The sequence below is a fragment of the Meles meles genome, chromosome 7, assembly GCF_922984935.1.
Source record: "Meles meles chromosome 7, mMelMel3.1 paternal haplotype, whole genome shotgun sequence".
Taxonomy (NCBI): Eukaryota; Metazoa; Chordata; class Mammalia; order Carnivora; family Mustelidae; genus Meles; species Meles meles.
In genome coordinates, this window is record NC_060072.1 from 120242668 (window position 1) to 120531025 (window position 288358).

At 44.0% G+C, this 288358-nt stretch overlaps 1 protein-coding gene and 1 non-coding gene across 16 annotated transcripts; one reads left to right on the top strand and one right to left on the bottom strand.

The window, feature by feature from the left end:
* Positions 1-1405: 1405 nt before the first annotated feature.
* SVIL (supervillin) lies at positions 1406-235026 on the bottom strand. 15 transcript variants are annotated; one of them, XM_046011362.1, is made up of 41 exons: positions 234385-234765; positions 171153-171253; positions 151995-152152; positions 148127-148273; positions 102459-102516; positions 96485-96576; positions 87659-87716; positions 87393-87544; positions 84662-85295; positions 70384-70464; positions 67287-68183; positions 66759-66929; positions 66009-66043; positions 65384-65445; positions 64947-65086; positions 60946-61189; positions 59534-60107; positions 58462-58687; positions 51050-51179; positions 47276-47323; positions 36562-36712; positions 32477-32566; positions 32302-32388; positions 30707-30878; positions 28435-28607; positions 26541-26696; positions 25120-25256; positions 24389-24536; positions 24123-24268; positions 22062-22237; positions 19843-19987; positions 19218-19494; positions 14836-14987; positions 11857-11962; positions 11006-11213; positions 8986-9119; positions 7415-7570; positions 5873-6016; positions 4754-4878; positions 2474-2629; positions 1406-2375 (listed from the first exon to the last, which is right to left on the bottom strand). In XM_046011362.1, the coding sequence occupies exons 7-41, from the start codon at positions 87664-87666 to the stop codon at positions 2289-2291; spliced, it is 6528 nt and encodes a 2175-aa protein (XP_045867318.1). In that variant the 5' UTR covers positions 87667-87716; positions 96485-96576; positions 102459-102516; positions 148127-148273; positions 151995-152152; positions 171153-171253; positions 234385-234765; the 3' UTR covers positions 1406-2288. The 15 variants fall into 15 exon arrangements, with proteins under 15 accessions (XP_045867318.1, XP_045867316.1, XP_045867321.1 ...); XM_046011360.1 differs by lacking the exon at positions 151995-152152; XM_046011365.1 differs by lacking the exon at positions 148127-148273.
* LOC123947787 lies at positions 43614-43720 on the top strand. Its single transcript, XR_006819825.1, has one exon. It is a non-coding gene; the product is annotated as a U6 spliceosomal RNA (small nuclear RNA).
* Positions 235027-288358: the final 53332 nt, after the last annotated feature.

A 288358-nucleotide genomic window follows, 5' to 3' on the forward strand; every position in this document is an offset into this window, starting at 1 on the left:
TGGAGCGGCTATAGAGAAAGGCCTGGAACGCTGGGGAAACTCATCAGCTTAGTTGCTCAGATTCAGCAATTCCAGTTTTTAGGCTGGGTCCTTCCCGCCGTATGCAAAGTTCCAAAGTTGCAGCTGTGAAGGGAAAAGCAGCAGAAAAACCAAGGAAGAGAGGATCGGGGTCTGTAAGCAGGAAGGAGACACAGGAAATGACTCAGATGAAGAAAGACAAACAGGAAGTCAGTAGGTATACGAGATGGGCACCCCCTTTATAGAGAAGAGGCGGGAAGCCGACTGCCGGCACCGTGTCTACACCGCTGATGACACCGATCTTATCTGCTGCCTCAGCAGGCTGTCCACTGAGGCCCTCCCAGCAACCCGAGCTCCCGTCTGTGTATGCAGGGATCTGGGTGACTCTGAAAGGTCGCCCTGCCTCTGTCCTTTGGAAACTCCCCCAGTTGGCTTACCTGCTCTGAGCCCCTGTTCCTCTTTGCATTCTGCCTGTGGGACACTAATTCTGAATGTCCCTGTCTCCTTTCCCCTCTACGTTGATTTCTTTGGAAGGTTCTACTCATTCTGGGTTAATTTGAATTCCGCAGTGTGCGGCTACACTACTTTACTTCACCACCGAAGCTTTCCCACTTCAGCTCCTGTAACGGAAACATCAACACCAGCAGGCATCAGCACTTGAAATATCCGAAGAGCTTCTGCTTGATCCTCCCCGAGAACCAATCCTTAGATATGGGCAAGATAGGTAGTATTGACTCTCTCTCTCTCTCTCTCTTTTTTTTTTTTTTTTTCCCGAACTGAGGCAATCAACGTGGGGAAGTTCAGTGACTGTCCAAAATCCCAGAGTCTCAGAGCAGTGGGCCCGGGAGCAGGTGATAGGCTGCTGACCTGGAGTCCCAGGGTTAGGACACACAAGCAATATTAAGTGACAACGTGTAAAGCCAATGTGCTGTTATCTGATGTGTTAAGACTGAGACCAAAATGGGGCTGGGTGGGTCAGACAACAATTCACAGCAGGTCTCTGGTATTCATTCAAAACCACAGTTGTGGGATTTTATGAATATAGGAGCCTGTGGGGAGTTTTCTCATTTTTAGATTTCCCATTCTTAAAAAGACACTGAGATCCTAAGTAAGAAATGCAAAAACAGTTTCAGGGTAAAAAGCTTCTGTTGAGGGATGATATGCAAAAACCCGTCTTCAGTCTAATACTCAGAACGAATGTTACAGGTCCAAAGTCTATTCAGTTATATGACCCTATTAAAAAATATGGCCCTAAACTAAATGAAAATTATAGTGGTTAATATTTCATAGCAAAATACCGAAACTAGGTTAACATTTACAAAGAAAACCCCACATTGTTCAGAAAGGACCATGCCTCGGATCCAACGTGAATCAATCAATTACTGTGTTTATTCTCGAAGCTTTTATTTTGGAGTTCTGTATCACAAAATGACACGTTTCATGTTTACAACAGGTGTTAGAAATTTGAGATTTTTTTTTCCTTTCTACTATTTGAGAGTAAAATTGGAGATAATTGTTCCAAACCATCATCAAAAAATGCAGAGCAAACTTTTCTGTATATAAACTGTACATAAAAACAAGGCACTATACATTTCGGGGAGATATTAAGGTAGAGAGGTGGATTCGCACAGAGTCTTCAGAGCCCATGCCAGGAAGTACAAATTCATTTGTTCATTTTAGCACCAGAAGCAGCACTCAGAACAAGTCAGACCTAATGCTGAAGGAGACGTTTCTGAACTTGTGTGAAAATACGGAGGGGTGCCCGAGCTAACGCCACAGAAGCGACTCCATCTACCTTTTAAAATGATTTTGACACGAAAAGAAAAACAAATCTTAAGAGTGAATGAATACATACTGCTTTGTTAAATACGTATTTGATTTATATGGTGTTTATATAAATATATATATTTTAGAACCCACAAACTATCAAAATAACACTTTAGAAAGAGAATTGCTTCCAAAAAAAGGTAGGCAGCCCACCGGACGCGGCGGGCAGCACGGGAACCGCCGCGCATGTGCACGTGGGGGACGCCTTTATTAACATCACCTGCTGAATCGTGGAAAGAGTTTCCAAAGGGCTCGCTTAAACATTTACAAAATGCACAAATCCGGGACAAGCAGTAGAGCTGATCACTTCAGGTTTTGGAAAACTCTGATTTAAAAAATCTTTGTTTTTTAAAAAAATACCAGTCCAAGAAAAAAAAATACCCATTTCCCTGGTCCAACGGTATTGAACGTGACGACAGAGGTTCCTCCAGCATCTCTCCCGCTCAGAACAGACCTTTCGCTTTCTTCAGGTTCACCTGCTTCCAGGCAGGCAGTGCGTTGTACTCCTCTCTCGTCATGTCTAGTGCAAACTGCAAAATGGGCAGAAACGCCCCGTGGGTGAGTGTGAGCACTCCCAGCCAAGCCCTGGGAGTGCTTAAATGCCAGCCCCCAGGAAAGACCAGCTTACCTCGAAGTCTTCATCCGTGAGATAAATCTCAAGCTTCAGAGGATCAACTCCCTCCGGCAGTGGCCTGGCCAGCAGATCGGCCAGGGGGTAAATGGTTTTACAGAGCTTGGCTAACACATCTTCCACAAGGGTGATTTGATTGGAAACTTCCGTATCCTAGAGGAGGATGGAGCAGAGAGAACTTCATGCCCTGCACATGCACAGATGTTCCCGCGCGCCTGCGCACACACAGCCCCGTTGGCTGCTCTGTGCCTCAGCCCCAGGGGCTCGCTGGGGCGGAAGCAGGCTCTGACATGCAAAGGAATTGCCCAAAGCCTCACAGTCCTCCTGACTTTTAGATGTCTCCCACCTCTACCAAATAAATCCTGCCTTGGGGCTGCCTCGGAAAACGTTTAGGGACCAATCACATGAGGGAATTATGGCATAAGATTATTAAATTTGAACTCTATGAATACTAGAAACATTCAAATAATGGAATTTGTTTAAAAGTCTTTAAAAATAACCTTAAAAGGAATCATGTCCTCTACTATCAGCCCCATTTCTCAATCTGGAATAGAAAAAGGTAAGAAAATGCATCTAGAATATGCTGTTGAATCTAGATTAAAAACAACAACAAAAACCACTCTGTGCATATAATCTGAACAGGTTATTCCAGGTAAATGATCTTCCGGTGTTAAACCTGGAATCCCAGATTGGCTGCCCTCCTTCTAAGTGGTGGGAATGAATGACTAACGGTGCTGCCAAATTCACTGATGACGGTACAGACTAGTGATCACGGAGGGGGTTTTGGAGCAAGCCTGCATCTGAGACCAGGGACAAACTATGGCAGGTTTCTGTGCCTCTGCTCCTTCCCTGGAAAAACAGGGATAACACGAAGATGCATCTCAATAGACTACTGTGAAAATAAATGAGAAAATACACGTCAAGAGCTTGGAGCCGTGCCTGGCACACAGCATGCACCTGGCATTCGGGTTATTACTACAGGTTGGTGTCTGCACACCATGCTCCAAGCCCACTGCCACCCCGGGACCTCCAGCAGATGCAGGCAACAGGGGGATTACTGCCTTCAACGCAGATTGCAGGAGGCCATGACCGTATGCGTCGTCCCTAGTGTGGACTGCACATTTATGGTGAATGGAGCCCTCTGCCAGGACTGTCAGGCTCCTCCCCATGAGGACCCAGTCCACTTGGTTCCAGAGAGCGGTGAGGCTCAGCAGGGCCGCCTGCACAAACATGCACTTGCACTAAATATCCATTGTTAAACAGCAGTGAACTCTCCTTCTGTAAACCTGTTCAGACCTCTCATAAAATACCATGATCTCTCCCCTGGAACAGCAGCTCTCCTACATAGTAAGAAAACTGAAATGGAACAAACCTATTTCCTTACCAAAGCAAAACAAAACAAAAAAAAAAACCTCTTGGAATTCCTACTGCTAGCAATGTAAAAAACTCATAACTTAAGAAATTCGACAAAGCTGTACTAAACTTTTTTTTCCCCTATGTGGTTGGAAATTATAACGTTATAGTTAATAATATGTTTTAGCAAATAAAGGTATGATAAATGCTTCGTGTGCTAACACCAGCTGGTGTCATTAAAGACTATTAATGGGCTATTAACACTGCTTATCAGGAATGACTCACGATACATTCATTCACTCTGTTATTTGAGCAGGTTAATCCATCACAGGTTTATTTCATGTCTCCTCTAACACAAGGTTAATGTCTGAAACAAGAGGATTTTGTTGTGCCTTATACAGACCTTGAAAAGCGACAGATTTTGAGCTAATAGAAGGAAAAGATGGCAGCTTTTACTTATGTATATTCTGCAGAGTAATTAAGTTCACCTTTGCTTTTTTTTTTTCCTAAGATTTTATTTATTTATTTGACAGAGATCACAAGTAGGCAGAGAGGCAGGCAGAGAGAGAGGAGGGGAAGCAGGCTCCCTGCTGAGCAGAGAGCCCAATGCGGGGCTTGATCCCAGGACCCTGAGACCATGACCTGAGCCAAACGCAGAGGCTTTAACCCACTGAGCCACCCAGGTGCCCCCACCTTTGCTTTTAAGTTGTTTTAACTTGAGCACCAAGAATAGAAAATTAACCAAAATAGTCCAAATGATTTTTTCTATTCCTGAGCAAATTCTATGTAGACTTGTTAATGTGTTGTGAAAGAAAAAATGTTTTCCCATTTTGAAAATGCAATTGATGCTTTTCCCCAAGGTAAAGTCAACCCACAACCTGAACAGCGGGGAGCTACCTTCATGGGCAGAGAAAGTGCGCTCACCAATTCTGTGATCTCGGCGATGTCCTCTCTGTGCTCCCAGCTGGGGAACATGTTGGTGAAGGTCAGGGGCTCCAGACCAGCATGGATAAGGTAAGACTTGGGGGGCGGCCTCTTGATATTTTTTCCTGTAGGTACACAGAAAGCAAGGTCAGTACACCCAGGGTTTGGTCTGAAGAAATGGGCTTTCTTTGATTTCCTTTGAAAGCTTTTCTTGTTTGGCTCCCTTATGGTTAAAATGCAAGTTATGAGTAGTTCATAATAACACATGGACGATGTTTATACAAAATGTCAATTTCATGCATATAATGATGCATAAAACTGCAGGTAATTGACCTGAGTCTGACAAAACGCTTCTAGAACTCTGGATAGGAGAAAGCCTCTCTCCATGGCTTTTGGGTAAGACATTTTCTTTCTCCTGTGCTCATTTGTAGAGAATGCCTCTGCCTTCCTGATGCAGCCTTAGGTTCAATGACAGTTAAACAGCTAATGACAGCATTTTATAAGCCATTCTAACTTAAACATTTGGTAGAAATGTGTTACTTATTACTGACAAGCTTTTCAAGAGAGAATCGGCTGTACAAACTCAGTGAAACTAATCCATGAAACCTGAAAAATTAAGATAAGAAACTAAGGGCATTTTTCACTTCATAAAAAATGCTATAAAGTTTTAGGTGGATGGTATAGTAAAAAGCCATGAGTTCACTACAGATTTTTTTTTAAAGATATAACACTAAAAATAATAGTGAATGATAAAAAGATTGCCATTGGCTCTCCAGCCCGTGCGGGGGAGCTTTCCACTCTCAGACAGTGTGACGCTCCGTGGTGTGTGGGGGGTAGAGGGAGGGGGAGGCCCGCATGTCCCCAGCATGGTTCATTCCCAGGGCAAAAGGGTTTTAATTAGTCCAGGGTATTCTACAATGTAGTCTTTGACCTTGAGGGTAGCGACTTAGATGGCCCAGTTATCTAAAAGAGAAAAATGAATTCTCATTCATGCTGATAGCCAAGAACACACTAATCTCAAAATTAAGAAGCCTTAAAAAATTACTTGGCTTCATCACTGTCTGCCAGGCCATATCAAGACCCCCACACGGTGGTTCAAGCTTGCGCCGCGACCCTCACCTTTGCAGTACCGGAGAACCGTCTCCATGGCGCTCTTCCGGTCGGAGGCCCAGCGAATGCGGGCCGAACCGGTGATCTTGTTCTCAATGGGCCACCAGCCTTGCCAGAGGTACACCTCATGGTGATTGTCAACAAGGAAAAGAGCTGCGAGGGCAAGGGCAAAGCTGACAATCAGGGCCTCCTCTCGGATGCTTCCAGTTCACTCTTCCCCAAACCCAGTGGAGGTCTTCCCTCCCTACTGCTTTTGTCAGAGGAGCAGAATTCCTTTGGCATGTGCCAAAGGGTGTTCGTGATGCCTCAGCCCTTTGAACATTTGATCAGAACAAGCCTCTGGGCACAGAGGTGGCATCTGTGACGGTGGCCTCTTTCCTTCCCTCTCCCCGCATCCTCTCCCCTCCCGTCCCTCTTCTGCTGCAGGCCTGCCAGCAGCCCTTCTGGAACTGGCAGCGAGCTGAGCAGAGGAAGAGCACACGTGCCACTCAGGGGCTTGTGAGCATGTGTATCTCCTGAGAGCAGATTACAAACTGGAGAGTGCATCTCCCTTGCTCTACAGGTCACTGATGTCCATGCCCCCCGTGTGACAGCATTGTAGGCGACCAAGTTCAGGGTTCTTTGTGAGAAAAGCAAGCTGTAAGTAGATGTGTTCTGCCTCTTCCTCCTCGCTTCTTCTCATCCAATGGTCACGCTCTTACTCCATGTGGCCAAGGGGCTCTCGCACTTGCCAGGTCTGCCTGACCTAAGTCCCTCCCTAATGTGCGTTTCAGGATGCTGTGCACACGACACATGTGAAAAGCCCCAAAGACTTGACTGCAGGAGGGCTGGAGGGTCCATGCATGTAGCCCACTCTCTGGTGACTATGACCGTCCCAACCAGAACAAGAGTACAGATGTTCTGTCTTGAGGTGGAGGTCAAGTAGAAACAGCCCTGACCTCGGGATCAGAAGACATGGGCGGGAGCCTCAGCCCTGCCCTCCAGCCTTGGCAGGTACGGTTCTTTGGCTGACTCAGCTGATGCTCTGACTCCCTTGCTCCCTAGCCACTTGCTTTCCCAGGCTCCCTTGCAGCAGAGGGTGGTCATGTGACAGAGCTCTGGCCAATGGGATGTAAACAGAAGACAGCTGGGGCTTCTGGGAAAGCTTTTGCTTTATCTGATAAAAGGGAGAGGCATGGCCATCCCTGCACTTTTCCCTACCCCTCCTTCCTGTCTTGAATGAAAACTTGATAGCCAATTGCAGACCATGAAGCAACGAGACTGGGGGGAGCCTGGAAGAACAGCACGGATTTCTGACCTCTCAGCTTATTCTTAACCGACCTATTTGGGTGAGTTATGTAACCGGGTCTCAGTTTCTTAGGCTGTAATGTATGGTTGATGTGCCCTTCCTTTGGGGGTAGGTGTGAGGATGAAATGAGGTAACATAAAGTTTCTTGCCAGTGCACTTGGCAAATAAAAACTGTTTACTAAATAAGAGCTTCAAATAAAAAGGCTCTTTGGAAGGTGCATCTTCTGCGGCTCAGGGCATGATGTCCCCTTCCACGGCCATACCTGGCTGCGGGGCACTATAAAGATCTTCCTGCAGGAAGGGCATCGAATTGACCACGGAGGGGTCTCGGGCGGGGTACATGAATTCTGTGGCTGCGAAATCACCAGAGGAACTGCTGAGGATGAACAGGCGGGGTGTGAAGTTAAAATTTCCAGGATCTTTGAAAAGAAAAGAGGACAAAGCTGAAGACAAAATATGCACTGAAGTACATCCTAGATGGATTGGAGAATTAACATAAAACATAAAATAATCCAAAAATTCGTGCAAAGATGGTAAGATTTATCTGGACTTGGAGGTAGGAAGGCCTTTTTAATCATAATTCTAAAGGAAATAATGAAAAGAGAAGGGAGTTATGTGTTGACAATACAAAAATGAAAAGTTTCATTGCCAGAAAAAAAAGAAAAAACAACCCAAACAAAATGAAAAGGCAGGTGACAACATGAGAAATACAGAAACCTGCTACAATCTTTAGTATAGAAAGGAATATAATAAAGATAAATATCTCAATAAATTGTGCAAAAGGCAAAACTAAAACATTTGCCAAAGTAGAAATACAAATGACTAAAAAAAATTAAAGCATTTCACAGTACTTCCAATTTAAAACACTAAGTTAAAACAGTGTTTAGATATAAGTTTGCCCCACTAAATTTGGCAAAGAGGAAAAGGTGACCTACCGAGTCTCTGTACTGGGAAATGTACAGTCTATGTATATGTATATTGTATGTATAATATTGCTGGTGTGAAGGGAACTTGGTGCCAATGTCCTGGGGCACCCTGTTGATATGTACTCTAAATCTTTTCTACCTTTACCATAGCAATTTCCTGTATCCAGGAAATTAACTAGAAATAAATGCAGATACTTATTTTAAATTTATTCACATTTATTGTATAATGAGGAAAAACTGGAAACAGCTCTCTAAAATCAAACTAAAAGAGGTTAAGTAGAAAATGGAAATACACCATCTTCATGGAATACCCTGTGGCCACAGAAGTCTAATGAACACCTTGAGAAATTGTTCATAATAAAGGGAAAATCAGGGTATAAAACTGTATAGTGCTATCCAAAAGTTTCTTCAATACAGATATGTATGGATCACACAGAGAAATGTTAATTCTGGTTATCTTTGAGAGAGGTGATTATAAGGGACCGAGTTTCTTTTTTAACTTCCCTCTGAACTCCATTACGTCCCAGTGCCGAGGACGCTGGCCAAACCAAAAGCATCTGGTTCCACAGGATCATGGTGTGTCATTGCTCAACTGGTTTCCTGGAATCTTCTTCTTCCCTCTCTTCAAGTCATGCTTACCTTCAAGGCTCTGTTTAAATGGCATGTCTTCTGTGGGGCCACACACAATTTTCCTGGCGGAACTCCTCTTTTTTCAACTCTCAGCCTCCTTCGTTTGTACCTCTTTTATGACCCACAGAAAGTCTTGCATATTATTTAGCACCCTTATTGTGTTGTAGGCCTATGAGGACCTAGCCTAGGTCTGATTCATTGGGTGTTGTACATAGTACAGGCTCAATAAATATGTATTGACTAAAATAGTCACAGAAGGCAACGGAATGTTCTATTACCTTGGAGCATGCAGTCGTAGGCTTTCCTATCTCTCCTTCCTAAAGCATCCCAGAAGCCCAGGGGCTCAGATCCCTCATCACACTCGTGTATTGTCACTTTGCTGCTACTATGCAGTCCTGCTTCCAGGGGACATCTGTGTGGAGAAAATCCAGTAGGTTTTTTTGTTTTTTGTTTTTTTTTAAATTTTTGTTTTGTTTTATTTTTTAAAAGATTTTATTTATTTATTTGACAGACAGAGATCACAGGTAGGCAGAGAGGCAGGCAGAGAGAGAGGAGGAAGCAGGCTCCCTGCTGAGCAGAGAGTCCCATGCAGGTCTCGATCCCAGGACCCCGGGGATCATGACCTGAGCCGAAGGCAGAGGCTTAACCCACTGAACCACCCAGGTGCCCCTGTTTTGCTTTGGTTTAAATAAGCCCTAGAAGTGTTGGCAGTGCAAAATTATTCAAGACTAAATCTCAGACAAGTTCACCGTCTCTCCTCTTCTTTCTAACTAAAACATTTCTTCCTAATGAATGAAAACGGGCTCTGTGGTTTATGAGTGTGTGTGTGCGGGGAGGCTTGGGGAGCGATGAGAAGGGCAGGACTGGCTGCGCCCTCAGAGAAGAATGTATGATCACATGTAAGATGTAATGAAAGTGAGACACATTTTGATATATAACATACATACTTACTATTCCTTGTCCTCTCCTGCTAGATCATAAGCTTCATGGGGACAGAGACTTGGGTTTGTTCACTAGCCAAGTCCCTGGTCCCTAAATCTGGGCTGGGCACCAAGTATGTGCTCAACGGTACCTACTGAGTGAATGAGTGAGGGAGTTCATTGTTTTGTTTTTTTCTCAGGGCCCAAGGGGGAAAAGCCGATGGACCAGGAAGGACTCTGACTACCTCACTGAAGGTTGGTTATCACCCCTCCCCGCTCCCTAGTGCACACAACGGGGTCCGGAGAGGAGACGTTTGGCTTCCCAGCAGGCTGCCCGTTGCAAGGGCACTGGCCTGTGTGCTCCTCTCCGCCTGCTCCCCGGGGTGCTGCCTTTGTGAGCAGTCCCAAGGGAAATCTTCCCTCCCCACCCCACCTGCCGCACTGCCCTGGGGCCCAGAGCACCGACTGGACCCGATGACACTTCAGTGGCATGCTGCAGCCCTGGAAACTTTTCACTTTTACTGTTCAGATGTTACCACTGTCCTCCCGGGGCTCAGCCTGAGGGAGCACTAGGCAACCCCCAAATGCTGGGGCGAGGCTGGGCTCCTGCTGGTTGTCTGTGGAGCCCACACTAGATGGTGACTGCACGGTACAACCGGCTCCCTTGCAGGCCTTCTCTTCCTGCTTCGGTTTTCCCTCTTCCCCAGCGGCCCTCGCGTAATGCTCTGGACTGGGTGCTTCCTTGGCCAGCTGCCCAAGTGTGGGTGCCTGCCTGGGCAGGACCCAAACCCAGCCCCTGCTGTGCTGTGCCCCACAACTGGCCCAGGCAGGCCAACCACTCCCTGGCAGGTGGCTGCCTTACAGAAGGCCGAAATGCCGTCGTCCTCTGAAAAGGGGGCATATTAGAGTCGGGCATGGTTGTGGTCTCCCAAACTCTTTTTCAGCTCCATGCTTTCGAACTTTCCACAGCTCTGGCAGAACTAAAACTCTGAACCCCTAAAAGGTGTTTGAAATTTGCTCTCATTTTTTAAATGACAAAGGACTCCAGACTTTTCATTCAAAAGCTGAATTGTACCCACAAAGAAACTAAAGCCCTCATTGGGGTCATTTCCCTCACTCCTCCCTTTGCTTTTTATGGAGGCAGGGGAAGTCTCGGAACGCTGGGGAGTAGAACGTTGGCAGTATTACGGGAGTCGTGTGTCACATCTGTTTGGAACGTCAGAGGCGGCCGACAAGGTTCATAACTATCCCCCTGCTGAAGTCCCTTTAAGTATACCGGGACATCTGGGGGCTTCTACTGGGTGGGTCTCCCCTCACGCCTCAGCCCATGTCCCACAGGGAAGCCCCTTCTGGAGAGGCCCTCATGCACAACACTCACTGTTCTTTGATTTTATTTGCTGCAGTCCTTCCAACCTCCTTCGTGTGGGCTTGGGCTTTGCATCCGTGCCACAAGTAAATGAGGGCTTTGTTTACGTTGAGGACAACCATGGAAGTCCTGGACCTCAGGCTACTACAGTGACAGGCCACTTCCAGCAAGTTTCCTTCCATGGGTACTTCTCCTCGCACACAGTACAGCCTCCACTCGCCTGCAGGGGGCACCAGCGGCACAGAGTTAGGCCGGGTGCTGCCCAGAGAGCTGCCCTCCTTCCGCAGTCACCAGCCAACACCACCCCCCAGCCCAGCCCAGCCCAGCCTGCGGGGAGCAGCAGCCAGCTTCCTGGCAGCCCAGAAGGTACGACTTTTTGGAGTTAGAAGCGGTTTATGATGTAGAAAGACCATTTTTATAAAATTTGTAAAAACCTAGGTAAATCCTATAACCAGCATCGATGCTAAGCCCTTTCTTTGTGGGGGGCGGGGAGGGGGCAAGGATATTGGCTAACAAAAATCTCAACTTATAATGGACAACCCACTTAACTTTCTTCTCAAGAAGAGACAGAGTCATTATGAGAATTCAGTTTAAGGTGGAGTCATCTTCCAGCCTCCTACATGCAAAGCCGTATCCTGAAGAAACTCCACAGGACCGGGGCCGGGGTGGGGTGGGGGGTGGTGGGGAGGGTTGGGTTTCCACTATGAGCTCCCCATACAGCTGATTTGCAAGGCCAGCGTTAGGAGGCTTTCAGGAGTAAAGACACACCTATATAAAAGGAGACTGATTCTGACCCCACTTCTATATAAAAATATCTTTTAGGAGAGGGAGAAAAATCTAATTCCAATAGTAAAGTGACTTACTTTGTGCATTTTCTTCCTCCTCTTCCCGTCTCCCGGAGTGCACGACCATCCCCCCTTGGAAACACTGCAGAAAGCAGGGGGGCTCCTTTCCCTGCAGAACCTGGACCTTCCAAGGTAAACATACTCCAATAAGTAACACGTACTGGGTTTTCAGAGTCTTAAAAATAATACAGGCCTATGGTAGAAAATCTGGAAAATATCAAGAAGTGCAAACAAAAGCCAGTGATAATACTATTATCTAGATAACCACCGTAAAAATTCCAGAGCCTAGCTTTCCTTTCCAAGTATCTTTCAGGTGTATGTTTTTCCCAAGCAAAAATAGGACTGTTGTTTTATGTTACTTTATATTGATTTTCTTTGCTTGATGTTTTTTGGTTACCAAAGGCTCTTGAAACGTGAGTTTTGACTAAAGTTTTAATGGTATTCCACAGTGGAGATGTAACATGACTGATTTAAACACATTTTAAATAAAATCTGCTTCTCAGCAAGGAAAACGACTGATCACTTAGTAATTCGGGGGGAAAGAATGGTATCTTCTGCCACTGTGCCCAGAGTCCACTCACGGAGCCATGTGCCTGATGGCCCCAGACCACAGCCTGCCCCTCGCCTGTGAACCACCATGTTCCAGCAGGTGGTAGCCGCTTAGTAAACATGTGGGTTGACTCCACCCACTCTCACTTCGACTAGACAGTTTCCTTTAATGGGAGACTGCTGATTGAGCCTGGCAGTTGGGGCACACCGAAAGGTAGGAAGCATTTCCCCACCAACTGTTAACTTGCAAATCTCAGGGCCTGTTCTGCGTAATTAAGTGCCATTTTGCAGCAGTGTTTTATAGGTCCGAAATGTTCTTATATCCACTGGCTTGACCAAAAAAAAAAAAAAAAAGCAATGTTCAAACTCGAGAGGTTAAGGCTCAGAATTCTAAAGGGGATTTTAAAGGCATGATTAAAACCTGGCCTTTACGAAAATTAAAAAGGCAGTTGAGATGACCCATAATTAAGAATAAATTAAAATGCAGTGGTCTCTAACAATTATTTACAATTATTATATGGTCTACAGGAGGAAAGGTATATCTTTTAGGGAAGAGGAGCGACTCTTAGGAAAGATTAAGTGAGTGTTGATCTATTTTGGAGAAAATTCCTGTTCTCTTCCCTTTTTTTTTAAAAAATTTTTATTTGTTCAGTGTTCCAAGATTCACTGTTTATGTACCACACCCAGTGTTCCATGCAATACATGCCCTCCTTAATACCCACCACCAGGCTCACCCAACCCCCCACTCCTCCCCTCCAAAACCCTCAGTTTGTTTCTCAGAGTCCAGTCTCTCGTGCTTCGTCTCCCCCCGCCCGCCGATTCCCCCAATTCACTTTTCCTTTCCTGCTCCTAATGTCCTCCATGTTATTCCTTATGTTCCACAAGGAAGTGAAACCATATGATAATTGACTTTCTGTGCTTGACCTATTTCACTCAGCATAATCTCCTCCAGTCCCGTCCAAGTTGATAAAACTTCATCTTTCTCTTCCCTCATCTATTGTTAACTACTCATCCAAGATCGTGAAGATATTTGCACATGGTATCATGTTCTCTCAAGACCCCACAGTCAACTCTTAATTCCTAAAGGATGGGACCTTATGCAAAGGTAATCTGAACATGAAAAAGAACTGTTCACAAAGTCTTGGCACTGGTATTACACAGGCCCTGAGGTTATAACAGTGGGGAAGAATAGCAGGCACTGTCTCTTCCATGCTTGTAGGAAAAGGCAGATAATAAGTAAACACAGTGTATTCAAAATGTAAATGAAATGACAAATTGATTGTGGTTTTAAGTAGTGGTAATAATACAAGTGCTATAAAACATAGGAACAGGACAGAGAATAGGAAGGGATTTGGATAAAATAGGTGACATTTGAACAGATATCAATCTTCTGAGGTTGAAAGTTACTATGGATACAGAGGAGACTGTGGGAAGGGAAAACTGTGCAAAGGCCCTGGGGTAGGGAATGGCAAAAAAAGGCTAGAGTAGCCCTGGCCATGGTGAGGGTGAGGGGTGATGTGGGAGAGGTGTGCAGGACCAGCCACGAAGGTGCTAGCAAACCACCAGGAGAATGCTTTGACTGCAGTCCATGTGTGATGGAGGGAAAGGAAATGACATGATCTGATGTGATCCAGAAACATCACTCAGGCTGCTGTGAGGAATGCAGATGATGGCAATACTAATTTTCATGTTAATCTCTGATACTTCCTTAGGATAGATCTGTGTAAGTGGAAAAAGTGATCAAAGTTTATGAGAATTTCAAGGTTCCTGAGCCAGCCTGCTTTCAGGATGGCTGTTTCATGCTATCCTATCCAATGGAAGCATCCTGCTGAATCCTTACCTGCCCTGGATCCATTCTTCACAAAATCTCTGCCAGTTTTAGAAGTGGAAAATAGTATCTCTTTGTTCGGTTTACAATTCCTTGAGTATTAGTTAACTGGAAACTTAAAAAAAAAAAAACAAAAACCGGGGCGCCTGGGTGGCTCAGTGGATTAAGCCGCTGCCTTCGGCTCAGGTCATGATCTCCGGGTCCTGGGATCGAGCCCCGCATCGGGCTCTCTGCTCTGCAGGGAGCCTGCTTCCTCCTCTCTCTCTGCCTGCCTCTCTGCCTACTTGTGATCTCTCTCTCTGTCAAATAAATAAATAAAATCTTTAAAAAAAAAAAAACAAAAAACCCACCACTCACTGACACTCTGTACTTGATTTGTGGATTTACTGTTTGCAGATAGAACTCGTGTAAGAGCACATGACTGCTGGCCAGGCGGTGGAGACATGATTATGGAAGCCTAAGCCTGGAATCTGGGGAAGCCGGCCAGGACTAAATGTCGATTGTGTGATGCTGTCTTTATTCACTGGACTGGCTCTTCAGGGGACCAGGCCACACTGCCTGGAGCTCCCTAGGAAGGCCAAGACTCTCCTCCATGGAGGCAGCCACTTTCTAGAACTTACCTGGGCACCCCTCTCCTCATCCAGCTCCACGGTCATCAGAGCTGACGTGCCCTTCTCACTCACAGTCGACTGCCGGCCTTGCCAGAAGAAGTAGACACACTTCTCCTTGCCAGCCACCCGTACTGAGTGCTCTCCCTTTTGTCGACTTCCCACTGCAAACATACAGAAACCAAGAGGGTGAGGTAAACAGCTGAGAAGCCAAAAGAAGAGCAAATATATGGCTTTCTACTCCAGGCTCCGTGAGGACAAACTGTGAAGAAATAGCTTTTGGCCACGGGGCTGAGGAGAAAAACCCTCTTTCTTCTAGTTAACTGATCCCAAACCTCCAAACTGGAGAAAAAAATGATCTCGCCTTCTTGATACCCTGAGAAAAACACCTGTCATCCTACAGGTAGGCAGATCACTCCAAGTGTGTGACAGAAAAAAATGGTGGCTGCCAGAGCAGGCCTCCCAAAGACACATGCGTTTTCCATATCATGCCATTTTTTTGGCATAAGATTAGCCAGTAGAGAAAAGATATTAAAAACAACAGCTGGGCCAGCTTTAAGCACAAAGGGAAAAATTTAGTCTGTGAAAATGATTCAAGTTAAAAAAAAACCACTCTGAAGTTTCCAAGTTCTGTCAGAAATGGAAGAGCTCTATTGCTGACATATCACTTCCATAAACGAATCTGGGATTTCAATTGTATCTGTCCCCAGGATGGCAGCCAGGATGGGGTGCCTGCTGTCCTTACTGTCCGGCACCTCCCAGGCACACTGGTCAACATTACCAGCACCCAGGACACAGATCTCACGAAAGAGCAGGCGTGGAAAGTTCACTGATCAAGTGGTCGTTTTAAAATGGCCGTATTTCAGACCTCGCCTCACTACTTTTAGGTTTATACTGTACTCCAGACTCCTCGCATTCATTTATTCATTCATTCAGCAGATAGTCACTGAGCACCTACAGAAGGCCTGGGCCTCGTCACAATACCAGGATAAGCAAGACACACCAACTCCCTGCTTTCATTCTGACCAAAAGATGAGCAAGACAGTTTCAGAGAGTCCCAAGTGCTCTGAGGAAGACAGACAAGGGTACGTGACCCGGGGCAGGGTGAGTACCGATGGGATTCCCTGTTGAGGGAAGGCTTCTCTGAGAAGGTGACTGATGACAAGATGACAGGACCTGCATGCAGACCATTCTGGAATGAATGAGGTCAGGAAACTAAGCTGTTACCTCAAATGCCTGACTGGGTGGTCCCAGATAGTGGTGGTCAACAGGGGAGAAAACAATTATAGCTCCCACACTTGTTGAAAATTAAAGAGGATAACTGGATTCTCTGTTTCTGTATGAACTCAATTTTTCTCACCTCCGAACCCATTTATAACATCACAGCTGTCTTGGAGTGTGAAGGTAAGAAGAAAGCTCATTTATCTTAAGTTCTTAAGAGACCAGGGCCATATTTATTTGATTTTTTGGCTCTTAAGCAAAGCACTCTATAAACCATTTTCATAAATGATTATAGCACTTTGCCTAAGCATAGCCTTTAGTCCCATCTTTTGTGGACCTGAACTGGTCAAGCCCATGTATTTCTAAGTGGACAAAATAAAAGAGAAACTATCAATGAACAGGTCAGGCGTTTTCACAGTTAGTTTGGAAGGCACTCCTTTGAAATTTCTGCTACTCTAGATAGGAACAAAACTTTGCCTTTAATTAGCAATCTCACCCTTCAAAGCAGTGAAAATTAGTCCTGTCAGCTAGGGAAAGATATGCTTAAAACAAGTCACAGAAGTTGAGACATACCTTGAAATTTGTTACCACTTAAATACATTGTGTAAGTATATACTCGGGTTTCAGTAAGAACCGACATTTTACCACCTACCATCTTAATGTGGACTTCAGTATCCACACCTAAAACAGAAGGATTTTCTTAAAATGGTTCATAATAGTGTTCAGTACTTTTCCTTGGAGTTTTTGTCAAAATACCCAAATTTCATCCTACACACAACTTAATTTTTAGTTCATTTATTTTTAATTTTAGCCAAGTAAAGACTCAGCTTTCAGCAGTAAGACATGACGGACTGTAACCTTTATACCCTTGATCAGATGGCTGATTTAAAGTGTCACTGTCTCATGCCTCAAAATACTTCCCAGAGTCAGTTTGTGACCAGGAGTTTAGTTTAGGAGTAACGGAAGACACAGAGGACATCAAGGACTTCTCCTGGTCAGGGGGTCTTGCGGCAGAGTCCCATTTACTGCTCTCCTACTCACGGTAGCTCGGCCTGTATCATGCTCCCGAGCTGCCTGGCCTGGTTACAGGGCAGGACCGACCCCACCAAGGCCTTCGGTTTCCCTTCCCTGGAGCGCACAGTTCACTCCCCCAAGGAGTTTCTCTCTGGGCCTGTGCAGGCTGGCTAGCCTCCGCCAGGAGGATGACTGTCCTGCCTCTACAGCCTCTGGTTTCTGCTTACCCTGTCCCAGAAGAACTTCCCAAGCTTCAAGTTCAGTCCTGTCTGCAGGTGCGGCCCTTGTGGGGTATGAGTGATGAGGGGCTGGACCGCAGTCCCCCAGGGGCCACTGTTAATGTCACTGGGCTATGCTTCTCTGCTCCCAGAGGGACCGTCTGGAAATCTGAATGCTCCCTGCTCTGACTTAATGCTCTGCAGCTGGACTTGTTCAAAGTCGTGACTTAGCTGTGGAAATGCTGCCGGAGCTGGCTGTGAGATGTGCGTTCAGTTTACCAGGAGGAAATACAGAAGAAAGTATCTGCCTGTGCCAAGTCATTATTTCTTAGGCGCCTCCAAGAAAATAGTCCGTGAAGGCCTCCTAACTCTTAGTTCACCTGATTCACAGTGATTTTGCTTTTGTTGCTCAGGACATCGGTGATGATTATTCCTGGGCCGGGCCCATGCTAAACATTATCCACACAAGATTATAATAATCTGTGAGCTGGGTACCCCCTCTGTTTTCTAGGCGAGAACATTGATGCTCGGACAGGGTAAGTCACTTTACCCACCTTGCAGAGCTGGTATGTGGGGCCTGAGAGAAGATGCGGAGCTGGGCTGTATGGCCCCTGGGCCTGTGACATTTCCTCCAAGCCCCAGGGCCTCCTTACAAATGGGAAAGGCTGTCTTAGGGTCCTAACCTGTTCTCTACTTGCTGTGTGACTTTGGGCAGGTGACTTAGGCATGTGTCCTGTTCCTCACTGAGCAATCGGCATAACGACAGGGTATATCGCATGGAGCCTGGGGAGGCACTCAGCGAGGGTGGGCAGCAAAGCCGCCAGTGCTGTGCCTCATGAACCGGGTGGGCCTCCAGGACCGGGGCACACCCAGACAGCTCTGGGCACGGCCTCCTGTCCCACCAGGTGATGCCCAGCCATGGGCCACCCACAGCGCCGGCCTCGGGGAACCCAGCTCTCCTCCCATGGCATAACATTTCTTCTCCCCACACTTGCCTTATAGTCATTTGCCATAGGCTTCTAGAAGGTACGGCCTGACGTCTTTACTTCCCCTTAAAATAAATGTCTTATACCCAGAAGACAGATTAGGTGCTCAGTAAATGTCACCAGCGATTAACAGACTGAATTAGGAAACAAATGAATGGGTTTTTGAGTCTACGGAGTTCTGATCAGCAGACCACGGCCTCCACCCCCCTGGGGCCCTAGGGGAGCCACAGCTGGACAGCAAAGAGGCTGAGAGGCGAGTGAACTCTCGAGAGCTGAATCTTGGGACCACAAAGCTGTGACAAACTCCTAAACGGTGCTGAGAAAGGGCTACTTCTTGGCAGGGAATAGGGATTCTCCCTCCAAAGTCCACCAGCTCTCCCCGCTCACTGCCTCTCGTGCGAAGCATACGATTGAGTGTTTTCCTCAAGTGTTTCACTGACAGGAACCGTGAGCAGCTGGACTATGTATTTCTTCTACCAGATCCCCGGAGCGTGTTGGTGCTCTCAGCCTCAGAGGAAATAGCTCCTTTTATTTCTCATCAATCTCTGGTGCGTTACCACACCATGTGGTTCCAGTTCTAAGCCATCCAGATCTGCTTCACAAGCCTTTAATCTAGGCAGCAGACAGCCACATGGTAAGTATCATTTGGAGGCAAATCACCACTTTCCTAGAGAACATCTGGGGACGGGGCTGGGGAGGGAGTGAGGGGAGCAGAGAAACCTTAACGTGCACGTTTAACTTCTCGAGGGAACCATGACATTCATTAGCAACGCTGGCTCATTGGGACCCATCTTCAACGTTGACCGAATGGTCCTCAGAGCAAACCATCAGACTGGCGCACTGTCCGCGCGGCTGAGGGATAGGCAGCGCGCACGGGGACAGGGCTCAAAGACGGGCTCGCTGCCGCCCCCAAGCCCCCCGGGTCGGCGCAGAGAAGACAGAAGTGCTCACTAACCTGCGGTGCTCACCATGTACTTCCACTTGACCACATAGGCGTCCCCCTCATGGAACTGCCCGATGCTCTGTTTGGGAAGCCTGCTGTAGTCGAACTCCAGGATGTGCCAGACATCCACAGACACGCTGGCGATCTCAAACTGCCTCCTGTCGTCCCCTTCCACCAGGCCGTAGCCGCGACCCACGTTCACCCCGTCCAGCACTGTGCCCGCTGTCGTCTGGGGCACCGGCACCATCAGCGCCACATCATACGGCTTGGCTTCGGCCCTAGGATCTTCCTATGAGGGAACGGAAGGACGCTGGTTCAGTGGCCTATTTCTAAAGCCACGTCTTGTGACACTCAATGCTTTTCCCCTGTTAGTGGGACAGCGGAAAGCTCTGTCTCGGCATTTCACTGCGTTTTAGGGTAGGGCTCTGGAGTCCTAAATAGCCCCCCACGACACTGCATGGGTCGCCTGGAAACCCCGGAGGCACAGGCAGGCCTACTCCGCCTCAGGGAGGTGGACTATAACAGGAAACCTGTTCTCTGGTCTCCCAGAAACCCTGGGAAGGCTTTTAGCATCCAGGCCTCTTCTGCTGGGACCTCAAACAAAGCCTGAGGTTTGAGACTTGCTTCCCGAAACTACCTTTGGCTGGGCAAGTTCGCTGGCGCTCTTCTCATTAGGTCTCTTCAGTTCAGTCCAGTCAAGGAACTTCTCTTTGAACAAAATTGTCTCATTGTGTTCTGTAAGTCTCCCGAATATTGCCCAATCTGGTCGCCCCTGTCCTTTCCTGCAAGGGTGGGTGGGAGGGGGAGGAGACAGGAAAAGAACAGAGATTAAGCCACGTGTAAACAAAGGAAAGGGACCGAAAATAGATACACATGGCTACTGAAAACAACTCAGAATACATTAGTGGTATGGAGAATGAGTGGTTCGTGCAGTCAGATAAGTGATATTTTCGTATTTCAGCCTGAAGCCTGGCAAAACTTTCCGTGGGTGGAGTTGAGATGCCTGAGTGGGATGTGAACCCCATCAGGACTGGACTTTTCTAGCAAATTGTTGTATCTGGGACCCGCTGAGGGTGGTGCACTAGTCTGGGAGCCAGGAGAAGGCAGGCCACATGCCCTCAGAGTCCCCGGCAGATGCTTACCATGTGTCTGTCACTTTAATGGGTGGATGGGAGGGAAGCCCTGAATTCTCTATTAAGTCATGTTAGGATTAAGCTCTCTGGCGTCCAGGAACAGATGAAATTCTGCCATTACTAAAAGGAGCATACGTTCATAGATCATTAAAAGAATTTCTGCATATTTATTTCTTGGACACCAGACAGGACAGTGGCCCCGGGGAAGCATAAGTGCACAGAAAAGGAAGTGGCAGACCTGGCACAGACCAGGCAAAGACCTGGCGGCCTGGTCCTGCCTCAGGGTCACAGAGCTTGAAATGCTCTAAACACCGTAATTCAGAAACGAAGTCAGGGACATGGTGGCTGAAGAGGGTTCATGAGAGCATTGTTCATCCTCCCACATCAGTCTTTGGTTGTGGACGGAGACTGGGATGCTATACCCCACGAGACTGCTGAGCAGCGCTCACTGGGGCCTGTGCTCCGTCACTTCCTGTTTCGTCAGGACTCAGCTTCTGACGTCACAGCTCGGGCCCATCAAGGAGGCTGCCGGCCCCAAGACAGACTGCTGGGGGACAGCACGGTACACACATGCTCCCACCTCGTACTCTCGCAGGCCTCTGGGAACCAGGTACCAGCAACTCTGGAAAATTCAGGGCTCCCTTGTGAGGCTGGGGTCTTTCACGGCAAACTGAATGATCTGAATCTGAATTCAGAATGATTCAGAATGAATGAATTCAGAATGAATGTCTGAAAGATCATCTTTCATATAAATTTTACTCTGCAGAGTGTGCTAGGATGCCTGTCGGCAGAGCGCTTGCTTTCAGCTTTAGACAATGATTTTTTTTTTAATGTTGGGAGTCAAGCAAGCACGAGAGGCAGTGGGTGGCAGGGGCAGGGGGGGCAGGAGTGCGCGAGGGTCTACCTCCATGCTGACTTCCATGTTCGAAGTGGGCTAAGTCTGGACACCCCAGTGCTTCAGCTCCTCATTGGGTAGGAGGGGCTCAGGGCTTACTCTTGGCTGCCCCTTAGGAGGAGCCCTGGGGAGGCTCTTAAGACACACGGACTCAAAAGCCCTACCCCACACGAACTGAGAATACATCCCAGGGGCTGGCGCTGGGGCTGGGCCTGGCATGTGCATTTTTTTTAAGCTTCTCAGGTAATTCAGATCTGGGATGTGCTGAGAAGCCCTGGGTTAGGTGCTCACTCATCTGCTCCCAGTCGGAAATATTAAAGTTACAATGATTTCAACAGTATCCTCTCTCTCACTCCTTGTCCCCCAAAAGGCACAGACGTCATCTAGTGCCAAAGAAATGGTAAATCCTGGACTTTGAGAGCTATGCTGAGAAGGCGTGAAATGAGAAGGAAATATGTCGCTTTTGCCCCTTCAGATTGATGGTGGAATTCCAGGTCCTGGAGCCTTTTCAGATCCGCATGTCGTTTGTTTCAACAATTGCTACTCATCTGCCAGGACAGCCCCTGGGAGGCCGCAGGTGGGAACAATTTGTTCATCTCAAGAAAGGAGACTGAACACAGCATCGGGAACATGACGGCATCCGTATTTCCGCATCAGTTAGGAAAAAGCTAAAGAAATACTCTTTTTGTGAGTATTCAGGGTACTGCCTGCAGTCAGTGATGAAAAGGAAACCCTAGGAAGAGTGAGAGCAGGTGAGCATGGGGGGAACTCAGGCCCGCTGAGGGAACCTGCTTGATCTCCCACACCACTGGCAGGTGACGGAAATACCTGGGAATAAGCGGGTTGCATTCTCCGGGATCCAGTGGGTTGATGTCACAGTTCTCGTAGTCAAAGGTTCCATTCCACAAGTGCTTTGCCAGCTGAAAAGCTATTTTCCGTTGTGCTAATGTGACTTCTTTTCCATGCCACACGTACACTTCACTACCGAAGTCGAACACCAGTACCTGGAAAGGTCGCAGAGAGCAACAGGTTAACTTCAGAGCCCTGCTCCGGCTGAATGAGGTGTGCACTGACCGAGTGTGATGGGGAGACAGCTGGCACTGCCCTGCCACGCTGGCCTCTGGCCCGTGGCTCTGATTTCCGTCTTGTCCTGAACTCACCAGCTTCCACGGCAAGTTATTTAACTGTTTTCCTATCTGCCTTCTTTCCCTTCTTCTTCCCTGTCCCCCTGCTCTTTCATTCACTGAGCATATACAGTGGCCACTTCTTAAATGCTAGGCCCTGAGGACCAGCGAGGCGGTCTCCCCTTTGTACAGTTCCAGCACCCTCCAGGGCAGAGACCATACCGTACTGACATTTACAGGACCTTAGGAAGTGTTTGCTGAGTGAATACATGAATGTAATGCCATCTCTTACTTCCATACCTCTGGTTTATCGGACTCTTTCATCCTAGAATAATTTCTTCCTTCCTGTCCGGCAATCCAAATCCTACTCAACTCCCGGCGAGGCTCAACTGCACCTTCCCTTTAAAATTACTCCTGATTATTATTTCTCTGTGATTTTGTTTTTCCATTTAAATGCCCACAGGTGTCATACAATCCACCTAGCTCTGGAATACGTTCTTTCTAATACGTTCCTCTACCCAATGAAATTTTTTTTTAAATATTTTATTTATTTGACAGAGACAGTTAACAAGTAGGCAGAGAAGCAGGCAGAGACAGGGGTAAGCAGGCTCCCTGCTGAGCAGAGAGCCTGATGTGGGGCTCGATCCCAGGACCCTGAGATACTGACCTGAGCCGAAGACAGAGGCTTTAACCCACTGAGCCACTCAGGTGCCCCTACCCAATGAAATTTAAGGTTCTTTTGTGTCTTCCACTTTTTTCACAAGACGATGGTAATGACAGTGTGTGTGTTTAGTAAATACTCGCATGGGAGAAAACAGCTAGTATATTATTTGGTAAACCCAAATTATATAAACATGCCTCTATTATTCCTGAAACTTTGTTTATAGAAAATCAAGAGATAGGGCTAAGGAGTATTTCTATCTTATTCCCTGGTATACTGATATACGACACTGTGCGCAAGTATATAAGTGTAAGCAGAAGGCACAATGACTTGACTTACATGTACTGTGAAATGATTACCACAATTTAGTTCAGCTGACATCCATCACCTCATACAGATAAGAAAAAGAATACAATAAAAATCCTCCTCAAAAATAAAGAAAAATTTACATTTTGCCTAAAACAGAAAGCCTTCAATGACCCGACTCATCTGAACAATGTTCTGAATTCTAGGGGTGCCTGGGTGGCTCAGTCATTGAGCGTCAGCTTAGGTCGTGATCCAAACATTCTGGGATCAAGTCCCGCATCAGATTCCCTGCTCCGTGGGAAGCTTGTTTCTCCCTCTCCCTCTGCCCTTGTTTGTGTTCCCTCTCTCACTGTGTCCTTCTATGTCAAATAAATAAATTCTTAAAAAAATATATTTTGAGGGGCACCTGGGTGGCTCAGTGGGTTAAGCCGCTGCCTTCGGCTCAGGTCATGATCTCGGGGTCCTGGGATGGAGCCCCGCATCGGGCTCTCTGCTCAGCAGGGAGCCTGCTTCCCTCTCTCTCTCTGCCTGCCTCTCTATCTACCTGTGATCTCTCTCTGTCAAATAAATAAATAAAAATCTTTAAAAAAAAAATATATATATATATTTTGAATTCTATCCTCGTATTTAAGATGGAGTAATGGTTTGCATTCACAAGTAAATATCCTGTAAAAATACATCACTGTTCCACACCAAGCATGAACACGGGCCAGCGTTTCTCCAGCACGTGGAGTGGGTGTTATTGGGCAACCTCGTGCCAGGCGCTCTCTTGGCGAGGATGACATCCACGCACTGTACCTCTTTAGACTGCAGAAGGGAACACTTAGGAATCTTCCCCCAGTAGTCGTCATCAGGGACAAGTTTGTCGTCCATCAGACGGTAAATGCAGTTTGTTTCAATTATGGCTGTTTCATAAAGTTCATCTTCTTTTGGGTCTCCAGCAGCTTTGGGATGAGAACAAGAAGACAGGATGACATTTTACACTGAAAAGTGGCCGGTTTAGAAGAAGTAAGTAGGGGATTAGAAAAGCCTCGCGAGGCTCTGAAAATACAGTAAACTCTTACACTGGTAACTGGTTTGGCCACCCAGAAGCTTCCAGAAGTCTTTGGCCGCATGAGTGTGTGTATTAATTCCTTCTTCAATAGTCTGGACGTAAGTAGCTCTACAACCAAGTTCCCTCTTCGTCTGAATTAAACTTGCCAGTTCTGAGGCCTGGAAAAAGGGAGGAGCACAATTACCTAGATAGACAAGCCTGTGGTGAGGCAGAGTGGCGCATACTGAAGCTGGAGGCAAAAATGGCGGGTCTGCAGGGGAGACCATGTGACCACAGGGGCTGCAGGCACCCGGTCTTGGGTATTTTCAGCAAGGTCAGGAGAATGGAACTCAAGGACCAGGGGGCACAACTCTCTAGAGCAGCCATTCTTTATTTTTAAATACAATAGGTCACTCATGAAGTTTTGGAAAAATACTCATTCTCTGGGAGGTTTTTATTCAATAAGCTGGTAGCAGCATTTCATAGGTACCTGGGATAAACGGCTTTGTAGGGATGTGCCAGTTCTTTTTTCACATAGGAGTGAGAATAGGTCATAATCCTTCCACAACTTCCCACTTAAGCACCTAATGAATGCGTGTTTGAGAGACATTCAGCGAAAGAAATACTGCCTCTCTCCCTTCTCACTTGAATTTGACATTTGGCATTTGAGAAGCCGTGTAAAGACGTAGCAACTGGTAGAACATTCTATCGGTGTATAAAGGAGAAGTTTAACTCAACATTTCTTATTTTTCAGATACCAACCTTTGCCTTTTCTATGACATTTGCAAACTCTCCTACCCACACGAAACAGTAATGGGGAGAGAGCAGGAGGAAGCAGTCCCCACTGTTGAGGGACGAAGCTCGAGGTTCAACCAGTCTGGTCTGCACATGTCTTCTTCCTGTAAGGCAGGAGGCAAAGGGTCGCCGTCTTGCCAGAGAGGAGAACTCTCCAAGCCACAGGAAGGGCCAGGAAGCACCCCTGCTACAGACTCTTGTGTTCTAAAGATTCTCGTCTACCAACACCGGCTCCATGACAAAGAATGGTAGAAGGGGGTTTCTAGTGACGGCCTTCTAGATTACTCTCCCGTGTTAGTGCTTTCCTACATGTCATCATGTGTCTTAGGACTGCCACTGGGGTCCTTTTACAGCACGTGTGTGGATTCATTAAGTTCCCTCCTCCAGGAAAGTTAGCAAACGTGCTCCTTTTTCCCGTTCAACTCCTCCCCCGACCCCTTTCTCTGTGCCCAGCCCACCTCCTGCATTTCACAGCCCCTGCCAGCCACCCTGCAGGTGAGGGCCTGCCTTCCCAAGCATCATCTTCCTGGGATTTGCACGCTAAACCCAGGGCAGTCTTAGGCAATCAGCTTGGAGGGAAGAACTTCTTTGTGCTGCTTTCCACACCTTCTCCTAAATGACTTGATTTAGGCCTTTCATGGTCACACTGATAGTGTCATCTCTGGGTCAGAGCTTGGGACCAGACGTTCGTTAATTGTGCTCGTCACTAGTCCTCCAAATGCACTAAAAAGGCCAGTTCTCATGAAGAAACACACAGGACACCCTCCGGGAAGGATATTCCACCAGCCTCCTCTTCATTATTACTCTAGGATTGCCACTCGGAGGCAGCCAAGGCTCTCCTCACAGCCCATGGTCTCTCTGGTCGTTTCCCTCGCTCTTGGCAGAGGGGGTGCTGGAGTGGAAATCTAGGTCGGCTTCAGTTGCCTCTGCTTTCCCTAGATTCCCTCTCCAAGCACTTGGATCTCTGCGTCTGGCCCACACTAACCTTGCTCATCTCAGCGAGGAGAACTGAGTGGAGACAGCCCCCACGAAGACTTCGGGGACTGCTGGAACTACAGGACAGCGTGGTGACGGGGCTCAGAGGGCAAGGGGAGGCGGCAGCAGAAGCTGAGCTTCTGGAATGGGAAAGACCTGAGTGCAAATCCACCCCTGCCACTCAAACAGCCGCTGTGACCTCAGGTGCATCACTAACCACACCAAGCCTCAGCGGGCATCACATCTGCCACCTCCTGGGATTTTGTGAAGCTTGGGTGACGGGAGGTAACCGTGCGCTCTGCACAGTAGGTTCTCAAAGAGCATGTGCTCCCTCTCCCGAAGGTCAGGCCTCCCTGTGTTACCAGACTCAAACCCCTTCTCTATGCGTGGTTCCTCCCATGGCTCCTAAGTACCTTTAATCTGTAAGAGCATCAGCTTCTTGTAAGGCACCGCGCTGTTGTTGGAATTCTGTTCGGTCAGATTGACGCTCCGCAGGCTGATGTTGCTGAAGTTTTCTTTACTGGCTAAACCTGCCAGAGTGACTTCGGAGAAGTTGGAGTTGGCAGACACTGGGAGGGTTGAATAAGGAAACAGCGGGGAAGGGGGAGCAAGACGGGCCAGTGAAATGACATTTGCCATCAGAGATTCATCATCTACTAGCTTTTTCTCAGAAAGTTAATCCTGAGGAGGAGACCATCCTCAGGTTTGGGTGACAAGGCGGTACAGGGCTGAGCTCCTGTACTCAGGATTTAACTCTGTCCTAAGAGTACCAGCTGCCTGCGGGCACACATCACGTCTCACCGTGCAGGGGGATGAGAATCGATGGACGGTGTGAACCAGCTCTTTTGCTACAAAATCAGGAGCTGGACACACATGTCGCAATTCCACTGAAAGTGAATATAATTCCTAATAATGTTTGGATGTTGATGCCAACACACTCACAAGGAAGGCTATGAGGTATCTTTCAACAACAAAGTCTTTATATGTAGAAAAGCAGGCACTCTTGTAGGGATGGGTTAGTCCTAATCTTTTTCCTGGAAGCAAAGTGATCAACTAGATAATCCCTTAAGGTCTTCTGCCCTCAGAATTAAGACCATTGGAAGAAGATGCTGGGTTTTTCATGTACACCAACAAATGTGTACATGTCAGTCACCACAAAGCCACCCCCAGGCCCCCGAAAGTGGAGATAGAGGAAAAATACCTAAAATTTGTGCCAAGAAGCCTTTATTTCTTCAACTGATCTTTTTTTTTTTTTTAATGTCTAGGCTAAAAAAAAAAGTAGGCTGAGAGAAATTCAGAAAATTATTTTGCTAGGATTAAGGTCTTATACTACTCGACAATTCATATGGCCCAGAGGTTTTGAAATATTTTCTTAGTCAGTCAGTTATAATGAAAAGACCAACTATAAAGGAAAACACAAATTATAGCAAGAGTATTCAATCTGCAAATGGTGTATGCCCAAATCACCTCCACTGAGAAAACCACTGTTTCAGAACAAGGGAACCCTACCTCACCAGGCTGAGGAGGGCAGAGCAGCTGAGCCAGAAGTGGGACACAGGGCACAGAGCCACTGCCTCACTCTTATTCGCCAGCTATACCCCAAAGCCCCAACACTACCCAACCCACAGCCCCAATTTCCGAGGCTCCTGTTAAACACAATTTGGAAAGCATTGGTTTATGCATTAATCAGTAATATGAAAATCTAGGATTAGGAAAAGCAGCCATTTGGGACATTTTCTCATGAGAGATCTAATAATTTGCTCTCAAACAAGATTAAGTGGGGAATTACTGTGTTTGGGCTCTACGGAGCTGAAAATGGGTTGAACTACAAAGCCAGCAGCATCCTTCTCCTCCAATCTCTTGAAAGAAAACTCAGCAAAACAGGATAACTTAGGTACGGGGTGCCTGGGTGGCTCAGTGGGTTAAGCGTCCACCTTTGGCTCAGGTCATGATCTCAGGGTCCTGGGATCGAGCCCTGCACTGGGCTCCCTGCTCAGTGGGAAGCCTGCTTCTCCCTCTCCCTCTGCCAGAGTGCTCTCTCTCTCTGTCCCATAAATAAATAAAACCTTTAAAAAAATAAGAAAATAAGTTAATGTAGTGAACAGACACTCCACGCTCTAAGATGTTCTGCGAAAAGCCTTTCCATTTCCAGGCAGGTGTACACGTACGTGTGCGCAAACTTACTCATTTTTATTTGAAGAGTGTCTTTTGAGCACATGACTGGGCTCGGCAAGGCAGAAAAAGGATTAAAATCACCTAATCGCCAGACGCCAACACAGAGACAGAGCGGTGGTTCCACATACTCACTCTTTTCTACTTTCATCCGCTTCGACTCCATGAAGGCAATGTTTAGTCTCTGCTCCGTGTATTCCTGAAGGAGGTCTTCTCTGGCTGCCAGCATTTTCAAGGGGTTTTTGGAAGCCTGGACCCGACGCTTGGGCCTCACTGCGCGCTTGTGCTCGGCCACAGAGGAGGTCAACCTGGGAAGCAAAGTGGAGTTGTGGCCTTGGTCTGCCTATCACCCACGCCTGGGTTATCTGGGGCTCTCTGACGTGAAATAACAGTCTCTACCATTTTATTTCCTGATTTCATTGTAAGTCTTACAAGTCCTCCTCCTGCCCGCTACTCCCAGACATGGACACACAGAATTTTGGAAATGGGGGATTCAGGCCCATTTAGTCTAAGATCCTGGAGGCTCCCGGCCCCACAAACCACAGCACAGCCTGTCGTCTCTGCCTGGCCGTGCATCTGATGCTTTGTGAGGCAGCTCATTCCACTACTAGAATGCTCTGAAGGGTAGAAAGTCGTTCCTACCCTGATCACACCCATGTACTGGAATATTACACATGTCTACTCCTGTCGCTGGTGAGCCCTTCAGGAATTTACAGACAGTCACTGCTTCTCGATTTCTCTTTCCTCCAGACTAAACTTTGTTTTCACACAACTGGTTTTCAGCTGCCTTCGGAACTCCCCTACAACCAGCCTCCTCTCAACTCTCTGTGCCTTTCTGAAAAGTAACCACTGCTTTGAAGAATATATTGAAATAAGACAGGCCCAAGAAGCCAGCAACAACTGCCACGCACTCACACGACTCTCTAGGGGCAGACCAGACAAGGGGAGGGGGCCGATCCGGTCACGCGGTCTCCTGACAGATTCCACTCCTACTCTCAGTTTCCAACTGCACGTCCTCTGTGCTCTGATACATAATTCTGTCCTCTGTGTGACAGTGTGTGTATAAACATAGCTATAGCTATACAGAGATAGATACAACGATTTAAGCAATGACATTTGGGTTGGGAGAAGAGGACAAATGGTTAAAGAACTGTGTATGTAAATACACAAAATTCTATTTAAAAAGGTGGGAAATGGCAAACTTCATTTTTTAAGATAGAAAATTGAGAAAAACTGAAAAAAGAACCCAAAACCAGAAATATGCAAAAAATGCATTCAGAGCAGCTCACAGGAAAATGTATGATGACCCCACAGTCTTCTGGAAGAGGGAGTCACTCAGATGAATTCGTGGGGAGGAGAAAAATGTGGTCTGTGGCTGTGGGCGTAGCCTGCCCAGCACATACTCTCCCTGGCTTCCGGTAAGAAAACCTTGATACTGGCTCTGGCTCTGAGGGGCAGGCGTCCAGCGACCAGCTCTGGCCAATCCTCACCTTCCATCCCCTTGGCTACAATGATTGCTTTAGGACAGGGCTCGGACCCTAGAAAATCCAGCCTGGAACTTGGGCTGGAGGGAACAGCTGAGGAGAGAAGCTGCCTGTACTGGAGTGGCCAAGCCAGGGGTCGAAACAACCACACCGGGGGTGGTCATCGTGCCACGTGTTGACAGCTTCGCAGCGGTAAAGCAGCCTAAGAAACACCGGCAAGAGAGAGACCTCGTTCTGAGGAGCCTCTGGAACCTTGTTCACACTCACACTTTCCAGTGAGTAGACCTATAAATCCCTCCACACCTTTCTTTTGTCAAAGTCCATTTGACTTGGATTTCCTTCTGGCACCTGCAACCAAAGGAATCCCAAAACCACAACGGCTTTCCTGAGGTGGTTTAGTCATGATCCTGTGTGAAGAGTGACCCTTGGTCATCCCTGAGAAAACTCTCAAATCTATTCATTGCATAGATTATTGGAGGGTAAGTAATCTGCTTTATTGATTTTTCTAGTCCATTGTGTGAGTCTGCACCCAAATGGACTGTGATCCAAATATTTTTCAAGGTTACAAGTTCAATGTCAAATGAAAGACAGCATAGAGATGTCTGGCCAAATTTATGTTTGTCTAAAAATCTGCAAAACAATATTCAGTTATGTGACAAACACAGTGACCTTACTTTTAGGGGCCAGGGCAAACACCCGTGGCACACGTGGTCTTGCCTACCTCCTGCCCGAGCGCACATCCGTTCTGGAGCACGCATGTCACCTGCCCTACGTGTCTGGCTCTAGAGAATAACCCTGTGTCTGTGAGGAAGGTCTGCGGCAGAAGGAGGTGGCAGCAAGAGAAGATCTCGTGGAGGTACCGTGTGAAAGCTGATGACAGAATCAGCCCTTCTCCATGGGTGAAAAAAACAGAAATCACTCACTTAGGGGCATAAGGATCGAAAATGACATCGAAATCCTCATCCAGCTCCACGGGGCTTCGCGGGACGGTGTCATCCATGCTGCGGTAAAATCTGGCAAAGGTCTCGTCATCGTCCAGCTTCATGACCTCCTTCACAGATTTCCCAGTGACCGTGAGTACGGTCTCTCCGCCAACTATGACAGACGAAGCGAATACATGACCTTGGATTTGTGGCAAAACACTACCCCAACTACGCTTCACGAGGTCTTCAAAATATTTCCCCCTGAATGCCAAGAGCAGAGAGAACGTGATAGTTCCTGGGCCTTCCCGAGGTCTCACGGAAGGACTGTCCATCTGCAAAAACCTTGCACTCGGCAGGTGTTAGGAGAGGAGGTGATGAAAGCTCACCGAGCATTTCTAAACCACTGGAGGCACAAATGGCCTTGGCCTCATTCTAGATCGGAAATCGGTAAAAACTTTTCCTGGAAAAGGTCACATGGCAAACACTGTAGGCTGTGCATGGGAAGTCATAGGGCCTGTATGGCAAGCACTCACCTCTGCTACTGGGCAAAAGGGACTCTTCACAATACATTAACAAGGGAGCATGACTTCGTTCCAAAAGGGCGTCATTAACAAAAACAGGCGGAGAGCTGGATTCGTTTCCTGACCCCCTGAGCTAGATCACCAGTATATATATGTAATAGGCTTTGAGTTGTTTGAACTCCTTGCCTTGCCAGTTTCATTATGACCTTACACTTTGACGTTGCTGGAATAAAGCATTTGTCTACATTATCCCCAACCTGTTAGGAGGTCACAGTCAACAGTAGTGACTCCCAGTGCTTAGTATGTGATTGGTTTCAAGTACTAGACATTTTTATTGAGATGATGCTAGTTCTGCATATTATTCCTTTACTTTGTATACTTCAAGGACTTTTATACTGACATATATATTTCAACATGTATTCAGAAATCACTGGTAGATGTCATCTGCTACCTTATTAGAAACTGACAGTTTCTAATGCGTGGCTCAGGTCATGATTCCAGGCTCTTGAGATAGAGCCCTGTATTGGGCTCCGTGCTTCTCCCTCTACCTTTTCCTTGGCTCGCGCTCTCTTCCTCACTCTCTATCTCAAATAAATAAATAAAATCCTCAAAAAAAAAAAAAAACTCAAACCTGACATATACAATTTAAATTTCATCCAGTGTGTGACCATGTCAATTTTGTGTAATATCTGCTTTCAAGCATAAAAGCAAAATTACTGTGTTCCCAGTACTCACTGGGTGACATCCCAAGGACTGAGTGGGACTCAGGAACCAATCTTATTGGAGACCCCCAATCTAGTACAGTATGAAGTGAACCAGACCCGGGTAATCCAATCATTCCTGACTTCCTTCTTCAAATGGTAACGAAGATAATACTTTCACTATGACTGGGTGAAGTTAAGCAGAAAGGAGACAATTTAGCTGAGGAGAAAAAGCAATCAGAATCGTGATTTAGAGATTTTGAGAGAGAAGTGGGGTTTTCTGTTTAGGTTCCCTTAGCTACTCATTGGACTATGAATCACAGCGAGCTACAAGCACAAAACCCAAAGCCTCGCTCTGGCTTCCGGTATGTACCTTTGTTATTCAGCCTCCTCAGAAAGGTTTCCAGCCTGTCGAGCTTCAGGTCCGATTCCAACTGCATGTCTGGTCTGGCTTCGATATCTAGGTAAGCGGAAACCATCCATGAGACAGTGCCACAGGGACTTCTGGTCTTAGACCCATGGGCACATCAGGTGCCTCGGTGACTTACCTTCCAAGGGCTTAGAAACTGGTGTGGTGCCCCTTGTTTTACTGCAGATGGGAGACGCTACTGGAGTTATGGCCGTGGGTGACGCCAAACCTGTAGAACATCAAAGGAGCTAGTTAGTATCTCAGGATCATTTCTGGAAATTCCCCGGACCCTGCTGGATCTCCAATAGTCCCACTGGAGGCTTTACCACTTCCAGACTTCACACACAGGCACGCATGTGCACACATATGTACATTCAACAGGTATCATTGCTACATAGGACAGCTGCACATGTAGACAGAGCTTTATAGTTTCTAAGGTCTACAGTAGCTGAGAAGTTGCCACTCCAAAAGGAACAATGAAGACAGGGGAGAAAACGTGCCCGGAACACATAAGTGGAATAGAAGAGTACATAAGGCATCAGAATATACTAGAACACATGGAGTTGGGAGTCCTGAAGGCCGTTTAGGTGGTGGAGGTAGTTCAAGAGAAAGAATATTTGCACCATGTCCCACAGAGGCAGTGGAGAATGGGCCGTGTCATACCAGCTGCCAAGCGGCCCCTGGCACTGGGGTCTTCCTGCAGGATGACCCGACGTAGGGCAGTTTGGCCTTTGGGGGCATCAGTCAGAGAGTGATTTTATTGAGTAATAACCTAAGGAGTACTAACCTTTTAGAAGAAAGACACAGAAGAGGATACATTTAAATTGACTTGTGATTGCTGAAGGGTCATATCTATCTCGAGTGTAGCTGGGAACTAGCTAAATGCTTTCACATACATTTATCAAGGAGCAGAGCAGGGGGATGCCTGGGCAGTGCAGTCTGTTAAGTGTCTGCCTTTCGGCTCAGGTCATGATCCCAGGGTACTGGGATCAAGTCCGGAGTCAGGCTCCTTGCTCAGTAAGGAAGCTGCTTCTCCCTCTGCCTACTGCTCCCCCTGCTTGCACACGCTCTCTGCCTCTCTCTCTCTAATAAATAAAATATCAAAAATAAATAATAAATAAATAACTAGCAGAGTGGGGAATTTTTTTAAAAAGTGTAAAGGTTAGGGACGTATGAAAGAAAGGCATTCCAGCATAGAGAGGGTATCTGGTTGGAACAAGAAACCTTAATAAGGACAAAGATGAGTACCTTTCTCCTCACCTAAGTAAAGGGATGGCAAAGGAAAGTAATTAGTGCATTTACGAAGAACAGAATGAGATGTTAATGTTCTTTGTATTCATTTGTAATAAATGTGAAATCATTAGATGACACTGCCCCTTTAAGCAAATCTCAAAGAACAGCATTTGCGGAATATGTAACTCACTACCGCTGACTAGGAAAAATAAATGAATGAATGCTCTCCTTCTGTTCGCTGGAGAGGGATGTATAATAGCATAGAACTTTTAAAGAAAAAATACAGAAATTGGCTTAAAACTTCAGTTTTAGGTGATATTCTAGAAGTACTTCTTAATAGGTACATACATTTGCTTGATGATGTCCATAAAAATCCAGACATTTGTTTCAATGACCAAACCTGAAAAAGGTTTATGTGAGAAAACAAACTTCCTTGAAAGATAATAAAGTAAAATTTGGTAACACAGCCCGTACAGGTGCCATAAACCATCACCTACTAACAGGAGGCAAGGGAGACCACAGAAGAGTTCCCAAGCTCTGAAGCTCAGAGAACTTGGCCCTGCGGGCTGTAGGGGCGCCCCCTGCTGCCCATCCAGCCAGTGGCATGCACAAGAGCTCCCAGAGGCGGGATGTCCCTTTCCCAACTACAGGCAAGGGTTTCTCCCTAACTCAACATTGTTAAACAAAGCACTCCCCATACCCCTTCTCAGTGAATTCTAACCATCCACGTACTCTCTTCAGAGACATCTTCACAGCTCTCTTATTCAAAGGCATGTTTTGAGAACTTTCAGAATTGTCGAATGCCACGGGAGCTAGAGCACTAATTGTTAAGTACAGTCTAGGAACATCAAAACGTCAAGGGGCGCCTGGGTGGCTCAGTGGGTTAAGCCGCTGCCTTCGGCTCAGGTCATGATCTCGGGGTCCTGGGATCGAGTCCCGCATCGGGCTCTCTGCTCAGCGGGGAGCCTGCTTCCCTCTCTCTCTCTGCCTGCCTCTCTGTCTACCTGTGATCTCTCTGTCAAATAAATAAATAAAATAAAATAAAATAAAAAACAACAAAAAAAAGTCTTAACAAAGTGAGAGAAGGGAAGGAAAATCAGGGCTGGTAGGTAGCGACACACTGAGCTGAGAAGTCTCTGTGGCCGTGGTGTAGGGACGGTGTTATTCTGCAGTGTGGATAGCACACTAGATGCCGTGTTACTGCAAATCAGGATAATGATTCCAGTGAAACATGTAACAGCAGGTGGTAAAAATATTAGAAAAACAGGATGCAGTTTTTTCCTTACATGAAATGCACAAGACATTTATATCCTGAGCCATCCATATAGCACCTGTTGAATAAAGACCCTGGATTTGCTCAAGAAGTGTGAAAGCGAACTCCTGCACTAAGGGATACGAACGTCTCTGACCTTGTTCTCCAAATCCACTTCCTCTGACATCCCTGTGCACAAGGACAGTGTATTTGGTAACCAGGGCCTGCTTACAAATAAGTGGTAATTTTTTTTTTAAGATGGAAGAGGAAGAAAGAAACCAAAGTTCAAAGTTATCGGGATAAAAGTCCAGGCTAAAAGTGGAAGATGGGAACTCTGGTTCAAGTTTCCAGCTTGAGTTCTTAACCAGCATGGGCCTCAGGGTCTGCTTTTGTTAACACAGGAACGGGGCTCCGGCCAAAGTCATTTAACATGCGTATACAGGTCTCTGATCTGATGAAGAAAAGTCACAGTTACCACCTCATTCGGTGGGAGCAAATTACCTTCTGTTTTCCTACACCAAGATTCGAGTTAATCACAATTCAGGGTTTCCCCGTCCTTCCTTCTGCAAATATTTATTATGTGCCTACAATGAGTTAGGCACTATTTATAAGTGAGGATCCTGGAAGTTTTCCAGGGAAGAGAAGCATGAACTAAGAAAGCTGATGACAACGTATGTTAACTCTAAGTGCATGTGAGCACTTATATCACTAAGTCAGGAAATTCGTTTTCAAACAAGACCTTAGGAAATGAAAGTCTAGGCATATAGGTGATGAACAGACCCCAGATTTCAACCATTTCCCACTGGATATGGAGCCTCACAGCTTTACTGACCACGTGAGGCAAAAAGTGACTTCACTGACCGTGTGAGGCATTGGTCAATTTCATAAATCTTTCAATACCAACTTCAAATCAGTTTTAAGAGCTCAGCGGCAAAGAAGTGACCGTCTGCAGGGAATCCTACTTCCTCAGGATGGCAAACATCTTTTAAAAATCTATTAAAACCTCTCCGGAAATAGGGTTTTATAAGCCAGCAAACTCTAGTTTGACGGAAAGGGACCTAGGAATTCCTCTAAAAAAGAGAAGATGCAAACTCCTTCTTCCTTGACAAAGGCTTATTTGGGTTAACTGATTGCCAGGTGGCAAGAAAATGAAAATAATTTAAAAGCAATTATGGGAAAGGACTAAGATTTGTTAGAAGATTTGCAATTGCTTTTGAAACCTGTACTCAACTTCCAAATGGCTAAATTCTGGGTGCCTGGGTGGCTCAGTTGGTTAAGCGACTGCTTTCAGCTCAGGTCATGATCCTGGAGTCCTGGGATCGAGTTCCTTGTCAGGCTTCCTGCTCAGCGGGGAGCCTGCTTCTCCCTCTGACCTCCCCCCTTCTCATGAACTCTCTCAAGTAAATAAATAAAATCTTAAAAAAAAAAAGCGCCAACTGGCTAAATTCTGAAATGTGACTAATTGAATTATACTTCTTACATGAAGATGATGCCATTTAGGAAGAAAGAGTTTTCAGTAGGAAGAGCTCCCTAATCTACTCCCCCCCCCAAAAAAAAACATCTGTACAACTTCAATAAGAGTAAAAACTAAGAAAGACCATGGCTCAATTTTTTAAATTGGATTATCACAGGCCATCCTCCCTTCCGTGGGCAACTGAGTTTGTGTGTCCCCCGACCCCTGGCATGCACACATGCATGCACACACACACACACATACACACACACACACAGACTCTGACCTTTCTTCACCATTCTGCCAGCCACTGTAAACTGGGTGGAGTCATTGGCCGCCCCTTTGCCTTTTGTCTTCCAGGCTTCTTCTCTCACAGAGATGAGATGCTTCCTCTCTTCGATAGTCATCTGGCTCTCTCGACTTTCTGTGACCCGCTGCTTACAAAGTGTGCCAGAGAGAAAAGAGGACAGGGAAATGACAGAGCTGTGAATTTCAGCATGTAGCATTTTGTGAGCCAAAGAGCAGGCAAACAAACAGGAGGACTACACTGTCCAAAAATGTCTGTAACTGTTCTAGTGGTAATAGGTGGGGCATCCTTACTCCCAGCTTGGGCGAGAGATCACCACCAGCAACACCGAAACTTTAGGTTAAAACTTTGATTTTTTTTTTTTCCCCACTTATTCGTTTGGACTACTGGACCACCAAAATGACACCTTGTAAAAATAAACAAAAATAGACACTCTCTTCTAGGCCATCGATTTAAAAGTTGCTCAATTGTACCGAGCTAGCTAAACTCCCTTGACTAGGAAATTTCGTCCATCTGTTCTCACAAAAGACATGGTCAATCCAGAAAAATCTTACCCACTTCAGTTCACAAGGATCACGGTCAAGTATAAAAGAGAGAAAGCTGAGTAGGAATCCGGTGTGCTACAAGAAGGTTTTCTGGAACTCAGCATGTTTCCTAGACAATTCTGGTAGGTGGGCAGTCAGGGAAGCAGGTCAGCCCCCGAAAGGGACTTCTGGGTCCCAGTGTGTCTGACACGGAGGATGAATGGTGCTATGGACATTCAGACCAACATTTCTACCTAAAAACTACTTTCAAAAGCTTCTAATTGGGATTCTGGAGATATCTGCTTCTTCAGTTTCTAAGGCCTTGGTGAACTCATTTGGCCTGAGAGAAAAGGCATAGGGAACTGAGGGAGGCCGGGAGAGAGGAGGGGAGGGAGAGGGGAGGAAAGAGGACAGGACTGGGCTGAGGTGAGAGGAGGAGGAGCAAGAAGAGGCGGCAGAAAACTATGGAGAGAACCTAGATGTCCATCAACAGATGAATGGATAAAGAAGATGTGGGGTGTGTGTGTGTGTGTGTGTATATATATATATATATATATATATATATATAATGGAATACTATGCAGCCATCAAAAGAAATGAAATCTTGCCATTTGCGATGTGGATGGAACTAGAGAATATTATGCTGAGCGAAATAAGTCAATCGGAGAAAGACAACTATCATATGATCTCCCTGATATGAAGAAGTTGAGAGGCAACGTGGGGGGTTTGGTGGGTAGGAAAAGAATAAGTGAAGCAAGATGGGATCGGGAGGGAGACAAACCATAAAAGACTCTTAATGTCACAAAACAAACTGAGGGTTGCTGGGGGGAAGAGGGGGAGGGAGAGAGGGGTAGGGTTACGGACATTGGGGAGAGGGTATGTGATATGGTGAGTGCTGTGAAGTGTGTAAACCTGGCGATTCACAGACCTGTACCCCTGGGGTTAATAATACATTATATGTTAATAAAAAAATTAAAAAAAAAAAAAGAAGAGGCGGCAGAGGGGAAGGAGCATGCCAGGGACAGGGTGTGGATAACGGTGGCGGGCGACACCAGGGCGGGCAGTCCTCAATGCTGGTAGGACAGTTTGCTTTCCCTCATCCTCCACGCTGTCTTTCCTCTCACTACCGACCCCTCTCAGAGATACTTGGAATTAGGGTCAAAGTAGGCACAGATCATGAGGGGGAAATGAAAGAGAAGGACTTTTTAATTTGGGGGCCATTTTATGTTTTGGTAAAATTTAAGATTTGCCAAGTGGCAGAGAGCACAGGACAGGGAGAGATGCCGGGGCAGGAGCTGTGGGAGCGAGTGTGGAGGAAGGAAGAGAGGAAAAGCCTCCCCCCAGAGCATGAGCTTCCCTCGCTTGCTCCGCTGTGCACTGTCTAGGTTGCTCCAATGCTGGTGTGGCCTCCTGGCTATGTGCTTCGGCTTGAACCTCAGCCCCTTCTCAGACCTGAGGTGCACCGTTCCTGCTGGGGGTTTGCTTTCAAACTACGGATGACCTTGCCTTAACCTCTTTTGGCAGGTTCCCCAGCTCTTATTTTCTTGTTAGTTTTTCCTTGGATAAGAAGCAACAAGGTCAAGGGGATCATAGACCTTCCACAGACCGAAGTCAGAAAACCAGGAGAGGCCCGAAGATACTTCCCTTAACTGACCAACAGGAAAAACAAACAAACAAACAAACAACTTCTAGATTCATTCAGCAAGAAAGCAGAGATCAGCAAGGTTCATCCACATGGAGGGTAATACAGAAGAGGGGTTGTTCCCTCGTTTCCAAGGGAGATGTGCGTCAAACCGTAACTGCACGGTCCACATTCGGGTTAAGCCATGAACGAGGACCTCTCCCTCATGTAGTTCGGGAATCCTTTACAGAATTCTTCTACAGAGCAATCACAGCCAGAATGGACTTTGAGATCTTTGGTGATTAAATTAAGTAAAAACCCTTTTCCTGAAGCAACAGCGGGGGCTAGAAGGGGCATGGCTGGAGGGGAACGGACACAGCTGGAAATGGGCTGTGGACTGAACACTGCATCAAGGCCACCTTTCCTCATTTCCATCACTGTATTGTGATGAGACCGAACATTCGTGCACCCAAATTTCCGATGCTGAAACTTCAGCCCCAGGGTAATGTCTCAGGAGGTGAGGCCTTTGGGTGGCATTCAGTCAGGAAGGTGGAGCCCTCCTGAAGAGGATTGACACCCTTATAAAGGACACCCCAGAGAGCTCCCGTGCCCATCCTACCATGGGAGGACAGTCACCACGTGAGGCTGCATCGAGGAGATGGTCCTCTACAAACAGCAAGCGGGCTTCCGTCAGACAAGGAACCCACTGGCACCCAGATCTCGAATTTCCAGCCTCCAGAACCGTGAGAAAGCAATTTCTATGGTTTATAAGCCACTCAGTCTAGGCGTTCTGTTAGGGAGCCCCAATTTTGTGTATCGTGTATGTGTACATGAGACTGGAGGGGACAGGGTGGAGGGAAGAGGCGAGACGGGGCAGGGGTGGCGAGCAAATGCCAACAGTTGGTGGCTCTGGTAAGGGCGATATGAGAGAGCCCTATCATGGCACCTTTTTCGTAAGCCTTAAATCTTATCAAAATACAATATTATCCCAAGGTTAAAAACCCTCTCCCTGCACTCTTCCACGTATGGCTGGTGAGATGACCCTCATTCCAAGTAACTCTCTGAATCCAACACCCTTATTCAATAAACTCCGAGGCTGACTTGCCAGGAAGACCTCATCAAAATTCGAAAAGGATAATACGTTTTCTTTGAAAACGAAGTTTCAGGAGGGAATTTTAATCAAATCAATGTAGCACTGGCTTAAAATATTCTGAAAAAACATATAAAGTGCCAAGAAAGTTTGCTCCTCCAAAGAGCCAGACATCATCATTCTGCTGAACTTGGGAACACGTCTCCAAAGTCCCGGGTGTGGCAGTGGGGTGTGGTTCATGACTCAAAAAAATGGCATCCCCGAGTCCGCAACTCCATTTCCCAAAGCAGTCAGATGCCCTTGGAGCTCCTGCAAGAACGGGGAAGCTACGAGCCCAGCAATGATACAGCTGTTAGAGGCTTTTTTTTTTTTTTTTAAAGATTTATTTATTTGACAGATAGAGATTACAAGTAGGCAGAGAGGCAGGCAGAGAGAGAGGAGGAAGCAGGCTCCCAGCCAAGCAAAGAGCCCGATGCGGGGCTCGATCCCAGCACCCCGGGATCATGACCTGAGCTGAAGGCAGAGGCTTTAACCCGCTGAGCCACCCAGGCGCCCCAGCTGTTAGAGGCTTTAAAGCTTCTAGTAGTTCGCCAGATCTTTGTCAAGGAGTTGTTTTTTTTTTTTAACTCCTCTCTCAATGATACTATTGAACATAAAACTTTTTGCCTTTCTTTCTGACATTGCTACTTAGTGAAGTTGGTTTAGGGCCCCTAATTGCTCTGACTTCAGGTAGCTCTATAATGGGGGTAAGACACATACAGCTTATTAATCCACAGGGACGATAAATAGTTTCTCACAAGCTATTAAATTTTTGAACTCAAAATGTGACAACAAGATACATATCTTTGTCTACTTTTTCTTTGGCTTTAAATTTTATTATTGTCTTGTTTTTCCTTTCTAAGTTGTTCTTTCCTCGTTTAGAGAAGGACATGGTATATATTATAGTAAGTATTGTGCCATTTTCCAGGCTCATCTAGGTTTAGCTGGTGATGGTTTAGGATTGACTGGAATAGTAAGAGAATTAGGGCAGAATGTGAATAGAAGCCCTACCCCGTCTGTCCTCCATTCTTCAAATGCAGATCCCATGAATGTGGCAGAGAGATGGAAACAGCGAGGGGAGAGGATAACCATGTGTGTGTGTGTGCATGTGTCTGTGCGAGTGCATGTGTGTGCACGCGCATGTGTGTGTGTGTGTAGAAGGCAGTGAAACAAGTGAAGTAGCTGGGAAGAAGGCAGGTCTTAGGGACAAACAGAGTCGTAATAGGACACAGTTTGAAATTAGGCAAAGGGTCAATCTGCGAGAATGTTCTCAGCTAACTGCATTGTTACTGATGGGTTTGCCTCTGTACACCTACCAGGAATACACAACGTAAATCTTCCCACATGTTGCCGACACAGAGAGGTGATACAAGAAGAGAGAGCAAATCTAACATGTTCTACTAGGATTAGTACAAATTTAAACTGGAGGGCTTCATGAATAGAAAATACTGTGGTCTGGCTTTTAAATTTTTATCTTATTCACATCTAGTTAGGCTAAAGAAATTGTAAGAGCACAGATTAAGTATTAAAAATAAAGTGACAGGGGCGCCTGGGTGGCTCAGTGGGTTAAAGCCTCTGCCTTTCGCTCAGGTCATGATCTCAGGGTCCTGGGATCAAGCCCCGCATCGGGCTCTCTGCTTGGCAGGGAGCCTGCTTCCTCCTCTCTCTCTCTCTGCTTGCCTCTCTGCCTACTTGTGATCTCTGTCAAATAAATAAAATCTTTTAAAAAAATAAATAAAGTGACAAATAAGTACTGTTAGCTTTTTTGTGTGTAAGAATTCTATGTACCGTTAAAGAATTGTGGCTTTGCACCACCACCCCACCACCCCCCGCCCAACCCCGCCAGTGATTTTAGTCCCTCATCAGTACACACAGCCTTCGATGGCCTGAACAAAACATGGAGGAAGATCTCAACTAGGCTTAAACCTCAAACTAACCATAGTCTTGCTACCATCTACCAGCAGCTAAGATGAAGGGAGGAGAATACAGGGAAATCTTCTTCTGGTGCAGTTTTAAGGCATGTGAGGAAGAAGGAAATGTGTGTTAAAGCCCAACAAAGAGACAAATGGTCCATTTAGACAGAATGTGTGTGCTGTTGTAATGCTCTGTTTTCTTTTCTGAGCCTCTGCATAAGTGAACGCAGATACCAGGACTGCAGGAGGTAAGGAGTCTCTGAGACACTGATACACTCCAACTACAAAGGCTGGTACATAAAATGTTTATCTGGGAAAGCTGTCAGATATAAAAATACAGAATTTTAGGGCTATTTTAATTTTGAAGCAATTAAATATAAACTACTTCTGGTGAGTTGTATTTTTCTTTAAACTTAAAAATGTATGGAGAGGTAGTCCATGTTCATGGATTGGAAGCTACAACATTGTCAAGATGCCAGTTCTTTCCAACTCTATCTACAGATCTGGTGCAATTTCAACCAAAATCTCATCAAGCTACTTTACAGATATTGATGAACTAATTCTAAAGTTTATATGGAGAGGGGGAAAGACCCAGAACAGCCAATACAATATTGAAGGCGAAGAATGAAATTGGAGGACTGGCACTACCTGACTTTAAGACTTATTACAAAGCAATAATAATCAAGACAGTGTGATATTACTGGGGGGAAAAAAAAAAACAGATCAATAGATCAATAGAACAAAATAGAGAGCCCATAAATACACTCATACAAATACACTCAACTAACTTTGAAAGGTCCAGGGCAATAAAGTGAACATCAGACAGTCTTTTCAACAAATAGTGCTGGAACAACTAGATATCCACTTGCCAAGGGGAAAAAAAAAAAAAAAAGAATCTAGATGCAGAATTTACACCTTCCCCTAAAAATTAACTCAAGATGGATCATAAGTCTAAATGTAAAATGCCAAACTAAAATTTATAGAAGATAGCATGGCAGAAAAATCTAGATTAACTTGAATGCAGTAACTTTTTAGATACAACACTAATGAGAGAAAGAACCAATAAACTGAAATTCATTGAAATAAAAAAGCCTTTGTTCTATGAAAGCACTGTCAAGAGAATGATAAGCCCCAGACTGAGAAAATATTTGCCAAAGACACATCTGAGAGAGAAATGTTATCCAAAATATATAAAGAGGGGCGCCTGGGTGGCTCAGTGGGTTAAAGCCTCTGCCTTTCGCTCAGGTCATGATCCCAGGGTCCTGGGATCGAGCCCCGCATCGGGCTCTCTGCCTGCCTCGCTCCCTACTTGTGATCTCTATCTGTCAAATAAGTAAATAAAATCTTTAAAAAAAAAAATTAAAAAAAAAAACAAAATATATAAAGAACTCTTAAAACTCAACAATAAGCAAATAAACAACCAATTGAAAAATGGGCAAAGATCTGAATGGACATCTTACCAAAGAAGATGGCAAACAAGCACATGAACAGGTGGTCCACATCGTATGTCATTAGAGAATTGCAAATTCTGACAACAATGAGATTGTCACTATACACCCATTAGAATAGCCAAAATCCAGAACACTGACAACACCAAATGCTGGTGAGGCTGTTCAACAACAGGCAGTCTTATTTTTTGCTGGTGGGAACGCAAACTTTGGTGCAACCACTTTGCAAGACAGTTTGTCAGTTTCTTACAAAACTAAACATACTCTTACCATATGGTCCAGAACTGTGCTGCCTGATCCCCAAATGAGTTGAAAATGTTTACACAAAAACCTGCATATGGATATTATAGCAACTTTATGTATAACTGCTAAAACTTGGAAGCAACTGAGATGCCCTTCGGTAAGCAAATGGATAAATCAACTAATTGGAATGATATGGAGAAGATCAGCATGGCCCCTTGCACGAGAATGACATGCATATTCCTGGAGCATTCCATATTTTTAAAACAAACACACACATACAAACAAACTGTGATATAACCAGAAAGAGAATATTATTCAGCACTAAAAAGAAAGATGCTATCAAGCCATGAAAAGGCATGGAGGAACCTTAAAGGCACAGGACACAGTGAAAGAAGCCGAGCTGAAAAGACTACATGCTGTGTGATCCCAACTCTACAACTTTCTGGAAAAAACAAATATTATGCCTCCCTCAGAAAGGACGAATACCCAACTTTTTTATCAACTTGGATCAGACTGGAGGAGATTATGCTGAGTGAAATAAGTCCCGCAGAGAGAGTCAATTATCATACGGTTTCATTTACTTGTGGAGCATAAGGAATAACATGGAGGACATGGGGAGATGGAGAGGAGAAGGGAGTTGGGGGATATTGGAAGGGGAGACAAACCATGAGAGACTGTGGACTCTGAGAAACAAACAGGGTTTTGGAGGGGAGGTGGTAGGGGGTTGGGTCAGCCTGGTGGTGGGTATTAAGGAGGGCACGTACTACATGGAGCACTGGGTGTGGTGCATAAACAATGAATCTTGGAACACTGAAAAACTAAAATTAAATTAAGAAAAAAAATTGCCAAGGATTCGAGGGAGGGAGGTATAAATAAATGGAGGGCAGGGGTTTTTTAGGGCAGTAAAACTAGTCTATATGATACTATAATGATGGATCCGTGTCATCATATGTTTGTCAAAATCCAGAGAACACGCACCGGGAGGGAACCCAAGTGTAAACTATGGACATTGGGCTCTAATGATGTGTCAGTGCAGGTTCAACATATTTAATAAATGCACCACTATGGTGTGGGAGGTTGATGGTGGGGAAAGCTGTGTGTGTGTGTGTGTGTGTGTGTGTGTGTGTGTGCGCGCGCGCGCATGCTGAAGGGGACACAGAGGTATATGGGAAATCTCTATACTTTTGCCTCATGTTTGCTGTGAACTTACAACTCCTTTAAAAAATAAAGTTGATTTAGGGGCGCCTGGGTGGCTCAGTGGGTTAAAGCCTTTGCCTTCAGCTCAGGTCATGATCTCAGGGTCCTGGGATTGAGTCCCACATCAGGCTCTCTGCTCAGCGGGGAGCCTGCTTCCTCCTCTCTCTCTCTGCCTGCCTCTCTGCCTACTTGTGATCTCTCTCTGTCAAATAAATAAATAAAAGTGTTTAAAAAAAATAAAGTTGATTTAAAAAAGTGTGTATATATGTGTGTCTATATATAATAAATATAATTTGTATTTAAAGAGTTCAATAATATGTCTTTTCTTTTCAAGCTTAATATGACTTATTTAAAAGAAACCACCCCCCTCCCTGCCCCAATCATAGAACAGCAAGTTTGCTCCAGATTTCATCCTGCTTTTTGGGGGGTGGACACTGCTGTCTGTGTGGGGCTGGGCTCTCACAGACCAGCATTCTTAACTTCAGAGGAACCCAGGAGTGAGGAAGAGGCTGCCTCTCGGGGATTTCCACTGCGAAGATAAAAGATGAAGCCGGAGGACCCAGCAGATACCTCGCTGGGACAGTCAATTTCATATCTGATATAGGCCTTCTTGTCAAAGACCTATTTTGTCACCACTCATCCTAAAGGAACACTACAGTCATGAAATTTTTAGTTAGAACACACCTTAGAGGTAAGAAAGCCCCAGTTCTGGGGCACCTGGGTGGCTCAGTCAGTTAAGCCTCTGCCTTCGGCTTGGGTCATGATCTCAGGGTCCTGGGATCAAGCCCTGTATCAGGTTCTCTGCTCAGCGGGAATTCTGCTTCTCCCTCTGCCTCTGTCTCTGCCTGCCTCTCTGCCTACTTGTGATCTTTCTCAAATAAATAAAATCTTAAAAAAAAAAAAGACGAAGAAAAATAAAAGAAATCCCAGTTCTGGGGTGCCTGGGTGGCTCAGTGGGTTAAAGCCTCTGCCTTCGGCTCAGGTCATGATCCCAGGGTCCTGGGATCGAGTTCCGCATCGGGCTCTCTGCTCCTCAGGGAGCCTGCTTCCTCCTCTCTCTCTGCCTGCCTCTCTGCCTGCTTATACTCTCTGTCTCTCAAATAAATAAATAAAATAAAATAAAATAAAAGAAAGAAAGAAATCCCAGTTCTGACGAGGAGACAAAGGCCCTCGGAGGGAAATGACTAGGTTAAGGTCCTTAAGATGGAGGGAGGATAGAATCTGGGATTCATCACAATGTGGATGCAGGCACTTCTCCCAGCCACTCTTACCCCAGGCACATTCCAAAGGGAATAAAAAACAATCACTGGTACTCTGGGCTTTAACAGTGATCATGTGTTTTGCAGGAACAGAAAGATTCCACCCAAGCCAGGTCTCCTTTCTAGGGTAGGGTTCAGAGGAGGTATAGTCAAGACGGAGTGGAAGGGGCAAGAGGACTGTGGTCTCTCATCTCCGTAAATCACTTTGAGGAGTCGAGACGGAGTGGAAGGGGCAAGAGGGCTGTGGTCTCTCATCTCCGTAGATCACTGCGAGGAGTTCCTGTCAGCCCAGCCTCTTCCCTGCTCTACCTTCCTCTCCAGCCCGTCCACACCCACCTGCCTCCACCGCATCTCCCCTTAGTCCTTTATCAAGCCTAGCACGATAACGCTGTTGCCAACTGGGAGCAGAACACTTCTGCATAGTCCTTGGGCTTCTGACTTACCTTGGACATTAAAAGGGGAAATTCTTCTCTTAAACTGGTTTCACAATTACAAGGTCAAAGAATGCCATCAAGTCTACCTAAAAGTCTGACCCATGGATGTGATGTGTGTGTGACTAACTCTAATTATACAAGAACTGATCTCTCTCTCTCTCTCTCTCTCTCTCTCACACACACACACACACACACACACACACACACACTGAAATGCAGTGGAGTTATGTCCCCAAATGAAACAAGTTCTTCCCTACTGCTCAGAAATTGCAATGAGGCTTAAAATGCATAGGCTTTTCCTCACCTGATTAACAGATACAAAAGACAGGTGTTTATGGGCAGCAGGTATAGTAGGAGAATAAGTAGAAGCATATACAGGTTCCTATAGAGCAAAGCAAGAGGATTAGAGGTGAAAAGAGAAGGTTTATCAGAGCTGGGAGGGGAGGAGTAGAGACAAAAATGAGGTATCTCGACCAGGATGTTAATTTACTCATTGCAATTTCAGTTCTCTTTTCAAGACAGTCCCTTTTCTTTGTTTGTTTTCTTAGAGGGCTAACAGAAACCCACACCAGCACAGTAAATACACCCGAGTCAGTTCTGTGCAGTAATTACATGAGTTAATGACAAGATTACTGCAGTCTCTACGATATTCAGTTACAGAGAGAGGAACCCCGAAGTTCATTGACAGGTTCAGCATTTACCATAAAATCTCTTACTTTAAGCCTTTAAGGTCTGTCATTATATGATTAAAAAAAATTAAAGAAACAGGATAGCTGTCTTCTCTGGATAGAGGTGGCATCTTGCCTGGGGGTAAGAAACCCAACGGCGAGGGCTTAAAAGGGAAACACCAGTGATGAAAACGATACATGGCGAGGTCGAATTGTGGCTAGAATCTAGAGGACACCTACGTTAGAGTCAGGCTTACCCAAAGCAGATTAGAAATGGCACTATCATCTGCAAATCCTCCTTCTTCCTATAGGTTAAAACAAACAGGAAACATTGCAGAGTGCTGGAAGAGCAGGGGAGGGGGAGGGTGTCACAAGCATTCTCAAGGATTTGGTGCCTGGGGCTCACCTGGACGCATGCACAAACATGCTCACACAGTCGGTGGCACAAACACCAGGAAAACTCCTATCCCGTCAGTGCGATGATAATCTTTCATTTGGAGATCATACCCTCAGCCTTTCTCTCCCTCCTCCCTTGGCTCTTTGAGGCAACTTCTTTCTCCTGAACTGTGATTTGGAGTTTCAATGTCAGCAGACAATTAGAACGGGAATGTGGCAGATTTACCTTCATTTAATTTTCAAGAACATGCTTCGGGACATCACAGATCTTAGCTTGACTCACTGACCTGATACTACGGAGCACAGCTGGATATTAACTCCACATCTGTGACTCAGACACAGAACTTGTAATGGCACGCTCTATAAAGGGATTTTATGTCCTGGAAAAAAAGTCTGATATACTGGATGATTATCTTAAACTGTAGGGGAGTCACGACATACCTTGATGTCAAACATGCCAAAATGAAATGGAAATTTAAAATAATAACTTGGTAAAAATAAATAAATAAATGCAATTGAATGGTAATGGAGAGGCTCCTGCTTTGAAAACTTTGCTTCATTTTTCTCGCTCTTTGGATGGAACGAGTTAGCCTGGAGGGACCAGTCTACAGATCACGTTCAAGTGCATGCATTCTGGACAGTGTGGACCTGGCCAAATCCACAAACCACATGGCTTTCCCATCTTCAGAACTAATTATACATGCTACAAAAGCAGACGTGCCTAAGTCAGGTTAGCCCTGTCCTGGACTAAACCAAAAACAGAAGAAAGAAGAGAAAAGAAAAGAAGAATGCCAAGGGGAGAGGAAGGGAGAGAGAGAGGAGAGAGGAAGAATCCAGAATGGTTGCTACAGGAAAGGAGAGAGCCCACTATACAAATAATTTGTGCTTTGAAGCTCCAAATCATCCATCCCAATGCGGGGGGCGGAATAAATCTGGAAAGCAGGGAACTGCTGTGAAGTAAGGTGTTCTCTGAAACACAACCAGTTTTTTGTAGGGAATGGGAAGCTCTTAGTTCCCCAAATCTATTCATGGGCCAAGAGAGATTTTCTTCCCAGGGAGGATCCAGTACGGGATGTTGGTTAGAGCATCAGGAATTTGTTTTGTCTAGGGACAAACTCTTTGACAGAAACAAGACCCTTACAGAGTTTTCCAGGCATCGTTCATTGGTTTCTAATGTAGCCACTAGACAATCTAAAATTACGTATGCTGCTCACATTTTATTTTTACTGGACTGCGAGGATTTTCATAGGGGCCACGGGCATGATTTATAGGGAGTCCTGTCTCTATTTCCTGCCTCCTCTGCATTTCCCCAGGCCGCAGCTCATGGGGTTGTGCTTATAACATACAAAAGCTGGAGGAGGGCGGACTGGAAAATGTCTGGCCACCACAGTTCTGTGCCTTTGATGAATTCACAAACTGTGCTGGAAGTGAAGCCCTGACTGTATAACCAGCTCTCTTCTTCTCTTGGTGGAAAAGATGGAAGGTTCTAGAACTTGCTCCCCTTAGCAGAGCTCTCCATCAGCAAGTCTAGATCCAGCCCAGGCAGCCAGATCCCATCTGCATGCACCACATGGCATGAATGTCTTTCTTTCTCCGGGCAGCATTCAGACACCCAGGAGCAGAGACGTCTCTGGAGCACCCTTCGGCTGTTGGGGGACCGTCTGAAGACAGATTAGGTTTAAGGCACCTCACATCTGAGCCCAGCGAAGGTGTGACTGAAATATATTGCCAGCCCTTGGGATGAAAAGAAGCCGAGGGCTTATCAGCGGCCATGTGAAAACCACTTGACCTCAACAGAACCTGAGATTTCCCAATGTCTGTTACAAAAGCCCAAAATAGATTGGCTTATTTTAACTTCAAAGAGCTTACTGTCTCAGGCCCTGGCGAACTAGGTCACTGAGGAGGAGGAGGAGGGGGAGGAGGAAGAGTGTATTCAGGATGGCTGCGGCATCTACAATGTCCAGGAGCACAGAGACACATCTGCACACTTGGGCCCGGGCATGCTTAGAGCCCCGGCGCTCCTGTGGGCTGCATTCTCTCCCACGGGCAACGACAGTCACCACCTCAGCCCTCCTGCCTTCTGAAAACCTAAGTGGAACGAAGTTCAGATCTCATCCTCTACTCACAGCTCAAATGATCCCCCCCCCCATCTTTTAAGGGGTAGAGCGCCTATCCCATTCACTGTTCCTGAGAAGCCCAGCTGCCTTTCCGCATGAGCGCTGTATCTGAATTTTCGCCAGCGCCATATGGGCCTGTCAGCTCCTATGGCTTCTCCGCATCTTCCAAAAGGACCAACAAGAAGTGAGTATTAAAGTTATTGTTGTACCGATGATTTCAAGAACTTTTTAAATAAAGTGTGTGGGCAACAGGGATCCATCGAGGGACCCCAGTTTTTGTTTTTGTTTTTTTCCGCTTCAAGATCTCCTTCTTGAAATACAGATTTCGCCCACATGCTTTTAATTAAGTCAGCTATATTAGAGAACTTTACAAATGGCTGAAATGATGTTTTCAGTCACTATCTTTAATATCTTATATGTCTCAAACAAGAAAATTCAAATTTTTGTTTCAATTCAACCTAAGAGGACTCACAAGGACCATAACAAATAGCACCAGAATTCCTGCCTTAGCAGCCTACACAGGCACCTCCCTTCCATGGAAGTTTCTGAATGGTTACTGGCCACATTCACAGTTTCTCTCTTCCATAGACACTAAGTTGTTTTAGAACTAAAAGAGGTACAGGGGATCATCCTGGTGGAACTGTTGCTTTTTGGGGGTTTTTTTGTTCGTTTATTTGTTTCTGTTTGAAGACTTTTGATCCTAGAAGTTGGCCAGTGGACGTGTGACAGGTGGCCGCCTTGTCCCCAGCCAGGACATGCATTTGCAAGCTTAGGGCCAAGCGACAGGAAACTCACCATCAGCTCTGAGAGTGCGCACCGACTGGTCCAAAGCTGGTCATCATCACATTAGTAATTTAACAACTCGTCAGTATCGAAACACTTGCCAGTATCGATCACAGAGCATTACTTGGTTTTTTGTTTTTGTTTTTTTTATTACCTGATTTTAATTTGTAACAAATTTTGCTATACATTCTCAATAAGAGGCACACCTGGCTCCTTGTAAAACACGCTCACAATAATAAGTAATAAGAAAATAAGTACTCAAAAAAAAAAAAAAAAAAAAAAAGAAAAGAAGTACTCACTGACCACACATATGTCCTTGTTTTGTATATTTCAGTTTTTAAATCTCAGCACAGGACATTCAAGACCGCATTGTATATGTATCTTATAAACGGCTTGTGGTCAACTAACGATTGTTACTCTAAAGGTTTTAATAACCCTGTAATGCCAAAATGACTTCGCTTTGGAAGATTTTAAACCGAAGTCAAAGTACACACTTCAAAATGTAGGAACTTGCTTGCTTCACGCACTACGTACACAGTGCTGTTCACACTTTGATAGCATCTCAAGGCTTGACCTTTTGATCAGTTTCGGCTGCTGTGAGGCAGATGTGCAGTGTGTACCCAAGGCAAGACAGCGCTTCCCAGAGTGGGCATTAGTTAGAGCATGCTTGCCTAGCTGGTACACTTCCAAGCGTGATGTTAGTTGAATGCTTTTTCTGAACACGGAGAACATTACCTTCTTCTTGAGGGACTGTTCCGTTTCTTGTATGTGCAGGCTGCTGGTGACAGACGCCTTGCCATACTCCTGCTTTCTGATGAGTCTGTTTTTCCAATCTTCTTCCCCACTCTTCTTCAACAGCGCTAACCTGGGGGGGAAACAGGCCAACCAAAAGGGGTTCAGCACTAAACTCTACCTTGTAACAGAAGCATAGTTTGGGTAAGTTAGTCTTTGGCCAAAACATGACCACAGCTACCTACTTTCAATCTTTTTGAGTTTCATTCATTCTGAACAAAGTCCTGTCTGGAAAATTAATACAAGCATCCCCTTTTCTAAGATGTCCCTTCCCCCAAATCTTAGCATCAACATTCCACCAGAGGAATTAGCTTTGTTTTTTTCCTGCCCTTGGACTGAGAACAAGGAGATGAAGGTTAACCATCCCCAGAGAAAAATGTTTTCTAGTGACCCCTTCTGGTCACTTTGTGGAATAACATTTAACAGCTACAGCTGGATGAACAGTACTCCTTTGCAGAAAATTTAGCAGAAGTGGCTTTAAAAACTTAAAGCTATAAAGAACTGACAATCACTTCATATCTTTCAAGAAAAGGCAAAAGAAAATGTTTAAGATTTTCATCTCTCTGTACTCTAAGCCCTGTTCTTTTCCTCCAAAGGTACTTGGTCTCTCCAATCTATCTTAATACGGAAACTATTCTCCACAAACCTGTTTTAAAATGACTCCAACTTTCCTCCTGGGGAAATCCACATACAAAAAAAGAATCTAATTAATTGGGGTTTTTTACCTAACCTACTTTAGCTCAACTCTGATGTGACCTGGTACCAAGCTGCTTGGATGCTACAGCCTGGGAAAAGGCTGTTTCCGTGAGCATAAAGTTTCTCCAGCTTGCTCTCCTATGATGAATGAAGCCGTCTCAGGCACTGAAGTTGGCCAGACATAGGAAAGATGAAAGGAAAAAAAGTGATCACTGAACTCATTTCAGCTGCTGTTCAAACAATGTAAAGATTGGAGGGGAAAAGGCATTAGATGGCCCCCGCCATTCTTCTCTGCCAAGCCTGTCGGGTGGGGTCTTTGGAACATCCTAGTGCATGTCCATAAATGGCATACTTGAAAGCAGCACATCAGCTCTAGCCTGGCTGGGAACTCTGGCCCAGTAGCCTGGCATCCTTCCCTTGTTGGTCATTCTGGGAACTGGACTCAATGGTCTCTTAGGTCCCTTCTACTCAACTTCCTGACTCCACTAATGAAAGTTTTTCTATGCAAATAAGAAAAACAAGTTTTGCAGTACATAAATAAGAATCTACTTCCATCTAAAAATTTGTACATAATCATACCTTGTCTATTCATTCAAAGAATGGAAAGTAAGCACGAAGAAAAGGAGTCCCCTAAAAGGGCAGGAGCTTCAAGCTCTGGACCTATCCCCTTCTCTTCTTTTTCCTTTCTTTCCTTTCTGCTATGTGACAGCACATAAGACCTCACATGACCATTCTATAAACTGATACAATGTCACCTTACTGTGATATTGTGATTTACAATAAGAAATTTGTTCTTGGATTTCATCACCCTTCCGGGCCTAGAACTGCTAAACCCCTTGAAATTTCCTAATTGATGAGAATGACAGAGATGTCTTTATATTAATCAGGTGACCTTAGGGAAGCCCTTAAGGATGGGGACTGGTTGCCAGGAGAAGCAATCATGTGGTATGTGATTAGAGGAGTGGGACTTACAGTCCTATTCCCTGACTTCTGCAGAGGGCAGAGTGGCTGGCAGTTGGATCAATCACCAATGGCCAATGATCCAATCAAACATGCCTATGGAAAGAGGTCTCCATAAATACCCAAAAGGATGGAGCTCAGAGAGGATTGGAAGCTCAACGCCCTTTCTCTATACCTTACCCTATGCATCTCTTCCATCCAGCTATTCCTGTGTTATAACCTTCGATAAGAAGGTTGAGATCTAGTAAGGATGCTCTAGTAAATCAAACCCAAGGAGGGGGTCATTGGAATCTCCAATCTGTAGCCTATAGGGTCAAAAGTCCAGGAGACAACCTGAACCTTCCTCTAGCACCTGATGTGACAGTGTGTGTTAAGGGGGCATCCTTATGGGACAGAGCCCTTAACCTGTGGGATCTGAAGCCATCTCCAAGTAGACAGTGTCAGAATTTGCTGAATTGCGGGACTCCCAGCTGGGGTCAGAGACATGCTTGGTGGTGGAGGAAAATAACCCACGTTGGCAATTACAGTCAAAATCCTAAGATAGGCCCCATTTGGCTGAAGGTTCCATTTAGCCCTACATTCTATAGCCTGTGATGTTTGACAGTACTCTGCCAGTTCATGTACTTGAAAATAAATGCTCAGTGCCTTCAGGTGTTTTCATCAGACTACACAATGATTTCTCTTTTCTCTAATTATTCTGAATGAATCAGTTCTATGCTAATAAGAAAAAATAACCAAATAAAATCAGATCATGAAAAAACAACTAGTATTTGCATAGAGCTTTCAAAGTATCTATATACTTGCACAGAGTATTTCCAAGTATCTACAAGTGAGATTTTAGGAAAGTGAGCATGCCGGTATTTTCACACCCAAATGAAGAAGTACTTCCAACGTGCCATCTCATGAGAAACATTCATCTCACTGATATTCTCCTTGCAAACTGGTCTCGGGGCCGGCTTCTGTCTCTTACTTCCCCTTTGACACAGACGGTAGTTCTCCATCTTGACCATGACCTTTTTAATTGGATTTGATCCCAAGTGAGCTGAGAGAATCTAAAAAGTCAAATTCATCTCCATGAGCGGGGCCTATGGGAAATCCTGTGCTACAGTCTTTGAGGACATTCTTGAAACAAAGCTCCCGGGTGTCTGGAGCAATGAAAACAACCCAAATAACCATATGGTTTCCTTGATGGCTGCCCCAAGTGCACATAAACCTGACTTAGAAAAAACAAACTGTTGACTCTACAATCACTTTATGGCCCATCTCATGCTCTACTGGTTCCAAAGAAACTGGAGATTATTCCTGATGCGACAGACGAGGCATGAGTGCACACATAGGTGAAGGATTTCATTGACTGAGGTCACACTGCGTGTCAGGTGGTGGGGGGGGGGGCGGGGGGCGCAGTTAGGGGGGAGGGGCAGGGAGATGCCATCTCCAGGGAGGGGTGCCCTGCCTCCCAGAGCACGGCTTGTCTGTCTCCATTAGTGCGTTAGCTGACCAGACCCATTTGTGTCTGAATGTTTTAGAGACTGCATAGTATTCTGGGTTTCTTATAATGTTGGCTTTTTTCTCCCCTGTGATGGCCTTCAAAGAATTTCTCCATTCCCCAAACCTGAAATCTTGCTTCTGGATGTGTTGGCAGGGTCTCATCAGGCACTTCCAAGGACTACAGGGTCAGCAGAATCACATGGAACAACCAGTATTTTAACTGAGGCCACACAGTACTTGGACCCTGCCCTGGCTTACCGAGTGCCAATGACGGCTAACTTATGATTAACACGCGCTCAAACTTACACGCATTATGGATTTCCTACTTGGTGATCCGCAGGCCCGGAAGGGCAGGAGACCTTTCCAAACCTCCTCCTGTGATTCCACGACCCGCTGGTGGGGGCCGAGGAGCGAAAGGTCTGCTCCCACACACGACATAAATTACTGCCTATGCAATTCAAACAACTGTCAGCGCTTTTAACATCCGCCAAGTCCCAGCGCTATTTGCAGGGCTGTGATGCTGACAGCCTGGGCATCTGCTTGGTCTGAGGCGGGGAGCCCTGTGAGTGGCACTGGGTTAGCCTATTAACCCCAAGGCCTGGCTGGGGGCCACAGGCGCTGTGTGCTTCCAAGGCCGCCCGGGGAAATGTCTGCCTCTCTCGCCAAGGCCCACACTTTCTCAGCAGGGAACGCTGGCCTGACAGGCCTGTGTTCAGCCCAGTCTAAGAGGCCAGCCTGATTAGAACGGGTTTTGCAGGCTCCCTGCCGTCGGGGCTGGGTCAAATGTGGGACAGGCAAACCATGTGCCCCTAATCTTAAGTATGGTTTTTTTTTCTTCCAGCTTTGAATCACCGGCACCCCGCAGATTTCAGATAGGACAGACCAGCACAAATCAGTACTCCTATCAGATCTTGGTCTTGGCTGGTTTGCAGGCTGCTGGAGTGAGCTCCTGTGTCTTTTAAATGAGGACACATCAAAGATCAGAGGAGACTCCTGGGGCCCGAATTCTTACGTAAATCTGGGGGCCCTCTGGTGGCTGAAATCTTGAAATCTTGAGCAAGAGCCTCCAGTCCCTGTGGGGGAAGTACAGATACAGTCTGGTGGGGCGGGTCGGTGGGGGGCGAGGTACGCAGGGGCCAGAGCGGGCCTCTGCAGGGCGGACTGCTAGGCTGGTGAGGGCCAAGGGGCACATTCTTTGCCACTCTGGGAGTTCACCTAAGCCCTCACACTCCACCAGTTTCCCAGTGAAAGGATGGCTTTGTCGCCTTGTTTAGGAATCTTCTCCTGAATCTGAAAGAACAGCTACATTTGCTTTGGTAACTGTGGATAAGGTTCCTAATAGCTTAGTATACTTCTAAAGAGGTCTCAAGGGTCTTACCCCTAAAGAACACACAATTTATCTGACTTAGAATAAGAAGTACCCGAACAGGGCCAATTTAAACCCAAATCATTTAGGCAGTTATGAAACAGTTGATTTTACTAATCCAGTGCAAAAAGCCAATGGGTAGCCCGAGTGGCGCTAGTTATGGTTCAAACTTGACATTGCGGACATCAGAAAAGAGGAAGAAAGAGGAGGAGCCTTTAGGGACATCTCCTTGAACGGCAAGCTTCCCCCAAAAGAGGGGCATACTGAGGCTTTCCTGTGATTTCTTAGTTATACTCTTAGTTATACTCTTACACTCTTCCAAGTCCCAGTTATCAGAGTACAAAACAGGGACAGCATTGCCTCCCTGTAAGGGCTGCCTTCAGTACTAAGTGAGGTGGTCCATAAGAAATTCCAAGGGGGGAAGATGACCCCTGGTGTCCCTCAGAATGAAGGACTCAACAGGCCCACCTCCCAAGCAGAAAGAGACAGCACAAGGCGGAGGAAGCGAAAGCTGCAGCTTTCTAAAAACAATGAAGGAAATCTGGGAAGTCCAGTCTCCACCTCTTCCTAAGAGTCAGATGTGAACGTGGAACTGGAAATAAGCCATGCAAAGAACACATGAATTGAGAAAATCTGTTCAGGAGGAGGGCGAATCTTTTTCCCCCAGCTGTCTCGCTGACATTTCAGTCATCCGTTCAGTTTCCTAGTTGGAACGCAGGTGAGCGGCTAACCCAGCAGCGTGAGCATATGACAGTCTCACCCCAGCTACCCAGGGGGGGTCGGAGGCCAGCCCCTGGGGTCGGTCCCATTGCCCCCATTGGGCCTTAGTGGCCCTTGGAACCAAACTCCTCCTTTGGTGAAACGGGGCAGTCAGAAGTTAAAATAAAGTTTGAAAGTTCCACGTGATATGTTACATCACAAAAGGAAAAAAAAAGGCCAAATAAATACCAAGAACATTCTTATTTTAAATAGGTCAAGCTTCATTCTTTCTTTCTGAGCAGAGGGAGGGATCAGAGCCCTGCTTCAGGAAAAACCACCAGAGATGGACTGTAAAGATAACACAGTTTGTGTTTTCAGCAAAGTGCAAATAAAAATACTATCAACATAAGGGGGGAAAGATCACTGGTGATATATTTTCTAAGAGAAGTGTCTCTCATCCTTTATTAGTGGCTAAGCTCATCATAAATTATGTTAATAGAAAATATACCAAATTTACCATAAACAGGCAGGTAAACCAAGAATTACTGCACAGTGGAGAGACACAAAACTTCTTCCTCGAAAGTCCTAAGTCCCAACAGACAGATTATACCCAAAGATGGGGATTCTCCTTTAAGAGCCTGTGAAAGAAGGGGGCATACTGGTATCTTTCACTGCAATTTTACCCCAGGAATATTTTCCGATGTATAAAACACCTGAACTTGTGCGTAAGTGGCATTTGTCATTAATTTCCTTAAACAATATCTCTTCCTTCTCATCCAACTGATTATGAGGAGTAGGATCTCTCTCTTTTTTTAATGTTTTATTTATTTATTTGACGAGAGAGATCACAAGTAGGCAGAAAGGCAGGCAGAGAGAGAGAGGGAAGCAGGCTCCCTGCTGAGCACAGAGCCTGATGCAATGCAGGGCTCAAGCCCAGGACCCTGGGATCATGACCTGAGCTGAAGGCAGAGGCTTTAACCCACTGAGCCACCCAGGTGCCCGGAGGAGTAGGATCTCTGGGATCAAACTCTGCTGGGCCAGGTTTCGGTGGAGGAAGAATTCACACCAGCACAGATTCAAGACCTCACTCCCATTTAGCTGATGGGGTATTATCTTTCCCTTCATCTAAGCCCCAGTCCGGCAGTCTCATCCACTGTGAATTTGAAACAAGTGAAGGCAAAAGTACATAAGATTTAACAACCTTACTAATTTGTCGGTTGAGAAAGTCCCCATCTATCTAAACTTTTAAAGCATGAGGCTCAAAAAACTTGGGCTTGGAAAAGCAGAATGAGGAATTTTGATCGTGGTTTGATATATAGTCTTAGGCAGCGCAAAATGTATCCAGAAAAATCAGAGTGGCCGCTGTCTGGCAGAGGAAGAAAGCTTCTGAATGGTGGGAGGTGTGAAGGAAGGGTGCCGGCGGGCAGAGCGGATGGCGGACACAGCTGTGCTTTGGGTCACCCTGGAAAAGTATAGAGATCTTTCTGCATCTAGTCTTTTTATCGCTATGACATCTTTTGCTATTTAATTCCACAGCGGCTAAAGGCTAACAAGGAAAACACAGCCTGAAATATTTAGCCCTGGTTCCTTGTACCTGTCCCATTTAAATATACCCTCTCAATCCTCCATTCATTTTTTGGAAATGAGGTTACAGTGTTACTGGATATTCCAATGTAATCTTTCACAGCTATTACCTGATATAAAACTTCTAAACCCAGTTCACAAGAGTCCTCCGTTTCCCTTTCTGTAGGATAAATAAAACTTAGATTCTAATCCCAAAGATGTCTGTCCCAAATGTGGATTTATCCTCATTCCATCTACATACACTTTACATAGAAAGTCATGAAGGCTTAAGTGCATTCAATTTGAAGCCACATGTCTGATGGTGAAAGAGCCAAGATCATTGCTCCCATCATGGAACAGTGCAAGAATCTCCTAGGAAAAAGAGAAAATGGAACCCCAAACAAATAAGCACAAGTCAGCATCCGCTCGTGCCCATACCTGAGTCCGAAACTGGCACTCCTGAGCGTCACCGCCCCCGTGTGCTCATGACATCATCTCTGCCCATCACTTGGCGCTTTTCCTACCAGCAATGCGTAAGCTCCACCCCCAGGAGAATTACTCTGCCATCATTCAATCTCGTTACCTCTCTTTAATGGACATGGTTTTGCCGGCTGAATCGAGGATGCCCTCCACCACGGGCACTTTGATCTCTCCGGCAGCGAACATCGCACACGGACTCCTGGAGTATTTCTCCTGCCCTGGTTCTGCAGGATCTTGCTGCCTCCAGGACACGGGGGTTGCGGTGGGGGCCACAGTCTTCCCGGCAGCCAGACCCGTCTGCTCAGAAGGGGGCTCCCCGAACTCCGCCGCTGGGAAGAGAGGAGCCACGTCAGCATTCCCTCCTCCAGGCAGACATTCCTCCAGCTATTTACCCCCAGCGGCTCCACACACGGAGTGAGATCTGGGGGCGTGGGGGTGTCACCCAATCCACATGGCTTCAGGCCAACCTGTAGCACGCCGTCCCCTGCGAGGAAACCAATCTGCCCGGGAGGTTACTGCACACAGCACATGGTTTTGTGACAACTGGTCTTTTGCTGTGTGCGAGACACAGGAAGAGAGCTTTCACTACACACTACGGAATGCTTCTCCTCCTCCAAAACAATCCTTTTTACATTGCCAGTGGCCGGAATCACATCCTAAAACCACCAACGTAACTTACACGCGATCATTTTCTATAAATGCAGAAGGAGAATGAAAGCCCCAAGTAGGAGCTTACCAGTCTGCGTACCAGGACCGTGGAAGGAGTCTGGAAATCCACAGTCCTGGGTTCAAGTCCTCATTCCCTGTGCTTAACGCAGCCCTTTGGGGTCACCAACTCACAAAAGGGACCAACAGGGCTACCATTTCACAAGACTTATGTGAGTGAATCCTCGTGTGAGAGAGCTCCGGCATTCCTATTGTTGGAAACTGATCAATCTACTGAACGGGTCAGATTCAAGGGGAAAAGAAGTCTGGAGAAGAGTAGGATTCACTTGTGATTTGTAATCAATACGAGTTATAAACTGTCCTCCTACTTTAATTAAAAATAATCACAGACAGTGCTCGCTTCGGCAGCACATATACTAAAAAAAAAAAATAATCACAGACACATACAACCAATCAAGCCAATACCAAAAACCCAGGTGGTTTCTAAAACTTCTGGAGCAGTAACCTACCTCTAAGTGAAAACTTCCTTCTTGGGACGTTCTCCATGTCGACCTTCTTTTCAAAGGGCTGCCTGTCTTTCAAGTCTGGGCTCCCCTGTGCGAGGCTTTTACCCATGGAGAATTCCTTCAGTTCGTCACCAAGGTGGGAGATGGGAGGATGGCCTAGTTCCAGGCTGCCCTTTCTCGGAACGGCATATTTGGGTTCCTTACGGCTGTCTCCTTCCCGGACTCTGTTAAAGGTAGGGCAGGATGGCTCTGCTTCCTCGAAGGACCCGTACTTTTTACCACCATCTCCACCTGTCAAAACCCTCTTGCTTTCGGCCTCTCCAAACTCTCTCAACATTCCTCTGCTCCCACTACTCTCTGCTGAAGGCTGCCAGGCTTGGGATTTCAGGATGCTTCTAACCGGAGAATCAGAATTTTCTATCGAAGAAGGAAACTTATAGTCAGTGGCACTCGTGTTGTCGTCCACAGACAGCTTTGTCCGAAGATCCCCTGCATACATCGGCGTGACCATAGATGCCACAGTGGACACAGAGGTGTTAACAGTCGGTGAGAAAGGAATGAGCTTTCCACTTTGCACCTGGAAGGACATAGTTAAAGCACATAAAAGCGGGTTCAAAAATACTATCTATATGGGGCACCTGGGTGGCTCAGTGGGTTAAGCCTCTGCCTTCGGCTCAGGTCATGATCCCAGGGTTCTGGGATGGAGCCCCGCATTGGGCTCTCTGCTCAGTGGGGAGCCTGCTTCCCCTTCTCTCTCCGCCTGCCTCTCTCCCTACTTGTGATCTCTCTCTCTCTCTCTGTCAAATAAATAAATAAAACCTTAAAAAAAATACTACCTATATGAATCTCAGTTTAGGGATTGACATAGAATGAACGACTACATTGGGGGCAGTTTCACGGCTTGTCTTAGCAGGAAGATTTTTTTTTTTTTTTTAGTATTTTATTTATTTATTTGACAGAGAGAGATCACAAGCAGGCAGAGAGGCAGGCAGAGAGAGGGAGGGAGGAAGCAGGCTCCCTGCTGAGCAGAGAGCCTGATGTGCGGCTCAATCCCAGGACTCTGAGATCATGACCTGAGCCGAAGGCAGAGGCTTTAACCCACTGAGCCACCCAGGCACCCCAGGAAGACGTATTTTCCTAATCAAAATTAATCATTAATCAAAATCATCTAGGTGAAAAGCAGATTTCTCATCCTATTCTTTTCTCCATACAGGATTCATTCCAGATGATTTCGGCAAGCAAATCATGAAAAGAAAAAGGTACTCAGCGTGGCTATCTTTCTGAGGAAAGAAGTTATTACCAGACTCCTGACGGGTAATACAGTTTATCAACTTAATTCCATCTAGGAGCCAACAGTGCGATCCTGTATTTTAAGAACATTCCCGCACGCTGGCTTAGATTCACAGTGTACCCACCTGTTCCACCTCCCCGAGCGTGACCGGCTGAGTCTGATAGCGAGCGTTCATTCTCCTCTGTCTCATGTCTATTCTGTTTCGGGTAGAAATAGCTTTTGAGACTGGCTGAGACAATTTGTTAAACAAGGCCAACTTCTCCGCTAAGCTTAGAGTAGAGGAGTCAGGTTCACCTTGTTCAGCAGAATCTTTGCCCTCATTTGCCTGGTCTCTGGCTAAAGCTTTTTGGTGAGCAGATGCCTGTAATCTGAAAGGGATAAACATTAAAAAAAAAAAAAAATCAGTGACACAGATCAACACGAACAAAAAGCCCACTGCTAAATTTTGAATATTAACTCTCTTCCAAGTGTCACTTAATTTTGAAAAGGGCTGATTTCTCCCTATAGAAGTTGAAGACAGGTGTAGGCACTGTTTAGCTATTAACAAGCCCGCGAATAGCAGAGGCTGTTACCAATGTCATGAAGGCAGAACTTTATCTCTAAATTATTTCTAAAAAGTGAATTTCCTCTTTAAGAGACTGAAGTCAGCTTGGATATACCTTATCTTAGACAGTGTATCAGTGGTATCAACAACAAATAAGGCTAAAAGAGAATGCCAAGGCATTATCTTTGGCATGTCTAGACATAATCTACATATGTGGTTTGGGGGTGCCTCGGTGGCTCAGTTGGCTGAGCCTCTGACTCTTGGTTTCGGCTCAGGTCATGATCTCAGGATGGTGAGATCGAGCCCCGTGTCAGGATCCACACTCAGCCCAGAGTCTGCCCGAGACTCTCTTTCTCTGTCTCCCTCTGCCTCCTCCCCTCTACCCTGTTCTCTCTCTCCCTCTCAAATAAGTAAATAAATCTTTTTTAAAAAATAAACATGTAGTTCAGAGGTATTCTTTTCTTTTTATAGGACTAGGAAATAATCCAGTTATTCTGTCGATAATATATCTGGAACAAGGAGTTTCGATTTTCACTTGCTAAACACAAATAGATCGATTTTAAAGATTCCTTCTTTAAATTCTTAAAATTTAAAGATTTAAATTTTAAATTTAAATTTAATTTTAGTTTTAAATTAATTAACTTAATTAATTAATTAAATTCAGTGCAGCATTTTCTCTCACAGCTTCCTACCAGTTTTCTGAAAGGTACAGAGATCTGTAACTCCCAGCAACTTGCAAACGGACATTTCAGGTGCTGCAAAATCCCTCCAGCTTCTGAGTGGGGGAGAAGGCCTCCTATTACCTGGTCGCGGTGGATCTTGGAAGGTTTATGACAATGTAAGTTGAGGCCACTGGCAAATCCAGTTCTCAAACCCAGTGGACAGCATATCCTGTCTTAACACCAGTGAATCACCAGTTCACAAGTTACCCCAGACTAAAGAGCAGTAGACCCCTGCCTCTGGGTGGGGCCAGACCTATTTCTGCACTGCTGTCTGACTTCTTTTCATCTTATTTTTGACCCTTGTGTTTTGGTCCCTCATAGCAAAACAGGGTACACCTATGTGCCATAAGGACATACTTTCAAAACACAATTCAAAGCTTAGTAGTAAAACATCTAAGCTCAGACTCCATAGATGATTATTGTCTCAATCCCAAAAAGTCATGACCTTGTCTCTCTGTACATTAGAAAGAGATACCGTTGTTTCTAGTGTGTATTCATGACTACAAGTGTTTACAAAAACCAGAGTATTACTAGAATTTCAACATTCATGTCGAGTCCTCATTTTCCTATTAACCTTTATTAAGTGCTAGTAATTTAGATGGAGGATGAAATTTCTTAGAGAAGACCGGGATTATGAAAACAGAAACAAAACAAATGGATGAGTGAGTTAGTGTGATCCTAGTTCCAATACATGATGTAAGCAGGGAGATGAAAGGTTTCCTCATGCAGGCCTACAGGAAGTTAGCAGCGTCTCACACTACGACAAAACAAAATGGCGCCCATCCCCAAAGGCAACTCCTTGCATTGACTCATTTCTCAAACACATAAAGACATTCAGGATAGTGAGATGCATCTGCTGTCTAAGACCTTTGGCCTGAGGGCAGCATGCAGCTACTTCCGTCCAGTACCTGGCAGGCTGCACAGTGCTCTTAGCTACACTGGGACTAGGAAGTCTCGCCATTACAGGCTGGGTGGCCCCAGAGCACGAAGCAGGGATAGATTCACTTTAAAGGCAATTGCCAAAGAAGGAACATTCATGAGGAGAGAGAAGAAAAGAAGCGTTAAAGGAAAACATAGTTTTTAATTTCAGAAACTGTAAATAAATATTTTAACAAAATTATTTACTAAGTACTCTGGGGATAATTACTAAAGAACTTGAAAAGCAATTACAAACTGAGCAACTAAGAGACAGAGTTGATGCAAAGTAAATGGAATAAGATTAGGTTTTTAAAGCTTGGAAAGGATTTACCCTGACTTCAGAATAAATGTCTGGATTTTTTAGAATAACTTAAGAAAAAGTTAATATCATCCACCAGCAAATCAGTAGATTACGCTCATGTCTTAGAATGTTGTACTCAGCCTATTTTGTACAAAATTGGTATCCTCCTATAACCTACACACACATCAAAGTAGCTTCAGGGAGCCTTATGAGGTGATAACTTTTGTTTACATTTACTCTTTTGCTCCCATGAGTAGTTGCTCCTTAGTAAACAACAGCCCCTCAAACATTAAAAAAAGAGCTAGGGCACCTGAGTGGCTCAGTCGTTTCCTTTGGCTCAGGTCATGATCCCAGGGTCCTGGGATCAAGCCCCACAGGGAGCTCCCTGCTCGGCGGGAAGCCTGCTTCTCTCTCTCCCAATCCCCCTGCTTGTGTTCCCTCTCTCGCTGTGTCTTTCTCCGTCAAATAAATAAATCTTTTTTTTTTAAAGATTTTATTTATTTATTTGACAGAGAGAGATCACACGTAGGCAGAGAGGCAGGCAGAGAGAGAGGCAGAGAGAGAGGGGGAAGCAGGCTCCCTGTGGAGCAGAGAGCCTGATGCGGGGCTCGATCCCAGGACCCTGAGATCATGACCTGAGCCGAAGGCAGCGGCTTAATCCACTGAGCCACCCAGGCGCCCCAATAAATAAATCTTTTTAAAAATTTTTAAAATTTTAAAAAATAAGAAAAAGTAAAAAACCAAAAGAGCTGATCTGCTCAGAGTTCCTAATGAACACAAGAAGTGCTCCTCCATAGACACACCAGGAAGCTGAGGAACAACTGGGTAAGGATGTGAGCAGCTGCTCTAACAGCAGGCCCACAGGTGTGGGCTGCGACACAGACGCCTCTTGGGGTGCCCATGCCCTGAATGAGATGAACGCGCTTTCTTCAGGAAGGCTGTGTGTGGGTCCAGTGGGGAAGCATGAAAACCATTTCTAAAAACCCAATAAAAGTTTTCACTTGATTGAAGCAATTATCTCTGAATGAATTACTTTGGGAAATTCATTCTGAACATATTGGAGTGGACTGCTCAAGTACTTAGAAAGTCCTCAAACTTCCAAGGAATTATTTACCATTTTTTGGTGACTATTTAAAAATAAATTAAAAAACAAAACAAAAACCCCTCCAACCCCTTATCTTTTTGAGACAGCTGCTGAAATGCTATCTGGGGTTTGCCTGAAAATGAGGCAGGAGGACAGGTGAAGTGGATGGGGTTTTGGGAGCGCAAGACTGGCTGGGCTGCTGACTGTTGAAACGCAGTGGTCAGTACACTCGGGCTCATTATGTTAATCTCATGGTTTACATTTTCCACTGTGAAAAAGATTAATAAGAGAAAGGCAGAAACCAAAAAAATTAAAATTCGCCTTGAGGTTTTTCTAGGAGATACAACAGGCAACACACCCTGTTACAAAGCTCAGAGACACCGCAGGAAGGAAAATCCCGGAGTGTGAACATCTCTGTGGAGTCTAACCGAACCATCTCCTGATCGCTTCATTTTTACTTAAACGTCTTTAAATCTTTTTCTTTCTCTCTCTTTTTTTTTTTTTTTTCCCAAGAAAACTTTTCAGCCAGGCCCAGAGGTCAGGAGGGGGCACTTACGTGGCTGCAATGGCCACCTCCTCGGTGGTAACGGGCTGGGTGTGGGATCGGTCCTGGAGCCGCCGCAGCCTTTGCTCCACGGCCGCGTTTCTGGAGCGTCGCTTTGGAACATTTTTCTCATCAAATGATTTTTCCATTTCCTGAGATCAGAAACGATGCGGAATCCTTATACGTTTGCGGAAAGAGCACTGGGGCTGCTGTGTTTCTGCTCTGTTCCCAGACAGGGCCCCCCAGGAGGGACCCCCTGTGAGGCAGGTGTCATTCTCAGAAGAGTGCACCTGTGCAGTGGGGGGGGGAGGGGGAGTGTTGGGGGGAGGGGTAGGGAGGTCTCAGCCAGGGGCTGAGAGGCACATGGGCCGCGCCAGGCCAGGCGGGCCGGAGGGCCCCGTGCAGGGAGCAGGGGACGGTTTCACTTCAGGCACCTCAGTACACCTTACCCTGAAAAGCAGCCTCTTGGCAGCGACACTCAGCTTGGCTCGTTCATCTACCTTCTCTTCATCTGTAAGAGGCCACAAAATAAAAACTGAACATTATTAGAAAAATGTAGGTGAAGTCTCTGAAAAGTTTCCCAAGCCTGACCCTGGAAATCCTTTGAATGTAAGAATGGATGTACCAAAGATTATAATTGGCAATATTTTCCCCCTGGAGGGATCCCATTCTTCTGCTCAGTGAAAAGGTGCTAATTTCCTTTGTAATTAACCAGACAAAACTCGGTCTGGACAGGAATTCTCTATGACAATATTTGGACAATTGAGGTTTAAGAATAGATTTTATGAAAGGAATTCTTTGTTGTTACATAGTAACAAGAAATTAACAACAAAAAGCTGCTGCTTTAGCAAATCAGTTATTTCGGTATAATTCATTCCACAGTTCTAACTCTCTTAAAAATAAGGAAAAGCTCACACGAGAATCTCAACTAAGTTTTATTAGAGTCACAGAGAAAAAACCTGCAGCAAAGAAATCAGTAGACTCCTTAACCTCATCCTCTCAAAAAAGCAGACTCTTACAGAAACCTAATCTGGGTGAGATGACAGAAGCGACAAAAGGAAAACAGATACTTGCCCTCCACGGCTGGCATTTCTGAATGCGAAGCAGACCTAGGAAAGACATTAGGCAAATAAAAATAACAAAAAATTAGCTGGTGGGAATAGAAGATCCAAATAAAACATCAGATGAAAAGTCAAAGTAAAAGCAAAAGTAAAAATTCAATCGAACTCTCTTAAAGAATATCATCCTGCTAGCAATCCTCATTGTGAATACACAGATATAGGTGTTAACGGACACAGTGCAGTGTGTGTGCACACAACCCAGCCAGGTGCACACCTCGTGGAGACAAATCAGAACTGAGTGTGACTTATTAAACACAACTGGTCAGTTTGTACACAAACCTCATCCTCTCTACGTGTAAGCATAGGAACATGTAAAACTCAGATACGACAAGTAGACAGACATTTAGAAAGTGAGTGTAAAATCCCTAGTTCTTTGCACAGGAAAATCTGGGGAATACTCACTGTGGTTTCTAATTTAACGAGGGCATAAGAAATGAAAAACAGTGAACAAAGAAAAATAACGTGTCTCACTTCTTACCATCTGAACACAACGTAAAACCGTACTGCGATACTGTTGTCACGGGCAGCATTCTTTAAAAAATGCATGTGTACAAGCCACATAAATGTTCCTTATAGATTAGACGGAGGAACGATGGAATCACCACAACCCATTTAAACATCGCCAGGACTGTCCCTGTGGGCAGATCCCGTACGATGGCTTTTATATTCCTGGACTACAGAACTACACATCACGCGTGCCTACCTATCCGATTCCTTTCGTTCGGCTGAGGTTATAGGTTGAGTTCTAAATCTCTCGGAAGTTTTTCTACTTTCACCAGGAGAAAAATAGCGTCTTGGTTTCCGGGACCCTCTTTCCCGTTCCACACCGGTAGGCAAGCCAACGCCTTCGGTTGACCTCTCCACCCGGGGTTGGCTTTTAGAATCATTGGGAGGGAGTGCACAGAAGGGAAATGAGAGACAGAGAGAGAGAATAAAGCAAAGGTTTATGCATCTCAGTGAGGCAAGGCTCAGACACCGCCAAATCCCGCCGCATGCCCCGACCATGCACTTGAAGGAGGGGGAGCAGTCCAGCGACCCAGTACTGTAGCTCCCTATTAGTAGGCAGAAGCAGAATGGTAGTTTTCAAGCCATTTCCTGTACGGTCTGCCCTGCACCCTGGTGAGCTGAGCTAATAGGACCCAATGCGAGACACACCGCAAGTGGCAAAGTGAATAATTCTGCCAAGGGCGTGCAAGTGACACATCGGGAGGGTGCGTGAAATGTCACCTACAGTTCGGGTTTCTTGCTGGCATGGACAGACTCCAGAAACGCATTTCGGAGCTGGGCGACAGAGACCTTCGTGTCCAGCACGCCGACTTCCAGGGGGGGCCCTTCAGCTTTGGAACTCTGCCGCTCCGGTTCTTGCCTGGACGCGGGGTCCTTACCCTTCAAGGCCTGCAGCTGAGGGGGGCCCGTGTAGTCAGACAGGGAGCGGGTGAGGACCTTACGTTTCTTTGCCACGGCCTCCTGTCTGTGGCCTGTCATCCTGGCATCTTGGGACACGGGCTGGCTCTGAACATGCAAGACCATCTCGTGTCTACTTATCCTCTCGGCGGGCGGTTGCTGAGCGGGAGGCGGGTGTGACAGGCTCTCTGGTTCCTTCTGATGTTCTGAGGGGACTGGGCTCCCAGCAGGCTTGCTAACGTCATCGTTTCCAGAGGGGTCTTCGTGGCTTCGCGTAAGCCCATGGTCCTCCAATGCCAAAAGCGATTTCCTGCTTTTCTCGAGAGCTTCAGTGAAGAGCATATCTTCCTCCGCTTTCGATTCACAAATGTGGAGAACTGGGGTATCCCTTCTCTCACTTTCTAGAACCTTCAAGGTGGGAGGCTTTCTGACATTCTGGGTGGCGGACCCCCCCCAGCTGCATTCAGACACGTTCTCTGGGATCTCTGAGGTCACCAGCGTGGCCGTGTGAATGGGGTCCGCCGGCTGGACGTAGCCTCGGATCCGCTGTCCCGCGGAGCTGGCTGCCTTGCTCAAGACCCTATCAAAGGCCGAATTTTCTGACTGAAAGGACGAGTAATGGATGGGCACTGGCTGATGTCTCCTCTGAGTGAAGGGCTCGGAGGCCACCTCAGGGCTGCTGCGAGCACTCTCCTCTCTCACCATTTTTTCTCTAACCTTAACTCTTTAAGAAAGAAAAAGGATTTAAGTTGCAAAGTGCAGTAACCGCTTCATAGGGAGAAAGCATGCGTGGATCCCAGGCTACCCATGAGCAGAAATCCACCCAAAGGCAGAACCCCCGGTGACAACGCATTTCTGGTGGTTCACGTCAGAAACTCACTGCCGGCCGGGTGAAGGATTGCGAGTTTCCAGATGTGACTATGTCAGTGTGGCACCAAACCCACTCTGCCCTCCGTAAAGCTGAGACAGCTCAGATGCCGTCCTGGGGGAGAATGGATGCCTTCTGACGAAACGAATGACCAGAAGCCACAGAAAAATCCATTATTATATACCACCAGTATGCATGAGGGCACATCGAGGCTGTTGGTGGGAATCTGTGAACACTACACATACAGGCCCGGTGTGTGGACTCTGGGTGGGGGCAGTTTCCAAGTATACACACACCTAGGGGCCAGATGTAATAATTTCACTGTCTCCTGGAAATGTAAGAACATTTGTGATTTTTAAAAAATTTTTAAATGGAGCTCAAGACACAACACACAATCACCCCTTTCAAGCACTCAGCTAAACATTCCCAAGCGTTTTCATGCAATGCAGACTGTATTCATTCATTCCTAAGACATGTGACCAGTTTGGACATCATTACGACTAAGCATTGTAGCACCAAGAAGACTGTTAGAGAAAAGATATTTGTTGAGAGAACAGACTGAATGTTTTCTCCCCTTTGGAATTGCTAGTAGACCCTTAGCTAAAAACTAAAGTGAAAAGAGATCGCTGTCATTTCTGGAGCTACTTAAATATCTGAGAGCTAAAGTGAAATCCAGTTGAAAAGCTACAAAATCTTATTCTATTGCTGCAGAAGCAAAGTAGCCAAGAGCTCTGGCTGGGGCACCTAGGAGATCTCAGTTCAAAACTGGCTCAGCCAGTTCTAGCTGTGTGGTCTGAGGCAACTTACCTGGCTCAGTTCTTGGCTTTTAAATTGAAATCCTCGTGACAAAATGTAATGTGATGTTGGCAAAGCACTTGGATGGCTCAGTACTAAGTACTCTTAGCAAAGAGTAACCATTTAATAGTGTTAGCTAGTACTTATCTCTGCTTTCTGAAATGCCACAGAGTGAAAAAGGAGAAACCATTGAAGCTGTTCAAGAATGGATTACTAATTGGCAATAATCCTTAGAAAGTAAAACACATTTTTGGAGTGGGAAAAGTGATTTCTTGGGGGACTATAAACACTCATGTACTGAAGATCAGTCAGCAAAAATATTTATTTACACTTTTGGAAGAGAATATTTTCTTAAATGACAAATGCACCCTGCTAAATTTGATATCAACTCCTACGTGTATTTCATCAACAAATGCAGGATATCTACATATATTTCGTTAACAAAAAATTAAACACACACAAAAGGCAGTTACCGTGAACAATCCAGGAGGGGGGAAAAAAGCATTCTAAGTTGTTATTTTTCCCAGAGACTAGCCAGTGTTGGAGGTTTTCATATTTATAAGCTTTGTTAATCAAAAGAAGACTGAAATGTGGTTCAAGTTCTCCTGTGGAATGTGTCCTTCTAATCAGAGACAATCTGAATGTTGTCCTCAGCTGAGAACAAAGTGACTGTTAGAAACTCAGTATATGGGTGCTTTGTCCTGCCAGAGACTTATTCATTCTCCCTCCTTCCGCCTCTCCCTGCCCCCAACCTTAAAAATGAAATGATAGGGGGGTTTTTGTCTGCCTTTAAAAGCACATGCCCTAAGGGTAGCTGATAAAAATTAACTATTGGTTTAGAGACAAGGAGACATGAAAAGGAGGAGGCCAGAAGCCCTGGCCCAAATGGGACACTCCCTGGTTAGTTAGTGAGACTCCAGAGGAGAGAAACCAGGAGGAGCCTCACTACTGCCCCCACTTGGCGGTATGCAGGTTGGTGAGAAAGGAGAAAAGCAAGGAGTGTCATCAAAAAGATTTTCAAAAAGAGGAAAAAACGAGGAGAGGGAAATACTGTTAGCAGGGATTAGGGCAATGGGAGGAGAAAAGCAAATGTTCAGAAAGAAATTTCCAGCAGCCCCTGTGAACACATCATTGTCAAACGCACTGCCATGAACAGAGGGCAAGAAGAGAGTTAGCGTTGGGTAATGTGGAACAGCAAGGCAAGTCAGCAGGGGAGAAGCACGCACTACGCTGAAGCCAAGAGGTTTAGCTCAGCATATACCTGGAAGGCCAGTTGATAAGAGAAGGTGTGTCCCCTTCGGAATCTTTCTGGAGAAACCACTCATGTTTGGGTTTCCCGGTACTATCGTGTATAAGAGACAAAACTTTAGATAATTTCTATTCGAACGACAACACAGGTATAGACAATTATAATCTGAAACCCGAAGGCTGATTTCTGTTAGGTCAAGACTAATCCTGGCTTTCGAAATGTATAAGGAAAATGTATAAGTGCATTTTGTCACAGGGCTTAAATTCACAGCACAAAACTCCCAAGGACATGTGGCCCATTACTAAACTTAAGAGCTAGAGATAAATCTATCCAAAGCCACCACATAAAGTGGATAAACAGGAGTCTGTTATACTCACACTCTCCCCACAAATACCAGACAATTTTCTTGTAAGAAGTTGGATTAAATGTCAACTCATCCTCTAATAAGTTTTGTCAAGGGACATTGGTAAATAACCAAATACAAAGATAGCGTCCATGCAAAACAACACATACCGAATAAAGGAAATCAATAAAAAGAAATTCAATGAGATCATGTCTTTAATTGCTCTTATACATTTTCCTATTGCGTTTGTCACTGAGTAACGCAACCAACGTAACAATGACATAACCAATACCAATTCAGGGCAATTCAATAAATGTTGAGTTCCTACTATGTATGAAACCCTGAACTAGGCTCTGAGAAATAACAAAGGGGACTCGGGCATCACCCCAGCCATTAAAAAACTTACACTATGGCAGGCCAGATAACATAGGATTTATACATTCATCCCTCCACACACGATCGGATATTACGCAAAGTTGGATGTGAGGAAGGATTATGTTAGGCTGAAGATATTTCAGAACAGGCCAGAAAAACCCTGTGGAAACCACGTAAAGCAGGTCACCGGAGGAACAAACCACTGATGTGTATCATTTTACGATGCAGAAAGAGAATGTTTACCAGCTCAGAACCATACCAACTTATTTGTAAGAGTTTTCAATACAAGGCTAGAAACACACTTTAGCTCAAAGCAGTATTCCAAAAAATAGAACGATAATTACAGTAACATAACCTTAATTTTCTAAAAATCATTTTAGTTCAGGTTTTAGCTGAAGCTGATAGGTAAGAGCCAGTCTGTAACCACTGCCCTACCTTTTGCTGGGACCACTGAAATCTGTCACATTCTAGGAATGATGATCTCCCCTGCCTTTCTGCCCGGGAACCTGTCCACCCACCTCCCTACCCCAGCATCACAGCAATTCAGTCTAGTGAACAAAAAATTCAGATGTACGGAAAGCCGTTTTATTTCCAACTATAAAAAGTCTAATTTCTCAACACTCATTTCAGCATAGGACTTTTTTCAGCCTACCATTTACAACTAAGAAAGGAGGGGATTCCTCTAGCATGGGATACAGTGGGAGGAGTGGGAGCAGCTGATATTTGCTACCGAAAACCACCCAGTTAATATAACTAATATGCCCACCTCACAAAATTATTTTAAGATTCAAATGCGTTGTGTGTGACAGAATGCTTTGGAAACTGTGAAGTGCTATACAAATTTTGGGACAGGGCTCTCATTGATAAGACTAGAACTTGGTCAGCACCACAAAATAAATAAATCAATAAATAGATAAATACATAAAATAAAAATTAAAAATGATCAGGGTCTTGTTTAAGAATATGTTGGGCCAAGCACCTGGGGTGCCTGGGTGGCTCAGTGGGTTAAGCCTCTGCCTTCGGCTCAGGTCATGATCCCAGGGTCCTGGGATCAAGCCCCGCATTGGGCTCTCTGCTCGGCGGGGAGCCTGCTTCCCCCACTCTCTCTGCCTCTCTGCCTACTTGTGATCTCTCTCTGTCAAATAAATAAATAAAATCTTAAAAAAAAAAAAGAATATGTTGGGTCAGCATCTGGAAAGGGACAATCAGACAGACATGGGAAGCTGGCTGGTTTCCATTTATTCATTACACCACAGGAATGGAATTAGCCAAAAAACCAACATCCTCCTGTATGTCTCCGAGTTACTGCTTCTATACTGTAAAGAGATGAGACATACAGAGTCTGAATTCAAAAGTTGTGGGATTTTTCAGGAACGTGCGTCCAGCCTCAACCAGGAAGACGAGTCTCTTGAGTCAATTTGCATCAGGAGTGATAGAGAAAAGTATTTCGCAAAGTAAGGCACTAGGATCCTGGACGTTGGCTGAGGCACTGACCTGGGTGATATTTTTGGCCATGAGGACCGGAAAAGAGGGAGAGAGGGGGTGGGGAGACACCTAATCTAGACACTTTCTGCCCGTGGGCTGTTCTGGGCATGCCCACCCACCGACTGGCAGCATGTGCTCGCTCCTCCACCCTTCTCTTCCTCTCCAACAAGCAGCATCTGCTACAGGCAATCCCTCCCTTCACCCGCTCCGCAGCCTTCTTGGTCTCCTCCTCCCCCGCCACCATCTGCATCTCTAGAGCCTGGGGTGCCCAAGACGGGCTTCTCTCTTTCTCCATTGACATTCAGTGCCTTGATGTTCCCATCTGGCTTTCACTTCCATGCCGACCTTCCCTTCAACTCCAGCCTTGGACTCTACTGGCCACTGGAAGCTTCCATTTGGATATCCTGCTTCTCCCTCTCCAATTCCCCCTGCCGGTGTTCCCTCTCTCACGGTCTCTCTCTGTCAAATAAATAAATAAAATCTTTTTTTTTTTTTTTAAATGTATATTGGGGCACTTGGGTGGCTTAGTGGGTTAAAGCCTCTGCCTTCAGCTCAGGTCATGATCCCAGGGTCCTGGGATTGAGCCCCGCATGGGGCTCTCTGCTCGGTGGGAGCCTGCTTCCTCCTCTCTCTCTGCCTGCCTCTCTGCCTACTTGTGATCTCTGTCAAATAAACAAATAAAATCTTTAAATAAATAAATAAATAAAAATAAAAATGAATATTAACTGGCTCAGATCATAAGCTGGTGAAGAAAGTCTGGGGCTTGAACCCAAGTATTGTGAGACCCTGCCCAAGTCTACAGCTTCTCCTCCAGTGAGTGCTCTACAGGCTTTCAATTCTGGAAAATGAATGGATAATGAATGAGCAACCCCTCCCTGGCTTGAGTGAGAAATGATGGAGTTGGGTCACAGGTATTCACAGGCTCTGGGCCTAAGCAAGGAAGGCACCAAGGGCGTCCTGGCCACACCCACAATCCCGACGGGATGGAGGTCTCTAGGCTGTGCCTGTTCCACCTTCAGCAGAGAGCCTGGAAATTTCCTGTAAACCCCACAAAACCCAACAATCTTCTCCCTGTTTTTTCTCCAAATGCACAACGTGAAATCAAAGGAGTCTGGCAGCAAAGAGCAATTTAGCTTGGAGGGCACTCACTGCTGAGGAGGGGGTAGGAGAGGGGTGCAGAGGCCCAGACCTGGCAAGGCGCACAAGACCTTTTCTCCTTCCCCCACCAAAGCAATCTATAGCAGAAGATAAGTGTAAGAATCAACCATCTGGAAACGAGAAAATTCATGGGAGGGAGAAACTGGGAGCAGGTGATACTGGGTGTTAGTGGGAGGGATCAGAAAATACTCTGAGGCCCAAGGGAACATTCTAGCCTGACTGGGTCTCTGGGCTGCCCCTGCTCCTCTGGCACACATAGAAAAAGAGAATGTGACATGACACCTCATTCACTAAACCTAAATGCCACTTTCATGGGCCCTTTTCAGGCTCAACATCACAAGAGCTAAACACAACTCACCACTCACTGACACATGTTCAATGTGTCTGCTATGCTACAGGTGCAATGCCCGTATCAGGGAAAATCATTTTAGCATGCACACCTGACTTCCTTGCACGCTGAGTATCCACTAGGAAATCTGAGATTTAAAATCAGCTCTGGGGGCACCTGGGTGGCTCAGTGGCTTAAGCCTCTGCCTTCCTTCGGCTCAGGTCATGATCTCAGGGTCCTGGGATTCGAGCCCTGCATTGGGCTCTCTGCTCAGCGGGGAGCATGCTTCCCTCCCCCCCACCCCCCTGGCATGCCTCTCTGCCTACTTGTGATCTCTCTCTCTCTCTCTGTTAAATAAAAAAATAAAATCTTTTAAAAAATTGTAATTCAGTGTACCTTCATAATTGATATAGACAACAGTCACACTAAGGGATTTACTTGGACACAGATGTTTAGTGCAGTTAATGGAATTTTTAAATTCAAGATTTCTTTTCTCTCTTTAAAAGTAAAAACTCGTTTAAATACATAAATAACAAATGAAAATGTGGGTCAAACACAGTCAATGCCACAAAATCCATTTGAATCTTTTTCTTTCTTTCCTTCAAATTCTCCCCCCAAAGCCCAAAGACACTGAAAAACCTGAGGAGAGAGCAGAAAACAACCCAGAGTGGTCACTCTTAAGTGTTGACATTGGTGAGAAACCAAATTCTACCTTTTGCATTAAATGCGTGGGTCCCCAAATGGTAGGTCAAGGTCTAAAAACGATCTCACCAATTCACAGGCACTCCAAAACAATGGGATATAATGGAACTTTGTGGACCAAGTTCTCCATACACTCTGACTCTGAGACTGACAGGTGGCTAAGGGATGTCCAAACTCCGATTAAAACGTCTATCATTTTGTAAGAGTACAAAATTTATTTCTGGGGCCCAGGAGTCATTGTTTTTTGGAGAAACAGTATAATAGCAGGTAAGCTTTTAAAAATAGAGCTCTTAAAAAAGAGATCACATCTGAATAATGGCAAATAATGCCTTGGGTTCATTTTCTTTCTTTAAATATTAAATTGATGCTGCTATTTATTGTAGTGTGCCTTAATGTTATGCATAACTGTTTTTACTAATTAAAACTTAGTTTAAAAAAATGAACCAGGGGCACGTGGGTGGCTCAGTGAGTTAAGCCTCTGCCTTCAGCTCAGGTCATGATCCCAGGGTCTTGGGATCGAGCCCCACATTGGGCTTTCTGCTCAGCAGGGAGGCTGCTTTCCTTCCTCTCTCTGCCTGCCTCTCTGCCTACTTGTGATCTCTGTCAAATAAATAAATAAAATCTTAAAAAAAAAAAAATGAACCAAGTGGGAAGGGTTGGTTTGGTACAACAGAACAAGTTGAGTGCATGATACCATCGGGCTATGGCAGGTAAATTACGTCCTTGCAAAGAGAGTCAATGATTGATGGTGGACAGAGGCACAGCAGGGATATAAAACCCTTTCTCTCAGCTAGAGCAATGGTTACATGTTTACAAAACTCCCTAACCTGCATTCTTAAAATATGTGCATTTCCATGTGAATTATGCCTCAATTAACAAATATACCACTGCTGGATTAAAGTGAGGATTTCTTGGGGTGCCTGGGTAGCTCAGTCAGTTAAGTGTCTGACTTTTGATTTCAGCTTAAGTCACAATCTCAGGGCCGGGAGATCCATCCCCGTGTTGGGCTCACACTCTGGGCATGGAGGCTGCTTGGGATTCTCTCTCCTTCTCCCTCTCCCCACCCAAGGAAGGCAGGCAGGCAGGCAGGAAGAGAGAGACAGAGAGAGGAAAGAAGGAAGGAAGGAAGAAAGGAAGGAAGGAAGGAAGGAAAGAAAGGAAGGAAGGAAGGAAGAGAGGGACACAAATAGTGAGGACTTCTTGAGTAATGAAAGTCTAGAAATACAGAGTCTTCTTAGAGCGGAAGCAGGATGAACATGTGAAATAACCAATTTCTTCCAGGTCCCCTCTGAACGAATCTCAGTACTGAATGGCTAAATGCTAAGCCTCGGATGAGAAAGCACAATGACAGAAAGTGTGTGTATACAGATAGAACTGTCTAGAACAGTACTGGAGTCTCAGGAAGGTGCCATAGGGGCCCTCCCAAAGTGGCTCCAGCTTCTAGCTCCCAGCTGGATTTGAATCTCCACATCTCCAGCTTGGATGTTAACCAGCCCTGCTAGAACAAAGTGATCCAGGGACTTGGCTGCATTAGTCATGAGACTAACCTAGACTCAGCCATTCAGGACTGGAGACCGAGTTCACAAGATCCCAAAAGCAGTCCCCCCTCAACCAGGATGCTCATTCATAGTTTCATAATATTTATGAGCACACGGACTCAGGCTCACATCCAAGCACTCTAACTTCAGACAAAGTGGAAAGAGCCTCGCCACACGTATGTGTCACTCAGAGTGTGTTCTGCTGACCGGTGTCCCTGGCCCATGATGGGATTAAAGACCCACACCAAAGTGGAGATGAGCAATGTCCCTAAGCCTGCTGTTGAGTTCAGCTGACATTTTTGCTCATAGCATGATGTTCTTGATGAAGGAAGGGACCCATGATTCACATTCAGCTGCAACCCTCACGGGCAATGGGCTGATAAACTGTTTGCAGACCAGCTCTTTCAAGTAGCACTGTTACAGTTTGGTAACACTTCCAAGAAAATCCAGAAAACAACAGAACATTCACCCAAAAATGACTGACTGAGTTATTTTGGTATGTGCTAGATGCTGGTGGGAGCGGGGAAGGAAACACGAAAATGACCCAGGGCAAGTACCCTTCACAGAAGGCCTGTCCTGAAGTAAAGTTATCATTGGGATCATCCTTCCCAGCCTCCCGCATTGGCTTAACACCAAATCCACGTTGCCGTGTTTGGCCACCTTGACCAGCATCCCCACATCCGGGGAGGTCAGCCCATTCCTACCATATGCAGGTAGGAAGGCATTTAAATGTCCCTCTTCCCCAGACAGGAGGTACAGGTGAAAGGGCATGTGTGACACACCTCACGAACTCATGATCTCTTTCTCCTCTCCCCTTCAAGCAGACTCGTCATCAGTGAGAGGCCAGGTTGGCAACCTTAGGGCTCCCTATGCCAAGCCAAACTTTAGTCTTATAACTGCACTGGGGAAACAACCATCTGATAATGAGAAGAACGGATTGGTTTGAATAAGCACCAGAGAACGTGCAAGACACCAAAAATGATTCTAGTTTCTCTTAAGACGGGTCGGGGGGTGGTTTATAAAACCTTGGAAAGGTCAAGAAAGCAGGGCGGACAGGAAAGCAGACCCTCTGGATAGGTTCTCATTGGTCAACAGCTCAGTTAGAAGGAAATACCCAGATGTTATCTGAGCATCGCAGAACATGGCTAGACCAGTACTATTTGGCTATTAACAGTTCACTTTCAGTCCTGTACCCCAAGATTGGACCAGTCATTTTGGCAGTCACATAAAGAATTTGCTATCAACTAAAACTGCTAGGTCTGTTTCCCATGAACTGCTGTTAAATCAGGTTTCCCCAATCCTGCACTTGTACAGAGATTCCCCCCTGCCCCGCCATCTAGGTAGAAGACTTTATTAAATTTCATCTTGTTGGTTTCCAACCCTAGTGCAAGTACACGTGCTCTCTTCTCTCTCATCTCCCTTCCTGCTCCATCCCTCCTCCCGCTCTCTACCTCACCATCACTAGACTGATCAACCTATCACTGACATCTTCTCTAATGAAATGCCAAACAGGACCAAGTTAATGACGAAGGCCAACTTGGAAGCACAGACTTCATTATCTCAGGCTGGGTAACCGCTGCCAACACGTCCGTGGTCTTCCTGATTGGAATCAACTCACCTTCAGATTAACCTTCCATACTCCTCCAGAGCAATCTTTCTAAAACACAGAATCAATCATCCTTGATTTAAAATGCTTCAGAGGCACCTGGATGGCTCAGTTGGTTAAGCAACTGCCTTCATCTCAGGTCAAGATCCCAGAGGTCCGGGATTGAGTCCCGCATCGGGCTCCCAGCTCCACAGGGAGTCTGCTTCTCCCTCTGACCTTTCGCTTCTCATGCTCTCTCTCACTCTCTCTCAAATAAATAAATAAAATCTTTAAAAAAAATAAAAATAAAATGCTTCAGAAACTTCCCATTGTCCACAAGGCAAAGGCTAAATGCCTTGATATGTCATCTGAGGCACTCTACAACTGCTCCCCCCCTGGCACTCAGCCTCATCCCACCCCCTCCTCCTTGGTCTTCACTGGGCATTGGTGCCTTCGTGCTGGGAGGAGCCTCCCTTCCACCGCTAGCAAACTCACCACCACATCCTTAAGGACTTGGTTCAACTGTGACCATTTCTCCATGGAGGAAAAGTTAATACGCCATCTTGATACTCCCCTGGCTCCCAACCTTGATCTCTAGAAACTTAGTTACCCTATCATGTTATAGTTACTTCCTACATTTTTTTTTTTATACCCCGCTACAAACACAGCGCCTCGCAGACTGGATACCCAATATAATTTTCTTCAGTGATTAGCTAAACCATCTCAGAGCTGAAACTAATCCATAAATCAATACCCATGAGGTATGCATAGATATATGGATGCCTACTGTATTTGAAGTCTCCTAAATTAGAAGTTTTCATTTTGCTTTTAAGGGCCAAGTTGTTAAGGACCTTATGTAAATCCACATATGCTGTTTCTCTAATACATCTGGTATTCTTTCCTAAAGATCTCTAATCTTCAAAGGGCAAAACCAGCAAACCCTGTTCTCCAGTGTATTGGATAATAGAACTGACGTAAGTAAGAGGAGCAGAGCACAATGGGAAGAAGGGGCAGATGCAAGGGAACTTGACTGAATGAATAAATGGGTGACGGATAATGACCTCAACGTTGTCAAAGCAGCCTTATGGTCTTAATTCAATTCATTAATCTTTAGTTTTTTCACATATAAAATCCATTTTTAAATAATCTCCAGGATTAGTTTTGTTTCTAAGAACTTAAAATTCTTTAACATTGAGTATCTGTTCTTGTGAGGGCTTGGGATGAGCCAGCTCCCCATAGGGCAGAGGTCACTCCCCTGGGAGAGGACCACAGGGTCACTGGGGACAAGAGAACAGTGAGAGGCTGACCTTGGGTATAATAGAACTTTCTTACGATGTGGCAATTGGCTAGCAGAGAATTATGTTACCAGGAAACAAGAACTCAACCCTAAGTCATCACAGAGGTCGGGAGTTGCTCTTGGTCTCTATCCCTAAGTCTGTAATGATGGGCTTTAACTCCCTGTAACTCCTAAGAGTCAAAAGACTTAAAAGTGCTTCCTGCTGTCACAGTGAAGTCAAATCCAGCCCAGGAGAATCAGTTTCACCCTGTGGGTGCCCAGCTCTAATTATATAACAGCTTCTAATTATAAAACAGTATTCAGCTGAAGAATGCTTATTAACTAGGCATCCTATTAATAATTATATATTAATATATATAATATATATTAATATATATAATAATTATATAAAGCATATAACAGTTTATATGCTTCAAGTTGTTTGTTTGGAAAAAGGATTGCCTGTGGGTCCGTGCAGGTGTGCAAACATGTGAGGGCATGTGCACACAGCTCAGCTTCCTTACAATCTGGCAGGTGTCTAAATTTTTCGACATACTAGCTAAGATTCTTGGTGATCTATTCATATTTAGTTCAGTGAACAGAAATTGATAACTTGCCAGTGGGAACAGAAGAAAAAGAAAAAAAAAACAAACATGGGAATGAACTAAACATATTTTAACAGGCAAATGCTACTAGAGCGGGTGAAAGATATTTGGGGGTACAGGGGCTAAAGGTGAAAAGAGTTCCATCCTATTACAAGATCTGTGAGCGTACCCGGAGGTCTCTTCTTTAGAGACCTAGGTCTTAGAGACCTAGGTTTTCCAGGACACCTGTCCCCTGACCTGGAGCCTGTGTTAGGAACACTCCTGCCCTGGGGGGACAGGGACTGAGACAGGAATGCCTATGACCAGAGGCAGCTTTCTCTCTCCTTATCACTCCCGTGTGAACATTTCTTTCAGGCAGGTTAACAGACCTTTAACAAGGAAAACAATGAGCTTGAGGCTCTGAAGACAGTTTTTAGACTGAACCTCTCCCTAGGAGCTGAGTAAGTATAATCAGAGACAAACTACAAGAACATAATCTAAGTCCCCTTTCTTCTCAGTTGGCTGAGTCTGCTTGTCACCATGTCTCCGAAAAGGTCCACTGTGGAGGGTGCCCCCCCGCCCCCCCCCCCCCCGCCCGGAAGATCCAGCCCACAGGTCTGATGTCACCAGAGCCCTGCCCAAAGCTTGGCTGACCAATGGCAGCTCTCCCTAGCTCAAATTTCAGGGAGGGCTCTATATACCATAATCATTTTCTAATGATACAATTTACTAAGTGGGAGATGGAGGGGCGGGGACAGAAGTAGAGAGATGAAACAAAGGGGTGGGGGGTGTTTCTAGAGTGGATCACCACTGGGAAATTTTCCTCTTTGCCCAATACACAGGTCACTGAGAACAGGGAGTCACAGTGGACAGGCAGGAAGACAGCAGGTGTGGAACTCAGGTTGTGAGATTCTCCACTCACAGAAGTAACAAATAGGGTGCATTTTCTTTTCTTTTTTTTAAGTTAACTAAGAAATACAAATTCTGCATTCAGGATTTCCATTGGTAACAGCTCAGATTGTTAAAAATCTGAGTAACTCACAGGCCCCAGATCCCTTTGAATTTTATTCTAAAATTCACAATGGCTTAATCAACAAAGAATGGTTCCCATCAGTGAAACTCCCTCTCTAGAAAACACAATTCTGAAATTCTAAAGTGAAGGGGCTTGGCAGGATTCGGGGATTGGGGTTAAGAGGTGTCTTAGGCTCTCTTCTGTGAATATATATATTCTCCATTTCTTTCAGAAGGACGTGTTCTCCTGAACTCCCAGGCAGCTACAGGATTTCTTGAGCTAAAGACCCTGTGACATATGTATTTTCTGAATCATATAAATGTTCAAATAAACATTAATGAATTCTAATAAATTTAAATGCACTGTTTAGCCCTCAAGACTGTTAGGAGCTTAGAATGCTCTTAATGGTATAATGACTATTCCGTCTGTACATGTGTTCGTGCATATGAACACACACAAAAACTGTGCATTTGATGTCTGGCTCAGAGGTGGATTTTTAGGATACCATAGGAAGTCTTTGATGGTATATTCATGAGTGACACATTCGTATTTAATTAATGATAAAAAAAAAAAAACAGCCTCTTGCTAGTGAGCACAAAATAAAATGATGACATGGGAATGAGTTAATTCAGACATTAATAGCCCCAATACTTGGCAGAGCTAGGTGATGAGAGCGTATAGTACAACAGTGAGAAAAATAGTCCATCTCAATGCTAGGATATATATCCACAAAAACGCGTGGAATAAAATAATTTCATTATCTGTAGACGGTTTTCTTGCTTACTCCTTCATCTCCCTCAACTTTTCTGTTACTTATTTCCATACTGGATGACATGCATTTTCATTTATGGTTCTTAAGACACTGAGATTTCTTTGGTTATTGTTATAATTCACAAAGTATTTTTTTGTCTTTCTTCCCCCCAAATGGAAATCAGACAACAATGGCTTTCTGACACCCAAATATCCGGGCTCTAGAGAAAGGATATCTAAGCAGAATATTAATTCATTTAAATCCATCTTTGCAAGATGAATTGCTGTAGTCATTACAAAATAAATCCTTTTTTAAAAAACATACAGTGCTATATTTGTTTCAGGTATACAATACTGTGATTCAACAGTTCCATACATGACTCAGTGCTCATCATAGTAAGTGTACTCTTAATCTCCTTCACCTGTTTCACCCATCCCCCCACGCCCTCCCCTCCGGTAAACATCAGTTTGTTCTCTATCATTTCTATAGTTAAAGAGTCTGTTTCTTGGTTTGCCCATCCCCTCTCTTTTTTCTTTGCTCTTTTAAGTTCCACATATGAGTGAAATCATAAGGTATTTGCCTTTCTCTGACTTATTTCACTTAGCATTATACTCCCTAGCTCCACCCATGTTGTTGCAAATGGTAAGATTTCATTCCTTTTTTATGGCTAAATAGCATAGATAGATAGATAGATCACATTTTCTTTATCCATTCTTCTATCAACAGACACTTGGGCTGCTTCCATAATCTGGCTATTGTAAATAATGCTGCTATAAATGTAGGGGTATACACATTCCTCTGAGTTAGTGTTTTTGTATTTTGGGGGGTATACACCCAGTAGTGCGATTATGGGACTGTAGAGTATTTGTAACTTTCTGAAGAACCTACATGCTGTTTCTTGTATCTTATCTTTTACTGTCATACTTGTCACATGTTATGTTCCATCCCTTTTAATGTAAATATATCTCAGTACTTTCCTAACATATATATATGAAATGATTTGTGTTTCTCTGCCTCTCAATCATAGAATTGTAGGTCTTGAATGGCTTTTAAAAAAGCATGTGCCTTTTTTAAATTAAAAAAGTATATATAAATGAAGCATGTGCTTTTTTTAAAATTGAAAAAGACATAAATAAAGCATGTGCCTCAAGAATTCCTTTATAATTTCTTAATCCCTTTAATCCTCTCTTTGTGAAAGTCAAGTGCTAAGAGGCTGGGGTTAGGCTAATGGAAACTTCCAAGTAATATGCCTCTTCAAATAATTGAGAAAGAAACACTTCTTAAGATTTTACATTATATACCTTTTTATATTAAGATTTTAATGCAAAACAATTAAATATCCTATCTTTTGACCTGGAGCACCCAGCCAAGTTTTAGTTATTATTACAACTGATTCAGGATCTCACTGAGGATCTATCATACATGATCTAGACGAATAACCCAGATGTCATGTTAACAACCCAAGTTTTCATCATATGGTAATCAGAAATTAGGCTCTGAATTTTCTCCAAACCCATGGAATTCGAATTCCCTTTCTAAATTGGACCATGAGATTTCTTTGACCTGTTTACAAAGCACATGAAGAGTTCGCTTTGATAGACACTAAGGCAAGAACACATTTTCTACTATGAAATGAAGGTTTCTCAAACAACAGACTTTCATTTCAACATAAGAGACAACAGGTCACAGTCCCAAAATTTCAAAAAGCCCAAAGGCTAAAACAAAGGCCCTCAGAACCCCATATCAGTTTTTACAGTACTGACTTCTCTAAGAAGTTAATAACATCTCTAAATATTTTAGTGTGAATGATCAACTAAGTAGGGGAAGGTCTTTGACTCCATAAACATCAATAAGTAAAATGATCTGTTTTAGCTGTATTATTGCCACTTAAAAAGGACCACATTTACTGCTCTGTCCCAGTGTGAAATATACAGGAGTATTTCCCAATACTTCTTCCTCCCCCACCCCTTTTTTTCCCCCTCAAAATAAATTTGCTTGATCCTCACCTCTCCTCAATTCACGTGGGAAGCTAATGCCTATTTGGACCGAAAAACACACTTAAAAGTCTACCTAGACAATTGTCCCAAACTTTAAAGTAGGATGCTTAAGTAAAGTGCCTTTTGAATATGGTCATCACACTTACCGAATTTAAATATTTAAATTTCGCTTGAATTTGAATATTTAAATTTTACTTGGATTTAAATATTTGAATTTTACTTCTATTTAAATATTTAAATCTTACTCAAATTTAGAAATTTCAATTTGATTTAAATTTGGAAACTTAAATCAAATTAATTTAAATTTGGAAATTTAAGTTTAAGAACAAATATTCTCTTCTGGCATTTGAGTTTCTGATTTTACCCTTTTTCTGATTTTCCCAAATGGGAACTGTTGTCTTTGTGTATGACAATTACTCTTAATGACTGATCTTTTTAATGAGGTGCTCTTCTACACAGCTGTTTCTCAGCATGTTGATATACTTGCATAGCTATAGGAGACGATTATATTCACGCTATACTGCAGTCATTCATCATACCCTAAACTGAGACCCTTCCACTGTGTTAGTGGTAGTCCTTTTGCTTTGTGATTTTACATGATGGCAACAGAAACAATCACTAAGAAGTTTGGGGTATAATGGGGCACCTGGGTGGCTCAGCCGTTAAGTGTCTGCCTTTGGCTCAGGTCATGATCCCAGGGTCCTGGGATCGAGCCTGGCATCGGGCAACCCCCTCTGTGGGAAGCCTGCTTCTTCCTCTCCCACTCCCCCTGCTTGTGTTCCCTCTCTCATTGTGTCTCTCTCTGTCAAATAAAACCTTAAAAAAAAAGTTTTGGGTATCATTCTAGAGAAACACATAAAGGAAAAGATAATTATTAAAAGCATGTAAGAAACCCATAAAAAGAAGGATCCTTAAGTGATACTCCCATGAAAGTGTCCCTATGACACTTGTTCAGCTTATCATTTTTGTAAAAAAAGAACTGAAGCTTCTTGCTTGGGCAGAACCTGTTTTGATACTGCAATAATTTAAAAAACCCTATCTTACCTATTTCTGCCACCAGCGGAACCCTCCACAGAAGACCAAGAAGACCCAGACCCTGACGCAGGGGAGGCAAAGCAAAGATGGTAACACAGCCCAGAGCAGGCTCAATGCTTACCTGGCTCGGGCCTCAGGAGGGAGTGGCGGGTCACCAGCAGAGTGGCTCGGGGAGGCCGGTGGCCGAGGCGAGGAGAGGGACACGCTGTGCATTTGCTTTGGGGACCTTGGCACTTCACTGAAGGCACAGTCTCGCCCAGGGAACGGGAAGGATGAGGAACTCTCAACTGTGGGGGCCAGGTCACGGGCCTGCCCAGTGGTGCTAGGCTCCTGACCCCGTCTTTGGTTTTCCACGTTGAGCAGCACCTCGGTGTCCGAAAGCCCATCACCCCCGGAGAGGGCATAGTCCTTGGAGTACAGAGAGCTTGAATCTTTGCCTGACTCGGCCTGTCTGTCACCTTTCCCTCCCCTCTTGTCAGCAGCATCGGTGTCCTTCCTGGACTTGGTGTATCGGGACGGCGATTCCGAGTCTGCTTCGGAATCCAGCGCTATCCCGTATTTCTCGGCCAGCTGCCGTCTCCTTTCCGCTTTGTACCGCGCAATTCTCTCTGCTTTGGACTCCAGAGCCTGGGTGTCCATGAGACCTGAACCACAGGAGGGATCAGCATGGATGCCCGAGGTTTCGGTGCAGAGTTTGGAGCGGGTCTGCTTTTCCACCGAGGAATCCGAAGTGTCCTCCTCTTCATTGGACCGGCCTAAAAGGGGACCACAAGGGGGACACAGACAGAGTTCAAGAACAGACGCGCATAGGCCGCACTCTGTTCTGTGCACAGAAGTGAATTTTTCCAACTGCAGCCGCATGCTTGGTACAGAAAATGTCTAACATTGAAAACATAGGAAGGTAAAACTCCGAATCCCCAGCAATCACTAATATATAATAATAAATAGCAAATTGATAATTTGCCAAACATTTCTATATATTCCTTCTAGTCTTTTATAAAATTGATTTCTTTTCTCCCATATAAAATAATTTATGTTTTATATACCACTGATGTTCTGTATAAAACATTTTCTTATATTTGGAAGTCTTTTTTTGAAGACATTCTTTAAAGCTTTGTAATATTCGATTCAATAGGCATTCCATAACTAATTTAATCCTTCTCATATTCCTGGGCATTTGCATTATTTCCAATATTTTTTTCATTGTTTCTAACTTTTAATCAGTCTGATTTTCTGACTACTATCACAACAGATAATGGTATAATTGCTTTATCAAAAAGTGTATCATTTTAAGAGACTTGGTAGACTGTCAAGTTGATTTCTATAAAGTTTGTGTCAATTTATACCTGAACCTACAATATATGTTCACTTGCAAAAATTAAATGTTCATTTAAAAAATTTCTTTTGATTACTAGAAAAAGAGAATTTGTGCATTTTTCAATTATTAGCATTTGTATTACTTTTTTCTTTTCTGGAATATCTGATGATGCTTATTTAAGCTCTATCTACTATTGATTCATAGTGTCACTTTTATTGGTTTGCATGCATTTTTTTTGAGACTCTGAACCTTAATCTCATTCACGAGATTTCAAACTTGTTTAATATTCTGTGACATCTACATGGAAGATTTTCTTTGGAGTACAGATGTGAACTGTTACGTGGTCAAGTCAACTGACCTGGTCATTCGTGAATTCTCAAGCTGTTTCTGTGTCCTTTCCCATTCAATGTGCATGAAATATTCACCTGTTTTCGTGTTTTTAATTATTTTCTTAAAGTTAATCATGTGATTAGTTGGGACTTATTTTTGTGGTTCGTGTAAGTGAGAAGAGGTCTATGACCCCTTCCCTACTGCACAATAACCTATTTTCCCAGTACCATTTTATTAAATAAGTCTTCCCTTTCTCATGAATATGTGATGCTTAAATTATAATACATAGATTCACATTTTACATACATGAGAGTTTATTTCCGGCTACAAATTTTGATACTCTATTCTTGATTCTCAAGTAATTTTTAAAAATCTTAATTCTCTAGCTTCCATCCACCTCACAAAGTGAGATCAACAGCCCTAAGGAAGAAACCAGAAAACATTGGCCATAAAAAGCAGCAGCATGAAGCTGCAGAGCTAGGGACGGGTTGAGAACAACAGCCCCGTATGGGTCATCCTCTTCCAAGGTCAAGTTGAATATTTCATATTCCTAACATTGACAGTTACCAAAATAAGTTAAGTCACATTTGAAATACGGTTTAATATGAAATATATACGGAATACATTTAAAATGACATGTAAATTATTTACCTTAAAATAATTTAAGTAGAATGTTTGTTGCATTAACACATAGACTAAGAACCCTAACCATTCAAGGTCCAGGTTCATTTTAAATCGCTCCCTGCTGCGAGCAGCCAGGCCCTGTGCTGGGCACCTGGGTATTCTATTTAAAGGAGTCTCATTCAGTCCTCTAAGAACTCTTACTGAGAATCTAGACAGCAGGTCCTACACCCTGAGGGGGCCAGGAGGGGGATGCTATTCCTGCCCTCTAGGGGTCCCAAGCGGGGAGGGGGAGTGAAATGACGTCATCATTTTCCCAACAGTGTGCCAAGAGGAATCATTTCTTCCTGCTATGATCCCAGAGGACCACACCTGTGAGATGGGCAAAGCTGACGTATGAGTCATTGCAGTTTCACAAATAACGTGTATTTAATAAGTACAACCTCCGCAATTCATTTCTGTGGACCATCTCATTTTCCTTCCAATGCCCCTGGGTAAAGAAGGCTGCGTGGACCATCTCGGGCTGCCCGTGTGACGGCAGGGCAGCCTGCGTGACGGCAGGCCACCAAACTAGCACGCTCACCGGTGTGGGGGCTGGCCGGGTCTGTGGCTCGCATGTATCTGGGCGTGTCTTCCTCCAGCAGGCGATGAGTCACTAAGCCCGTGCAGCTCTGCAGCAGGATGGGCTGCGTGTCCGTTTCGATTCCTTCGAGGCGCCTGGCAATTCTTTCTTTTCTGTGCAGGGCACCAAAGACAGGCCTCGTGAGCCATGGAAGCAGTTCTCAGGGAAAATGAATACTGCTTCACCAAGCTCTTCTACTTTCTAACGAGGTGCAATTAATTTCTTACCTTTTCATTTCTAAAAATTCTTTCCTCTTTGGTTCAAAGATTTTTCTTAATTCTGCAACTAAAATAAAACAGAAGAATAAAAAGATACTCCAGGTTTCAGTAGTCATGCGTTCATTCACTCATTCATGAGACATATATCTACTGAACTTCTATATTATCGAACTTATATGTTAATATTGAACTTAAATATTGAACTTACATATTACGTATTATTGAACTTATGTATATAACTTATATTATAGTATGTTCAATAACATATACTCTTGAACCTATGTTTCTGTTCTTGGATCCCGTACAGTGTTTTCCTGGAGACTGTCTTCTAGTGTGAAAGGGCAGATGCCACATGCCACACACACACACAACACACACACACACACACACACACAGATACATCACAGATACATCACAGCTTCTTAGCTGTGCTAAGAAGCAAAACCGTGAGTTCTGTTTCATCCAGCGGAGTCAGAGAAGGCCTGAACATCACGATCTTTCCAGCAAGCAGATATCTCACTATCTGTCTTTGATTGTTACTACGTTCAACAAAGTATTCCGAGTTTTTCGCTATGGGAAACTTCTAACGTGGGCAGAAGCAGAGACCAGTACTAGAGCCTCCACACGCCCATCAGCAAGCCATAACCCCCGTGTCTCCCCACACTCCTATTTCACCCTATCATTGAACCTGTAAAGATCTGTGACTAGCTGATCGTGTTTCCAGCCATCCCTAATGGAGCTTTATGGACATTTACCGCGGTTCAGGTTAACACAGTTCTAAGCCTCCCCTTACCGGCTTTAGCTGCCGGGAAATGTTAACATTTGTTTCCCCGCTCTAATTTGGGTGGATGGATAAACTAACAGCCCTAATTCTCCTGGTAACACCGGATGGGCGGACAAATGTCTGGCTGAGGCTGGGAGGGTCTCATGTGATACTGACTACAAGGATATCACTGAGATGCCAAATAACTGTTTCTTTGGAGAAATGGCCCAATTTGGTGGAGAATAAAGGTCTCTCTTCTCATCTCCTCCTCAGCCACGTGAATTCACAAAGGGTCATCTGAGTGGCTCCTGTTGAGGACCCAGGAATACCAGGGAGAAGTGTCACTGACAGCCCCTGGGGGTCCAAGGAACTTTGAAAGGTTGAGTAAAAGAAGAAACTCAATGGAGGCATATAAGAATGCTGGAATATTTTTAATTTTCTTTTTTTTAAGATTTATTTATTTGTTTGACACAGAGAGAGAGAGAGAGAGAGCGAGAACACAAGTAGGGGGAGCAGCAGGCAGAGGCAAAGGAAGAAGCAGGCTCCCCACCCAGCAGGGAGCCCAATGCAGGACTCGATCCCAGGACCCTGGGACCATGACCTGAGCTGAAGGCTGATGCTTAACTGAGCCACCCAGGTGTCCCTTTTTCAATTTTCTTTTTTATTTTAAAGTAAATTCTACATCTTGGGCCACCTGTGTGACTCAGTTGGCTAAGAGTCCCACTCTTGACTTTGGCTTAGGTCATGACCTCAGGGTTGTGAGATCCAGCCCTACATCGGGCTCCACACTAAACATAGAACCTGCTTAAGATTCTCCCTCTCCCTCTGCCCTTCCTCTCCCCAACTCTCTAAAATAGTAACAATAAAATAAACTCTGTGTCCAACGTGGGGCTCAAACTCATGGCCTTGAGATCAAGGGTCATATGCTCTACTGACTGAGCCAGCCAGGTGCCCCTACATTCTGGAATTCAACTTTCAACTGCTTTCATTTCTATTTTATTTTTTTAAAGCTGTCACATTTAGTAATGAGTCAGAACCACACACACATACACACACACGCACACACACACACACACACACACACACACACACTCCCCTTTTATATTGCCCTTTGACCGTCTTCGGAGACACAAGCCTTGTGTCTTATTTTTAAATGATAGCTGCCTTACAATTTTAGTTAGATTGACTTTTGTTGAGATAGTTACATGCAACTAATGAATCATTGAACACTACACCAAAAACTAATGATGTACTATATGTTGGCAAATTGAATTTAAAAAAAAAAAAAAAAAAAGATAGTTGGCTTCAAAAAAGTCTCTCCCTCAGGTGGCTTTCCCAGGAACCAGAGTAGCTGGAGGCAGTGGTATACTTGCTCTGTCCTGTCAATTACCGCTCTGTTTGGAAGACAAGGGTGTAATGGTAATGGTGCGTCTGCCATATTACCTTTTGAGGAAGCTTGACTAATACTAGCTTCCCAATTAATCAAATTTGCTCCAGCAAGATTATGGTGATAAAACTATAATGGCTGGTAGTGCATATTTGGAAAATATTTCCAAGGATGAGATAAACCAAAGAGTATCAATTAACTATTTAAACCCCAAGAAGAGCAAGGGGCCATATTTTTCCTAAGAGTGTGCCAGAAGCTACTGGAACCAAATTCCAAGTACTCTGAAAGGTAGGTTTCAGACTCTGTGCGTCAAACTCATCACTGAGAAACAGGGTCTCTTAATAAGATCTTGCAGAACGTAACACCACGATCTTTCCTCCACCCAAATTATTTCAACTAGTTATCCTCCGGTCTACACGTTGATGTCCTACCCAAATTCATATGTTGAAGTCTTAATCCCCAAAATGATGATACTAGGAGGTGGGGCCTTTAGGAGAGGATTGGCTCTGCCCTCAGGAGTAGGATTAGTGTCCTTATAGAGGAGGCCCCACAAGGGCTCCCACCACCCTCCCACCATGCGAGACACAGTGAGAAGTTGGCAGTCTGCAAGACCTAAGAGGGTTCTCACCAGAGCCCAACCATGCTGGGTCGCTGATTTAGCCTCCAGGACTATGAACAACAAATCTGTGCTCTTTAAAAGCCACTCAGGCTATGGTATTTTGGTATAGAAACCCAGATGGACCAAGACAAGATAAGGATAAAAACATTAATTCAAGCACAGAGTATCCTATACCTTCTATTAGACAAAGTTAAGGCATATTTTTTATCCTAATCTGAGACTGAAATCACTTCTAGTTAAATTTTTACATTTTCCTATAGAAATTATACAACGAAAGACTTAAAAAAAAAAAAAAAAAGATTCCAGCAGTAGAGTGAAAAAGGTAAGTTGTTTCCTGATGTTCTTTATTTCCCATCTTCTAGAAGGAAAGATCATCTAACTGGCAGACTGTGCAAATGGCCCACCCACGGCAAAACTATACTTCTCCTTCTGCCATTGCCTACCTATTTCAGCATGCTACAAAAACTAAGATACTATGAGAAGGGAATAGGCTGATGGTCAGAACAGTCATTCATCCCAGGAACTGAACCCTTAGAAGCCTGGGGCAGTGGGAAAAAGGTGGGGGAGGGGGTAACCTAAGTTACCCTACTGTCCATGGTGACCTCTGCCCTCTCCCGGAGAGATCAGGCTGGACAGCCCACTAGGAACGCTGTAAGTCTCACTGCTGTAAGTCTGACAGCACTTAGCAGCCATTCACGTACACCTCCTCAGGGTCACGGACTCATCAGCCCGCTCTGAAACAGGTTACAGATCACCACTGGGGTGCTAATGGCCTTTTGAGTGAAAAATTCCTTCATGGAGTCCTGTATCTCAGGACATTAAGTCTCCTGGGCTCCCCTACCGAATGCCTAATCATCATGAGTTGCCATGATGCAAAAATACTCCTGCTTGTTCCCAAAGCCCCCTGGGGATGGTACTGTCCTGGATTGAGAAGCACGGATCCTAGGAAAAAGATGCAAATAAGCAGCCGCGCCCCTGAATGCTGGAGCTCTATGTTATCCCAATGACAGACACCACGAGCCAGCACCGCACTCTTTTCAACCACACATAGCTTCAAACCCAAAACCATTTCAAGCCTCTAACCTACAGTCCTCTAAGGTTATTTCCTGAGGAGTGAAATGAGGTCATAAATCAAACCATACTTTAAATGTATCAGCAAGCTAGGGGCACCTGACTGGCTCAGTCGGTACGGTGCTCAAATCTTGACTTCGGGGGGCGCCTGGGTGGCTCAGTGGGTTAAAGCCTCTGCCTTCGGCTCAGGTCATGATCCCAGGGTCCTGGGATCAAGCCCCACATCGGGCTCTCTGCCCTGCAGGGAGCCTGCTTCCTCCTCTCTCTCTGCCTAGTTGTGATTTCTGTCTGTTAAATAAATAAAATATTTAAAAAAAAAATCTTGACTTCGGGATGGTGAGTTCCAGCCCCACGCTGGGTGTAGATTACTTTAAAATTAAATAAATAAATATACCAGCAAGTTTATTCATTCTTAGTGGAGACCCACAGTGAATCTTTTAGGGGAAAAAAAATCCCTTAAACAAACACATTACCTCTCAGTCAATTCTTTGTAACCAATCTATTTTTCAGTTACCAAGATTTGCTTCATTCCTATAGACATGAGATTACAGGGGAAAGAAATGATGTGGAAGACAAAAGAAGTCATAGAGAAGCTTCCTTTCCCAAGTCTGTAATTTAAAAGTAAAATTAGTAAAACAAATATGCAATATAATTACTCTAGTATCTCTATTCCATGGGAAAACACTTCAGTTGTATAAAAGAGATGAGGTTTTATTTGAATTGCTGATGTGTGCATATTTTTTTGGACCCTTTCCAGGAAAAAAACCAAAAACAACAACCTCTTCTGGGCTCTTGCAGTCCTCCTTAGGCCCTTCGGTTGGAAGTTTTGGTCAGGTTTATCATAAAGCATAAAAGGAACTGATACTAAGAAATACTGATACTAAGAAATCACATCCCAGTTGTGGAAATCTATGTTGCCCTCCATTCTTTCACTCATAAAGCACTACCACAGTTATGGTCTGGAAGATAGTGTTGAATACAATTTGTTACTGTTCATGATCTACCAAAAGTGGTCTTGTTTTTACCATTATTATGTAATTTCAGACTTAGAGAAAAATCGAGACACGCTTCATAACATGTTTACAGTTTACTACATTTATTTTTATCCTTTCCCATAGGCATATTTACATGTGTTATGTGTGTATACACACGCATGCATGTACACATATGTGCATATAATTTTTTAAAGACTTATTTATTTTAGAGAAAGTATGAGAGTAGGGGGGCGGGGCTGGAGGGAGATAGAGAGAATCCCAATCAGGCTCCACACCCTGTGCAGAGCTGGCCACAGGGCTCCATCCCATGACTCTGAGATCATGACCCGAGCCAAATCCAAGCGTCAGATGCTCAACCGACTGAGCTACCCAGGTCCACCTACATATTAATTTTTCTGAACTATTCAAGAGTAAGTTACAGCACGATATCCCTTTATCTCTAAATTTATCAGTGTATATTTCCTAAAAACAGGAAATAAGAATTTCTTTTAATTGGATAAAGCTGAGACGCCTGGGTGGCTCAGTTAAAAGCAGCTGCCTTCAGCTCAGGTCGTGATTCCGGAGTGCTGGGAACGAGCTCTGCATGGGGCTCCTTGCTCAGTGGGGAGCCTGCTTCTCCCTCTCCTTCTGCCACTCCCCCTGCTCGTGCTCTCTGTCAAATAAAAAAAAAATTAAAAAAAAAATAAAAATAAAACAAAATTGGATTAAGCAGCTATAATTCAGCTGATTGTATGCTGTGGTGAAATGCATACCACTCATGAATGGTTCAGGTAACAGTAATAGTAAACATTGTATGATACAAATCCAAACAGGCGCTGTTGATCTAACTTCCATTGTAATGAATTTTCTACTTTGCCTTCAAGTACATTAAAACTGTGACATATACTGGGGTGCGTGGGTGGCTCAGTGGGTTAAGCCTCTGCCTTCAGCTCAGGTCATGATCCCGGCATCATGGGATCAAGCCCTATATCAGGCTCCCTGCATGGCGGGAAGCCTGCTTCTCCCTCTCTCACTCCCCCTGCTTGTATTCCCTCTCTCACTGTGTCTCTCTCTGTCAAATAAATAAATAAAATCTTAAAAAAAAACCAAACTGTGACATATACTAAATTATTCCTCATCGTACCTGCTATTTTAGCCTGCTGCCCTCCTCTGAGTAATTCCAAACAGTGCTTCTGTGCCAACAAATATTCTATGAGTCTATTTCTTTAGTTATTTTTGAAGGGAATCAGACAGTCATTTTCTGAGTCAGGTAACTGAAAGGCAATTGACATCAGGGCTATCATAATTTACAAAGTTATTTAACTTGCCTAACATGCTTTATCATAATATTTAATGCCAATACCCAGCATAATGTGGTCTACTGGGTAGTTTTCTTGGGCAAAACTGTTTCTTTAATTAGCCCTGAGAAACAGGCTTTCTGGTAAAATTATTGTTCAGTTCAGGCGTCCAAACCCAAGTACAGTAGAATCTTCCAAAGAAATGTAAGTGGCAGGGGACTGCCAAGAACACCTCCCTCCCATCCTGCACTTGACAAGCTAAGAGCACAGCCCAGACCCAGAAAGTCCTGAAAAGGGATCAGACTTCCCGCACTTTAATTTTCACACTTGGATGGCAGCCACTAATACAAAGACAAGCAGCTTATAAAATCAGAGATTACAACACTAGAGGACTAAGGGGGGCGGTGAGGGCTGAGAAGTGTGGGATTTCTTTTGGGGGATAGAGACAGTGTTCCAAAGCGGACTATAGTGATGGGTACACAGCTCTGTGGATATGCTAAAAGCCACTGACCTGTATACTTTGGATGGATGAATTATATATTGCTTGAATTATATTTCAAGAAAGCTATTAAGAAAGTAGAGTAATATATTTGGTCCATCTCATAATGCATAAGTGGAAAAACTATTTTAATATCATCATCTTTACAGAGGTAAAGATTTTTAACCCTTGGATAACTTGTTTGTGATACACAGTTAAAGGAAGCCCCCTTAGAGAAAAAGCCAATGATATTTTTAATGCTCAATTTCACAAAAGCAAGAATTCCTCACTAAATGACCAGAAACTTCGGTAAACATATAAACAGACATAAAACTCTATGCCATGAAAATGGTTGTATCAATTCCTACTTTCACCATTATATCGCCAAGAGCTGACAGAATCATTAAAATATTTAAGATGGAGAAGTGAGATTAGAGGTCATATGCAGGTCTGTCCAAACATGCCGGCCCAAATTCGTAAAGTACAGAACGTAAAATAAGACTGGGGGAAATTTACATGAAATTCGGGAGGGGAGAGGTTTGGATACTTTTTAAGCATGTTTTGAAGATCTTGTGAATTTAGAAACATAAATCTGATTAATACATGGTATTATCTCTGATTTGTGAAAAAGTACGTTTTCATCACCAATTATGATACATTTTTCTAATGAAACTGGTTAATCAACTTAACATGTTCTTAAATTTTGGCACATACGGAGTTAGAAGCTGTTGAACCTGAAAGGAACCTTGCATCTCATATACTGTTTCCACTTTTTCTGACCCTAATATTGCACGTACTGTAGCTCATCAAGGAAAGGACCACGGCAGACAAAGAGGATGAGTGAAACAGCTTTTGCTACAGAACTTTGCCTAATCAGTCCAATCTTCTAAGTTCCTGCTCAAATCATCTTGCTTTTGCTTGGACCATCTTCCCAGATTGTAACTTGGCTCAGATTCACCAGAGCTTCTTTGTCTTTCACAAAGAGTCTAAAAAATCGGAAGGGCCTTTCCATGTCACGCCATCCAGGTGGGAACCTGCAGCATGTCTCCCTCCCATGGAAGCCCATGACCTTCCTTGAACAGCCAACAGGAGTGAATGAGATGGGGATGCAGCCCCTATCATCCACAGGTCCCATGAACTATCAGAACCGTCTCTCTCCTATGAAATCTCATCTATTTCCGTGTAATTCAACGTAGTATTCTCTTCTGGGGCCTCTGGGACAACACGGAGTAAGTCTGTATTTCAGTTGACAGTTTTCTAAGTGCTTGAAAATTGCAAAATGTCCCTGTTTAAATTGTCTCCACAAGGCCAAATCCCTGGGGTCCTTCAAATACCCATCCTCATCAGACTATGTCTAAGCACATCACCTATTCAATTCTTCAGGCTGTACGCCCATGTATCAGCAGGCCTTTTAGTTTCTATTAAAAGAATATTTTTTCTGGTCTCATCTCTTTTGGGTTTGATCTCATGTTTGTTTGTCTTTTCCTTTCAGAGGACAAAATAGAAAAAAAAAATCTGACCTTCCACCAAAACCTGTTTCTTCTGAAGTAAGGGTTACACAGTGGATTTGGGATGAAGGTGGTTTGCGAGCTGGTATGCCCCTCTGCCAGTGTTATAGTTGGGGGACACAAAGATCCAGTTAATGTTTATGTCATTTCTGAGGAAAACACAGGGAGTAGTGGGCTCATGGCAGGTGCGAATGTTTTACCGCACTTGTATCTTTACCAATGAAAATACGAATTCACAGAACACATGAGTGCCCACCTGGGTAAAGAGATGCGGGAGGTACAGGGTGCCCTGGAAGCCCAGTGTGCTGCCTGGCAGGGAGCTCTAAGATACTCAGTGCAAAGGCACCAGCAAAGCACCAAGAAGCAGAGGGAGTGGACAGAGTGGATGGAGTAGATAAGGGCTTATGAGCAACACTCACTGCCCCTGGAGAAGGTGACAGGTAGGAGAGATGACGTGGGTGGATTCTATGCTGGTTCCCTCTGTCACCCTCCCCACCCGGCCTCCAGGGAATTCCCGAAGACAGCTAAAATGAACAAGAAAGGACATGGAGAAAGGTGCAGATGAAACACGCAAGAAGAGAGGTATCTTCATTAAGGTTAATTCTTGCAACAGGCAGAAAGGAACACAAAGGAGGGTATACACTGGAACTTTGGGAATGACTTCCCCTCAGAGAAAATCAGGTGACACAATACTTATGTGCCCGGGACACTGGTCAACCATTTAGAGAAAGTCTCACCTTTCGGAAGTGCAGTTAAAATCTTAGCATCGATTCTTCTTCTGTGGTTAGCAAGCTGTTCTTTCTCTTCAAGCCAGAACTCTTTCTGAAAGCTAAAAATTAAATTATGCCATTAATAATGTTTAAAGTCAATGTGAATCAAGATATATGATGTTAAGTGAAAAAAATGCAAAACAAGACTTACGTGACTGTTACACATAGTGAAATACACATAGTGGATTACACATAGTAATCCACAAGTAAAGAGTTTTATTTCAGGGAGTTAAATGCTAGCTTTCTCATTTATTTATAGTCATGTCACTAAAACTTTTTTGTGTAACGGAAGAATTACATCAGCACAGGCAGGTGGCATGGCGTCAGGGGTAACAATATGGCGGAGCTGCAAGTTGGATGCCTAGGTTGGAACGGCCATGCTCTTCTACAGCCAATCACCAAGAGCTGGGGAAGCTTGGATTAATCTCTCAACCTTTCTGTACTCGTCTCTTCCTCAGAAAATCAGCAACTTGTCTAGGATATGTACATGCTTTCCTCCAGGGCTGAAATTATGGTAAAGTAACAAATGCCTTCAAACAACTAAGAAATCAAAGCATGGTGAATAGGTCTGAAAGGCTCATGAAGACCTGTCTTGGGATACAGGAGGAAATGAAGGGGGTAAGAATAAGGAACTAAGCACTATGTACTTTTCTTCTCTAACGAGGCATATTGTGGGTATAATCTTAATTATCTTCATAAGACTCGGTGAGGCCTGAACTGCTCAGGGTTGTGCTGGGAAAGGTTTAACAGTGGGCTCCTTCCTCTTGCTCTCCCACCCGCTTCCCCTGAGCATGTGCTTTGCAGTCTTTGCTGATGATGTCAATACTCCCACTATGGCTGATCTGCAAGCTTCCCATAAGACTTTCTGGAAAGAGACACATGCACTCACTCTCACAAGGCAGTGTGAGCCAGCCCCAGCACACCACTGGCATTATTGTCATCCCTGGTTTGCAGATTAGGAAGCTGTTACATGGTTTGCCCAAGGACGAGACACCAATCTAGGGGTCCCCAGCTGGCAGGCACCAACACCATGGGCCTCCATGGGAGCATGTCTGGCATTGTGCAAGACCACAGAGCTGCCGCCATGCAACAGGAAGAAAACTTAGCATGAAACCAGGAGAACTAATATTCTTCAGTGATAGGATCACCTCCAGAGAGGTGCACGACAGCCTTGCAAAGGCTGAACATCAGTGCAAAGTTGACCCTCCCCAAGGGCTTGTCCTCCATTTGCATTTCCACTCTGCCGGGGTGCCTGTCCATAGGAGTCCCAGGGGGACTGGACTGAGGAAAGTTCTGTGCATACCAGGTAAGTGGGACACACAAATCATCTACACCCCACCCATCAATTCATTTTCAAGTAGCTGGCGCAAGATCCAAGATAGGGGACAGATCTATCTTCTAGAACCAAGTTCATCTGAAACCTTTCTTATTGCTGATAAATGTGGTAGGGCTTATATTCATAAATATGACTGCCATGTATTCATATTATTTCATAAAAAGTCTTGAGAATAAGTAGTCATTATAAACCACACTCCAAATGGCTTGAAGACTCTAGGACACCTGCTTAGGTCAGAAATGTGGACTTGGCGCTGACTTCTAAACAGCGATCATGATGCAGTGACAATTCTTTTTCAGTGTTTTATTCAGATTTACGACTTAGTATAAACCAACAGAATCACATAACTGTAGAAGTATAGCCCGCTGAAAGAATGGCATGCTATTGTCATCGGTTATTCAGCTACTTGTGTAAACATCTGGATAAAGTTCTGTACTTTCTTTGGGAAACTAAAATCTCAGGAAAAGAATTCTCTACAAAAACAAAAATGGTCCAATCCTGGAAATATTCCGTTTCTCAGGCCACTGACCTTAGGGGACAAAGAGTATCTCGTATTTTCAAACATAAATATCTGCATGCTTCTATTTCCCCCCCCTTTTTTGTGCTTATCAAAATGCTGCTAATGGGGATGCCTGGGTGGCTCAGTTGGTTAAGCGTCTGCCTTCGGCTCGGGTCATGATCCCAGCATCCTGGGATCGAGTCCCACATCAGGCTCCTTGCTCCGCAGGGAGCCTGCTTCTCCCTCTGACTCTGCCTGCCACTCTGCCTGCCTGTATTCTATCTCTCTGACAAATAAATAAATAAAATCTTAAAAAAAAAAAAAAAAAAAGCCCCTAATGAAGACTGAGAAACTCCTCCCCAGTTAAACATTTTTCTGAACTTCTACAGTGAGGTTTCCAAGTCAGCCCCCGAAGCGCCTGCACTTACCTTCTTCAAACAAGCTTTGAGAGTGTCAGTACCCAAAAGAAGGGCAGCCTTTTCCCAGTTGGTCAGAAACCAGTGGAAAACCCAAGCACTGTCAGGAAAAGCTTTTGTGGCTCCTAACACGGTTTACTGTAAATGTGATTTGCTCTACCCAGGTTCCCTCCTCTCCAGCCTACCTGAGTCCTGCTCCTGGTTCTGGGTCTCAGTTTAAGGTCAGTTCCTCAAGGAAGAAAGTCCCTGACCCCGTGCCCATCCCACTGCACACCAAATCTATATTATGTACCTCTGTTGTTTTCTCTCATGGTATCCTGGTTTCTTATTTGTAGAACATGTGGCAAGTGTCTTACTTCAAATTATTGATTTATAGTGGTGCCTGGGTAGCTCAGTCAGTTAAGCCTCCGACTCTTGGTTTCAGCTCAGGTCATGATTTCAGGGTCTACCACATGCGAGCCCATACTCTCTCTCTCTCAAAAAAAAGAAAAAAGATTCTGGAACATTTGTGAATGAGTAATCCCTTCCGATCATCCTCTAATGGCTAATAAAACACAATTACCCTGGGGCACCTAGGTGGCTCAGTCCTTAAGTGTCTGCCTTCCGCTCAGATCATGCATGATCCCAGGGTTCTGGGATCAAGCCCCGCATTGGCTCCCCGCTCAGCAGGAAGCCTGCTTTCCCTCTCTAACTCACCCTGCTTGTGTTCCTGCTCTCTGTCAAATAAATAAATAAAATCTTAAAAAAAACACACACACACAAATACCCCAAAGAGCTCTAACCTCACCCTCCTTTAATTTTTTTGAGTCAGAGGCACCAAGCAGTGTGACTGGTGGAGCCCAAGCCTACCTCACACAATGGGGGTCTCCAAAGCACCGAGCTCCTCGCGCTCCATGGTGCTCTCTTCGTGGACCATCACCCCCGGGACACGGGCTCTCTGCCTGACAAGCTCTGTAGGCACGGGTGGGTTGCCACAGCTCAACCAAAAGCGTAAGTCTGTATGTCAGTATAAAATATATAACCCTCCATATATAGCTAACAGAAACACTACAGTCTTGACTTTTGACTTGTATTTTAAAAGTGTCTGCTATTAAGCAGCACCTTTTGTATTTTTTATATATTTTCATCTCCTCTGAAATAGTGCTCTCTCGGGACTAAATTTTTCATACCCTACCTCCTTCCCTCTGCTTCAATAATCTAAGAAGACATTGCTCCCTGCCTCCACAATTTTTTTGATGTGTCCCATTAACCTACTTAAACGCCAATAGTAGAAACAAGGGGAAACTTGAGCAGAGTGAGGATAGGATTTTCTGTAGTTACTAGCGTCTGTCTTTGACAAAATGGGGCTACACCATGACAGTGATCAGTCAGCACCCATGCTGGGAAAGGCTCCCTTCTATCTGTTCACTCTTCTACTGTTGTTCACATTACAAGATACAAGAGATCAAAGTCTACTACCTCCTCTTTGTACTTCCGGTGTCTGGTTGACCAGAATGCTCTGAAGGAGGCAAGTGCCTCCATCTCCAGCCGATTTTACTCTAGTTCCGTGGGCAGGAGGCCGTCATCTGCATGGATCCAGAGGACCTACCGCCCACCATTTTAGAGCGGCTGTGTCCCTCTGAATCTGCTTCCGCTGAAACGTCTGACCTTCTAGTTCATGCTACTGCTGTTCTTAAATAAGCAGTGCTTTCCTCTTCTTCCTCTTGCACAGTCCCTTACTAGCTCTACGACGGCTCTACCAACCTGCCAGGCACATACTGGGAACTAAGCTATTCTGGTCTGAACATCTGTATTCCCCCAGATTCAGATGTTGATATCCTAACCCCCAAATGTGACTCGACGAGGAGGTGGGAACTTTGGAAGGCGATAGGTCATGAGGTAAAGACTTCATGAACGAGAACAGTGTCCTTATCTTATAAAAAGAGACTCAGAGATCAACTATACTTCAATTAAAATAAAACAACTCTGAGAGACCCAGCGATCTCTCTAGCCCATTCCACCAAATGAGGACACAAGAAGTTGGCTGTCTCCAACCTTAAAGGGGGCCCTCACCCCATTAGGCTGGCCCCCTATCTCAGATTTCCAGTCTCCAGAATTGTGAGAAAGAAATCTGTACTGTTTATAAGCCATCCAGTCTAGAGTATTTTGTTATAGTAGCTGGAACTCACGAAAGTGTAAGCCTTAGAGTCTATCAAAAATATGGCGAAGATGAGAAATACGGGAAACTGTGTGAAATCCCAGAAATATAAGATTTCCTGAGTTCAATAAGACAGACAACCTTACCGATGACCCTGGCTCATTACTGCCCTAGTTGGCCTGATACTAAGATACAAATCCACCAAGGCTTTATCTCATCTAATGTGCTCACAAGATCGATTTTGCCATTTTCAGGGCAGGGCAGGGCAGGGCCAGGCTCAGCCTGCTGAGAAGAGCTATTTATTCAATGCCATTGAAATGCAAACCCTTTATAGTAAAGAAACAATGTCTTACATGATACATTAGGAACAAAAGCGTCTGAGTGGACTGCAGGGTAAATCAGGGTTGGGTCCTTCTACCATCACCAGGTATAGATGGGGATTGATGCCTACATGTCTTAAGGATAATAACTTTGTGATTCCACTTGAAAATCTATCAGGGACAGTGATCTATTAAGAAACATCTGGGGGCACCTGGGTGGCTCAGTGGGTTAAGCCGCTGCCTTCGGCTCAGGTCATGATCTCAGGGTCCTGGGATCGAGTCCCGCGTCAGGCTCTCTGCTCAGCAGGGGGCCTGCTTCCCTCTCTCTCTCTCTGCCGCCTACTTGTGATCTCTTTCTGTCAAGTAAATAAATAAAATCTTTAAAAAAAAAAAAAAGAAAAAAGAAACATCTGGGATACAGCTATCTGGTTTGGCACAAACTTTAATTTTTATGAGAGCTTAAATGAATGATTATGTACCACAGAGTCTCAGCACGTTAGGTAAATTGAATCAGTGCCCATAACACCTTACAGTCAAGGGAAATGAAGTGCAGAATGATTAAAAGACCTCACTGGGAGATGCCTGGGTGGCTCAGTTGGTTAAGCGTCTGCCTTCGACTTGGGTCATGATCCCAGGGTCCTGGGATCGAGTCTTGCATTGGGGGTCCCCCTGCTCTGTGGGAAGCCTACTTCTCCCTCCCTCTCTCCCTCTGCCTGTTGCTCCCCCTGCTTATGCTCACTCACTCTGTCCAATTAAAAAAAATTTTTTTTTAAATCTTAAGAAAAAAAAAAAAGACCTCACTGAACAGACAGATTGGTTGGGGGTGGGGAGGGAAGGAGGGAAGAAGGAAGGATGGAAGGAAAGAACAAGGCTAAAATTTCTCTTAAAAAAATCAAAAGTTCTCTTACTTGATGGACAGACTGCAAAAGAACATCCCACACTTAGAAGTAGGTACAAGAAAGAAAAGATAATACCCCTTTACAGGTTCAAAATTTTATCTGATCTGCAAATAGATCATGTTCCCATAAACAGCATTAATGAATACAAAAAGAATCTTTTTTGGCTGAATGTACTATTAGGTCAGCTTGCTTCAGACATTTTAATAAATCAAACGCTGGGGAGAAAACATACCGCCAAACATTCAAACTCATGAATTAGGAATTTAGGAGAATAATTCTAAAAGCTACCACAGATCTTCAAAATTTAAGATTCCTTGAGCAAAGATCACTTTACCTTGAAACTCTTCTTTGACTTGGTAATCCAACGAAGCTTAAGTTTTTCTGGTTGAAATCTAAGGGGGAAAGAAATGACGTAACATTAAAATAGCTATACAGTAAATTAAAAAAAACAACAAAAAAAAAACAAACCTCCAATGGAAAAAAAAAATTCTCCAAAGCCCCTTTGAACATATCACTTAAGGAAAAGGAAACCATTAACCAGACAAGACATAAGAATACAAAAACGACATCTTTTAGGAATCAAATTCCGCAACATGCATTTTACACAGGCAAAGTTTCCTCCTCTCCTGAAATTTAGCCAACATAACTCTGCAGGTGGAGAGGGGGGAATCTGACATAGTTCAGTGCTATCATTGAAATTTGTTATAGCTATAAGAATACTCAAAGCAATTAAATACTGAATAGCACAGTTAAATACTCGGGGGAAAAGAAGGCAAAAAAAAAAAAAAATTAAACAATTTCTGTCCAGATAACCAGAAACGGTGAAACTCATCACTGCCTGATATATTCAAGATGCTTTTAAAAGAATGTGCGCACGGAGGGGTTGGTGAAGAGCCTGGGAACAGGTCCGCTGTTTTTATTGCCTTCATTAAAATCTAAATAATAACAAATCATCAAATTAACTATTTCTTTCTTTATTTTTGAAGACGATATATGTATTATGTAAAGACAGGTGGTAACAATCCCATGCAGCAAAAAGACACATCCGGGTGGACCAGTTAATCAAAACCAGGCAGAGACAAATTTATACCAGTCTAATGGCAAGTAATGTTTTACAACTTTTGGCACAGTAATCGTTTGTCCACCAAGAAAACCACAAGCAGACCACTTACACAGACTTCTAAGCAAGTGCCTTTTACTGTTTAATATTTGGGGGCAGAAGCCTAAGGAAAAGGAGGTACAAAATGCACCAGATGCTGACATGTCATTAGCCAGCAAAACACATCCAGGAGCCTGGCATTTGGAAATTCTGACCAACTAGAGAGAGACAGTAAAATGAAAGGTATAAGGCCAATTAAAGAGCTGAGCTTTTTTTCCTAATTATACAAATATCATGTTATATATTTAAAAAAGAGAGAGAGAGAGAACTCAGTTCAAAAAGCTAGCAAATGTTGTAGAAGAAAATTCCTGAAGCTGAGGCCGTTCAAATCACCTCCTAAGAGTGCATCTGTGCTGGAAAAGACTTTGACACAGAATGCCAGAATTTCACATGGGACAGTCAAAATAACTTCAGCATTTCAACCCTGTTCAATCAGTGATCAGAATCCACGGGGCCACTCTAGTGGTTCAATGGAAAGCATGCATTTTCCTCTGCACTCAAAGGAAGCCACTACAAAAACAACATTTTGTTCCAAACAGTATCACATGAAGATTTCACAAAAAGACAAACACCACTGTCTACTGGAAATAATTTAGTATATATAGCGCTCGCTTTTGAAAACTATTTTAGCTAATGCACAGCATATCCAGAACAGGATCCAAAGTTTGGGCATTGGAATCGAATCTGCAATTTTTCCTGCATAAAGACTTCTGTGGTTCAGCAGTATCTCTAACCTACAATAGGAAAAAAAAAAAAAAAAAAAAAAAAGGAAAGAAAGAAAAAAACAAAAAGCAACAACAACAACCAAACAAAAAACCAACTCACATATTTCAGCCACAAAATAAGCTAATTTATAAATGCAATTATATCTTTCAAGTGTCCTTTGAGGAAACTATAACGGGACACAGGAGAATACAAGGAAAAAATGGAGGATACGAGGCATTCATCCTGTTACAAAAAATAAACCCACAAGTGCAATTCCTATTTCTCCTGCCTTACCTTGTTTCTCAGGGAACCTGAGAGCTCCCAGGCAGCCAGCAAGCTCTGGGTTTCTGAACATGTTGCACACAGAACGTTTAGTCACACAGTGTGATCCAGAGCCCAGTGCAACCGGCCGCGGCCTGCCGCCTGTCTAAGCAAAACTGGGTTGAGATTTTTCACAGCACAGGGCTGGAGCAATCAGGCCCTCGTGTCCTTGAAAGTATAGTAAACGCAGAGCAGGAGGCTGCAGGCTGGAACAGCTCAGACCCCGTAATCAGATTACAGGCAGAAATCAGGCCTGTGGCTGCTGAACCAGGCTGCTCTCCACCGATGGGCCATTCCTGATGTTGCCACTTCAAAGCAGGGGCCGAAGACCAGCTTATGCTCCCGCCACACACACAATACTGCAGCCTAACCCCCACCATGGGGGAGTCCAAAACAACTCCTCCTCGCCCTAAAAATAAACAAAAAGGAGCCATACAGAAACTCCTGATGTACTGGGAAGCGGGGAAGCCGCCTAACGATTCCCAGGCTGCTCCAAGTCTGGCTTTGGCGAAGTTAAATGAAATATTTCACCTAACGGGGAGCCAAAACCCCATCGTTAAGAGTTAAGATTTATGAACAACATATGAGCGAAATTGTGGGAAAAGAAAAGGCAGATATTACTAGAGGCTCAAAAATTTTAATTTGAGACAGAGGCTCTCCGGTTAGGCCTTACCTCTTGGGTTGCCCCCTTTTTATTCCGTTATTTTTAGAGGGACTTCATTTTCATAAAGCAGGTCCGGGTTTACTACAAGATGGAGGGGAAGCCTCCCTAAAAGTCCTCTGTGCTCTGCCTACTCACCCCCCACCTTCTCCCCCCACAACTACTGCTCTTTTTCCATCTCCCTTGTTGCGCCTTTCCTAGAATGTCACATAGTTGGATTCGCATAGCATGTGGCCTTCTCAGATGGGTTTCTTTCACTGGTAATATGCACCAGAGGGTCCTCCATGTCTTTTCCTGGCTTGACCGCTCATGCCTTGTCAGTGGTGAATAATATTCCGTGGTCTGCGCGGACCATAGTCTGTTTACCCATTCCGCTACCTAATGTTTGCTTCCTTGTTTCGACAACTATGAAGGAAGCTGCTCTAAACATCCACGTGCAGGTTTCTGCAGGGACAGAAGTCTTCAACTCCTTTGTGTAAAGACCAGCTCCATCGGGTAAAGTCATGATGCGTGACTGCCGCATCATATGGTAAATACATTTAGTTTTGTAAGGAAGGGCCAAACGGTCTTGGAAAGTGGCTGTACCATTTTGCATTCTCACCAGCAATGTATGAAAGCTCATGCTGTTCCACATCTTTGCCAGCATTTGGTGATGTCCATGTTGGGGACTTTTGTCATTCTGATAGATGCACGTGGTACTTTACTGTTCTGAGTTTCCCTGATGACACAGGACGTGGAACATTTTGTCATATGCTTATTCGCCGTCTGTGTATCTTCTTTGGTGAGGTGTCAGTTGAGAGCTTTGGCCCATTTTTTACTCTGTTGTTTTCTTATTGCTGAGTTTTAAGAATTCTTTGTATATTTTGGATAATAGTCCTTTATCAGATTTGTCTTTTGCAAATATTTTTACCCAGCCTGTGGCTTTTCTAATTCTCTTGAAATCATCTTTTGAAGAAGTTTTATAATTTTAAGAAGGAACCAGCTTGGGGTGCCTGGGTGGCTCAGTGGTTTAGCCTATGCCTTCGGCTCAGGTCATGATCCCAGGGTCCTGGGATCGAGCCCTGCGTTGGGCTCTCTGCTGGGCAGGGAGCCTTCTTCCTCCTCTCTCTGCCTGCCTCTCTGCCTACTTGTGATCTCTCTCTGTAGAATAAATAAATAAAATCTTAAAAAAAAAAAAAAAAAGAAGGAACCAGCTTGTCATTTCTTTCTTCCATGGATTGTGCCTTTGGTGTCATAACTAAAAAGGCATCACAGAGGGCGCTTGAGTGGCTCAGTCTGTTAAGTCTGACTCTCAATTTCCTCTCAGGTCATGATCTCAGGGTCGTGAGATCAAGCCCCATGTCGAGCTCCATGCCGAGCGTAGAGCCTGCTTGAAATTCTCTTTCCCTCTCTCTCCACCACTTCACCCACTCTCCCTGCTCACGCTCTTTCTCTCTAAAAAGTAAATAAATAAAAATAAAGAGGCATTGCCATTTCCCAAGGTCATCTGGGCTTTCTCCTATGTCCTCACCTAGGTGTTTTACAGTTTTGTGTTTTACATTCAGGTTTAGGATCCATTTGGAACTAAGTTTTGTGAAGGGTGTAAGGTCTGTGTCTAGATTCATTTTTTTTTTCATGTAGCCATCCAGTTGTTCCAGCAGCGTTTGTGGAAGAGACTATCTTTGCTCCCTTGCATTGCCTGAGGGTCTCTACTCCCTGCAGAGACCCCAACTCCCTTACTGGCCTGTCTGTGTCTCTCATCTCAGGAGCGGTGGTTTGCCCTAGGACCACCTAAGGATCCAAGAAGAGTTGTTGATCTTGGTCCGTGCAGCTTCTTTCTTGTTGTTGGGATAAAGTGGGGACTCGCAAACTTTTTACATGCAAGACTGGAAACCCTGGAGTCTCCCCGTTTATGTTTAACTACAACATGAAGGCAGTGAGACCAAGCAGTGACAATGCAATTCCAAGAAAAATATGCAATGATTGGAGGTCGACATTTTTACAGCTAAAAGGAGCATTAAAGGGAACCTAAGAAAATGGTCTCATTTACAAGATGAAGAAACAGGGCTAGAGGAGTAACTCGCTCACGTGCTGACACTCGGATCGTGATGGAGCCATAGGATCTGGGGAAGGTGGTGGGCTCCAAACCACGATTCACCCCATTCACCCATAGGGAGGCAGGGACCGTGAGTGCGTCTGTCTTTGAACTGGGGCACAGCAGGCTCCCAGAGAATGTGTACTGAGTGACCACATGAAATCATGCAATAATCTTTCCTGAAGGCTCGAGGTCACACTCTGAGATGTGTGATAACTTCTTTGACTTTATATCCTGATTGCAAACCAGATGGACTTAAACTGATCTCCAAGCTACAAACATAACTAGAAAAGGAAGAAATTAATCAAGGTGTGCCCACAGAAGGTACCCCAGCACTGGTTACTCCGTGGGTCCGAGATGGCATCTGACGTTCTCTCTGTACAGCTGGTCACTACAACTCTGATGAAACTGGGGAGAAATATGGCAAATGGGGCAGTTTAAAAAAACTCAGCAAGGAACAACATACGTAGTTGTTGGCAACTGTAGTGGACATTTTATTGTCAGGTCCAGACTAACTGGGAAAAGAGAAGGAAGTGTTGGAAGGTGAAGAGGAAAGGAAGAAATTACGCAAGTAACTGATTCTGGAAATGAATAATTACATAAGATGAAATAATATTTATGTTTATAAATAATCTTTATCAAGAATTTATTTATAAAACACAGCATCACCAGCAATGACCAGTTATATTCCTGAAAATTAGTCTTCTTGGAGAATAGTCAAAAAGAATTATCCTAAGTATATCTAAACTTTTATTTTTAATTGTTACTGAGGAACATCTCTAGTTTGAATTTTTTTTTTTTTTTAAGATTTTTTATTTATTTATTTGACAGCGAGAGAGAGATCACAAGTAGGCAGAGAGGCAGGCAGAGAGAGAGAGAAGCAGGCTCCCCACTGAGCAGAGAGCCAGATGTGGGACTCGATCCCAGGACCCTGAGATCATGACCTGAGCTGAAGGCAGCGGCTTAACCCACTGAGCCACCCAGGCGCCCCTCTAGTTTGAATTTTTTTAAATGAAATTCTGATAGAGACTAAAATGAATTTGGATATTCTCTATAAGTTGGTAATGGAATCTAACCAGAATTATTTGCCTTGCTCACCCGTTATGGAAACAAGCAAACAGATTTAAATATGGCTTCACTGTTAAAAAGAAAAAGCACAGCATTCTTTATTAAATTATGGATATATAAGTTAATTTCCTATTTAATTATCCCATCCTCCTGAGATCATAAAGATGAAAGAAATCTGTACTTTACATCAGTAGAAAGTATGAGGCTTTTAAGTCTACTCTCCAATAATTAGAAATAATAACAATTAATAATTTTCTTATTTTTAAGGTGGCTCATTCACAATGAAAAGCAACCAAAACAGACAAACATTTCCTCACATCGTTCTGTAGGTTAGCATATTTTATTTCTCTGCAAAGAAAATTCTAAGTTGTGGTTGTGATGTTCTTAAATTTCAGGGAGAAGACAGCTTAATTTAAAGGAGAGATACTGTCGTACTTGCTGTCCAACATCACTTAACCACCAGCTCAGTGCAAAGGAGATACACTAGAGGCACAAAATTCTCTGCTACTGCGTGCAGTTAGAAACACAGATCTTTTCCATTTTCAAAGCACCACAGTCTTCTCAATGCTCAGAATTAATGTTTTATGGAAGTGTTTTATGGAATTTTTTGAACTTCCAATCTTGAAATTAAAAAGAAAGCAAATGTTTACATTTCCTCTAGATCAGCACACAAAAAAATGCTTCAGTGGAAGGAACAAATGTGTGAATGGGAGGGCAACAGGAAGGTCACTGTCATACGCATGTCAATGTCATGATCTTTGGGTGGTGGATGACCAAGAAGGATCACGAATGGACCACTGAGATGTTGACATCCCGAAGTGAAGTCACTCGGAAAACTGTATCAGGTCTTGGTAAATCCAAAGCCATGGACTTTGGGAAAATGAGAGGAAGGGGCCTTTCTGATCACCTGGTCTTCATTTTACTAAGAGTTGGACAACCTCCCCTCACAAGGTCACAGAGCGTATGATGTGGTAGTGCCAGGCTAGAAATAAACTCACATTCTCTCGCTCTCCCCAGGACAACTCCCACATTCCTGATCAGTCTGGACACAAACTAACAGGGGCCATTGCTGTATATGCATCCTGGCTTGTTGTCATAGGGTCCCCAGCCCTCTGGCCTGTGTTGGTTTCATTGGTAAGGGGGACAATCTGGCCCTGGGAGGAGTCAAGTCAGCTTCTTACAAATCTCACAGGACTCCTTGGTCTGGTTTTGGTTCCGGAGATGCTCCTCAAACCAGAGATGGTTCCACATGTTCCTCAAACCCACAGTGACTCCAGACAGGAGTAAATAGGACATACCTGAGGTCCTCAGGCAAAGACAGAAATCGGGGCCTTTTGGTAGGGGGGAGGGGGTGGTATTAAGGAAAAAAGAAAGCAACTTACAATTCTTCCCTTTCCAAGGCCTCCACCTTATCGGAGATAGACAAGATAAGGATATTACTATCAACTTTTAAGAATGTATGAAGCAACGACTCAGTAATTCTACTTCTAGAAATGTACTAAGGAAATTACTTTGAGTACAAGGATGTTTACCACAGCTTTGTTTATAAATGTATAAAAATGGAACCAGTAGAAGAATGGGTAAATGATACATGAAAACCAGGTTGGAAACTTATTTGAGGATTTGGAAAAAAATTTCATGATGTATTAGAGATAGACACCCCACCTTATCAGAAAGACAGTAAACAGACCAAAACATAATTATCTCGCTACCCAGACATAACTCTGTTCATGTTTTTCCACCTCTATTGTCCAGAGTTCCAACAATAAGCATGAATTACTTCTACAATTACCAAAACAATTAACTACAAATAAAGACAAAGGTAATAGATTCTTTTAAAATCCCAAGGCTTAGATTTGGCCTAAACATCCAGGAGAAAACCATCAATAGAACTGTGTCTGTTGGCCTATGCACATCAACCAGGCTTTCTCCCCTGAACATACGCATTTCTTGGCTATAGGGGCATTGGCCCAGAAAATCACCAAAGCTCTTGATAACGTGCAACCCAGTGTTTCTCAAACTCTACCCCGCATGGGCCACAATTTCATGGATGTTCTGGGCCAACTTCCCCTGCCAACCAAGAGTGAATTCACCTGTTAAAGCCCTTCCATAGATTTTCTTCTCTCTTGGCCATCTATTACCAAGTACACTTTTCCTGCTCAAAAGCCATGTCTTTTGGGACTACCAAGCTTGAGGGGCAACACCTGAGACACATTCCTAGCACCGTGCCTGGCTCAGAACAATGAACTATTAAATACTGGAGGAATGAGTGAATGAAGCAAGCAAGCAGACCAGCAATGGGTTCACTTCCGCTCTTCCTCATTCCTGGATTCTGGCTCATTCTCAGCCAACTCTATTTCTTTTCTAGGATGCATAAAGCGGAAGTACTACCACTCCTTCCTGAACTTGACACAGGATCCTAGGAACATTTTCTTGTCTTTCCTACAATGTGAAGCAAGGATATGGCACCTAAGTATTTGTGTGGAGGGAGAAATAGGAAAAAATGCTAAAGATGTGCCAGGGATATGAATTAATGGGAAAAATGGGAGCGGATTTCTGCAGTCCAGCTGCGGACAATGTCAGTATGAGTCCAGGTAAGAAGGGTCACCTCCTAAAGGGGCAAGGTCAACAGGTAAGGCATCAGATGACAAAGGATCAAGGTATTAACTCCTCAGGGACTGTGGTTCACAGCTGTGGCTCAGGATTACTTTATGGAGGGGCCATTGTCTGTGACCCAACTCCTGTCTGCTGCCTGGCTGACATTTATGCACACCTGCAACGAGAGAGGAAGCTGTCCTTCGGGAGTCATCATCATAGAGGAGAAAATGGGAACAAAGCCAAATGAAAAGGAAAACAGCCCAATACCTACACATTTTCTTTTTTTGTTTTTGTTTTTGTTTTGTTTTAAAGATTTTATTTATTTATTTGACAGACAGAGATCACAAGTAGGCAGAGAGGCAGGCAGAGAGAGAGAGAGAGAGGAAAGCAAGTTCCCTGCTGAGCAGAGAGCCCGATGCGGGGCTCGATCCCAGAACCCTGGGATCATGACCTGAGCCAAAGGCAGAGGCTTAACCCACTGAGCCACCCAGGTGCCCCATACCTACACATTTTCTACCACATCTACTGTGATGATGTAAAGAATAGCATAGGAACTGGGTCCCTTACTGACCTTTCACCAAGAGAGGGGACACAATGCTAAGTGCTCTGGAGCATTAAATTCATTTAGTTCTCTCCAAACCTTCAGGGAGATGCTGCTACTATCCCCATTGGCAGATGGGAAAACAGAGATACTGGGTGTTCTAGGATAAATCCTCGGGCCTGGACAGGCCGCTTAAAATGTAGTTCTAAAGACAGAAAGACTACTTCCTGGTCAATTAAAATGAAATCAAAGAGGTAAATATGAAGGTAAGGCCATGATTAAATCAGGAATATACAGCTGACCATTGAACCACGCAGGGGTTGGGGCACCGACCCCCTGCACAGTCGAAAATTGGTGTAGAATTTTGACTCTCCCAAAGCTGAACTGAAAATAGCCTGTTGATCGAAAGCCTTACCAAGAACATACAGTCAATGAACGATATTTGGTGTGTGTATTATAACCTGTATTCTTATAATCAACTAAGTAAAGACAATGCCATTAAGAAAATCTTAAGGAAAATACATTTACAAGTACCATCCTGTATTTATTAGAAAAAAAAAAAAATCCACAGAGACATCAATCCACTCTTGTTGAAACCCGTGTTGTTCGAGGGCCAACTGCATGGGGAACAGCTCTGAGAACCGGAGGGCATCCTCTAATCCCTGCGTGGATCTCCATATGGGAAAGAGATGCGGTGTGCGTGACACTCCTCCTAGGCCTATGGGCTGTCACCTCACGCCTCCTCACCGGGCTCCCTGGATAGTGCCTGAAGCCTCCCAGTCCACAGGAAAGAGAGGACATTGACACATGCAACACCTGACTACATCCTGTTGTAAGTTACTGATACATTTTAATGATTTTTAACAAGTGCCGCAGAACCACTGTAATGAAATCTACTATAAGCTACTACAGGCCATGACTGAAAATTCCAAAGCGAGGGCTGTGTTTTTATAGCCTAGTAAAGTAGGGGTATTTTGTATGCTAGAAGCAACTGGAAATGGTATTCACATTTTCTGGGGTGGATTTTATTTCTGTGTGCAGACTCTGAATGTGGGCAGAACTGCCTGACAGGAGGGAGTCCCACCAGTAGGAAGCCTGGTGAGTCCTTTTTGCTTCCCTTTTATCACAAACTGGTTTATTCAGCCATTCCAGATTCCTTATTTAGAGTAATTCTCCTCCCATGTGCGTTGTAAATGTTTTGTGAATTTGGGTTTGTGGTAGTAATTTGAAGTCTCAAATAAAATTTTGTGTTATAGGATTTGTTAAGGTAATTTCAAACAGGACAAGTATGTAGCCGTGAAAAGGTGTAAGTACTTTCAATGATAAGAAATATTATAACTCAGACATTTCTGTATCAGATGTGTTGAAAGAACCATGCCCATCTTGCCATAGGAAAGATCTCTTTTTTAAAGAAAAAGGCAGGCAGGGGCGCCTGGGTGGCTCAGTGGGTTAAACTTCTGACTTCGGCTCAGGTCATGATCTCAGGGTCCTGGGATTGAGCCCCGCATCGGGCTCTCTGCTCAGCAGGGAGCCTGCTTCCTCCCCTCTCTCTGTCTGCCCCTCTGCCTACTTGTGATCTCTCTCTCTCTGTCAAATAAATAAATAAATAAATAAATAAAAATTTTTTTAAAAAGGCTTACTGCAAACTCTTAAGGACTTATTCATGTCTTTAAATGTCCAAAAGAAGAATGTTAACATATGAAGTGAAAATTATATCTAATCATTTTAGCTTCTGGCCAGTTCTGAATCTGTAGCTAATGACTCTTGGAGAAAATAACCCAGGTAGCTTACAGGAGGAGAGGCCAGTCAACCATTTCTCAGAGCAAGAAAAAAACAAAAACAAAACAAAACAAAACAAAACAAAACAAAGGTCACTTCCACGTTTAAAATATACATTGAAATATACCTATAATGGACTATTATTCAGCCTTAAGGATTGGCATTCTGACACTTACAACAATATGGATGAACCCTGAAGACATTATGTTCAATGACTAAGCCAGACACAAAGGACAAATATTGTATGATTTCACATATAGGAGGTATGTTGAGGAGTGAAATTCACAGCGACAGAAAACAGAACAGTAGTTACCAGGAGTTGGGGAGCAGGGGAGACGGGGAGCTACTGCCGAATGCGAACAGAGTTTTAGTTGGAGGACATGAGAAAGTTCTGGAGATGGATGGTGAGGTCAGTTGCAAACTAATGTAAATGTACTTAATGCCTTTAAAAATGGTTAAAATGGTATTATATTTTAGCACTTTTTTTTTTTTTTAATAAAGTACACTAAAGGTAAAGCACAGAGTGACACAAGTTACAGGCATGTACTGGGCATCCGGGCACAGGTCTCCTGATGGGCGCTGGACCAAAGGCGGACGCTGGCTTGCACGCGCCCACTACTCCCTTCCAGGTCAGGGAGACACCAAGAACATTTCTGACCTATTCAAAGAGCAATACACAAAGGGTCCTTTAACAATGATCTGACAAATTAGTAATATATGTAGATCTTTAGTGTGTAAAATCTGAAGCAGCATGGGGTGCAGAACACTGTTCTTGAGAGCTGCAGAGGGCGCTCTCAGAGGGCGGAACCCCAGCTGAGAAGGGGGCTAGCATAATTCCACTTGTCCACGGAACGTGCACAAGGCTTCTGCCAACTCCAGTCATTTAATACTCACTATTTGATGGTTTTAACATGAACAGAAAGCAAGGAAATACTGAATCATCAGATATGAGAATGTTTTATGAGTCTAAAAATCCAGATGGTAGACCAGTAAATGTATAATATTACTGTTGATACCTGATAGATTATAGCCTTTCCACAGCTATGCTTGAACGATTGGAAAGGGCTTTGAATAAAATAATTTCTGGCCTTCCTTGTCCTCAGAAAAGCATCTTCATAAAACAATAACCACCACCTCACAAAACTAATTTGTACGGAAACTCAAGAAAAATCCAGCAACCTGCCATCCCCAGCATCTCCACTGTTTGTGAGAGATGTAGGTTAGCTGGTACCCAGGATCTTCACTAGAGTCTCTGAGCTGGTCCCCAGTGCATTTGCTGACTGATGGCGCTGGGGTGGATGTTGCTAAGATTAGACATGTTCTCAAGAGCTTTCTCCATGTGCAGTGATCTCCAGAAAAGCAGTCTGTACTCAAAGACTGAATAGCACAGGAAGGTTAGGATATGGAAATTGAAGATACATTCTACTCTACTTGAAATGATGAAAGATAAACGCACACTTATGAGTCAGTTTAACATCTGATAAAAAGGCAAATGATATCAAAGTTTGGTGCCCCTCAGAGTCACATGGGGTGCTTATTAAAAATGAAGGTCCCCCTAATCCCAGATGATTAGGATATGCTCCCAAAAGTCAAAAATCATGAGTATGAGCCATTTAAGATGATGTCTGGGAAGAAGCAGGAAAATCGAACTAAATGGATGAGTTTCATAAAGGAAGGCTTCCTGGAGGAGGTGATGGTGAGCCTAGTTGGGAATGGAGGAAAGGATGGGTAGGAGGAAGGGGTCATGTGAGTGTGACAGATGGGAGGAGAGCAGTGCTTTATTAAAGGAGGTGTGAGCTGGAACGGGGGCCCACATTTAGGAGAAACGGGAGAGGTCAGGCCATGCAAAAGGGGAAAGGCAGGTATCTACCAGAACAAGGAGATTCACCTGCTATGAAGAAAACGAAAACCAGTACTGAAGTCCAAACAGAAGAAGGAACTTCAGATTCTCTCATGCCTTGACACTACACTCAAACAGTATACTATATGGTTTTTAGGCGGTGAGAAAAGTTTTCAGGAACACAGATATACTCGCCTAGTCGCTTTCTCTATATGGCTTGCATGCCTCTAACCCTTACCAGGACTGCAGACAGCAAAATAAAAGAGCTTAAAAAGGGCAGCTCTTTGATAAACTCATCACTGTGATCCCTCCACAGGTCACAGCCTCAGCCACAGCTGGCCACGTCGCTGCCGGGCTTTGGTCTCTGTCACCAGACACAACTGGCTGACCAGACACCCGAAGCCTGTGAGACACACCGACTGCCCGGGATGTAAGTTACAGGGCAGTTCAGTGTTTAGAGTAAGATGTCATCTGAAAGCTGATATTTCTCGTTAACTGCCTGTAATTTCCAGTTAGGTGCTCAGCCACTGACCTGAACCCAATATGCAAAAGACAAACATCAAAGATTTTGCCTCTCCCTCCCCGCTCCTTGCCCCAGACCGCTTCTTGCAGAAGCTTTCCTTCCTACCCAACAGGATTCACCGAGCAACTACCAGAGGTCAGGTACCAGGGGGGCTGGAAGGCTGAAAGGACTGCCCGCCCTCGAGGAGTTCACAGTCTAGATGAAGAGATCGCCTAAAGGATGCAGAACTGGTTTTGAACCATTCAGTCCTCTTCCACCTTGTTCTCCCTGACCCTTTTGGAATTTCCCTACCTCTTCCGTTATTCCTGTCAAGTGCGTCTGTTTGTCTTCTCCATATATGATCAGTTCTTCCCGGGGATCATGAGAGACTGTGCCCTCCAACCCCAGAACGATCAAGTGCCCAGCAGCGCGGGGACAAACCGGCGGGACGACCGCAAGTCCTCACTTCCTAGAACAGAGAACACGCTGCGCGCTTCCTTCACACTGGGACCTTCAAAACTCCCAGCAGCTGAGGCATTTTAACTGTGACAACGTGGAACTAAGTATGTAAACTGTGGAGTCCTAGTCATGTAAATCGTGATGTTTTTCACTCATATTGATCTGAAGTCAAGCATTCATCATTGCTCCCTTGTAGCTAATCACTCATTGAAGTAATTATGGAATCATCAAAACAACCGATGAAAACTGTGTAATACGTGGGAGTCTGTGACCCTTCCCCTTAAAAGGCAGCACTTTTAACTTCCCAGGAACAGGGACTATACCTTTAAACCAAATCATTGCTTATCATTAAAGTTATATACATATATTTAAAAACCAAACTGGAAACTCAGTGCCCACCTGCTAGAATCCTAAATTCCTCATTCCAGACACCTCGAGGTAAAAAATTCAAGCAATAGTTTTGGAATTTACAATGCAGCATACTTTGTGTCTTCTCATTCAGGGACCCCAAGTTCATATTCTAACAAGAAGCCTCTTCCGTCCCTTGACATCTTTGTGATGCATAAAGAAAATGTACCCCCCCTTCAGAGAGTTCTCTGCTCTTTCCTGTCCTGCACATAATATTTTTCTCTTTACAATTCGATGTGTGGCAATGTTCCCTTCAGCCAACATACTTTGCACGGAGTTTCAGGAGTTTTCTAAAGTCCTAGGGGAGCAGAGCACTGAGCTAACAAATTCCTTTTTGTACAGGTCAAAGGTTCATGTGTTAAGAACCAGTAACCCCAAGTTATAGCCCATGCCCTGGGGTGCCAGTTAGCCAAGCTGGTCAACAGGGATGGAAACAGATATTTAAAACAAACAAAAAAGGATTTCTTTAACAGGAGGGGTAAAAGGCCCTTTCCCTGAATGATAAGCAGCAGACCGGAGTCAATCAAAGGAAGACAATGACTGAAAACAGGGCCCAGCAGGAGGGCACCTGTCCACTGCCCTAGGGTCTACAGCCATTTGCCCACCCTAACCCTGGGGATGGGAGGGGGGCTGTCTGGTGGCAAAAAGAGCTGGATAGCTTTGCTGCTAGGAGATTTCTGGGGGAAGAGGAGAGCCTCACGGTGACCTGGCAGTTGGAAGGAGCTGCCATTTGCTCTTTGCATCTCAGTAGGCTGTCCAGAGCCTGCACCAGGTACAGAAATAAAGAAGAAATTACTTAGACAAGGGGTGCCAGGGTAGCTTAGTCAGTTGGGCAGCCAGCTCGATTTCAAATCAGGTCAGGTCTCAGGGTCCTAGGATAGAGCCCTGTGTCAGCCTCCACGGTCGGCAGGGAGTCTGAAATTCTCTCTCCCTCTGCCCCTGCACAGTAATAAATAAATAAATTTTGGGAAGGAAGGGAGGAGGGAATCACTTAGACAAGTGACATGAACTTGAAGTGTCCCCGTGCCATGGAATTAATTCAGGCTCCTTCTCCGTGTGCTCTGTGCCCCACGTGCGACTTTGGATCATGAGCCGTGACTGTTCGTTGCAAGAATTTGAGAAGTCCGAACAAAAATTTTGGTCCAGAAAAGTACCATCCTCCCTAGTTTCCAGCCACTGCATCAATTTTGAAAAAACACAGACAAGAAAAGAGGAATTCCGCCTACAAGGCTCACTCTCATAGATATTTATTTCCCTCAGATGCAAGGTTTTTGGCTATTAACCACCAACACCGAGGAGACCTTATTGCTGAAGAGAACAATAAGGCAGATGCCATAATGTAATGAATGTAATTTCAGCAGAGAAGTTTAAAATGGAGAGGTCATTTTACCTTACATTTTAGAGAAAACAATGGAAGTGACTTGCCCAAGGTCACTTAGCCCATCCATGACAGCCTTAGAGCCCGGCTCCCCTAGCTCCTGGACTCTGTTCTCTCCACTGTCCCACCTTGCCATCTAGTGATATTTCCTCCCTACCACACACAGGACCTCACCACCAGCAAGACTCTACTAGAAAACCCAATGAAGATACTAAGAGCCTCCAAAATAGCTTGGGTTAACAGGAAACCAACATTTCCTGATAGAGTAAGTCCTAACACAGTACAAGCTACACAGTGAGTAAAACCCTAGCAAAAGGAGATCCGACCACTCTGTCCTTTGGGAAGCCACCTCCTGCTTTCCGCCCATAGCATAAAGTGTGTCTGCCAAGGACAGTGTATATTCCTGTCATCACAGTGGACTAGAATTAATTGAGCAGTACTAGGCCATGTCTCCAGGGTCTGGGCTCTCTGGCTCATTGTAGGACACCAGCCTGCTGCCCCCAGCTCTGCCAGCCTGTCCCCAGATGCCAGCCCTCTTGGCCTGCCAGCCTGCCTAATAAGGTAACATGCAAGTTGACTGGCTGGCTTGTAGGTCAAGCACTGTTTACTGTGCAAACTCTGGGCTCACAAGCAAAAGGAGCGCCTACCTTTTGGCAGACAAAGGGTTACTCTTTGCCAAAACCTCTTAAAAGGCAGCACTGTTGGGCCATTTACATAATAATACATACTGGTCTGCAAACAGGGGACTCTAAAACCCGGGGTGGCTTGCAGAGTTTAAAGGACCTTACCTCCCGCAGGTTGGAGTAACTAAGCTTCAGGGGCAATTTCCCTGCCTTGTTCTCCCCCAGTCCCCCTTCCCACGTCCCTCAGAGAACTCACAATCAATCTTTGGAGCAACTTATTCAGCGTGCATCCTGACTCCTCGAGGTGCCCACCTTCAAAAATAGTCACCGACGGTCTCCAAATAAATGGCACGTCCTGGGTACTTAAAAGGGAGTCACCGGGTCAAGTGCAGGAAGGATCCTTAGCATTCCACAAAATATGCCCTGGCAAAAACCAAACTTCTATCTTTTCAAATAAGGAGGCTGCGCTGTGGGCCAGGCCGTGCCTGAACACAAACACCCATTATTTTTCCTGCTGTTAAGGACCGGGTTCAGACTATTCCCAGCCCCGGCTCCCCAGACTTCTCCACTACATATAAGGGCAAGGCTACACCCATGATGAGCTGTGGCCTGTTCGTCGCGGCAGAAATTTCCTTCAGCTCCTTGCCATCAGTCCCGGTGTTGTTCAGAAGCCATCCCGCCCCTGGTCCACCAAACTGGGTACCACCCAGCAGAGCTCTGAGCACTATTTCAAGTCTCAGCGGCCAAGCCGTTGGCGACAGGCTGACCTGGAGCAAGGCCAGGAAGGGTCAGGGAGCACGAGAGGGCCAACCCTGAGGAAGGCATTCAGCAAAAGTGTCAGTGCGCCTGTGAAGTCCAGTGCACAGCCCAAATCCATACTCATGGCCAATGGAAACCAATCTGGAGGCCCCGTCCATCCTTCTACCTTCCCCCTGTGCTAGCACCCAGTGTTAACTTTTTTGTGTAAACACAGGCTTCCTTCAGAATCTCTCAGAACCCTAACAGCTACCATGAAGCAGCCTTTCTACGCAGAGGAATGGAGTTTAGAGGATCGGAAACAACTGTTAAGAAAAACAGATGCCTACGCTTGGCTGATAGGTTGGGGAATCCTCAGTTTACCTATTCAGTCCCTGGGGGAATCTCCCAAGAGGCATTCAGAAATTCCTGTCTAGATATTCATAACAGAGAGAACAGGGGATTTGGGACCCTCAAAACCAAAAGCTTGTCCTTTAGCTTCGTGGGAAGCAGCCTTGGAAAATTGAATTTAAAAAACAAACACCCACCCCCATATTGTCCTAACAGGGCTTTGCCCTCACAGCCTCAACCCTACAGGAATGGGCTTGCACTCTACTTTACCGCCTCTAAATTGGGCAAAGCAGGAGAGGAACCACAGGAGGGGTGTGGGCAGAGTCCCAGCAGGGGGGTGGGGAGGAGTGTGAAGCTGCTCTGGGTGCCTGTGGCCCCTCAACGGGCAGGGGGTTGTTCCCAGGCCCTCCCTGGCAGGCACCCACCGGCCTGGCTGGCTTCTGTGTTTACTTTACTTCCAAACAGCTAATTTCCCATTGTTCAAGGCCAAGTTAGAGAGCACTGAAGCATTATTATTCCCCTTCCTCCAACCGCCAGCCAGCTCCAGGTGGCTGTTTGATTCCTAATTAGCAGGGCCAGGGAGCCTAGGCCAGGAAAAGGAGAGGAGACCCATAGCTCCTGGCTACCAACCCCAGCCAGCAGGGCGACCAGGATCCCCTGAGCAGGAGGAGGCAGCAGCTGCCAAAGGGAAGGGAAGGCCTGGCATCACAGGGTGACCTGGATCTACCTTGGAATTTCTATGTGGCCAAACCTCAGGATTCTAGAGACTGAAGACAGGAAAAAGAAGAAAAAGTTCATTTCTCCAATAATCAGCAGTGACTGCTAAGCTAATATTAAATTTATTCTAATTAAATGTTGTTTAAAAAAAAAAGTTCTCTCTTTCAGTCCCTGTGACTCTCTCCTTAACAATAAAGATAGGACTGTGCTCACCCCTCCCACTGGCATTTCCATCTTAAGCAAGGTTGTCCAACAGGTTTCCAGGACAAGAGATGTATTCATGGACCTGATCATAGCAAACCAGCAGCCGCCCATCAGTCTGAAGGTATATGCATGTCGTCAACATCCAGTCAGCAGAGCTAGACCCACTCCACTGTCCCACCGAAATCAGAACTCTGCCATCTGCACAGGAACAGTGGGTTTTATCAGATCTTTGTTCCAAAGAGGAGTGTTCTCTTTAATATGTACATTCTATCTTTTTTAGCTATTTGGCCCTAGAAGCTATTGGACTGGGTGGCAGAAAGTGACTTTAAAGTTATTAAGGGCTAAATCTTCATTTGCTACCTATTTACAGAATCCTTTGTTTTTAAGCATGTTGTCAGGCTAATTTTATGGATATGTTTTTAACCTGGACACATGCTTACCCTGTGTTAAGCTTAAAATATGCTGATACAGCTTGAAACTGCCTCCTGTAATACTGATTTAACTTAGTCCCAGCTCTCCACGTCTAAAGGGTATTAGCTGAAGAACCAACCTTTCTTTCAAAAAGAATTAAAAACGCCAATCCTAAACTGCACTATGTCGTCCCCTAGTGGCAGAAAGGAGTTGATGCATGTTCCAACGTCAATTTTAGGAACACTGTCTTAAATGGAAAGCCTGAAGTCAAGACCTTTGTGCTTAGGCAGATAGCTTTAGTATCTCCGAGATATATACAGGAGCTGAAATGTTAGCAAATGACTGCATTCATTTACTCCACAAATACACACTACGTGTCCCTGTCCTGGGACTTGGGAAACAGAATCAGTAAGGGTATAAGAGAAAATTCCATTCTGGTAATCAACAACCAAGTATAATGTAATGTCCCACATGCCCAGTGGCCTTTTAACGTATGTCACAGGGGTTAAGAATAGGTACTCTGGAAGCAGGAGTGATTTTGTATTGCTGGCCTCGCTCCTCAAGGCCTTGTCTGTCACTGTCCCCTCCCTTTCCCCTTTTCCTTCCTCTGGGCAGACCCCGGAGCTGGCTGCCAGTGCCCTCAGCAAGCAATCCGCTAAATAAAGTGACCCATGAAATCCAAGCTAATGAGATTTTTAGTATCAGCTACATAAAAGGGCTTTGCTGTTTTCAACCCTCCGTATTCTTAACTAAAATACCAGGAGTTATCAAAGCTGGGCAGTCTCATAAAAAAGGAACAGGTCTCTCTTTAGCCATCTACACTGACGCAAGAACGCACCACGATACTATATTCTTTCATGTATAAACATTACAGTGCTGTGAACGTTTGATTCACAGAAGTTCACATCTGACGAAGCCATCATAAATTCCACAGCATAGAACGCTATTGTCTTACACTCCCGTTCCCCATCTGTTTTCAAGGCTGGCAGTGGTGCAACCGGGATCATTCCCACGTGAGTCCTTATGGGACCGACGTCAGGTGCTAGAAGCACCAGGCAGCACACGGCCCCGTGACGCCAGCTCGGAGCACCAGCCTCGGCTTCGTGATGCTCTGTGCCCGGAGGGGCTCTGACCCACCCCTCGTGGGGAAGCCCAAGTGCCCTGGGTGGTTGCTGTCTGCTCCAGACCGAGAAAGGACAGCGGCTGGGATTGTTCACAAGACAAAGGACAAGAGCGCCTCTCGGGAGAACATCTCAGGAGCACAAACACAAAAACTGAACACATGTAGGTTCTCATTTCTGCTTAAAACGGCACCTCACCTGCCCAGGTGCTGTTCAGTCTCTTGCTGGTGAGATTTTTCCACTTCAAGATGAACTCTCCATGAGGGAGATTTAAATGACCGCAGCCACAGGTGCCCGTTCGTTATGGAGGAAAGGGGAGGCAGCACATTACAAGGTCTACTGTGTGATCCAAACACACCAACGCACACAAACAACTTCTGTTAAAATATGCGAAGTGAGCTTTGTGAGGGGAAAGGTTAAATTGGAAAAGAAAGCCTCACTGATTTTTAAGCAGAATCTGTGGGACTGGTCGCTGTAAGTATAAAGAAAATTCAAATAATTTCCCCCACATGTTTCTATCCGCTCCTGTTCCACCTCATTTTTTAGGGCCAGAGAAAGGGCGGTGGTGGTATGTTTAATTTCAAAAGTCACCAACGATGGTGCCCCAGACTGAACACACCTCAGAGGTCATGGCCCTAATCTCTGGCTTACACTTAAAACGTTTAACAGCGGTCTTGTTAATATCTGGAGAGTTAGAGGGCACCTGTGAAAAGAAGAGGGGTTCTATAATTTTACACCCAAACTGTACAGTCATGTTTTACACAAATTCATACAAATGTTTTATACAAATTTCACATTACTTTCATAGTGCAAACAAGACACAAATTGTCCCAGAGTTCTTTGCAGACTCCGACAGGAGCCGACCTTTGGAAGTAAGTGGGTAAGTGCCTGAAGCTTGCCCTAAAACCTTCACATGAAGGATAGAAGAATATTCTTGTAAGGATATAAGCCAGTGTCTCTGAAGTTCCCAACATACTGCAGCTGGGAACTGGAAGGGGCCAATTCTCATTCTCCATCTGTTGTCCAGGAAGATTCCAAGCCAAGGGACCTGGTTAGCTTTGCATCAGACTCGTGTCCTCAGAAACCAGGTCGTTTTCACTAAACTCTGACCAGGTTGGTTATCAAAATCCAAAAATGTCAAAATACCTGCTACTCCTGACTTGCCTGCCTCCTTTATCGCACACAGGAATTCACGGTGCTTGGGCAATTTACCTCCAGCCCACACCCTCTAAGGAAAAGAATGATATTATTATAGAAGTCCCCAAATTAGCAATGTATTTTATAATTACAAAAACAGAATATAGAATATTTTGAACAATGTGTCAAATTTTATTAAGAAAATTTAACACTATATACATATTAAGCTATGGTCAATACACAGATCTCATATTTTTTTTAAAAATGCAGTTTTGGTTTTCATTTGAGTGAGAGAGAGTGCAAGAGAGAACACAAATTGGGGGGAGAGGGACAAGCAGACTCCCCACTAAGCTGGGAGCCCAGTGTGGGGCTCACTCGATCCCAAGACCCTGAGATCATGACCTGAGCTGAAGGCAGAGGCCCACAGATGCCCCAAGACAGTATGTTGTTAAATGTACAGACTCCAACTCCTATTCTTGGAGATTCAATAAGCCCTTTTATTCTATTCACCCAGTTCTAAAGAGTTTGATTGTCTGATTCCCAAGCCCTTGACAAGATGCCCAGAAGCTTTCAGAAGGTTAAGAACGCTAAGAAAAGAGGAGGAGGAGCTGGTCCAGGGGTGGAGGACTCCTTAGGGGGTGGAGGACATATCCTTAGGTCTGCCTTTGCTACCTGACATCTGTTAAGTGGGGAAGCAAAAGTCCAAGCTAGACCGGCCTCCTTCATGGAATTCGGGGTTCTTGCAGATGGGGCCCCGGAAGTGGCCACCTCTGTGTTTCCAGGGTGGCACAGGTGTGCACAGCCACTTCAGGGAGCAGCAAAAGGAGATTCACCTGGAGAGTTGTGTTCCCAGCAAGCCTGCCAAAGCCCAGGTGCAGGGCCTCGCAGGGCACAGCGTGGAAAGTGCGCCTGGATTCCAGCCCTGTGCACACTGGGGCCAAGTGTCCTGACAGCAACGACACTTTTTACAGAGGTCAGCTATTTGGTTGAGTAGCTAAGAAAAGTCATTTCATTCATCCTGCTAATGAGTTTCTTGATGGGAAAAGAACTAATAAGGTAAACACAGAACAAAACACCCTTTGGGCAGGCAAATCTTTTAAACTCAGTTTGCAAGACATAAATACATATTATAGGGAAGAAGTCCACAGCTCATCCTTGTTCTTGATTTCTACCTGTTTCTACCCCACGGGCTGGCTCCACACCTCCTGTCACACACCTTCTTCAAACGCCTCTTCGCCTGTGATCACGCTTCACTTTCCGTGGCCCTCACCATGCACCCAGGGCACCAGGACACCAGTCATGGCACACAGAGGAAGTGACCCACTTCAGGAAGCTGTCCTCACCCCCACTGGGGTTTGTGGCCTCTGGGGGAAAAACTGCTGTCCTTCTAGCCTCTGGGTTCCCCACTCCCCAGGCCGGGGTTCTGAGACCATTCCAGAAGCTCTTTCCTGTAGTGGTCCCTGCCCTGGTTCTCACATCTGAGAACACTGTACCCCATGCCCCTTCCCCTTGGGGGACCTCCCCATCCAGTGAGAGCTCGGCTACGCCAGGCAGACCCTACTGCTGTCACCCACCTGTCATTTGTCTTTTAAGACCCCCCCTTCCTCTGAACCAACACAGAGCTCGTGGTGACAGTATTTCAGCAAGCCACCAGCAGTCGTGGTTCACAGGTTTGGGAAATGAAGCCCATAATTAGTGAGGCATGGGGTATACAGCCCACAAGGCAACCAGCCAGAGGGGTCAGCCTACCCTCTGTTGCGCTCTCCCCTTTCCTGCCCTCTTACCTGTGCAGACCAAGTTCTGGCCCACGGCCAAGTATAGGCAGAAGTCTTCTAAAGCAAACATGAATCAACACTAGGTCTTTCCAGATCTATAGTCCTTAATGGCATACAACATGCTTTCAGTATCTCATTTAATCTTCATTTCACAAACACATTGTAGAAGTGTTTTATAACCTATAAAACGATTTAGGCAACGTGGCATCACGGGATGCTGCTGGCATGCAGGGGAGTATCCCAGTCCCCATCTCACAGATGAGGAAACTGACCTCCAGCGGGGCTAAAGCAGAGATAGCGAGAGGTGGGGAAAGCACACAGTTAACCTGTGGGTCCCTTACAAGGATGTGAGACCTAGGAAGGGCTCTGTCGGGAAGCTACACAAAGCCCTGAATTCCTGCTTGAGGTTTTAAAGGTGAAGTTGATCATCCTAAATCACAAATTCAAGTGCACAGTCCTGGCTGATCCCAGTTCCGGTTCCCTTTTCCTCCCTCCCTCTCTGCTCTCTAATTTCAGTGGAGACTTGCAGATATTATGAAAAGGATTATCCCATAAGTTGTAAAACTCAGCAGCAACTACCTCTCGGGTGAGCGGGGAACAGGAGATGTGTGTCTGGGGCTATTGGGAGAAGTGCCTCCATTTCTTCTTATGAATCATGTAAAAAGCCTGTTAGGTTTTATTCAAAACTGCTGTTCTTAAGTCTTGGTGATACTGGCTATTCTGGGCTCTGCCTAAGCGAAGAGTGAGGAAGAAAAGATTCAAACAAGATTCTCGCTACATTCTTCTGGTGACAGATTTGGAACATGAGCTAATGCACACACCAGCCCAGCCAAAGCGGAACAAAAACAATGCTATCTACAGCTGCCCTGGGGCATCTTTCTGAGCACCAAAGAGCTTCTCCCCACTCCCTCCCAGGGGCAGCTCCAAATTTTTTTTTTCCTAACTGATGCAAGGGTGTGGATAATCTTCATAAGCCAATATATCATTCGGTTTAGCTTTAGAAATATTTGATCATGCTGATTTGGCAAAGAAAAAAAAAAGCGCTCTCTAGCAGAACAGTTCATCTCTGCAGTAACTAGTTTGAGCAAGTCAGTAATTAGTTTGAGACAGGGACAGAAGGCACGTCTCAGGGGGAATGAGGGGCTGGTGCCTGACCCTGGGGTGTAATACTGGACTCCTGAGCCGGACTTTGGCCTTGAGGCAAACCCACGGCCTAACAGCTGCTGCTTCCCGTTGCCTGGAAAATTTAGTACAGGTTCTGAGTCATGAGACATTTTTCTTTAATTTTTTTCTCCAGTTTTTGTCCGCTCTTTCTCATATGTTTTAAAGTTTTTTTTGTAGTCTTCCAGTGGGAAGCACAAAAACCAAAATCAATTCCTAGATGGTCACATAGACCAGGTCTGGGCTCCTCATGAGCTGCGAGAACCAAAGCCGACCGGCACATGCAATTTACAGCAAACATGAACGATGCCCATGAGGCTACGTATATTAACTAGAGTTTTGCCCTCGTCTGCGTGGTTTGCTATTCCGAATGCCGGTCCTTCTGAACCGACAACATGTACATAGAAAGTATCATGTCCACGTAGTCCACTAAGAATGGAGAAAATACGCTACAAGTAGCAAAGAAAAAGATGCCCTAGTATCTAGCACTTTGGGCGAGGTGAGATTATTACAAAAATCTAACTGAATTCTCGTCATTAGTTATATATGACACAGACGGGGAATATGGAGGCCAAGTTCATGGGGGACCTTGTGGTAGAATTAGTCACCTTTAGGGTTGGAAAGGGCTTTGGAAATCCTCTGGTTTAGCAGTTTTCCATTGTAGTCAAGTGTCAGCCTCTCTCAAGGAGCCTAAAACCCTCTCTGTGCCCCAGCCACACCCCAGACCATGGGCACCAGGATCCAGCTCGCAGCCTAGATCTTGCGAGAGCTTTCCCAGAGTGAGGATTCAGGGGGCAGCCCGAGGCGAGAACCACAGCTCCCTGCACCTTCCCACCTGAAGAAGAAACACACGCAGGTGGGCCAAGATGGCGGCAGCAGCAAAAAGGCAAGACTGTGAGAACTCAACTGTTTCTTTTCTAAACACGTGGCAAAGTGGTGTATTTAGATAACCATTACTAGAGAACATGTAATTCAAATGTTACCAGTCCCCGAACTTGGGGCAGAAAGGATTCCATTCAAACTCACGGAATAGAATCAGGATAAAAAGTCGGCCAGACAAGTTCGCAGTGAACCAGGGAAAGGAGAGGAGGCAATGAAAGGTCATTGTTACTAAAGTCCCTCTGTTGCTCTAGAGAGCCCGCCCAGGGCCCCATGCTAGGGGATCCCTTTTGTAGGAGATGGTAGTTAGAAGGACCGCCGAACCCAAGCTATATTGGTAGATATTATGATTAAGTGAGAGTTCACTTCTACCATTCGTGGGGCAGGCAGCGCATGTCTAGAAACCAGATACAACCACGGGGCTCAGGCACTCCCCCCACCCCCTCCAGCGTTCTTTCTTCAAAACCCTCTTTCCTGGCTTCCAAGGATCTTGGTCATTCATCTCCATTATTCATGTGCTAACTTGAAAGGTTTATATTCTGTTGTGCTTCTCATCCTCTGTATCTCGAAAACATGTTACTACAATTATACAAGTTTGTCATCCAAGGAAAACAGCTAACAATACCAGCGTAAATAAGTTTCCAGAGAAAAGACAGTAAAAAAAAAAAAAAAAATTTCCCCCAGAGTTTTATTTGTTCACTTTGTTTTCCAAAAATGCCACATGCCAAGTTTTAATCTAAAACCAATGCGCTCATCAAATTCACTGAAGCCAAGAGTTGGAGCTGAAAAGGATGATGAAGATAGAAACGTCCTCTTTCACTTGTGAGAAGGATGCTTCCTAATCGGTACCCGGGAGCACTCTGTTCTAATGTATTTCTCTGAAAGAGGAAATGTGTTCAGGCGGGTGAGCTATGCACTGTCAGCCCAGTGCCCCGCAACATTGGGCCCCAGGTTTGGGAGGGGTGAAGCCTGAGGTACCAGCTACAGCTAAATCATGCGGGTCTTGCCTTAGGCCCATTTCAGGATTGAACTGTAGCTTTCAGCTCTGATACCATCGCAAACAACTAATGATCAGCCCTACACTATATTTAACACAAAGAGCTGCCCAGAGGTCAGTGGCCAGGGCTCTTCAGAGAGACAGGAGTTCAAACCCCAGGACTGGGGTTTTCTAGCTATGTGGCTCTGAGGCCAATTATGCCCCACTTAATAAAATTTTAAAAATAATAATAAAATAATATTCAGCAAAAAAAAAGGAGGTTAGAAGATCGTTCTAAGGACGAGGACACTCCCATCTATAATAAAGCTCTCTGCTCCAGCAGGTTTTTGTTTTTGTTTTTGTTTTTAGTATATGTGCTGCCAAAGCGAGCACTTTGTTTTTGTTTTTTAAGATTTTATTCCTTTATTAAGAGAGAGAGAGACAGAAGGAGCGCACGCACAAGCAGGGAGGGCAGCAGAGGGAGAGGGAGAAGCAGGCTCCCTGTTGTGCAGGAAACTTCACACAGAGCTCAATCCCAGGACCCAAACCCCGAGATTGTGACCTGAGCCAGAGAGAGACACTTAACCGACTGAGCCCCCAGGCGCCCCTCAAGCAGGCTTCTGTAGATCCCGCTCATTGGCCCATCCCCTGCGGCTCCCCACCACACCCACTCCCCTCTTGCTTTTGCTTTCCATCTGTCTGTCTGCCAGGCACCCCTTCCCAGCACACAGACACACACACCCCTCCCTTCCCAACTCATCACCTGTCTGTTCTGCGCTCTTGGATCATTCTCCAGTTTTACTCTCCTGATTGTTGATCTTTTGACCAGTCCGCTGCCTGCTAGGATCCCTTTAAATTCCCCTTCGATCAAATGACTGCGAGTTCACTATCTTCGTGGGCAATTCGGTAGCGTTCTTTCAAAACACTGCGCCCTGGGTGATTAGGTTATATTTCGATCTTTTTGCTATTAGCCATCCTAAACTGGTATCCATGCCAATGGGGTTTGACTGTTCTGCAGTAATTCACAGGCAAGGAGAATGTGTTGGGATGTTTCATGAAGTGCCCCTGCTGTGGTCCATCTTCCAGTCACTGGCCAGCCTGTCCCCCCACACCCGCCTCTCGCTGCCCCGGGGCAGGCACGTTCTGGTCTCCACAAGCCAGAAAGACTACACTCGCCCGCCAAGGGGCTGGTGCAGGGTAAGTGCTCCCCATCAGAAAGATTTTTGGAAGAAAGGACTCACAAACGTCTCCATTCAAAATACAGTATAAATGCGTGCTGGCTCCTATCTCCTGAGCAAACACCTGTACATTGTGTGAACTTGTGAACTGTGCTTTCATGGCTTTGCAATGTCATGTTTAAAGTTGAAAACTGTCAAGTTCAAAAGATGACTAAATCTAATGTTTACAAAGAAAGAGGCGAGAAATACAAAAAACCTCTTTAAAATCATTCCATCCCCATTAAGATGAGGAGGAAGGACTTCTGAAGGGCCTGACCCCCGGAGGCTCAGAGTTCCCTCTTTCCCCTCCACGGATGCGCCCTGTTTTTGGAGTTAAATGAAAGCAAGTGTGGAACAGGACACAGCTGATGCCGTGAAGAGCACTCAGTCCCAGGTGAGGGAGTAACGCTGTGAGCCCCACAAACTCATCCTCTTACCCAATACACACAGCGGAAATGCAAAGAATCCTTCTTTCTTCCTTTAAAGAACCTGAGAGTGGAGGAGACAAGTGAGCACTTCTGCTTCCTGAAAGATGTTTGAAACATAGCAATCTATCCTTCACAGAAAGAGTTCCGTGGTGCGTGGTGTGAAGCAAACGTGCAACTTTTAGAACAAAAAAAAAAGTGAGGGGCGCCTGGGTAGCTCAGGGGGTTAAGTCTCTGTCTTCAGCTCAGGTCATGATCTCAGGGTCCTGGGATCCAGCCCCGCATCAAGCTCTGCTCATCTGGGAGCCTCCTTCCCCCCTCTCTGCCTGCCTCTCTGCCTACTTGCGATCTGTCAAATAAATAAAATCTTAAAAAAAAAAAAAAAAGAAAGAAACAAAAAAAAAAAAATGAGGGGCACCGGGGTGGCTCAGTCAGTTGGGTGCCCAACTCTTGATTTTGGCTCAGGTCATGATCTCAGGGTCACGGGATGAACCCCACGCAAGCTCAGTGCTGAGCATGGAGTTTGCTTAAGATTCTCTCTCTCTCTTCCTCACGTGCACACCAACCCCCCCTGCCACTTGCATGCTCTAAAAAATAATAATAAAGTAAAAATTGACAAAAAAGAAAAGAAAAATCATCCAGCAAGCAAATGCTTGAAATCCCAAACACAAGTAAAGCAGCTCTGGCTCCAGGCTAAAAACATAATTTATGGCTAGACAGTTCATGTAATTTCTTCACCTGTAGGTTTGAAACATACCATGTATTCACATTTAATAGCGCAGCTGGCTGGAGCAGGAGGAAGGCGGTGGAATGACAGAGGATGGCTGAAGGGAGCCTTCCCCCTCACAACACTCGAAAGACCTTACTTAATCCAAGTGCCCACCTAGGGCGGTCAGGCCACATTCGGAACAAAACGTATATTGAAAGGCACATTTAATGGGCACCTGGGACATATGTTTTCAAATGACCTAAGTGTTATTTTTGGATTTTTAGTCAATGCATATAAAAATTATACTGCTAATAGACATAATACATAAAGCCAGAACTTGATCTGTGAAGGTGATTCTTAGGTACTGAGCCCACAGTACAGTCTTTTAAGACCCAGCTTACTTATGTGATTTCTTGATTCATGTGAATCCTCCAAAGTAGGAGAAGGTTCGCAGGGAACCATTCCAGCCCTCTCCCTTGTTTCCTAGTGGCCAGCGATTAATTTCTTGTCTGTCCTTACAGAGTCTCTTTATGTAAGAAAATCTCAATGAATGCCTCTCTTCCCTTTTATAGCCCAATGCGGAATACTTTGAGCGCTGTTCCTTGGAGATCTGTCCCTACGGGGACACAGACAGCACTTTCCCCCATGGCCCTCATCTGTCACAGGGGCACAGTATTCCATAATTTATCCCCCAGCCCCCTGGTGATGAGCAATCAAAGTTTCTAGTCCTCTATGTGACACAAAGCTATAGTGTACAGCCTGCGATGGGAGTGGCAGGGCTATCTGAAGGTGTCCTGGCCGCAACGGCCACATTGCTCCTCGAAGTCATGCTGCCATTGTCATCCCCATGAGCAAAGGTTCTCGGCTCCCAGCTCACAATGGACTCCTGGGTTCTCCCTCTCCTGAGGCCTGCTCACAGCACATTTTGATTTCCCTTACTCTGATGCACTGGAGCATTTTTTCACATGTGTAAGATCTATTTAAATGTCCTTTCTCTTTTTGGGTGTGCAATCCATTTAGATGCTTTGCCAATTTTCCTACAGTGATTTTTGTTTTGTTTTTTGGTTTCTTAGGATTTCTAGAAGTTTACATATTAATATATTAACCATGTATCCTGTAATACGAGTCACAGGTAGTTTTCTAGTTTTTCCTTTCTCTTTCATGGCATTTTTTTTTCTCCTCCAGTGGGAAAGTGATGGTGTTTTGTAAATACAGTTAATTTTTATCAATCTTTTATTTCATGGGTTCTGCACGGTCAATCAGCAGGAAACGCCTGCCAAACACAGAGCTCTGAAGAAATTTTTCCTGTTTCATTCTGGTACTTAATTTTTTTTAAATGTAAACCTATAGAAAGTAGAGACAATGCTATAAGGAACTCCCCCATGCCCACCATTAGATTCAATTATAAAGTTTTTACCATACTTGCTGTTTCTTGTCCTTCTCTCTCTACAACATTATTTTAAAGCAAACCCAAGATCTCAAATCATTTTACCTCTGTATACTTCAACATGCATTTAAAAATAGGATAGAGGAGTGCATGGTGGCTCAGTTGTTAAGTGTCTGCCTTTGGCTCAGGTCATGATCCCAGGGTCCTGGGATCGAGCCCTACATCGGGCTCCCTGCTCAGTGGGGAGCCTGCTTCTCCCTTCCCCACTTCCCCCTGCTTGTTACCTCTCTCACTGTCTCCTGTCAAATAAATAAATAAAATCTTTTTAAAAATTAAAAAAATTTTAAAAACAGCATAGACCTTTTCTTTCACGGCTACCATGCTATCGTCATATGTAACAAAATTAACAAGCTATTTGATATCATCTAATACTCGATCGACATTTAATTTTCTCCAATTTCTCCAAAGACTCAATAATGTCTTTATAGAGTTGGTTTGTTAGAATCAGGATGTATTTGTGGTTTAGTTTTTCTTTAAACATGTAACTATTTAACTATGTTAATAGTTACATATTAATATTCTATTAATATTCTATTAATATTCCATTAAAAATTTATCCTGGTATATGATACAACTTACTTATTTTTCTACTTGGTTGTGCAGTTGCCTGAACACTTAGCGGTCTAATTTTCCCCATTAATTTCAAAGCACACTTTTCCCCATTTATTTCCATATATATTTGGGACGATTTCTAGATTTCTAATCTGTTCCACTGATCTGTTTATTCACACGTTAGGGCCACCTTTTCATTACTAAGGCTTTACAATGTACTCACAAAGTGCTAGATCTTATTTATTTATCCACATGAACTTTAGAATCCACTTATCTGCTTTTTAAAAAATATTAACAGTGGGTATTTTATTGGTAATGTTAAACTGTTAAACTAACTGAGGAAGAATTGATATACTCGTGATCTTGAATTTTTCCATTCTAGAACATGAGGTATTCTTTTCTTTTTTTCCTTTTCTTTTTTCAAATTCTTTTTGCATTCTTTAGGGACGTTTAACAGGTTTCTACACATAGATTTCACATATTTCATGTTAAATTATTTCTTGCTACTTTATCCATTTTATTGCTTTAGTAAACGTGGTCTTCTTTTTCCCTAAGTCTTTGAGTAGGCTGTTTGAAGGTTCAGCTTTTAACACTGCCAACTTCCTGCCCCCCACTTCAAAAGATGCTCAGTGGCCCACGTTCACCTGTGCCGTGCTCCAGGCCGCATCCTAGAAGCGGAGCTGGGAGCAAGCCAAATCAGGCCACAGACTTCCTGTCCTACCTTCCCATCCCATTCATGCACCAGGCCCAGGGAGCTGGAGATTTGGAACAGCAAGAAGATGTGACAAACCACACCTTCGGAGCTGTGGGACTCCTGGCCTTTTGTCAAGCTTTTATAGAACAAATAATTTGTGATTGACTGTACTGCAAGACAGGTTTGGATTTCTAAGGAAGGTCATCAAAGGCCCTCGGTGATCATGCCTTGCAGCCCAGCAAGACTGGCTCTCTACCAGGAGAGAGACCTGGAGATCCCCGAGGGGAGGACTGCCATCACCTCTTCCGCAAATCCCTCTCTCCCTGGGGACACCGTGCTGTGCCCACGTTCCTGCTGACCCTCCTGACCTTCAGCATGATGAACCCGTGAGGACAAAGCAAGCTCAGCTCTGCCAAGTGGTGGCAAGCCTCCCCCTGTTCTCACTTCCTCCCTGTGGCTCCTAGCGGATGGCAGTGAGTGCTCCCACGTCTCCCCCACTATGACCCATGTCTATGTCCAATCCACCCCGCCAGTGATTCTGCCCACACCACTCTGGCCCCTTTCCTTCTCTTCCCATGGCAGTCAGTAGGCTTCAAGACTTGTACAATCCCAGCCTCTTTACCTTGTACCTCCTGCTCCACCCCAAACCCCCCACCCCCAGTTTCCTATGGCCAAGAAACTCACACCATCCAGCTTGTCCTTCAAGGCTCTCCTTGCCTGAAAGACGTCCATTCATTCTACCTTTGTCTGCCCTTCCCTCCTGCCCACCCACCTCTGTCCTTCCACTTATCAATATCCCAACCATCTTTTACTCCTGTCAAGTCTCCTGGACTCCTTCTTGCTCCTCAACTCCGATATCTGATGAAAGCTCCACCAAACTGTGAACGTCTGCGTGTGAACTCACCTCCGAGTTTCTGGGCTGCCTGGGCTCTGCAGCACCCAAAGCACTGCTTGCTTTTACCAAGTGCCTAGTTGCATCTGTGACCAGAGCGATAGACTATTTTATATTTGCTACGTGCATCGAGTTACTCTACTCTGCCCTTTCAACAGGTAACATCTTGGCTTTCTTTTTGCCTTCAGGGATAATAGTAATGCTTCTACAACACCCACACCATGCCTGAGAGGAGTGCTGCCTTTTCCTTCCTCAGGTCAGCATCTGCGCTGGTGGCAATCTTTACCATTCAACGGACCCCCCCACCCCCACCCCATGCCTCACCTAAGTCCCTCTTAGTGTAATTCTTGGTTTACTTTTGTTTGATGGGAAGAGACCTGGTTCGGGGTCTTGAGCACATTGTGCCTTCAAATTTTTAATGTCTCAAAGCGCTCAGAAGCCCCTCTTTTTAAAAGCCTCAGTGTTTCAAATGCATAGGGCTGACCGTGGTACAGGCATGGCCCTGGTTCATCTCAGATAGGGATGACAGCAGGGAGAACCACCCGTAAAGTGACAAGTGGTTTACTCATCCCCAGCTCCTCCCAAGCCAGGACAGGATGTGATAAGTGTCTCTTTTTAGCTCTGGCAGGCGTGTCCCTATGACATATGATGGGGCTCAATTGCCACTCCTTGTTTAAGATAAAAATTACTTGACATTTTACAACATCCTGGGATATTCTGGAGGGGAATGGGGAACAGACCAATGCCAAAGGTAGAGAAGTTCTTGAATTCAAGAGTCACCCAGGAGGTCGGGCTGACTACTGTCAGATATGGCTACGAAGCAGACAGGTCCCCAGCTCTGCAGTATCCCACAGCTGTGGGAGAGAAGGATCTCGAAGGACAGCAACGGCCTGGAGAACACCTGGTCTCAACCAGCCAGAACTCAGTGGATTCTTCTAGGAGACTAGAGCCAGCTGGTTCCCTGGGACCCCAACACTTCGGGTAGCCTAGGTGTTCAAGGTTATGCATGTTATAAGAAAAAGGGGCCATGCCAGCAACAAGGGGGAGAATCTATCATTCCAGACATGAAGCTACAGGAGATACCGAATGCCAGTGGGAGGGGTGAGCTGTGGAATGGTGTCAAACCCGTTAGCAAAATGTTGCCTCCTTTTTCATAGAAATATCCTATCTGCCCGAGGGGACGGCCCAGATGTTGGTGGGACTCACCTCCCCAGCTAGCTCAGGAAATATCAATTCTCAGCCCTATTCCCATTACAAGTAAGAAGAGAATGTGTCTGGACTTGGGAGGCATGTGTGTGCCAGCAGGGCGCTGAGGTCATCCGAGCAAAGGTCCTGGGAATCTGGAAAACCCAGGCAGTTACAACTGGCCACAGGTTCTTAATGGCCAATGGAAATTCAATCCCCTCATTCTAGTTACTCTCAGGGAAAACTTTTTAGAGTGTTCTGCTGTTCTTTTACCCCTCTTCTAGCTTCTCGGGTGTTACAAATGACATCAAGTGACAGAATGACTAAGCATTCTTTACATCCATGCATGATGGCAGTGATGGGATTGGAACTGATCTCCACTCTGGTCTGGGCAGAATTATAGTTGAATCATTTACAAACTGACACTTGATCTCCTTACTGTGAGAACTCAGGGTTTCAGAGCAGTGCTGTCTTCCCCTAAGTGCTCTGCCCATGTACACTGCAGTTAACATTAACAAATCACCATTACTATTATTACTATGATTATTGTAAATTATTAACAAACGATTTATACTTCAAAGAAATAGCTCTGAAGGCACCTGGAGGGATCAATTGGTTAGGGGTCTGCCTTCACCTCAGGTCATGATCTTAGGGTCCTGGGATCGAGCCCTGCATCAGGCTCCCTGCTCAGCGGGGAGCCTGCTTCTCCCTCTCCCTCTGCTTCTCCCACCCACTCATGCTCTCTCTCTGGCTCTCTCTCTCTCACATAAATAAAATATTAAAGAAAGAAAGAAAAAAAAAAAGAAACAGCTCTGGAACTTTGGATCTGGTAAAAATAAGAGGATATCATGAGTTCTCTTGATCTTAAATGTGATTTTTCCAAGAAATGTTCCATTGTTTAAAAAGCACAAAAACTTAGCAAATGAAAATTCGATTTTCAAAATATCCTTAGATCCTCTCAAGTATTCTTTTCCTAGTCACATATGTTCTGACTGTAGAGCTCATTAGAACAATGTCCACAAAGCCCCAATGAGGGTTAATGATAATAATCTCTGAATCAACACTGCCCCCAGCAAATGTTGCTTTAGAGGTTTGACGGTTTACATGTATAGGCCCATTTAGTCCTCAGAACAATTCTATGTACTATTATCGTGCCCATTTTACAGATAAGGAAGTGGAGACAGAAGTTGAGTTTCCTGCCTGTGCTAACACAAGTAGTAACGGACAGTGTTGGAATTTGAACCCATTGAGTCCAGCTCCAGGGGCCCCAGGGAAAGCCTGCAGTCACATACAAGGTTTGAACTTAAATAACTGAATCACAGTAGCAAATCCTTTAAGGCAAAAAGACAGCGTCTATGTAAGAAACACAGTAATTTTCAATTGCTACTATTAAAATGACATCCCAATGATCTTTCCTCGTTTGCTTTAGATTTAAACAGTTTTCTAGACATTTGCTACCTTGTTTTTTAACTTTTTAGAAACATCCTAATTCTGTTATTAAAAAACAAAACAAAACAAAAAACAAAAAAACACCTCACGGGTTTTTCTTTAACATAGTTTCCCATCAATACACAAAGCAAATTCAACACAGAACTGGATTCATGACGGATTTTACTTCAATTTATTGGCAGTCCCTTCTGTGTTTAATTACTCATTTCATTAAAAGCTAAAAACTGGTTGCTCCTCAATTGTCACCTGCAGTACAAAAATGGAACTGCTTAAAACAAAACATTTAATTACTTTCCTTTGGGAGAAGGCTTGAATGAATCAGAAGTGTTACAAAGCAAATTTTCACTAAGGAGCTTGGCAGATGAGAACATCAAACAGGCTTTCAGTTCCTACTGCTTTTGGCTACTTTTCTGTGTTTGGGTGTGTCTGTGGGTTTGTCTGTGGGTGTGTCTGGGTGTGTGTGCACATGTATGTTCATTCAATTCGTCAAGTTCTTCATTGCACAACTATTTATTGAACCCTTGTTGTGTACCAATTACTGGAGCAGTGATGGTTACAAGTCCTAAATATCAGACATACCAATATAAGTTATCAGTACAAAAACACTTCCTAAATCCTGTTTAGGGGCACGTGGGTGGCTCAGTCAGCTAAGCATCTGCCTTCGCCCCAGGTCGTGAGGGGTCCTGGGATCGAGTCCCACATCAGGGTCCTTGCTCAGTGGGGAGCCTGCCTCTCCCTCTGTCTGCCGTTCCCCCTGCTTGTGCTCTCTCTCACTTTGACAAATATATAAATAAAATCTTTTTATTTATTTATATTTATTTGACAGAGAGAGATCATAGGTAGGCAGAGAGAGAGGAGGAAGCAGGCCCCCCGCTGAGCAGAAAGCCCGATGTGGGGCTCGATCCCAGGATCCTGAGATCATGACCTGAGCTGAAGGCAGAGGCTTAATCCACTGAGCCACCCAGGTGCCCCAAATAAAATCTTTTTTATTTTTTATTTATTTATTTTTAAAGATTTTATTTATTTATTTGACAGAGAGAGGTGTCACAAGTAGGCAGAGAGGCAGGCAGAGAGAGAGGAGGAAGCAGGCTCCCTGCAGAGCAGAGAGCCCGATGCGGGGCTCGATCCCAGGACCCTGAGATCATGACCTGAGCCGAAGGCAGCGGCTTAATCCACTGAGCCACCCAGGTGCCCCAAAATGTTTTTTAAAAAGAAGAAGAAATGAGTAAGGGAGATAAGAAAAAAAATGCATAAAAATAGTATTTGAAAAAAATCCAGTTTAGATACACTCAAAAATATCTACCACTTTGAAATATCCAATTTTCCAAAAAATTAAGAGTTTACCATGCTTCAAACTTCCGTCCTGACTTCCTCACCTTCATTTCTACAACTCTGAACTGAAGTTGATGCTTTTCCTACATAATCTCCAAGAACTCACATACTACCCCACCTAAATAACAGACATGTAAAGAAGACCACGTTTAGTTTTTAAATACTTAATCAACTCAAGTTTCTTTCAACATATAACTGAGTGGCTTATGAAATCATTGCTCCTGGAGGAAATTCTATTTCTAGCTTTGGGATAAAAACCTGTAAACCTGTTCTGTAACTCTGGCACTTGGGCAATTAGGATACAACATCCAAGTTGTTCCAAAATCAAATAAACCCGACAATAAAATGACATGGAGGACAGAACCCAGATAAATAATACCTCACACAGAAAACTTGTTAATTTGACATTAGGATTTACTATACTGCATCCATATTTTCTGGGTAAAGTATATGGCCAGTCATTATCTTAACAACAACAGGTTTCATTTTCAATTTCAAATCAGCCATGAATTCTTTTGCCCAATCCTAACGGAATAGAGTAGAGACTGTAGCCAGAGTCCACTCCAGCAAAGCTGTTCTGCCCGGGCCCAGGTCCACACAGAGGCCAGTGCTGGGTGGTTCTAGAATATTCTCTTGAGTGTCCAAGTTTCCTACAGGTAGGGCCGTGTGTGTGTGGGTGTGTTCGTCATGTTATTACCTGGTTATTTAAATCTAAGTCAACTAGAAAACCAGCAAATCACAGTAAGAAATTCTGTCCACTTAATTAAAAAACTCCATAAAGTATGTGAAAGGAAACAACATCTGGAGAAGGTCCTTGGAAGGATCCTCCCAGGTGTTCACGACAGGCTTCTGTGTACCTGCCAATGTATGCAGTCTACTTATTGCTGGTGGTTTTATATTTCAAAGAAGGATTAGACTTTTCTCAAGTTCATTTCCGTGTGGCCCTCCTTGGACAAGGAGGGAAGATTTAGAAGACAGATGCCTCCTTGGATATTCCACAGTGGGGCTGTGATGTTGAGATTTTCAAGTCCTAAAACACAGCCAATGTCATGGGCCCTAAGGAACTGTCCTAGGAACCACTAATCGCATGACCCAGTAACTGTGGGGTAAGACCACTTCTGAGCATTTCGCACAAGCAGAAGGGAGAGGCGTGTTCTCATGAGAGGCTGAATCCAGTCCGCTTCAGGGTGGGAGGATGCTAAATAAATTTGATTTTACACAAAGCTCTAGAATCAGCCAAAGGCCCAACAGTTGCACACAGTTCATTTTAAGAATCAAGACCTCAACACAGGATTCTTAGGGAGGGGAAAATTCATGGTAGAGTTTGTCGACTTCAAGTTTTCCTTCACGTCCATACTGCTGTGGAAAAGAAAATGCTGTTTCTTTCTTACTACGACAGGCTGTTTGCAGCTCCTTAACAAAACAAGACCCTGTGGTAGAGAGAGGCCTGGCCTCTGGGGCCTCAGGCAGAATGCTTCTGGATTAGTGGCCGCACAAAGCCACAGTCAGAGCGCGCCCAGACCCAAGCCTTCCCCAGGTCTACTTCTCACACAGACCCACCATGCCTAGCGCAGTCTGGAGCTTCTCAACCACTGACAAAACCCAAATGCCTTCGTTGTACTCATGTGTGACTGTCCATGAGAATCTCCAGGTGCTTTCAGAGTCCACAGGTCTCTGCCTCAACCCCCCACTGCCCCTTATTTCCCAGGTAGAGCAGTGGCCTTTCAGCAGACACCAGAGTGCAGAGTCCTGGTGCGGCTTTCGAGCTCCTGAAGACTCCAGAAGCACATGGCAGTGGACCTGTGCCCAAGGCGGCCACTCAAGATCCACATGGCCTTGCCGTCACCTGAGTATTTGACAATGGTCAAATCCCCCAGTGGAAAGATAAACAGAGGAGGGGCAATGGCCATGGCCTCCAGAATCTAAACAGAACCTCGAAGAATGATCCTCTTTGAACTCCTCAGGCGGACAGACAGAAGACATGAAGCTGTAAAACATGTTTGTTTGTTTTTTTCAGTCATCCAATGTTTAAGTTCTTTCCTACACCTCATTTGCTCAAGGATGTATATTTATGGAGATCTGCAATACCAGAGAAGAAATGTTTTCAAAGGGATGGTGAGTCACAGTCAAAGCCTGTGTGAGAAAAACAAGGGATTCTGTAGAATTTGTCAGGCTGTCAGACTTAAGGACTCTGCTGCCAGAATGATTTTGGTCAGTGAAAACGAAAACTAACCAGACGTATGACAAATGTTTACAATCAGGGTCAAGAGTGTTTACTCGTCAGCAGTTAGCTTTTAAAACACCAGAGCTTTGACCAAAGATGAACTGAATGCAGCCGAAGCTGGGAGATTTAATGCTCCTGGGAAGAGTCAAGAACTCCCAGCCACTGCTGACAAAGCCCGCCGGTTAATCCACAGGCCTCACCGTGACTGCGGCCAAGTGGGCTCATCTCCTTGCAGGATGAGATCTATTTTTAAAGGCCAGCACATAGACACATACGCTATGATATGGTTTCCCTTATAAAGTCAGAACTGCCAAATAATGACCACATTTCTAATTTTACATTTAAGTTAACGAACACAGGAGCAGAAATGGAGATCTGATTTTCAATTTTGCTCTACTAAAATTAATCTACAATGTCCAGTACTCGCATATTACATACTGAAACAGGTTAAGTAGAAAAAAAAAATGTAAGCAGATATTTTTTGGTTGTTATTCACACATATCCACATGTAGACGTATAAGATACGCACAAGCAAAGATAGCGTGAAGGAAAGATAACCAGTTTGCTCTAGCAAGAAACAAGTCTCTTTCCACAAAACAAAAGAATGCCTAAAGATCAGATTCCAAGTTGCAGAATATAGTAATTTTTAAAAGATCCTTTATAGTATTACTCACACGACAAAAGGTATCAGAACTGTGTAAAGGGAGATTTTAGGTCTCTATAAATATGTCCTATATATAAACTTACAGATATCCATGGCCATGTTGCTTAGGTCTTGACTTAGCTGAAGATAAGAGAAGCAGCAAGAGAAAAGAAAACAGAAGAAAAATAGGAAGCAGAAAGAGGAAAAGAAAGGAAGGGAAGAGGGAGAGAAAGAAGAGGAGGGGGAGGGAAAGAAAGGAAGAGGAAAGGGGAGAAGAAGAGGAGAGGAAGACAGAGGAGGAAGCAGAGAAGGCTGACTTGCCTTATATTACCCCTAAATACGCCCCCACCCCTCGAACAAACCAAAAAAGGTTTGGTAACGAGGAGCGTCAACTCTGTTGGTTATTTTAAAAACATCTATTCAGCTCAACAGCTGAGCTGCATTGTTTTTGCTATATGGTCACCTAATCTAATTAGCCACATTTATTCATGCACACTGGAGGCGAGGGTTACTGGGGCTATGGGGAACTGTCCTGGTCTCTGCATTCTGGGTATTTAATAAAGGATCACTGCATTCTTTTTGGGCAGAAAGTAAGTTTTCTTTCTGAAACAATAAAGTGAGCCTTGCTGCACCAGTCGCAGAAAGCATCTCTCTAGTCTACTTAGACTGGGGTGCCTGAGTGGCTCAGTGGGTTAAAGCCTCTGCCTTCGGCTCAGGTCATGATCCCAGGGTCCTGGGATCGAGCCCCGCATCAGGCTTTCTGCTCTGCTGGGAGCCTACTTCCCTCTCTCTCTCTCTCTCTCTGCCTGCCTCTCTGCCTACTTGTGATCTCTATCTGTTAAATAAATAAATAAAATCTAGTCTACTTAGACTTCAGACGGAGAGCAGTGGCGCAGGCAAGGATTTGACCACTGGTGTCATTCTATGCGTGAGAACACCAAGTCCTTCTCTGGGCTTGCCTAGCCCAGCCGGTGGCTGGGGGGAGCTGAAAGGTGCCCCGAGGAGAGTCTCCCAGGGAAAGGCAGTAAGCTCCCGGGAGCTGGAAGGCTTGGAGGGCTGGCGAGGAGAGGCATTCCACCCTTGGGAGCGGGGTGTGCAGAAGCACAGGGTGAAGAACAGGGCCCCGGGGAACAGGGGGGATGTCCCCGCAATCTGAGCCCGGGGTGCAGAAGAAGGGTCACGGTCTCCAGAGCACTTCACGGGGCCTCCAAAGGACACCCCCCACCAACCCCCTGAACTGTGGGCTCCCAGGCAGGGGTGAGGGCCATGACCCTGGATGTCAGCGGGCCCCTTCTCAACCCTAACACATCCCATCGCTCTGCGTTTCCTTCAGTGCCCATGACTTCCTGTTCTCTTCTGCTTATGGGCTCATTTTAATAATAAAGATTCTGAGGAAAAGCTGCTCGTGTGTGTGCGCACACACACACACACACAAGCCCCACACGCTTGAGAGAAGCCACGGGAGACAGTGTGGGTCAACACCTCATCGTTCCGATGTGAGGAGACATGACTGGGGCAGGTTGGCAGGGCTCTCCCTGTGCCCCCAAGCACGCTGCCCGGCACTGCCTTCTCCACTCTGTGAGGTTCGCCAGCCACGGACACTTGGGGGAAATCTGCAGGATCGTTAGTCACCCCGGCAAGTACTCAAAAATAACTAGGATGAAGGAATGGGTGTTCCATATGCTTGGAAGCAGAGCCCGTCACGTGAGCCCCATCACAGAAAAGTCTCCTCATTTCCAGCCCAGGTTCCCAAAGGACAGCTTTAGTTTGTAGCCTTAAGTATAAGAAAACTAAGCACAAAAATAAGTGAAAAATCACGTAAACTAATGTCTCACAAAATTGCACCACTTGCCATCAAGACACAAATTTAGGAAAAAACAATTAAGTGGCTAATGGACAAGCTGACAACCTATCCGATTAGGACCCCAGCCCCCCACCAGTCCAGCCCACTTTGCTTCCCTCCCTGCTGACCATCAGGCAGGTGCTGCCCATTATGCCAGACTGAAGGCTCCAGCTCACGGGACTAGCGGTGGTGAGACTAGAAAGCCCCGATCTTTTGGATACACAATCAAATTGCAGAAATGAACACTGACTGCGTTTGGGGCCACAGAGAACCTACAGAACGGCATAATGTGTGTGTGTGTGTGTGTGCGCACACGCGTGTGCTTGCACTGGGGGTATCTGTGGACCAGTGAAAGGAAGGGGGAACCCCACTCGATAAGATTTGGTACATTTTCAACTTCTTTTGAAAAGAAGAGTAGTTGCTACTCTCCCCAGCCATCTGAGCATTACCACCGAGGTGACTGTGGCCAACAGGTCCCAGCTCCTATCGGCAGATGCAGAAAGCACAGAGCCATTTCCCCTGGACTTGCGACTCCAACAACGGAAGGCTAATGCAGTTTAGGCTAAGCAGAAGTAATTTAAAAGTTTAGTTCCTCTGTTGCACTTGCCATGTTTTCAAGTGCTAAGAGCCACGGCTGGTGGGTGCCTGAGAGCACAGCACCGACCTGAGAGCTTGTCCACCAGCGCGGGAGGTCCTACCGGGCAGCGATGACCCCGACCAGCTGGCTGCCCTGACTCGGTCTCAACAGGTGGATGCTGAAACATGACAGTCCAGGGGTGTGTGCCCCTCTGAGGTCACCCAGACCTCCAGGCACTCCCTAGACACTGGCTTCTATACAAATAATTAGAACTTGAGCTTCTCATGGGAGCCACAGCCTCTTTAGCAAAAAATGGAAAACAGTGGCTCTTCTCCATTAAATGAGCTTTCCAAAAAGGGCACCTTTTTCATACAACTCTTGGGAGATATTGTCGCCTTTCTACAGCCTGTTCATGGACCTGTTTAAAACATATCCTCAGGGCACCTGGGTGGCTCCCTTGACACGTCCTCAGCTCAGGTCATGATCTTAGGGTCCCGGGATCGAGCCCGCATCTGGCTTCTTGCTCAGCAGGGAATCTGCTTGTCCCCCTGCTTTTTTTTTCTCTCTCTCTCTCTCAAATAAACAAAATCTTCAACAACAACAATAACAAAATACGCTCAACAAGGGCACCTTTCTTTTTTTTTTTTTTAAAGATTTTATTTATTTATTTGACAGAGAGAGATCACAAGTAGGCAGAGAGAGTGAGAGGGAAGCAGGCTCCCTGCTGAGCAGAGAGCCCGATGTGGGACTCGATCCCAGGACCCTGAGATCATGACCTGAGCTGAAGGCAGCGGCTGAAACCACTGAGCCACCCAGGCGCCCCGCAAGGGCACCTTTCAAAGTGGTTGCCTAAACACAACTCCCCTGCAATAACAGTTCTGGCTTCATGCTGCCCAAAGTTATCTACCTGTTAGTCTTTTTTTTTTCCCCAAACTTGAGCTCATTAATTATTGAGATCATCATCAGCCCTCACATTAGCCAGAGAGATGCTATGAATAAAAATTAGCTCAGAAAACTCTATTAAAATACCAAGGTAATTTGTTCTTCTCAAATCTTAGCGCATCCATGTACCATGTGATGAGCATTTTTATCTGGAGCTACTGAACACACTGTAATTTACTTTTAATGAAATAATTACTCTGTGAAGGACAAAGGTTGAAATGTTTACAACCCCATGAACCAAGAATGCCCTTTACAACTTGTGCAAAATTAAACATAAAAAACTAACATACACTAGAGGCAGGATAGCAGCTAATGTTTTACTTAGTATAAAACCAGCTTCCCCTGGTAATAAAGGTGACTAGGCAAATAATCTTCAAAAGAAAAAATACACAGAATGACAGATTATGGATTCCAAAGTTTCTGTCCTAAGACAGCTTCTCTGGCACTTCAAGTGATACGCACTAGTTTAACCGATGGGACTCCGGTCTTCTCACTCACTTCAAAGTCTTCAGGTAAAACTGCCTTTATTTTTAAATTTTTGCTAAGTTTAAAAATATTTTCGAAACAGATAAAGTCTGAAAGTAAGAAAGAAGTTGATTCAATGAGTTACTTCTAGAGTATCTTGTTTGAATGATATAAATGTCAACCTTCACCTCGACAATGAATCAATATTTTATAGATAGCATTTTGTGAGAAGCAAGAGAACATGAATCAAAAAATTGAGGGAGAGGCACCTGGCTGGCTCAATCAGTGGCACAAGTGACTTTTGATCTCAAGGTTGCAGGTTTGAGCCCCACGTTGGGTGTAGAGAATACTTAAAAATAAAATCTTTTAAAAAAAATTTGAGGGGGGCACCTGGGTGGCTCAGTGGGTTAACCATCTGCCTTCGGCTCAGGTCATGGTCTCAGGGTCCTGGGATCGAGCCCCACATCAGGCTCTCTGCTCAGCGGGGAGCCTACTTCTCCCTCTCTCTCTGCCTGCCACTCTGCCTACTTGTGATCTATCTCTCTGTCAAATAAATAAATAAAATCTTAAAAAATAAAAATTTGAGGGAGATGGGTATCTGACCTCAACTTGCCTAATTCAAACAGAATTTTTCCCCCCAAAGAAAGCTTATGATCTTTATCAGTATTAATTATAGGGGAAGAGAGAGTTTCGGAAAATAATGCCAACTGTTTACAGACAGTAAACATGACAAGCACCTCCTTTGGGTTAGGAACCATGACAGCTATTTTAAATTCTGTCATTTAAGCACATTAAAGAGACATATGGTTAAAAAAGAATCATTCTTGAGTGCATTAGAGGTCAAACATCAGCGGGGGCAGGGATTTGATCACTGTTCTTTCCCCAGAAGCAATACCGGTCCTGGGCACACAGTCAGTGCTCAGAAAATAACTGTTGATAAAGAATGACTGTCTGGCAGTGAAAAGGAAGGGACGAAAGGAAGAAGGGAGGAGAGAGGGAAAGGAAGGGAAGGGAAAGGGAAGGGAAAGAAAAAGAAAGAAAGTCAAGCACACCCTACTTCTGTTCTGAACAGGAAAATTCTGTCTCAGACCCTCCTGGGGTCTGCCGTGACCACTCTGGGGTTTCACATCAGGAGAAAAAAAGCCAAAGTGCAGGAGAAGAATAAATTAGGCTACAGGAAAGAAAATTTAAGTATTTGAATGAACACAAAAGAAACAATGGGAGTTCAGTCTGAAGAGAGGGCAGAAACTTCCAAAAGACAAAGAACTTTCCAAAGACAAAGAAGACATCAAGCCAACCAAGAAGGAAGAACAGGCTGCACATTTCAACAGAAGCATGTCAGTACAATGAGAAAACATTTTAAAATATTTATGTATTCCTGCTTAAGACATTTCTAACTTGGTCCTGCTCTGCTGTCTTGAACCACATCTTTTAGATGCAGGGTCTCCTTTCCAGGAGACGCAAGAATATTTTCAAGTTCTGAAGTCTTTGAATCCTAATAGGTAGAAGGGACCTTAGAAATCCTCCATTCCAATGCTCATTTTAATGAATGAGGCTCAGAGAGGGTAAGAACTCACCCAAAGTCACACAGCTGGTTATTAAGACCAGGGCTGCTCCCACTTACCCTGCCATTGTTCCAAGTATTTCTCAGGATTAAACACCCTCAATTTCCAAATGAAATTTTCTTCTTCCCCCAAGAGCAAGGGAAACCGTTCTTTCTTGGGAGCTTTGGGAGGGAGGCCGAGGCGAGTGGGGCATAAAACTTATTTACTGTCATAGCTTTCACTTTATGTTCCTCCCTATTGCTCCCCATTCCACATTCTTACTGAAATTCTCTTTTGAAATATTTAAGGACTGTTAGATGTCTGCAAGCTCTCTGAAGCCTCTAGAGAGAAGAACTGATACAAATCCAACTGAATAAATTCCATCTTAAATGGGAGGATCCCACGTTGGGGCAGAAGGCATTACACGAAGCTTACTCATTCCCTACGACCGCATCACGACAATATTTATCGAGTCACAGAATTTTAAAATATTCAACACTTTCAATCAAAAATGCATGAAATAAGAAAGCCAAATGATTATGTGCGTCTGGCTAAAATGAACATCTGGTGGAAATTAAGACCATGAGCATGATTTTGGAGAGCCATCTACCTTTGAACAGCATGGCTGAGTTTATTTTCCTAACCTGGCTCAAACCTATAGAGCCATTAGCTGTGTAAGGTACCAGAAGGGAGACTTGCAAATGAATCATAGACGTTAAAATGTCATTTGTTTTTGGCTTTCATAACAGCAACTGTTACAGCCATGAAGTAATTGCAGAATAAACAAATGTTGCTAATCTTGTGACCATCCTGTCCATGGGAATCTGAAATCACAGCTTAAATTAAAAATACTTTTCTAAGAAAATCTACATGAAACAATACTAAAATATTCAAAGGCTATTTTACCTTTAATTGCCTACTTTTAAAAAAATATTTTATTATTTGAAAGGGAGACGCAGTGAGAGAGGGAACACAAGCCAGGGCAGAGGGAGAGAGAGAAGCAGGCTTCCCGCTGAAGGGCTAGATTCAAGGATCCAGGGATAAGGATCTGAGACGAGGGCAGATGCTTAACAACAGATCCACTCAGGCGCCCCCACTGCCTACTTCTTAATTCAACATCTTTTAAGGTGAAATGCTACTGCTTTCCTACGCCTGTTTTGGCTGGAGTGGCTGTTTTGTTGAACATATGTGTGCAAGTACATGTGTATATTTAAAAATTTTTGGTTAAATGGGGTAAAATTAGGTAGTGTTTTTAGAACGTATGAAAAGCCTAGGGCTTAAAATACTTAAAATATCCGATATCTCAAAAAATCTGAAAGTACCAATAGGATTTTTCTGTCCAATGACAGCTCTAGGTCCAAAGTTATTTGGCAACTTTCGGTACTCAGAACATAACTGAAAATCCAGAAACATGAGGCCTTTGATTAACCAAAATAGTTCGCAAATTATGCGCATTATGTATGAAAGCCCTTTGAGTCTTCACTCGGAAAGGAACTGTTCTTTCTTAATGCATTAATTCTATCAATGCTGGTTATTTAGGATACAGATGGTAACCTTGCTGATTGGAAGTGAACAACTCTTCATTAAAGACAGAAAATAGACCATAAAACCCAAATGAATATATTTCATCTGGAATGGACAGATCATGTAATTCACCATAGAGAGAGCAGCACAATAATTTTTACCCTAACCCTAAGAAGGTAAGCCGGAGCAGTGAGGAGACAGAGCAGGATTTAGAAAACACAGGTGTTGGGAGAGCTCAAGAATACAGCCGTCAGTGTAGACCGGAGGCAGGAGCCTCATAAAGAGGTACTCAGAGGTAATGCAATCCGGAGATCACGTGGGGCCGGGAGGGCAACAGCTCCACAGAGCCCTGGGTGCTGAGAAGTGAACCGGTGGTGAAAGAAACAGCTCATCGCTGGAGGTCAAGGGGAGCTTTATTTAGGATGGCGGAAACTTGAGTAGTTTGCAACGTGAGGAGGAGGAGCCAGGAGAAAGGCAGCCGTCAGAAGAGAAATGGGGGACAACCAGGTGAACAGAGTGGGAAGGGCTGACATGAAAAACGCACAGGAGCAGATTAACCTGGAAGACCACTTCTCCTGCGGGAAGCCCCTGGATGTCCTTCCAACCTGACTGCTTCCTTCTCTGGTTTCACAAGAAAGCAGGGTACTTTAAGACAGTGCTACTCAAAGTCAGTGCTGGCCAGAGGCATCAGGATCTTCTCGGTGGCCCTACCCCAGACCTACTGAATCAGAATCGGTATGTTAACAAGAACTCACGGGATGCTTATTACAGATGAGAAGCACTGGTTTCAAGCAGGGGTTATGGAGCCGGGCATCAAAATCTTGAAAAGACCAAATCCAGTTCTACCTTGATCCCATGGTATGTGCCCTCGGGCAAGCCTCTTGAAACCTCAACTTTTTTCCCTGTAGAATAAGGACAATGATAGTAATATTTATTAGGGACCACTGTACAAATTAAATGAGATAATGTAGGCTAAGTAAGCATGGATGGCATGTTATTAGTGTCCGTCCTTCCCAGCCCACTTGGTTTTTTTTTTTTAAAGAGGTTTTAATTTTAATTTTTATTATTTTTTTAAAAGATTTTATTTATTTATTTGAAAGACAGAGATCACAAGTATGCAGAGAGGCAGGCAGAGAGAGAGGGAGGGAAGCAGGCTCCCTGCTGAGCAGAGAGCTCAATGCCAGGGCTCGATCCCAGGACCCTGGGATCACTACCTGAGCTGAAGGCAGAGGCTTAACCCACTGAGCCACCCAGGTGCCCCGGCTTTAATTTTTATTTGTCAGAGACAGTGAGTGAGCACAAGCACGGGGAGTGGCAGGCAGAGCAGGCAGAGGGAGAAGCAGGCTCCCCACTAAGCAGGGAGCCCAATGCTGGACTCAATTCCAGGACCTTGGGATCATGACCTGAGCCAAAGGCAGATGCATAATGGACTGAGCCCCCAGGCACCCCCCCTTCCTGCCCTACTTGTGTAACAGCTTCATTAAGCCCATCTGAACCCCTCTAGGAAATGACTTCACTAAGGAAGGGAATGAGCTTCATCACCTTCATCCACGGCATCCAACTCCGAGACCCGCACCCAGACGTGTAATATTGAAGTGAAACGTTCAATATATTTGTGCTGAAATGAATCCAGCACCGTGGCACGGGTGAACCAACTGTCCCAAAGCAAATCTTAAAGCTTTTTCTTAGACTGTATTCATATAAAGGCCAATTTGAAATGGGCTATGAACTTGTTTGGGATTAAAGGATCAAATTTCAGAAGAAAATAAGCAAATTCCTCTTTCAAAACCTCCTGCAACTACAAGTATCCACAAGACAGTGAGTCTCTGAACCAAGCACTGGGGTGCTACATTCTGGTCCAAGGTCAGCAGGGCAACCACCCTGAGATGCTGCACCTAAGGGATAAAGTCTGGTGTACGTACAAAGAGTACATGAGTCAAATCACACCCCTAGAGGAGTTTCTTCATTTTAGGCAAGGCTCCAATAACGAAGTGGCTGACTTCATCAAATGCACCGTAATTTCCTGTGTTGGCAAAAGCATATGTACATAAACCCCATCACACTTGTACTAGGTAAGACAAATCTGCTTGCATTATTAGATATGGAAGAAAAAAACCCAGAACTTATTACCTATAAGTTATAGGTAGCTATACCTATATTACCTATACTTATTCCCTACAGAACACCTACTTCTGTAGGGAATAACACTAAATAACAATGGCAAAAGCATTTCATCAACAGTTAAATTTTGATGTGAAGAATCCACAAGTCATTCCAATGCATTCAATTCAATTAACGCACCCACTATACAATGGACACTGGGCTAGATCCTGGGGGGCAAGAGAGCTAGGACCCAGGTGCCTTGTTGGGTAACCCCCTACAGAGGAAGGGGGCACAAGGACACAGAGCCAGGAACCTGCACTACAGGCAGGAGTCAAGGCCCTGGAGCCCAGAGGCAGATCAGTGGAAGCTTCTGGAAAGATTTCATTTGATACCACTTCCCTGGCATGCAAAGGAAGGCAGAACGTTTCACGGATGGATGTCAGCAAGAGAATGGCGTGAAAGACCCTGAGGGAAAAGTGAAGGAATGAGGCTCTCACCTTTAATCGGTGAGAAACCATGAAAAATTTGACTTTTGAAGAGTGACAGGATCACATCTTGTGTGGGGGGGGGGGCAGTCATTCTGAGAGGGGAATGGGCAGCGGGGAACTTGGGGGCAAAGGGACAAGTTAAGGGCAATGCACTTATCCAGGTAAGGGACAAGGAGGCTTAGGAGGAAGTGATGGGCACAAACATCATTTCAGGGTCAGACATAGGGGCCTTGGTGACCTCTAGGGAGAGGAGTCAAGGGTGACCACATGGCTTCTGGTTCAGAGTTCCAAATTAATGAAACCCAGAACTACAAGAAAGCTCTAGACTGGAAATTCTCCTGGTCCTAGGGAGCCATGGTGATTGTCACTATAATGAGTGTCCCAAGGCACCGCTCAGGAAGCCCTACAGTGAGGAGAGGGCTTCCTCTGTGCCCAAAAATAAAAATGAGCCTATGGAGGTTCCCCCCGCCCCCCGCCCCCGCAACAGCTCTCCTCACAGCCTGTGAGCCTTGAACAGCCGCTCTTGCTCTCGGGACACCCCCGGGAAGGCCAGTGGCCCTTTTCTTTGGATTCAAAGCCTCGACTGGATAATTTTAAATGACCCCAGGTGTTAACAAAGAGGTTCCTTCAGAACTGAAATTCCCAGTCTTCCAGAGGCGGGGTTACCAAGAAAAAGCAGGTGTCCAGAGTACAAAGATAGCTGGGTTTGTTGAATGAAAGTGATGCTTTAACCAAATTTCACTTGGAAAGTTAAACTCCTAAGTATCAGAGTTGGTTGATTTCAAAAAAGCATTTCCTTGAGGGCTAACAAGCGTCGCCCCACTCTCAACAGAAGGAAGTGTGGTGAGCGGGAGACACGGTTACCTCCCTGCGCCCCCTCCCCCAGGAGCAGCAGCACAGATGAGCCACTCCTGGCAGGACACCCAGCTACTTGGTGCCTCAAGAGTTCCCCTGGTTTGTGGAGAAAAGGCAGCCAGTATGCACAGCCCGTTGTTGCTCCTCTCTGGAACGGGGGAGAGCGTGTATGCCTTGCAGCTTTTCTCAGCAGGGAATACCACCCACATTTTGGCCAGAGCCATGCTTCACCCGATGGGACTGTCCCACATTACAGGACATTTCTAATTCTTAACCACATTGCCCCAAACGCCAGCCACAATTATCAGGAGAACCAGAAATGCCCCCAAGCATTTCCAAATGCCCACTAAAACTGTGGTACTACCTCTGGTTTGCAAACCACAGCAGTATTCATCGATGAAACTTATCTCTATAAATACTCTGTTTTTCTACCTGGTAAAAATACTTACTGCTCCTACTGGTCCATCTGATACGGTATAAAAAAAAGTTCCCTTGTCTTTTTTTTTTTTTTTAAAGGACCAGTATGTCAAGTAAACCATCAGTGTTCTCTAGCTCTTTGCTATTCTTTAGTAGGAGCAAATCTAGGACTTAAAAAGGCTAATACAGCATTTTTTTCTTGGATGATTTAAAAATGAAATACAGTTCAAAAACCTAGAAACTAAAGCTTGCGGGGTTTTGTTTTCTTAATTCTGCAACACCAGAGTTGAAGAATCAGAGTACCAAGGTAAAGATCCCTCAAAACAAAGATTATACAAAGTATCATCGCCAGTTTACATTTCCGTGTGTATTCATAACAAAAGTGAAATAAAACGTGCCCTTCTGAATTCTAACCCAGACTTGTGATACCAGTATGGAAGTACTCTGTATTGAGGATAGGCTTTTAATTCCAAGGCTCCAAGTGCTCACATTCAGACAGAATGTATTTACTAAATAATATTAATTGTTAGTACAAGCTTCTTGGTACCACAAAGTTCTTTTGTTTTTAAGGAAAAGAAATCCCATCATTCCCAAACCAAAAAAACATGCCCAAGGGTACATGGAGGAGTAACGGTAGTAACTAACACATAGGGCAGGAACATTCCAGAGCTTGAAGTCAGCAAACCTCAAGAAGCATGCTCAGACAGATGGCACTTAACAGACAACTATATTTACATTTATAGGAAGATTTTTCACTTACTTCAAATTTCTGCTTAATCGTTGTTCCTCTAAGTTAAAGGGGGGGGGCAAAAATCACACTGTGATTCCTTATTTTTCTAAATAAAAAATAAAACACGGCTCTGGATGTCCTCACGTAATTTCTCTGCGTCTCCTTTCAATGAACGCTACTTTCAAATTCTAAACAAAAAGCAAAATATCAAAAGTTAGCCCAAGGAACACTGTACAAAATCAAGTATCACAGCGCAAACCAGGCAATGGCATCTATCAGGAGTGATGATTCAGAACAGGATAAATTTAGAATGGTGCTTTCCAAAAGGCGTTTGGATGGCAAAAGCAATAAAGAGGTGAAGGCTACATCCCAAAAGTTTCTCGGAAAAAAGATCGCCAAAATATTAAAAAGAGTCTTCTTCTCGAAGTTTTCAGTGCCCTGGTGTCCTTGACGCTGAACTTCCCCGATCTGGCCTTGGTGTGGCCATCCATTACTGGGTAAATCCACGTGAAACCTGAGGACGCTTCAGCCTCGGAGCGCGCCGTCAGGAGCAGTGGGGCAACTCCACATGGGACGGGCCTTTTATGGCCTGAACTGGAGAGCCCTGATCCCAGCTAATCTACCATAAATAGCTCTTGAAACTCAGAGGAGCCCATCAGCTGTTGCAACAAGCCTGGCCAGCAGCTCCTTCAAATGCAATTAGATCATTCGCATGGTCTCTCAGCTTGTCTTATGCAGAAATTAAAAATGCAACAGCGGTCTACTCAACAGGCTGCAACCATAGAGAACTGAGTGGGCAAATGTTTCTTGGATTCTCGTGCTTGCCTTCCAAAAGGGCACACAAACGCTGATAAAGCTCAGATACCAAAAGCCAGAAGGTAGGGGACAGGCTGACACACGTATGTACATTAAATGGCACGTTATGATGCCATTCTAGTCTAATTACTAAGACTAGAATAACTAAGTCTAGTTACCGGTTCACAATTTGTGTGGACATCTGTGGATTTCTTCCCACGGCCGCTACTTGTAGAAAAGGAGCCATCGGAAGAAAGAATGGTGCTGCAAATACTTTCTCTAAAACACCAAGATTTTGTCTTAAAATCAAAGATGGTGCTCCCAGCTAGCAAGATGAGCCTTCGGAAGGACCGCAGGTCGCTCACCTCACAAACCAGAGGAAACCTAACTACTGGAAAAAACAACAAAACAAAAACTACCACGCAGAATCACTTCTTAAAAGGCTGTTTACATTTTAAAGGTATTAAAACTAAGTATGACCACTCTGCTTACAAAAATACTTACAATTGTAGGTGTCCTTGCTGTTCCCCAAAATAACAAAGTCTTAATTGTTCATCCTAACTTCCATATGAATTAGAAAACCAGCATTCGGGCGGGCGGGAGCAAAGGCTGCTGGCTGCCAGGTCCTGGGCGGTGAGCCTCTTGGGGTGTGGGCTCTCGGACCACCAGCTGCAACAGACCGCAGAGGCCTCCGGAGTGGGATGTGAATTCCTGTTATTACTTAACCCCGCAGGGCAATGCCTCCCCGGAGCACTCCCGGGGGGCCCACGAGAAGGTGGCAGATAAGGCTGGACAGAGTAATAATTCAATACCAGCTTCGGGACTATGTGCGCAAGGGTTAAAAATAATCTGTCCAAACCAGATTGTTTACCCACTTCAAGATGACAAACAAAACCTCACCGCTTGACTTCTGCTTCCAAATCCCAGTCATGGTCACAGCCCTCATCTTATTTTTCCCTTTAACCAGTTTTGCTTTTCCTTCACTTAACATTTTATTTCATCTTGTTTTATATCTTCATATAGGCTGCTTTAAACTCCTCCTGGAGCAAAGCAGGGTAAAAATAAATAAAAACTTATGCAAAATAGTCGACTATCTGGGTCTTTCAAGAAAGGATAGGAGGAGACAATGAATCACTGTTACCACAATCATGCAGTTTTGTTTTGTTTTTTCCTCCTCCTAAAAAAGATGCTCTCCCACAAAGCAAACATCTAACTTTTGGATGTTTCCTAAATCGTGGCTCCCTGCTTCCTGCGGCTACGAAACCGGCCTAGATGAATACACTGGAATCTAACTGAATAATTCCTCCCAGCCCCCTCCTCTAGCCACCCTTTTTATATTTGTTCAAACCCCAGTTAATTCTACCTGAGCAATCTGTTTAAATATGTTCTTAAATATTTTTGCTATCCGAACTCAGGAGACCCCTGTGACACGCGTGTTTTTCCAAAAAGTGACAGTAGTAGATCTGATGTGTGTTGAGAGTAGATTTCATGATATATCCATAGAGAAGAAGGAAAATCACGTTATGATTGAAAATAGAAACTACACTTATACTAGACATTTCCAAGATGAGCTATTTCATACAGCATTTAATTTAATGCTAGTATTATAAGCAATGTGGAAGTCTACCCTTGTTTCTAGTAACTGTCCATTAAATCTGGCTTTCTTATGCATTTTAATCTGACTTTGGTGTGTTAATCCAGGAACCCTATCTATTTATGATACCGCTTCTAAGAAAGATGATACTGTATCTCTCTAACACCTATTTTATAACAATCACCATGTGAAAACAGGAATGAGAAACACCACAACATTTACAATCATTGCAAAGAAGATAAACTGTTTAGATATAAACTTTACTAAACATATGCAGGAGCTATATGCTAAAAATTACAAAATGCTGATTTAAAAAAACACCCAAAAAGCAATGTAAATAAATAAACATCTGTTCATGGGTCAACACAGTAAATATGTCAATTCTCCCTAAAATGATGTACACATTTAAAACAATTCCTATCAGCATCCAGCAAAGATTTTTGATACAGACAAGCTTATTCTAAAATTTATATATGGAAACATAGAGCTTAGAAGAGTGTAAACAATCTTCAAAAAGAATAAAGTTAGAATAATCAACCTATCCCATTATAGTTTGACTATATAGCTACAGTAATAGAATAGACAACCCAGAAACAGACCCACACACATACAGCCAACAGATTTTTGACAAAAGTTACCTCTTCCACAATCATGTTGGAGCAAGTGGACACCCATTGGCAAAAAGAAAGTATAGAGAGGAGGGGAGGGGGGATGAAAGGGGGAGGGAAGAAGGGGCGGAGGGAGGGGGAGAGAGGGGGGAGGGGGAAGAAAAGGGAAAAAAATTCTCATACAAAAATGAACTAAAATGGATCACAAAGTTAAATGTAAAATATAAAACTATAAAAACACAGGAACCAACTACTGACACATGCAAAAACCTGGATGAATGTCTAGGAAACTATGCTGAGTAAAAGAAAACCAATCCCAAAAGCTTACAAGCTATAGGATTCCATTTATATAAATTCCCCAGATGATAACATTGTAGAAAGGGAGAACAGATTAGTGGGTATCAGACATCAGGGATGGGGTGGTGGGGTGGGGGAGTGGCTACAAAGGGATCCTTGTTATGGACCCTTCCACTGTTCTATGGACTCTATCAGTGCCAATATCCTGGTTGTGGTATTCATAGATTCACAAAATGTAGCCATTAGGGAAAACTGCATAAAATGTACATAGGATCTCTCTGTATCATTTCTCTCTCCCTTTTTTTTTTTTTTTAAGATTTATTTATTTTAGAGAAAGAAAGAGAGCATGCACTGGGGGAGAAGGAGGGAGAATCCCAAGCTGACTCCATACTGAGCACGGGGCCTGATTCAGGGCTCGATCCCATGACCCTGAGATCATAACCAGAGTCGAAACCAAGAGTCAGATAACTGCGCCACCCTGTATTATTTCTTAAAACTGCAACTGAATCTCTAATTATCTTAAAATTAAAAGTTGCATTAAATTTTTTAAACATTTTTTTTAAAAAACCAAATAAAATTTCCAAATGCATCCTGTTTATATAAGTGGGCTACTCACTAGAATTGTAATTTACATAAATCTATATGGATTTACCGGTTATCAGTGCCATCTTAAGAAATTCAAATTGGTGGGGCACTCAGTTGGTTGAGCCTCCAACTCTAGGTTTCAGCTCAGCTCATGATCTCAGGGTCCTGGGATTGAGCCCCATGTTGAGGGGGTTGGTCCATGCTCAGTGGGGAAACCACTTGAGGATTCTTTCTCTCCCTCTCCCCTTCCCCTCTGTGGGCCTTCTCTCTCTCTCTCTCTCTCAAATAAATAAATAAATAAATCTTTTTTAAAGAGAGAGAAAGAGAAGAAATTCAAATTGGAAAAGTTTCTTTTTCCCTACAAGAGTGGAAGTCATTGATCCAAAGTAAAATACTGGATACAGAAGTAAAGGAAAGCACTGCTTTTCAATTAAATATGCATCTTTGGCAGGTTGTATGAATACTTCAAGACAATCTCTAATACCTAGGGGCTCCCCAATAATAAAACAGGATACCTCCACATAATTTTCAGAATTTCAAGCCACCGCCCAAGATGACTTCTTTTCGAAACCTGTAAGCACTGGAGAAATAGCAAGAAAATGCTTTAGAAAAGGAGGAGATGGAGTCCTCTCAAAATCTAATGCTACTGGGGTGCCTGGGTGGCTCAGTGGATTAAGCCTCCGCCTTCAGCCCAGGTCATGATCTCAGGGTCCTGGGATCAAGCCCTGCATCGGGTTCTCTGCTCGGCAGGGAGCTTGCTTCCCCCTCTCTCCCTTCCTGCCTCTCTGCCTACTTGTAATCTCTCTCTCTGTGTCAAATAAATAAAATCTTTAAAAAAAAAATCTAATGCAACTATAACTATCATAGGAAACAAGTTTCAAACTCCAGGGTTCTACAGTCTTGAAGTTTCATTCTTGAAAATAAAACGGCAACACACGAGTGACAGGGTACACAGATGGAGAATGCTTCATGTCCCTCATCTTCCCAGACTCGGTGACATCACACCTAGATGCAAACATCGGGAACACTTCCTCCTGAGGGCCAAACTACGTTCCACCGGACTTTGATTCCAGGAAAGGTTAGCTCCAAGGCAGGCTATGTAATGCACAGATGACGAGAGGTGGAATTTCCTCTCAGTTCATGGAAGGAGTGTGTTGCTAGTCCGTGAGCACGCTGTGGCTTCTGCCTCCCACCCCCAGAGTTCCCTTGCCCATCTGATTCCTCTTCTCCCTCCACAACCAAGTTCCCCTCTCCCACATGGTTCCCCCATTGTTTTGCAACTGGATTCCAGCTCCTTCCACACTCCAGGAATGGCTTCCCCTCCCAGTGCCCCATCTGGACTTGGCCTCTCTGTTGTCAGACACTTTCTGCCCACTTCCACCTCCACAGAGCATCCTTCTCTTAGGAAAGTCTTTGACATGACGGTCTGGTCCTTTCCATGCCTTGACAAGGACTCTCCTCTGTCCCTTCACGGCCCCTCTTCCTCCCTGCCCCACAACCATCTGCATGTTACCCCTGGGCCGACACAGGAGTCTTGTGCCTCCCTGCTCCTACTGTACCTGCAGCAGAATTCAGGACAAGGCGGGGGGGCGGGGGGGGGGGGGTCCCTGAGACCAGAATACCAGGCTAGCTCACAGGAACAAGAAGCCCAAGACAAATAATTCTGCACTCATCCTGGGAGCATCATGACATCTGCTCCTGGGGTTCCCTGGAGGACAGGCTCACACCAGCCCCTCCTCAGCCCCTCAGGCAACCTCTCTGCAGCCACTTCCCTTGTAGGTGCTCTCACTGCCTCTTGGCAGGAATGCAGCTGCAAGCGCCTCCAAAGTCTTCTTCCCTCCCCCACCGACCCCTCCCCAAACCCAACCTCTCCCCTGCTTACAGGCCACTTCTTGTCCAGCCAAAACCTCCGCACTGGCTCCAGCAGCCCTTCTCCTGGGCAGCCAGTGACTGCTCATTGATGAGAGCTCGTGCAACAACTTGTTCAATGAAACGTTCTTGAGGAATACATGTAGAACTGTCCTTGCACAAGCGTCACTTTCACCCTTCTGCATTTAGGGATTCATCAGTAGAAGGAAAAAGGAATCAAGACACACATAAATACTTTGGAAACCACATTTAACCCTAAGATGATCTCATAGGGACCAAGATCTGCGGGATGCACTTTAAGGAATATACTGCTAACAGTCGCATGGTGATTACAGGGGACGTTAATGTCTTGCTTCATTACAAACATCCTATCTGGATACAGCCAGGAGGTGGCCCATGTGGATATATTCCAGCATACGTGTGCTAGAGGAACAGGGAAGGTCAAGACTGGCTGGACTGGTGTATAAATTCCCAAGTCCCCAGCTTCTGCGACCTGGCCCTTCCCTACCTCATGAGCCATATGTCCCACCACCTTAACCGCTGAGTAGGTAACCATGAGAAATCACACGGACCATCATTGGCTGTGTTCAGGCTGTTCCCTGTGCTCAGAATGCCTTTCCTTCCTTCTCCTTTAGAAGACCCCTCAGCATGCTTCAAGACTCCATTGACTTCATTTCTCCTGTGAACCCCTTCCTGACATGGTCTATGAGTTCCAACCTCTAGATGGTTAGCATCCAGAAGGCAGGGACTCTGTCTCTCTCTGTATTGCTAGAACTCTATAAATGGAATAAATGCTTGTGATATGAAGACTGAAAACCACAATCAAATAGCTTATGGATTTTTTTTTTTTTTTTTTTTTGCTCTCACTTCAATGCAGTGACAACATTCTCCTCCTTTATCCAGGATTGACTCATCAACGCCTCATGTCCCTCCAAAGCAGGAGAATGACAAGGGGAACACTTTGGCTTGTTGGCTACCTTGCTGGCCACTCTGCCTTCCACGAAGCACCTATTTCTGAAGGAAGGATGATATCAGCTCGTTGGCAAAACCGCGTGTACGCGGAGAGCAAGGTTAACAGAGCTCTCCGTCCAACAGTGTCTGCCTTCTGAAAGGGTCTGCTTTCTAAATGGCAATGAACTTGAAGGATCAGGAGAAGTACTTTTTCAAGCTGCTCATTTCCAGGACATGAATAGACGAAGCAACCAGATTCGGATTCTGTCCTAATTTCCGCTCTAACAGGACCAGACATGGAACTATTTCATTTTTTATTTTTGCCCATTTTTGCAGTAAGCTTAGAATTTTGACATCAGTGAGTGAAGACGGGGTCGTGCCTTAGTTTCCTAACATCTCCACTGTTAACACTGCTAGGAGTCTCAGATTGTGGCCTTCTGTAACATGGACAAATAATTTTGTTCTGGTGTAGATTATTTAAAAGGGGGAAATTATTTTGGGGTAACATTTGTCTTTCAACCACCCTATCTCCCTCTCCCAGATGACCTAAATCAATCAATAACTGAATATCCGTCTCTCTGACTCCCTCCCTCAAAGCTTATGGAGACTGCCGGCTTTGGCTGACAGTCTTTCAAGCTCCAAGGTCGAGTGTAGGTCACTGGCTTGAACAACAGATCAGTGAGCCAACTCCTCTCTCCCAGGCTGCTGCTTCAAGAGCAAAGGGCGTGGAGTAATGCTCAGCATGCACAGAGCTGCTGGCCTCCTGGTCAAAATGAAATGTGAGTTTGCCTGGGGTTGGGGGTGGGGGGAAACCTGGACCGAGACTTCTGAATCCTGGCTCCAGGGACACAGTCTCTAACATGGCGGGACCAACACCACATTCCTAGACACCAGGCTTGAGTCCTGAGAGCATTCAGAGATCTACAAACTGGGACAGGCTCCTTTTAGGCCAACATCTATCTAAAACTATGGGATCTCGGTCCATGTATTCATGGCAGAACCCCAGGGTCACTTCTCAAGTGGAAACATGAGCCCAGAGTTGTAAGCTGACACAGTGTGGACTTCCTATACCAGAGCCAGAGAAGACCCCGGGGGCTTGTTCCTTTTCGTGTTCCTGTGGGCATCACAAAGCCTAGTACTGTAAGTGCTTTCCTCAGCTGATCCCAAACACCAAGAGAGAATGGACAATTGTTCCTCCTGAATGCCAAACACAAAGTATTCACGTTTCTCCTTAAGGAGCACTGTGAAAATTCAAACATCCACACCTTGTTACGAAGGAGAACACCCAGGTGCCAGAGACGCACTGGGGAGGGGGAGCACTTGGTCCCCTTTCTCTGCACCCATGACCTCCAGCCTCCACAAACCTTGAGACCCCACACCCCCTGATTGGAAGCGCAAGTGTATCTGCGTCTCCAGCTCAGTAAGCTTCACATTGTAGAAGTCGTTCTCATGTTCCTCCAAGAAACGGTTATAAGGGATGGCTGCACCCTTGGCCAACCCAAACACGCCTGATAAACCTGTAGTAAAGTGGAACCACAGTACCAATAATCCCATAAAACTGAACCACTGCGTGTTGTAGCTTAAAATGTATCTGTGCTTCCAACGGGGGATCCTAAAACCCAGCTCCCTGGCAATCCAAATGGTGACTTCCTACCCTAAGGTTTAGGCACGGACTCTGATTTTAGGGGCAGGAGCTACAAAATTGAAGGGGACACCAGCTGAAAACCAGAGTGTGGAAGAACAGGGTAGGGAGTAGGAGTCAACAGATGGATGGGGGCGGAGTTCAGGATGATGAGTAATTTCCAGGATAAGTGGAAAATACTAAAACCCAAAAAGTCCGAGGGAATATGATGGAAAGATACAGGAATTGAACACTGAAGTTTAGCTTCATGAAACATTTACTTCATTTTCTTAGACTTCTCATGCCACTGCATCAGGTGAACTTGTTTTCAGTCCAGGGACCAAAAATTGCTAGTTTAGACAAAGACTCCCAGGGTCCCGTCCAGTTCCAGAAAACCAGATTCTACAATTCTGAGGCAAAGCGCCATCTCAGAGTCACCAAAGAAAAATGGAGAGGATTAAGAGAGAAAAGAGGGACCATAGAAAGGAAGGAGATCCAGGGAGAGAGAACACATATCAACATGAGGCATTCTGAAGTCAGGATCACTCCATAGTAGAACTTGGAAACAAAGATATTTGAGCACAAGGCAGCTCCCCTCCAGCAGAGGCTCGGTCTGCAGCAGATGGTCCCGGCCAGTCATGGGCTGGCCTCATTAGACTAGAGCAGACCACGTGTTAGCATGCATGAAGCCCCATCAGGGACTCCGCTAAAGATGGTGTAGCCTTATTAGTGGGACAGAGGGCACAATATCCACAGAGGGAAGAGAAGAGCATATACATGCAAACACATCTCCAAATGACCTTGCTTATTTAGTTGTACCAGGAGCTCCTAAGGTCTGGGCTGCAGCATTCTTCCACTCACATTCCTACCGGCCCCCTCAGGGTCAAGGCCTCGAAAACATGACCTCTGCCAAGTCCGAGATTTTTGTCTGTTTTGTAGACTATTGTTGACCCCCGGTGCCCACGGTTGTGCCTAAGATACAGTAAGTGCTCAATAAATATTTGTTGAGGGGACAGAATCACACATATGTGACAGGGAGACTGCCAAAACAGAGTTATTCCCAAAGATTAGTTTACCCCTCATTGCTCCCACTGCCACCCCCTCGACCCTCTGCCATCCGTGATCGTGATCCCTGCTGGCTTTGGGTAGACTATTCCACAAACCTGAATGAGTTTACCTCCTTCCCAAACATTTCTCTGGGCAAGATTTTGCCTCATGAAGCAGCGCCTGGTGTCCATAGAGGATTCCTTGCAAAGCTCTCCGTGCATTCTGATCCTTGAGGCATGGCGTCATGCATGCAAATCCACTGTACCTGGGCCAAGGGCATGCCAATGCCCCACTTGCAGGCCTTTATGGTGAACTAATTGATGTGGTAATGAGTCCTGAAGCTGGGATTACCTTCCAGAGTGAGACTCACAACAGGCCCTCCCTAAATGTTTTCTGATGGTGGCCAAGTAGGCAAGTTCAGTCCTTTCTCCCCAGAAACACGATACTGCTTTCTGTACCAACAAGGATTAATTCAAATCCCTAGTGAACAGTCCAGGATATGAAAATTACGGTAATCTAATCTTGTAGAGGAAGAAGTATGAATCATCATTACACGGTCTGACAAAGAGCAAAATGATCAATCCAGGCTGGAGCAGAGGTTAGGGGCCATAGCTCCTTGGGGACTAGAAACCAAACGGCGGGACCCACCAGGCCAACATCAGACAGGCAACAGGGCAGTTTTCATCCCAGAGGCGGAAAAGCAAGGAACGACAGAGCTAGGTTCCCAGGACCACACTTCAAAGCTTTTTATTCTGAGAAGGCAGAGGAAAGGGACTCTGGGGCCCCAAATCCTTGTGTATTCTGTCTTCTGACTCTGGTGTAAACTTCTCAAGTTCTGAGGTTTCCTTATAGGTAGGAACCGAAAGTCCTGCAGAAACACGGCACCTCAAAAGTTCTCAGAAACCCCCATTGTCCCCAGGGGATAACAACAGGATGCACATAGGACAAGCAGAGCAACAGGTCACAACGCCTCACAGAACATTCTTCTGACAACAACAGAAGAAACTACAGTTTTGAAGGAAGGTCTTGGCCATTTCCTGAAACTTGCAAAAAAAAAAAGAAAAAAAAAAGAGCATGGAAGGTCCCCCTCTACCATCAAGAAACCACAGCCCCAGGGCACTGGGGAAGCTGGTCAGCGTGCCCGCAGGCCTGAAGCATCACTGGCGTTCTCGCTTTTTTCTTTTGCACAGCTGTGTTCAATTTTCTGTCCTTGGGGTTTTAAAGGAACATTTCTTCTAGGGCCAGGATTCTCAAGTTTTATGGTTATACAACTCCCTCCCAGGGCCAAAGAATGTTTGAAAAGCCTAAACCCAGCAAAGAGAATTAGTAAAAGGATCCAAATGAAAGTGAAATAAAAAGTTAGGACTCTTTCCAATTTATATTCAACCTCTTGCTTAATCGTATTATACCTTCTGTTTGTCCTTCAAGACGTCTGCTATATTTCTCATGCAAATATAGGTGTGCACGTGTCTGTAGGTAAGAAACAGAAGACCAAAGGTGTATTTATATTCTCCCCTGGTTTCTGTTTCCTATTCTATGGCAGATTTTTTTTTTTTAATTTGACAGAGATCACAAGTAGGCAGAGAAGCAGGCAGAGAGAGAGGAGGAAGCAGGCTCCCTGCTGAGCAGAGAGCCCGATGTGGGACTCGATCCCAGGACCCTGGGATCATGACCTGAGCTGAAGGCAGAGGCTTTAACCCACTGAGCCACCAAGGCGTCCCCAGATTTTATTTTTAATAAGGCCTACATCTTACACTGGGTTTAAGAAAAGATCACAAAAAGGATTCATTTAGGATTTTTATGTGCTTGTTTGTTTTTCCTTTTTGGAGATCTGCATACCTCATAGTTTTGGGTAGTCGGACAACAGTTTTTTAAGAACTTCCATGTTTTTACTTAAAAAGTCAAACTAGGGGGCGCCTCGGTGGCTCAGTGGGTTAACGCCTCTGCCTTCGGCTCAGGTCATGATCTCCGGGTCCTGGGATCGAGCCCCACATTGGGCTCTCTGCTCAGCAGGGAGCCTGCTTTCTCCTCTCTCTGTCTGCCTCTCTACCTACTTGTGTTCTCTGTCAAATAAATAAATAAATAATCTTTTTTTTAAAAAAAAGTCAAACCGGTGGCATTCTTCACTGTAATAATCTAAGCTAAGTACATTATCAACATTGAAAAATCACTGCTCTCCAACATGCCCCAAAGAGAGCACAAGGCCCTCCCCAGCCCATGAAATGCTAACTAGGTTTCTGAATGCAGCCATATAAGGTTATTTCAGAAAATCTGGAAGTCCCTTACCTGTCTTCTTCTGTTCTCTCTTCCTGTCACCTCCATTCCCACATCTCAAAGAAAGAGCACCCCAAGTCTCTGTCTACATCAGATCACAAACAACACTATGTCTGCCTCCCTGCGTCTCCCAAAGGCTAGTCATCTGCTTCATGCACTCGTCTGATCTGACAAGGCCAAATTCAGGCTTTGGGGCCTGAGGTTTGTGACACAGCCCACACCACCCACATTAGAGGCCTGGCCACCTCCCAAGACAAGCAAGACGTTTTTGAGAAACAAAGTAATGTGCACAGATCCACCCTGAGCAGGAAGAGACGGAATCAGTCCCCCTCCATAAAATGATCTGAAACGTGGTCAGCAGCACCTGCTTAATACAGTCCAATTCTCCAAAAACCATTAAAAACACAGTAAACTGACCTCGTCTGCCCCGAGTCATGGTGATCACCCGAGGCCAACTTCTCTCAAGAAGCAGTGGGGAGGAGAGGAGACCAAACCCTCTCTTTGCAGTCACTCTCTCCTGCTCTTTTAAAATCAAGATTATCAAAGCGCCTGGTAGGGGAACCTGGGTGACGCTGTCAGTTAAGCATCCAAATCTTGGTTTCAGCCCAGGTCCTGATCTCCGGGTCACGAGATTAAGCCCCGAGTAGGGCTCTGTGCTGGGCTCGGAGTCTGCGCGTAAGACTCCCTCTCCCTCTCCTTCTGCCTTTCCCTGCTGTGCACACGCGCATTCTTTCCCTCTCTAAAATGAATAAATACATCGCAAAGGAAAAAAAAAAAGCTTCTGTTAGCATGGCCCTACAGGCAAAAGTATAGGTTGAAGTTCAAATGATTCCTCTCAGATAAGCACTCTAATTCTCGCGGTGATTGGAAGTTGCCGCAAGTCAGTAAAATCTCTACACCTGGGTGGGGAGCCGCTGAAAAGACAGGCTTGTAAAGTCAGGGTTTCTCTGAAGCTGCTGATTTCCTCATGGAGGAAAATCCACTCCTAACCCAGTAGGAACAACCACCATGTTGTTTCCTTGTAATCTTGATTGAAAAACCCTGTGCTCCAGAACAAATTCAGTTGTTTCTTTGCGGGGCGCCTGGGTGGCTCAGTCCTAAGCGTCTGCCTTTGTCCTGACATGATCCCAGGGTCCTGGTAAAATCCTCCAGCATTGGGCTCCCTGCTCAGCAGGAAGCCTGCTTCTCCCTCTCTCACTCCCCCTGCTTGTGTTCCCTCTCTTGCTGTGTCTCCGTCAAATAAATAAAATCTTTAAAAAAAAAAAAAAAGATCTTTCTTTCAGAACAAGAATGTTTGAATGAAAGTAATACTGAAATGTTCTGCTTTCAAAATCTCCCAGAGCCTGTCCTCTACATATAGAATGAAACGCAACCAAACAATAAGGACCATATTAAAGTTTCTTTAAAAAAACACACACACACGGACACCTGGGTGGCTCAGTGGGTTAAGCCGCTGCCTTCCGCTCGGGTCATGATCTCAGGGTCCTGAGATCGAGTCCCACATCGGACTCTCTGCTCTCTGCTCGGCAGGGAGCCTGCTTCCCTCTCTCTCTCTCTGCCTGCCTCTCTGCCTACTTAGGATCTCTCTCTATCTCTCTCTCTCTCTCGCTGTCAAATAAATAAATAAAATCTTTAAAAAAAAAAAAAAAACACACACACAGGGGTGTCTGAGAGGCTCAGTCAGTTGAGTGACCAACTCTTGGTTTCCTCTTGGGTCACGATCTCAGGGTTATAAGATCAAACTCCACAACAGGCTCCCTGCTGGGTGCGGAGTCTGCTTGGGTTTCTCTCCCTGTCTCTCTCCCTCATGCTCACTATCTCAAAGAAATAAAATATTTTTAGAATATAAGTAAATAAATAACCACATACAAAAGTAATCCTTGGAGGGGGCCTTCAGTCAGGGCTTGAAAAGGTTTTTGTTTGTTTGTTTGATAGAGAGAAAGAGTGAGAGAGGGACCATCAGCATCAGCAGGGGGAGTGGGAGAGGGAGAAGCAGGCTCCCCACTGAGTAGGGAGCCTGATGCCGGGCTTGATTCCAGGACCCTGGGATCATGATCTGAGCCGAAGGTAGATGCTTAATGACTGAACCACCCAGGCACCCTGAAAAGTTATCTAATTCCTAATGTTTTCTAATTTCATGCCAAGCCAGTTAGAACACACTGCATTTCAAATATATAGTTTTCTGTTAGGTCATTTATATTCCACATAAGAAAAGACAGAAAGTGAACTAAGAACACTTGCACACGCACTCCACAGGCGCACGTGCACGCGCACACACGCACGCATACACATCTCATAAAAGAAAAACAAACAGCACCATTTGGTGTCATCCAAAATGAACAGCCTGGGGCGCCTGGGTGGCTCAGTGGGTTAAGCCTCTGCCTTCAGCTCAGGTTGTGATCTCAGGGTCCTGGGATCGAGCCCAACATCGGGCTCTCTGCTCAGCAGGGAGCCTGCTTTCCCCTCTCTCTCTGCCTGCCTCTCTGCCTACTTGTGATCTCTGTCAAATAAATAAATAAAATCTTTTAAAAAAAAAAAAAGAACAGCCTATAGTCATGTGCTTAAAACATGTGTTTGCTCAAAACATTAAATGGGCTTTATTGCCTAAGTAGCAGCTGGTTTTCTCAAGAGAAGGTGAAGACTGGGTTGTTGCTCTATAACATGTTATAGAGCATGTATCTTTAAAAAGTGCTTTTCCACAATCTTGACTAGTAAAGAGGCATGGAGGAAGAACACGCTAAAGTCAATGCACTTTTGAGATTTACGAAGCACAACTTCCTCAGGCACTGGTATGGGGACATTTTGAGAAAGTTCCCATGTTCTCCCCACCTCGCATAGTCTCAGTGGTCCCAGCACTGGGTTCCCCCACGTCTGAAGACACACAAAGCAGCAATGTATAGAAAGCCCAAACCTTCACTGCGTCTAAAACCATGGACTGCCTTTTCTCTCTATTCTGACGTCAAAGGATGATTTTTAAATGATTCACTCTAAACTTCAAAAAATCCCATTATTAGTAAAATCTTCCTCTCAGATTTCTCCCAATCTAAATAAAAGAAAATCAAAACCATCAGAGAACAAAGCAAAGAATGACACTCTTCTCTGGACCCCAACCTAGCTCTACTCTCCTGCCCCACCCCAAACTACAGGCGGGCAGCTTCCTGGATGCAGAATTTACACCTGAAGTTACTGGCTCCAAGGGAAGAGATGGCCTTCAAACCCTACCAGCATCTGGCGATTCAGCAGAGCAGGAAAGGATCCCAGAGCAATTTTCACAAGAGCGTAGTTCCAGCCGAACTTCTAAGCATGGTTGCCCCACCTCTCTCAAAACTCTAGCATTTCACATTCCCTCCTCAACCCACTGTTCTGGAGTCACCCCTACTGAGCTACTCTTGCCAAGGTCATCGACAGCATCTATCTTGGCAATTCCAATGGACACCTCCGTCTTCCTCTTCCTGATTATCCAGTAGCACCAGCTCTGTGGACACCACCCTCCTTTCACCTGAGCTTCATGACTTTCTACCCCTCTACTTTCCTGCCTCCCTGCTGACCCCTTCTCGGGTTTCTTTTTGGCTCTCTTCCATCTCATTCTGGGCCTCATTTGTGCATACACACACACACACACACACACAAATGAGCGTGTGCGCACACACAGAGTTTTCATCCTTTCTTACGGACGTATCTATCATCTAAATGCTACCTACATTCAGGATTGCTCCTCTGAGTTTCAGACTCAAGTTCAATTATCTACCTAAGATTTCTACCAGGATATTTACCAAGTACCTCAAACTTAGTATGTCTGTAACAGAACTCTTGATTCTCAAAGCTGGCCCTCCCCATTCGAACAAAACAAAATAAAACCTCCTTCCCAGTTTTTACTCCCTTCAGATGTTGCCAGGGCCAAAATCTGGGAATCATTCTTAATTCCTCCCTTGGCCTCACTCCCTACCTCAGCTACCACCAAGTGCTGATGGTTATACCTCTAAGATATCCCTTTTTGTATATACAACAGCTTTATTGATATATCATTCATGTACCATACAATTCACCCATTTAAAGTGTATCAGTTAATGGTTTTAGAATATTTATAGACCTGTATGACCACTCTCAAAGCAATTTTAGATATTTTTATCACCCCAAAAAGAAACCATGTTCCCATTAGTAGTCATTTTCAATTTTCCCCTAGATACTCCAGTGCTGGGCAACTATTAATCTTTCTGTCTCTCTAGAAGTTTCTAGGACTTTCATATAAATGGAATTATGCAGTATGGTCTTTGTGTCTGGCTTTTTGCACTTAGTATATTTTCAAGATTCATCCATATTACAGCATGTGTCAGTACTTCATACTCTTTTACATTTGAATAACATCTTATCACATGGATATACAATATTTTATTTGTCTGTCTGTCAGTTGACAGATATTGGGTTTTTTCCATTCTTCAGCCATTATGCATGATACTGCCATGAATATTTGTGTTTTTATACAGACATATGTTTTCATTTACCTTAAAAATGTATGCAGGATCATAAGGCAACTCTGTTTAACTGGACAAAGAATTGTCAGACTGTTTTCCAAAGCAGCTGCTTTGGAAAGATTTTGCATTCTCACCAAGAGTGTAGGAGAGTTCCAATTTCTCCACATCTTCACCAACACTCGTTACTGTCTTTCATAGTGGCCATGAATTAATGTCACATTGTGGGTTTGATTGCATTTCACTAATGGCTGGTGGCGTTGAGAATCTTCTCATGTGCTTATTAGCCATTTGCCTATCTTCTTTGGAGAAATGTCTGCTCAGATCTGTGCCTATTTTTGAATTTGGTTATCTTTTTATTACTGAAGTATAAGAGTTCTTTATATATGCGACATATAAGTCCCATATCACATGATATGATCTGCAAACACTTTTTCCCATTCTGTAGGTTGTCTTTTCATTGTCTTGATAGCATCTTTTGACTAATTTTGTTGATGTCCAAGTTATCTGTTTTTCTTTTTCACTTGTGCTTTTGGTGTTGTATCTCAAAAAAAAAAAAAAAAATTGCCTAAAACAAGGTCATGAAGATTAATACCCATGTTGTCTTCTAAGAGTATTATAGTTTTAGGTCTTACATTTAGGCCTCTGATCCACTTTGAATTAATTTTTGTATACTGTGTGAGGTAGTGGTCCAACTTTATTCCTTTTCATGTTGATATCCAGTGTCCCAGACCATTTGTTGAAGAGAATATTTCCCAAAGATTTGTCTTGGCACAACTGTCAAATATCAGTTACCATAAATGTATGGGTTTTTTCTGATCTATAAATTCTATTACAAAAATCTGTATGTCCATCCTTATGCCAGTTCCACACTGGCCTGATTATTGTGGCTTTATATTAAGTGTTGAAATCAGGAAGGATAAGTCTTCCAATTCTTCTCAGATATTTTGGCTATTCCAGATCCCTTAAATGTCTATGTGAATTTTAGGGTCTGTCTGTCAATTTCTGCAAAGAATCCATCTGAGATTTTAATAGGGATTGCATTGAATCTATAGACCAATTTAGGAAGTACTGCTATTTTAACAATAGTAAATCTTGGGGCGCCTGGGTGGCTCAGTGGATTAAGCCGCTGCCTTCGGCTCAGGTCATGATCTCAGGGTCCTGGGATCGAGCCCCGCATCGGGCTCTCTGCTCCACAGGGAGCCTGCTTCCTCCTCTCTCTCTGCCTGCCTCTCTGCCTACTTGTGATCGATCTCTCTGTCAAATAAATAAATAAAATCTTTGAAAAAAAAAAAAACAATAGTAAATCTTACAATCCATGGACACGAGATGTTTTATCATTTGCTTAAATTTTCTTTAATTTTTTTCAATAATGTTTTGTAGTTTTAAGAGTAAATTTTATACTTCTGATTACATTTATTCCTAAGTATTTTATTTTGTTTCATACTATTACAGGAGGAAATATTTTTTGAACTTGTTTATTAGTTCTGATAGTGTAGTGCATCACTTAGCCGTTTCCATATCCATGATCATGTCATTGCAAACAGAGTTAGTTTTACTTCTTCCTCTCCAATCCAGGAGCCTTTTATTCCATATCCTTTCCTAGCTGTCCTGGCTAGAACTTCAGTACAATACTGCATAGAAATTCAATGAGAGTGGCCATCTTTGCCTTGCTCCTGGTCTTAGGGGGAAAGCTTTCAATCTTTCATATTAAGTGTGATGTTAGCTGTGGGTTTCTCATAGATGCCCTTTTCAGGTTGAAGGACATCCCTTCAATTCCTACTTTGTTGTTATTGTTTGGTTTGTTATTGTGTTGTTTTCATCTTAAAGAGGTGTTAGAATTGTCAAATGCTTTCTCTCCATAAGACATACCTTTTCACACTTAGGTTTCCTGCCATATACACTCTGTACACCATCTCCAAGGCTCAGTATTCCTCATCCTTACAGGTCTCTACTTGAGGAAGTCCTGGACCATCCTATTCAAAAGTCTCTATCCGTCACTATCTCTTCTCCTGTCTATCATATAAACTTCAAAGCACTCAGCCATTATTATTATAAGTGCAAATTCTGATAACCCTTGTATAAAGTTCAGTATTTGCCAGCATGAGCTTATCATCTTAATCCTCACAACAACCTTACTAGGTAGATGTTATTATCACCATTTTATACATGTGGAAGTTGAAAGAAGAGTTTAAGTGTCTTGTTCAAACTTGTACAGTTTTTAAGTGGCCGAGTCAGGTTGAAAACCCAGGTCCCCTAGCTCCTAAGACCATTCTCTTAAATATTTGCTATCATTTGCTATCCTATCTAGCAGTAAGTGCTCTTAACTTATTTCTTACCTTATTTGCCAATCTCACTTATTGATATATTTTTGGTATCTAACACCATGCACGGCTGGTGTTCATTAACTATTTAATGAACAAATGGAACCCTGGTCTCAAGATGCCCCACAAGAGAGGACTCTGGTAAGTACTGCTGACTATACACACCCAGGAGATTCACAAGGCTCTTTTGTTTTTGAGATCCTTCAGTAAGAAAGGTCGCTTAACTTTAACTCAATGTTTTCTAAACTCATTTGAGCACAGACCCATCTTCTCACCACCTCTGCCCCCACTGCATTAATACTGTAGGGAACTGTGTTCCATGGAACATACTTTGAGAACCATTGCCCCAGAGAGGCAGTCCAGAAAGTACAGTTCCCAGAAGGGTGCTTCTGTTCGCCTTCCCGTGCCCGGCTCCACTATCATCTAAACAGTCTCTCCCATAGCCTCAGCTCAGCACAAAAAGCAAACCCCAAAATTAAGTTTTCCTTGTCTTTCCTGGCGCTCCTAAAGGGCCCATACGACACTAAGGAGAAATAAAGATTTTTCCAATTATCAAAAAGGCTCATCTCCTGTGTATGTTTGAGGTCCTGTAACTTACCACAGAGAGAGCTTTAATTTTCTCAGAGCTCTGGTTTCTGGAATGTGATTCAAACAAATTCACCCTGCATGATGTACTTTAATCTACATTCTCAGGATGTAGGCAAAGCCAATGATGTGTTAACCACAAAATTGCATTTCTTTCCTAAATACTTACTGTAATGCTGATATTTAAATCATAGCTTCAGATGTAGAATGACTGTAAAATCTTTGTATCTCAGCTCTGTAAGTCTTCAAAGTCTCCTATTCGAACTCTCTCTGAAAAGGAGGAAAGAAAGAAAAATTTCAATGTTGAAATCTCCAGAAGAAAATAGCAAACAATATAAGACACCACGCGTAGGAGCAAAGCAGGATACACTGCTGTGATTAATTTTCTGCTTCTAAAGAGCTTTGACTCTTTCTTAGTCATCTACATCAGCTACAACAAATCACAGGCAGTGGTTAGAGTACCTTTCAAAACCTGTTATAAGAAATACTCAATAAAAATCTGTTTTCCTTCATCTTAAACCCGGTGAATAAAATCATTTGTACGCAATGGTTCTCCAAAGCCCTAATTCTTCCAAAGTAACTGAAATTTAATGCATTTGGTCTAATGACAAAAATTATCTTGAGTAAATACGAGCACTTTCTAAAATACAAATTTACAACAGCTCCAAATGAGGGGATTTGGGAAAAAAGCCTTGTAACAAAGGGAAACTTGAGAAAACAGAGAAGAATGGGTTGGAATTCATCAAGGAGTTGGATATGTAGAGCCAGAAGGAACTGACAAAGGCCCAATTCCTTAGAAAAAGAGATACTGAATAAAGAAGCTGGAGACTAGTGTAACCCTTCTAGGGCATCCAGAGTGAACGACTGGGCTAGAACTTGGTCTACGCCATTAATCCGGGCAGGGAAAATCTTCTACATCTGTTTTCCTCATCTGTTTGGGAACGAGCAAAAACCCCACTCACACTGGAAGTACAGAGGAGGACTGCGGCATATGAACATTTCCCCGTGTGAGTCTCCTAGATGCATACAAGATAACTGGCTTGGTTCATTCCTTACACTCAAAACGGCTGACTGCCTGTGTGGCACCCCAGTGACTCAGCCTGGGAGAGGGATACCAAACACAAGCAAGGCTTCAGCCCTGAGATCCCAGAGTAAAGAGGAAAGCCCCTAGATGTATTAGTTTGTTAGCGGTCAGTGTTAGTGGTAAAACAGCATTGACTTCAGAAAACCTTTCGTTTCGGGCTACTGAGGCACTTCCTCCTAGCTCCTTCCAATGTCTGTTCAGCACTTCTTTGTATTACGTTTTGAAAAAGTCATCTTAGCAAAGAGTTCACTCAAGCACAGAAGGCACTGGATGGGACAGGAGACAACGACACACCAGCATTGTAAAGGACCAGACCTGGCATCAGTCCTCAGTTTCTAGAAACACAGGGGAGACATGGTGTCTGATCCTATCTTACTTATCTCATGTAGTGAGAACAGGGTTCATCTCCAGAAGCCCATGCTGAGACAACTTGTAAGGCAATCATCTTGTAGTGACGAGGGGGCACAAGGGAGCCAACCCATGTGAAGTTCCCCCAAAGCAAACAAAAACAACAACAAAAAAAAATTACTGTCACCCTTGCCCAGGAAAATTCAGACAGCTATGAACTCATTACTTAAAGCCACAAAGACGGTTGTGGTAAACACAGACAAACTATGGGGTTTAAGTAGACTATTTTTCATGCCAAAAAAAAAAATCTTTTTCCCTCCTCCCCCACAAATCTGTTTATTACTAAAAAGCTTTGGAGCCTTGTGAACTGGGCTAGACCAATTTAAGCCTGCCTTTCCCCCGCGGCCCCTCCTTAGTATACTAAACTGAGGAGGAATTTGCCTGCTTCAGAAAAAGAGACCCACTTTCTGTCCTGGCCACAGAGAATGAAAAATGAAATTATTCCAAAGGAAAAGGGCCAAGAGAACCAAAAGAAGCCAAGAAGTAAGGGCAGGAGAAGAAATCCTCATCTCTCATCTTAGAGAGCTCAACTCTCTCCCCAGACTCCCATGTCTACTCTACTCTTGGCTTATGTCCCTCAAACGCCCTGTAGAGCAAGGGTTCTCAAGCTTGAGAGTGCAAAAGGGTCCCCCTGGAATTCTACACCTACAGTTCAAGAAGAAAGAGAATCTACATGGAGATCATGAACCCTAGGACCAAGAAGGAGTTTGAAAGGCGTGGACCTGCATCACTAGTTTCAGGAATCTGGTTCACCCAAAGACCAAGGGATAGTCACTAAGTACTAAAACTTCGTAATATAGCAACTGACAGGAAGACGAAACAAGAAATCAGCTTTCATGCACTCGAGATAACTTGGGGAAAGAAGAGAGCAAAACCACAATCAGGAAAGGGTCCAAATTAAGTGGCAGGCTGACGTTTAGTAAACTAGTCAACCTGCAGAACAGCAGCAAAACTTCCAGAGGAAAACAGGGCAGTGGGGAAAGGAGAATCAGTGTGCAGCAGGCAGAGGAACCCAAGTCAAGGTCTTAGCTCGTCTTGCCAGGGCTCGCTCCATCCTTCTAAAGTATTCCTTCCCGGTCAAAAACCAACTTTCGCCTGGCTTTCGGATGAGTATCAACCCCTGTGCAAAACCTCTCACACGACTTTGTGACCAATTCTCAACCAACTGTGTCTAGGGAAGACACACCAGAGAAAACCATATTTTTATCTTATGTTTCAAAAGAGAGGTTTGACAGAACATGCCGACAGAGGTATCCACAGTGAAGGGACATTTCTGGTGAGTTTTATTCACATACTATTTTACTACAGTGTCAGGTGCCTCAAGGTCCAGAGCATTTAGTTGGGTCTTCCTCCCCTCCCTGCTCCACCAGGCATCCAACAGTGGCTCCCTATTACGGATCCTAGGGATGAGGCTTCCATGAGACCCACTTCCGCCCTGGTTACTTTCTCCCATCTTTCTTTTCCTGGATGCCTACAGCAAGGGAGGGAGGCTCTTTAAGATATTTTCAGGAGTAGGACGTCTGGAACCTGCTTCAGATTCTCTCTCCCTCTCCCTCCTACTCACTCTCTCTCTCTTTCTTTCTCCCTCTCTCAAATAAATAAAATCTTTAAAAAAAAAAAAAAGATATTTTCAGGAACCATGGGCATTTCCTCCTTACCCCATACAAATCTCAAGATACCTTTCAGGATTCAGTTTCAATGTCTCCATTTCCGTGAGACCCTTCTCTGACTATCTTACTCCTTCCTCAGTAAGCTTTCTGTCTCTTCACTTCCTGTCAATTATCTAATTATAGATGACCACTACAGTTAATTCTAAACCACCTAGGATTTGATTAGCCAGAGCAGCAATAATATAACAAAATAATAATCATCATCATTGTTATTATTGGAACATTATAAATAATAAAATTTCTCCAAATCAACAAAACCATGTATTTATTAGAAGGCACCCACTGACTGGAACTACACAATGACCTGTAGACTTCACCACGGGTCTATAGCTGTGTGGGCACAGTCCCATTCCATCACCTCCCAGATATGTACTTACTATATTGGTGTCTGAGGTGTCATTCTGCTAGCATTAATTCCAGGACCACACAAGTTCATGGAAAAAACCATTAGTAAGTGACTAGACTGATCATGCGCAGGAGCCAAGGTTAGAGGCAATTGAGCAATGACAACAGGAGGAAGGTGACACAAGAGAGAGGGCAGCAGGGACACTGCGGGGGGAGGGGGATTCCCTTCAAAGATCACTGGGCCCACTGACATGACATTAGAAAGAAGAAAGGACAGGTATTGAGGACACACTCAGACCATCTAGGTTTCCATTTAATATAGGGGAAGGCATACAAAAATCTTGCTTAAAGAACGAAAAATAGACCATTTTAATAGTACTAACCATTGGCCCATTTTATTTGTCAAGTAATTTATAGGAGAGTTTGTCATCCTGAACTATTATGCTTGTACTATTTTTGCACATTAGGATAATAGCCAGAGAATGGTGAAAGTTTTCCTAAGTACTGGATTCTTCAAGAACTAAACGCTGGTAGCCTTTGCTGAGTAATGGTATACTAAATGCATCCCAAAGTATAATTCAACTGTAGATATCTTTTGTACTCCTCTTGATCAAGAGAGATGTCTTTCATATGCTCATGCATTTTTTTCCCTCTAAAATGAGACTGTGGGTTTTTATCTTATATGTTTTTAGTATTTCATAGGCATGAAATACTCATCCCATTATGAAGGCTCATCCCATTAGTATTTCATAGGCATGAAGCCAGTGCTCAAACAATAGATTCTGAAAGAGTGACAGGGGGACCAGTGCGCACAGGGCAGCTCATTCCCCTGCAAGCGCTCTGGCAGTCAGCACTCCACCAGCTGCAGAAGGATGCGCACCATGGAAATAGCAACTGACGTGAGGACACATGAAAGAGAGGGAGCTAAAATAAGCATCTCAATCCTCCCCGATGAGATCCAGAAACTCCACCACCCTACTGTCCTTGGGGCTCTCTTCCTAGGGGGACAGGATTCCCACTTGATGCGCTTTCTGCTGCTACTTCAGTAGGTTTCCTATTACGCCATACATCCCATTATAGCAACAGGTCTTAAAAGGGAGCATCCGGTCCTCTTATGTTTTCAAACACGCTCCTACAAAACCTTGGGAGGTGTTACGCTTCAAAATCCAAAGGATGTGGGTATTACCTAAAATCACCCGTATAAAAATTAAGTTAAGGGGCACAATTCTCAATTTTACCTTCTGTCATGTATTTTTTTCAAACTCACTGGTGCCTTCTACTACTTGCCTTGTAGCAACCACAAAATGCATAAACAAGTAGCAAACAAACATTGAGAAAAGTTCAGCTTGCTATTTGATGGACACATGTACTTGTGAATATGATCTTATGTTGTTTATAGCTCCCAAATATAGTCCTGTGGACCACATGTTTGTGTCCCCTGAAGTGAATACATTGAAGTTCTAGTCCCTAAGGTGATGGTATTTGCTGTTGGGGCCTTTGGGAGGTGATTAGGTCATGAAGGTGGAGCCTTCATAATGGGATGAGTGCTTTTATAAGAACAGAGAGAGCTTGCTTCTTCTCTCTGCTCTCCACCATATGAGAACACAGCAAGAAGGCAGCTGCCTGCAAACCAGGAAGACGGCCCACACAAGGCACTGAACCTGCCACCACCTTGATCTTGCTAGCCTCCAGAACTGTGAGAGATAAGTGTCTATCATTTAAGACAACCAATCTACAGTACTCTTGTTGCAACAGCGCAAACTAAGATACAGAGTAAGAGCCAGCTTCAAATCTAGTAATTAAATATATATGCGTGTGCACGTGTGTATACATATTCACTATATAATTGTGTATATAATGACAAAACACATAATGTGCTAAATTGCAAAACAGGAAAAAAGGATGCAACATGTCAACATTTCAAAGTTAGCTTCAAAAAGCACCATGACTTTCTCCAAGGTGTCCAAGTCCTTCAACGTGAACAGTCTGAAAACCATCACCTGGGTATATTTCCATGGGCTGTTCCAGGAGGCACTCTAGAGGTACTAAGACTCTTCACAGAACAAAGCACTCACTGTTTCTCCTGTCAGGGGTACATGGGGCTTCCCAGCGGATTGTAGTGGGCTCAGAGCAACCACAATATCATGACCCTCCTTTGGCTTCCTAGACACTTACAGTTGATCTGTATGATTCAGCACTTGGTGAAGACAAATTTTTCCTATTGCTCTCCACTGACTTCATACGTGCATGTCTTCACAAAAAAAGATTATTATGCTAGGCTTTGCTCTTTTTTCCCAAATAAAAAGCCTACTGATATGCAAGCTGCATCTGATAAGAAAAATATGCACTATGGGCTGGAGTTCACTGTCTGGGTACTTGGCTTATAACCGCTCTTTATAGGGAGGAAGTGATGGTTCCCAACTTACTCTGGGTCACAGTCTCATCCTGAGTGTATGTCACCGTGGTGAGTCTCAGAGCTTCATGTATAAGAAGCCCCTTTTTCTTGTATCCGCCCCCTGCCATCAGTTGCACGGCTAATAATACAATGTCAAAAGGCTACTATGAATATGTCTCACAGATTTATATCTTATAAGTCACAGCCACTTAGGAGCACTTAAAGTAATGGTGTTTCTGTTGGTGGGAATGCAAATGGGTGCAGCTCCTGTGGGAAGCAGTACAGAGGTTCCTCAAAAAATTAAAATTAGAACTACCATATGATCCAGTAACTCCACTACTGGGTATTTGTCCAAAGAATACAAAAACACTAATTTGAAAAGACATATACTCCCCGATGTTTATTGCAGCATTACTGACAATAGCCAAAATATGGAAGCAGCCCAAGTGTCCAATGATAGATAAATGGATGAAAACAATGAGACAATGTGGCACACACATTGTGCGCGTGCACGCGCACACACACACACACACACACACACACACACACAGGAATATTACTCAGCCATAAAAAAGAATGAAAACTTGCCATTTGCAACAACATGGATAGCTCTAGAGTTTAATGCTGAGTAAAATAAGTCAGAGAAAATAAGTCAGAGAAAGACATACCATATAATTTTACCTGTCTGTGGATTTTAGGAAACAAAACAAAGAAACGACCAAAAAAAAAAAAAAAAGAAAGAAAGAAGGAGAGAGAGAGAGAGGAGCAACCAAAAACAAAAAACAGACTCTTAACTATGGAAAACAAAGTGACGGTTTCCAGAGGAGAGGTGGGTGGGAGGATGGGTGAAACAGGTGATGGGATTACAATGATAAACCTTGACTGACAAGCACTGATTAACATACAGAATTGTTCAATCACTACACCATATACCTGAAACCAATATAACAATGCATGTTAACCGTACTGGATTTAAAGTATAAATAAATACATAGATACATACATACGTCAATTAAGAGTGCATGTGTGAGGCATGACATAGCCTGCAGACAATGCTTACAATGACATAAATTCCTTCACCCCCACATGGTAAGTCTGAAGTTCATGAGCAAAGCAGGGCTCTGTCAGAGCCGGGCGCACACCTGGGCAGACCTAACCCATCCTGAGTGGGCACGGATGGACCTGCTTGCTGGCTGTGTGCATGCTCACTGGCCCCCAGGACCACATGCTCTGGCCCTGCAGTGTGGCCCCCAAACACAGAGGTAACATAGGGGACTCCCACAAACCCCAGGTCCCAAATGGGAAAGCCACGTCAGGTCTGCTCCTTGGAAGAGATGTCCACTATTAGGAAACATCAGGGGAGATGTTGCTCAGCAGTGCTAAAAGAAACATTTTGTTTTTAATTATGTATTTACTTTAGAGAGAGAGAGCATGAGCAGGAGAGGCAGAGAGACAGGGAGAGAGAATCTCAAGCAGACTGCACTGAGCAGGCAGAGCCCAACACGGGGCTCAATCTCACGACCCTGAGATCAGGACCTCAGCAGAAACCAAGAGTCAGTTGCTTAATGACTGCACCACCCAGGCACCGCTGAGAGAAACCATTTTTGAATGGAGATAGCAACCACAAGAAATAGGAAGAGAGAGGGACTATCTTGTGCTGGAACTTCTGACTGACCAAACTATGGTGGAACTGACCTTCCAATGGTGGAAGCAGGGATGTCCTGTCTGATGGAGGAGGACAGCATACATGGGAAATCACAACTTCCTCCTGAGCCTCCAAAAGTAAAATAGACAAGCCAGACTTGCTTTAAAATGTGACCTGAGTCAACATACACAAGTATAAATCCCACACGTGAGGATAATCAGTGACTGGGTAGTACTCCACACGACGTCAGAAAACTTTGGTCCTCAATGTTAACAGAATTTTAAGTGTTCTTTGAACAGTATCCTATACCTAACACATGTGGAAGTGTGATAAATATGTCAAAAACACCTGTTTTCAGAGTACTGGGGGGGGAAGTTTAGTTAATAACAATGACAACAGCCACTAATACTCACAGAGCGCTCAGTACTTACTAGGCACTGTTCTGAGCACTATCTCTGTATTAACCACTTCATCACCACTACTAGCTTCTATTAGTGCCCTCATTCTACAGATCAAGAAACTAAGGAGTAAGAAAGGTCGTCCAAGGTCACACAGCTGGTTTGTAGGATTTTTGGCTCCAGAGTTCACTCTTTTTTTATTTTAACCAAAGAAGTCATTTTTTTTTTTTTTAAGATTTTATTTATTTATTTGACAGACAGAGATCTCAAGTAGGCAGAGAGGCAGGCAGAGAGAGAGGAGGAAGCAGGCTCGCTGCTGAGCGGAGAGCCCGATCCAAGACCCTGGGATCATGACCTGAGCCAAAGGCAGAGGCTTTAACCCACTGAGCCACCCAGGCGCCCCCAAAGAAGTCACTTTTTGAGTCCTCACTCTTATTCACCAGGCTTTGCTGCATCCCTGATCAAAAAATAATTTAAAAGCTTTAAGAGAGATTAAAAACCTTTCACAAGGGGCGCCTGGGTGGCTCAGTGGGTTAAGCTGCTGCCTTCGGCTCAGGTCATGATCTCAGGGTCCTGGGATCGAGACCCGCATCAGGCTCTCTGCTCAGCGGCAAGCCTGCTTCCCTCTCTCTCTCTCTGCCTGTCTCTCTGTCTACTTGTGATCTCTCTCTGTCAAATAAATAAATTTAAAAAAAAAAACCTTTCACAAGATTCTGCCTACTTTATAGTCAGCATCTCCATGATAAATCTAACAAGGGTTAGTAGAAATTACTAGAAATATAACATAAATTATTCTAAAAACTTGAATAACACAGATTAGTTTCCGACTTCTCTACCTATGGCAAAACGGGTCTTCACCACTAGAGTGTCCAGACGCACATCTGTATCCCACACCTGACAGGTGGTGCCTTATTGCCAAAATAGACATGAAAGGACTCTCTCCCCAGATCTTGGGATAGGGTTCCACCTGCCCTGCCCCATCTATCCTGCAGACACCCGCGACCCTGTCACACTTGCACTAGGTCCCACGAAAGGCACTCCTTACCTTTGAGATCAGTTTAATTTGGTTTACGACAACCAAATCAGACAGATGCGAACTTAGCATTTACCGGATATAAGGTCCCGTGACATGTGCAGTGAAGAAAAAAAAAAAAAAAGAAAGAAACTCAGGCAACAATGAAGAACTGAAAGACTGTTAAATAAAAGTAATTTAAAGGTCCAAGTAGAAGAGATTGGAATATAAAATTGAAAGGGTATAAAGGGAAGGGATAAAACCTGAGGTCCCTCTTCAAGAAAGAAAACCACTCAGGCATCAGCACCTGAGGCTGAAAAAGCAGCTCATGAAACCCGCCTATCCTTAGTGGTGGGACTAGAAAACAGTACAGCCACTCTGCAGATCAGTTTGGTTGTTTTCCTTAGAAAGTTTAAACATACACTTACCATCTGACCCAGTAATCCCAGTCCGAGGTACTGATCCAAGAGAAAATGAAAACTTATGATCCCATAAAAACCCGTATGTGAATGTTAGGGGAGTTTTATTCATAATTAACCCAAACTGGACACGACCCATGTGCCTTTAATTGGTGTGTAGAGAAGCAAACTCTCTACACAAGGGAATACTAGTCAGCAACGAAGGAACAAATCACTGATCGACATGACTGTATTTCAGGAGCCTTAAGCTAAGTGAGAGGAGCCAGACTCACAAAGCTATAGACTGAATGATTCCATTTCTACGACATTTGGAAAAGCCAGAACTGTAAGGACAGAAAACAGACCAGGGGTTGCCAGGGGTGAGAACTGAGTGGAGAGACTGATTACAGGGAGGGGCACGATGGAAATTTAGGGTGATGGAAATTTCTATCGTGGTGGTTACACAACTTTGCACTTTATCAAGACACATCGTTGTATGCTTTTTAAAAGAGTGAATATTAGTATATTATATATTATATATAAAATATATATTATATATATTACATATTATGTATAATTATATTATACATCAATAAATCTGACTTTAAAAAAAAAACAGCGCTCAGCAATTATGCCAACAACATTACCTCATGGAATGGGGCTATTCTTATCTTCTACAAAGTTCTACAAATCACTTATTGAATGTCCTCTATTAACTCCCTTCCCAATTTCTTCTCATTTATAAGAAGATTATTGGTTGCTCATCTGTAGGAGAAAAAGCTCCTTTCGGCATATAAAATATCTTAAAGTAACCTCTGAGTCTTTAGATAAATTATGGGAACTCTCCTGTATTAAAAATAGACTTGGGTAAGTGCCTCTTCATCCTCATGCTAAATATGTGTCTGCTGATCACTGAGGAAAATAGGCAGGTAAGACTCCAATGGCTCTGTCCATCTACACAGATGGTCACTATAAAAGCATAAAATCACCAGGAAGTTCAAGTACTACATCCCTTACACACTGAACTATACTGAAGGTAAACCAGGGTTTCTGCTAAAATCTTTAGGCAAGAAGCAAATCTAAAATACACCTTGACTTTCACTGCAGACCTTTAGTAAGGTAGGAAAATCACAAACATCATGGTCCTATGAACTATGTCACTGTGCTACATATGCAGACTAAAAACAGTATGCACGATTCTGGTTCTTTCCTTCATTCTATACCCAGCACATACACGTTGACCGCCCATGTGTGCTAGACACGACAGATACAATGACAAACCAACACCCCCATCATTATGAAGCTCATGTTCACTCAGGAGTAATAGACAAATTATAAGGACATGAATGGACAAACAGACCACCCGATCAGTTGATAATAGACTGTAGGTTTATAAACACTTAGGGGGAGCAGGGTAAGAGAATGGGCGACTTCTACTTTAGTTGAAGAGGTGTCCCTAGGGAGACCTGGAAGAAGTTGGCGAAGCAAGCTGGTGAGCCTGGGAAAGGAGAATGGCCAGGCAGGGGAGAGGAGAAAACGGCGCAAACCCTCAAGTTTTGAGATGGAGTGTGTCTGGGTGTCCAAGGGACGAGTGAGGTAGGTGGCTGGTGTGGCTGGAGGGGAGTGTGGGAGAGGGGGAGCAGCGGCAGGAAATGCTGGTCGGAGACAGTTGGCGTGGATCAGACAGGCTCTGTGCCAAAGAAGGACTTTGGGTTTTGTTCAGAGTTACCATAGGCCACCGTTGGGTGTGGGAAAGGAATGACATGCTCTTGATTTAGTTTTAAAGATTAACTGTAGTTACACTAAGGAAAATGGGCTCTAGGGGCAGGCAGATGGGGAAGTGGACCAGAAGAAGGAGATGGGAGAAACTGACAGGAGGCCACCCCAGCCATCCAGGCAGAGAGTCAACCCTGCACGAGGCGGGGACAGTGGAAGAGGTGAGAAGAAACCACATGGGCAACCAGGGGCATGACCTGCCACTGACCGAGAAGCAAGGTGCCGAGACGGTATACTCAGTAGCAGCCAAGCGAGTCCATAGAAAATGTATATGACACTCTTACCAGGGAGTGAGAGAGGTGAATTCAGGCAAAGGAAAGGTGACTGACCCAAGCATCATTAGTCCCTAAGACGTTAAAAGCTTTACCGGGTTAAAAATGGACTCAGGACCAGTTTAGATATTAATTTTATCTTGCAATAGCATCCCCACTGACGACGTTATTTACTATACGCAGCGAAGAAATGGATCTGTAAGAGACTATATATTCCATTAGTGAACTTTCCAGGAAACAAAGATTTCCAGCGAAGCTAATAAAAACTTCAAAGCTTTACCAAACATATCCACGATGCTTTGAAGAGCCCCTGTATCTAATCCTCACTAAAAGAAAAGAATGTCGGCCAGATTGAAGAATATGGTTATTCTTTACCACACTCACAGTATAAAAGAGCTCCGTCCGATGGGAAGGAGAAGTCAGATTAGAAGACTCTAATTAGTTTACATGTTAAGGCCTTTTATATAAACACCGTTTGTTTGACATAACTCACATCAAAGCATTTATCTGCTTCAACGATTCTGTTCTTCAGCTGCCCCAAGATTTTTTTTCTTTCTTTTTTTTTTTTTACGATTATTTATTTATTTGAGAGAGAGAGAGAGAACATGAGTAGGGGAGAGAGGTGGACTGACCCCACCACCACCACCACCACTGAGCAGGGAGTCAGATGCAGCGCTCAATCCCAGGACCCTGGGATCATGACCTGAGCCCAAGGCAGACACTTAATGGCCTGAGCCACCCAGACACCCCTGCCCTAGGAGTTCTATGTTGAGGAAGCTCTTTCTGAGCTTGCCAAAGCTGGATCTAACCAAGGAAGAGGCCAGGAACAGAAATGTACAACAGGATCAAGGTTGGTGTCTACAAGTCGGAGTGAGGTGCGGTGGCAGGAAGACCCGTGAGGCTCAGCTCCCATGTTACGGGACCCTGCGCACGTCTCAGATCACATCTGTTTCATCCAACACGAGGTTCCTGCCTGGGATCCAAAACACAAGGAAAAGTTAAATTGTTTTGATTGGCCTAACTGTAGCCTGTTAATATACACAAGGTCTTCCAGGAAGATATCACTCCCATATTTTCCATCTTTTACTCCTTCTTACTCCTAATTCAACAGCACAGAGCCTGATGGGAAACCAGCTCAAAACACACTTAGGGACGCCAAGCACAGGAACCTCTGGAGACACCAGGCATAGACTTCACTTTCAATCTGTTGCTATTGGTGAGAAAATGTTTCAGTCCATTGGAACCATCCAAGTTTGAAACCATCTTATAAACATAGTCTGCTTTTGGTTTTTTAAAGGTTCTACTCAAAAAAATGAGCTCCCGAAAGTCACCATAACCTCTTCAGCTTCATCAGTAGCCAAGAGAAAAATGTCCTTTCTGGAGGGCCCAGGACACACCGGAGCCAGACAGGGGACTTCATAGCTCCCCAGTGTCTCCTCTTGGTAACATTCTGGAAGTCCTTTCATGGTTTTCCAGATGTCTTCCTAGATCATTATATCTCTTCAGATATATCCTTGGAAAGATCTGTTCTAAAACAATCCACTGTTTTGCTCTACAAGAATTTTTTTTTCTCAAATCTCTGAATTTAGTGACTTTTCCCACAGTATCAGCTCTTAAAGACAGATTTTTTTCCTGGCTTGTTGCTTTAAGATGTCAAGATGTATTCCGCTTTTCTAATCTTGACTTAGGACTTCCTTCACATAGCCCCTCACTGTTACAATAACCAGATGTTTCTGCCTCTTTCCAGAAGACAGCAGCAGTGAGACTTTAGCCTAACCCTAACCCTAACCCCAGGTCATCCATTCAGATATGCACCTTATTTCTTCCCGATGGTTCCAGACATATCTTCTCTATCTCTGTTTTTTAAAAATCTCAGAGTTAAAACACACACATACCCACACAATGTCAAATCCTCTGCCAAGAATGAATTAGTGTGGTTTTCTCTTGGATTCATCTATAATGACCTAAAGATGTATCATATCTGGACTCTAAGAGGTCTGCGAAGTATTAACCACAATGATGTGAAATGTTAGAAAACTGGGTCAGTCTATACCTCCATTATTAATCCAGTCTGCTATCACTTCTTGGTGAGATTCTATTAACACATTCTGAAACTGTCACTGACCCACTTGAGAAACTAATGGAACTTAGAAGCTCCCTCTCTAGAAATATTCCAAAACAAAATGGTGGCTATAATTGCCTTTCTAGAACATGAGTCCGCAAATTGCAGCTCATGGACTAGCTCGGGGCCACTGCCTATTTTTCTAGGCAAAGTTTTCTTGGAACACAGCCCTGCTCATTCATTTCCCTATTATCGATAGCTGTTTCCATGCTACAGTGCAAAATTGAGTATTTTTGACAGGAACCCATAGAGCCTGAAATGTTTACTTCTGGTTGTGTACAGAAAGTTTGTCCACCTCAGCTTTTAAAACCAATGACTTTTAAGACAATGCATGTAAATCCTACCCTGTGTGGTGCTGCAAAATTACTTATCTAGATTATCATTTTCCTCGGTTAAAATGACAGAGTTACATGCAAAAGTGCCTGTTACAGTGCCTGAGATTCAGTAGGCAATTAATATATGTCCCCTTCTACTGACCAACCACCTCCCAGTCCTTCAGTTCCTGGTTCAAATGTCTCCTCCTCGCTGTGGTATACTCCCTGCAGAGTTGAAAGCTCCCTCCTCATAGCACCGTAAGTTATTTTAACACCAAATATCCCGTGTTCTCATTACTCACTTGCCTTTCTTCCCATTCTAGAATGTGAATTCCTTTGGAGTAAATGTCGTATCTTATTTACCTTTGTTTCTCCAGGGCCTGGCACACAGCAAAACCCTAGCAAAGATTTTTGTCTAACAGTGGGTAAAGAAATAGCAAATCAACACTAGAAATAGTCTTAATTCTAAAAGATGCCATGCAAAGTTCATTAATGATATCATTAGTACATAATACCCATACTCTGGGGCACCTGGGTGGCTTAGTTGTTAAGTGTCTGCCTTCAGCTCTTGTCATGGTTCCAGGATCCTGGGATCGAGTCCCACATTGGGCTCCCTGGTCCTCAGGAAGCCTGCTTCTCCCTCTCTCATTCCCCCTACTTGTGTTCTCTCTCTTGCTATGTGTCTCTCTCTGTCAAATAAATAAATAAAATCTTTTTAAAAAATAACAATAATAACACCAAATTCTCCAAACTGAGTTTCATAAAAAATGAGCACATTTTGGGGGAGGCATCAACTTAAGGTCACAACATGCTACATATTATAGCAGTTTTACCGAATATGTAACAATTAACACTCCAACCATGTGTAGGTACAAAGAAGTCCCAGAAGCCATGAAAGAAATAATGAATCTTGCTTAAATCCAACAACTTAAAAATATATATTGCTACTCAAGCATCTCATTTGTTTTTTAAGATTTTATTTGAGAAAGAGAGTGCACAAGTGCGGGGGGGGGGTGCGGCACAGGGAGAAGGAGAAGCAGGTTCTCCACTGAGCAGGGAGCCTGACTTGGAGCTCGATTCCAGGACCTGGAGATCATGACCTGAGCTGAAGGCAGACACTTAACCCACTGAGCCACCCAGGCACCCCTCCAGCCTCTCATCTTTTTTTTTTTTTTTTAAGATTTCATTTATTTATTTGACAGACAGAGACCACAAGTAGGCAGAGGCAGAGAGAGAGGGGAAGCATGATCCCTACTGAGCAGAGAGCCTGATGCGGGGCTTAATCCCAGGACCCTGAGATCATGACCTGAGCCAAAGGCAGAAGCTTAACCCATTGAGCCACCCAGGCGCCCCTCCAGCCTCTCATCTTTAAATAGCAATGTAAAGTATGATTTTCTTTGTCTATAACAAGAGCCTGAATTTAGATTTCTAATATTAGTAACATACTTAAGCATAAAATAATATCTTTGAAAAGATAGTCATTTTGGTTTTTCATGGATTTAGTTAAAAAACATCCATTCATTTGAAGATTCATGAGTCAGGCCCTGAAGTAGGCAGTGAAGATATAACAGGAAAAAACTAAAGTTTTTTCCTATTATATCTCACTCACTCTAATAAAACAAATGAGCTTAAAGAGATCTTAGAATTTTGACAAGATTCTTCTTTGAGTTACTTATATTCCATTAGTTTTCCATTATATTATATTCCATAAATAACTAAAAGGGTCTCAGGTTTCCAAAATACAGACGGGTTTCCATATTGGATGGTTTCCTGGTGCTGCTACAACAGATTACTACTTATCTGGTGACCTGAGACAACACAAATTTATTACCTTATAGTTCTAGAGGTTAGAAACCTAAAGTGGGTCTCAGTCGGCTAAAATCAAGGCGTTGGCAGGCCCGTATTCCTCTGGGGGCTCTAGGGACAGAATCCATTTCTTTGCTCACCTGCATTCTTTGGTTTGTGGCCCCTTTCTCCATCTTTAAAGCGGCAAAGACGCTGCAGAATTTATCACATGACATTAGTCTGACACTGATTCTCCTGCCTTCCTCCTTCACTTCAGAGGACCCTGTGATTACATCAGACCCACCCCGATCACCACAGTAATCTTCCCATCTCAACATCGGTTGACCAGCAACCTAATTCCTATTTGCGATGTCACCTAACACCGTCATGGCTTCCAGGGATTAGGACATGATACTTTAGGGAGCCGTGAGATTCTTCCCACCACACGCTGCTCGGTAGCAATCAAGTCAATGAAGCCAGCTCACCTGTAGGACCCCGTGTGAAACCTGGAGCATCATCACTCCTCGACACCGCTCCTCCCACCTGCTGGAATGTGGTTCCTCCCAGCACCTCCCAGAAGCCTCTGCTCTTCCACGTAAGCCACCCTACAAAGCTGTCATTTTCACTCATCAAAGTAGGTTTCAGCCACCCCCTCAATTGTTTTAATAATAAAGCTAATGAGCTTTCTCCGGTCTGCGCCCCCCCCCCCCGCCCAAATGGAGGGAAAGCCACACCCTGTCTTCTATCCCTCTATTCTAGTAAGGGATAAAACCCCCCTTTGCCCACGAGTTACACTAAGATTTGTTAATTACAGTAAAGACGTGTTCCTCTATGTCCTGTTGCTGTGTTACTTCTCTGTTACCTCAACATACATGAATTCGTTCACTGTTTTTAAAGTTCAAAGAACAGTGGGGGCGCCTGGGTGGCTCAGTCGGTTAAGCATCTGCCTTCGGCTCAGGTCATGATCCCAGGGTCCCCGGATCGAGCCCCGCATTGGGCTCCCTGCTCAACAGGAAACCAGCTTCTCCCTCTCCTCTGCCTGCTACTCCCCACTGCTTGTGCTCACTCTCTTCCTCTGTGTCAAATAAATATTTTAAATAATAAAGTTTAAGGTTCAAAGGACAGAGGGGTGTGTGTGTGTGGATGTATGTGTGTGGATGTATGCATCCATGTGCATATCAGAAACCCCTTGAGAGCAAAGACTGCCTCACCTGCTAAACACAAATGCTTAGTAGACACTCGTCAGCTGAGCAAAGACTGAGCAGTCTTTGACCATGACAGTAAAACAACAGACATGTTCCTGGCATCCTGTAGAGATTTCCTGTAGAGATCTCCTGTCATAGAAGGTAAGTGGAAAGAACTGGCGGTGTGGTTGGCTCAAGCGGGGCAAGGGAGGTCATTCTGGGCCCTGAGATGTCACCTTAGGGGCCACAGCAGCTGGCTCTTCGGATACCAAGCTGCCTTCTGGCTTGGGGGAGTCAGAGCCAGCTCTTCTGTTTTTGACAACAGCATCTGGCCACACGGGGGGCTCTGTTCCAACTGGCATCCACCTAGGATGGAGTGCCCATTTGGCTGCATGGAGCAGATTTTCCAACTCTGTTTTCCTATCGGCACATGGTTGTGACCCTTGGGTATTAGAAGCGTCTACTGAGAATCAGATGGAGCCACTTGCACAGGAGTTCATCCCAGGTCATCGGAACCCGTTTGTCCACTAGGCTAGAGATCGCTTACCTTAAGAATACTTCAGAACAAAGGGTTATAGAATACTTGATCAACGGGGTGTTTAACAATTGCTATTTAACTGTGATGATTTTGACAATGTCAGAGCTAACCAATGTGAACTTGAGAGACTGAACTGTACTGACCCTTTATGTGTCTCAGACACCCATCGTCCTGTTCCACAAATTCTCCCTCTCCCTTTCACCCCTCAGCTCAGCTGCCACCCTGAGGACACAGATGTCAAAAAATGTGTTCACTTTCCAGCCCCTTGGCCCTCTTCTAGACACAAGAAGTGAAAACTACCATAAGATGTCCATTTCTCTTGCTCCTTTTCTCTGCCACGCACCGCAAAATCCCCAAACCAAAGAAAAGAAAATTCTATCAGGGGAACCAGGCTTGCCCAGCCCCATACACTGAGCGACACCTGGGACACAGTTTCATTAGGAATTTGTGGTCAACTGCCCAGATTCCACGAAGACAGAGGGAAAAGAACAAAGAACAGCACTTCCCGTTCCAACAACATTCCTATTGTTACCTGTGCTCTCGGGTGAAATCCGCCAGAAGCTCAGTCATGCCGGCTGCCCGCACCCACCCTCATTTCTTAATGCTCTACCTTCAATCTGGAGAACCCCCAAGTGCACAAGCAAGAAGACACCCCAGAGATCATCCCGCCTGGACCCCTCAGTCTATGGGAGAAGAGCTTGTGCTTCTGAGAAACAGGTTAACGCCCCAGAAAGGCTTTATTTAGTCTTCCTTATGGGACAGACAGCCAGAGCCTGCCCCGTATGGAAGGCCACGGGTCTGGGATCTTGCTGGAGACCTGCATTTGTGCATGACAGTCGCACGAGGAAGGGAAGCTAGAGGAGTTCCGGGCAGCACGATGTAGTGCACTAACCCGGAGTACAGACAACGAGCTTTTGTCTGAACAGAAATAATTAAAAGTAGTAGAAGCCTCAAGATCTTGGTGAATGTTGAAACCCCAGCGCCCTCTTTGCCCTCCTTTGTTTCTCCTGCGGTTCTCCTTCCGCATCTTGGGACGAAGGGCCCGTGAGTTGACTGAGGCTGAATGCGGGCCATCTCCTGCCTGTGGTTTCCTTGCAGCGGCCCACGCGTGAAATCAGAAACCCTGGGTTTACAGCTGTTTGTAGGCAATGGGGGGGATTCTCTTGGTGGGCTGACTTTTACGGGATTCTCAAACATAGTGGTGAATACATATCCTCGTTGAGCATAGGACCGGCTATCAAGGCCGCTGAAGCCATGCTTTAAGATAAAGAGTGGCGTGGGGCGCCTGGGTGGTTCAGTGGATTAAGCCGCTGCCTTCGGCTCAGGTCGTGATCTCAGGGTCCTGGGATCGAGCCCCGCATCGGGCTCTCTGCTCCGCAGGGAGCCTGCTTCCTCCTCTCTCTCTGCCTGCCTCTCTGCCTACTTGTGATCTCTCTCTCTCTGTCAAATAAATAAATAAAATCTTTTAAAAAAAAAAAAAAGATAAAGAGTGGCGACCACAATCTGTGCTCTAAAGAAGATGGGACTTTTTCACTAAATATTTTGTTAGAAAAACAATAACCTCAAATAAGGAGCGTTGAGTATAGTGGGAAGGTCTAAGGACGCATGAGGAGAAAGCCAGACATTCTCTAGACAATGGTGTGTTGGGTGCAACGCTCCAGGCCAGGGGTCCAGACCCATTAGTATAGAAGTCTGCTACCTGAGGAGAGATCAGCTTCTAAAATACACAGTCTGACACATGCTGGAACGTGGGTTTTGTCCAGTGGGGCCCAGAAGCCCTCTCCCACTCTAGCAAGTGCACCTGACCCCGCTGGCTTCTTGGAGAAGGCACCTGAATGACCCCTTCAGTGACTAGTCAGGGTTATCCCATTGGGAAGGAAGGGGAAATGCATCCCAGGTAGCAGGAACAGCATGTACGAAGCCACGAGGTTGAAACTGAGCCCGGGATTTCCAGAAGGCTGAGAGCAATTAGGCATCACTAGAACATGGTACAACGAGGCGGGAGATGGAAGCCTGCATCCCGAGGCCCTCTATCCCAGGCTGGGACTCTAAACGTTAGCCCTGAGGTTACAGCCAAAGATTTCAGCTCTATCAAATACCCCAGGCCTTTCAGAAGGGTGACGCATTTCCAGATCAAGAACAGCAAGGCAAGGGAGAGAGGTTAGAGGCCCCTGACTGGGCTGGCATGCCAAGACAGCACCTGCTGATTCCCTCACCGGAGCTGTCGCAGGGCAGGAGGCGAGGGCTGAGAGGGGTGCAGAGGACCACGGGGCCGGGAGCAGGTGGCGGTAAAACCAGAAAGGGGATGGCATGGGAGGAACGGAACTGGTGGAATCCGCCAGCATGGCTGCAAGAGAACAGGCCGTAGCGGGGGACTTCGGGCACGTGCGGGAAAGCAGGGAAGACAGTTGGCAGCAAGTATGTGACAGAATGACAACTTCCTAAGCACTTAGTGATGGGGAGGTAGACTCTAGCTGCCTCAGCACAAAGCCTGACAGGCAAAAGAAGGACAATTTCTAGAGTCAGAATGGTGTCCATGCATGCTTACGTGAGAGAGAGAAAGAGAGAGACAGATAGAAAAGAAGATAGGGAGCATAAATCCACAGTTTCATTAAGTGAATATCTCACAATTGTCTCAAAATCATTCATCAGCTGACCAAAAGGTTAACTACAATTGCGCTTCAAAGTTAAAATCCGTGTATCTAAAATTTCCTTTCTGGATCATTTCCCTCAGCATCACGGTTCTGGAAAAGTCTGCCTACCTCCTTTTTCCCTAGGATCACCTGGGAGGGGAAAGTCAAAAAACCAAAACTTACCCTCAGGGCACCTACTCAAAGATATTATTAGATCACTAGAATTGGATTTGATTCTCCCTTCAGCCAGACTCCGTGGCTGCTATAAATCAAATTGGACGCTTTGCAATAAAGCTTCTCCTCTCTGTGCTCCTTTGAGTTCATCCATTTATTTGAACAGAGGCAGGCTCCCTAGGCCAGACGTTCTGCCTCCACATGACTTACCACACACTTCCTCTCAGACTTGACCAGAGGGGAAGACTCTGGTGACAACCAGCACACGCCCTTCCTGCTATCCCCCCACACCCGCCCCCACCCCACAGCCCATCAGAGAGGTTTCCTGGGAGGGGCGGGTGAACCCAGCAAGTAAAAAACTCTTGCCACGGACATGAACGCTGGTCTTGGCTTTTGCATTTCTTCCGTGTTTATTTGGAAAGAATCTCTGATGCTTTAAGTAGATAGCTTAACCTGTGGTCCTCACTAGTGACCATACAACACACCCTGTCTCACTTTCTGAGAGAGAGGACCAAGAGTGGGGTATGACAGCCCACAAACCACTAGTCAGGGAACACAACCGCTACGTCAGTGCACCAGAGACTATCCTATCACCAAGGAACTTTTGCTTCGGTCAGGGAGATGCATTTATCATATTACTAAGTCAGCATTTATGGAACACCTACTGTGTACCAGGCACTGTTCTAGGCTCTTGGCAGTAAGTAGCCAATGAAACAAAAATAAATCCTTTGCCTCATGGAGCCAACATTCCAGTGCTAAGCGAGGACACAACTTTTCAACACATAATTAATAAAAGGAACTAAACCTGTGGCATAAGGTAGGGACAATGTGATGCTGCCTTTAGAAAGAGGGAGGAGGAAATGTTTCTTGCTGGAGTAAGGGAGGTCCCAAGAGGAAACAGGAGCCTAAAAACTTCGTTAAAATTCAATATGCCTTTACAGACTCGAGTATGTATTATTATCTCCAGGTATGGTCATGGGCCATTCAAATATTTTTCAAAGAAGGTCACTACATTGTGTTTTATTTCATGTTTGATGACTATTTCCACTTCTGTCCCAAGGATTGGTGAGGAAGCTTGGCTATGGGAGGTAGACGCTAGGGTTTCAAGAGTGCCAGAGAACGTGAGGTCCAAAAGTCCTGTTGAGATCCTCCTAACACTCGGGTTTATAATCAACTCATGGTTATCTTATCCCTCCCAACCTAGTAAAACACATACCGCCCACTTCAGACAGCTTTTTATCACACTGTCCCCCTGGGTTGCTCTGAGTTATCAGGTGAAATCCCTGATTCATCTGCACTAAGACCTCCCCTGGGAGCCAAAGGCAGAGTGTTGTTTGCCTCGCCAGGCCCTCTCCGTCCAAGGCACACCGCTCTGAAAGCACCCTGAGCACCTCACCACCGTGGAAAGCACAAAACCACAAAACCCTCCACTCTCCAGAGTGCCCCTCAAGAACAGGAGGGCTAAGAGTGAGCCATTTAGGAAACAGGTTTGAGAATGAGAGTTTAAAGAAAGTTACCCTCCAACGCATGACAAATGCACCCCAAATTCCAGGTGCAATAATCAAGCTGAATATCTTTGCTTAATTTTTTAAATGTGTGAAAAGAAAATAAGAAATAAACACTACACTTCCTTTCCGACATCAACTGCAAGATAGTAGCATCAGTCCCTTTTTGGTTTGAATGAACCTAGAAAACCACCTTCCCGGTTCAGCCAGGCTCCCCTTCCAAAATGTCCTTGTCAGACAGGTGTGCATTTTCTCCTGAAATATCTCCATTAGCGAAGATCGTCCTCAAGGCTAGCAACCTGTTCATTAGATAGTCAGGGGTTTCAACAATTCTCCAGACATTTTCTCTCTACCTTTTCTTACAGAGAGCAATGGGTGGGACAGAGCAATAAGCAGGCTCATACCCAGTGCAGAGCCCGATGTGGGGCTTGATCTCACAACCCTGAGATCATGACCTGAGTCGAAAACAGAGTCAGATTATTAATTGAAAGAGCCTCCCAGGCATCCCAGATGTTTCTTTATATCACTGGACTCAAAAAGTACATCAGTATGAATTTAAACACGCCTCCTTTTTAACTGTAAATCCAATAATTTTGAGAAGATAGGATAAATAAAATGAGAATTGGCAAGCAGGAATTGTGATTGTCCCTAAGAACAAAATATGGTGAATGGACTTTGGAAAGATAATCTGTAGGAAGACAGTAAATGAGAAAAGAGACTGAGAGAGAATGAGTCTCATCGGGGTGAGACCATCATTTGTCACGGGGCTTCCAAGGAGCTGGGACCAGGAAAGGCGCTAAGGCAGCTGATTATTATGTTTTATCAAATTCATGTGTGATTAAAAGCAGTCCCTGTACTTTAGCAAGCATTTGTAACACATCTTGAAAATTCCAACGTTCTCTCTCTACATGTGGGGTTGTTGCACAGAATGGCCAAGGAACACACAGGCGGTCCAAGAAAAGGAGTAAACGCTTAGCTGGTTCACACATTCATCCACAAGTATGCCCATCTGGAAAAGCAGATCCAAGAAGATTATGCTGAGTTTGTTTTTTTTTTTTAATCACTTATCTAACTCAGTACAGTACCAATTATTTTGTGGTGTGTGAGAGAAAATACCCACAATTCTCAGTTTTTTGTTTGCTGCTTTTGCTGCTGACCTGCACACCAGTACTGCAAACACATTCTGAAATCATCAATAATGACCTTTTGTTGTGGTTCTCGAAACTCAAAAAGAATTCACCATTCCTTCTGGTCTCCAGTGAATTTACACTAAGGCTGGGGAGTGGGTAGTTTTAAAAATTATAGGATGCAATTTCCAAAACTGAGAAACATATATACATGAGAAATCAAATAAGCCAGTTTGCATTCATATTAACCTCTGAAAATACTGGACCACACCCTACTTTACCAATATCCCTCATTCCCATGTGACCTTCACAGAAGAACTTGAAATTGACACACAGTTTCTATAATCCTCTAGGGTTTTTTTTAACCTTGGTAATTTCAATCATGACCAAAATTGTCTTGATTGAACCTACTTTAAGCTGACTTAACTTGAAATATTTGCAAAGAGCTACCGCCAGCAACCAAGGTAACCCCAATTACAGCACACAGTTTCCTTTCTTGCCCAATAACCAGCTCAGTACTGTTGCAAAGTTACGTCACACAAGCATTGCACACAGTTCACCCACATTTGCAGAGGAAGCAACAACATCCCCAGACCAAAGCAGATCTTTCCAGTGCCAATTATGCCTCCTTTATCTTGATAAGAAGGCAGCAAATCAAATTATAACAGACAAACAAGCTATTACCCCCCCAAGTATGCACTGAAAATTTCTAAGATCTTGTAAAATGAAAAGTGCTGTGATTTTTTAATACTGTGGGCTTAGCTAGTGCCATCTGTGGGTGCTTTCCTGCTGTGAGCACATCTGCCCCTGGAGACTGTGTCCCCTCCGGTGACAACTGGACAGCCCTGTTCTCTGGACCAGACTGAGAGCAGCTTCAAGAAGCCAGAAATCACCAGCCTTCCCAGGTGATCCAACACTAGGTGTAGGGTGGGATGGCTGCCCCTGCCGCAGCCTGGAATCTGAAGATGCTATTCAGAACCCGGGTTTCTGTCTCTTCCACCTGCTTCCTTTAATTCATGCCAGACTCCCCAGGATCTCCATTTGCCCTGCTTGGCAGCTGCAGAAGACAATGCTTTCCCGGTGTTCCTCATTTCACACCAGACCCTGCTTCACTTAAGCCAGATGCTTTGCCTTAGTTTGTTTCTTCCTGTTTACAGCAGCAGCAAAGGGCACTTAGGTATGGAAATGCACACAGAAGTGTGCTACACGTGAGAGAAGCCCTTTTTACTAGGCTACAGAGCTGTCCATGGTGACATATTCCCAAACACTCCCCCTCCCCCACCAAACTCTAGCCTCTGGAGATGCTCAGTTGAGTTGGTCAGGATATACCAAAGTATATTAACACATTTTTATATATTTTATATTTAAAAATTTTATATATTAGGATATACCTAAGTATATTAACACATTTTTACTCCATGGACTATCAGGCAGCCATCAGAACAGGAAAACGTGAAAAAGAGAAATATTAAGATTACAATATATACATGAACACTGAGAAGACAGAAAACTACTGAAAGGAACAGAATTTCACATTGTTGCTGATGCCAGAGTTGCTGATCACAAATTTACCCGAAGTATCCCTACATATGGATGTGGGCATGGAAATTCTGAAAGCAGAACATACATGCGTATATAGTGCAAATAAACTGAAAGAAGATGATCACTATTACATTCTAGGAGTCTATGGAACAGTGGCAGAGCTCTTGCCAACCTGAAAACGCCTGACACTTTAGGGGTGCCTGGGTGGCTCAGTCGGTTAAGCAACTGACTCTTGATTTTGGCTCAGGTCATGTTCTCAGGGTTCTGGGATGGAGCCCCACACTGGGGACTCCAAGGTCAGCAGGGAGTCTGCTGGAGACCCTCTCTCTCCTTCTCCCTCTGCCCCTCCCCCAACTCAGGTGCACACACTCTCTAAAATAAATAAATAAATCTGGAAAAAAAAAAAACCACCTGACACTTTAGAATCACATAATGTTGTCACTAGAAGGAAGCTTCACCCAATCTTCTGATTTTACAGATTAGTAAATTCATAACAAAAGTAATTGAGTGACTTGTGCATTCATCAGCAGGATGGGGATGAGCCCAGGGACCCATGATTCACTCATGAATCTGTCCTCTTTTCTACCCAGCACACTGTAAGGGGCTCATGCAAATAAATCAGGGATCCTCCTTCTCTGAGTAGTCACCATCCAAATCCCTACGCAGTTATGAGCTCTTTTAGGGAAGCATGCTTTCCAAACACTAAAATACTTTCTAATAACCATTTCATGACTTGAGTCCCCACTCAGAATTCCATCCTTGTCCACAGCCAGCGTCTACACCTGATCCTGCCTGTGAGTAAGCATCTTGTACCTGCCACCGAAGGACATGTGTCTGCTGCAAAGTTTGCAAATCTTGCCCTGCAAATCCAGAATTTCATGAGGTTAATCCAAATGGCATCAGAGAACTTCTGCAGTAACACGTAAAACAATGGCAAATGGCAACTGAGCATTCAATGAGGAAACAATCATTTCAGAGAAAAATTTTTAAGTTGCTAGTAAGATAGGAATTTTAATACAGAGGGAGTTTAATATTAAAGAATTTAAAAGGCCCAAAGGAAAATGACTAAGACCTCAAGTATTTTTGTAAAACTAGCCATCTTGAAGATGTGATGTAAGTGTCAAATGTGATTTAAAAGTACCACAATATACAGTCATACAATTCTGTCCAAGAATTTATTCCTCTCAAAACACTCAACATTTGAGTTTTGCATTGTTCATTCTAAGAGATAGCCGTGATCAAAATGATAATCTAAGTTTTGTTAAATATAAACTGAAATAAATCTATTTTCATATTTTTCAGGGTTTTTGTTTTTGTAAAATAAAATCCCAAAGCTTCTTTTCATTAAATTATGAAATATTGGTCCCCACTTAACTGGATTCACTTTAAAAGGTCTTTTTCTGGTTCTAATTATCCTTAGATAACAAGAACCTGCTGTAGAATCTTCAGAAAGAATTTCTTAAATATAAATCGGTAATGTGAAGGATATTTATATCATTTCAAGCCAAGCGTTACATTTTAGAAGCAAGAAGTTCAGATCCAGAATATGAAATACTAGGGGTCACTGTGTTTTTACTTTGCCCCCTCTCATCAAAAATAAAGCATTTCATATCTTATTTTATACAAAATAAAAACAAAAGTTACAAAATCAACAATGAGTGATGACTACATCCATCATAATTCTCCTAAAATGTGTGAAAATACAACGATGTATTTACCATCCTAAATTAATAATTAAGTTTCTAATTTTACATCTTATTTTACTTGAACAAAACCATGGAAAAATCTTCGTAAGTTTCTTAATAGCAGCTGATTTGCATATTGTGATTAGTTCTATCACCTGCAATTATCTGTAGGGCTGCATAATTTGTGGTCCGAACTTCACCCAGAACAATCAAGTTTGCTGAGTTTTCCTATGTTCAAAATATTTATTACATGAAAATAATTAATATTCAGGGCTGTCTAACATTCACTTAGATAATGAAAGCTATTCTAGTCTCATAAAAACACAAGGCTTTATTTTAGAAGCATCAATTATTCAGTGGAACATTTTCTTCTAGAAGAATAAGAAAAGTAAGAGAATATTTCTCCCATTAAATAAAATTGCAACATTCTTTAACAGAAAAGTATTTTTTTCTTTTACTTTTTAAATCCGTAACAATAGTACAATCTAAATAATCGATGAGGAACAACTTAAAATATGTGCGATGATAAGTTCAAAATTCACTTACTAGGGACTTTCCAGTTCTGTGACCAAAACTATAAACAATTTATGATTCAGTTTGTTTACTAATCTTGTCTCAAAGGTCAAGACCAAGATTATCAACTCCTCAAATGTGCTTATCTCTCAAATGAGCACCAATGAACGGCTCAGATTAAGATTGCAACTAAAGTTCCTTCCGGGAAGAACAACAAAGTCCCAGCTCCCACTGCCACCAGAGGCTGAAGAGGGAAGATGTGCAAAGCTTGCCACGCTCTACTGGGGACACGGGAATTACATCACGACTGTGATCTAAGAATGTGAAGCATAAGCTCAAAATCACCTCTAATATTTGAGACTCCCATGTCACACATCAGATGAACCTTTGGCTGGGGTCCCCTGCCAGGAATGTAGGGAGCGAGCAGTGGGAAGTGTGCTGGCCAACGTACAACTGGAAATTCAAGGGCCAGAGGAGTCCTTGCTCTAGTTCCCTCAGGCAAGTCACTATCAACGTTTGGGAAGAACTTCAGTTGTTCTATGGGTCTAAAGGGAGGTAGGGGGAGGGCAGCTTATGCAGGGGTTGGGGGGGGAGGGTGGCTTGTGCAGGGGGTGCTGGATCAAATCACAGGAAACAAGAAACCAGGAATTTGGCTCCTTAATTTTGCCAGCTCACTTGGAGCCAGATGTTCATCAACATGAAGGCTGCCTTTAAAAGGAAGTATATTATTAGACTTACTATCAACCCTAAGAGATGATGTGATTAAGAGGAGAAGAAACCAGACTCGCTCTCCTCTGCTCTGCTGGGCAGTGTTCCAAGACACAAGGGAGACAGAGCCTTCCTGGCCATGGAAGCAGGTGGGCTCAGGAATCTGCCAGACATCCTCAGCCGCTTCCCAACCAGGACAAGTCACTCACCTCTCCAAACCGCTTTATTCTTTTGTAAAAGGGGTATAGGAACAAACTCATACAATTCTTTAGCATTAAGCGTCAAGCACGCAGCACAGCGCTTGCCAGAAACAAAACGTCCAGATGGTTAGTTTCCATATTTTCCTGCTATGTACAGAGTATAATAACGTTCTACTTTCCCTTAAATTTCAGGGAAGCTGCATTAGATGTTTCCCCTAAGTACAGCTGATCTTTTCCACCTAGAACTGTGATGAGGAATTCTTTGTTCTTCTGTGAAAATATAGAAAACATAATACTTCAGAATGTAGCATTCCAAAGTCCTTTTTCCTAACAGTTATCCAGAATAGATATGACCCATCAGGTTTGGGTTTAATGATTACTAACACTGACATAGTCCCAGGCACCCGAAGTGTTTTCTGTATGTTAATGCATTTAAAATTCGTAATAACCTTCTAAGGTAGAACTGTCCTTATCTGCATTTTACACATCAGGAAACTGAAACACAGAGCCGTCTAGCAACTTGTCCAGGCATCAGAGCCAAGCCGGGATTCAGATGAGGCAGGGAGGCTTCAGAGCCCAAACAGGACCTCTGTTTTGTGTATTTATTTGGGAGATGGGGAGAGGAAATGCAGAGAGGGCAGAAGAAGGGGGAGGAAAAAAAACCTTCTAGGAGGCTGTCGGCCCACACACACATACACTTGGAAGAAAATTTCAGTTGTGAACACATCAACAAGTCCATTCTCACTGGCTGGTTCTTCAAATAAAAATCTTCAATTTCTTATTAAAAGGGCAGTCTTCTTCTAGACCCACTTGGAGAAGTAGAGGAAAAGAGGAGCCTGGGCACCAAACAAGAATGGCGTCATGCAGGAGCGAAGAAAGAGGAGACAGGGCAGAGCTGTCTTTGGAGGGAAGGGTGGTCTAGACCTTACTGCAGTCTAGACCCTGTGAATTCCAGCCTTAGCGCCCTCTGTAGGAACCATCCCAAAAGTATTCTTCTTCAATACATCTTCACACATGAGGAAAGCCAGAAGAGCAGGGGTGGCTATGGAAGCACATACGGAGATACAAGTGCTTGGGCTGCACAAGTTCATTACCAACATTCATCAAATCTTCATTCATCATTCCATATTATGCCCATTTCAGAGACAAGTCTAAGACACAGAGTGTTTTGCCCCAAGCCACAGAATTATATCATTGAATTTATTATATAATTGAAATTCCAGTTTCTAGATGCTATAATAGGTTAAGGAGTCCAGCGAGGTCCCTGAAAGACATCCATCTCCCCTGTTGCGTAGAGAGACCCTTGAGAGTTGTGATGGGTGACCACTGCCCCCAGGCAAGAAGACGCATACCTGCGTACACAAGGATGGGAATAACAAATATTAATGTATTTACTGTTGTGCTTACGTTGCAGCTGTTTTGGAAGTGGCTCCCAAAACATAATTTTTTAATTTTTTTTTAAAGATTTTATTTATTCATGAGAGAAAGAGCACATGTGCAAGAGAGCACAAGCAGGGGGAGGAGCAGGGGGAGGGACAGGGGGAAGCAGTCTCCCCAGAGAGCAGGGAGCCAGATGACTGATGCAGGGCTGGATTTCAGGACCCTGAGATCACAACCTGAGCTGAAGGTAGACGCTTAACCTGGGAGACACCCAGGCGCCCCCCACAAAACACAATTTAATGCTTTCTTCCTATAATCCAAAGAAAAAAGGAAAACTGAAGAAGAATTTGGAATTGTGGAAAACCCGGATGTGAGAAATTGACCTGCTAACCAATTTGTAACTTGAGAAGGTGAATAACCTTGACGCCTCCCATGAGAAAACCCTGCGGCCTCGATCACATTACTCCAAAAAGGGGGTTTTTGAAGGAAAATAAATTTTGAAGGAAAATAAATCCCATATTTTGTATTAAAAAAAAAGTCGAGGTGGCTAGATATAAACAGTGGGAAGCTCATTCATCCAAACAAATTATAAAAATTCCTTAAAGTTTTCTGTAAACTCTGTTTCAGAATCAAGAAATGGCTTAAGGGGTGACAAGGTGGTAAAACTCCATGTGATGTGGCCGCACCTGTTCAAGCAAAGAAGAGACAGGCCGGCTGGGAAAGCGCTCTCATTAAATGACACCGTAAAACTCTGTATTTTAATGTGCTGGAAAGACAAATTTGAACAACTGGTCGACAGGCTGGATTTAACTCGGCCCTTTCTCTTTGTCTGATAGCTGAATAAAAGAATGGATTTTAATAATTGAACCAATGCTGTTCAGTCATTATATTTTTCATGATAGCTCAAGACATGCTGAGGCCAAACTGACAGAGATTTTTTTCAGCAAGATTTGCTAAATTTTTTAGAGGGTGGTACTGGGGGGGGTCAGGGGGGACACTGGATGTGAAGTGAGATGGGCCACATCTCCAGGCAGGACGGTGGGAGGGGGTTCAGGTCCAGGCCCCAGCTCACCTGAGGGTCCCCGCAGGCCACGTCATCAGGGCACTACAGGCTGGTGAAAATGGTAAGTTCTGGGAAAAACAAACCAAACCTGGTTTGGATTCTAAACCCTCCCTTTAGACAAACTTGTGAGGAACTGGAAAATGATTTTCAAGGCTTAATCAACACCACTGGGTTCTGGCTTACCAAGGGAAGATGAAGGAAGGAAAGGAGGTTTCCAAACTCATGGTGGAATTTGCTATTTTCCTTCAAAAAGAAGAAAGATGATGCAACAAAGAGTAAAAATATAGATGAAGTAAATGAATTCACCTAAAATAAAGAGGAGGGGGCGCCTCGGTGGCTCAGTTTGTGATGCGTCTGCCTTTGGCTCGGGTCATGATCCTAGCGTCCTGGGATGGAGCCCCAGGTCTGGCTCCTTGCTCAGCAGGGGGCCTGCTTCTCCCTCTCCCACTCTCCCTACTTGTGTTCTCTCGCTGTCTCTCTCTCTGTCAAATAAATAAATAAAATCTTTAAAAATAAAATAAAATAGGGGTTCTAAAGGCAGGCTTCTTCAGCAGATATTTGGCCAAGACAGATTTGTTCAGTGCCTAAGACAAAACTGTTGAGATAAAAGAGGGAGCTTGAGAGTGAGATGAAGACAGTGCTCGTGAGAATGCTGAGATTCTAGCTTTGTTCATGTGTGATGGAAATTCAAGATAAAACCAAGATCATCACCAGCCAGTTGTTCACTGAGAAAGTCCTTTGATGAGTATTTCCCCGAAAACACTCTAAGCTACCACGCAATCCCAGGGTCACCCTCTCACCAAGAAGACACACTTATAAAATCTTTCCACCATCAAGAGCCTGAAAATGTCACAGAAGAATTCTGGGCTTCCCCCTCTCTCTTGGTGAATCCCCTCCCACAGCTTAGGAAGTAGTGAAGAAAGTCATTTCCTCTCCATTATTTGTGTGGGGTGCTGACTGCTCAACCCTGCCCCCACAACCCCAGCATAAGTTCATTCTTCTTGGCCGCTAGGTACTTGAATAAAACCAAGTTTCAGAAGTTTTATTTTTCAGAATAAAACCATAACCTCAAGGCGCATTGGACTACCACCAAGAGGAGGAAGGAGACAAGCAGGGGACACTGTTGGTACCACTACTTCCTATTGTGCTTCCTATAGGCTGGCCTCAGCCTGAACACAAGGCCCCTCCCCCAACCACAGAAGGCCCATCAGCATGGCCCACTCTCCCCTCACCGGAAGGAGAGGCCCAGCATGGTGCCCACTCCCCCCCACCCCAGCCCCCCACCCCCTCCACAGCACTGAGCATGTGACCCAGGCCAAAGGAATGCCTAAGACCTGATTTAGCAACAATAGGAAAAAGAGGGTCTCCTTCTTTCTGGCTGGGTCCAGGCTATAAGGGCTGCTGTAGCCATCTTTCAGACCCAAAAGAAAATGAGGCCAATATACGGAGCACAGTCAAGTCCCCACAGAAGCCAGCTTTCCCCTTGGATTCCCCACTATGTAACTATGTACTATGACTTACTATGTAAGTCAACAAATCCCATGTTTGGCTCAAGGTACTTTGAGTTGGGGGGTGGGGAGATGAGCAAGCCCCAATTTTCCTCAAGAAAACTGTTGCTTTGTTTTTTTAAACAGGAGTAAGAAAAACTTTACATCTAATAATATACTCAGATACCATTTCCAGTAAAAAAAGATTCCTCTTTGGACAGGAATTGGTCACAAATATATTCAGAAAACGGCCACTTATGTTTTGCAGAAAACTATTCTAACTTGATACTTAAAATCTTATAAGTAAATGGTTTAATTATAAGGTTCCAAGGTATCCTTTAAAATACTGTAATGCTCCAATGCCTCTGAAGGATCACACTGAATACTTATTAAAGAATTACATTCTGTCAGACAGGACATGGTAGCATTAAAAAAACAATAATAATAACCACCAAAGGCGTTTCACAGCAATCTGTTCCCAGAAAGGACAGAGGAGGTCCAACTCTGAAAAAATGTTCCATCAGAATAAGAAAAGCTACTTAAAGGAAAAACTCCACACCCAACAGCACAACCAAAGGTCTAAATGAAGCATTTATGTGTTCCTGCGGGGATGGAAGCCAAAACCCTCTCTGGAGACTAGCTACCGGGATGCTGACTTCCCTGCTGGCTTCTGCACTGAGCTAAACTCTGCCCAGGTACACCAAACAGCGGCCCCCCCAAACCCCGCCCCGCCACTGCAGGCAGGGGACTTCTGCACCCGCTCCCCAGGCCATTCCTGCAGCCATAGCCAGAACCCGCAAGTTAGCTCAGGCCACACAGCTGAGGTTCATCAGCTGTGGAGGGAACGATCAATGAGGTTATGCCATTTCATAAATATGGCAACCCGGACAGGGATCAGTTCAAAACGTACTGTGGAGACAGAGAAAATACATCCTTAAACCAACAAAGCTCACAGACCTTTGATCTCTCCTGACTTTCAAACCTACTGCCTGAGGCTAATCTGCTCCCCAGTCATCTCACCTCCTCATGGAGCTGCCTCTGGGTTGCTCCACTTCCTGGTACAAACCCCCCACCTTCTGCCTCACCACTTGATGTCTTCCTTTTTGCAAATCTGCCTCCTAGGGTGGGCCTCAAATTCTAGTAGAACAGGAATGGAACCTTACTGGCCTCGACTCTTGGCCTGGATTCTAATGGAAATGGACAGGTCGCCGAACAAATAAATATTCGTTCAATGGATAAATCATATTTCCTGTCACTTTGCTGTAAAAACAAACAAAAGGAAGAAAATGATTTAAAAACAAAACAGAACAAAAAACCTTGCCTCCTAGGATCTCAAGAAAGACATTCTAAAAACGTGAGGGAGCCTAATGTAGGCTGAGGGGCAATATGAAATAATCTAGGCAGTCGTTCTTGATACAAGAGAAAGAGCGAGCTTAGTTTTTGATAGAAGAAAAACAGTTCTAACTTTAACCCATCCTGATTCTCCCCCCATCTTCGTGGTTTTTCGTCGGCATTTTTAAAACTGCTCTGGGTTCAGTTATTGGAGGTTCCCTCCTAACACTGGATTTGAAGGTAACTCGGGTCAGTTCGGGGTCAAATGCCAGAGAGGGAGCCTGTCTGCTCTTCCTCTCCACAGGCTGGCTGCGCTGAGAGGGAGATGTCGCCCTCCGGCCATCTCTGCCACCTGTTGTCAGAAACCCGCCTCTTGAAAATCACATCTTCAAGCCCAAACGCATTCCTTTTCTCCACTCATGTGCTGTTCATTCATGACAAATGAAGCGGGGAACGGGCAGGAGGACAGAACACAGGCCCCTCTGTCAGCCAGTCCTCCACTCGCACTCCAGCAGCCCCTGGGGCTCTGGGCTCAGAACAAAGACCCCAGCTCGGGGCCTGTAGGGACAGACACATGGGCCCAGGCAGCCAGGCAGGCGACTTCTGCTAAGTTGGTGGCCTACAACTGGTGAGGAAGCACAGTGGGAAAACCCTGCAACACGGGCTTTCTCACCCCACCCGGATTCCCCAGTACCCCAAGAAATCCAGAAAAGGCAGAGCACCCCTCCCCCACCTGAGGGAACCGTCAGGCGTATTCAAGTACTGTGTATTTACTGTTGTTTCCTGAATGTTTGTGTCACCCCACATCCATGTGTCGCAGCCTAATCCCCAGTGTGACCGTATTCAGAGGTGGGGCTTGTAGAGGAAATTCATTCATAAGGGTAGAACCCTCATGAATGGGCTTCGTTCCCTTAAAAATAGAGACCCGAGACCCGAGAGAGCTCCTTCCCCACTTGCGCCAGATGAGGGCACAGCAGCAAGACAGCAAGACAACAGCTTAGGCCCCGGAGGACGTGGGCTGGCACCTGGATCTGGGACTTCCAGCCTCCAGAACTGCAGGAAATCGAGGTTTGTTATTTAAACCTGCATAGTTGCTAGGATCGCTTTAGAGCCACCGGAACAGACTAAGATGTTTGTCACCCTTGAAAGCGCACTGGCGTATCCTTCCCAGTTTAGCACCCCCAAAATCCCAACCACTCTTCCAAGGCCAAATTTGAGATTCCCCACGAGGTTTCTAAGGAGCCGACACTCGTCCCTCCATGCACAGGGTATGTTCACGTTGCAACAGAGCCCGCGCTGGATGTGTAAGTGAACAGATTGTCCTACGGTACTTTGAAATGCTCACCCCATGTCTCTCTCAATAGCAGAGATTCCATTTTCTCACATCCTCTTTTTTCTTGTTTTAATCTCCCAAAGCATCTGACATAGGTCCTCATGTAGCAGGTTCTCCATTATCCATCCTCCAAATTCCTTCTCAAGTTTAATTGCTCAGGTTGTTGCTCATTTCCCTCCATTGTCCCCTTCATCGCGACCAAGACAGTCATATACTGGCAAAATTGAAAAGTGAACTGCTGATTACTTTTACTTGAGGGACTGTGGGAAGGATGATCCTCAAACACAATCTCTTCAAATGAGAAAGCCAGGAGAAGAGGTGCAAGAACTTAACATTACTCTGGGGATTTCATCCTGCGGTCACAAAACACACTCCACTTTGGAAGGACAGTAACGAAGTCATCACCTCTGTCCCCAAGGACTCGCAATAAACAGAGGAGAGAGAATGCATGAACAGAAAGGCAGAACTGAAGTCCCAGGCGAGCTGTGGACGTAAATCCACGTGGGCTCCCACACATGGGGCTGGTGGTGCTCCTCGGCCAATGTCAAATTCAGCTTTAAGTAGGCATCTCCCCCAGCACCTCCCCCTTTCCGCGCAGCACACTTCTGAGCATTTGTGATCCTGGGTTTCTTGGTTCCCTGCTCATGTCTGTCTTTCTAGAACGGACGCTCCATGAAACAGGCCTATTCTCTGTTCCCCTTTATAGCTAAGTGTCCTGTACAAAACGTTTGTGTGAACCAATCAATGCCAGGAAGGCCAGTCCCACCACCGTTGTCGGAGGTGGATGAAGGCAGAAAAGCTGTCCTACATCAAAGGAAGTTCGTGGGAGCAAACAGCCATCCAGAGGGACAGAAGAAGAGTCAGGCCCACCCCAGTGGTTCATCCTGCTCCCTCCTTTCACTTGCATAAAATACGGATAGCTGCCACTTGATGGGGTCATTGTCAATGTCCTAGTACGGTGCCTGGTACTCAGTGCCCGAGCAACTACCGCCACCTCCTCCCCTCTCCTCTTGAGCCAGGTGAGCTAGAGAACACACACACACGAAGCATAAAATCCTCCTCAGCACAATCCAATGGGCCCAGGTCACCAAGGAGGGTGGGAACAGAAGGGAGCGAAGGAGGCAGGAAAGGAGGGAGGGGGATTCCATGAACAGAATGTAAGCTCCAGCTTACACTGAATCAGGGCAGAACTGGGAGCTGTGGTGCATTCCACACTTAACCTCCCACCGGCCACTCAAGTAATTATTCCATTTCACTGCTCCGTTCATTAATTCATCATCATTTCCTCCATCAGGGAGGAAAATCCAGAGGGATTTAAGACCTAGCCTCCCAAAATGAAAGACATGCATAGGCACCTCTCTGGAGTCCTGGGGTGGGAGTAGGGTGTAATATATTTTTTTAAAAATATTACCACTCACTTATGCACAGATTTGCCATGGATCGGTTTAAACCATGTAAATGCGGGGCTGATTTTTAATGTATTATTATCTTTTGAAATGCAAAGGGAGTAGACATGACAACTCCACAATTTTATTTTTAAATACGTGTAATACAAATCACAAAACGCTGGAAGTTCTTTATCCCCGGATATTGGTAATTGAAGGAAAATTCGGGGTGGGGGGGACATTTTCTCCTTCAATTTGCAACTCTCCCAAAAAGATTTTGCAGTACAGTCAAAGATAACGTAATCTGCATAAATATTCATGGTCAAAAGGAAAAAGGGATGCATGGCAGGCTACAAATGCCCCCCCAAAGATATTCACGTCTCCATTCCTGGTACCTGTGAACATCATCTAATATGGCAAGGACTTTGCCAATGTGATAAACTTGAGGATCTTGAGATGGGGAAATGATCCTGCATTATCTGGATGAACCCAACATTGTTCCCAGTGTCCTTAAAGGAGGGAGGCCAAGGGAGACTGACTCCAGAGGAAAAGGCGGGGTGAGGGTGAGAACAGACACTGAAGTGACATGTTTTGAAAATGAAACACAAGCCAAGGAATGCAGGCAGACACTAGAAGCTGAAAAAGATAAGGAAACAGATTCCTCCGAGGAGCCTCCGGGAGGAATGGGCCCGGCTGGCATCTTGATTCCAGCCCCCCTGAGATTCATTTTGGACTTCTGATTTCCAGGACTGTAAGAGATGAAAACTATTTGAGTCTGTGGCAGTTTGTTACAGTGGCAACAATAAACTGTAGTATGACGGTTTGATTAAATTGCTTGGTCATAAAACTAGTTGAAAATGAGTAATTATAGGGGTGCCTGGGTGGCTCAGTGGGTTAAGCTTCTGACTTCGGCTCAGGTCATGATCTCAGAGTCCTGGGATCGAGCCCCATATCGGGATCTCTGCTTAGCAAGCAGCCTGCTTCTCTTTCTCTCTCTCTGCCTGCCTCTCTGCCTACTTGTGATCTCTCTCTCTGTCAAATAAATAAATAAAATCTTTTTAAAAAATGAGTAATTATAGATTCTTATACCCAAACATGTAAACTTCTAAGTCTGACCTAATGTGTGCTGTGTGCCTTTTCTCTTTGCAAAAGCTAGAGCTCTGGTTCCATTTCAGCTCAAGACCCGTCATTATTATATTCAAGATAGAATGGAAGTCTGTATTTTACTTTTATTCTATTATAAAAGCATGTTTTCTTGATTCTTATATGGTGTTTAGTTCATAGATATAATTCTTATTACATATTAGGATTCAAAATATCTTTTTTGGGGCGCCTGGGTGCTCAGTCAATTAAACAACTGACTCTTGATTTCAGCTCAGGTCATGATCTCAGGTCCTGAGCTCGACCCCTCATTGGGCTCCCAGCTCAACCAGGAGTCGACTTGAGTGTCTCTCCCTCTTCCCAGCCCACATGTGTGCTGTGTCTCTCAAATAAATAAATCTTAAAAAAATATATCTTTCGAAATTCACTCCACTCTAATTTTAAAATAGGAATAAAAAACACAGCAATTCATCACACCAAACTTTAAAGAACACAATTTGTCTATGATCTACTCTGTGCCTCGGGCTGTATTTGTTGGCTGATTAATACACGCTGAAGTCTGAAGGAGAACTCAAAATTAATTAACTTTATTAACTGTATACCCATTGCTTTCTCTCCTATTCTACAAACTTTTTCATTAATACAAACCAATGTTTGGGGGCGCCTGGGTGGTTCAGTGGGTTAAAGCCTCTGCCTTCGGCTCAGGTCATGATCCCAGGGTCCTGGGATCGAGCCCCACATCAGGCTCTCTGCTCTGTGGGGAGACTGCTTCCTCCTCTCTCTCTGCCTGCCTCTCTGCCTACTTGTGATCTCTGTCTATCAAATAAATAAATAAAATCTTTAAAAAAAATAACAAACCAATGTTTGATCAATAAAGAGATGCTTTACTTGAGAGAATGGGTAACATGTTAGCTTCCCCAGCTTACCCAGGACTTTAAACTAGGATTTATCCTGGAAATATCTGAAGCAATTATAAAAAGAGTAATAAAAAAGCTAAAGAGAATAGCCCCATGTTTGCTTAATCAGAATAGTATGTGACAGCTTGAAATTCTAAGAAAGAATAGAGAGAATAAATTCAAGTAACTTTGTAGCAGAGAGCTTGAGTAGCTCTAGGGATTATAAAAAACTACAAGAAATGGTTACTCTTACTTCCTAGTCTGCTGGTGGCGGCACCACTAGTGTTGAAATTCAGATGCTCTTTTGTGTGTCTGTAGGTAGCATAAAGCAAATGCCTGAACATTCACTTCCTCTTGGCAACCCAGGTTTTCAACATGGGAAAGGGAGATGTAAATGCAGTGTTGGGGAGACGCGAGGAATGGGATGATATCGGTATGAATTAGTAACTTTTTTCTTAAATTCATGACCTAGACCTGTCTACAGAAAAGGCCTCAAAACGAGGACACCACATCAGCAAAGAGCACACATGGTACCCAAATCCTGATTTCTAAGCACCATTCCCACAAAAAGGAACTAGGCTCCAGAAGAAATGCCGGGTTCCAAATTTGTGGCAAGGAAAGCCCATGAATCTGGAAATTATAAAGTCCCTTTAAAAAAAAAAAAAAAAAGAGAGAAATTAAGATTTTCACCCAAGTGACCAAAGTTGGAGGTACCCAAGGAGGAATGACCTAATTATACCTGCCTCCTGATGCGATTAACTACGTGCACAACATCACTTCTGGACAAAGGTATTCAACCTGAATCTAATCATTAGGAGACAAGGAGACAAACCCAGAATGTGGGACATAGGTCATGACTACTCATCCAGAGTTTGGAAAGAAAGGACAGATTCCTGAAAAACAGAAAGCAGCAAAAGTTCTATTCTTGAGCAGCAGAGACTGAAGAAGCATTAACTAAAAGAAATGCATGAACACTAACTGGACAGGGAGAGCATAAAAAATATTTTTGGACAACTGGAAAAATTTGTAAAGGAACTGTATGTTAGATAATATTGTTGAATAAATGTCAGTTTTCTGCAGGGTGATACTGGCATTGTGGTTAAGCGGAGACTGTCTTTATTCTTAGGAAATGCCTGACATATTTAGGGATAAATTTCATGGTATCTGCAACTTATGTTGAAATGGCTCTACATGGGGAAAACTGCATGTAATAATGGACAGTCAGTCTAGTGAATGAAAAGGATGTGTACAATTCACTGAACTGTTCTTCCCATGTTTCTGTCAGCTTAGCCATTGTCAAAATTTAAAAAGTTGGAAAAAAAATCCAAGGAAAGGGAATTTTAAATGTCTTCAAAACCCCATGTTATTATTTTGTCCTAAATTGATATCTGCTAATTACTGTGTCTGCTTGAAGATATCTATGGTGATAGTAGCAGCAACAGTAGCTATATTAAAGATTCAAAGAAAGTGGGGCTCCTGGGTGGAACAGTCTGATCAGCTCAGGTCATGATCTCAGGGTCTCGAGTCTAGTCCCATGGCCAGGCTCCACACTCAGTGGGGAGTCTGCTTGATTCTCTCACTTCCTCTCCCTCTGCCCCTCCCCCAACTCATATTCGCATGCTCTCTCTCTCTCTCTCTCTAAAGTAAATAAATAAGGTCTTTAAAAAAAAAAAAAAGAATAAAAGAGGGGGCGCCTGGGTGGCTCAGTGGGTTAAGCCTCTGCCTTTGGCTCAGGTCATGATCTCAGGGTCCTGGGATCGAGTCCCACATCGGGCTCTCTGCTCGTCAGGGAGCCTGCTTCCCCGTTTCTCTCTCTCTGCCTGCCTCTCTGCCTACTTGTGATCTCTATCTGTCAAATAAATAAAATCCTTAAAAAAAAAAGAATAAAAGAAAGAGTATTTTACAGCTCATAAGTGATTTTAAAGCAATAATTAAATGGGTTATGGCCAGTTTAAAATAACATGGCATATTTATAAATAATAATAGCCAAAGCCACTGTGCTAAATACTTTTCATGTCTTATTTCACTTAATGCTTGAGATAGATACTATCATAATTCCCACCTTACAGATGCAGAAGGTCAGGCTTAAAACAGTCACATAACTACTATATTATCAGGGCTGTGATTTGAACTCAGGTAGTCTGACCCAACTTTTTCAAATGTATAAACTTACATTCATGAAAAGAGGCAACCAGTCATCAAGAAACAAAAGATTTGGAGTGCCTGGGTGGCTCAGTGGGCTAAAGCCTCTGCCTTCAGCTCAGGTCATGATCCCACGGTCCTGGGATCGAGCCCCGCATCAGGCTCTCTGCTCAGCAGGAGTCTGCTTCCCTTCCTCTCTCTCTGCCTGCCTCTGTGCCTACTTGTGATCTCTGTCAAATAAATAACTAAAATCTTAAAAAAAAAAAAGAAAGAAACAAAAGATTTGCACACATTTTGAGAGGATGAATATAACCAGAAGAACATGCAACCAGAAAAGAACAGAATGCAGAATGCCTAAAAAATACATAATCTGAAAACAAACAAACAAAAAGAGCTACTGGTATTTAAAAATATCAGTGCTAAGTAAAAACCTCAATACGAGAGTTAGAAGTTAAAATTATGGAAATCTCTCAGAACACAGAGCAAAAGGACAAAGAGATGAAAAATGAAAGACATGATAAAAAGATGGAGGATTAATTCAAGAAGCTTAACATCTGACTAAGAGAAGTTCTAAAGACCACAGAAAAGTGAGGAAAGAAAGGAAAAGAAGCTGGGGCACCTGGGTGGCTCAGTGGGTTAAGCCTCTGCCTTTGGCTCAAGTCATGATCTCAGGGTCCTGGGATCAAGCCCCGCATCAGGCTCTCTGCTCAGAGGGGAACCTGCTCCCCTGGCCCCCAACTGCCTCTCTGCCTACTTGTGATCTCTTTCTCTCTCTCTGTCAAATAAAGAAATAAAGTCTTTAAAAAAAAAAAAAAAAGGAAAGAAAGGAAAAGAAGAAATGATCAAAGAAATAATATAAGAACACTTCCCAGAGTGGAAGACAGACAGGTGTTTGGATTTTAAGATCATGCCAGTTGTCCCTGCATTGCCACTCAGCCACCCATCCATGCCAGTTGTCCCTGCATTGCCACTCAGCCACCCATCCACCCCATTTCCCTACCTGATGATACTGGAGCTGGACATAGAAAAGGTTTCTCCTTGGTCAGCTGACATCGGGCAGGAGGAAGGACTTCTCTCAGGTACGATCCTCCCGTGCCAATGACCAGAACACACAGAATGCCCCAGAACATGCGTACCAGTGAGTCTCAGTCTGAACACCTTGCAGGTGGATTCCAGAGTCTGGCAGGCACCCCACAGGTGGCTTCTCACGAGGTGTAATGGCAGCATGCCTGTGAGTGTTCCCCAGTGAGAACTTGCAGGCAGGCACCCAACCAGCAAGGCTGGTAGGCACCCTGGGGCACGGGCCAGGGGGGACTTCCTGGACCTCATCCACCTGCTCTGGTACCAATGGACCACAAGGCACTCCCTCTCCAAGGGATGACTCTCAGCTTTGTTTGAGGAGAGGCAAGGGGCAGTAACTTGCCAATCTGATCCTGCATGAGTCCTAGAGGGAGCAGCTGCTCCCTGTGTCTGCCACTCCTGTATTCTTTTCCCCTAGTAGCTAATCCCCTGCTAACCCCTTAGTAGTAAATCCCTCACTACTAATTAATACTTCTTTACACTTCCCCTGCCCAAATTCCTGTTTGATTTTTGTCTCCCAAATAGGACCTGATACACCACTGACAACCAAATACAATAAATGAGAAAAAGCTCATACCCAGACACTTGACTATGAAATCGCAGAGTATTAAGGAATGAAGAAAAAGAGAGGAACTGTAGGAGCTTCCAAAAGGAAAAAAGAATCATTAAAAAGGGTTTAAAAAATCAGACCAGCATGGGGCTTTTCACATCAGCAAAATTTTTGACATTTAGAGAAAAAAAAATATTTCAAACCTCTAAGTCCATACCAATCATAGTAAAAAGCATTTTCAACCTACAAGACTCAGAAAATTTACTTCAATCTGAGGAAGTCATGTGAGATTATATTCCACCAAAATGAGAATAAAAAACAAGAAAGGGGAAATATAGCATACAAGAATGAAAGAACAAACCCCAGCATTCCAGGAAAATAAGGAGGAGCAGATCTAGGAAGCAATGAGAATATCAACAAGTGGAAAAGACATCTTTGAGACAAATGTATTTATTCCGAGCAACAAACAAATGAGTTAAAACCTAATGATTATTAGGGATACGGTAAAGGAAACATGGGTCTTCCCTCAAAAGGGAGGGGGGAAAAGTCAGATCAATAAAAACTCCGGGACAACTGCCAACAACAAAATGTGATATGATCCAAATGAGACATGATTCTGAGCACTTGGTGAAACTTATCAGAGGAAACCATTTGAAATCAACATTAGAAATTTCCTCCTTTGAGTGATGTATAGTTGTGATATTGGAATAACAGTGTGGGAAGTACAATTAGAGTAGCCTACTTGGCTCTGACACAAACAGTATTTACATGCTCATCGGCTTATAACCTTGAGACTCAACCTAGGGAATATGAAAAGCAAATTGTGCCAGTTAGAGAAGGCAGATGTTATCAACGTTAACACTTAAAAGTAAAGACATAGCTGAGAAAGTTGAAAGACAGCAAGTGGGAAAAATTGAGGCAGACAAAAGGGTAGTAGTACTTAGTATCCACATGTCACAAAATTTGAAATAAAAAGTGGTAAGCAGGTGGAACAAAATATAGATATTTATGAATGTTACAATTGCAATAGTAAAGAACAGAGTTCATACCGTCATAAATCTAAGAAGTTACACATGCCCCCTTGTGTGTATGCTTCATCTATACATAGCAGACAGGGTCAACCCAAAGCAGATACATCAAAACAGCTAAGCAAATATGTTATTAATGAGTTACAGAAGTAATACCCACTAACAGAATTAACAGGAACCATTAAAAATGTGTTGCGTCTGGAAAACAAGACTCTTTTTTTCATTATCAGCACTTATCTACCATCTGATTTGTTTCAGCCATGTTCATCAATCACTGTGATGTTTAGAAAATAATCATCTAGTGCCAGAGTTGGCAGGTGGCAACTGATGGCAAATATTTGAGATACTGTGAGCCATACGGGTCTCTGGCAGCTCTCTAACTCTGCCACTGTAATGTGAACCATCTGTAAATGAATAGGTGGGACTGTTTCAATAAAACTTTATTTACACAAACAGGTGGCAAGCCAGCCTCCACCTTCAGGCTATACTTTGCGAACCCTGATTTATTCCACTGTTTCCCAACCTACATACTACACGGAACTCCAATATATTTAAGAGTATTCCTCCAAAAAAAGGGAGAGAGATTCCATGATCAAAGACTTTAGAAAATGCTAGGTTAGATAAGCCTAAACAGTCTTCTTTACTCCAGGATAACAGCCCCAAATGTGCTGATGAGCTTTAAATACCCAACATGGAAGTAATCTAGAGTACACAACATTCCTCCAACTTGTCTGAATACACTGGAGGAACATCAAAGGCCACTGATATTCAGGGGAATGGTCTAGGAAATAGTGTCATAATCAAATTCCTATCCTGATGAACAAATAAGACTGGGCAAGTGGCCTGTGACTTGCCCAAGGCTACGTGACCAGATGGTGTCAGAATAGGACAGGGGCCAGCCAGGTCAGGGTGCTTGCTGCCTCGCCACAAGGCTGGCCATAGGGTGCCTACAGAAGAAATCAGCGCAAAGCTAGTAACATCTCTATCCTGTGTGACTTCAGGGGACACACTTCAAAACAATGTAACCACATCAATGCAACAATGCTTACACCTCAAAAAACTGAAGACTTTGGGGCTAGATTTTATTACTTTCTTTAGAACCATCATGATGTGACCTGAAGTGTACAATGAGTCTCATTCACTATGAATCGTTTCCTCATCTCTAACATGGGGGGAGGGGAGTAGAAATGATAGAAAATAAAAATAAAAGAAAATAAAAATAAACTTTTCTCTCAACTTTTTTGTGATTCCAGCATGTTATTTGGTGGTACTGAGCATACTTTACATGTTAGGGCATGTAAGTAACACGTTCCTGTTGATTAAGCCCTATCTCAACGTACAGCACCGTACAAAGCACACAGCATCCATGTGGGAGGTAAGAGCAAGCTGAGGAGGGTCGGGGGAATCCTAACTTCTGTGATGACAGTACTGAAACAGACAACAGAGCAACCTACTCCCAAACAGAGATGCTCAGGATATAAACTGAAAAAACAAAAAGAGGAGAAATGCAGCATTTAGCCAGTTGGTGCTAGCAAGGTGGGCTCCAGCAGAATCGGGTCTACCTGCTCTGAGAACATCATCCTGGTTCACATGGTGGTTTCTGACTCTTAGAATGTCGTACGTCATCTTCTTCTAATTCATGAATCAACCATTCCATTTCCTTCATGTTTTTCAGGTGTCCTTTCATAGCCTGTGATCACTCATGGGGATGGAGCTGTGAAAACATTCTTAGCCCACTTAGCTAAGCGCAAGCCTCCCCTACCACTCTCACTCATGGTGGGAAAATGCAACTGCTCCTTCCAGAACCATGGGAAAGCGACCTCTGCTGACAGAATTCGCGCCCAACCACGTCCAGGTCAGATTGCTCCAGGGGTCATCAGTCAGTAACCCACGGGAAGAGGAAGAGCAATTCAGCTGACCTACAAATCTCACCCTGGCCCTGGCCCAACATTACAACTCACAGTCCCTGAGGTCACAATTCCCGCTCTGAGACTTGTCCTAATGACCTCACACGGTGGGAGGCTGTCCAACCCTTGGGGCACAGTCATCAAATCCTTTGGAGACCACTAGTTATCCAAGACTTCCTTTGCTATACTCCTAAAGTTCCCTGTGCTGTGGGGCCAGACAAGGAGGAAGCAGCTGCAGCGCAAGAAAGCTGAGAGCCCATCTAGGTGTTGATACAAGGTCCCCAGATTTAAATGCAAACCAGCTCCTGGCCTGCCCTGTCCTGTATAATCTGTTTAAAATGTGGCAAGAACCACTAAGGAACTGAACATTTTAATTAATTTTGTTTTAAAATACTGAAGTAGTATAAAACGTTTCTGCATTAAGCACAAATGTATCACCGTAATAAGATTTCATTTCACTTTTAATGCTCTATTGCCTAAGATGGTATTGGTCTATTGCCCTGTGTGAGTCTACCCATAAGCATATCGCTGATCTACCTGTTGTTAAGATGACTGATGATTCCATTTAAATGATTTTTTTTCTTATACTTCTATACACTGTAATGTGTCTATGTGACTATTTTATACAGACAGCACAAGTTACAGTGATAATTATGTAACTCCTAATTAGTAAGTAAATCAAAATGTGTTTTAATGAAATGTATAATTTACTGTTCTAGCTTATAAGGTAAATATCAAATTTTCAAATTTAAAACAAGAACAATTTAAATCAAATTTTCTATTGGTAAAAAAATCAAGTGGAGATACAAAAACTAGGACTATAATTAGAACAGTAAGGGAAAAAAGGGACTGGAAGAAATAAAAAATGTCATGATCAATACCAATACCAACTGCAATTTGTTGTAGCAGAGAAAAATGAAAAAGGCTGTTAATTGTATCAATCAAAGATGATAAAGCAGACAATTTAGTAGATAATTAAGCAGATTGTTAAAGGACAATTTCAGCAAAGACACAGTGAATGTGATACAAAATTTCCTTTCAATAGTCAAAAGGGATCAGTGAAATTAGTCTCCTGAAATCAGAATTAAATGACCAACAAAAAAATTTTAAATGATTTTTAACAAAATCTGAGCTTATAACTTTGGCCAGCTATAAAACATCTCAGATTCTTAAACAATAACAACAAATACACACACACACACACACACATACACACACACACACGGAGAGATGGTAAAAAATTTTATTTAGTTATGGAAATTCTGTTGGAAAATTATGAGGAAAAAATTAAAAAAGGATTCTGCACAAAAAGTTAAAGATTTTAAATTAAGCAACCAAATAACTGCCCAGAGAAAACAAGATCTTTCTAATAATATCAAAGATAAATAAATTCAAAATTTTAAAAATCACGAGAAGTTTTCTGTAGCTTTAGATGAGTCATGCAATCTAAGAGACATTGCCAAATTAGTACTTTGGGTGCATTTTTGTCTCAAAAAGACTTCCAACTTATAAAAAATGTTGTCAATTCATAGCTGAAAAAAACTGAACTCATGGCATAGATACTTTTGAATCTTTTCCATCTGTCAAAGAAGAATTTTCACTAGATATGAAAACATAAAGCTTCTATCATAAAAGTGCTCCAGCTATGTTCGGTCAAAAATCCAAACTTACTAACCTTTTAAAATAGCAGACTGGCATTTTTCTCTTAGTGCTTCATTCTACTATTTGATATTAACTTGTAGCTAGTTTCCTAAAGCACAGCCTATGAAAACTGTCATGGATATCATTGGTAAAGTTGTTTAGTATATACACAAAAATGCAATGAATTACCATCAGTTTATAGAACTGCTGAAAGAAATGGAAAATAATTAATGCAATAATCATGTGTTCTCTGCAAGCAGATCTTTGGTTGGGTCATGGAAAAGTTCTATTAAGATTTACCCTGTAGTTAATGCTAGTTCAAGATTTTCTTTTAACAAAAAGAATCTTGCCAAACACTCAATAAAGACAGAGAAAAAAAAAAAAAAGGCAGTGTGATTTTTGTTTTCTCAAGAGATATCACGCTGCATATGAACAAGCTAAATTGGAAGCTCCAATAAAAGGAAAAGCTTATTTATGACCTTGTCAAAGTAAGAAAATGTAAATCAAAATTGATACTTTTCATAAATCAAAAATAATGTTTTATACATTTTTCTAACTTGTATCAATATGCAGAAGATATAATTGAAAGCAAAGCATTATATAAATTGTCTTCAAAATCCATAAGAAAAACTTGAAGAACAGTTTATGGAGATTTTTAAATTTAGAGTTCATTTTTGGGACACCTGGGTGGCTCAGTGGGTTAAGCCGATGCCTTCGGCTCAGGTCATGATCCCAGGATCCTGGGATCAAGTCCCGCGTGGCCTCCTTGCTAAGCAGGGAGCCTGCTTCTCTCTCCACCTCTGCCTGCTTCTCTGCCTGCCTGTGTGCTCTCTCTCTCTCTCCTTCTCTCTGACAAATAAATACATAAATAAAATATTTTTTAAAAAATTTGGAGTTCATTTTTAATTTTTATAATATCTCTTTGAATTTAATGTTAACAATTCTGAGTTGGCATAAAAGTTAATGAATTTATATAGCTTAAACAGACACAGGTTGGGGCACTTGGGTGGCTCAGTGGATTAAGGCCTCTGCCTTCAGCTCAGGTCATGGTCTCGGGGTCCTGGGATTGAGCCCCACATCAAGCTCTCTGCTCGGCAGGGAGTCTGGATCCTCCTCTCTCTCTGCCTGCCTCTCCACCTACTTGTAATCTCTGTCTGTCAAATAAATAAAAATAAAATCTTTAAAAAAATAGACACAGGTTTAAAACTGATAACTTTTGTTTCAGAAAAATGACAATTTTTCTAAAAAACATCAATTAGTCAATTAAAATGGCAAATATTAAAGGAAAATGGTTTTGACACCTGATTCAGTTACTGGAAAACTTAAGTATGTTTGGAACTTTGTTACACAAATCTACTTTTTCAACTATGAATTTTATGAAATCTAAATACAGACCGAGTGGGCGCCTGAGTGGCTCAGTGGGTTAAGCCGCTGCCTTCGGCTCAGGTCATGATCTCGGGGTCCTGGGATCGAGTCCCACATCGGGCTCTCTGCTCTCTGCTCGGCAGGGAGCCTGCTTCCCTCTCTCTCTCTCTGCCTGCTTCTCTGCTACTTGTGATGTTTGTCAAATAAATAAATAAAATCTTTAAAAAAAAAAAATACAGACCGAGTATTTCAGATGAAAACGTGGCATCTGAATTTAGATCTCCTATAACTCTAACATACCCACAAAATTTTAAGACTTGGTGCAATAAAAAAAGTCTCAAAATATTTTTATACTGATTACATGTTGAAATGATAGCATTTGGGATTGAAAGGGTTAAGAAAATATATTATTGAAATTAACTTCCCCTGGTTTCTTTTAATTTTTTCAATGTGACTACTAGAAAATGTAAAATTGGCTATGTGGCTCACATTATATTTCTGTTGAATAGTTAGGGCCTGACTGCTCAAGTAGTCTTTTCCCAGAAGCATCAATATCATTGGAAAATTTCTTAGAAATGCAGACTCTCAGGCCCCAACCAAAACCTACTGAATAGAATCGGAATTTTATTAAAAATTCCAGGTTTGGCCACGATGAAGTAATAGAAAACAGATTTGTGCTTTTGCCTAAGACAATAAAAGAAAGGAAGAAGAAAAAATATGTGAAAAAATGGTTTTTAGGAGACAGGACATCAGAAAGTAAATGAGGCAAACCTATGATTGTCTCATCTTGTTGTCTTAAGAGATTTCCTGGCAATGACATAGGAGGAAAAACAGAGGCAGGGCCAGTGACTTTCTGAATTGAGGATACAGAGCTCAGAGTGTTGGAAGACAAAGAGTTTGGAGGGCAGAAGAGAACTGCACACAGAGAGAACTTCAGAATCCTCAGTCACCCCTGAGTACTTAGCTGAGTACTGATCAGTGCATGTGTGAATAAACTACCCATGGCTAGGGGAAAAAATATCAGAAAGGATTAGAGGTAACACTGACTGGTGTTCACACAGAGCCAAAAACAGGAACTGTTTCTACCAAACAGACTAGAAAACCTCATAATTCAGAGGCATTCAGACCTCCGGAAGATCTTGCCTCTGTAGTGAGGAGTAATTAGCCCTAGACTGAGCGTTAATCCAGTTCCACCTAACAAGACTTAAAAAGCAAGACTCAAAAATCAACTGTCTCCATCTAATTTAGCTATGTCCCAAAACAAAACTTAAGAATATTTGTATTAATACAAAAATATCCAGCACCCAAGAATATAACATCACAATATCTACAATTCAGTCAAAAATTTCCAGGCATGCAGGAAAATTCAATCCCTAATGAGGAGTAATGACAATCAATTGAAACTGACCCAGAATTAAGACAGATATTAGAATGAGCAGACAAGGACGGGTACTCACAATTTTAGCAGAGACATGAATATATAAAAACACAAATTCAGTTAATAGAGATGAATCTACAATGTGTGAGATGAACAGTCATTAGATGGAATTAATGACAGACAGACATCACATACAAAAAAAATTAGTGAACATGAAGGCACAGCAGTAGAAACATTCAAAATAAAAAAATTTTAAAAATGAATTAAAAAAAAACAGAACATGAATGAGCTGTGGAGACAGCAAAAAAAAACCAATATATATGTAATTGGAGACTTCATTGGGCGGAGAAGGGGCTAAAAATTACTAAAAATTTTCTAAACTTAATAAAAATATAAAGTCAAAAAAGGGGGTTGGGGAGCTTGACTAACCCCAAGCACAAGAAACATGAAGAAAAATACACCAAGGCACAGCATAATCAAATTGCTCAAAACCAGCAATTTAAAGAGAAATCTTAAAAGCAACTGGAGAAAAAGAACACACCATAGAGGAATGAAAATAACGATAATAGCAGATTTTATGTCAAAAACAGTGCAAATGCCAAGACAGTGAAGCAACATCTTTAAAGAATTAAAAAAAAAAAACCTGCCAATCTAGAATTCTCTACCCAGCAAAATAGCTTTCAAAAATAAAGGCAAATAAGGACTTTATCAGACATATAAAAGCAAAAAGAGCTCATGAGCAGCAGTCCTGCATAAAAAGAAATATTAAAGGAAGCCATTTTGAGCAGAAAAAAAAAGACATCTCATAGAAATATGGATAAGAAAGGCATGAAGAGCACTGGAAATAGCAATTACTTAACATTGAAGTTTTTCATTATTTAAATATCTCTAAAGTAGGAGTAACTTCTTAAAACAAAAATAATAATTAATGTGGAGTTAATTACAATATGTAGAAGTAAATAACATGACAACGGTAATATATAGCTGAGATGGAAGCATACTATTGTAAGGTTCTTACATGTGAAGGGGTTTAACCTCATTAAGTGTAGACTATGGTGAGTTAAAGCTGTAGACTGTAAACCGTAAAGCCACCATTAAAATAACAGAACAGAGAGATATAGTATGGTAACCCATCAAAGGAGAGGAAATGGAAACATGAAAAACACTCAAATAATCCAAAAGAAGGAGCAAACAGGCAAAGAGAATAGAGAATGGGATAAACAGAAAACAGATACTGTTGTATTGGAAACATAAAAGCAAGAGCCAATTACACACTGCCTATAAGAAGTGAAACATAGGGTGCCTGGGTGGCTCAGTGGGTTAAGCCGCTGCCTTTGGCTCAGGTTGTGATCTTGGGGTCTTGGGATCGAGTCCCGCATCGGGCTCTCTGCTCAGCGGGGAGCCTGCTTCCCTCTCTCTCTCTCTCTCTCTGCCTGTCTCTCTATCTACTTGTGATCTCTCTCTGTCAAATAAATAAGTAAAATCTTTAAAAAAAAAAAAAGAAGTGAAACATAAAGACACAAACAGATTAAAAGGATAGAAGATGACATACAATGATGTCACCCATCCAAAGAAAGCTGAAGGGGTTTTGTTAATACTAGACAGGAGATTTTAGAGTAAAGAATATCACCTGGTATAAAAAAAAAATCATTTCATAACGATAAAGCGACTAGTTCATCAGGAAGATATAACAGCCCTAAACATCTATTAACTTTAACAGCTATGCTTCCAAATACAGGAAGCAAAACCTGATCAAACAGCACGGAGAAGGACAAATTCACAAGCACATTCACATACTTCAATACTGCTCTGTCAATATTTAATAAGAGAAACAGAAAAATCAATTAATACATAAGAGATCAGAACGAGATCCTCCAGTGATCAGAATGCATCCCAAAGTCTGAGAAGCACTGTTCTACACTACTCTCAAAGGACAGTCAGTCCATATTCAGGTCAACTTCTGTTAATTTTTCTTTGTTCTCCCTTCTGATATCATAACTGGTGCTCTTTTGTCTGATTTCTAGGCTAAACAGGAGTTAGAGAAGGTATTTCTAGGAAAGCTAATCTTGAAAAACAAACCACAGAATTGAGATGGTAGAAGTGAAAAACTCCTAATGTTTTCATCTTAAAGAGCTGGAAAAAATATCAGCCCTACCACTTGGATTTAAACTCCTTGAGATTTAAGGTACTCCTCTCTAGGACTACACTAAGAGCTACTGTGAGGGATTGTGTAGACAATGCTTGGCATGTGGCCCAACACAGAACACCTGCTCAGTAACACATGCTTTTCCTACCTTTTCCACCACGCTGACTGATCCGTATGAACACTCCTGATGCAAACCTAAGCTTTCCCGCACATCTGCTGGAGTCATCCGGAAAGGATAGGAAGGGAATATCTTCACCAGCAAAGCATGCCAGTATCTCTATCCTGATCATTGAAAATTCTGAGACACCATTCAACTAGCCAATACTTTTCCTTCTAACCTTAGCGAAGAGCTTTATGGTGGTAATTTACGTTCTTCCAACAGCTGTTGCCTTACATCTCAGAATGGATTAACAGAGAAAGGTTGAGTTGGACACCTTTATTACAAAGTTTCAAATTATGGCAACTATATCAGAAGTGAATATGACTAATCTAATTTTTTTAAGTCCCATTGCAAAATCTCTATCACTTGTTACTGACTGAAATCGGGAATGGTAAAAACAGGGACAGAAGTCAGAAGACCTGGCTTTCAAGCCGACCCTGCTGTCTGCTTCCTTTATCATCTTGAATAGAACATTTTTCTTTGTGAGCCTTAATTTTCTCATCTATACAAGAAAGATAAGAAGACAAGCTCTGTTCATCCTATAGAGTATAAAAAAATTTTAAGGAGATGCATGTGAAACCATAAAATGTACATAGGTGCAAAGAATTATTTCCAATGCTCACTGTCATCAGTTCCTTCTACTAATACAGAAGCTTAAGAGGTAATTGGAAGGGGGATAGCTGCTTAACATCAAGCTACTAGTTTTTTCTCCTTTTCAGACTTAAGCATTCAATATGGTGTGACCAACCATGAGTTTTTAAAATTCAATAATCTCCCAAATTACTACTTGGAAGTTTTCTCTGCACGTAATAAAGGAATGTAGCAACAAGAAAGTTTGAGTAACTTATCCAAGACTATATCATAAGCGCCGGGAGTTGAGAAATTTTGGCTTACACTGGCCCAAACTCCCCCCACCCCAAAAAAGAAAACTTACTAGAAAGTTAAGAAAAGAGTGGCAACATTATTATACTTAATAACACTAGAAAGAAACAAACAGTGACTGTGGCCTTTGGACAATGCTGCATTAAAACAACCACCACAATCAGTGTTTTCACAGTGAGCTGGCCACAAATCTGGAACAATCAATGTCTTCATCAAAAAGCAGGCAAATGCTTGAACTGATCCTTCAAGCCCAACATGGACTAAGAGCACTAAAAACTCCAGCCCTAAACTGATAGTTAACTCTTAAATTAATTCTTAATCCTTAAAATTTTACTACATTAGCATCAAACTACTCTTCCAGAATCCTCTGTTATACGCGTGACCTTCACTGTGATTAACTACCATGTAGTTATTGGCTCAGTGCACTGGAAAGTAAGTGTGACCTTAGAGCTGGAAGATCGATATTTAAATCTCAATCCCGTCACCCACTAGATAAATGATTTTGCCCAGTCATTGTACATCCATGAGCCTTGAAACTCTTCCATAAAATTCAAGTAACGCTACCTACCACACGTGGTGGTAGTATTAATGGTGGACATTAAGTACGTAAATATGCCTAGTACAGTGTCCTGCCCAAAATAGTGCTCAGAAATATTTATAGACTGTAGTAAGTATCTCTTACACTTAAATGATGATTATTCACAATGAGTCATTTTCGTAGTACTTTAACTGAAACTTCCAAGTATTCACTGTTAAGAAGACTTTACTCTTAGCAAGAGCTGTGTGTTCTACCAGACTATGAATGATACTTCAGGAAATAATAATCATAATCATAACAATCCTAGAAAAAAAATCTTGAGAAGGAAAAATTCTGTCATACTATGCAATCTTTTCATCTTTTAAACTGTCTCCACTTTCCTGTCTATACTGAAACTAAAACATTAAATCCACAGGCAAGTAGCCTCCAATTTCCCACACTTGATGAGGATAATGAACCACAATGGAGGCAACTCTCCCACAGCTCATCAACTCTCCCCCATTGTCCCAGGAATTGATAACAATGGGGAAACCATTTGGAAAATACAAGATGAAGCAGAAAAGCCATTCTTAGGTACTATCAGGAATTCCTGCGAACTTGGCAACCAGAGAGGATAAAAAGCTTGGAGGAGAAAAAGGTGTGAGTGATGATTACGTAAACACAGCACTGAATTTTGAAAGCCAACTTCTAGCTGAAATGGGAATTAGTCGAGAAGAACATGTGTACTGGAGACCACAGTTATGCAGGTAGGAAACAGGAGTGGGTTTATCAATGTTACTAGTTCTACAAGGAGGTAAGATGCTATTATTTGAACCTAGAACCAGTATCTGTGCTCAGAGTGAAAGTGGGTTTTCCATAGTATGTTTGCAGTTTCCTCTAAGGGGTGTGGGTGTGTGTGTGTGTGTGTGTGTGTATAAGAAGCCTAGATGCTAGAGACAGAACTAATTTTTCCATGGAAAAAAAAAAATACAACACTTTCACTGCCTGCTGTAACGAGCTTGTGTTTACGTCCAACACTCTGAGAACTAAGTACAGCAAAAAATGCCACATGATGAAAACTTTTAGTTTTTTTAAATAAAGTAATGAGGAAGTTAAAAAAAAAAACAAACCACACACACACATGTTGGGTTTACATAAATAACCAACCAAAACATTTTTCTACCGTATAATTTTCTTGTCAAGCATATATTTTTCTTTTTCCTGGAAACTCAATGTCAGAAGTCTATGATAATGATGATCATTTTTCAACAGATAATTGGATAATTCTGGGGTCAGAATGAAAAATATATATAAATCCTATTTAAAAGTCTTATATCAAATTCATTTTTAGGAACGGGATGGAAATAGTCTTAGCATTGCTTGAAGTAAATTGTCTCTGTACTTGAGCTCATGGTCTATCAGTGTTTCTAAGAATGTAGATTCTTAACCTTTTTCTTAGAGCTTTTGGACTTAAAATCCAATGGACTAAAAATTGCAGTCTTAAGAAAGAAAGAAAGAAAGGAAGGAAGGAAGGAAGGAAGGAAGGAAGGAAGGAAGGAAGGAAAAGCATGTTTACTTTCAAATATTCAAGCATGGAATTTCCTCATTCTGGCACACAGTTCAAGGACAGAGTTCTGTCTTTCTACTTGCTCCACTATCAAGAGCTACATCTGAAACAGGACATACAGACATAGCCCTGAAGCAGAGTGTGCTTGTCAACATTTCTTCTGGAGCCCCAGAGTGACTCACTCTAAAGAAAGCTGCCCATTGTCCTCAGAGACTCTTTCTAGAAGAAGGCAGATCCAACTTCCTCTTTGAACTTTTCCTCTTCTTCAATAGTGGTAGGCTTCCTCCACCTGCCCAGCTGGTATTTTTATGATTAAACCTGAGTTTTATCAGAAACACAGACTTGTCATCCTTAAAAGGCGGAAAAGGGGAGATAAAGCCAGGTAGCCCACATCCCACTGGATGGGAAGATGAGACTCCTGAGAGCCTGTACCGTGTGCAGATATGCTTCTGCTTCGTGAGGAAATTACGCTTTCCTTTAACGGGCCTGAAAGCGAACCACTTCCCTCACCCAGACACAGCTGAGAACAGCAGGGCAGAAACCAGAGGCTGTTGGCTGCGATGCCCAGCACCAAGAAGCGGAGGAGAGCCATGGGGCACAGTCCCTCCTGGGTGACAATAAGCCTGACAACGAGTTTCTGCAGAGCTTGGCAAAGGGAAAAGAAAGCCTCTTTAGAAATACAGTTGGCAAAACACTGAATATAAAGGATACTCTGAGCAACTGCATAATTGCAGACTTAGAGTAACTGTCTAAACTCAATCCCCATAGTATGTCCTTTGTATGACTCTCCCATCAGCAGCTGCCCCACCACCACCACTGCGTCTTCTGTGTCTCCACTACCCCTGGACCGTGCACCCATCACAGCAACTCTGACGCTTTCCTATGCGTTTGTGCTGACAATGCGTCTCCAGATTGTAAGCGCTGTGAGGGTGAGGGTTCCCTCTGTGTTCTCTGTACTGAGCGTGTGCATATACCCACGTACATTTCCACGCACGTGCCCCCTGCGCATGTGCACGTGCACACACACACACCACTACGAGGTTAACAAATGTTTGCTAAACAAACAAGTGAATGAATGAACAGACTGTTGGGCTACTTGCATTGTTTATTTCTATATAATTCCAGGGTTTTTTTGGGTTTTTTTGTTTTGTTTTTTTAAGATTTTATTCATTTACCTGACAGACAGAGATCACAAGCAGGCAGAGAGGCAGGCAGAGAGAGAGAGAGGAGGTAGCAGGCTTCCCGCTGAGCAGAGAGCCCGACGCGGGGCTCAATCCCAGGACCCCAAGATCACGACCCGAGCCGAAGGCAGAGACTTTAACCCAGTGAGCCACCCAGGTGCCCCTTTAATTCCAGTTTTAAAACCCTTTTCTTCAGATGTTGTTAGAGATGGTTAATTTGTCTAGGTTAACTGAACCCACTGAGCACATCTGGATTCCAACTAAAGAAGCCTCCCTCCGTCTGGGTGAGCTACAGTCTGCACCAGCACGAGCTCCTCTCTCAGTGCTATGGACAGATTCCCATATCTAACTCCCGCCGATTGGACCCCCATAACTGTGCTCCTTTTTAATTGGGGAGTTCTAGAACCAAACTCCATTTTGGCACAGGTAAGCATCTTTTCACTTGTTTTCGGAATTTTAAAAAAGGAGAGCAAGAAGAAATGGAAATGAAGCCATTTGTATACACACACACACACACACACACACACACACACACACAAATTCAGAGAAAGAGCAATTGCCCTGCAGTGAGCAAGTACCAGGTGGGAGGACTCCAGAACTCATGGCAAACACCATCAAGCAGGAGCAGCAGCGGGCAGGGATGTTATTATCCCTGAAGCTCTGGCTCAAGGCAGGGCAAAAACATCCTTTCCGGCTGCCTCCCAACAGCCAACCCTCTCCTTTCCTCACTCTGAAGATACCCCTCCTCGTTCACAGCTTTAGAGAGAAAACTAAAGACTCCCAAACCCAGGTTCCCCTCACACTTCCTCTCCAGTATCTTTTCATGGACGCAGAATCACTGCTTGGAAATACCCCTCAGGAGCCTCTAGAACAAGAGGCCCAGCACATTCTTAATACACCCATGACTTATACACAAGTTACCCTGGCCACAAAGCTCCAAATACCTTCCAAGATCCTTCAGAAATATAATTGGGGGGGGGGAGTAAACATTAATTCTGCTCTGTGTAGGAACAATTTCCATCTGCGAGGGAAAGGTTATCCAAAAACAAGCCCATGTTTCAGTTACTTTCAAGGTCCTGCCATGTGAAAGAAAAGCCAAAATAAATTTCAAACCATTTTCCCCAAAGTTCTGGCCTTTGAAATGCCCTGACCTGACCAGTTTCAAAACTGGTGTTTCCAAGTTTCAGTTCCAACAAACCATTTTCCTTAAAGGCAAAGTTTTCTCTAAATAAAAGCTGTGACTGAGGGCACCTGGGTGGCTCAGTGGTTTAAGCCGCTGCCTTCGGCTCAGGTCATGATCTCAGGGTCCTGGGATTGAGTCCCGCATTGGGCTCTCTGCTCAGCAGGGAGCCTGCTTCCCCCCTTCTCTCTCTGCCTACTTGTGATCTCTCTGTGTCAAATAAATAAATAAAATCTTTAAAAAAAAAAAAAAAAGCTGTGACTGAGTCTATTTAATGTAAATATTACACCTGACACGGTTGGCTCTCGACAAGGCAGAAGAGCGAGCCTGCAAATGGCCAAGAACAAATGAGGAAGAAGAGATCTCCTGCTCAAGAAGCACGATCGAAAAAGGGGAGGAAGAACTGTACCTCTGAACACTGCTTAGAGAGTCAGTCCTTAAAGGTCTCCTCACAAGGAGAAAGCAATTCCGTAGCTATGCAGTCATGAAGGTTCAATGTTCACTAGACTTACTGTGGTCATCACTGAATCCATCCAAATACCGAATCGTTATGCCGTACGCCTGAAAGTAAGGTAGTGTTGTACGCCAATTATATCTAAATAAAAAACTGAGGTGGGCAAGAGGCCAGGAGAAGAGAGCAAGAAAGAGCAAGGCCGCCCCCAGAGAGACAAAGACATGCATCGCAAGCCCAGGGCAGTGAAGACACAGAGACGCAGTCTGATGAGCAGGAGGAAAAGCTGACAGAAGTCATCAGAAGGGTTAGCCTACCCGGTGTCAAAGAGCAGGCTGACTGGTGGGGGAAGCAATTAAACACCAATGACAGATGGAGATAAGGGCATCCAAGGCGAAGTGTCCCTAAGACACTTGAAACCGAGGCCTGTGGGGAGATGGCTGGGCAGCCACAAGGAGCAGGAGCAGGAGAGGTAGCGTGTCGAAGAGGAAACACAGGGTCCCAGGATGAGAAGAGAGCTGCCGAAGTCCGGGGGTTGGATGATCAGCTATTGGGATGTGATGGGGGACAGGCCCGGGGCACAAGAAACACTAGAGAAGTCCTGTGACCAAAGGAGATGCCCTCCGCAGCCCAGCGCTTTCTCCTCCTCCAGGGAGAGAGTCATTTCCAACCTCTAGGGAGCCCCAGGGCAAAGGGGCAACATGGTCCCCGTGACCAAGGCTGCTGGCTCATCTCCCAACAGTTCCCCTGGTGGAAAAGACCAGACACGTTAACTCTGAGCATCCGTCTGTGTCTGGAATCCACCGGGACCAGTGTAGCACTCCATCCCATTAAACAGTAATAACCACTTGGGCAGAGTCATCTTCTGACAGGAGTGGGGCTGGCTGAAGACAGATAACGGGTCCAAACCGAGCTCTTGGAATTGCCCATGCAAATGGCAGGAAAACCCACTGAAAGCTGAAACACTGCACAGTTCAAGTACGGCTGTGAAAAGAGACCAAGTAAGAGACATGCAGATGTGTAAATGGAGCACAGAGGGGATTAAGGGCTTAGGACCGTGGGTCTAACTCAGCAACTACAGGTCGCCCGGGGATCTGAAGCAGCAGTGGTTTCCAGGGCAAAAGCCCCGAAGAGTTAGAGGGGCTTCAGACTGGGTTTTATACACATCCAAGTGAACATGGCTTATTTTATAACCTTTTATAGAACAAAGGGATTGCAGCTGACCGATCCTAATAAAGGGCTGTGATTTATGCTGCTGCTCCTAGAGAGCATTCATCCACTTCCGTGCACAGTGATTAGGAGGGCAGAAGGCTTCTGAGGCCAGGACAGGAGTTCAGGGGACAGACACAGGCCTTGTGTCTCTGGCACTTGACTCCCAACAGGATTACACGAAAAGGTGCTGCCTCCCACCACAGCCCACACTCGGCATGGGTCTAGTCTGCTGTTTCTGAACTGTGAATCCAGCCAGGGTTGGGCTCAAGCCCTTCCTCATCTTTTAAGTGTTCTCCAGGCATGTCACACTGTAAACACTCAACAGAAGATTTGCTGAATTAAACCAAAGAGCCAGGTCTTGGATAAGTAACAGCTTCTGCATGCGAAACTCAAGTTTTGTCATGGATAAGATAAGGGATGTGGGCAAAACACCATCCAGCTCCGGCCAATGCAAAACAACCCAACCTTCTGAACACAAAAAAAGCACTGTCTGAATACACACTGTCTTTTTTATATACTTCATGCAAAAGAAATATGTACGTAGTTAAACCTGATTTACATGTCTAATTCAAAAAACATTTTTAATATTAGGCCTATCCCTTTGTTAATCAACAAAACACAAAAGCTGTTTGGGTTTTCAGTAAGAAAAAACTATATATACTGGTGATCCCTGAAGAAATTTATTCAGAAAAAAATGTTAATTCTGACATTTTCTTTTAAACATTCTCCCATGAAAGGCTGTATCTAGAATAACATTGACTTTGCAGAAACAGATAAGACTATTGACAATGGCTATAGTTTAACAAAGGCGTCTGGATTTTTACCTTCCTTAGTTACTGCACAAAAGCAGTAAATGTAAGTACAGTTGCCCCAGCAGCTGGCAAGTTCTCTCCCATACGCGAAGAAGTTGTGAAACAGCTGGGGAATGCAAGATGCTTTTGAACAAGCTGCTATGTGATCCAAAATAACGCCAGCCTGTTCATCTTCCCCAGCCTGTTCATCTTCCCGTACAATGGAAGCGACAGCCCAGGGCAGGTCTGGCGCATGCCCTGCAGCTGCTTCTTTCTTTGCAGCAGGGGCCCAACAAGTGGCTACAAATGGAGTGAGAAGCACAAAAGCAGAAACCTTGCTCCTAACCCTTTGCGTGCTGTCACTGGGTTAGGCGTGCAGCTCTTTTTCTAGTGTAGGAGAAAGCTGCATTTTATACCCAAATGTAAAACCTCTCTGATGTTTTAAATGGAACCCCTCCCTGTACTCCAGACCCATGTGCCACTTCTTGCTGACAACTTTCCCAGTAGGGTGGTGTTTGATGACATTACAGGGTTTCTGGTGCTTTTGCCCATGACTGATTGTTTGAAAGAGAAATGCACAAGAAAAATCCACAGCTACAAACTAGCAATGTTAAAGAGGTCTTTCCAAAACACGCTGGCATGAAAAAGGATTGCTCCACTTGTATTTGCTAAGTTTAAAGCTTTCCGGCTTTATAACATAGGGACTAGCTCTACTGGTTGTCTACTAGTCATTGAGCCTGAGCAGGGCCTGACTTCTTTGTATCCTTTTTCAAGTTACAGTCTAGCCATTTTCAGATCAAATGGTATCTCAAACTCTCCTCCCTTTTCCACCAATCTGGTGGCTCACCTTTAAACAGAATCCAGAAAAATACCCTGTTTTCCAGAGAAATGTTCGCCCTTGCCAAGGCTGGGCCAGCGCAAGTTCCACAGAAGCGGTGTTTTTCTTCAGGGTTACAAACGGCGAGAGGACGAGCAAAGAGAACCCTTGCTTGCTTTGCACCAGTGTGTCTGCTTTTGAGTGTGTTTTTTTTTTTCTTTAAGTCCTGTCATCCTGGCCATTAGGGTTACCGGCTTCAAATTTAAAGGAAAGATAAATGGCTAGAGGACTGGCCACAAAATTACACAGCGGTAAAATTAGGAAGAAAGCCCTACAGTTCCGGAGCCCCCGGTAAATTCCTTGGGCAACTAGACAGAATTTTCCATCACGACCAGCCCTGCCCCCCAACCGCTGATTCCAAGAGAGGAATCACTCACTGCATTGCACAGCAGTGTTAACTAAGAAGAATAGCAAGTTCAAGGCAAAGAACAACCAACTATTTTACCTCTTTGGAGGAGACAAGGAAAGAAAGAAAGAATCTGTTCTTAAACACCATGGTTAATACTCAGTGTTTGTTGGATAGCTACCACAGGCTAGACTCTGTGCTACTAAGTACTTTTTATGGATTATCAAATTTATCCCTTACAGCTTCAAACCAGGAGGTGCTATTATTATCCCTGTGCTGGAAGAGGAAAACAAAGTTCAGAGAGGCTGAGCAACTTGCCCAATATTACAGAGCTATAAATGGTGGAGGTGGCATTGCAAGCCTGCCATTGTGACTTCAGATGCTTGCCCTTACCCATCGTGCCTCTCTGTCTCCACAGCTGGCACTGCCCTGGGCTGTTCTGAGTCACAGGCTGTCAGTCCAGAGTTTAAAACAACATCTTTCTTTTTTTTTTTTTAAGATTTTATTTATTTGACAGATAGAGATCACAAGTAGGCAGAGAGGCAGGCAGAGAGAGAGGGGGAAGCAGGCTCCCCGCTGAGCAGAACCCGATGCGGGGCTTGATCCCAGGACCCTGAGATCATGACCTGAGCCGAAGGCAGAGGCTTAACCCACTGAGCCACCCAGGCGCCCCTAAATCAACATCTTTCTTAAAGGCAATCCATCTTAAGTACGTTCAAGACAATACCAATAGCCCCTATTACAAACTTTGAGCTCAGTGATGCATACATGTGCACAGATAAAAATCACGTTGTTAGATGCCGAAAAGGCATCTGAGTTTCAACTCATTAAGCAGTTAATCAAGGTTGGCCATATTTCCAAGGCACACTTGATGTTACACACATAGCCAGAACCGCGGCCAAGTCACACCACTTAAATAGAGTAGGAACTGCAGCTACTTTCAACAGCGAAGGCAAACAGAGATTCATCCCATGTAGAGTTCCTACCCCAGGCCCACCTGCCTCAGGAGACACAACAGAGAAGACCGCTATTTCTGACTCTTTGGAGTTGCCAGAAAATTCTAAGCATCTTTGGAAGAAGCCTTGGTTGCCGCCATACACCTTCAACTTGAAGAGTTGGTTTCGTTTTGGTACTTGGCCCTAACAAAAGCCAGCAAGCTGTAGAAAGTCTGCCTAACCCCAATGCCTAACCACCAAATCCCAACCTGGGATTAGAGCACATACAGTGACTCTTGAATCAGGTATCAACCTTTGTCAAAGACACAAGGATGAGCAAACGGCACTCTTTAGAGCAAGCCAGACTCTCTAAGCTTCAGTTTACTCTTCTGTAAAATAAAAATGACCGCCTGGAAAGGTCATTGAAGATCCTTCCAAAGTGTGTGTGAAGAGTCTCTCATCCACCAGGCACTTTATAAAAACCAGCTCCTGCCCTTTCCTTGTGGCAGAAGGGAGTGGAGGCAGATAAGAAAGCATATGGATTCTATCCACTGATTACTGGGGGATACGGTTTCACATCGGAGCAGAGTGCCCTCGGTTTTTCTTAGCAGCACCTCTGGTCTCACATCCAAAGCCCTGAACGTCTGGTGCGCGGTGGAGATGTTGCCCAGGCCACTTCAGTGACCGGACTTGTGCGCAGGCCTAAGTTCCCACAACCTCCGGGAAAACAGGGAGCTCTCTTAATTCCCACAGCCATCCTTCTCCCCTATCGCACGAGGAACTTCCCAGTGCAATAAGCTGTCAGACTTCACCAGAGCTGTAATGCCTTCGCCAGAAGCGCTTAACCCGGCACCTGACCCAGACTGCGGCCTGGACTGGAGCCTCCCGGCAGCTAACTCACAGTAATGCCATTACCGCCTTCTGGAGCACCGCTCAGGGTGTCTGCGGGTGCCGGCGGTCCCCCGGGGCCTAAATCACTCCCTTCCGGGAGCCCGCACGCCACGGGAGGCTGCAGGGAGGGGCGTGGACTGGCGGGCTGGCCCGGCGCGCCGCGCGGGGACTTCAAACCCGCGCGGGCCCTACGGAGGCGCGACCCTGGCACCGGAGGAGGGGCGCGGGAGCCGCGGCAGCTCTCGCCACTCGCCCGTGCAGTCGGGAGAGGAAACAGGCAGTGTCGCAGTTCTGAACACTGGCGTGCACCTCCGCGGGTCACCCCTTCCCCGCCCCTCCTCCCAGCGTAACGGGCCGCGGAGCTAACTTCCCGAAACTCCGCAGAGGGAAATCCTGACCCGGCCCGCACCTCGGGGAGGGCGCGCGCCAGGGCGCGCCGGGGACGGAAGTGGGTGGGAGCAGTGGCCGCGCCGCGCCTTTGTTACCGCTCCGGGACCCCGCGGGCCTCCGGGAGCACCCCATCGCAGCTGCCCGGCAATCGGCCGCCGGCTCCCAGGTTCCCGTCGCCGCCCCGGGCAGGACCGCCCAGAGCGGGAATAAAACTGGCCCCACCTCCGGCTCCCGAGAAGGGCGCGCAGCGGCGCGTCCCAGTGTCTGCCGGCCTTAGTCTACGCTGTCGTTCCCTGCCCTGGGGCCACCGCGCGGAGGGACGTTCCTCACCTTCCCGAGCTTTCCCCTAGACCTCTGGGTGGCAGAATCGCCGCTTCCCGACGGACAGCGGCTTGGCAGCCCCCGCTTCTCAAAAGCGCGACGGCCACTCCCTGCTTCCTTTCACAGAGCGAGGATCGGGTCCCCCCTTCTCGGGATGATTCACTACGCTCCTTACCTGGAGGCTCTCGAACAAGTCCCCTCCCCTCCGCCGGCCCGCGCAGCGATCGAGAGCTGGCGCCCTCTGCCGGGCCACCAGCGGGAGCACCCGCGGGACCGAAGGAACGAGGGGACCGAGGAGCAGGACAGAGGGTCGGAACCTGGAGCACACTCGAGCGCAGGAGCCCCGCACCTACCGCCGATGGACATCCCGTCCCGAGCACTGGCCTGTGCGCCGGGGCCGTCCTGGCCGCCGTGCCAGTGCTGAGGCCAGACCCCGGGGGAAGAGGAGCTGTCCTCGAGCCCCCCCCCCCCAACCGGCCACTGGGCGCACCCGGAGTCCCCCACTTGCCGGCCAGCCGGTTCAGCCCCGCCCCCGGGGATGTCCTAAGAAACCACTATGAATAGCATCTGCACATCTAGTTTTAAAGCACCGGAAAGGCAGTTTTACCGATTGAAAACAAAGTTTGGGTCTTGTATCTCAGTAGCCATCTCCTGCTCGAATTAAAGAGGCGGAGGGGAGGGCGGTGGCCCGTCACACCCCCAGGGTCCTAGTTCTAGGAAGTGGTTTGGGGTGAGCTCCAGGCGTATCCGCAGCCCCGGGCCACCAGGGTTCTTGGGTGCCAGTGGAGCCCTGGGTCTGGCTTGGGGCTGGAGGCCGGCGCCGCCGTGTCATTCCCCCGGCCGGGAGGAGTGGCTGTCCGAATGACTCGCGCTTTCGCCAGAGTAAACACACTCGCAGCAGGTTAGCCTCTCTCCCTCCCTTTCCTCCCCTCCGCCCTGAGTGAAACTTTGCAGGGGGACTAAGAGGAGGGGGAGAGGAAAACTACACGCGGGGCCGCGCGTCCCACCACGGGGCGCCAGCACACTCACACCCAGCTTCCCAAGCCCACTCACCCGTTCAGCTCGCCGGCCGCGGTGGCTCACCTGCCGGGCGGGCCCCCCGACCCAGCACAAAGTTCGCCGCAGCGACGAAGGTGGCGGTCGCTCCGCGGCAACGCCGGGCGGGGAGGCGCACACCGGCGCGGGACCTCGGGGACCGCGGCACCGTCCCCACACTAGCAGGCTCTCCGCGAGGGGCCCGGCGAGTCGACTCGCCGCTGCAACCGGAGCAGAGCAAGTTGCAAGGCAGGTCAGGGCCGACCGGGAGCCTCCGTTCCCGAGCGTGGGCGCGCAAGTCCCGGCGCGGCGGGCGGGCGCCGGGTATTACTTGTAGGGCCCCCGGGTGTCGGCCTCCGGGCGCTCTGAGTGGCTCGGACGGCGCGCCAGGCCGGCGGGGCGACACGACCCACCCCCTCGGCGCGTACCCGCCCCGGCCCGGCCCCGAGGACGCGCCCACGCGCACGCGCCTGGCGGCTCCGGGGCTCCCGGGACTCTCGCTGGGCTACAGCCGGGCTGCTGGGAGGCCCGGAGGCCCGTAGGGGCGCCGCTTACCCTTAGAGACCCGGAGCGGTCGCTCTGAGTTTGAACCGTTCGCGGGATAAAACCCACCAACGCGTGCGAACGTTGCTGTCCCCAGAACTCTGGGCCAGTTGTCAAGGAGACCGCCCTTGGTGACCCAGTCACAACTGTGCAGAAGTCTTGTCACAACCCCCCGCCCCCGCAAAAGGCTCATCGGGACGGGGGACCATGCCCTATCTCAGTGGTTCTCACACTTTACACTTCAGCCAATCACAGTCCCCAGAGATTTGTTAAAACATGCCTCCCCCACCTCACCCCTCCTCCTCCCTTCTCTGATTCTTTTAGTCTAACAGGCACGGGAGAACGTGCGTTTCTAACAGGTTCCCAGGTGATGCTGAGGCAGTTGTGAATATCAGGTCAGTTGAAGTTTGTCAAGTACTTGGTAATCGGCAAGGCAGTAGATAGACACATTTATACTTGTTAAATCTACGTGTGCAATTTATCGGTTTCAGTAGCTAGCGTTCACATTTCATTTCGTTCCAACCCTGGCTTCTTTCCCTCCCAATGCTAGATTCTTATTTCTCCTCTTGGGTATGCACCGAGCTTTTGTGTGTACCAGCCCCCATCACAAAAGCAGAAGGCGAGTATATTACTTTGCTGGGACCGCCATAACAACGGGCCAACCACAGTCTGGGTGCCCTAAACAACAGAAATTTATTTTCTTACAGTTCTGGAGGCCAGAAGCCCAAAATCAAGATGTCAGCACGGTTATTGCTTCTGGAGCCTCTCTGCTTAGCTTGTAGATGGCGGTCATCTCTTACAAAGACATCAATTGTGCTGGATTTTCGGACCCACCTAGATGACCCCATTTTAATTTACTTTCTTGTTTAAAGACCCCATCTCTAAACATAGCCACATTCTGAGGTGCTGGGAGTTAGGACTTCAACAGATGAATTTTGAGGGAATACAACTCAGCTGGTAACAGGGAGCTTCACTGACCCGAAAAGCCTAAAACAGAAACTGAGCTTCTGCCTTCCATCCCTATGTCCTCCATGTAGGCTGGCCTGTGGACTCCTATTCCTGTAACTGAGTGCTGCACTACACAACAGGAAGGACTTAAAACCTGGTAAAGAAACCACTCTCTCAACAGAGCATAGGATCCTCCCGAAGATAACACCCAAAGTGCAAAATGAATATTGGGAAACTATCAGGGATGTGGGACCCCCACCCAGCAAACATTTCAGAATAAGCCCTTTACTTTTTGCTCATGACTCAGTCCATGTCACCCTTACCTTTGTCCTGCTTTGTTGGGGCTGTGACCTCCACCTAGCACCCGTGTCATCTCCAGAAGTCTCCAGAAGGAAGAACTGTATTCAATAAATATATTAAAGACTCTTCATTCTTCCTGCTATCTGTGAGCGCTCTGGCAGCACTTACAGCTGGAGAAGACAGGAAGGAAGGAAGGAAGGACAGACAAGGGCTGTCTGCATTGATCCCACACTAACCAGAGTCATGGGAAAGACTGATTTCCAGCAAATCAGTAATTATCCTGAATTTGGAGCCTCATCCCCAGTCTTCTGATGCTGCCCTACTTCATATCTTTGCCTTGTGGCCTTGTCTAACACCAGGCCAGACTTCCCCAAGGCCCAGAGCCAAATGGCTATTGGAACACCATAGAGCTCCAAACTCAGTATGTCCATCATTGAACTCTTCCCCTAACCATGTCCTCCTTCTGCACACACTCCCCACTGGAGTGAATGGCCCAAAGGTAACTCTAGTCATGCCAGCCAGAAACCTAGGAGCCATCCAAGATGGGACCTGCTTGAATCCACCTGCTACTGTGTCCTTAATGTTCTTAAGAGACCAACCCTATTCATTCCTACCACCATTGCCTCAGCCAAGCCCTTTTGTATGGGTTCTCTCCTGGTGATTGACTCTCTTCTCCACTTGGCTTCTTAGCCATCATCCTCTCTACTCCGTCTTCAAGCATCTTTCAAAAACAGAAACCTGGTTATCCTCTGCCCTTCTTAAAACTTCTCAATGGATTCCCTTTATGTTTCAGGAGAAAACTCAAGCTTCTTTGCTCACCTCCCTCCAGAGGTTCATCTTCAATCATTTGCCCATGGATGCCCTTCCCTGCAGCCAGGGACCACTCACAGTGCCCTGTGGATGCACGAGGTCCCATGCTTTCGGAACACAAATACTTAGGACATTCTTGGTCTAGAGAGAAGGTGTCATTCACCCCTCTCTGAATTAAGGGACCCCTTGCTTCTCTCACAGCACCCTATGTGGGGCTCAGGCATAGCTCTTAGAACATTGGGGCGAGATTACTGGGTCACTTCTCTGTGTCCTCCATTAAACCATGAGCTCCTGGAGGACAAAGACCTCATCCATTTTTTGTAGGTTTGAAGTCTAGATTGGACTTGATGCTTGGGGAAAAAGAAAAAGTTTGCTTTAAGCAATGAATTAATTCTTGGGAATTCAGAGGATCTGGTCAAATTTATCATTTGTTAAGTTTGTTAAGCTAGAGCAATCTTTACTTTTCTGATAATATTTGGTGAGCACCCTTAAGTCATCCCCTGTTTGAATTATAAATTTATCCTTTAGAATCTCGAATTAACTTCTGTGCTTCCTTTTTTTTAAATTTACTTTTATTTTTTCAGTGTTCCAAGATTCATTGTTTATGCACCACATCTATGCTTCCTTAATACCCAGGATTCTCTAGGGTTTTTCAAACTGCTGGTCAGGAGATCAGTTTTGTGGATAAAGATGAGTACCTTTGTTTTATGAAATCAAATTAGAATTAAAACAGTCCAGTATATCCTATATAGTAAATATTATTTTCATGAAACTTTTATTTTGGTTAACTGTATTTGCAAGGTGTGTGCGTGTGTGTGTGTGTATGTGTACAGGGTTGTTGTATCATCAAATTTATTCCAAAAAAACTGGTACAACACTCTCTTAGGAGGTGTTGGATCTGTGTTCATCAGAGGACACGTTTATGGAGACATTAGAGAAGGTGGAGTTAAGCAGAGAACATTTTCTGGAAAGATCTCCTGAGACACTCTTTTAATCAAGGAATTGGCAGAGTGGAGAGTGAAACACAGTCCTGCCTCTGCACACAGTAGGCGCCTCTTAAATGCTTTTGTTGACTGGTGCATGTGTGGAGATGGACGAAACTGTGCGAGATATGTGTGGGAAGTTCTTTTGGCTGGAGTCTTATAGGAAGTAAGAAAAAATGAGATCAGTGTCACAGAGAAGAGGGGAGAGGCCTGGTTTGTCGCCAGACATTGCTGGTGTTCCCTGAGGTTTCCAAACATGAGTAAGAGGTACTATGACATGGGATTTCCTAACCCGGTTTCCATCCTGAATGTTCCCAAATCAGAAGTATGTTATTAACTGAGCCTTTGGCGAAATAAAAGTACCACTTTCTCTGTGCTTGAGTTGGAAATATAAGAAGCCTAGAACAATATGCAGGGGCTCAAAGCAATGTGTTCAATTCAAGAGTCAGATTTTCTCATCTTGATAGCCCACTAGCCTGGAAAGCCTATTGAGAGAGGACAGAAATGAGATAGGATTATGTAACAAAGGAAAATAACAAATGGCCCTTGTAAAACTATAAACTTGAGAGTTATGCCAAGTATTTCCATCCATCTTGAATGCCTTTAACCAAGGAACCTAGATCCAGCCCACAAATATTTAGAAGGCAATGTTCTCACTCCTTGGTCTAAAGTTTAGAATCTATAAAAGAAGGTTGCGGGGCGCCTGGGAGGCTCAGTGGGTTAAAGCCTCTGCCTTCGGCTCTCTGCTCCGTAGGGAGCCTGCTTCCTCCTCTCTCTCTCTCTGCCTGCCTCTCTGCCTAGTTGTGATTTCTCTCTGTCAAATAAATAAAATATTAAAAAAAAAAACTTAAAAAAAAGAAGGTTGCCATGTAAATAAAGAATACATATTCCTACTCTTTTTTTTTTTCATTGCTTACATCATTCTAGCCTGAGCAGTACAGAAGAATAAAAATTTGGGTCAGGGGAAGATAGACAAGATTTTTAAAAGGAGAGACAAAGAGGGTAAACCAGAGAAAGTCAAAATTATAATAAAGAAGAAATTCTAGAGGACAACTCTCTACTCTCTCACTTCTAAGTAGAAATACACTTGGCCTTGAACATTATAGAATTATATTTTGAATTCAGAAGATGGGCAAAATCTGAAAGGAATTAGACTATGGCAAGCATGAGTTTTAACAAAACTTTAGATGGGTTCCAAATTCTACTTCTTTGGCCTTTGGGAAAAAAACAAAAACAAAAACAAAACAACAAAATAAACACAGCAGGATGGATTGGGGAAAAGAAAATGTGGCTTTGAAAAATTCCTGGAGGGGTACCTGGGTGGCTCAGTGGGTTAAGCCTCTACCTTCGGCTAAGGTCGTGATCCCAGATCCTGGGATCAAGCCCTGCATCAGGCTCTTTGCTCTCTGCCTGCCTCTCTGCCTACTTGTGATCTCTGTCTATCAAATAAATAAATAAAATCTTAAAAAAAGAAAAAGAAAAGTTCCTGGAACTGAAATATTCTTTGATATTATTTATAACACTGGTCATTTCTCAACTGTCCAACTGGACGCCAGTCGAATTTTCTCCCTGAAATACAGAGAAGATTCTTTAACTATATTGATTCTTTATCTATATTGAATTGGCCCTTCCTTATCCTTTGTAATTGTACCATTAACAAAGCCCTATTTAAGACCTTGAAAATCAGCAGTAGTTTGGGTTGTTACTAGCAGAGGAATATGTGACCTTCCTTCCAATAAAAATTGAAAATAGAGGTGGAGCAGAACTAAGCAGAAGTTTCTCATCTCCTTCAAAGTAGCTGCTCTAGGGGGGCATGGGCTTAGTTCCTTTATGCTGTTGCCTCTTTGGACACTGGCAGCTCTTTTTTAAAGATTCAAATTGGTAGTGAACCTTCAACCTTTGCCTGCTTGATTTTGTCTCTACTCTGCCTCGTGGTCACTTCCTCATCCTGGCCTCCTGTTGGCTACAGACTGTTTCCCAGTCTAGCACTGCAGTTTCCTTGCTTCTCCAGCCTCTGAAGGTTGCAGAGCCAGCCCCATGGGGCTCAAAGCTGTGTTATTTTGAGCTAGTTATTTAACCTCTCTGTTCCTCAGCTTCCTCACCTACAAACAGGGATAATAAGAGAACCCCTCCCTTTGAGGCCTATTGTAAAGAAATTTGGATGATACTTCAAACATGGTAAGTGGTGAATCAACTATTTTTAGTTTTTGGAAGTGAAAATCTCAGCCATTATCAGTCCACTGACAGATGAATGGATAAAGAAGATGTGAGATATATACGGAATATTACTCAACCATCAGAAATAATGAATACTTACCATTTACATCAACATGGGTGGAACTAGAGGGTATTATGCTGAGTGAAATAAGTCAATCAGAAAGAAAATTATCATATGGTTTCACTCATACATGAAATATAAGAAACAGCACAGGGGATCATAGGGTAGGGGAGGAAAAATTGAATGGGAAGTCATCAGAGAGGGAGAAACTATAGGGAAACAAAGTGAGGGTTGCTGGAGGGAAGGAGGGCAGAGGGATAGGGTAACTGGGTGATGGGACTTAAGGAGGGCACGTGATGTGATAAGCACTGGGTGTTATATGCAACCGATGAATTACTGAACTCTACATCTGAAACTATTGATGTATTATAAGCTGGATAATTGAATTTAAATAATAATAATAATAATAAAGAAGTGAGATCATGACAGTTGCTTAGAAGTTAGCCAGTGAAGAAGGACAGAAAGAAAACCTTGGGAAGCTATTCTCCTAGCATTTGAATGGTCTTGTTACACGAACTGTTTGCTTCAGAGAGTCAACATTCATTTTTATGCCACCATAAAACCACCTGAGTGACCTTGGAAATACCATCTCTACCCGCTGAAGCCTTGGTCAGGTGATGGTTTCTACTTTCCCAAGACAGATGAGAGCCCTGGGATGGTCCACTCTCTGTAAGCCTCACGGACAGCCCAACCCAACAACAGCCCATGCTGTTTCAGAAATTTTCCTGAACTTCTTTGAAACCCGATCTCACCCAAAGTCTATATGCCACACTTCAAGCCTGTTCCCGCCAGTTCTATTTCTGGATGAGACCACGCCGTGGACAACAGTCTTTCCCGCAGCTGGAGTCCTCGTGATTCTATTGTGTCCCTGAACTGCTGCAGAGAGAACGCATTTCTTATCATTCCACCTTGTTTATTAAAAACAGCCCTTTTATCTTCCTTATAAAACCTTGCCTAGCTCTAAACCAGAATTTTATTTAATATGGCAGGATGAAAAACAAGTAATTCTCCCCCTCAGGATGAGCTAGAACAACACAGGAAATAAAGGACTAGGCATGCAGTCAGAGGCTCACGGAGCCTTTTCCTGCTGGGAATATTGATCTAAGACATGCCTTCTGACTCTAACTTGATATGCCTTCGAGAAGATGACCTGAGAAAAGACATAAAGAAACTAAAGTCCAGTAAATTAAAGCCAACAGGCTTGCATAGCCATAAAAACACCCGACTTGGGCCACCTGGGTGGCTTAGTGGGTTAAAGCCTCTGCCTTCGGCTCAGGTCATGATCCCAGGGTCCTGGGATCGAGCCCCACATCAGGCTCTCTGTTTAGTGGGGAGCCTCTTCTTCCTCTCTCTCTGCCTGCCTACTTGTGATCTCTGTCTGTCAAATAAATAAATAAAATCTTTAAAAAACAAACAAAAAAACCACACCTGACTTGATCCTATGGCGGTCGAAAGAGCTGTCTTACGACATCTGACACCATCTGTATATCAGAGCTCAGGGGACACAATCGGGAGGTTTTTCAGCAATCTGCAGGACCATCAAACGACCTGGTCTTAGAAATTATAGCTAAATCCAAAGGCACATCCTTCAAAAGGCTCAAAGAGAACTAGCAGCTCATCTGCGCTGAAAATCAAAATCTGGAGTTAACCCAGGACTTAAGACAAGTGCTTTCTTCCAGACAGTGTAATAGATCTTTCCTAAGAGATGAATGCTACCACTGCAGAGCAGGACAGCAAAATGCCTATGTTGCCGGGGCTCACCACTAGGATTGTGGGGGGTGGCAGACGGGCTTGGTGGCAGACTTCAGACATTATGTATACCTTCTGATTGTTGCCACTGCTAGTTTCTTGTCACCCACGGTGCTAGCTGTCCCGACTCTGTTCCTTCCTCACTCCACACTGCCCTTCTTTCCCAAAGTTAACAGGAGGATAACAGTACTGTTAGGTTGCTTTCAGCTAAAAGTAACAGAAAACGCTTTCTCTCTTAGCTTCCAGAGTGGGGCTTCATTATGGGAAGTCCAGAAGGCTTCAGGATTTACTCTGTCCAGTGGCTCTAGATCTGCTGCCCTGTGGGTTCTTTTTGTGAGTTTCATCTTCAGGTTGGTGGCAAGAAGATGCTGCATCTGGTCCCAGGCGTCAGAGCTGAGCGAAGATGCTGCATCTGGTCCCAGGCGTCAGAGCTGAGCTGGACAATATCCAAAGAAGAAAGAGAAGTCTCTTCTAGAAGCTTTTTGAGAAGACTGAGAAGTAAGTTTCCCCTAAAGCACCAGGGACTTTAAAACCTCTCTTTGCATGTCAACGGCCTGAGTTATTTGTGTTCACTACTAAGGCAGTCACCAGCAAGAAGGGTGACAATGCCCCTGGACCAGTTAGGCCTAGCCCTCGTGTTGAGGGCTCCATGGGACTCCATGACTCTATGAGGAAGGAGAGAGGCCTAAACAAAATTGGAGTTCTATTACCCAAAAAAAAAAAGTTGAAAGAATGCTGAATAGGCAGTTACGCTGTCCTCTGCCATAGGATATATTGTTATTATCATTTTGAATGACAGTAATAAAAGCTGTGGTAATTGTTATGCTGTCCCCAAATTTTCAGCCTCTCTGCCTTCCGAGCACATGGTAGTATAGGAAAACCTGACCCCCTTGTGAGGTCCTGTCACTGGATCTAGTCAGTGACCTGAGAACAAAAGTGGTATGTTTGGCTTCTGTACTAGTTTCTACCGATAGATCTTGTCCTCTGCCCCAGTGACCAGCAACATTTCAAATGATGGCTGCCCTGCTAGCCTGTGTTCTGGAGTCAGGACAGGGCAGAGCAGAGCCTCCAGGCCACTTGCAATGGGCAAGGGGCATGACAAAGAAAAAAAACACACTTGGATAATTGAACTAATTAGTTCCTACCACAAAAGTCTTGTGTACTTTGACCAATATAATAGCTAACATCCATGCAGGGTTTACTGTGTTCTGGGCATGTGATAAGGCATTATCACTAGTTCCTATGGCGATGGGACATCAGGAGGGGTGGAGCTCCATCCATTTACCCACAACCCCAAAATGACTATTCCTAAGCATTTGTACCAACTGGCCCTTATTTAGGTTGTACCTAAGTATGGATTGCCCCCTGCCCCCCATACAATGGGTGATTGTTCTAGGGATTTGGGGGAAGAAAAAACATGAGGTTGTGTGTGTGTGTGTGTGTGTGGTGTGTGTGTTTGTGTGTGTGTGTGTGTGTATGTCTAGGGGTCATCAGAAAGAGATCAGGAAACTTCAGGTGTACACACAAGGTGGGACTTCAATAAGAGGCCAGAGGGGAAAATATGCTATTGGAATAAAATTAACTTTTGTTTCTGCACATCTTACGATCAATGCACTGACAACATTTTATTCCAACAATCTTTGAGGATGTTTTTATACCAAACAGCTTGGAAGATAGAGATAATGTCTTCCCTAGAGCAAAGAGCACCACCCTGAAAAGTAGAGATAGTATCTTTCCCTGAAGCAAAGGCAGGTATACTTAAAATCCAATTTAATAAAGATAACATCTCCCTAGGCAGCAAAGTGAGTGTGCTTAAGGGCCCATTATAAAAGAGTTAATTTCCTTAAGCACAGGGTTCCTCTCCTGGAATGCAACCCTCTTTGTGTGTAGCTGTCATCAATTTGTGGGAACTAATGCTTGTGGTGCAAAAATTCTGATACGCAGGGCACCTGGGTGGCTGAGTGGGTTAAGTCTCTGCCTTGGGCTCAGGTCATGATCTCAGGGTCCTGGGATCGAGCCCCACATTGGGCTCTCTGCTTGGCAGGAAGCCTGCTTCCCTCTCTCTTTCTGCCTGCCTATTTGCCTACTTGTGATCTCTCTCTCTGTCAGATAAAATCTTAAAAAAAAAAAAAATTCTGATATGCTAGTTACTGCTATAGCTATGGGTAACAGAGTGCCCTTTGTCTCTGACCCAGGAGTGTTATGTCCCCTGGAAGCACACTCAAAACTGTGGTAGGCTAACTTGCTAGTTTGCAAGTGGGGGTAAATCTCATATGTGGTTGTTTATGGACAGGCAACATTCCAAAGTAAGTATATAGAGAGACATTAGAGAAAAACCTTGTTTATGAAGACATTGCCCAGAGAAATTCATCATTTTCCAAGTAATTTCTTTATATTCCTTTCTTAAACCTGGCAGACTCAGATGATTCAAACTCCCAAGGTCAGGTATGGCCTTTGAGCTGGGTTGCAGATGTGCTTAGTTGCTCTCACCTGCTGTCACCTGTTGGAAGAATTTTCTCTGGAATCTTCACATCTACCTGAGAACCTAAGTAACTAGCTTGTAAAAATAAACCAGAATGCTTTCCCAGAGCGTCACTCTCAGATTGCCCAAATGAAGGTCTACTCTGGTAGTCCCTGCTTTCTGTTTCCAAATATCAGGAGACTGATACTGCCAAAGCACTCCAAGTGTCCAAATTAGAAATGAAATCCACTCAGTGAGAATCCTATTTGAACAGAGAGTGGAATTGATTCTAAGTGTTTGGTCTAAGCTTCAACGTCTAACTTAAAATGTGTCACCTACCATGTCCTGAATGAAACAAACTTATGACAGACAATCACGAGTCAGACAGCAATGGGTTGTACAGAGCTCTTTCACCCAGTCATGCATTTTCCTCTAGAGTTCACTTCACAAGTCATACACGAGTATGGTGCAAGTGTATTTTTACCATTGCAAGAAACAAAGACAAATGAAACAATGTGCATGGAATTGAGACCATCCAGGCAATAATCTTTAGACCCAAGATCCAAGTCACTGAGTCAGACTTCAGTGATTTTTTTTTTTAATGAATCTTCATTGTGTCAAACTGTCAACCATATCTTATCCAGATCTATTAGTTTCGGGAGAAAAACTTCTCTTGGAGTAAAAATGAATCATCAGAGACTATGGACTCTGAAAAACAACCTGAGGGTTTTGAAGGGTCAGGGGTGGGAGGTTGGGGGAACAGGTGGTGGGTAATGGGGAGGGCACGTTTTGCATGGAGCACTGGGTGTTGTGCAAAAAGAATGAATACTGTTACGCTGAAAAAATAAATAAAATGGAAAAAAAAATGAATCATCAGTATGGCATTTCTGCAAAGACCTCAACCCATTGACTTTTAGGTATTAGTTCATTTATTCATTAATTCAATCTTAATAATTTACTGAAGACTTATTAATGTTCTAGGCTAAAACAGATACAATCCCTGCTCTTAGAAATGTTCACACAAGAAGGGTTTAATTTTGAAATATGTTAGGCGCTATGAAGAAAAAGTAAATAATGCTTTGAAAAGTTATAACGGCAACCCTAACCACTCTGGCAGGCTTGAGGAAGGCTTTCCTGAAGATGGGCATTGGAGCTGAACTCTCGAGGCTTTAAAGGGATTTAGTGCACAAAGAAATTGGGGATGGAACAGTGATGACAGGGGAAGGCTAGAAGATTATTTCAGGCTAATAGAACAGCACGACCAAAGCCCTTATAGCACATGCATACTTGCTACTTTGAGGACAATGAAAAGGGTCAAGTCTAAAATTGGGGACAATTTGAGGTACAAAATACATAATGATGGCAATAGATTATAACTTACAGTAAAAATAAATATCCGTCAGTCCACAGTGATAATCAGCAATTGAATAAATAAACAGGGGACAAAAGCTCTTCCTTACAGTAGACTTCCAACTTATAAATGTAAAAGGGAGGATGAAAATAGAAAATCACCATTTGAAAAACACCACAGTAATAATGATTGCATGCAAGAATCATCAACTGATGAAAAAATTGGTGAGTAAAAGTATAATGAGAAACAGAATATTTACATAGATTCAAAATTTCTCTTCTCCCCACCCTCCTCCCCCTTAATGAAGAGTAACTTTACAATGGAGAAACTTGGCTGATACTATCTTAACAAGGGCTCGAAATTAACATCACCAATAATGAGACATTAACATCGCATGCCTCCTGATAAAATAGACTGAGAAGACTACATTACCTCTATGACATTCTTGCCAAATTACGTATAACCTGAATCTAACATGAGAAAACATCAGACAAACCGAAACTGAGAATTATGGTACTAGATAACTGCCCTGTGTTCTTCAAGGTTTGTCAAGGTCATAAACAACAAAGAAAGAACAGGGATCCTCTCCAGATCAGAGACAAAGGAGACATGACACTCCCATGCAGTGAGGCGTCATCGACTGGATCCTGAACCAAATGTGGAAATCCAAGTAAAATCTGTAGATTAGTTCCCAGTATTGCATACAAACGTTACTTTCCTGTTTTTGATCATTATACTCTGGTTACATAAGATGTTCACATTTAGGGAAGCTGGGTGAAAGGTACATGGAAAATCTTTGTAAGTGTTTTTGCACCTTTATTTTTTGGTATGTCTGAAATTATTTAAAAATAAAAAGTTAAAAAAAAAAGAAGGAGCTAAAGGAAAAAGGTTAGGACCGCCAGAGCACAGAAAGTGAGAAGTGGCTGGTGAGGTGGGCAGCTTTAGACTACACAGGAATTTATGTTCCAGGTGACGTTAGAGATTGAGTCTTTACCGCAAGAGTAAAGGAACACACTGAAGGGTTATAGACAGGGCAGAGACCACATCGGCTGCAGTGGGATAAATGGGTGAGAGGCAGCCTAGAATATATGGCGAGATCAGTAAAAGGGATATTGCAAGCGTGCAAGAGAGAGGCTGCTGTCAGCTTGGTCTACGGTGGTGACAGCAAGAATGGATGAATATGAGGAGAGTCTAGAGGTGTTTAGGAAGTAAAGTCATGAAGAGACGTGGGTGTGGAGATCGACCAGGACGTGGGTGTTAAGAATGACTGTACATTTCTGACTTGCCCAAGCAGAGAAATAGAGAAGCTATTCACCAAGAGAGAGCAAACACTAAAAAGGGTAGAGATGTTGTGAGCTCAGCCTTGGGTACTTTGAGTCTGAGTTCCCTTTGATGGACCCAAATGTTGATGTCAGAAAAGGCATTTGGATTTTAGGGGAATGAAGCTCAGAGGCAAAATCTGAGGTAGAGAGAAATGATGATCATTGAAGCAGCTTTTCTCCAGAATAGTCGGGGAGAGATAGGCAAACAAAATAGTTGTGATTTAGCCTAGAAAGTACAAAACTTGAGTTATGAATAAAGTCCTGTATGAGCGGAAAGGAGGGGCAGCTACTAACGTGGGGAACCGAGAACGGGTTTCGTAGAGCAAGTGCTGTCAAGATGAGCTTAGGAGGAGTTTGTTAGGTTAGGGCAGAGGAATTTTTGGACAATCTGCATGAATAGTCTTTTTTTTTTAAGATTTTGTTTATTTATTTGACAGATAGAGATCACAAGTAGGCAGAGAGACAGGCAGGGAGAGAGAGAGAAGAAAGCAGGCTCTGCTCCCTGCTGAGCAGAGAGCCCGATGTAGGGCTTGATCCCAGGACCCTGGGATCATGACCCAAGCCGAAGGCAGAGGCTTTAACCCACTGAGCCACCCAGGTGCCCCAGGACATCTACATGAATATTCTTATATTTCTTTAACCAATAGGCAGGTCGGTCCTATGAGTCCTGCTAACAGGCCGTGGCTGTTGGTCAACTACGTGGGCTCTACAAGCGGAAAGAAGACAGTGCATTTTCAGTTCTCTAAATGGTCTTTCTTTGCTCCTTTCCCTTATTGGGTATATTTTGAACTTTATCTGCAATGCATGAACATTCCAGAGTTTTTCTTCTTTCTCTCCTACAATGTTCCTCCCATCAAAAGTATTCCAAGACTGTAGGGCACTATAGACGGTTTCCAAGGTGATTACTTGTTGGTTCAGATGTTGACAGACTGATAATAACGTATTGGGTTCTGACCTCTGGGTCATTTCCACTGTAATGAGGGACGGAAGCAGTCCCACCAGAACCAGCTGCAGACTGTGGGACTTGTGCTTTGTAGCAGGAATTACAGGTTCAGAAGGACTTTTCTTCAGGGCCCCATATTGCAAATGACTCCATGTCATTTAGAGCTATTTTCCACCCCCACACACTGAGGGATACACCGTCTTCCCATCAATAACTTGGCTCGAGATCACAGTGGTTATCAAAGTGGGAATAGAAGGGAGGATACATGCCTGAGGCTTAAGTATCCAAAGCTTCCAGTGATTCTGAAAAATTGCCAAAAGGATTGAGAAACTTAGAGGAAGAACTTTTGTCTCCCTTCTTCCCCCAGGTTTGTAAGCCACTGCTCAAGAACCCTTAAGTCTTCTTTCTACAGAGTCAGAATAACTGAATTTGGCTCTCCAGCATGACTGAATTACTATGCAGGATCCCCCTGTGATCTTGGCTACCATCTGTTTGAGGATCACCTCTTAGGGGAAACCATGGCTTCGACAGCATTTTCATCTATACACATTCTTCACGAATTTCTTGAGATAGTTTCAAGATAGCATGTACCCTTCACCCAGTACTTTTGTCCATGACTACAAAATGGGACAATTTTAGCAGAAAGTCATATTAGAACATTCATTAAACTAGCCATGAGCAGCTCGTAGTTGAAACTGGCATCAACAGTACCATTTACAGTGGCATCAAAAAACATAAGACACTTAGGGACAAATTTAGTGAAATATATGTAACATCAGAACAGTGAAAACTACATGCTGTGGCTAAATAAAGGAGACCTAAATAAATGGAGAGAAATAGGAGTGCCTGGGTGGTTCAGTGGGTTAAGCCTCTGCCTTTGGCTCAGGTCATGGTCTCAGGGTCCTGGGATCGAGCCCCACATCGGGCTCTCTGCTCAGCGGGGAACCTGCTTCCCCCTTTCTCTCTGCCTGCCTCTCTGTTGACTTGTGATCTCTCTCTCTCTCTCTGTCAAATAATAAAAAAAAAATTATATATAAAAAAATAAATGGAGAGAAATATAATGTCCCCAGATTGGAAGATATTGTTTTCATATTAGTTCTTCCCAAATTGACCTATGGAATTAATGCAATCCCAATAAAAATTCCAGCAGATTTAAAATATATATATATTGACAAGCTGATTTTAACCTTTAGATAGAAATGTAAGAGATCTGTAGTAACTAAAACAATTTTGAAAAAGAAGAGCAAAGTTGGGGGACTTACACTACCTAATTACAAGACTTATCTTAAATATTGGAATGAGGACAAGTTGGTATTGGGGTATGAATAGACATCGAGATTGAAGAACCAGACGAGAATCCAGAAATAGATCCACACATACACAATTGATTTTTAACAAAAATGTCAATGTAATTTCGTATGGGTTCCAGTCATACATATGTATTTGCAGTACATCCAACAATGTACTTATGCCAGAACACTTAAGAACTCTTCAAACGTACTAACAGAAAACAATCCAATAAAGAAATGATTAAAAATGATAAAGAAATTTAAAGAGACATTTCGTACAAGAATGGCCAATTAGCACATGAAAAGATGCTCGTTATCATTAATTAGTAGGGAAATGCAAATTAAAGGCACAAGAGAAAACTGCTACACACCCATTAGAATATCTAAAATTAAAGACATAACAATTTGGAAGCCAGTGTTGGCAAGGATGTGGAGCAATGGAACTCATACATTGCCGGTGGGAAAGCAGAATTGTGCAACCACTATGGAAAAGAGTTTGGCAGTTTCTTATAAAAACACACTTTAAAGGATAACACCCAGAAATCCTATTCCTAATATTTACCCAAGAGAAATGAAAACATATGTCCACGGAAAGACGGGTAGACAAATGCTCATAGGAGCTTAATTCATAACAGTTAAAAAGTGGAAACGACCCTAATTTCATCCATAGGTGAGTAGATAAACACATGAGGGATAGTCACACACTGGAATGCTGGTCAGCCATAAACCAGGATGAACTTTTCCTGTATGCAGTGACGTGGCTGGATCTCAAAAACATTATGCTGACACACCAAGGAGTACATACCGGATGGTTCCATTTATAAGAAATTCCAGAAAAGACAAATCTACTCTACAGTGACAGAAAGCAGATCAGTGGTTGCTTGGAGCTGGGGATTGAAGAACTGACTGGGAAGTTTCCCCAGGGCATTTTCTGAGATGAGGCAAATGTTCTGCGTCTTGATGGTAGCGCTGGTTACTTAGGTGTATAAACTTGTCAGAACTCATCAAAATGTACATTTTAAGCAGGTACATTGATGGAATAAAAATTATGCCTCAATAAAGTTGCTGTAACAGAAAAAAACATTTAGTGAGTAGAAGATACTATGCTACACCAATATCGAGCTGTGAGAAGACTGCATAGAGACAGAGAGAATTCCTGGGAAACCCCAGCCTGCAAAAGGTCCTCACCTTGATGATGACCCCAGGGGCTTGTGGGAGCTGCCTATGGGCTTGCTATAGGCAAACACCTGGCCCAGTGTTCAGCATCCTGGCCACCTGAGACACCATTGTTTGCACTGAGTCATGGGACTGAGCTCGGTTGAAGGATCTTCTTGCCTCTTCTTCCTAGCTCTGGTCTACTGCCTGATTTTGTCGGCTGCTGTCTCTTGTTCCCTATCTTCCCAGAGCTCCCAGCGAGTGGAGAAACTCATGCTTGCCCTGCCAACTCTCACCTGAAGCTAAAGTTTTTTCAAATTTCACAGAGAAGGGCAATGTAACTACTTTTGCCTTCACTGGCCCTTTTTTCTCTTCCCCTCACCACTTCCCCAAATCGCATCCTACTTCTATTGGATGCCGCTGGAACCTCTCTGTCTTTGCAGGTCTTAGCTCCTATCCCTTGATTCCATGTCTCAACGTCACTGGGATGTAGCACAGAAGAATCAGGACTTTCCCTTTGATTTCAGAGTGACCCGGGGACTCAGAAAAGGATGGGATAGCCCCATATGAGACAGCAGCCACCAGGGCAATGCCTGTCACATTGAGACGTCACGGTAAAACCTTCCTTTGAGGCATAACAGTCAGCCATTTGCCGCCAAATAATCTATTTAAATGTGATTGCACTTTTGGTTAGTTCTTACTTCTACAAGCTAGAGCGCAAACTCCTTAGTATTGTCGACCAGGCCATCATAGTCTGGTCTTTGCATCTGAGGTCCTTGTCCTCACTGTCCTCATCTGCCTGGTAACACTTCAAGCCTCAGCTGAAGCGTGCCCTTGTGCGTGAAGTCTGTTCTGCACTCAAGTGAGCCTGAGTCAGCCGGCCTCCTGTCTCAGTTCTTTCCCTGTCTCTATTACAGGACTTAGCACAATCCCGCAGTGACTCGACTATCTGACCCTCTCTCCACAGAAATGTCCAGCTTATCGAGGACAGAGATAACAGCATGTTTATTTTTCATGCCTTCTGTGCCAAGCACTGCTCCTAACCCACAGTAAGCACTCAAGTCATGAGTACCTCAGTGCTTGGTGCTGTAAGGGACACAGATACTGCCGAAAGCTCGGCTTCTATCTCATGGAGCTTCGCAGGCCAGCAGGCCAGTTGAACACTCACATAACTGTAAGGCAAGGGAAAGTGTGAGATATTAGCTTAAATGTTGAACAGGATTGAGTGGCAAGGGAGAAAGTCCAACAATTGGTACAGATGTTTGAATTTATCTACTACTTGCTGATTTTTAGTGAGTACCTCCCCCAGGCTGAAGACCAGTTTGGTCCATGTTGTGTTAGTTTCCTGGGGCGACTGTGACATGGACACAAACTGGGTGGCTGGAAACAAGAGAAATGTATTCTCTCACGGTTCTGGAGGCTAGAAGTCCAAATCAAGGTTTCAGCAGGGCTATCTATGTTCCTTCTGAAGGCTTTGGGGAAGACTCCTCTCTCCCCGCTTCCAGCTTCCAGTGGTTTCTGGCAGTTTTTCATGTTCCTTGGCTTGTAGCTGCTTTAACTCCCATCTCAGCCTCTATCACACGACCCTCTTCCCTGTGCGTATGTACAGGTCTCTGTGTGTCCCCTCCTTTTCTTACGAGGGCAGCAGTTGTTGGCTTTAGGGTCTGCCTTAATCTAGTAGGACCTTATCTTAATTGATTACATCTGCTAAGGCTCTGTTTCCAAATAAGGTAACATTCCTTTCTTTTTTAAGTAAAAAGATTTATTTATTTATTATTTATATGAGAGAGAGAGAGAGAGCGCGCGAGAGAGAGAGCACAAACACGAGCAGGGGGAGAAATAAGGGGAGAGGCAGATGGAGATGGAGATGGAGAAGCCTCCCCACGAGCAGAGAGCCCAATGAAGGGCTTGATCCCAGGACCCTGGGATCATGACCTGAGCTGAAGGCAGATGCCTGACCTACTGAGCCACCCAGGTGTCCCCAAATAAGGTAACATTCTGAGGTTTCAAGTGGAGGTGAATTTTAGAGGGATGTTATTTAACCCACTATACTCGAATGATCTCCTTTATTCTTCACCACAACTATATGAAGTAAGTGTTGTTACAATATCCATTCTATACATGAAGAAATTAAAGTATAGAGAACTTAAATGGTTGCCCAAGGTAACATACCAGAAATGCCAGGAATTCTGATGTTAAAGCATTTTGTCGGAGTACCCACTGTGATCCACCTCTCTTAAAACTTAAAAAACAAAACACAAACTTTTAAAATTGTGAAATACATCATTTATTTACCATAGTGTATGGAAAATAAATGTACAGATTAAGGAATATTAACAAAATGAATACCTATCACTCAGTTTTTGTTGTTGTTGTTTTAAGATTTTATTTATTTATTTGACAGACAGAGATCAGAAGTAGGCAGAGAGGCAGCAGAGAGAGAAGGGGAAGCAGGCTCCCTGCCAAGCAGAGAGCCCAGTGTGGGGCTTGATCCCGGGACCCTGGGGTCATGACCTGAGCCGAAGGCAGAGGCTTTAATCCACTGAGCCACCCAGGTGCCCCTCACTCAGTTTTTTTTTTTAAGATTTTATTTATTTGACAGACAGAGATCACAAGTAGGCAGAGAGGCAGGTAGAGAAAGGGTGGGGGGAGTAGGCTCCCTGCTGAGCAGAGAGCCTGATGTGGAGCTCGATTCCTGGACCCTGAGATCATGACCTGAGCCGAAGGCAGAGGCTTACCCCACTGAGCCACCCAGGTACCCTCTATCACTCAGTTTAGGAAGCAGAACACTACTGGTCCCTTAGACACACAATCCCATTCTATTCCCTTCACTCACAGGTGTAAGTCTGTGATCACTCTCTAATATATTTTCTATATAGCAACTTCTGTCTCTGAATCAGTTTCCCAGGGAACCCAGCCTCTGAGGATTGGCAGCAAAAATGGTCCAAGAAAGCACACCTTAAAATGGGATTTTTAGACATTGATATCCCACACCTGGGACTATATGACAAGGAAGACACCAGTGCTGTTGGTAGGTGGGTCACCTAGCATGCTGTGGTGGTGGTACCGGGCCTGCTCGGGGCCGGGAAGATTCCGGATATGTGTTAGAGTCTCTAGGACTGTGAATTAGTTAAATGGCTGGGGTGAAGAAAAGACAATATATTAAATATTTAATGCTGGGCTAGCATGTGGTATCCACACCCCAAATCTCAGTGGCTTAATACAACAAGAGTTCATTTCTAGCTCATACTATATCCAACATTGGTTGGTAGGTCGAAGGGGGAGGGTCACCCTGTTGCATACACTCATGCAGCGACCCAAGTAGACGGAGCCTCCTTCATCTTGTGGCTTTACCATTCACAACACAATGTCACTGTGACCTCTGCAGAAGCACAGGAGAAGCAGAAATATGAAGTACAGTTCCCCTCCCCCACCATAATTCCATGGCCCACACTTGACTACAAGGGAAGCTAGAAAAAATAATCTTTCTGTGTGCCCAGGAATTGAAAAATGAAATGGGAGGGACGCCTGGGTGGCTCAGTCGGTTGAGTGTCCAACTCTTGGTTTCGGCTCAGTTCATGGTCTCAGGGTCATAGGGTCAAGCCCCGTGGTAAGCTCTATGATGGACTCCATGCACAGTGGGGATTCTGCTTGAGGTTCCCTTCCTCTCCCCCTGCCCCTCTCCTGTTCTCACTCATGTGTATGTGCGTACTCTCTCTCTCTTTCAAATAACTAATTTTTTTTTAAGTTTAAAAAACTAGAGTGGATACACTGGAACAGAATGTTATCTCTGCTACAGAAAGGAATCTGGATTTTTGGCTTGAGCAGTTCAGTGGATGGTGGTGCTGTTTACTAAGGTAGGGAAGACGGGGTTTGCAGATGGTAGTGGTAGGGTGGTAGTGGGTGGTTGGGTGGTGAAGTAGGGTGGTTGGTGGTGAATTGGTGGGGTGATGGAGTGGGGTGGTGATCATAATGGTTGGCAGAACTTTCTGCAATAAATCGAAAAACCAGAAGGACAGAAAGATGTTTGAGAACGGTAGGAAAACAGGCGCTCTTGGATAACACAGCTTCTCTTCCTTTTCCTTTCTTGCAACTGTTTTCCTTCAGCCTTGAGTGGTGTATGTGGTCTGTATGTTCTATAGAAAAGAGGAATGTGGAAATTTCGAGCATGACCCAGGAATTTGCAGTGTCCCTATGTCTAAAAAAATGGAAGCCGATTAAAAAAATTATAAATGTAGAACATGCCCATTTAAAAACTTCAACAATAGGGAAGGATATGAAAGATGGAATAAAAAAAAATTTCCCTCACACACCCCCTCTACCTAAAGGTAACCATGCTAACAATTTCCTATATGTCTCCTGTTGGAAGATTCTGTAACTGAATAGCAGTGAACGCACAATGTTTTAACTGCAGATTGTGAACAGCTGGCTGTGTAAAACTGCTTCATAAAAAAAACTAGACTTATTTTCCAAAAGGGAGGGATGAAACCAATTTCCTATATGTCCTTCCAGAATTTCCCATGCATGCACAAACACTGAAAATACATATTTTAACATTTGCATACACTATTACAAAACATGGGTTTTTTTTGTTTTGTTTTGTTTTAAATATTTTATTTACTTATTTGACAGAGAGAGAGAGGTCACAAGTAGGCAGAGAGGCAGGCAGAGAGAGCGAGAAACAGGCTCCCCACTGAGCAGAGAGCCCAATGCGGGGCTCGATCCCAAGACCCTGAGATCATGACCTGAGCCGAAGGCAGAGGCTTAAACCATTGAGCCACCCAGGCTCCCCACAAAACATGTTTTTTAAGTAATTTTTTTTACATATTTAGTAATATATCTCGGCAATTTTATTTCAATACATACAGGCTTGCTTTATTCTTTTTAATAGCTACATAGTATTATTGTTAAAGATATGCTTTCTATGTCAGTAATCTATTGATGGACATTTAAGTTATATCCAGATTTTTTTTAATTATAATGTTGCAGTGAACATTTTTTATTTGTTTGCTTTTTATATACTTGTGCAACTGTAGCTGTAGGATAAATTCCTAGAAGTGAGGTTGCCAAGTCAAGGGGCATGTACATAATAATTGTTTTGCAGATATTACCATGCCCTCCATAGAGGTCCTTATATTTGGCTAACAGTGTGTGAAAGGGATTCTTTCCCTACATCCTCACCTCTCCCGGTTTTTATTAAACTTTTAAGTGTTTGCCAATCTGATACATTAAAGAAAAAAAGTGTCTTTTTTGATTCAATGAGCATTTCTTCTATAAGTGTATCCATTTCATTATTTTCGCAAAAAGAATGCAAAGGATGTCATGCAGAGATCATGGCAATTGCAAAAGGAGTGATTTGTTTGTTTTCAGCAGTGTTTTGTGTCCTTTGGCCTAATTATTTCCAGCGTCCAGAGACTTTCACTCAATAGGTCGCTTTTGAAAAGACAAAGGCAGGGTAAGAGATGGGTTGTTTATAAACGAATGTGTTGGCAAAGAAATGCTGATGCCAGTGTCCAGACACACTTCCGACCCTGCTGCCCTCTCACCCGGTCTGCGGGGTGCTGACTGCACGGATGTCGTGGACGGCTGGAACACTCTGCCTCCAGTACTGTCCTGACCTTGGCACCTGAGCTAAACCAGTTTCATGAGGATGCATGCACTCTTAAAGCGGCCCTTTGTTTTCACTTTCTGGGGGCCTGGAAGGGGTACCAGCTTGTTTGGGGTTTCATAAATAAGGCATGGACTCACATCAAGCTCATTTTCTGCATCTCCCTGCACCTGCCCCCAGAGTGAGCCTAGCGGGTGCCATTGCAGGCATAGAAGGAGCAGATCTAGGGGAAGGGATGAGTGGGGAGGAACATGAACCTGTCAGTCTGTGCACAGATTTCCAACTGCTTGACCCATCCCTTGGTCATCTTTGGAGGCCACATTTGCTTGCAAAGGGCTTGCTCCCCGTCCAATATTGTCCCAATATTGCCTCCAGCTATATTGGGACAGTTTAGAAGTCCATCAGGTCAGCGCCCCAAACAACAAACATGTTTGAGGTGGTTTGTAGGTCCTGGATACACAGTGGCTCAGCAATAGTCTTTTCCTTCCCAGATGCTTTTCTTGGGCCACATTGAAAAATCATAGCATAGTAGTTAATGGTCAGGTTCATGAATCTCATATGCTGGGGTCTGAATCTCAGCTCATCCGATTAATTGCTATGTGGCTTAAAGAAACTTCTTAACCTCTCTGTGCCTCAAATATACAGATGATTATCATGCCTAGCTCAGAGGCTACATGGCTTCAAATGGGATAATCAAATACAAGATGAATATTTCTCCCCACCCCTTTGTCTTTCTTGACCTACTTTATCTGGTTTATTGCATCATCACTTATCATATAGAATATTCCATCTTTTAGCAGCAGGACCAAGGAGGAAAGGTGCTGAGACTCAGTTGAGTAGTATCATGGAGTTCTAATACTGACTGCACACGGCGGCAGTTTCCTCCCATACTGCCCACCAAATGTGGTTCTGGACTCGGGACAGTGATACCCATGAAGCAGCTCGGAGGAAATGGTGTCCAGATGTGGGATCTGAGGCAGGGGGAATGCCCTGCTCCCTGGGTAGGATCAGGTTGAGTTTAAGAGTCAGATTTTCCCCTGGGATCCAATATTCCCTTTGGCTTCCAAGCTCGTTATTAATTGTGTTCATGTAATGAGGGAGAGGAAGCAGAAATCAACAACAATTTTCAGTGATTTGTGCCATGTTCCACAGTCCCAAGATCATTTCTTTCTAATGGGGTGCCTTCCATCGGGGGCAGAGTTAATCCGCTCCCAGAGGCAAGGAAGGACAGAGATAACGAAACTGTATGTGCTGGTTAAATAACAAATCGTAAATTCAAAGAAGTTATGTAATCTGGGAATGTGACTGAAGGAAACTTCCCAGAAGCACAGGTTCAATAGCACTGAAGATTACCTTATGCCTCAGGCCCAACTTACAGTCTATAGAAAATATAGAGGACAAAGAAGGTGAAGTACACCAAGATGCTCACAGTGGGATATTTCATAATGATGAAACATTCTGGAGGAAAACTGGCCTGGATTCTTCAAAAAGTCAACATTCTAGGAAGAGAGGGGAGACTGTCCTAGATGGAAAGGGGTTAAAGAGACATAAACCCAAAAGCAAGATGACAACCTCAATTAGATCCTTGTTCAAAAAAGTAAAGGAGACCAGCCATAAAAGACATTTGGGGACAATGGGAGACATTGAGTCAGGCGCTGATTGTTAAGTGATACTACGGAATTCCTATTGATTTTTCCGGACACGATAAATCCATTGCAGTTACCAGGAGAATGTCCTTATTTCCAGGGAATATCTGCCAAAGTAATTAGGAGTAAAGCATTATGATGTATGCAGGCAATTTTCCAATGATGAGAGAGAATATGAGTGAGAGAGAGAGTACTGTAACAAATGTGTCAGCTGTTGAATCTAGGTGGAAAGTTGTTTTAGGCTGAGTCTATGGGGAGGCTGCCTGGATGTTAATTGTATTACTTTTTCTACAACCTTTCTGTAAGTTTGAAAAATTACAAAATAAAAAGTTGGGGAGGGAAGGAGAGCTTATGGATGCAGACACTTATATACAGCTTTGGTGGCTTTCGTGAGATAGCATACCATAAGCCTGGGCAAGCTTCTATCTTCATGAAGGGAGGAAGCCTCTCATGCCCATTCTTGAATTGAGAATGGTCTTGTTGTGTGCAGCCCACCCCTGAGGCCAGACCAAGAGGACACCCTCTGGAGTGAACAGCATCTCCAGGTCCCTGAAACTCTGAAGGTCCCCATCTGGACCTTTCTCTTCCTTCTGTCCTCACCTGGCATAGAATATAAGACTCAATTCTCTCCTCTTTTCTACACCACCCTGTAGAAAATAGGATCATGTGAGAATTAATTGTCAAATTTTATTTGTTTTCAGTATGGAACCTCTTCTCTTTGCTTAGCTATCTTAAATTCTAAACTTTATGCTCATTTTCAGAATGCAAGGTCATCTCAAAGATTTAAGAAGTAGATCAAATGTTGTATTGTTCCTGTATCTTCTACTTAGACTTCATGAGCCAGAATAATTCAATCCGAGTAAAGAAGTCCAATAGCAGGTCTTTTAGGCACAAATACAGACTCTAGAGAGAGCTTTGGGGTAAGAAGGCCTTACAGCAGAACAGTTCAAATCATTGGACCTTGAAGGCAAACAGAGTCCTTGATGAGAGACAACAAGCCATTCTGAGAGGCAGAAATTCACACGGCGCCTCTCACCCAAAGATGAATCTTTAACCAGCTGTGGGAAGCTTGCTTATCACAAATCTAACAAACCTTAACTGGTATGGGCAGACAAACAGGTTGACAGCAGTGAAAACCAGTACCCAAGGCACCGTTAGAAGAAGAAAGCCAGAACTGTGATGCCTGGACATTAACACCTAATAGAATATTCATTTTAAAAAAAAGGAAAGACAGCAGAGGTTTGGCAATGTTGAATCTTTTATTAAAGAAATTAATAAAACCTATCATCTGCTCTTTACCATTGTTTCAAGAAATGAGGTATGCTTTAATTCCAAACAAATAATAAGGGCACAATTGGAGAATAAAGGTAAAGGGCAAGAGGACAGAGGACCTAGATCAGCAGGATGACCAGATGGGTGAGGAGATCAAGGCGTTAACAGCCTCACTTAGAATGCCATCAAAAAAGCAGAGTAAAAACTCGTCTATAGGCTTAAAGCAGGAGATGATTATTTTCAAATATGCTTCTGACGTCTTACATTGCTGAGACATAGTAATGAAACATTCAAGATTTTCTCTGCATTTGCAAAAAGATATGCTGCATGTTGCATGGTGCCAGTAGCAACCCCATGTGTGTATGAGAGTCAGTTTATATATTTTTAAGTGCTATTTAATTCTTTTAAGTCTCACAGCAAGAATAGGGGGTGTTCACGATATATTTAATCATCCCATTGCTCACCTTACATGAGAATCAGAAGCTCCCGTGAGGATTCCTGTTGAATTCGCAAACATCCAAACATTTGTCAATAGTCAACTGGTCAATGGGTCTGAATCTGAACTTTCTAGACAACACTTGGCCAAAGGAATCCAGACTTCTAAAAATCAGCATCAACTGTAAACCTTCTAGACATGTTTAGAGCACCTTCCAACCATACTTCAACTCCAATAAACATAGACTCAAAAAAAAAAAAAAAAGTGCAGAAGCAGATAACGGGCATGATATAAATTAATTCTGGACACAAAACATACTGAAACAGACATGAAAAAAAACCATGCAAAGGGGATGGATCATGACCACAGTCTTTGGATCTTCTAGAAGGCAGAGCCTGAGGTAGGATTACTAAGGTGTTGACACTCATGTGAGAGGTGCAAACCCAAAGCTTTGGGAGGTGAGATAGAAGGGAAGCAACACAGTTAAGAATTCAGGATCATATGGGGGGCGTTGCACAGCAAAGCAGAGAAAGAAGGTAGCATAGGAACCCTCTCACCAACATTCTGGAATTTTCTGGAAGGCTCTGCAAAGAAACCACACCCCAGCTCTGGCCATGAAAGAGAGTCAGGGAAGGAGACTGTCCACCCTTCTCCCTCTTTTCCCCCAGTGGATATCATCTCATTCACCAGGAGCTTATACTCTATACTTTCCCCCATGTGTCAGTGGTTACTGTAGAAGCCAGATTCCAGGCCCTGTGATGTGATGTTTTGGACAGGTCTGAAGGAATAGGGACTTGGTTCTAACAGAGAAGGGGAGGGAGAGATAGAGAGAGAGAGAAGGAGGATGGGGAGGGGAAAGGGAAGAGCAGGAAAGAGAGGGAGAGAGAGAGAGAGAGGTGAGCCAATCTCAAAAAGTCTGTGTCGTGTGCAATCTTTATATTTCCCGCTAACTATGAAGCCACTTAATTACACACAGTTTTTTTTTTGTTGTTGTTCTATTGACTGGTTAAGTACCAGTGAAGACATCAAGTAGCATGATGGGAGTTTTCAGTGCTCAGAGATATTTAATGAAGGAATCAGTCAGGAAGAAAATATGGAAATGTCTAAACACGCACAGTTAAATTTTAGTAAGAGCTAGGAGTGACTATTTAAGTTGAGAATTCTGCCAAAATTGAGGATATTGAAAATCACTTAGATCTACAGGTTTAGAAGACCTAGAAGTTTTTAGATTTCAGCTTGAATATTAATTGCCAGAGATACTATGTTGTCAACGTTTAGGTTCCTCCAGAAACCGACCTGAAGTACAGGGATTTGAGGACAGGTAGTTTGTTTATGAGGTGAAGGAGAGGCCAATGGAATAGAGTAAAGTGAGAGAAGAGGGAAAGCATGTGTTTTCAGGCAGGTCATGACCATTAGTCCCTGGACATCATGCTACTAGGGACACTGGGAGCCAGTGCAAGACACACTCCTCAGAGTAAGAGCATCGCAAGGGTGAGGGAGCTGGGGTATTTATATACCAACTCCTATCAGTGGCTGGTTGAGGTCTGTTCCCAGGGTTGTTAAGTCTCAGACATTATAGCCTGTTTTGTGGGAAGACAGCAGAAATCCCTGCAGAGGCTGACAGCTAAAAGTCAAGCCTTTGCAATACAAGGAGGTATGGGCAGGGCACCCACAGAAGAGCTATGGCTGGTCTGTGCTACCTTGTCACCTCTCAGGGTGAGATGACTCAGCACATGCCTTCAGCTATTATGGTAGTTTAGAATTTTTTAAAATGCTTAATATTGTTAACAAAGCGTCTCTTTCTTTGTGAAGGGGATGCTTTATTTTTAAACTACTTTTAGATGCATTGTCATGCATCCTATCAAGTAGAATGCTTTCTTCTTTACAAAATTGAACTTCAAAAAAGAAAAATAGATTACTACGTAGGTAACTAAAATGAGAAAGCTTTGGTTTTGGAAAATTTGTGACATTTTTTTCTGTACCAGAATATTCCTACCAAAAAAATACTTTAAGAAGTTAACTAGTCTTGCCAGTTATCTGAATTGTGGAGGTGGGAGATTATTCAATCAGGCTAACTAAATTTAACTAGGGAAGAAAGCAGACTTAACAGACACATCGAAAATAGACACACTAGCAGAGGACTCTCAACCTCAGTGCCAGCAGACTTTACCCCCAAGTTCAAGGCCTCCTGGTCAAGGGCAGGTGGAAAACTCCTGACCATGCTATATTAGCATAGGATGATCAAGTGGGTATTAACACAGTATTAATGCACCAAATTGATGTTCATTTATTTTGTCACAAGCACGAAAAACATTCACATGTTTCTCAGATAAAACATTGGAAGAATCTAAGGACCACAGTGGTGTCTTCAATGTGAAAGCCAGTCCTAAGCAGACTTCTGAGCATGATCATCGATTTTGTTCTCATAGCTTGATGCATAAACAGCTCTCCGATGGTTCTCAAACCAGGGATGGGTGAAAGCTCGCCAACGTGACAGCCTCCAATGAGCATCTGCAACTTGCTCGTCTCTGTTTTCTGTGTTACCCACTGTGATCTCACACTTAGAGTCCATAATCCCTAAGCAAGGGCCTTTCCTGGCTGGTGGCTATTTATTGCCTGGTCTCCCGTGACACTTGCCTGTGATCATTTCAAATTGTTTTCTCTCCTGGCCTCATTTCTCATTTTACTTCTCATTCTTCCGTGTTCTCTGCTGGTTTGGGTCTCCATCTTATCATCCTCTACTATTTCGTAGGCACTTCCTCTACAGTTCTTCGGAGTCTTGTGCATTGTTTAACCAAGTTTATGTTGAAAAAGGAAAAAAAAGCTTCTAAATCTTTAAGCAAACACATACTCAAAAAAATGTGTAAAAGTTGCCAATTACATAAATAAGGGCTCAGAAACAAGTGCAACTATTATAAACAATTTCATGAGTTGTATTAAGTTGAAAATGGGTGTTGTAGAAATTTTAAAATTAAAGGACATGAAGTAAACAAATGCTTCAAAATATAAGTATTTCCTCTAAAGAACCAGTATACCCCTGTCATAGGTTTATAAATTAACAGCCATGGTGATCTCCCCCAGACTCATGCATTCAATGGTGGGAATGATCACACTAACTCTTATCTGAGTCTCAGTATTTTTTCCCACCTATTAAATGGGAATAATAACAACATCTACTTCATAGATAAGTTGTGAGGATTAAAGAAGGTAAGGCATATAAAATACAGTGCTGTGCTCAGTCAATCATTATGCTTGGTTACCTATTATTACCTAAGATATTTTTTTTCTCATGTTCGGAGTAAAAATGGAAGGGATAAAATTTTTTAAAAACCAGCTTGTGACCCCCACAAACCCTGTTCTCTGACCACTTCTGAAAAGAGCTAATGTTGTAAGAGGCATCCCAGCCATGCTCGAGGAACCAGGAGAAGGAATTCAGATCCTTTCCAGAGCTATGCGCTGAGGTCCCACCAGTCACTCTTATTAAACTACGGAGCTGTTTCTACCCTCCCTTTTCCCTCCATGGTCAAAAATGTACTTGAAAAGAGAAAACAGCTCCTGCCTGCTGGGGGAGTGTCTGGACTGACACCAAGATCACCTCGGGTCATGTTTATGCTTCATTTTAAATTCGGTATTGCCCTTAAGAAGAAGCCATTTCTCCCTCACTGTTTAGACAGCACAGTGGGGTGAATAGTGTCTGCAGAATTTATGTCCACCTGGAGCCTCCGATGGGGGCCTTATCTGGAGCAGTCCCTTTGTGGATGTTATTAGTTAAGGATCCCAAGATGAAATTCCTAAATCCAATGACTGGTGTCCTTACTAGAAGAAGAGAGGTGACAGAGGGACAAAGTGGGGAAAAGCCATAGGAAGATGATGGCAGAGAGCAGAGTGGTGTCATCTGCCACAAGACAAGGGATGTCTGGAGCCACCAAAAACTGGAAGAGGGAAGGAAGTGTCCTCCATCGAGCCCTCAGAGGAGGTGCAGCTCTGCGGACACCTTGATTTTGGACTTTCAGCCTTCAGAACTGTGAGACAATAAATTTTTGTGGCTTTAAGCCACCAAAGTATGCAGCTAGAGCAAACAGAAAAAGACAGCACGTCCCCACTTTGTGAAAAGGGAAGAAATGATAAAATGGCTTTCCTCTGCCTCCCCTCCTACACCACACTCATCACAGTCCAATGTGTTACTTGCTCTTTGTGCTTGTTTTTTGGTCTCTCCTCCAACTAGAAGCCAAGCTCTGTGAGGACAGGGATTTTCTGTCCTGGTAACTGCTGCTCCCTGGAGCTCTTGCTGGCCATAGTAGATGCTCAGTAAGGGTTTGTTGAATTTATGAATAAATGAAAGAATGAAATAGGAAGGAGTCCTGGGATTATCTATCTTACAAAGGGACAAAACTGAGAGGAACAGGGCATTCTAGGAAGAAGGAGTGAGAAACGTGTGTAGCAGCTGAGGGTCGGAAAGAACAGAGCAGCTTGGAGAACACTTGAGAGTTGAAGGTGAGGATGGTATTGACCGACTTCCCAGGTGGGAAGGTGGGGTGTGAGCCTAGAGAACTGGAATGGTGTCTGCGTGAGAAAGACCTTGCATAGTGGTGAAGAATTTGGATTCATTCTGAAGCCGTGGAAAGTCAATGGGTTTATTTGAAGCAGAAGAGTAATATCAAAAGTTTTAAGGAATTGTTGGAAATAGTGGCAGCAATAACTTCAAGAGGTGAGAAACAAGTGGCAGAAAGCAGAAGTAAGAACCGTCTTTGCCCAAGAGAAAGTCACTCCATTCTGAAGCAAATGGAGGGCCTTGGTGAGGGACTGGAAGTGGGGGAGGGGCACAAGCAGCAGGGGAGCCGCTCAGCGTGGCTCCCACATATCTTGCATGGGGGCTGAATTCCTGGTATTGGAAAATAAAATAAATGTAGCAAGTCTGAGGTTGGAAACATAAGTTTGGGGAGCCCCTGGAACATTCAGATGGAGATGTCCAATGCCAGTTGGACGGCTAGGTCTAGAGTTGAGGAGAGAGGCAAAAGTTGAGAACCTATCACTGGGAGACGTGGACCAAGATGGTTTCAGGAGAGGAGAGGAGACCACTCTTGTTAGGCGTCGATAGAGAGGAAGCCCAAGGACAGGCTTCTCGGGAACAGGAAGGAAAGACAGCTTCTGTGTAAGTATACCTTACCCCAGTACAAGATAATAAGCAGGGGCCATATTTGGTTATTAAGTGTTAATATTTTTGATGACTCTCTTCAGCTTGTCCTTTATAAAACTTATGGATAACAAACTAAGATTCAATGACCCCAAATAAACAGGAAATAGAAGTAATGGGCACTAACCTGGCCACAGAAAACAGTTTCCTGTTAGTGGAAGAGAGTAACAAAAAGAACCAAACAAAACAACCTTTGTCCTGGAAGGATGGTATGGTTCAGTCATCCAACCACGGTATGGTCTGAGGGTTATCTGGTTCCTTCCTGCTCAGTGTGGCAAAAATTCTCCTGTAAACCTACCTGGGCCTTTTTGTGGTTTTATAATCATTTGTCACTTGTTAATAAGCTCTCATTAAATGAGCCCTGGGTGTTCTATGCAACTCATGAATCACTAAATTCTACCCCTGAAACTCCTAATGCAGTACATGTTAACTAAACTGAATTTATATAAAGAATTTTAAAAATTAAAATTTTTAAGTTTTAAGTTTTTAATTCATTTTTATTTTTTATAATTAAATTTTTTTAAGGATTTTATTTTTATTTATTTGACAGAGAGAGATCACAAGTAGGCAGAGAGGCAGGCAGAGAGAGAGGAGGAAGCAGGCTCCCTGCGGAGCAGAGAGCCCGACGCCGGGCTCGATCCCAGGACCCTGAGACCATGACCCGAGCCGAAGGCAGCGGCCCAATCCACTGAGCCACCCAGGCGCTTAAAAATAATTTGATTTAGAATTCTCCCAAGAGGAGGATTATGGAACAGGAAGATGAAGAAGAGCATCTGTCCATAGGTTTGTTGTGACTCCTTCTTCCTTCCACCTCGTCATCCTTCAACCCTGAGCTCAGGAGTCACTCTTTCTGGGAAGCTGCCTGATCACTATACAGCTCCCCACTCTGCCCACCATCTAAATGCCCAGACGTAAGGTTAGCACATCTTTTCTAAGACTCTATCAATCTTCCTTATGTATGTCTGAAATTGAATTCATTTCCTAACCATCTGCTCATCTGCCTTATTCCACCACTAGACATGAGTCCTTGGGACACGAATCAGAGTTCGTCATCTGTGCACCCAACATGGGGCCGTCCCAGACATCAGAAACAGGGATGCCAACCAACCTACCCACTGCCCCATACAGGCTATCCAGCCTTGACCCCCACCTTTGGGTTGACTCTGCTCTCCATGTCTGAGTATCTTCCTTGTCCACCTGCACTGCCTCTTCTTGAATCTGAAGACAAGGGCAAGGAGAATCCAGAAGAGGAGGAAGTGGGAAAAACCTCCCCTAAGCAGGAAATGACAGGCAGCAATGAACTTGTAGCAGGAAATGCACCAAACAGGGAAAACATTTAGAGGCAGTTAACACCCATTAACTTATTCTACCTTCTGCCCCATAAGAGGTTCTCAATCGTCCCTTCACTTGGACAGCTGGAGACAGGGGTGGTGAGGATGAATTCCCCATGGGTTTGCTGCCCTGACATGTTAATAGCTCTTACGGCCAGACTCTGTCAGTGATAGAGGTGCGCCCTCACACAGGTATTCACACGGTGAGAGAACCAGGTGTTCACATGGTAAGGGTACCCAGTAGAGACAACTTCTTCTATAGTAATATGCTCTTTCCAAAGGATGTTTCTGTCCATTACCTTATTGATCTTATTTGAATGTAAGCTGGGTTTTATTCTTTTAATTTTTAATTATGGGCAATTTCAAACATGGAAGTAGAGAGCTGACTGTCCCCAACAGTCCCCAAGCCCCACACTCTCCTTCAACAATTATTCACATTCTACCAATCCTATTACATTTGTCCTCTACCTTCCTGCTCTTTTTCATAGGAGTATTCTAGGGCAAATCCAAGATAACAATATTATTTTCACAATGCCATGATCACACCCAACAAAATTATAGATGGTTCTTTTATATCAAGAAATAAATAGTTGGGGCGCCTGGGTGGCTCAGTGAGTTAATCCTCTGCCTTCGGCTCAGGTCATGGTCTCAGGGTCCTGGGATCGAGCCCCGCATCGGGCTCTCTGCTCTGCAGGGAGCCTGCTTCCCCCTCTCTCTCTGCCTGCCTCTCTGCCTACTTGTGATCTCTGTCTGTCAAATAAATAAATAAAATCTTGGGGCGCCTGGGTGGCTCAGTGGTTTAAGCTGCTGCCTTCAGCTCAGGTCATGATCTCGGGGTCCTGGGATCGAGTCCCGCATCGGGCTCTCTGCTTGGCGGGGAGCCTGCTTCCTTCTCTCTCTCTCTGCCTGCTTCTCTCCCTACTTGTGATCTCTATCTGTCAAATAAATAAATAAAATTTAAAAAAATAAATAAATAAATAAATAAATAAAATCTTTAAAAAAAAAGAAATAAATAGTTGATTGGAGAATAAGTATCCTTACCTGTTGTTCTATTTTATCCAAAAGAAAACTGAGGCTCAAAGACAAAAGTGGTTAGTTCAAGGTCACGTCGCTGTAAGGAAGGGCACTAGACCAAAACCGGGGTCCTCTGACCATAAGCCCAATGTGTTTTCCACCCTAGCTCCCATTCCAGAGAAACAGAAGTAGAGAGCAGAAACAGAGCCTCAGAGGCAAGATCCAGCTGCTGTTGTTTCTCAGGAGGTAAGATATTACAGCTGCAACCCTTTGTTCTTTGTGAGATTTGTTTAGATCTCTTCCCAGAATCAACCCAAATAGCATAGTGTAGACAGAACACACAACCCCTGCTGCTTAGCCTTCCGGTATGTTGGGGTGCTTGGAGGCTCACACTGCTTGTCAGGGAGGGAAGGGCTCCATGTGGTGTTCTCCGGATCTCAGGGACTCTCATCTGGTCAATAATAGTAGGAGGTCCACTTCCTGTACCCCATCCCTTCCTGAAGCTTGGTGAGCACTCCCAGGAGAAAGGAGAAAAGTCAAGGAGGGAAGTGAAGGGAAAAATCCATGTGCTATCCAACCTCTCCCCAGAGAAGAAGGAGAGTGTGGTGGCCAAATTGGAGCCCTCCCAAGTCATCGTCAATTAATTATGAGATCCTGTCTCCTGGTCAGGGTCCCCAGCCCTGTTTGTATAATCCCTTCCTTGTGTGCCTGCTCTGGTTCTTCTAGAACGAGACAGCTGTTGGCATGCTTCTCCTCGATAATTGATGTTCATTACTACAGACAGCATTGGACTGATAGCTACAGCATGCTATACTGAAGAGTAAGAAAGGATCCAGAAGAAGGACAAAAATGGAAAAGGCATAGGACGGAGTGGAGAGAGGGTCAGAGTAGCCTGTGAGTGGGGAGTCCTCAGCTCTGAAGTGTGTTTATTTTAGTCATCCTGAGTCATCAGCTGCACAGGCTTCCCAGCTGCAAGGCTGTGTCACTCTCCATGTCAACATGTGGCTGGGAGGCAGGAAACTTCAGAACAGAGGAAAGGTGGTTTTTAAATAACAACAACAACAGAGATATGCTAACTAGGTCATGAGGCCAAGATGCTATCCTCAGCAGGTTCTGAGAACCAAAGGACATTTCAGAGCACAGAAACGTCTAACAGATTCTCAGCCAAAGGGAGTTAGTTTGGGAATGAGTAGTGTGGTTTTCATTTTTCTCTAGGAAAAAGTCCAATTCACTATGGTATATTTAAAATTTTAAAGATTTAGTGTTCATGCTATTAAGCTTTATAACATACACACATACTTACACACATTTTTTGGTATGGATAAGATATTGTATTAAAATATTATAAGGTGCTGGGAAGTTAGAGTAGCTGTATGTTCCTATTCCTCCCAGTAAGTACAACTAAAAACCCTGGACATAACATATAAGACCTATAAAAGAAGATCCTGAAAGGTAGAAAGAAGGCAGACAGGCTGGAGAGCTCAGGACCCAAAGCACAACACAGCAGTATGTTCTCTGGGTTGTCCGCGCCTTCATATTTCCAAGACTTGGAGTTGAAGCATCTGGCAATCTGAAAACAACAATAGGCATAAACAAAAATAAAGCCACAACAGAGCCTGCTCTCTCCAGCCAAACAATGGAGAAATAGACAGTCTTGGAAGACAGAAAACTTTTGGACAAGAATCTCTCAACGATAGCCAAACCCACAGAAAAGATTGTGGTCCCACTTATATCCAGGCCAGCAAAGTCTTGAGTGAGGAGCCTGGATTTTTCCTCCTCACCTCCCTACCCAGTAATAATGTGGTGCCCCTCACCGCCCCCCAATGGGGAGGTGTCAGAGGAGACTTAACAGAGAGTCAGCCTTGCTACTACTACTCAGGGGTAATGAAGCTGTGGCATCAGTGGAGGCCACATGGGGAGAAGAAATGAAAGATTATTACACCTCCCATTAGGGAGGTATCAGGGGAAGCCTGGGGAGAGCCAGAACACTTACACCCACCCAGCAGTAGTGAGAAACACCTGCACTCCTGTGTCGACAGAGGCCAAATGAGGAACTTGGACTTCAGCTCCCAGCTGGCCATAACAAGGCATTATTCATTCACCCCATCTCTTGCCAGGAACATGTCAGAAAAAGTCAGTGAACACAGAAGGGTTAAATAAGGTTCATAACAAAATAGCCCCCAAATCCAGATTTCAATAGAATATTACTTCTCGTATCAAGAACTAGGAAGATGGCAAACTGAATGAGAAAAGGCAATCAACAGATATCCAGCACCAAGGTTAAGAGAGATGTTCAAATTATCTAACAAAGATTTTTAAAGAAGTCATCATAAAAGTGCTTCAATAAATAATTGCAAATGTACACTTGAAACAAATGAAAAAAATAGAAAGTCTAGCAAAGAAATAGAACATCTCAGCAAAGAAATCAAAGATATAAAGAAAAACCAAATAAAAAATTTAGTAGAAAATACAAGAACTAAAATTCAAAAGGTCAATGGTTGGGCTCAAGAGTAGAATGGAAGGGAAAGAGAAGAGTTTCATTGACTTGAAGAGAGAATAGAAATTATGCAGTCTGGGCACCTGGGTGGCACAGTCAGCTAAGCATCGATTCTTCGTTTCAGCTTAGGTGGTGATTGCAGAGTCATGAGATTGAGCCCTGCATCAGGCTCTGTGCTCAGCATGGAGTCTGCTTTAGATTCCCTCTCCCTCTCCCACTTCCCTTCCCAGTTGTGCTCTCTCTCTCCCAAATAAATAAATAAATCTTAAAAAAAAAAAAAAGAAACTATACAAGCTGAACAACAGAGAGAAAGCAGAAAAGATGTATGGATCTTCTTCCTCTATTTTTTTTTAAAGATTTTATTTATTTATTTATTTATTTATTTGAGACAGAGAGGGAAAGTAAGTATAAGAGAGAGACAGGACCAGTGGGAGGAGAGGCAGGCTCCCCACTGAGCAGAGAGCCCAACATGGGGCTCAATCCCAGGACCCTGAGACCATGACCTGAAGGCAACCCTTAACTGATTGAGCCACTCAGGTGTCCCCAAAATGTATAGATCTTGAGGGACCCTGGAGACAGTAATAATACTCCACTCACCAACAGTTTAGTACACATTCTCTCAAGTGCCCAAGGAACATGCTCAAAGATAGACCATATCCTGGGTCATAAAACAAGTCTTAACAAATTTAAGAAATTTGAAGTCATGCAGAGTACCCTACAAACACAATGGAACCAAGCAAGAAAGCAATACAGAAAGATAACAGAAAAATCTCCAAATGTTTACGATCTAAACAATACATTTTTAAATAATGCATGGGTTAAAGAGGAAGTCTCAAGGGAAATTAAAAAAAAACACATTAAACTGAATAGAGATGGAAATAAAATATACAAAAATTTGTACATAGCTAGAACAGTGCACTAAATGTTAACCTTAAAGATAGGAAATATCTCAGATAATAAGCTAAGCTTTGATGTCAAGAACCTTGGCAAAAAAAGAGCAAAACCAAAGCAGAAGAAAGTAATAAAAAGCAAAATAGCAAAGAAATTAGTAGAAGAAAAACAATAGAGGAAATCAACGAAAGAAAGAACTGATTCTTTGAGAAGATCAATAAAACTGACAAACTTTTGTAAGACTGACCAAAAAAAAAAAAGAGGTGAGAAGACACAGATTAATAATATTAGGACTAAAACAGGTTCTTACTCCATACCCTACAGATATCAAAAGAATATTAATAAGGAAAAACTATGAACCAGTCTATATACATAAAATTGACAACTTAGATTAAATGGATCAATTTCTTGAAAAACACAAACTATCATAATTTACCCAATATAAAATTGATGATTTGAAAAGCCCTAAACTATTAAGGAAATAGAATTTTTAATTAAAAACTTCTTTTAAAAATACCTCCAGGCTTTGATAATTTCCCATAAGAATTAGATCAAATGTTTAAAGAAGAATTAACACCAATCCTATGAACTTGGTTTCAGAAAATAGAAAATAATACTTCCTAATGCATTTTATGAAGCTAATATTATCCTGATACAAAAGATATTACAAGATATCCACAAATACTCCACGTGAATATAAATGCAAAAATCTTTAACAAACATTACCAAATAGAATTCTGCAATATATACAAAGACTTATTCAACATGATCAAATGAAGTTTATCCCAGTGATGTAAAGCTGGTTCAATATTCAAAAATCAATCAGTGCTGGGGAGCCTGGGTGGCTCAGTGGGTTAAAGCCTCTGCCTTCAGCTCAGGTCGTGATCCCAGGGTCCTGGGATTGAGCCCCACATCAAGTCCCACATCGGGCTCTCTGCCCAGCAGGGAGCCTTCTTCCCCCTCTCTCTCTCTGCCTGCCTCTCTGCCTACTTATGATCTCTATCTGTCAAATAAATAAAATCTTTTTAAAAAAATCAATCATTGTAATGTACAATATTAACAGAGTAAAGAATAAAAATCACATGATCATATTAATTGATACAGAAAAACATATTTGGCAAAATTCAACACCTATTCATGATAAAATGCTCAGAAAAACATAGAGAACTTCCTGAACTTGATAGAACATCTGTTTAAAAAACCCTACAGATACCATTATATTCATGAGGAAAGACCATGTTTTCCCTCTAAGTCTGAGAACCAGGCAAGGATGTCCACTCTCATCACTTTTATTCAGTATATTGCTGGACCTTCTATCCAATGCAATAATACAAGAAGAGCAAGTATAAGTTATACAGAGCAAAAACAAAACCCTGCCTCCATTTCAGATGACACGATTGTCTATACAGAAAAATACAAAAAATATACATGAAAATGCCTAGAACTAATAAGTGAGTTCATGAAGGATACAAGATAAAGTTAAAAAAAAATCAATTATGTTTCAATATATTACCAACGAATTAATGAACACTGATATTAAAAGTACAGTATCATTTATAATTGCTCAAAAACAGCAAAATACTTTGGTGTATATTTAACATACATTTAAAATACATATGGAATATGCATGCTGAAAACTATAACATGCTGATAAAATGAATCAAAGATCTAATTAAATGGAGAGATGCATCCTGTTTTGAGTTAGGAGACTCAACACAGTAAAAATGTTAATTCTGCCCAAACCAATTTATAAGTTTAATGAAATTCTTGTCGGATTTCTTTTTTTTTCTTTTTAAGATTTTTATTTATTTGAGAGAGAGAGAATGAGAGCAAGCATGAGAGGAGGATGATCAGAGGGAGAAGCAGACCCTCTGCTGAGCAAGGAGCCTGATGCGGGACTCGATCCTGGGACTCCAGGATCATGACCTGAGTGGAAGGCAGTTGCTCAACCATCTCGTCGGATTTCTAACAACATGTGTTTTGTTTGTAGATATAGAAAAGATTATTCTAAAAACAGATGAGCTAAAATAATTTTGAAAAATAAAAAAGGACATAGCAGGAGGAATCAATCTACCTGGTTTCAAGATTTACCATATAGGAACAGAAAGATGAACACTGTGTAATATTGGCAGAAAGATGAAGACTGTGAAACACGTGGATCAATGGTAGAGTACGCAGAAATAGGCTCACACAAATACAATTTTTTTTTTTTTTACAAAGGTGCAAAAGCAATTCAATGGGGGTGGGAAGGGTCCTAGCCTTTTCTACAAACAATGCTGGAACAATTGGGCATCCAAAAGCAAAAGGATGAGCCTCAACCTAAGTCTTACACCTTACACAAAAGTAAACTCCGAAAGGATAATGGACTCAAATGTGAAACATACAATTATAATTTTGTCAAACCATGGGAGTTTAAAATAAGTTTCTAAATCTTTTTGAAAACATTAGGAGAGGGGCGCCTGGGTAGCTCAGTGGGTTAAGCCTCTGCCTTCGGCTCAGGTCATGATCCCAGGGTTCTGGGACTGAGCCCCACATCAGGCTCTGTGCTCAGTGGAGAGCCTGCTTCCCCCTCTCTCTTTTTCTGCCTCTCTGCCTGCTTGTGATCTCTGTCTGTCAAATAAATAAATAAAATCTTAAAAAAAAAAAAAAAGAAAAGAAAACATTGGGAGAAATCTTTAGGACTTAGGACTTGGCAAAGTGTTCTTAGACCTTGTAAGCCAAAGCATGATCCACAGAAAGAAATATCAATATATTGGACTTCCTCAAAATTAAAACCTTTTGCTTTTTGAGACAGCCTATTATGAGAAGGAAAATACAAGCTATAGACTTAGAGAAAATATTTGCAAGCCAAATAGCCAGCAAAGGTCTAGTAAAATTAACAGCATAAAACAAACAATCCATTTAGAAAACAGGCAAATATATGAAGACACATTTCACTGAAGAGTACATACAGAGGGCAAATAAGCACCTAAAAAGATGTCCAGCATCATTAGCCATCAAGGAAATCAACCTGAAATCACAGTGAGAGATTCATCTGTCAAAATGGTAAAAATAAAAAATAGTGACAACACCAATGTTGGTGAGGATATGAAAAGCTGGATCCCAAATATATTCCTGATGAGAATGCAAAATGGGATAGCTACTGTGGAAAACAGCTTCACAGTTTGTTTTTTTTAAAAAATCAAACATGCAACTACCATTTATGTAGAAATTATACTCCTGCACATTTATTCTGGAGAGATCAAACTTATGTTCACACACAAAAACCTGAACACAAATTAGTATTGCTGCTTTACTTCTAATAGCCCAAACCCAGAAACAATCCAGCTGTCCTTCAACAGATGAAAGCTTAAGGATACTGGTACAGCCACACCATGGAATATTACTCAGCACTAAAAAGAAAGGAAATATTGATACATGCAATAACCTGGATGAATTTCCAGAGAATTACATTGCGTGGGGAAAAAAGCCAATCAGAAAGTGTTACCTGTTTGGGGCGCTTAGGTGGGTCAGTCGGTTGAGCATCCAACTCTTGATTTCAGCCCTGGTCATGATTTCGGGGTTGCGAGTTTGAGCCCCCAAGTCCTGCTCCTCTCTGGGCATGAAGCCTGCTCATGATTCCCCCTCTTTCCTCTGCTCCTCTCCCCACCACCACTCATACACACTTGCACTCTCTCTAAAAAACCAACCAAACAAAAAGGGCTACATTCTTTATGATTCCATGCATGTAGCATTCCTGAAATGCGCAAATTGTAGAGATGAGGAACAGGTGAGTGATTGCCTGAGGTTAATGAAGGGCTGGGAATGTGAGAGAAGTGGGTGTGGCTATGAAAGGAACAAAGGAACAAAGTGAAGGTTTCATGTGGCAATGGAAATGTTTTGTATCTTGATTGTATCAATATCAATATCTCAGTTATGGTATTGTACCATAGTTTTGCAAGATGCTACCATCGGAGGAAACTGGGTGAAGAGGACAGGAGAAATCTCTGTATCACTTCTTACAACTGTGTGTAAATCTAAAATTATCTCAAAATAACAATTTTAATTAAAAAACATATATGATTGGGGGGTAAAAATTCTATGGGTTGCTTTATTCAGGGAGGTTTTTTTTTAAGCCCAAAATAAGATATTTGGGCACCATATGTGTCATTGATTAAATATTATGGTAGAATTAAAAATAATTCCTAATAATTGAATGGTTTTCAATCTTGACTACAATATTAGAATCACCTGGGGTAGGAGGGTGGGTTAAAAATACTGACTCCAAGAGCTTTCTCCTCCTTCCTCAACCAGAGTCCTACTTTATTTAGTCTGCCTCGGATCCGAAGTATCAGTATCTGTTAAATAACTTTATTTTTATTTTTTAAAGATTTTGTTTATTATTTGACATAGAGAGAGAGATCACAAGTAGGCAGAGAGGCAAGTGGGGGTGAGGGGGAGAAGCAGACTCTCTGCTGAGTAGAAAGCCCAACGTGGGGCTCCATCCCAAGACCCTGAGACCATGACCTGAGCCGAAAGCTGAGGCTTAACCCACTGAGCCACCCAGGCGTCCCTGTTTAATAATTCTTTTTTTTTTTTTTTTTCAGATTTAATTTATTTATTTGACAGACAGAGATGGAGATCACAAGTAGGCAGAGAAGCAGGTAGAGAGAGAGGAGGAAGCAGGCTCCCCGCTGAGCAGAGAGCCCGACGTGAGGCTCGATCCCAGGACCCCGGGATCATGACCTGAGCTGAAGGCAGAGGCTTTAACCCACTGAGTCACCCAGGCGCCCCTTGTTTAATAATTCTAAAGTCAAATTTCAAAAATACACAGAGGTAGAGTGAAACATATAATGAACATTTTATACCTATCATTCAGGTTGAATAATTATTAGTATTTCCTCCAATCCTGTTATATCTCTTGTCCTCTCCATCTTCTTTAGTTGCTGCTAGAGTATTTAAAAGCAAATCCCAGGCATAATTTCATTTTTACTCGAATACTTCAGTAGGTATCTCTAAAAGATAAGCAATGTGTGTGTGTGTGTGTGTGTGTGTGTGTGTGTGTGTGTGCGCGCGTGCGTGTGTAAGAAGATAAAATTTAGGGGAAAATAAATAAAAGTCAGCAGGAAGACAGCCAGGAGTCCAGCTGGATTCTGCCCAGAGGATGCCCCTGCTCATTTTCTTTCCAGTTCCAGCTTGGCCAACTCTGATTTTCTGGCACCTACTTCTGTTTCTCTAGACTCCTCCCTGTCCAGCCCCTCCTCCTCACCATCCCTAGTCTGATCTGTTTCAACTTGTCAGCCACTGTGTCTTCCTTTCTTCATGACTGCTTACCCTGACACCGACTGGTCCTTACTTGTACTAATTCTCTTCCTAATTGTTACTACAGTTTCAAAGAAAAAGGGGGTTGTCATATGTTTTTCATCCTTCTGATGTTATGCTTAATATTACATTTTCTGGGGGAAAAACCTGAACTGACAAGACAAGGAAACATGAGTTTGAAATTTGGTTCCTCTCCTTCTCACCTCCCCCAGTTTTGGTTGTTTGGCCATCATACCTTCTGGCAAATGTTGGTGCCTTTCTAGATTCTCTTGAATATTGTAAACATATATTTATATACATATCAGTGTGGATACACACACACACACACACACACACATTATAGGGTAGAATCCTGAGAGTGGTCTGGAGATTGGAGAAATAATTTTAACTCAGAAAATGTGCAAAGCTCTTTCAATTTATTCAAGATCTTTAGGAAATGATCTGACTTGTCAGAACCCCTAAAGTTAGGTATCGAGTGTTCCTAAAGACTAATGAGGCCGGTAAAACAGGGTAAGTTTCAACATTGTACAGTCATTATAAGATCGCAGGTAAAGAAACCCCTGAAAATTTTAGAAATATAGGCCTATCAAATTATCATTGTAAGAAAAAATAGCTAACAAAATTTTTAAGACAAATTCTGGGAAATATGGTTCTTGGTTTTAAAGGCATTTTATTAACTAAGATGGTTTATATTTAATACATTTTATCAGTCATATGCAGTATGTTTTTCTGAGGGTCAGTCTTAGTCACAGGGATGACGAAGCTTGGGTCTTGGCTCCATTATATATGGCACACTAAGTAACAAGGCAGGAAATTCTGCTGTCAGGAACTATAGCAACTATGGACATAGGGACAGTTTCAGAGAGAGCAAGGGACTCTTTCCTCAAGGGAAAGTGGTGGTGGTGTGAGTGCGGGTCTCCTAGCTCTCTGACTCCCACAGTCATGACCTTTCCCAAGAGCTGGCTTCAACGCTTTGACTCTAGGGCTAAAGGGCTAGTCACTCAACATCTGTGGACCTTACTTCTGAAGTGAAAATAATATTAGCATCACCTTTATGTAGGATACCATGTAGGATAGGACATTAATGCCTATACCACTGGCTCCCATGTCTAGGATATGGCACTGTATCCAGTATCTAGTTGCTTCCTAGTAGAAAAATAACCCACATAGAGTTCTTTATGTCATTCTTAGCCAGGAAACTCACCCATTCTTGGCCCTCTGATTTCAGACATACTCCTGAAATTCTTCAAGTCCAGTTTCTGACTCCTGGAAGGCTGTTGTAAGCTAAGAATAGGGCACATTTAAACTAGTCGCACTCCACTATCAAAGAAAGTCTCTCACAAGTCCAGGTAGAAACTAAAAGTGACAAAGAGGTTTTCCAATGATTCCATCCCCTACAAAAATCTCTGCATTATTTACCTCAAAGGAGTTAACCTGTCACCACTGTCGGGAGATTCTGGGTAAAATGATTCCAGCACCTGCCCAATGGGACTCTGCTTTGGGGAGAGCTTCTTTGCCTCTTTTTTCTACCAGATCTGGAACTTTTATCTCCAAAGTCTTGACTGAGTTGAAATGCCGATTCTTTGTTAAACATAAAAACAATATGTATTAAGATTTAAAGTCACTACCCTTAAAATACTTACTGGTTACAAAGAGGAAAAAGCCTGGCAGACATTGCCTTCCTCGTGTGATCAAAGTACACATCCCCAGTAACGGGACAAACTGAAATCACGGACCATTGATAGGATGCCGTGATGGGAACATAGTATGGCTTCTGTGATATTCTTGCCAAATACACATAATCTGAATTGAATTATGAGAGAACACCAGACAAACCCAGACTGAGGGATCTTTTATAAAGTAAGTGATCTGTCATCTTCAAAGGTGTCAAGACCATGAAAGTCAAAAACAGACCGAGGAATATTCCAGACTACAGAAGACTAAGGAGATAGGATGACAAAAAACAGTGTGTTTCTGAACTTAACTTCCTTTGCTATCCCACACATTAGAAAAATTGGCAAATATTTAATGGGGTCTGAGGATTAGGTGGTAACAATATATCACTTGATTTCCTGCTTTGAATGGTTATATAATGGTTATGGAGGAGCGTGTTCTTGTCCTTGTTCAGTGGAGATAGGGCATCAGATTAAGAACTCGTTCTCAAATAATCTAGTGGGAAGACGTTATTTGTACTGTACTTGCAAATTTTCTGTAAGTTTGTGATTGTTTCAAAATCAACAAAATATTTTTTAAAGTATGTCTTACATAGTAAAGAGCTAGAAAAAATGTTTGTAGGGTTTTGTTTTGTTTTGTTGTGGGGTTTGTTTTGTTTTGTTTTGTTTTGTTTTGTTTTGTTTGTGGTTTGTTTTGGCCCAACTAGCCTGGAAAAGGGTCTTCTGTGCGAACCTCTTTCTTGGAGGTGGTAAGCTTAAAACACTGTCTTCAAAGATGGGCTCAGCCTTGAAATTAAGCAGACAACTGTGAAAAAGAGTTTGCAACTGTTAAAAATACTGGCCCTGGCTAAATAATAATAATAATAAATAACCTCACATAGCTTTTATTTGTTATTTCAAACCTGAGCCTGGTTCAGGAACCATAAAATATGGTATCCCCACTGTCATGCTGGCCTGTTAGGGAATGCTCACTAGTTAACATCCCTTTCACTTTACCATAGTTCTCTCTGCTGAGGGGTTTGGAGAGAGAGAGAGAGAGAGAGAGAGAACTGTGTTCCTTTGACATCTCCCTTCGCAACAAAGAACTACCTCTTCCTAATAAGGCTGACCACACTCTCAGACAGAATTAGCCACATAATGCAATTCAAGTTCTCAGTGCATGGAATGTCAGACAGCAAGACAAACATCTATTTATATGTTTAATGATAATGATGCTTATCTATTATTTAATAATTTCTCTTACGGTTTACAAAAAAGGCTATGTTCTTGGTAATGAACTTGGCTTGCATCATTCCCAGCCAAACAAGGGGAATGTGAAAGTTACCAAGACGCTGCCTGATGTTACAACTTGGTTTCCCGCTTTGCCTATTTTTACCGTTTTAAAGCTGAACATAACAAACAGTTAATGAGTCAGGCCTAATCTAAAGGTGGTAGTAGCAAAGAATGAGTTTAATTTGGCCAGAGGCCTAAAACTAAGTCTCTTTTTTCCTGAGAGTCACATTTTATTATGTTTGAGGTGCATTCCCTTTCTGGTTTGTCCCAAACTAAATTGAGAATGGAATGCGCTCCAGTACAAACAGAATCCAGCTTGACAATAAAACCAGGGCTAGGCCTGCTGGTATTATACTGAAGTGTTATCGTCAGCAATCTTTCTGGAGGAGAAGGAAAAAGTCTGTGACACTGTTGATGTGTGTGAAAACTAGGGGTTGTTCAAGGCCACCAATCCGTCCCTTCTCCCAGCGTCCTTCCCTCCTGCCCTACATGGAGAACATGTGTGTGAGAAGACACCCCGTACCGATCTCTCCTAGCGGAGGGCCTTGCTTTGGTGATGGTATTGGGTATACTCTCAAAGGGCTGCCCTCGGGGTTGGGGGGTGGATACAGAGAGCAGTGGAGGTAACAAGTGTTTGGGACAGGAAGACATAAAAACCAAAGCAATCAGTGTAGGAAAGGCAGGAGATAACGTCTTCTGAAGGGGTCACTGGAAGGATTTGAGAGATTCTTTGGATCCAAAGATTCTGAGCAAAGAACAAGTTTGTTTTTCCTTTCCTTAGAAGAGACAGGTGTCTTGGGAGGACTTTGGCTTGGGAAAAAAGTCTTTTTCTAATCATACAAAGAACATTCATTCACTAGGCCAGGTGGATACGTCCCAGAAGAAAACAATAAAACACTAACCAAGACGGAAGGAGCCTCCATGGTCTAGCCAGCATGGAACGCTGCGAAGAAAACCGACCTGGTCATCAGGCTCCTGACCAGATCCCCTTGAGATTACTTGGAATTGTGACCACAGGAGAAGACTTGGAAGACCGTGACTCAGTTTCTCCACCTGTAAAATGATTGACTTGTCTAAGGTCTTTCGTGGATCCATATCTCCTGACTCTGGTCATGGCGAAGACCCAGCATAGCAAAAGGAAGATGCTGTTCCTCACGGAGCTCTGCTTAAGAAACACCTGGGTGGCTCAGCCATTAAGTGTCTCCCTTCGGCTCAGGTCATGATCCCAGGGTCCTGGGATGGAGCCCTGTATCGGGCTCCCTGCTCAGCAGGGAGCCTGCTTCTCCCTCTCCTACTCCCCCAGCTTGTGTTCCCTCTCACCAAGTCTTTCTCTGTCAGATAAACAAATAAAATCTTAAAAAAAAAAAAAGGAAGGAAGGAAGGAAGGAAAGAAGGAAAGAAAGAAAGAACGAACGAACGAACAAGCCACCTCCCATGGCTCTGAAATGGGGAGAAACAGGATTCACAGAACCCAGCTGATGCTGTAGGAGGCCAAGATTCAACACCAGCCCAGGCTTTGACTGTTGCTTCAGAAGCTGATAGAAAAGACAGGCTCTTCTTCGCTGGTGGGAATGCCAGCTCAAATCCCACCTGCTTTGTGACAAAACTCTGACGTCCCCTAACTACTAAAGCTACAATGCAGATGCTTCTCCTAATAGTAGTTACCTCCTACTGAGCCCTCACTAAGCACTTTCTGTATTAACCCACGTAGCCTCTCTATAACGTTGGTCTTCAGTTTTGCAGATGATGAGACCAAGGCATAAAAGGTTTGGGCACCGTGTAGTTCATGCTTCTGGCAAGCTGGGGGCCACTGCTGTCCCAACTGCTTCTATCCCCACTTCTTACTACTTGGTGACATCTCTTTTTATTGTCTTATTGATACTCTTTTTTGCTTAACTCCTCTGTGGTTCTGCATCACTGACACTACAATAAAATCCAGCCCCTTGGTAGGGAGCCATTGGCCCTACATGATCTGTCCCTGGCCACCATGCCTAGTGCCCCCTTGTTTCAGTGTCCACCTCCATGTGATACTCCAGATGTGAGGAGTTATTTGCCTTGTCTGAGAGAACCATGCTTCCTCCTGCTCTGTTTCCTTTGCCTCATAACCACCTCATGGCCATATCCATCTAACAAATTCCTGATCAAACCTCAAGTCTCACACAGGGTGATACCGTCTAGTTAGACATTTCTGACCCTTCCAGGCGGAATGAATTCCTCCCTCCTGTGTTCCTCTCTAGTCTTTCTGAAATTTGGACATTTCTCTGTCACGGGTCTGAGCCCATGATAGCAAAACCACCTGCATACACCTGTCTGTTTCCCCACTGAACTGGGAGTCCCATCTTATTTAGTTTCGTGTTCCCAGTGCCCAGTACATAGTGGGCTTTCAATAAATATTTGCTGGATTGAATCATATTATTTGGTAAATTTGGATATGTATATCTGCCCAAGGCAAAATTTAGGACATAAAAATCCTTGGAAAGAAAAAAGGTCTCCCACCCCACCCCTGCACCAGAGCACAGGAAGTAGAACTGGGAGTTTTGCTAATGTTATGTAAGTATTTATTAAGCAGTTGAATAAATGAACAGATACTTTGTGGGAAAACTTTGACATAAAATGAGTAAAAGGGAAATCTTGATCCAGTTATCAGGAGAAACACCCAATTTTCTGGATATTATCCCCAGAATATTATCCCCAGAAGTAGCCAATGAAGCTAAAAATGGTGGACAGTGAGAAACAAATAATTTCAGAAACATAGAGCAACTTAAAGATCAAGCAGGGAACATTGCTTTTTAGATGAAGAAGCAACTTGATACTATAACATTAATTGATATTTTGTTCAATGAGAACTCTGTCTCCAATTTTTATTTTAGTCCCAAGATTACACTGTTTACATTAAACCAAAACTGCTTTTATGCATTAGTGCCATTGACTAATCTTTCCACTAAATGCCAAAAAAAGAAAATGCTTCTGGCAGTCTCTAAAGACAAACCCATCTTCTTTGTTACTTCTTTGTTTTCTCTGTCCAGTTACTTGAAAATAGTTTTATGAGTCTACAGAGTGCAAGGTGATGAGATTTCTGACCATGAGAAAGGAGTTTCACAATCTATAATATAAATCTTGGAAAGTGATGCTAAACCACGAAGGAAATGTTTAAACAATGACAGTTTCCCTTTTTTCTTTTCTTTTTTTAAGGATTTAAATTTTCTTTTCAGTAATTCTTATTTCCCACTGTAAAATTTTATTGTAGACCCCAACGTAATCTCATCACTCCCTAGAAACACTTCAGCCTCAAAGGTGGCTTCAAAATTTGGGTGGGAGTTTATTGTTGCCATTGTTTTTAGGTAGCAACTACCTCTCTGTCCCCTTTCTTTCCTTCTTCTTTCCTTCAAAAGACACAGTCCTTGAGGGGAATAAATGAGAAAATCTAAAGTGTGTTTAAAACATGTTCTTAATTGTTTCTGTATGTCTTTCTGGAAAGAAGGACTTTTTCAGAGAAGGAATAGTCACGAACATTACTGGTAGATAGAGTCCATCTGGAAAAGTGTATAAAAATCACATAGTTTTAGTTCTAGCAGAGATTGATGATCTGGCCCTACTTTTGCATATGAGGAAACTGAGGCCTTTTAAGGGTCTTGGGGAGCTCCCAGGTGCTGGTTGAATGGGACTCATAGTTGAGGTTTCCAATGCCTAGTCTGGTGTAACTGTTCACAACTCCATGGTATGTGAAAGTCTGCTATCGAGTATGACTCTGAAGGAGATTGTTGGTTTAGGAAAATTCCAACACCAGGGAGCTTTCTCTGTTAAAGAAAACGCCAGGTAATAAATCTACTTTACAAGCATATGTGCTGCTCAATGGCAGGAAATGGAGAGTAAATAGCACAGCAGTGAGGCCAGTCATGGGAGAGCACCTGAGGTTTAAAAAATAATAATAATAACTTTTAATGGAGACTTTTGGAATCCTAACTGAAATGATGCCCCTTCCTCCCCAAAAAGGACAAATCAGCCATCAGTAAAAAACATGATGGACTCCCCACATCTTAGAAATCATAGAAAATGGACCAAATAAATAAGTCATAAAGTCAGAAGGGAATGAGAGAAATTTGGAAATAGACGTAAGGTAGATAAAGAATTTTCATATTAGAGCTGAGTAGTGTGACTTTAGATATTTCACTACAATGAAAGGGTTGAGTTAGAAGGGGATAAGGTGTAAATGCGTAGAAAAGTTACGGTACGTGCATGCTCCAGGTAAGATAAGGCAGAGAGAAGCCCCACATGCCAGATGTGAAAAGTGTGGTGTTAGGGACCGGCCAGATGGAGGCAAACAACTTCTTGCATGGAAAGTACTTTCCTGGGTCACTAGATGACCCATCTCAGCTATCTTGGAGATGTCCTCACGGAAAACAGACCAGAGGACAATTCAATAACGCTTGACAAAATGTACAATGTGCGGAGCCTTGATCCAGCAGTCAACCCCGAGGGATTTAATCTACAGGTATCCTCATGAATACACACCAGGTATCTGTACAAGCATGTACTCTAGTGCTCTTTGTAATTACAAACAGCGAGATGTTGTAAACATCCATCAGCAGGGACTGGTCAAGGAAAGAATGTCTCCCTGAAGTCCGCTGCTCGACAGAGAAGTATGCATAATGTGTCACCTCTCCCGTAAAACAAAACAAAACAACAACAACAAAAAAAACCAACAACCAGGGCATGTGCTTATGTATGCATAAGTAATTTCCAGAAGGATGCATAACGATCTGTTATCTCTGGTGAACTCAAAGTCTCGGGAAATAAAGATAGTGACAGTGATACCCTCTGTCTTTCTATAGAGCTAATGTGTGGTCTTTACCTGAATTGACGCATTTAATCCTCGCTGCCCTTTTTCAAGGTAGGTCCTGTGCTCTCCATATTTTGGACAAGGAAACTGAGACATAGAGAGTTCCAGTGACTTGCCTATGGTCTCCCCGGCAGTTTGTCTTACACTATGAAATCTTACACTATGAAATTTCTTACACTACGAAATAATCTTACACTACGAAATTTTTATTTCATTGCATATCCTGCTTAACTGTTTGAATTGTTTCACTTACCCTATTTATGTCTTGTTTTGTTTTGTTTCTTCAGTTAAAGAAGAGACTGATTGGCTCCTCATCGCTTCCTGTCATTGGAACCCCGGAATGGTCTTTAGGTAGAAGGCCCATAAGAGGGGGTCAGCAGTGCCAGGAGGGGCACAGCTGCAGGAGGCATGTAGGGCAGGGTCTCTGCCCTGCACCGGGGCAGCATGGAGAGCATGCCTCTCTGCGGTGCGAGAGCACCACTTCTGTCTACAGGTTGCAACTCATTTCCTTGATTACAGTTCTCCATATTGAGGGAAGCTTTACTGTTTTTAATCCTCTTGCAGAACATGCAAAAGTTTGCCTTATGTAACTAACGTCATTGACTTCTGGTTCTTCCATCGTGTTTTCAATGGTTACAAACATTCTTTCCTGCAGAGCGGTGGAGGCATTTGACCTGCCCGTGCCGAGCAATGGTTCCAAGGGAGCTGACTCCGAGGGAGACTGCTGTTACACTTCAGGTTCAGGGAAGGTAGGGAACTTGGTAAACCAGCCCAACGTCACAGTAAAAGCAAGAAAGGCTGCCCTGGTGAGGACCATGCTGGCTGCTGTGGTCCAGGTACACCCAGTCAGGCAAGGAACATGGCCTCTTCCTAGCCATTCTTTTTTCTCTCTGGTTCAATATGTTCTAAAGCTGAATGCAAAATCCCCTTGAAATTTTATGATCACATACCAGAAAGTTTGCATTTGCACTGTGACTTCTGGGGATGTCCCTGATCACTGGAGATAACTTCATCAGCTTTCAGGTAGGGGTAGGCTGGTGGAAATTCCCAAGAAATACTCCCAGCGTGCTTGCTGGTGGGATTAAGAATGATAGTGTGCGGGGCACCTGGGTGGCTCAGTGGATTAAGCCACTGCCTTTGGCTCAGGTCATGATCTCAGGGTCCTGGGATCGAGCCCCACATCGGGCTCTCTGCTCAGCAGGGAGCCTGCTTCCCTCTCTCTCACTCTGCCTGTCTCTCTGCCTACTTGTGATCTCTCTCTGTCAAATAAATAAATAAAATCTTAAAAAAAAAAAAAAGAATGATAGTGTGGGAAAGGGAGGAAGGGCAAAGAGTCGAGCACATGGAAAGCAGGATGACAGGTAGGCTGGGCTCAGCTCCCTTGGAGCTTCGTGGGTCATAGCACGGTGGTGGGTCTTCCTTTTCATCACAGCAGGAGCTGCAGGACAGTCTTAGCAGATCAGTGGTAGAACCAGATTTATGGTTCCTGAGAGGTCACTCAGGTGGCTGTGGAGGAGGGACAGTTGGGGAAAGAGTGGAATCAGACCAGTTGGGAGGCTGTGTGATATTAGGTGAAAGATGCTGGTGGCTACAGTGACGAGAGCTGGGGTTCAGATGCTGAAAAGCAGAGGGGCATGGGGTAGATTTTGGAGTAAAGCCTTTAGGATTTGCTGATATGGGAGAATGAAGTCAAAAGGAATCAAGGAAGACAATGGGACGTATGGACGTATCACATACTCAAGGCTGGAAAGACTCTGGAAGGGCCAACTTTACAGAAGGAAGAAGAGGAAAAAAATCCTTTCTATTTGGGTTTTGCTCAGTTTACGATGCCTATCTGACATTCAAGAAGAAATGTCAAATATGTAACTGAGAAGATTAGAGACAAGATGTGAGAGAGAGAGATTAGGATTACACATGGCTACGTATAACCTGGGCCCTGTGTTGTTAATACCCCTATTCCCCCTTCTTCTGCTGACCTGCTTACACTTATGCAATTTTGTTGTGATTCATACACTCTCTTAAGAAGCCTTTCTAGAACAAGACAGTATGCCAATAAACAAATCTTTGACTCGTCTTCCTCTGGTAGAACAGGGAAAGATGGCAAAAGAAATAGAGAAAGAGAGGTTGAGGGATGGAAGGGAAAGGGACCAGGTAGGGAACAAAGTGAGTGGCTAAGACTCTCCCTGGATGGAGGGGAAGGGGTCCCTTGCAAGGTGTCTATTTATCTGTGTCATCTGCACAGACTGGAACTGGGATTCAGACTCTCAGAGCCTCTCTTCAGCCAACTGCTTCCTGGGGTCTGTCCAGACAGAAGATCAGGGGAGAGCTCTTGACTAGGAATAATGGTTATGTGGGCAGCTGTTGTTGGCAAAAGACGTGCATTTTTTCTTGATTAGCTGTGACCAGTGGTGTGTGTCTCACAGAAGAACTTCTTAATAATGGAAACAGAGGAGAGCACCACATATGTAATTACACAAAGAACCTTGTGATTCCAGCCGCGACAATGATCTGCGCTCCAAACATCCTCCTCCTCCTCCATTCTCACTGATGGTGGCTGAAACTGAGCATCCAGCATCCAGGTTGGTGCCAACAATAACTCCGTAGGTATATAAGAAGTCAAGATACACTCTGAAGTCAAAGAAAGATGTGGGAAGAACAAAGCTTTATTTGATCTTTATAGTGTCTTCCTCGAATCTTGCCTCATGGCTACCATTCATAAATTCTGCAAATGAAGGACCCTCTTTTGATTCTGTGACTTGGAGGGGCAGAACAAGTTACCCCAATTACACCGAGGCCTGGGGAATCCACCGAAGCCAGAATGACTAACATGTTGTAACTGAAGTAGCAGGCTGCTGGTTAGAACCAGAAAGCATACTGGGAATTGGGTTCCCAGTTCTCACTACTTTCTCCAAGGCAATGTGATAGTAGGATCAGTACCAAGACCATGTGGGTCCATATAGTCCTGCCGGGCAATTGTCAGATGCAGCCACCGTACCCAGGCTCAGGTCCGTGTCCTTGTCATGAGGGCAGCTATGGCTCCTACCCATTTCACATATCCTACCTGCCATGAGTTGGAGTGGTCCCGATGCATCAGGCCTTCAGAGTGGCAGACTCTGGGACAGAGTTCAGTATGTAGATGCTTATGGAACATGCACTGGAGATCACCCTCCGTGGATGGGAAGGGGCAGATGTGGACAGAAGAAGCAGCCAAGCTGCAATGAATTTCAGCTTTGGCCAAGCCCACAGGGAGCAATGATGGTTCTCTTGAATTGGACCAACATAGTCAGGCCTGTGTACCTCCTATAAGGGTCAGCCCTTGGGTGTGGGCTGTCATGGAAAGGATGTGACTTTGGGTGAGGCCACTCTCTACAGCCAAGGTGAACCCTGAAGTGGCTGAGAGCTGACGCTCAGCCCTCAGCACTCCCAGCAGCAGGGTAACAGGTCCTTCATAGAAAAAGGATCTAGAAGGCCCATCACAGTCCCCATCACCTCACCCCAAGGTTCTTCTTTAATATCCTATTTTTTTCATCAAGACTGTCTTTGATACTAAGTTTAATCAGAGTTCAATGCTATCCCACTGTGATAATGGGCGGGCGGGGGGGGGGACCACTTTCCTGCAATTTGTCTTAGGCCTTGGGCTCCCTTGGAAAAGCCTTGCTTTACTATGATATTCAGAGAAAGCTGTTTTCATTCCAGTCCTTTTAGACCTTTCAATTCTGACCCCAGATTAAGCATAACGCTGAAAGAAATGTTTGGGGACTCTCAGAAAGGGTTAGAAAGGACAGACGCAAGGCCATGCCCTCCCCATGGGGTCTCTGTGGGCACATCCAGGGTACCAACTACTGTCTTAGTTGCCCACATCTGCTCTAAGATAGTCATACTGGGAAATCCTCACAGGAATCTCATATTCAGCCCCAGGGGATAAAACCCAGTGAGAGACACAGGAAGGAAGTTAGGGAGGGGGTTCTGAAGCAAGGTGTGGTACCCACTGCTTTATTCCAGGTGGCTAGGGGGACAATGTCTAGAAATACAGGTGAGGGATGAGGCAGGGTGTTCTCGTGGTGAAGAGCTCTGGATCCGGAGCCAGACTCTCTGGTTCTGCTGTGCATTAGCTCTGTGGCATTGCAAACTTTTCTTAACCAACATATGCCTCAGTTTCCCCATCTGTGAATAAGGAGTAATAAAACTGTTCCTACCTTCTAGGGTGCCTGTCGGGATTAACACATTTGAATCACTTAGTACAGTGTCCAACACACAGTAAGCTTAGGAGATGTAGCTCCCAGAGGATGGAAAGTGGGAAGGATCCTGCTGGTTTGGGGGTCAAGTCAAGGCCAGTTCCTCCTACATAGAGCAGTCGTTATTGGAAGAAAGCTGCCCATGGATTCAACCTCAAACAGAAACTTCTGGGAAGCTTTCAGATGCTTCCATGTAATTGTTTATCTAGTTAGAAGTGATCCATAAGGCAAGATTTGCTCTAATAAACAGAGCAATTTGCAAGGAGTTTTGGTTTTTATTCTTGGAAAAAAGTGTTATATCTGCTACAGAGAAGCAAACAATGATACACGCCCTGAATCAAGGACACTAAATGGTAAATCTGAAAGACTCAGCCTCGAAATTGCTTTTTTATTGAATTACTTTCTTAAAGTTCATTTTCAAGCAATATTTAACAAATCATTTGAGCAGGAATAGAACTCCTGCAAACATAAGAGATGGGCTTTTCATACAGTAAAAAAGAGAGCATAGCTTAATAGTTAAGAGCTGTTCTCTCGAATTCAGCTGCCTGGGTCTGTTCCCAGCTCTGCCTGATGCCAGCTGTGTGATCTTGGGCAAGCTACCTAACCTCTCTGAGCCTCTGTGTGTCTCAGATATGAAAGAAGACACTAAA

What these genes read in the sequence shown, in the direction of transcription:
- SVIL (XM_046011354.1), bottom strand. An exon ending in GATGCTCTTACAGATTAAAG is followed by an intron (nt 25,257 to 26,540) that starts GTACTTAGGAGC and finishes CCTGCCTTACAG; the next exon opens with GAAGAAGACATGTGCAGACC. An exon ending in CCCTTCTGCAGTCTAAAGAG is followed by an intron (nt 22,238 to 24,122) that starts GTACAGTGCGTG and finishes CGACCTTTCCAG; the next exon opens with GTACTGGTGTTCGACTTCGG.